The following is a 288,358-nucleotide window of genomic DNA, read 5'->3' as shown; positions in this document are numbered from 1 at the left end:
AGCCCAGTCCGAAGAGGAAAACCCTTGAGAAAAGTTCTCGGCCACCAGCTAAAACCGGTTCTCTTCTCTTCTCAGATGAAATCTTTATATACAAGAGCCTTGTCTATTAATACACAGAAAATGCCCTTGTATTCGAGTCATGTCGATTTCTCTGAGCGATGGAATGGCGAGGAGGAGGAGGGGGGGGGGGGGGGGGGTCTTATTTTACTTCTGTCCGACTTGGCCAGGGCTGGCCCGCTCTCCACCGGCATCACGGTCCCCGACCTCCTCCAGTCTAAAACCTCCCGGGCCCGTTCCGAGGTGGATCCGCACTTCCTGACTGGGAGCTCCGCGACCACCCTCCCCTTCCCCGCGGTAGGCCGGGCGGCCCCGTAACGTAAGGGGGCGCCGCCGAGATCCCGGCCGCTGGTTGGCTCCGGGCCACGCCAGTCACCGGATTGCAACGCTGGCTGGTGTGAGTCAGTGTGTGGTCACTTTATCTCCCCCCCCCTTCCTGTACATGGAGCGTGTCGGTGCAGAATTATTTCTACATGCCTTCCGGGTGGGGTAAAAATGCAACGTTAATTTCCAGTTGCAAAGCTGGCAGTGCATTCACCCAGGGTTTCTGATGTAGAAAGTCAGGCCTGGCCAGTACACTGGTCAGCACTGAACGTCCTGCAGACACTGAGCGACGGGGACTGGAGGGAAGCGGTGGGGGTTGGTTCCCATCTGGCAGAATGCCTTGTCGCCAGGGCTCACAAACAAGCAGCAGGACTTGGCCTGGCTGGCAGTGAGAGATCCTGCACGACCCTCCCCACATTGTCCTCAACATGACTACGGTGGAGTGGAGACCGTCGCCCACCTCTTTGCTGAATGCAAAGGGTGGGGGGGGGGTGGTCCTTGTCACGGTTCTTCCCCAGCGGCAAGCGTGTCAGAGGACTCTCTGATCCACGAGCAGTTCCCGGTGTCGCACTCGGGAGTCCGATATCCAGAAGGGCTGGGAGACCATCGACGTGGCGTAAGACGCACTTTGGTCGGCCCGAAACCCGCTGGTCTTTCGGCACACGGATATGTCGGGGAAGAACCACAGTCTCGACACCTCCCGTTACCGGCACCGAGACTGAGGGGAAGATCGTCAACCAAAAAGGGACGGGGGGGGGGGGGGGAGAAGCGACAAGTTCCCACAGAGGTGGTAACGGGGTATTAAGAGAACAAATGTGACAATGTGCATTGATGAAAATGTAGAGATAACTGGCATTGTACCAAGTCTTTCAACAGTTTTTTTGTAAATACAGTGGAGCCCCGATTTACGGATATAATGCGACGAGCCATTTGGACCCAGGCCTTCGGGCTGCCACCAAGAGCGAGTCCAGATGTTTGGGGCTCTTGGGGAGCTGGGGCTGCCGTGAGCAGCGGGGTCAGTCATTTTACTAAAAATTAATTTGTGTTTTAATTTCAATTTACTGAAACCCCAATTTAGCGCAACCCCGCTTTTCTCGTGATGCAATTTTTTGGACCCCAACTATCGCATTATAACGGGGTTCCACTGTAACTTATTCTGGATAGAGTATATTTTTTGTTTTAAAAAAAATCACTGATCATCTCTGACCGAATCTACTCATGAATCGGAGAATTCATTATCCTGTGGGAAGGTTTCCAGGAATGGGGGCCAAATGCAGGCAACAAGGGCAGATGGGTGAACAGGTCAGTATGAATGAGTTGGGCCGAAGGGCCTGTTTCCATGCGGTAAAACTCTGCGATCTGAAATGTTTCCCTTTCTCAGGACCTACTGAGCTTTTTTTTTTGCCTCGATTTCAGATGTCCAGTTTGAGATGAGCCTGTTTTAAGATTAATTTCATGTGATTTTGAGGAGATTCGGTAGGTCACTGAAGACTCCCAAAAGCCCCTCCAGGTGAACCATGGAGAGCATTCTGGCTGGTTGCATCACTGCCTGGGATGGAGGCGCCATCTCTCAGGACAAGAATAAACTCCAGAGGGGTGTTAACTCAGCCTGTGACATCAAGGGCACCAGACTTCACTCCATCGAGGACATCTACACGAGGCGGGGTCTTAAAGAAGCAGCCTCTACCCTCAAAGACCCCCACCACCCAGGCCATGCCCTCTTCACTCTGCTACCATCAGGGAAAGAGGTACAGGAGCCTAAAGACGAGCACTCAGCGACGCAAAGGACAGCTTCTTCCCCTCCACCATCAGATTCCCGAATGATCAATGAAGCTCTGCCTTATTTCAACTTTTTCTTGCACTATTATTTATTTTATCTGGTGGTCTATAGAAATGTTTGCACTGTGACGCTGCCGCAAAGCAACAAATTTTGTGACACGTTCATGGCAACAAACTCTGATCCAGGCTGACAAGTTCATTAGTGAGGGCATCAAAGGTTACAGGAAGAAGGAAGGAGAATGCAGTTGAGAGAGAAAATAAATCATCTGTGTTCGAATGGTGGAACAGACTCAATGGGCTAAATGGTCTAATTCAGTCCTCCCGAATGCACATCCCTCTGTCCTCGCTGAGGTTGATGGCCTCTTACAAGGGCACAGAGAAATGCTGGAGGAACTCAGCCGGTCTCTCAGCATCCGTAGGAGGGAAAAATCGAGAAACCTGAGCCTTTCCTCAAGGTATAAGCAAAAAGCAGACAGGCGTCTGAATTAAAGACTGGGAGAGAAGGTGGGGTGGGAGAAAGAACGGGGAGGTGAAGGAGTCCAGACCAACAGAAGGTGTTCGCTAAAAGAGGAAAGGTGAGAATTGATTTTGGCTCTGTGGAAGGAGACAGAGGGGAAAGGGGAGAGACAGAACTAGAGGCAAGGAGTTCAGGGAGGGGGAAGAAGATGGGGCGTGGGGGTGAAACCGGAGAAGTCGATGCCAATGCCATCCAGTTGGAGGGTGCCCAGATGGAATGTGGGCCATTGCTCCTCATTAACGGGTGGTCTTAGTCATGAGACCATAGGCAGATAATGTCGGCAAGGGAACACCTACCCTGACAGCATCCTGGCATGAAGGAATAACACACAGGTGGTCAGAGGGCGTAATAACAGCATGACATGTTTACATAGGCAGCTGCCATTATAAATAGGGACTTAGGAGGCCATAAGGGAGTTGTGTGACTTTGATTTGATGAGTTACCTCATCATAACCAATGCATATGTGCTCTCTATCCTTGCTTCCCTGAAGAGTATATTTAGAATCAAGTGTCTATGCATCATTAACATAGAACTGAGGGGACAGCAGATGCTGGAAACTGGTGCAACAAACAATCTGCAGTTGGAAAAGCAAATGCTGTCACAACACCGCAGGTCAAGCAGTGGTTTTCAACCTTTTTCTTTCCACTCGCATCCCACCTTAAGTAATCCCAATGCCAATGGTGCTCTGTAAGGGATTGCTTAAGGTGGGGTGCGAGTGGGAAGGTTGAGAATCACTGCTCCAGACCCAATTGTTAAAGAAATAATTTTGCTTGAGAAAAATGGCCCATTTCCTTTGGAGCTCTGGAACCGTGCATTTTTTGCATTAAAAAAAAATCTTTCTTGACTGGCTGAGTTTCTCCAGCATTGTGTTTTTACTTCTATCGGTGTCTGCAGAAGTTCGTGTTTTACTCCTGATGAAGGGTTTTGGCCTGAAACGTTGACATTTCTTCTTCTCCCACAAATGCTTCTTTTTTTTAATTTAATTTTTTTTAAATGTAGACATGCAGCTTGGTAACAGGCCCTTTCGGCCCACGAGCCGCCAAATTTACACCCAATTGACCTAAACCCTCCCCCTTATGTTTCAGACAGGAGCCCCCGGGGGAAACCCATGCAGGCAAGGAGAGAATGTACAAACTCCTTACAGACAGCAGATCCTTGGAGATGTCAACACCCCAGGAATGTGAAGTTCTTGACCCTCTCCACTGCTGACCCCTCGATGAAGACTGGTTCACGTTCTCCCAACTTCCTCCTGAATCCCACAATCATCTCCTTGGTTTTGCTAACATTGAATGCAAGGTTGCTGTGATGACTCTGATAAGGCTCTTGACAAGGACCCTCATGGCAAGATGATGCAGGAGGTACATAAGCAAAGCAGCCTCTATCCTCAAGGTTTCGCTGTAAGAAGGAAATGGGAACAACAGTACATGCAACTTGGGCATGTACAAAAGTGAATACATTTTGGGAAGAACTAAATCAGATACTAAATTAAATTACATACCAAAAAAAAAACCAGATATTTCTTTTAAGTAACAGAAGTAGAGAATTAGGCCTCAAATTGGATAAAGCGCAAAAAAGATTCATTATGATCGCCTTAGCAGTAGCAAAAAAATGTATAATGTCAACTTGGAAAATGGAAGAGAGCCTGAGAGTACAGCAATGGTACATGGAAATGAATAAATGTATTCCATTGGAAAAAATAGCATATAATTTAAAAAATAAAGTCACATTATTTGAACCAATTTGGGAACCATACATGGAACATAACAGAGAGGGTTTGTCTCAGACTTCCATCCCCGAGAATGAAAATGATAAGACAAAACGACTAGATTCAGGGTGTAATAAATAGATGACGCATTTTTCTTGTTTATTTTCCTTTGTGTTAAGATATTGTTTTATGGTTTTATTATATTGTATATGTTGAATATTGATGGGTTTTGGAGGGGGGTGGGTAGAGGGGAGGAAGGGAAGGAGGAAAAAAAAGGGGAAGATCACTGTGTAAATTTAATGAGATACATTTGTACATATTTTGGTTGATATAGTTCACAGTGTGAAAAATAAAAAATAATTTAAAAAAAAGGGCCCCCACCACCCAGGCCCTCTTCACTCTGCTACCATCGGGAAGGAGGTACAGGACCCTGAAGTCGAGCCCCACCACTTCTTCTCTCTGCTCTCTCCAACCCCTTTCTCTCTCCCCCGCCACCTTAAATCTCAAGGATGGCTTCTTCCCCTCCACCATCAGATTCCTGAATGGGCAACGAACAACAGACACCACCTCACTCTGACCTCTGACTTTTTCTTCCACCATTCATTTTGTAAGGAGGTTTTATATAAATGTTTGCACTGTGACGTAGCCACAAAGCAATGAGTTTTGTGAGGTGTTCATGACAATAAATTGATTTTCTAATTAAAAAAAAAACTTTCTGTGGTCTAGTGTTCTTTAACATCTGACTCTCCCGGCTAGACGCAGACTCGACTCACCCTCCCAACAGAGCTCGCGGCTTCTAATCCTGGCAGCATCCTGGTAAATCCCTTCTGCATTCTTTGCAAAGCCACCACCCCTTTCCAGAAAGGGGAGGGAGGTGCGAAGGGCACTGCATTCGAAGTGCAGCCTGACCAAGTGTTTATTTGGCTCGCACGCAATTTCACCAGGTTCAGGAACAGCTGCTCCCCCTCCACCATCTGACTCCCCAACGACCAACTCAATCGGGGACTCATTTAAGGATGTGTGCTTTCTTCTCTCTGCATGACGGTCACTTTTGTTTTACATTCCTTTATTTGATTACACATGTACATTGAGTCAGGTTTTTTTTGCAATAAGTGGTCATTCTGCCTCGCCCGCAGGATTAAAAAAATTCTCATGTGTGTGCACATAGCCTGATAATAAATCTAAATCTAACCTTGTATCTCTACCTCCTGGATCAGCCTATCATCAGGGACCTTGTCAAATGCCTTACAAGTTCATGCAGTTCCTTCTTGCCCAAAGTGACCAAAATGTCCCCATCCTATCCATATACCGATCCAGTGCAGTTAAACATCTTACTCTGCTAAGAAACCCATTTAAGTCCGGGGCACACTTTCTCCGTCTCGTGCATCTTTTAACATTCCTGTCCCTTTCGAGACCACGCTCTCTCTCTCTCTCTCTCTCCCCGCTCAGAGGTCCTCCAAAAGAATAACATGTCCCAAGGGTACTTCACGAAAGCAGAGGAATGAAATGAGAAGACACAGAATACCTTTGGGACACTCCTCTCTTATTGATGAATGCTTCCCACTAATTTGCTTTTCGGTGTTTGTTCTTTCAGATGTTTGCCTTGCACGCTGAATACTTCTATCTGGGGAGTTGATTGGCTTCGGGAGGGAGCTTTCACATTCCTGCAGCCTCTTGCAATAGGGGACGCTGCAAAAATTCTGAAAGGGCCGGATGTGTCTCCCCCCCCCCACCCCACCAAGTAGGAATGAAGGGGTCTCAGTTCAGCAATAAGGGGAAGCTGTAGACCAGCGGTTCTCAACCTTCCCTCACATCCTACCTTAAGTAATCCCTAGGCCATCGATGATTAGTACGGGATTGCTTAAGGTGGGGTGTGAGTAGGAAGGGAAGGTTGAGAATCACTGCTCCAGACCCAATTGTTTCCGAAATATTTTGGTGGAGAAAAATGGTCATTGGCCCATTTCCTTTGGAGTTCTGAATCTGTGCACATAACGAGTCAATGAGGGATGATTAAAACAATGGTTTTCAAACATTTTCTTTCAATCCCATCTAATCACAGAGCACCGATGGCCTAGGGATTTCTTCAGGTGGAATGTGAGTGGAAAGATCAAGAACCACTACTGTATACGATTCCTTCACTGAGTGTAGTGAACATTTGGGATTCTGGAAGGGTTGTAGAGGTTCAGTCATGGTGTTTATTTAAAACAGAGATGGATATGTTTCTGGGCATTAAGGATATAAGATATAGGAGCAGAGATAGGCTATTAAGCCCATCAAGTTTGCCCGGCAATTTAATCATTTCCCCACTCAGCCACACTGCCTGGTCTCTCCCCATAACCTTTGATGACCCGGCTGATCAAGAGCCTATCAATCTCTGCCTTAAATACACCCAATGACCCAGCTTCCACAACCGCCCATGGCAACAAATTCCACAGATTCACCACCCTCCGGCTGAAGAAATTCCTATGCAAATAGTACAGGGGACAGTAAAGAATGTCACCGAGATGATTGGTCATCTATAATCATTTCTAATAGAGTGGCCACTCCGGAGACCTAGGTCCGATTTTGACCTCAGCATGGAATTTGAATGTTACATTTTTAAAATTTAGAGATAATAGGCCCTTTCGACCCACAAACCCCCAGTTTGTTTACTTTTGAACGGTGGGAAGAAACCAGAACCCCGACGTAGACACGGGGAGAACTGACACACTCCTTACGGACAGCGCAGGATTCGAACCCTGCTCCAGACTGCTAGGCGCCGCAACATCGCTATGGTGACCTCCACACCAACCGTCCCACCCTGAGACTGAGCGTGTTTTCTCCTTGCCGACGTTCATTCACAAGGGCTCCGATAACAGGGATTGGAGCACTGGTCTCGTGAACCAGGGGTCGCGAGTTCGTTCCTCGCTGGGGCCTCATCTCTGCGAGGGGTGCTGGACAAAGTGGCGACTCTCTGTCTTCCTTACGGTGGACAAAGTTAAAGAATTTCATGCATGTTACATTCTAAATGTAGTATTAAGACAACAATGGAACCATTACCCTCTAAAACCATTTGGGGTAATTGGGCAGCTTGGGTTTCAACGGGCAGAATGGTCATCTACAGTGTTGTAAATAAATTAATTACATTTAAGGAATCTCATTCTTGGTGTGAGAGTAAAAGTGCTAGCAAATGAATTGATGGTTTGGATTCAACTGGCTAGCATCGCAGAAGAATCAGAATTTGTCATGAACATGTCACGAAATTCGATCTTTTGCGGCAGCGTTACAGTCCAAATATTTCAAAAATAACCAGAGAAAAATAAGAGTTGTGGTGGAAGCTGTTATTCAGCTAGTGTCTGTGGCCAGTGGGGTTCCGTCAGGATTGGCATCAGGACGCCTGTAGTTTGTGATAAGGCTTAAAACAGAGTCTGTCGACCCTGACTTTGGAAGCTCTTCCAGAAAAACTGGCCTGAAATATTATCTGGGAGCGGAGAAGTGGTCCACAATAGTAGCCAACGTATCAAAAGTCTCGCCCCCCACCACCCCCGGTCAGGAAGTGCCGTGTCAGATTGTGTACCATCAGGTTAAACAGGAGCAGGAGTCGGCCATCTGGCCCATCGAGCCTGGTTCGCCATTCAATGAGGTCACAGCTGATCTGATGAGGGGCTCATCTCCACCCACCTGCCTGCTCCCCAAATCCCTTTATTCCCCCACCTTGTCTGAAATCTATTTACTGAGGTCGCCTCCAAAGCTTCAATGGGCAGTGAATTCGAGAGATTTACCATCCTCTGGGAAAAGCAGTTCCACCTCATCCCTCTCCTAAATCTACTCCCCTGAATCTTGAGGTTATGACCTAGTTCTGGTCTCCCCACCAATGGAAGCAAGTTACCTACCTCTCTTATCTCTGCCTTTCATTCTCCTCATTCTTCTAAACTCCAGCTCCTACGGTCCCAGATGACTCATTTCCTCTTCAAGTGGCCAAACCCTCCCCCCCCCCCCCCCATCCCCGGATTCCCCCAATGTTTTCTTCCCACTGGTATCGGATTCCTGAATGATCCCAGCCACAGGAAGGTTAGGTGGTCTTCTCTCTGCACCATCTGACCTCTCTGCGTGTGCTGAGTTACTTGCCGTGTTCTGGGTGGGATGTCCACCTGGATTGCTCCCAAACAAACTTTATCACGGCCGCTTGGTCGACGCGACAATAAATTTCAAAGAGATTCCAATGGCGAGGACAGGTTAGGAAAGAGAAATAACGGTGAATATTAACGTCATTTAAAAAAAGACATTAAACCAGACTTCATCACTGTGAGCATGGAAGAAGCATGTAAAAATCTTTAATTGTGATTCATTTTTATCTTCCTTCACATTTGAACACGTGTGTGCCTTGACGCACATCAACACCCAGAGGCTGGACAGGGAGTCTGCAGTGTCAGGAATGGCAGCAGGCTGGGACTTTACACGGGCCAGCCCACCGCCCACGCACCCCCCCTCCCCCACTACCTTTACCCAAACAGACATGAAACATACAGCACGGGTAACAGGGCCTTCTGGCCCACAAGCCCATTACTTCCAATTAGCCTACCCCAACCCAGTACGTTTTTGAAGGGTGGAAGGGCAACGAGCACCTGGAGGAAGCTCATGCAGACTCGGGGAAGCGAGTACAAGCTCCTTACAGAGCGTTGGTTTCAAACCCCGGTCTTGGCGGTGTAACAGCAGTGCACTAACCATGCTGCCCACATGGTACTGTCATGGTCAAAGTAGCAAAGTCGAGCTTATGTTGCAGGCCCTTTTTTAAGAGAGATCCTTCACTTATCCTACCTTCGCTTAATGAAGAACATACTGAGACAAGGCCATTCAGACAATGGAATTCTATCCCTGGAAGGGGAGTAGGGGTGGTGGTCACAGATCGGCGGGACAATGGCTGTAACTCGGGACCCAGTTATCTGCAGCGCTCAGGTTACATCCCGAGCAGCTACGCAGAGTTCCATCACTGGTTCAGCTGTCAGACCCAATCCCGCCAGGGGGAACGGGTCCCAGGGACAACCAAGCCACTCTGTTCTCAGCGCATCCCCGTCAAAGTGTGCAGGATTCACACGCGGCGGGCAACTCGCTGCCGCACGTCTTCGGGAGGGGGGAGAGGAGACTGTCAGTTCAGAGAGGAGGTGGGGTGGGGAATGTACCCACAGTCACAGGGTGAACATGCAAACTCCATGCAGGCAGCGTTGAGGGCAAGGAATGGATGAGGACCATCTGGAAAAGGTAGTCACCAAGAGTGTGCAGCTTTGGTCACCTAACTACCGGAAGGATATCAAGAAGATTGAAAGAGGGGAGGTGGGGTGGGGAGGGTATCCACAGAGTCAGGAAAAATGTGCAAACTCCGCTCTGACAGCATTGAGGGCAAGGAATGGATGAGAACCATTTGGAAAAGGCAGCCACCAAGAGTGCTCAGTTTTGGTCACCTAACTACAGGAAGGATATCAAGAAAATTTGTGCAGATGATTTCCAGAACACAAGGAACTGAGTTAAACAGGTTAGGTCTGCATTCCCTGGATCAGGAATGAGGGGAGATTTGATAGAGGTTTACAAAATTAATGAGTATAAATAAATGCAAGCAGGCTTTTTCCACTGAGGTCAGGTGAGACAAGAACTGGAGGACATGGGTTATGGGTGATGTGAGATGTTTGGGGGGGGGAGGGAATATTCAGGGGGGGGGGAGGGGAAGGATACTTCATGCAGAGACCAGTGAGAGGGTGGAATGAGATGACGGGCGAAGTGGTGAATGGACATTTGAATAGATGCATGGGTGGGTGGGGTATGGAGGGATATGGTCTAAGTGCAGGTCAATGGGACGAGACAGAATAGTCTAGTGCGGGCTAGATGGGCTGTTTCGCTGCTGTAGTGTTCTATGGGTGTGGGGGGGTGAGATGTTGTGGGCGAGGACCTCAATCCTATCTTGATTCCTGGCAGGTCAGAGAGCAGAAAGGGCAAGCGGTCCACAGGATTATACAGTTAGCTTCTGGCTCCCCTTCCCCCTGAGGCAAGCTGACCGCACGCCGGGTTCTGGAGCTTCCAGCTCTCCCGCGCCTCTGGCCGATCCCACCGCAGCAGAGAGGCAGTTGCCTGTGACCCAAGGGGGGTGGGGGTAAACTCCGGCTCCTCGCCGGAAAGCCAATTCCGGCAACCCGGATGGAATGGAACAGCTGAGGGGGAAAGTGCAGCCGTTATCTTGACAGTTCAGCATCCAGGATGGGGTGCGGGGACTCTGCCAAATCCAGTCCAGGGTTTGAATACTCCCTTCTCCCTGTTTAGACACACAACACTGTTCCTGCGCCAGCGAGCCAGGTTCAAATCCAGCGTTGTCCGTACGGAGTTCGTACATTCTTCCGGCGTGGGTTTTCCCCAGGTGCTACGGTTTCCTCCCACCCTTCAAAACATACCGGGGGGTTGCAGGTAAAATTGGGCCATTTGGGTGGCACGGGGTCGCGAGCTGAAAGGGCCTGTCACCGTGCTGCTTAAAGAGTGCAGGACGGTTGGTGTAGCAATTAGCGCAACACCGTTACAGCACCAGCGTTCGGAACCAGGGTCCCAATCCCACGCTGTCTGCAAGGACTTTGAGCGTTCTCCCCACCCCCCCCCCCCCCACCCACCGCCCAGTGTCTAGGTTGGTTTTCCCCGGTGGGGGGGGGGGCTCCTGTTTCCTCCCACCCTTCAAAACGTACCGGGCCGTGGGGGGTGTAGGTTAGTTGGTTGTCACTGGGTGGCACAGTTTCGTGGGCCTACCGTGCTGTACTCTAAATTTAAAAATGTAAACAAATTTCTATCTCATAGTAACAGGCCCCTTTCGGCCTATGAGCCCGTGTGCCCAAATTCCCCAATTAACCAACAAATCACGCACGTTTTGGAGGGCCGAAAGAAACTGGAGCCCCCAGAGGAAACTCACGCAGACACAGGGAGAACCGTGGCCCCCAACCTGCTGAAACAAGTGGAACAAAAGTCAGATTAAGAGGGGTAACATCCAATAGCCTGGAATATCGGTCTGTGCGGTTCCACTAGAGGATGCTGGATTGTTGGGAGTTTTACTGCGCCCTCAAGACTGTGCCAGATTCGTGAGTGATCGGATCACTCCGCCTCCCCTCATTCTGGTCGGAATCGGAGGGACGTTTTTACTGATGCACGCTCCCCGTCCCAAACAGGCACTCTACCGATCAAAGGCGATGAATGCAGCTTGTGAGCAGTGTGGGGGGGGGGAATCCATGACCGCTGGAAAGGTAGGGCGTGAGGGGCTGGCCTGTCCTTTTGTGGGGGGGGGGGGAGTTGGGGTGCAAAGGAAGTGAACAGAGCGAGTGGAGAGGGGCTTCCCCTATCCAAACAAAAACCGCAGATGCAGGAAATCTGAAATAAAGTGCGACGTGCTCACCAGGTCAGGCAGCGACAAAGAAGGCAGAAACCAGTGACCTTGAAGGTGAAGGGACTTTCTGTTTCCACAGATGCTGCACAACCTGCTGGCTTCATTGTTTTACTTTCAGTGCAGCTGCCGAGGTGTGTGTGCGCGCGCACGCACTTGCCTGTGTGCACACCTAGATGCACACGAGCAGCCAGAGTGGGAAGGGAAAGGTCAGTTCAGGCTGGGGGCATGATCGGCAGCAAAACCTGCCACAATTTCCACCTCGACAGGGTCACTACAACGGGGCGATCGGGAAGGGCAGGAAGGAGGAGGGTCGAGACAAAGAGCAGAGGGCAATGGGGCTCGGATCCTCAAGACCAAATGGGCAAGGGGGAGGCAGGGAACTTCTCCGATTGCACCCCCCCCCCCCCCGCAGCCAATCGAGAGCCAGACCCGCCTTCCATCAGAATTGAGGTCTCCTGCGCAGCCTCATGATCCGGAGGGAATGAAACTGAAATATTCCAGACTGGAAAACCTGCTTGCTCACTGTGGGCCGTGACTCTGCCACTCCCCTTCCTCCTGCCCTTCCTCGCCTGGGGGAGGAGGAAGGCGAGGGAAGGGGGGGTGGGGAGGGGAGAATCTCCAGAAGTCTTCCCCACTGCACGACGCCCGCTGGCACTCCTCGTACCCGCTCTCACACTACAAAGTCCAGGGCAGCGTGAATTCGGAGGCCGGTAACGGCGTGCAGTGCGTGGCGTCGAAATTCCTCATGTACTTGTGCGCCTGTGAAGGAAGAGAGAAAAAAAGAGATCTCAGCGCCGGAGCCCACACCTTACCCCTCCGTGCCAGATCATTAGAGATGTCCTTCTTCTTCAAACATCATGGCCTTCCTCTCTACTCACATCCTCAGCCTTCACCCGCATCTCCTCCATTTCCCCAACATCTGCCTGGCTCTCGTGTGCAACAAGGACGGGGGGGGGGAGGGAGAGGGGAAGGGGTGGTGTGTCTGTCTGTCTGTGCATCTGTGTGTGTGTATGTGTGCGTCCGTGTCTGTCTGTCTGTGTCCGCATCTATTTGTGTGCGCACGCGCATTTTGCGTGTGTGTCGTGTGTATGTGCATGTAAATGATTCCTGGCCTCACCCTGTGCCCCCTTTACAGCCGCCTTTGCCCCACACCCCACCCCCAGATCACCCCTCCCTGGAATCAGCTCAGGAACCAAGTCACTTGCCAGGAATATCGCCAGCTGCCTCCTTCCTTCTGTAGTCATGTCGTCCCCTGAAGGCGAGAAAGAGATGGTCAAACTGGAGAGTCAACCAGATGGAAGCATGGTCGCTCCACAGGACCGCACACTCCCGGATGGGGCCACAGCCAGGGCAGAATCTGATCAGGACCCAGCGCCCAGGTTGAGATCGACTTCTTCCCAACCCCTCTGAGAGGCGGACACTGCCATACAAGAGGCAGGTGAACTATTGGCAGGGCTTTAACCTCATCAATCACCAGCTCGCGACAAACTCTCTGGTAGTCCATTTCCTGCACTCCCTTTACGCACCAGGCCCCCATTTCCCACACTCTCTTTCATTTTTTTAAAAATGCTCAATAGTTAGTAGGATTACTTAAGGTGGTATAGGAATGGAAAGAAAAAGGTTGGGGCACATTTCCTTTAAACTCTATCTGAGGAACTTAAGGAACTGAGTTACAGGGAAAGGTTAAACTGGTTAGGACTTTATTCCCTGGAGCGTCGAAGAATAAGGGAAGATTTGATGAGGGGTGTAGACGGAATAAATGCATGTAGACTTTTTCCACCAAGGTTAGGTGAGATACAAATCAGAGGACTTGGGTGAAACAGGAAAAGTTTAGAGGCAGCATTAGGGGAACCTCTTCACACAGAGAGTGGTGGGAGTGGGGAACGAGCTGAAGTGGTGAATGCGGGCTCAATTTTCACATTTAAGAAAAATTTGGAGAGATACATGGGTGGGAGGGGTATGGACTGGGTGCAAGTCACTGGAACAAGGCAGAACAATAATTTGGAACTGGGCACTACTCCGCAGGGTCCTACAACCCAGTCCTAATGTCGAAGGCTCCGTACAGGCTTTAAACGGCCTCTTAAAGGACACAACGGTGTTTTTTAAAAAAGAAATGCTGCAACCTCAGGGTCTGTGCTGGGCACTGGCCTCAAGGGTTTGGAGATTCTGGGGCACTAGGAACGGGAAGAACACCCCCCGCCCCCACCCCTGGAGAAGGAGAAGCAGAGAAGACCCTATGGTGATACGGCAGCGGAGCAGCGCAGGCCGCAAGTGACTTGCGATCAGGGGACCCCCACGGGATTCGAGAGGGCGTTGAGGGCAAGTAGGGGTCCCAGGAGGGCCTCAGGAGCTGAAGGAGGTTTGGATGTGGAGTTCGGGTTGACGATGGATCGAACAGAAGTCTGATCAGCGCTGGAGACAAATCCACAGGCACTCAGTGTCTCTGAAGGGACTCTCTTTTCCCAATTGTTAGGGGCGTCCAGCAATACTCATGGTGATCCTTTGCCTTACAATAGGCAAGAGTTGAAGTATATCATGTGTTACATTTTTAATGTATTATTACATGACAATAAAAGGAACCTTGAGCCTTCGATAGGGCCTCAGGGCCCTGCTTCTGTGCTGTGTGAACTCACCGACAGTCCAGGGGAAAACCTCGCCGTGCTCCGATCTGTAGGACTGCAGCACTGAGATGCACCAATCATCGTCAACCTCATACCTGCTGTAGAGAGCAGCTGCCAACACACAGAGACCCAGAGTTAGGCACAACAACCCTGCAAACCACCCCACCCAGCCCTCCTGTCCGTGGCCCGTGAGCTTGACCCAACCCTTGCACACCCCCTCCATCAACCGGGAGCGCTGCAAATTTGACTGCAGCCAGTGGCCCGCCGCGGGCCTCGACCGACATACAGCGCGATCTCGGAGGTCGGTGGGGGCGAGGGATCAACGCAAGGCCACTGGGTAGGCACCACAATGCCCCAACCCCAGGGGCTCATGTATGTTGTCTAGGGCTGTGGGGGAAGGGGGGTGTGTCTCCAAAGTGGTCGATATCAACCCCTGGGGTGGGGGTCAGTGGGACAATCCAAGAGGTCGATAAATGCCAGGGAAGGTTGATAACCGGCGGGAGGGAATGAGGGGAGGGGGGGGAGTCAATTGAACTTTTGTGGTCAAAAGCAGGGGGGTGTCTACAGAAAATGGCGTTCATGCGCGAGAGCAGGCCTTGGTGGCCACCATGTATTTGGCTTCAGCCTCTTAAGTTGAGAGCAAAGGACTGACAGAGCGGAGAAGGAGGTGGCATGTATCCAGCACCGCCACCATCCCCCCGTTCAAGGGCTCCGCCACTCGCCCCCATCCAGTGCCACCACCACCCCCTTCCATTCAGCACCTCCATCCCCCCCAACCAAGTCCAGCGCTGCCACCACCCCAAGGGTTCCATGCCTTGGGAGTCCGTGTGGGATCAAGGATTCCATGAAGGGGTCGATAGTCTAAAAAGTTTGGGGACCCTTGGTGTGGGGGAAACGCCCTGCAGGCTCTTAACAGGGGCATGAAAATCCACCCTGGAGGACCAGGGCATCGAATCCCTGATCCTGGCCCCCCTACTTGTTGGCCCGGAGGGGTCTTCCTTCACCCTTGCTGCCCTCCCCAACTGCACCGCAGAAGCCCCTTTCACCAGCTCTGGGCCCAGACCAGCCAATCAGGGCGGCAAACACCCAGGGGGACCAATCGGAGATGGGGCGCCTTACAATGGGATCATGCTCCTTTACACCTGCGTCTCGGCTCCTCGTGAAGCCCCAACACAGGTAGCATCTCTCCCACAGCAACCTGCTCAGGGACGGGGGGGTGGGGAATGGGGTGGTGAAGTTTCCTCATCCCATTCCCCACCCGGTCATTCAACTGCCAAACTTGTGGACAACAACGGCACTGCTTCTGGTGCAGACCTATGGAGAGCAGGGAGCAGAAACACAGCGCTCCCCTGCAGGGTCCAACCACCCAGACTTTCTGCCGTCAGCTCCAGAAAGGCTTAATGGAGTCAACGGTGGTTTTATCAACTGACAGCAGCCACGAGGGGTTGCAGACTCTGGGGAAGTGGAGGACTGGTCCAGGGCACCAGAAAACAGGGAGACCACCCATCCCCCCTCCCTCCCATTTGAGGAGAAGCAGAAGAGACAACCCACAGGAAGGTGACCACGGCGGCGGGCCAGTGAGGGGCTCTGAGGCCGAAGAACACACGTGGCCGTGGGCTGTTGGAGACTCGAGGCGAGGAACCCACGCAGACTGCTGGACACTGGCTCGAGATTGGCTGAAGGGGTACCAGGTATTGGAACCGGGGTGCGGGCAGGCGTCGCAGGCACCCTGATCAGGACAGAGGTTCGGATCTGGAGCTCGGGCTGTCAGTGGTTTGGACTGGAGTCTGGGTGGCTGCAGGAGCGCTGGAGGCAAATCCACAGAAGGTCAGTGACTGGTTGGGGGGGGGGGGAGAACTCTCTTTTGCTTCTCTTTCTCTGACTGTAAGAGGCACTTCTGGTAATTTCTGCCGATGGCGAATCTGTCTGCCTAATGGCAGACTAAAGGGAATTTTGGGTGATATTGCAATGTTTTTATTACATGACTATATAAAGTACTCTTGAACCTGGTCACCCCAGAACCAGGTGGAAGCTACGTCCCTTCTATCTGAGACTCCCCCCCAACTTCTGAGAGAGAGGGAGGGCATGACCTCCTCTTCAATTTGGGGTTGGGCAGTTACTGTTGGCCAGCGCTGATCCCTGCCCTCTCCCCCCCCCCCCGCCCCTCAAGGGCAGGCGCCAGTGTAAAACCCTGCAAAGTGGCGGGCAATTGGAGCTCCCCTTACTTTCCTGGAGGGCGTTCGACGCGCTCAGCCACTCCCGCACCACTCGAACTCCCTCCTCAGCCATCACTTTGGGATACCTGGCGGTCAAAGAGCAAGACAACAGCTGTGGTCACTGAGGTTCGCCGGTCGAATTCAGGGAGAAGGAGGAGGAGCTTGCTCCCGAGTGAGCCAGGTTCGTCCCGCTTCTGTACCTCCATCTTGTATCAGTCGGGCAACCACTGCCACACATTATCCATCTCTCTTTAACCAACTACTAATTCCCTTAGAGAGCAGCTCAGTGTCGTTTGCCTAGAGTATGGGAATTGAAAACTACAGAGGACATAGGTTTAAAGTGAGGAACCTCAGGGGTAACTTTGGACGTCTTTTTTTCCTTTAACTAGGGTAGTTTGTTCAGGGAGCACAGGAATGGGCGGCGCAGTTAGCACAACACTATTTCTGTGCCAACGACCCGGGTTCGAATCCTGTGCTGTCTGTAAGGAGTTTGTACGTTCTCCCCATGTCTGAGTGCGTCTCCTCCGAGTGCTCCACTTATACCCACCTCTCCAAATTTGTACAGAGGGTGTAGGTCAATTGGGCGGCACGGCCTTGTGGGCCGAAAGGGCCTGTTACTGTGCTGTGTGTCTAAATTTAAAATTTAAATCCCTGCCCCTCTCACCTCGAACCAGTTTACACCCACCCACGGGAATTGTAGGAGAATTGGGGTCTTTGGGCTGCATGGATTTGTGGGCATCTTACCATAATGTATGTCCAAATTTTAAAAAAAATTAAATTAAAATCGCATTCATACAATATTACAGTACTTCAGTTACACACCAGTTCAAATTATAACATGATCAGAATCAGAATTTATTGGCATGAACAAGTCACAAAATTCGTTGTTTTGCGGCAACATCACAGGGAAAACATTTATATAAATCATCATATAAAATAAAGAAAAATAGTGCAAGATAAAGACAAAGTCAGGCACCGTCTATGGTTCATTGTCCATTCAGGAATCTAATGCTGTCCTTCTGCCACTGGGTGCTCGTTTTCAGGCCCCTGTACCTCCTTCCCGATGGTAGCGTTCTGAATAGGGCATGGCCTGGGGGGAGGTGGGGGTCCTTTTTTTTTTAAATTTTTTATTTTTCACACCATAAATCACATTAGCCATGATATACACTTTTTCTTTTTCACACATATACAGTGACTTTTTCTCCCCCCCCCCACTCCCCCCCCTCTCATCCATTTTAGGTATACAATCTAGGTTGCATTAAACCCGTCAGACAATGTTGTCATTCAACAAAATTACACCAGAAATTCTACTGAGTCCATTCTTTTCTTTCCTTCTCCTTCCATCAACTTAGGTAATGTTTGTCCCCGGTAGGTTTTCGCTATTGTATTTAATGTAAGGCTCCCATATTTGTTCGAATATTTCAATATTATTTCTTAAACTATATGTTATTTTTTCTAATGGAATACATTTATTCATTTCTATATACCATTGTTGTATTTTGAAATTATCTTCCAATTTCCAGGTTGACATAATACATTTTTTTGCTATGGCTAGGGCTATCTTAACAAATCTTTTTTGTGCATCCTCCAAATCAATTCCAAATTCTTTGTTTTTTATGTTACTTAGGAGCTGACATTTTATCATAACATATCTCCCTGCTGGATCTATTATTTCCTCTTCTATTTTAAATGGCACATTTTTACTAATTAATATAGCCACTCCTCTTGCTTTTGAATTATACGATGCTGCTGTTACATGTCCTACCCAATCTCTCTTTAATTTCTTGTGCTCCAATTCAGTTAAGTGTGTTTCTTGGATAAATGCTATATCAATTTTTTCCTTTTTCAGTAAATTTAGTAGTTTCTTCCTTTTAATTTGGTTAAATTAATATTTAAAGTCATATAGTTCAGTGTAGCCATTTTATAATTTGTTTATCTTCTCTTTCCGTTTTTCCATCATTACCTTTCCTCCTTTTCCATTTCTGTTTTCTTATTTTAAACTCTTTATAAGACAACATTCCTACAACATCAAACATTTTCCTTATTCTCCTATTTATATCTTCTTTATCCCCAATCTCCCCTTCCCCTCCTGAGTTGTCCTTTATCCCTTGTCGGACAACCACATCTCCCCTCTCCATTTGGGTTTGCGAATTCACTCGCAAGCGTCAAATGATTTTGCAGTGACTGCTATTCCCCCCCACCCAGCCCCCCCCAGAAAAGATTTCGCTTTTCATATGTAACAAAGGTCACTCTTTTAATTCCCTCCTTATTCTCTCTATTCCATTACCTTCCCTTATTAATTCTTGTCTATACTATCTATATTTTCCTCTAAGTACAGATACATTCACGTATGCACATTGTATCTATTCACTCTTATACCTCTTTACCCACATACATATCAATCGTGATCATTTTTACTCTCATTACCCGTCTTCATCCCTCAGTCTATTTTTATAATTGTTCTGCAAATTTTCGTGCTTCTTCTGGATCCGAGAATAGTCTGTTTTGTTGTCCTGGAATAAATATTTTCAATACCGCTGGATGCTTTAATATAAATTTATACCCTTTCTTCCATAAAATCGCCTTTGCTGTATTGAACTCCTTTCTCTTCTTTAGGAGTTCAAAACTTATATCTGGATAAATGAAAATTTTTTGCCCTTTATACTCCAGTGGTTTGTTGCCCTCTCTTACTTTTTCCATTGTCTTCTCCAGTACCTTTTCTCTTGTAGTATATCTTAGGAATTTTACTAAAATAGATCTTGGTTTTTGTTATGGTTGTGGTTTAGAGGCCAATACTCTATGTGCCCTTTCTATTTCCATTTCTTGCTGTAGTTCTGGACATCCTAGGGTCTTAGGGATCCAATCTTTTATAAACTCCCTCATATTCTTGCCTTCTTCATCTTCCTTAAGGCCCACTATCTTTATGTTATTTCTTCTGTTATAATTTTCCAATATATCTATTTTTTGAGCTAACAGTTCTTTTGTCTCTATTGCTTTTTTATTAGATTCCTCCAATTTCTTTTTTAAGTCTTTTACCTCCATTTCTGCTGCTACTGCCCGCTCTTCCATCTTGTCCATTTTCTTTCCCATTTCTGTTAAGGTCATATCTATTTTGTTCATTTTCTCTCCTGTGTTGTTTATTCTTCTTCTTAAATCATTAAATTCCTGTGTCTGCCATTCTTTAAATGACTCCATGTATCCTCTAACAAGAGAAAGTATATCCTTTATCTTGCCTTTCCCTTCTTCTTCTATTTCACTGTACTCTTCCTCCTCTTCTTCCTCTGGGTTGGCCATCTGTTGTTTCTTTGTTGCCCTTTTCTCTTCTTTCTTGTTTCCATTGTCTTCTGTGTTCTCTTCTTGCTGCAGGTGTTTTGCAGCTGTCGTTGCCGGCTGTGGAGATCGACTCCCCAGCTGGTCCCCCCTCCCATCGGTGTGTTTTTTTTCATGCGCGATTGCGCACTTTTACTCGGCTCAGCGAGCCATTTTTGTATTTCTATTTCTACCGACCTGAGGAAGCGGGCTTCTCTCTCCACAGCGGGCCTCTTCGGACAGGTAAGGCCTTTTCCTTCTTCCTCCGTTGTCTTCTCTTCCTCTCTTCTTACCGTTGATTTTAATTTTTCTTTTTTTGTCGCCATCTTCTTTCCACCTTTATATTCACATTTCTCTTATTTCTGTGCCTTTGTGTTTTCCCTTGTTTTTCCCGACTTTTCTGGAGTGGGCTGGAGTTCACCGTCCGGCCACTACTCCATCACGTGACTCCTCCGAGGTGGGGGTCCTTGAGGATAGAGGCTGCTTTCTTAAGATACCGCCTCAAGTAGATGACATCACGGACACCAGACTTCATTCCATCAAGGAAACCCACACAGGCACAGGGAGATCATACAAACTCCTTACAGACAGAACGGGATTCGAACCCAATCCTGATCGCTGGCATTGCACTAACCACTAGGCCAACCTAGTCCAACTGACCTGTACCCAGCCCACAGCCCTCTATACCTCTCCAATCTATTTACCAGTACAAATTCTTCTTAAATGTTAAATTTGAGCCCGCATTCACCACCTCAGCTCATTCCACACTCCCTCCACTTTCTCAGTGAAGAAGTTCCCCAGAAACTTTTCCCCTTTCACTCTGAACCCATGTCCTCTAGTTTGAATCTCACCTACTCAGTGGAAAAAGCCTATCTACATTTACTCTGTCTAATCCCATCATAATTTTAAATACCTTTATCAAACCACCCCCCACCCCTTCATTCTTCGAAACTCCAGGAATAAAGTCCTAACCTGTTTCTAACTGATATCTTTGCCTCCTCTGGACGCTGCGAGACCGGCTGACCAGAACTCTGTCTGGGACCCCAGATCCTCAGCTCAGCAAGACAGTAAGGAAACAGGCTGTTACCTGAACTGGAGGAGCTTCAACAGGAGATCATTTCCTCGGTTGGACGAAATATCTTCTGGGACCCTGTGAGAACAGGAATGGAGAGTTACAGGCACTACCCAAATGCAAGGCAGCTCCCCACCTCCCTCTCCTCCTTTCTGTAATCCTCCACCTCCCCCAGTCCTTGGCCCTCCTTCACTTCTTGGTTGAATGTCCCACTTACTACACACCGGCAGAGCACCGGGTGCTGGAGCTCAAATCCATGTCGTGGTTTACCTCTCACCGGGTTCGGGAAGGTTTCCATCTCAGAGGGTAACAGGCCTTTCCAGCCACTCACCCCGCACGTCTTTGGAATGTGGGAGGAACAACAGGCCGCGAGTCCGCACTGCCCAATTACACCCAATTAACCTACAACCCCTGGTACGTTTTGAACTGTGGGAGGACACGGGAGCCCCCCGGAGAAACCCACGCAGACACGGAGAGAACATACAAACTCCTTACACACAGCGCAAGATTCGAACCCTGGTCCCGACCACTGGGGAGGTAGTGGCGTTGCGATAACCATTGCGCCAACTGTGCCGCCCCTAACATATACTTTATGTAGTCGGTAGGAGAGAGGTAGGGAAGAAACCAAACCTTGACTGTTACACAGGGAAGGGGGCCCGTAAACGTTAAACAGGGTCTTCGGGAATTGGAGCCAAAAACAGGCTGAGAATGGCTGCTGCAGACATTCATGCTTGCTCTGTTGGAGTCTGCCTCAGGAGTGCAGGTAGTCCTCAACTTGCAGTGAGTTATGCCCTGGCACTCCCATCGTAAGTCGAAAAAATCATGTCGCTGGAGGGCAATGGGATCAGTGTGGGGACCGACACGGGGCCGTGGGGAGAGAGTGGGGCAGTGGGATCAGTGTGGGGACCGACACGGGGCTGTGGGAAGAGAGCAGAGAAGAGGGATCAGTGTGGGGCTGTGGGGAGAGAGCAGGGCAGCTGGATTGGTGTGGGGACTGATATAATTCTGTCAGGAAACACTAAAAATTTGAAGTACAGTATGGTAACTTTGAAAAATCGTAAGTCAGACCATCAAGTCAGGGGGCTGTCTGTATTGGCTGATACGATGTTCCCTCAAACCCCCTGGGCGATGAGGTTCCTCCTGGAGAGAGGTAGGGGGAGGGAACAGCCAGTGCAGCTCACACGCAAGGGATCGCAACTGAGGCAGTTTGGAGGGGGTGTGGGTCTTAAAGGGCTCTGCTGTGGGTGGGGTTTCGAGGGGCCAACCCCGAGCCTGCGTTTTACGCACGTGGTGATGATCTCGTCTTTCGTACGTCGGACCAGCAGCAATGGCCCCTGGTACCTGCCAAGGCAAACACAAGAGCACGCGATGAGGCTCAGGGAACCGCAGGAGTCACAATCGCCGACAGTGGCGGAGCGAAAAGGCGTTCCAGCTGCCAAGCCATCTGAGCTCTGCCTGTGGCTCCAAATCCCGGCTGCCTGACACTGTCAATCCCCTCGCCATTCCCACAGAGACGCGCCTCTCCTCCGCCTCATCCATCCCTTTGATGGGGCCAACAGAAGACACATCAGATTTCTCCTGGACGCCCGAAACCTCGCGGCACAAAACTCAATGTTTATCCCCCACCTCTACCTCTTCTTGAGTAAACATGACAGTCTGCAGATACCATGGTTGAAGTAAAAACACAACACTAGAGCAACTCAGCAGGTCAAACAGTGTGTCCTTTCTAGAACAATACATAACCAACGTTTTGGGCTTGCACCCGTCATCAAGGAACATAGAAAAATAGATGCAGGAGGAGGCCATTTGGCCCTTCAAGCTTACACCACCATTCAATATGATCAGGGCTGATCCCCGGTTCCTGCCCTCTCTCTAGACCCCCTTAGCCACAAGGGCCAAATCTAACCTACTCTTAAATATTGACAAGGGCCTCAACGACTTCCTGTGGCAAAAAATTTCACGAATCCACCACCCTCTAGAAGAAATTTTTCCTCATCTCAGTTCCTAAAAAAACTCCCCCCCCCCATCCTTAAACTGTGACTCCTGGTTCTGTTTTTCCCAGCATTGGAAACAAACTTTCTGCGTCTAGTCTGTCTAAACCCTTAAGAATTTTATGTTTCTATAAAATCTCCCCCCCTCAATCTTCTAAATTCCAGAGCCTAGTCTATCCAATCTTTCCTCATATATAAAACCTTGATCATCGTACCTTGATGGAGGCCTCAAGCCTGAAACATTGGTTATAAAGGACACTGTTTGACCTGCTGAGTTTCTCCAGCGTTGTTTTTATCTGTCTCTTCTTCGCCTTCTTACTTTTCTCTCATCTTCCCTCTCCGTGGTCTCTCCCTCCACCTGTCTCCCCACCTTCCTGCCCAACACCATGTCTCCCTCCCCCATCCCCATCTCCTTCCCCGTGCTCCCCCCAACCTTGATATCCCAAATATCACTCCTCTTCCAGCTGTAGACTCGATAGAGGCCCCCCCCCCAACCAGAAATATTGGCTGACCGCCTCTCTCCGCGGATGCTGCCCGAAACTGTCGGATCCCTTTGCTGCTTGCTCGGAGAATCCATTACCCATACATCTGGAACCTCTCGCGGTCAAAGGAGTTGGCGGAATCTGGTTTAGCCACCAGGTTTAGGAGGGAGTTGGACGGGGCCAGGCGTTGGATATGGTTCTCCTCCTGGCCTCTAGGGTGAGTGGAGTGACTAAATAGCATGGGCCAATTTCGATGCTGAACACCTCCAAGACTTTTCAGGTCCTTGTATGTTCAAGATATTGTCACATAATTAAACAGTGTCATATTGCATGAAATTGGCCTTTTGTCTGATGCAAGGTAGACAGATTCACCATTGGCAGAAATTGCCTGAAGCATCTCTTACAGTCAGAGAAAGAAAAGCAAAAGAGTCACTGAGTGTCCGTGGATTCACCTCCAGCGCTCCCGCAGTCACAGAGTCCAGTCCGGCTGGCGGCAACCCAAGCTCCAGAACCGAACCTCCAATACGATTAGGAACCCTTCAACGCTCTCCAGCCAGTCTCGAGCTGGTCCAGCAGTCCGCAGCCAAGTCTGAGTCCGTTGACCACGGTCCCCAGCAGCCCACAGGCTGCTGAGGTCCCTCGCCTCACGTCTCCAACTGCCCGCCACCCGTGTGTTCTTCAGCCGTGGACCCTCCTGGCTGTGGTCCCCGCCCCATGGGTTGTTCTCCTCTGCTTCGTAAACAGGATAGGGGGGTGGGGGTGCGGGTGGGGGGGGTTTGGTGTGGTGCCCTATGCCACTTCACTTCCCCGGGGTCTGCAATTCCTCGTCGCTACTGCCAATCATAGCCATCAACAGGATTTTCATTGTCAGCTCCTTTAACAGGGCATTTAAACCCTGTACGGAGCCGACAGCAGTCGGACGCAGCGGGGGAGTGCTGCGTCTCTGCGGTCCACAACAGCAACATCCCTGCCATTACAACAGCTCCAGTCATGTCCCCTCTTAGTCTGCTGGCAGCAAGCCTTCAGGGGTTTTTGGAGTGTCGAAGGTCAAGTATAGCATGCTTGCCTCAGGGAACTGACTACAAGTCTTGTCGCACCTTGATGAGGCCTCATGCGGAACGCTGGTTGTAATTCTGATCGACCCCCCCTTCCCCCATCCCGGGAAGAATGTGGAGGCTTTGCAAAGGGTAGTGAAGAGGTTTACTAGGAAGCTGAGGGGGCATGAGCCGTGGGGAAGGAGCTAGACTTTCTCTGTGGAGTGTCGGAAGCTAAGGGGGGTCCTGAGGAAAGTTCACAAAAAATATTGACAGGCGTTGACAGGGTGGACTGTCAGAATTTTTCCCAGCATAAACATGTCACAGAATGGAGGACACGTATTTAAGGTGAGAGGGGAAAGGGGAAAGTCTAAAAAAAGATGTGCGGGGCAAGTAGATATTTTTCTCATTCAGAGAGCGGCAGGTGCCTGGAATGGGCCACCAGGGGCATGCTGGAAGCAGATAGAATTGTGGTGTTTCTTTGTGTGTCTATGTGTATACAAACAGAGAGAGAGAGAGAGAGAGAGAGAGAGAATGAGAGTGGGAGAGAAAGAAAGAGGAAAGAGAGTAAGTGGAGAGAGTGGGAAGGAGAGAGAGAGAATGGGGCAGAGAGAAGAGAATGAGAGAAGGGAAAGAGAGAAGAAAGAGTGAGAATGAGAGAGGAAATGAGGGAGTTAGAGAGAGAGTAAAATGAGAGAGGTGAGAAAGAGGAGTGAAGAAAGAGAAAGAAAGTGAAAGAGGGAATGAGGGAGAGAGTTATAAAGAAAGGAGAGAAAGAAAAAGGAGAGAAAAAGAAAGAGGGACAGAGTTAGAAAGAGAGAGAGGGACAGGAAGATATCATGAGCAGAATAGATTGTTTAATTTGGCCATCATGTTCAGCAAAGCTATTGTGGGCCGAAGGGCCTGTTCCCGAATTGCTCTATGTTCAATGCACCATTTGCGGTACTGGTTACCAAACATCATAACATACCATGGACACCGGGTGGCGCAAGTTGCCCAGATTTAAGGCATGAGGGGGAAGGTCCTGTGAGCTCAAGCTGGAGTCTGCAAACCAACCTAAGATTGAGAGGGTGACACATCAACTGCAAAACCCTGGTTCTCCTGGAGAGAGAACCCAGATCTAAGGTGCAGTCTTGAAGTATGCAGCTGCCCTATCACCAACTGTGGCGTTATGTTGGAAATGGGCTTCCACTATGTCGTTTAATTGAATACAGATGCAGCACAGTAACGGGCCCTTCTGGCTCAAGCCATCCAAATACACGTGGCCAATTAACCTGGAGGATGGAAGGAAACCGGAGCATCCAGAGGAAACCCACGCAGACATGGGGAGAGCGAACCTGGGTCGCTGGCACTGTAATAGCGTGGCGCTGACCATTTCTTGTTGAATTACAGGATGCAAATGTTTGCATCCTCTGTCCCAGAAAGAGCATTGGATGCTAGTGACTGAAGAGCAGGGTTTGCCCATGGACACCAGTGGGTCGAGCAGGGATGAGTGGAAGCAGCGAACGCCACTCCTGCTGTTTTCCCTAATCCCTCCGTAGCCCCGACTGATCCATGCTTCCGGCGTCCCTTCACCACGCTGGCCTTTAACCCTGTGGTTCGCTGTCTCTGCTCCCCTGTGAGGGCCCTGCCTTCGGCTGCTCTGGAACTCGCTCAGACAGATCACACAAGGCATTGCCGTTCTCGAGGAGACACACAGGTGAGCAAATGAACTGTAATTTCAGAAAATGTACTTGGGTAGAAAAAAATAAACATGCAAGACTATTTTTTTTAAATGGGGAGAAAATTGAAAATATCCAGATGCAAAGGGACCTGGGAGTCCTCGTGCAGGACAGCCTGAAGGTCAACTTGAAGGTTGAGTCGGTGGTGAATGCAAAGCTGGCGTTCATTTCAATAGAAGAACAAGGAAGTGATTTGAGGCTTGTAAAGGCACTGGGGAGACCTCACGTGACCAGTATTGGGCTTCTCATTTAAGAAAAGATGTGCTGACATTGGAGAGGGTTAAGAGAAGGTTTAAGAGGAGGATTCTGGGAATGAAAGGGTTATCACATGAGGAGCGTTTGACATCTCTTGGCCTGTATTTGTTGGAATTTAGGAGAATGGGGGGGAGGGGGGGCGGGCGGATCTCATTGAAACATTTTAAATGTTGAAAGGCATGAACGGAGTAGTTGTAGAGAGGTTGTTTTCCACGGTGGGAGAGTCCAGGACAAGAGGGCACAACCTCAGGATTGAAGGGCATCCACTTAGAACAGAGACACGGAGGAATTCCTTCAGCCATAGGGCTGTGAATCTGTTGCCACAGGTGGATGAGGAGGCCGGGTCGTTGGGGCAGAGATCAATAGATTATGGGGAGAAGACCAGGGGATGGAGCTGAGTGGGAAAATGGATCAGTTCACGGTTGAATGGTGGGGGCAGATTTGATGGGCTGAATGGCTTATTACTGTGCCTATGTCTTCTGGACGTGGTTCCATCAGATAGGTGAGCAAGGTTTCCATCAGACAGGTGAGGAAGATTTCCATCAGACAGGTGAGCAAGGTTTCCATCATTCAGGTGAGCAAGGTTTCCATCAGACAGGTGAGCAAGATTTCCATCAGACAGGTGAGCAAGGTTTCTGTCAGTCAGGTGAGCAAGGTTTCCATCAGTCAGGTGAGCAAGGTTTCCATCAGACAAGTGAACAAGGTTTCCATCAGTCAGCTGAGCAAGGTTTCCATCAGTCAGGTGAGCAAGGTTTCCATCAGACAGGTGAGCAAGGTTTCCATCAGACAGGTGAGCAAGGTTTCCATCAGACAGGTGAGCAAGGTATCCGTCAGTCAGGTGAGCAAGGTTTCCATCAGACAGGTGAGCAAGGTTTCCATCAGACAGGTGAGCAAAGTTTCCATCAGTCAGGTGAGCAAGATTTCCATCAGACAGGTGCACAAGGGGTCCGTCAGACAGGGTGGCTTTTAATGGGCTCATAAAAGGTGGATAAGAGGTAGAGGGCTTCGTGGACGTAACTCCAGGATTTGAGATCTGGAGGTTCACAAAAGACTTGAAGCAACTGGAGATTCATGAAAGGATTTCCACAATTCAGAATCTGGAGGTTATTGGAGGAATTCCCAGTGTCCAGGACAATTAGATTTAACGGCAAGAATTGCAGGGTGGGGACCCAGGGATAAGGGAATTCCTGAAGTAAGAATGGAGGGGCTGACAGAGACCCTTCCAAGCACACACCAGACCGTTGCCCACTTTCCCTGGGAGCAGAGCGGCCGAAGCAAAGCCTGGGATGAGCCAGGGAAGCACTGGCAAGCGCCCAGGCTCTGGGGAAGCTGGGGCAGGGGCCAACGGGGACCCGTCGCGGGCGGGGACCGGCTCACCTGCACAGCTGCTCCGCGTTGTTGAGGTTCAAGAAATCCCGAACGGTCCGAGTGACGAGACCTCCTGCAACGAGGACAAGAGGTTGGGTCAGAGAAGGCGGTGTGCAGGAACAGGCCCCTTGGCCCATCGCCCCCCCCATCCAGACCCTTTTTGCCCACCTCCACTCATCCCATTTGCCGGAGTTACAGGATCACCGCACAGAACGGGCCCTTCAGCCCATGCTGAACCGGTTCGCATGCTTGGCTTGCCCCATTTGCCTGTGTTTGGTCCATCTCCACTATCAACATCTCAGTTCACATGCCTTTGAATACTGTAAAAACACAATGCTGGAGAAACTAGGCAAGTTAAACGATGTACTTTATATAGCAAAGACAAAGATGTACATGTATTCCCCAACTTACAACCTATGCAACTTACGGCCATCTGTACATAAGACCAAAAAAATTTTAAAATATAAAAAAAATTACACATTTATGGGTGAAAGTCAGGCCTACCTATGGAAAATAACGCCTCTTGCGAGAGGTTGGCAGTGGTGGCCGCCCTGCTGTATTTGACGAACGGTAACACAGATACAGAGCATTTTTGATGTACATCCATTTTGAGATACAACCCGTCAGAACAGGAACACGGACGTAGGTTGAGCAGTAAAACGTGAAAGACTGCAGACACCGGGGTTGAGAAACTCAGCAGGTCAGTATACATTATACAGCAAAGGTAGATGCATAACCCATGTTTCGGGCTTGAGCCCCTCCATCAAGCTACAAGGAAAATGTAGGCAGGCGCCTGAATGTATCTTTATCTTTCTTATATAAAGGACACTGTTTGACCGGCTGAGTTTCTCCAGCGTTGCCTTAAAGTCAATCACGGCATCTGAAGACTTTCGTTTGCCATCCGAGATAAAGGAAAGGGGTGTTTAGAAGAACAATGAGCTGCTCACACTAACTCTCTGAGGCTATTTTAATTCAACAATATTTACTTATTTTTCGTAAAAACAGGTAAAAATAATTGTGGAGTTGAGGGTGATGACAAACGGGCGGGTAAGGGGAGCTGAGTCCATGGCCAGATCGGCTGGGGTGTTACTGAGTGGCAGAGAAGGCCCAACAGGTCCCACATCCTACATTCTGGCAAAAACCTAACCAAGTTGGAACACGGTTCGGTTTCAGTCGGACGCAGGACAGTGATGGTTCGGTTACAGTCGGAGGGATCGGTGATGATTTGGTTACAATCGGAGCAAGGACGGCGATGGTTTGGTTACAGTCATAGGCAGGACGGTGATGGTTTGATTACAGTCAGAGGGAGCCAGGTGATAGAACATAGAATGTTACAGCACATTATAGGCCATTCGGCACACAATGTTCTGCCGACCAACATAAACTTATCCACAAAAAAAACCGAAACCCTCCCTACCTCATAACCCTCTATTTCCTTTTCATCCATGTGCCTAAGTCTCTTAAATGCTCCTATTGTTCCAGCCTCCACCACCACCCCCAGGCAGTGCATTCCAGGCACCCATGACTCTCTGTGTATGTAAAAAAATATATGCTTGATGTCTTCCCTAAATTTTCCTCCCTTCACATTTGTGCGTTGGTTCAAAACGTGCGCGCACACAGCTGAGAGGGAACAACACCTATGGGACTCCAGCTAGTAGGAATTTCGGTGCACCTGTACTTTGTATATGACAATAAACTCATCTCATCTTCTGCTGACTGGATGGGTTAGAGGGAATAATTACCCTCCACGAGTAAAGGAGACTGGAACTATCTGGAAATAAAATGGCGGTGCTGCCCGGATGTGGAATGGTGGAAAATGGGGAGAGGAGCCAACAGTGCTTCTTCGCAGGGTCCCACTGCCCAAGGTGGGGGGGGGGGGGTATTTAAAAATCCCTCGACAGCGGGGTCTGGGCCCAAGGTGGAGGCACCAGTGCTCGGCAGGGGTTGCAAACTCCAGGGAACCGAAGGACTAGTGCAGGGCACCAGAAAACAGGCAGACCGCCCCCCCCCACCCCCGCCCAGTTTGAGGAGAAGCAGAGGAAGATGACCCATGGGATGGTAAACACAACAGCGGAGCATCGAGGAGCTATGCGGCTGAGGAACACAGAGGCAGCAGGCTGATGACTCGAGCAGGTTGCAGGTGACTCCAGTCAAAAGACTCGCACCGGGCAGCTGGAGACTGGCTCGAGACTGGCTGAAGGGGGGACCAGGTGTCGGAACTGGTGCACGCGGAAGTGCTGAAGGCTTTCTGATCGCGTCGGAGGTTTGGATCTGGAGATCAGGTTGCCGATGGTTTGGACGGAAGGCTGTGGGGCTGCAAAGGCTGTGGGGCTGCGGATACTCAGTGACCCTGGGGAGACTCTACATTGCTTTTCTTTCTCTGACTGTAAAAGGCACCCAGGCAATTTCTACTGAGGGCGTATCTGTCTGCCTTATGGCAGACTAAAGCAAATTTCATGTTATATTACACCTGCTTTAATTTTTCTAAAATTTAAACCCATATACAGCATGGTAACAGGCCCTCTTGTCCCACAAGCCTGTCCTACCCAATTACATCCAGTTGACCTGCACCCCCCGGTACATTTCAAAAGGTGGGAGGAAACCGGAGCCCCCAGGGAAAATCCATGAAGAGAACATACAAACTCCTTATAGACAGTGCGGGATTGGAACCCCTGGTCAACTGCTGGCGCTGTAACAGTGTTGCACTAACTGTGATACCAAAGTGCCGTTTAATTACATGACAATAAAGGACCAAGAGTCAATATCTATAATTGGCTGGCATGGCTGTTATTCTGTAATGAAGGGGCCAGGAGAGGGTACTCACTACAGCCCTCTGGCATGACCTTCAGAGCAAGAGGAACAAGGTCGTCAAAGGAAGCATCCAGAATGAGGGCGCTGATCTCCGGGTAGTTCATCGCCGCCCAGGTGGCTGGAAAAGAAAATGTTCAACGTCACAACCAGCTGCGGATTCTGAATACACAACTTTCTTTGATGGCTTCCGATCTTGAATGACGCAGTGAAATTCCAATAATCCGTCACACTGGGGTTTGAATATCACCAGGTTCAGCTTCGTCACCCCCTTTAAACCCACCGGGACCCTGTTCCACACACTAACTCACCAGGACCCTGTTCCACACACTCCCTCTTGAAGCATCGGGCCCCTGTTCTACACACTCCCCCTTAACTGACCTGTTCCACACACTCCCCCTTAAGCCACCTGTTCCACACACTCGCCATTAACCCACAGGACCCTGTTCCACACACTCCCCTTGAACCCACAGGGACCGTTTCATTTCCCTTAACCTCCCTGAACTTAGGTCGCTGTGCTTAGTTTAAACTCACCAGAGCACCATCTCCTTCTCCTGCGCTCCCTTTAAACCATGGGAGCCCCATCTCCCTCACATTCTCCATACTTGGAAGGGGGAGGGAACTCTATTTTTGAAGTTCCCTTTAATCTCAGAAAACCAGGTTCTGACCATCTTTTAATCAGTAGGCTTGATATTTTTAATTTAGACAATACAGCACAGTAACAGCCCCATTCGGTCCACAAACCCGTGCCGCCCAATTACACCCAATTGATGTATAACCCCAGTACGTTTTGCAGAGTGGGAGGAAACCAGAGCACCCACAGGAAACCCATGCAGACCCGGGGAGAATGTACAAACTCCTTACAGACGGCACCAGATTTGAACCCCAGTCGTTGGCGCGGTAACAGCATTGCGCTGACCCGTTTAATGGAAAATTAATTCAGCCACTGTGCAACCCACAGGACAAGAAATAAAATTACGCTAGACCATTATTAGGAGTGATATCTGGAGACAGTGCCAGGCCCGAGGTGCCGGATGGTTGGGAGTTTTATGCATGGTGCTTCGGCCCAACTCGAGTATACTGACCAGATCGACATAAGCTCGTCCCATCCTGAATGTATGCAGCCCATTTCCCCTTGGAACATTTCCAATCCATTTAAATGTGATTTATCGTTACAATTGCAGCCACCTCTGGGAGCCCAATTAATAACTGCGTCTCGAGTCCCTCGCGCCTTAGACCCATGTTCTCTAGTTTTAGCCTCCCCTAAACTAGGCATAGCGGTTAGCGCAACGCTGTTACAGCGCCTGCGATCGGGTCCGGGGTTCAAATCCAGTGCTGTCTGTAAGGAGTTAGTACATTCTCTCCGTGTCTGCGTGGGTTTTCCCCGGGGACTCCGGTTTCCTCCCACCGTTTGAAACATACCAGGGGTGTAGATTAATTGGGTGTAAATTGGATGGCAGAGACTCGTGGGCCGAAATGGCCTGTTATGGTGCTGTGCGTCTAAATTTAAAATTTAAACTTGGGGAAAAGGAGTAACTTTACCCATGCCTCGTTTAGTTTTAAAAACGCCCTTGTCAAAGGATTCCACCCTCCCCCCGCCCCACCCCCAGCTCCTCTGCTCCAAAACGTGGGGAGAAAGTGAGCGGAATTAACGGAGACACGTAAAAATTTGTAAGCACAGCAGGGACGGAATTCCCAGCCTCTCTTTTGTCAGCCCGCCAGCCCCAGTCTCAGGGTGGATCTGCAGAAGCTGAGATTGTGGTAAAAAACACACAGAAATGCTGGAGGAACTCAGCCGGTCTCGAAGCATCCACAGGAGGCAAAGATATCAAATCAACATTTCCAACCTTAGCCCTTGAGTCGTGATTGAAAGAGGGCAGAGATTTACTTGAATGTTGTCGGGACTTGGGAAGCAGGGAAAGGTTACACAGGTTAGGACTTTATTCCCAGAGCATCAGAGAATGATAGCAGTATACAAAATTATGAGGGGTATAGATAGAGTAAACGTAAGCAGGCTTTTTCCACTGAGGCTGGGTGAGACAAGAATTAGAGGACATGGGTTAAAGGTGAAAGGGGAGAAGTTTAGGGGGAACTTGTGTCAAAGGACGCTGCCGCAAAACACAGAATTTTGTGTCTTGTTCATGACAATAAATTCTGATTCTGAAATTCTTCACAAAGAGAGCGGTGGAAGTGGTGGAGACAAGTGTGAGAGGTATTGCATTTTGGAAGAGCAAATCAGGGAAGGACGTACACTGTAAATGGTCGGGCCCTGAGGAGTGCAGAGGAGCAGAGACCTGGGGATACAGGTACAGGTACATTGTTCCCTGAAGGTGGTGTCGCAGGTGGACAGGTTGTAAAGAAAGCTTTTGACATCTTAGCCTTTATAAATCAAAGTATTGGGATGTTATGTTGACGTTACACAAGACATTGGTGAGAGCTCAATTTTAACACTTATGAAGAATTTGGACAGGTGCATGGACAGGAAGGGTACGGAGGGCTATGGGTGCAGGTCATTGGGGCTGAGCAGAATAATAGCTCGTCAGAAACTAGATGGGCTGAATGCCCTTTTTCTGTGCTATCTGGTTCATGGGCTTCAGGGCTGTGGGGAAGCAGACCATGAGACGGTAACTGGATAGGAGTTAAGATCACAGCTGAGGGGAAAGGTTGGAGGCGCAGTTGGAACCTGTAAATCCTCCAATGGACCAGGCATACACGATGATGTCCTCGATCTGGAAGTTCAGGCGATGGATAGCATATTGTATCACCACGTCCATAGCGTTGGCTTCATTCTGAGGGAAAGGCACACCCTAGGGAAGCAAACACCATGTGAGAGTTAATGATAACTGCTCGCGGCATGCACGTGGAGATACCTGCCCCACCCCAGGGACCTTCCAAGAAGGCAGATGAAGGACAGGCTGTAGATGTTGGACTTTAGTGATGCCTTCGACAAGGTCCCAGATGGGAGATTAGTTCAGAAAGTTAAGGCACTTGGTATACATAGGGGAGTTGTAAACTGGATTAGAAATTGGCTGTAGGAGAAAACAGAGTGGTAGTGGATGGCTGCTTCTCAGACTGGAGGCCTGTGACGAGTAGTGTTGCCTCAGGGATCTGTGTTGGAACCACTGTTGTTTGTCGTCTATATCAATGATCTGGAAGAAAATGTGGTGAATTGGATCAGCAAGTTTGTTGATGACACAAAGATAGGAGGCGTTGAGGAAGATTTTCAAAGCTTGCAGAGGGATCTGGACCAACTAGGAGACTAGCCCAGTAAATGGATGATGGAGTTTAATGCAGACAAGTGTGAGAGGTATTGCATTTTGGAAGAGCAAATCAGGGAAGGACGTACACTGTAAATGGTCGAGCCCTGAGGAGTGCAGAGGAGCAGAGACCTGGGGATACAGGTACATTGTTCCCTGAAGGTGGTGTCGCAGGTGGACAGGGTTGTAAAGAAAGCTTTTGGCATCTTAGCCTTTATAAATCAAAGTATTGGGATGTTATGTTGACATTACACAAGACATTGGTGAGGTCAAATTTGGAATATTGTGTGCAGTTCTGGTCACCAAACTACAGAAAGGATATCAGTTAAATCGAAAGAGTGGAGAGAAGATTTACTAGGATGTTGCCGGGTCTTCAGGAGTTGAGTTACCGGGAAAGATTAAACAGGTTAGGACTTTATTCCTTGCAGTGTAGAAGAATGAGGGGAGATTTGATAGAAGTTGACAAAATTATGAGGGGTATAGACATAGTAAATGCAAGTAGGCTCTTTCCACAGATTAGGAGAGATAAATACAAGAGGACATGGTTTTAGGGTGAAAGGGGAAAGGTTTAGAGGAAACCACTCAGGGAATGGTGGGAGTGTGGAACGAGCTGCCATCTGATGTGGTGGATGAGGACTCTATCTTGAGTTTTAAGAATAAATTGGATAGATACATGGATGGGAAAGGTCTGGAGGGTTATGGAATGGGAGCAGGCTACTGGGGCTAGCTGAACAATGGTCAGAACAGACTAGAAGGGGCGAAGGACCTGTTTTCTGTGCTGTAGCATTCTATGTGAACCATCCAAAGGCATAGGGGCAAAGGAAACAGGGGGACATCAGGACAGATGCCCCTGAGGCTGAGGAGTTTGTTGTAGAACGAGGATTAAGGGGTGGCAGGAGGGAGGGGAGATCTTGAGGCAGTGAATGATGAGGGGGGCAGAGAACCAGTCAGTGGTTGGGGGGGGGGGGGGGTGACAAGTGAGAAAGATGGAGTAGTGAGGTAGAGTGGAAATAATTGATGGGCAAAAATATGTGGTTGGAGGAGGCAGACGGGAAAAGGAGGGGGCCGACAGAGAGGGAGGGAGACAGAGATAGGGATGGGGAGACACTAACAGGGGTGAGGACAGACAGGGGCTGTGGACAGATAAGACAGGAAGAGGGGGCGGTCAGAGAAGGGAAAGCGACAGAGAAACGAGGGGCGAAGGACCTGTTTTCTGTGCTGTAGCATTCTATGTGAACCATCCAAAGGCATAGGGGCAAAGGAAACAGGGGGACATCAGGACAGATGCCCCTGAGGCTGAGGAGTTTGTTGTAGAACGAGGATTAAGGGGTGGCAGGAGGGAGGGGAGATCTTGAGGCAGTGAATGATGAGGGGGGCAGAGAACCAGTCAGTGGTTGGGGGGGGGGGGGGGTGACAAGTGAGAAAGATGGAGTAGTGAGGTAGAGTGGAAATAATTGATGGGCAAAAATATGTGGTTGGAGGAGGCAGACGGGAAAAGGAGGGGGCCGACAGAGAGGGAGGGAGACAGAGATAGGGATGGGGAGACACTAACAGGGGTGAGGACAGACAGGGGCTGTGGACAGATAAGACAGGAAGAGGGGGCGGTCAGAGAAGGGAAAGCGACAGAGAAACGAGGGAGAGGTGAAGAGATGGGGAGGGGTGGGGAGTTGGGGACGGGCAAAGTGACAGGGTCATGACAGAGAGACGGGGAGGGGGTGGAGAGTCGGGGAGGGGGCGGAGAGACGGGGAGGGGGTGGAGAGACGGAGGAGGAGGAGGAGGAGAGACGGGGAGGGGACAGAGAAACAGGGAGGGGACCGAGAAACAGGGAGGGGACCGAGAAACAGGGAGGAGACCGAGAAACAGGGAGGAGACCGAGAAACAGGGAGGGGACCGAGAAACAGGGAGGGGACGCGGAGACGGTGTTGGGACAGAGAGATGGGAAAAAGTGGGGTAATTTTCTTTCAGCACAGGTCTGTACCATTCTCCCACTCACCGTGCTGCCTCCGAATCCAGGGTGATTCCACCCGAGGACCGAGTAGCCCGCTGTGAAGAACACCACAAGCGTCAGTGACTCAGATAGGGTAGGAGTCCATCAACGTGGTCACTGCATCAGCTCAATGCTGCAACCCAATTCCTCCCACTCCCCAAATCCCTGCACTAACCCCCCACCCCCATGAAACATCCTTCCTAATTCCATCTGCATCCTCCACTGGAAAGGAACTCCCGGCAGTTGGAGATTCTTACAGCCCCTTTTGGCCTAATATGTCCATGCCATCCGGGCTGGTCCCATTTGCCTGCGTTCAGCTCAGTTCCGGCATGGCTGGTGAAGAGGTTTGCGCAACACTAATGCAGCACCAATGATCAAGAAAAGATGTCAAAATCCGTACTGCCTATAAGGAGTTTGTACGTTCTCCCCAAGTCTGCATGGGTTTCCTCTGTAGGGGTCCGGTTTCCTCCCACAGTACCGGGGGGGCGTTGTAGGTCAATTGGGTGTAATTGGGTGGTACGGGCTCGTGAGCCAAAATTCTCTGTTAATCTGCTATATTTCTAAAAATTAAAAAATTATTGGCGATTTTGAATTTAAAATTGGAACCTAGCCCTTTAATTGCATTTTTTGGGAACATTCCGAGAAGATGATGTGTTAATAACTTCCGTTCAATGCATTTTATCTTTCACTTCACTGATGGCCAGACATGCAATTTTGATTAAATGGAAAGATACTACTCCACCGACACATACACAACAGTTAAATGATACCCCACCAGAAGGCGTACACATCTACAGGTGGACCGTAGAAAGCATTCTAGCTGTTCGCATCACTGCCTGGTAGGGGGGCGACAACTCTCAAGAGAATAAACTCCAGAAGGTTGTTAATTTGGCCTGCGACATCACAGACACCAGACTTCATGCCATCAAGGAAATCTAGATGAGGCGGTATCTTAAAAAACCAGCCTCTATCCTCAAAGACCCCACCACCCATGCCTTCTTCACTCTGCTACCATCGCAGAAAAGGTACAGGAGCCTAAAGACGAGCATTCATCGGTACAAGGACAGCTTCTTCCTCGCTGCCATCAGATTCCTGAATAATCAATAAAACGTAGACACTGCCTTACTTTTTGTGCACTACTATTTTTAATTTTTTTTATAACGTTGTACGATGGTTATAATATGAATGTTTGCACTGTGATACTGTCGCAAAACGCTGAATTTCGTGACTTGTTCGTGACAATAAATTCTGATTCTGAATTGTTACTGAAATATTTTGCTTGAGAAAAATTGTCATTGCCCCATTTCCTTTGGAGTTCTAAAACCGTGCCCATAATGAGTTGATTAGGTATGATTAAAACAATGGTTTTCAAACTTTCTTTCCACTCACAGACCACCTTAAGTAATCCCTATGTCAATGGTGCTCTGTGATTAGTAAGGGATGTGAGTGGAAAGAAAAAGTTTGAAAACTACTGTTGTAGGAGAATGATAATGATCTATTTTTACTCCGGTTTTGTGGGCAAGGTGACCTGGTGTTGCCTGAGGGAAGGTCACCTCCTCCCCGTTGCCAGGGAACTCTCCCCATTTGCGCATGTGCACAGTGGTGCCTCTCAGCACCAAGAGACTGTCTTCCACCGCAGCCCATGTGGAGTTTGCACATTCTCGTGACCTTGCGGGTTTCTCCGCCTTGTGCTCTCCAGCTGGCCCCCCTCCCCCCCAAAAAGGCTCATGGTTGGCCTACCTTCCAATGGAGTGCTGACACACCCGACCTCGTAGAACCCAGCATTCCCCTCGCAGCAGATCACCTGTTGTTGGGAAGGAGCACAGCCGTTACTATGGGACAGCCTTGCAGACTAATGCAATCTGCTCATAAAGTCCCCTCCGCTCTATCTGAATTACAGATCAGCACCAAATCCTGGCCTGATTTCACGCTCCCCCCCCCAACCCCCCCACCAAAGCTCCAGGATATTTCAAATATTTGCACAATTCCCTTTCACTTCTGCCACATTTTTATTCCAATTGCAACAAGAACAATGACCCAGGCTCATTCATTTAAGCTGCTCTCTCCAAAGGAATGGAGTGGACCGGGGGTAAGCAGGGAGCGGGGACTCAGCGCTCCCCACGAGATCCTACTGCCCAGTCTTACTGCTGATGGCTCCATACGGGCTTTAAACCGCCTTCTAAAGGAGCCCACCATATTTTATTTACAATCCTATGACTGTGGTGCCTGGGACCAAGACAGCAGTGGCCATAAGAGGTTGCACCCTTTGAGGGCACCAGAAACGGGGAGAGCACCCCTCCCACTGAGAAGAAGAAACAGAGGAGGCCGATGCACACACAGGCTGCTGGCGACTTGAGGTCAAGGGATTCACGCCAGCCTGCGGGCTGCTGGAGACTGGCTCATGGGGAACAGGTATCAGGACCGGGATTCGCTGAGGGCAAGGAGGGCTCCGGGCGCTGAAGGGTTCCTCATCGGGTTGGAGGCTTGGATGTGGACTCTGGCACAGCTGCAGAAGCACTGGATGCAAATCCATGGACACTCAACGGCACTGAGGGGACTCTCTTTCGCTTCCCTTTCTCAAACCGTACGGGACACCGGGCAATGCTAATGGCGAATCTTTGTTCGCCTTATGGCAGACGAATGACAATTTTGTGTAATACAGGTGGAGCACCTTCTATCCGAAAAGCTCCAAAATCCAAAACGTTCTGAGCGCTGAAATGACGCCACAGGTGGAAAATTCCACACCTGACCTCACTTGCTCGCGTGGGGGTCTGTTGGCGCCAGTTTGTTACCAACCATCGTCTCCGCCAGACGTTACTCACTCTTGTTTTTTTGCCATCCAGCAGAATTTGGTGCTACATTTATCTCCTTTCGTAAACAGAGATCGAGTTTTTTATTGGTTAAGTACAAAATACTATTTTCATGTGAAATCTGAAATTCATTGCCACCTAAAATGCCATGTTGGAGCGTAACATGACCAGCCACATTATCAAGTTGCCAAAAAAATTAAATACTGCAACCTTTTGTTCGAGACACAGCATCGTACGTGGAGACTGAAACCCTGCTGTTGTTCGCTGTTTCACAGCTGATACAGGAATTCTGCTGATTTACTGTGCTGCTTAGTGTTACCATAATTCCAAAATCCAAAAAAATCTGAAACCATTCTGGCCCCATGCATTTCGGACAAAGGGGTGTTTGGCCTGTATTACACTTCTGCTTCATTACATGACAATAAATAGGATCTGATCTGATCTGGCAATGGCCCAGGCTGCTCCCTCCAGTTCCCGACCCTCCTGCTTGTGCAATGTCCTCTTAACATTCACCAGCTCCTTCTGGTAGATGACGGTTGGGAGGGATGTTTGGTTTTCATCGGGAACTGCAAGAGTGGTACTTGGAACGAGAAGAGGAGGGCTTAAAAAGCACTGGGAAAGGTCGTTATAAAGGTACATAACTGACGTTTCGGGCTTGAGCCCTTCATCAAGGTATGATACAGAACATTGGTTCTGTATCTTTATCTTTGCGACATAAAGGACACTGTTTGACCTGCTGAGTTCCTCCAGCTTTGTGTTTTTATTTCAACCACAGTGTCTGCAGACTGGTGTTTTACTTTAGAATCATTGTGAGCAAGTTAAGGAATGGCAAGAGTTAAAGGTCACTTCTAGCAGTCACGTACAGACCTCCAAACAGTAGGCCGAGATGCAAAGGTAAAAGTTCCATTATTGTCATGTAATACCACATTTAGAATGGAACATACATGAAATTCTTTAACTTTGTCTACTGTAAGGAAGACAGAGAGTCGCCACTTTGTCCGGCGTGCCCCCTCACAGAAATGAGGACAACGAACAACACCAGTGCTCTAACCGCTGAGATAGACAACAAATTACAACAGCAAATAGAAAAGGCGTGTCAGAAGGGCAATGTTATGGGGGATTTTAACTTACCAGTAGATTGGGAAAAGCAGGTTGGGACTGGATCTCGAATTTGTCACATGCCTACAAGATGACTTTTTAGAGCAGCTTGTTGATGTGGCCCCTAGGCCAGGGAGTGGCTGTGTTGGATCGGTTGTTGTGTAATGCACCCGATGTGATAGAGAGGTTAGAGTGAAGTAAAAATTAGGAGGCAGTGATCACAATATGACCGAGGCCTAGCAAGGAGAAACTAAAGTCAGATGTGTCGATATTTCAGTGAAGTAATTAGTGGCATGATAGAGGAAGGGGGCACTGGCAGGGAAGAGGGCTGGGCAGCAATGAATGAAGTTTCTGTGAGAAATGAGGAAGGCACAAATAACAAAGGAGGAAATATTCAAATGGAAATTTGGCACAACTGTGGCTGGCACAAGGGAAGTCAAAGCCAACGTAAGATCAAAAGTGAAGGCACACAAAGAAGCAAAAATTAGTGGGAAGACCGAGGATTGGGAAGTTTTGCAAAACCTGCAGAAGGCAATTTTTAAAAAAAACTCATGACAGAAAATAAGTTTACAAGTAGGCTAGCAAATAATGTCAAAGGGGATTCAAAAAGCTTCCTCGAGTTTATAAGTAAAAGAAAGGTGAGTGTAGATATAGGACCATTAGAAAATAATGATGGAGGAATAATAATGGGAGACAAGGAGATGGCAGAGGAGCTGAACGAGTATTTTGCATCACTGTGGAAGACATGAGCAGTGTGCCAAATGTCAAAGGGTATGGGGGTGGGGAAGGGAAGTGAGGGCAGTTACTATTTCAAGGGAGAAGGTGCTCAGAAAGCTGAATGGGAGATTAAGTCCCTTGGACCAGATGGTCTGCACCCTTGGGTTCTGAAAGGGGTAGCGGTAAGAGGTTGCGGAGGCCTTGGTAACGATCTTTCAGGAATGAAGAGATTCTGGCATGGTCCTAGAGGGCTGGAAAACACAAATGTCACCCCACCATAAAAGAAGGGAGGGAGGCGGCACAAAGGAAATTATGGACTGCTTGGCCTGACGTCAGTGGTGGGGAAAAAGTTGGGGGCTACTGTCAAGGATGAGGTAACGGAGCATTTGGAAGCACATGGCAAGATGGGCCAAAGCCAGCGTGGTTTCCCGAAGGGAAAATCTTGCTTGAACAATGCACTGGAATTTTGTGAAGAAACGACAAGCAGGTTGGATAAGGGAGATGAAGTGGATGTTGTTTATTTGGATTCAGAAGTCTTTGACACGGTGCTGTGCATGAGGCTATTTAACAAGAGCCCACGGGGTAACAGGAGACATACTAGTGTGTGCAGAGCATTGGCTGATCAGCAGGAAGTAGAGAGTCAGAATACAACGATCATATTTTGGATGGCTGCCAGTTGCTAGTGGGTCAGTGTTGGGGCCGCTTCTTTCGATGCTGTATATAAATTATTTAGATTATGGATTAAATGGCTTTGTGGCCAAGTTTACAGGTAATATGAATGTAGGTGAAAGTGTTGAGGCTGCAGAGGGCCTCGACAGATCAGGAGAACGGGCAGAGCGGTGGCAAATGAAATTCAACGTTGGAAAGTGGTATGCTCGTGCCCACTGGTAGAAGAAATAAACGGGCAGCCTTATTTTCTCAATGGGAAGAAAGTTGAAAATTCCCCGATGCAGAGGGACATGGGAGTCCTTGTGCAGGATACCCTGAAGGTCAACTTGCAGGTTGATTCGGTGGGGAAAGAGGCAAATGTGACGCTGGCGTTCATTTCAGGAGGAGTAGAAGATCAGGGGTGTGACGTTGAGGCTTTATAAGGCACTGGTGAGACCTCACTTGGATTATTGGGAGCAGTTTTGGGCTCCTCATTTAAGAACGGATAGGAAGGGTACAGAGGGCTCTGGATTGGGCGCAGGTCATTGGGACTAGGCAGAATAATAGTTTTGCACAAACTAGATGGGCTGAAGTGCCTGTCTCTGTATTGTACTGTTCTGTGGTTCTCCGTCACAGAAATCCATGATTGTAAGTATGTCGCCTGGAGAGTGGCTACATCACCAAGGACTACACAGTGTGCATCAGCCACAGCAACCTGGGTTCGATCCTGATCTCAGTACTGTTTGTGTGGAGTCTGAAGGCTCTCCTTGTGACAGAATGGATTTATTTCCCCCCCACCTTCCTAAGTGCTCCAGTTTCCTCCCCCATCCAAAAGACTTGATGGTTGGTTTGGTGGTCCCTTAGGGTGTGGGCGGGGGAGGGGGGTAGGATCTGCCTCACCAGCCTCTTCCCGTTCTCCGTCCCCGCCGTCCTCCGCTCCACGACCACCGTGTCGATCTGGTTCCCGTCGCAGGCGATCAGCTTGGCTCGCCTCCCGTCGTACTGTGAAGGCAAATGAGAGAGGAGATGGCTCACCTGCAGATGCAGGAACCAAAACTCTGTGGGGAGGACACTGGAGCCCTTGTGGAAGGTGAGAGGGGATAGCCTTGCAAAGGGTCGTGAAGGGGCGGCCTCCATACAGAGCGCAGTGGATAGGTAGAGGAAGCTGCCAGAGGAAGTGGTAGAGGCGGGGACAATTACATTTAGACAGGGTCATAGATAGGAAAGGGTAGCGGGGTGGCCAAACTATAGCCCACAGACCATTGCCCATTTTTAGGTGGCATGGGGTAAATTTTAAAAGTAAAATGGCGCATTAGAACATAGTCACTAACAATAAATTGCTCTTGGTGTTTATGGCACTTCTTATTTTCAACACTAGATGTCGCTGCCATTTTGAACAACTACTAGACCAACCGGTTTCGCTGTTCCTCATCGATGAAAATGCTTACCTCAGTTGAAAAAAAAACTTTTACCTCAGTGGATTAAACATGGCAGAACCAAAAGGATGGAAAATAGTAAGGGAGTGCCGAAAATTTCAGACACGGTAGGAGCATGAATACCTTTTTTTTCCACAGGAGTCACAAGGAATCTGTTAACTCTAATAGACTATCTGCAGATTTACACATTGCATCATATTTGTTAAGTTGGACCCTTGGGCCATGGACTGGATTTGCTGAGGGTTGTGGAGGAATGTTAGAGACCACCTTCCCCCCTTTCTTGATCTTTTCTCCTGTTCTTGTTTTTGCAGCCAGATTTTAATTTTGCACTGCTTTTTGAATGAGAGTTTTACAGAATGCTGTTGTATTCATTTAAAGAGCAGCAGATACAGAAATGTCCACTGTAATTAATATGTGATCAATAAACTACTGTAATGTCAACAGTTAAACTGTTCAGTAGCGTCGTAAAGATATTTTGATAGAAATGTATTTTCGATGGTACAGGGATTTTCTGGTCAAAAACACTGGTTTTCTTGCGGTGTAACTGGTTGAAAACCTCCGGGCTTAATATTGCGTGGCTTGTGACTCTTTCAATTTGTATGCATGTGGCCCACAACAAAAAAAAAGTTTGGCCACCCCTGGGGTTGATAGATAGGGGCCAGCTTAGATGAGCACCTTGGTCAGATGGGCTGAAGGGCCTGTTTTCACGCTGCAGAGACTTCCCCCGAGGACACAGATGGCTTAAAAAAATAAGGACAGCTTTGTCACATCCCTGCTTTATGGACAACACTCTCTGTGTGGCCTCTCAGAGATCTGCCTCCTACACTCCCATAAAAACACACGAAAATGCTGGAGGAACCTAAAGCTGGTAGAGCTCCCGGCCTCGGAATTTTGCCACCTTCTGGGATAAGCACCGAATTTTTCCAACCTCCGGTTAAAATTTCCCAATGTCCCATCTGCGTCCTCGATGTGCCTCGATGCTAACCTGACTTGCCCAATCCAAACTCTATATCGTCTGTGGTCTATCTCCCCAGCCCCCTTCCAGCTCAGCTTTGGTGACTGTAATTCACTTCTCTCCCATTTCTTCTCCTCCCTCCGAAAGTTCTCCTCCCTTGAAAGTTTGGTTTGTGTGCCTCTCTCTGCGAAATCTATCTGAGGGATACTCCCCTGAAGAAGTTTGAACAAGTTCTGTGTGAGTCTCTCTCTGCTCCCCTCACATTATACTCTGCTCTGGGGAAAGGGTCACTGGCCGGCTTCTCTCTCCACAGCTGCCGCTTGACTAGCTGAGTTTTCCCGGCATTTAGGCTTTGATTTCGGAGCCCAGCGAGCTGCAGTTTGGCTTGATGTTCACTACGTTTCCTGGGGCTCATTCACGGGCCACTCCCCCCACGGTGTCTTGGGACATCCCAGATCTTTGTCTTTATTCCTAACTAGGATGTGACTAGAATCCGTTACCCCTGCCTAATTGCTCCAAGAACTAAGCAAGGGGTTGTGTGATCTAAACCAGCCATTCAACGCCTTCTTTCACCTGCCCCCCCACCCACCCCCCACCTAAAAGTCGACAAAGTTTATGGGCCCCCTTCCCTGTGAAGCAGTCGTTTTCCTTTCTCTGAATTTCTCTCATACCGTCGACATGGTAGTATGCGAGATGAAAAGGAATCAAGGCTTTTTCTTAAACGATCTACAGGCCTCTGTTAAGAATGGCTGATCTGAAGGGCATTGGTCTTGGCTTTCCACATTGAGAAACAGCAGCAGATTTCCATCCCCTAACAACATCAGTGAATCAGAGGAATTTCATGGCCGTCATTACTGAGCTCGATATTTTGGTGCACAGAACAGCACAGACCCTTTGGTCCACGATGTTGTGGTGGCCTTTGTAAACCTATTTCACACCAATCTACACCTTCCCTCCTTCACTGCCTCTATTTACTTAAAATCTATTTTCCAGTCTAAGAGTCTTTTAAAAGTCCCTTATTGTACCAACCCTCACTACCGCTCCTGGCAATGCATCCCAAGCACCCACTACTGTCTCTGTGGGGGAAAAACACCTACCTCTGATGTCTCCCCGAACCTTTCTCCACTCATCTTAAACCAATGTCCTCTGTTATTTAGCCATTACCGCCCTATTTAGAACTTCTCCCCCACCACCCCCCCACCGCTGCCCCAACCAAGCCAAATGTTCTTTGGATGCTAATCTTCAGCAGGTGAAGTCTGGGTAGGTCACATACGGAGTCAATTTAATCCATCGCTAACACTCTCCCGAAGGGCCACACAGCTGATAGGGAGCTTGACAAACGCACGGTGCGTGGCAAGGTCCCACTGACAGTGGCGAAATAATAGCAGAATCACAGAAATGCTGGATGAACTTAGCAGGTCTCGCAGTGTCCATGGGAGGTAAAAATTACACTGGACAACGAAGATTTCGCTTCCTGGACATCTTTGGGTGTATTTTATGGATTTTGGGCTGCTGATCTCGAAAGTCACCTTAAAATTATCACAAACCGCTTTTTAGACATAATATAACCAATTTTTGTGATTTCCTGTCATATTTTAAGGCTACTTGTATATTGCCCACAAAACAAGCTGTCTTGGTCAGTCTAAGTGTGCCTGGGAGTGTACTCAGTGCAGATACTATGCAAATGTTGTCGGAGGCCCAGCATGCTTACTCAGGATAGAGGCAGACAGGCTATAAGAGCAGCTCACATACAGTGTACAAATGATGTACATTCAATCTACTGAACAGTACAGCACAGAAACAGGCCTTTGGGCCCTTCTATTGATATAAATCAGTGGTTTTCTATCTTTTTCTTTCCACTCACATCCCACTTTAAGTAATCCCTCTACCATAGGTGCTCGTGATTAGTAAGGAATTGCTTAAGGTGGTATGTGGGTGGAAGGAAAGAGTTTGAAAACCACTGTTTCAATCGTACTGAATTGACTTGTGTGCCACAGTTTCAGAACTCCAAAGGAAATGGGCCAATGACAAAATATTTCAGTAACAATTGGGTCTAGAGCGGTGATTCTCAACATTCCCTTCCCACTCACATCCCACCTTAAGCAGTCCCTTACTAATCACAGAGCACCGATGGCATTGAGATTAATTAAAGTGGGATGTGAGTGGGAAGAAAAAGGTTGAGAACCACTGATATGGATCGAACGCATGTTGATGCACATGTTCTTCGTGAATAGCACAGTGAGTGCACTTAACAATTCCATTTTACCTCTTCAGGAAGATTCAGTGCAGCAGAAATGTCTCGCCAATGTCGGAACAGCTGCAGTCCATTCTGTTACATTTGTGGCCAAGTATTTGCTTAAGGCTCAAAGATGCAGCATGACTGCACTTATTCAAAAAGCCTATGAGCTCTACTTCGGTTGTAAAATTGGTGACCAAGACAAACCCTGGGCTCCTCACATTTGTTGTGCAACATGTGCAGTCAAATTCCCATGGAGAAAATAACATAATTTAAGAAATAAGTACAATATTTTGGCCAAAATATGGCAACCTTATCTGGAGCATTTTGGTGCACAGCTGTAACAGCAACCCACCATTCCAAAAAGCTAACAGAATACATAAAGACAACACCAGTGGAAGCCGATGAGAAAAGACTGGCTGAATTTTTTTCTTTTTCATCGTTTTTCTGTTTGTCACTTTAATTGCTTTAATTATTGTTTAATTTTCCAAAGTTTTTTGGGGGGAGGAAGTTGTAAGTAGGCTGGCATCGTGTTTGCATCTGAGGTGAAGTATTCTAAAAGGAAGTGTAAATATGTAAAAAAGAATTCTTTTTTTTCCCCCCAGATATGATTCTACATCTTTGGAAAAATGTAAAAATAAAATATGTGCAGTCAACCTGAGAGCTTGGCCCAGCATCATTATGCAATTAAACATGCTCCATTCAATGTTTCTCCAACTTCCTACATGATACAGCAATTCTGAAATTATCTTTGTGTTCAGCTTGAAGTTGTCTATCATAATCCCCTATTATTTTCAAGAAGCAAACCTTATGAAAATAAATTGTTGTCCAGCGTAATATAACTGACATTTCAGACCTGAGCACTTCCTCAAGGTTTGGCTTTCTATCTTTACCTCCTTTGGACGCTGTGAGACCAGCTGAATTCTTCCAGCATTTCAGTGTGGTTTTTACTACAATCACAGACTTTCATGTTTCACTGAGTTAAAAGCAATATCACCAGGTGTTGGTTCAGGAGTAGCTATTAGTCTTGTGATTCAAACCAAGTTAGTGGGATCTTTCAACAATGGGTTGCAACAATACAGTCAGTTCCATCAGCTGTGAAGCACTTTGGGTGGGGGAAGGGATGATGACGAACAAATTGGCTCTTCTCTCCTTGTTAACTGGCCAAGTTCACCTGAGACGCAAAGCCTCGTTCTAAACTTGCTCCGTGCTGCCTTTCTCCAGGCCCCTCCCTGCACTACTGTGTGTGCGCACGTGGGCAGCCATCCCATTCATGAACTCGGCGGTTGGGGGGGAAGGGAGGGTGGCGTCGTACCTCCTCCATCAGCCGTGCCTGGCCCTGCAGTAACATGGGCATGATGGCTTTCTGCAACAGAGACACCGAGCCGGGGTAGAGCATTCGTCGGCCGAACGAGCTGGCGATTAAGTAGCTGCAAAACAAATGGGAGCTGGGTGAAGCCACTCCGGCTGACCAAAACGTTAGGGAGGGCTGGTCAGGCAGCGTCTGCGGAGGGAGGGATGGACTTTTATGGTTCAGACTGCAGGCCAAGGTCCACTCTGCTGCTCTCTCCGCAGACAACGCTTGACCTGCTCAGCACACCGGTCATTTCCATTTTTAAGTCAGATGTCTAGCATCTGGGCAGGCTGAGCTGGTGGGTGCTCCATTTCAGCTCGGGTTTACCACCACACATACCAAGGTAGAGTTTGTTTTGTGAGCAATCCGCTAGCCCACCCATACATAGTACAGCAGTTATTAACACAGAACAGAGCCCAGAGTTACAGGTTTAGTTTCTATTTAACCAATTTGAGCAAGGGGAATAAAGGACATTTAGCGACTCTTTCTCCTATCGTTGGGGGTGCCAGACACTGCACATGGTGATTCTTTGTTTGCCTTATGGCAGACATAATTTAAAGTATTCAAAGCACAGAAATGCTGGTTTCGCAGCGATAAATTACCAACATTTCAGGTGCAAGTGAAAATAGGAAAGCATCTGAATTAAAGGTTCACACACACATAGAGCCGAGGGAAAGGCAACAGGGGAAAGGGGGGTTGGTGTGTGGGGTTAATGGAAACCAAAGAAGTCACTGTGAATCTCATCCATTTGAAGGGTGCCCAGACGGAAGATGAGGTACTGTTCCTCCATTGTGCGGGTGGTCTCAGTCTGGCAGAGCATGAGATCATGGACAGACATGTCAGCATGGGAATGGGGCGGGGAATTGAAAAGGGTGGCCACTGGGTGATCCATGCTATTGCGGCAGACACAGCTGAAGTTAAAGTCTATCATGTATGTAACATTTTTTAATGTAGAATTATATGACAAAAATAGAAACTTGAACTTTGAAAGGAGGCTTGTGCACAAGCACACAGACACGCAAACGCACGTGCACATGGACACACACACAGTACATCACTCCAAGTTAGGATAAGCAATAGAGGAATCAAAGAGGTGCTATTGGGTTAAGTAAAAACACACAATACTAGGGTATACAGGGCACAATGTTCTACCTTCAAACGGATGGGGTCCGCACTGGTGACACCATCAGAAAGGGTGGACACCAAACTAACTGTCTATTTTTGTCCAGTGATTCAGCAGAAATTTTTTTTTTACATTAAAAATATCCCTGTAGTGAGTTCTAACAACAAAAATATTTTTGACAGCCCAGCTGACACGTATCAATAGACCTACAAGGCTAAAACTCTATGATCATTTGCTTTTTGAACCTACTAAGGCGCTCCAGTCAGTCGTTGTTATTGCCCGATGACGACACTTCGAATCACGTGGTTTCATCTGCACCAGCAAGCGCTGTTGTTTTTGTTGCTGCTGGTGTTTTTATAGTCACTGCTTTTGTCAAATATTTTGGTGCTTTAACTACAATATTGTGGCCATTAGAACTGAAATCAATAACTGTTTTGAGAATGAAGTATTACAATATTGTAATTTAAAGGTGTAATTTTAATTTTGCTTGTTGTTTATCTTAGTGCTATGGCCACAACATTCAGAGATATACAGAAATTACGATTTACAAGGAACGTTAGTACAGAAAACATTCCTAAGGATTTGGAATGGTTCGGTATGGTCTATGGAGGGGGAGGGAGGGTGGCACCATGAGTTACTGTACCGGGTGATGCCACTGAACAGAGGTGCAGTGAAACGCAGATGCTTGGTGACAGACGCTTTGTTGTGGCTGGCGGCAGAGAGAGTGGCTCCCACTGCCCGACGACTAACTCACCTGACAACCCGGCAAGGGTATCTCAGGAGGTTGGTGAAGAAGCCGTCTGCCGAGCCCCTGTGCTTGTGCTCCGGCCTCAGGAGAGGAACGTCGCCCTTCACCACGCTGCCGCCCTTCCTGCGTTGTGGAGAGACAGTCATTCGGTGGCAACCCACAACCCGAAGGGCCGCCATGAGCAATTGAGGGGGGGGGGGGCGATTGGGCCCCTGCCAGCCTGCTAATGGCAGTGGGTCGGATGGCACAGTAATGAGCAGGTGCGGCGTAGGGAGCGGGACCTCAGGCACATGGTGAACAGGATACCAAACGAATCTAAATATCTAAATCTCTGCTGCCTGCACATTATCCATACCCCTCCACTCCCCACGAGTCTATTCAGATGCCATTTTATTAACAACGTGATAAAAGCCGATTCCAGCCATGTAAACCTGTGCTGCCCAATTACACCCAATTAACCTGCAACCCCTGTATGTTTTTTTGGAGGCTGGGATGAAACCAGAGGATCCAGGGAATTTCCTTACTGCATAACCCTCCATTCTTCTCAGTTGCATGTCTCTTAAAAGATCCAATTGTACCTGCCTCCACCACCATTCCTGGCAGCACCTTCCACGTACCAACAGCTCTTTAGGACAATCATGCCTCCTGTACTTATTCCCAAGCACCTTAAAACTGTGCCCCCTTGTGTTAGCCAGTTCAGGCCGGAGGGGGGGGGGAAATGCCTCTGGCTATTCACATGATCAATGCCTCTCATCATCTTGTACACCACTATCAGGTCATCCCTCATCCTCCAAGGAAGAAAGACCAAGTTCACGACCCAACCTCATGAGACAGGCTCTCCAATCCAGGCAGCATCCCTGTAAATCTCCTCTGAACCCTCTCTACAGCCCCCCACCAGAGCTGAACGTCATATTCCAAGTGGAGTCCAACTGAGGTCTTATTTGGTTGGAACATTTCTCATGGTGATGATCTGAACTTGGCCCCTTGCCTGGTTCTCACAATGCAGCCTTCCAAAATATCCCCTTCCCTCACCTCCTTCAGCGACTCAGCTCCTCATCCCCTGTGTAGCCAGCACACAGCACCCTCTTCTGCCATGGTGGTCAAACCAGGGCTCTGCCATCCCTCGCCCCCCTCAACCCAGTGGATCAGTGAGGGGTTCAGCGGTTGAAGGACCCACACTGGTTACTGGCGCATGGGTGGGAAAATGTGGAGCTGCCGCTGGTGGGGTCCCGGGAGAACGGAGACACAGCACTGCTCTGAAGGATTCAACCACCAGGTTCTTGCGTCATTTAACAGGCGTTATTCGGCCTGTTAAAGGAGATGACCGCGTTGGTGAGTAAAGCCGTGCAACCGCAGGGTCTATGCCCAACTTGGTGGCGCCTGTGCTTGGCTGCAGACTCTGGGGGAGCAGTGGACCGGTGCAGGTCATCCATAACTGAAAGACCACCCACTGTTGAAAAGGAGAAGTGGAACCAGATATCAGGACCGGGAATTGAGAGTGCTGAGGGGAGGAAGGGCTCCCGAAGGGGCTCGGACGCTGAAGGCTTCCTGATCATGTTGGAGTTCAGGTGGCCGATAGTTCAAACAGGGGTCCGTGCAGCTGCAGAGGTTGCGGGAGCGCTTAAGGTGAATCCACGGACCCTCAGTCTCTCTCTCTCTCTCTCGCTCGCTCGCTCGCTCATAATGTTCGGGGCGCTGGGCGATGCTCACGGCAGCTCTTCGTCTGCCTCCCGGCAGATAAAAGTTGACGTATTATCAGGTAACAGAGCCCATAAAATAAGAAAAGGGCCTCCTCCCAGTATCCTCGAGGGACAACCCGGCCCACCCTCCAACGACTTGAAGTGCCGTGCCATCACCACAGTCGGGCACTCAGAGAGCACCCGGAGGAAGCTCGCTCCTGCACTCACCGGCCTATAACTTCACTCCAGGTGAAATCCGCCGGCCAATGATCAAAGTCAAAGCTGTAGGCTGCCAACTTCCTCTGCAAGACACAAAGAGCGCAGAGAGGTAGTTAAAGCAGATCACCGCCTGTTTATTTTTTTAAATTTAATTTAGAGATGGAGCGTGGTAACACAACACAACATGGATGCAGCACCCAGACCTTCCGGCCCACAAGCCCAACCTACCGACCCCGTATGCTTTTGAAAGATGGGAGGAAACCGGAGCGCCCGGAAGATATCTACGCAGACACGGGGAGAGCGTACAAACTCCTTCCAGACAGCGCTGGATTGGAACCTGGGTCAGGAGAGCTGCTAACTTTGCTGCCTTAAATTTAAAACATGTTGAACGTTGGCATCGTTGCTCAAGGAACCTAAATAACCTGCTGCTGCCCCTTTAGGGAAATGGAACAGGACCAGGTTGGGAAGGGACTTGCATGCAAGGCCATTCACCATGATGATGGTTAGAGTCTGCTATCAAGTACAATGTGAAGATGAAATGACGTTCAGTCAAGCCCGATGCAAATGAGGAGTTTATTGTCATACCCCAGAGTACAGTGTACGGATGCACTGAAATTCCTACTTGCTGCAGCCACCCACGTACTTTTGTAAATCAAAAGTGACTCCAATGGTTTGCATTCAATTAACCCAGCATGGAAAGAGATAGTAAAAAGTTGATAATGAATCTTTACCCCAGTTTGCAAAGATAATAAACAGCAGCGCCATGAGCACGACACCATTAAAGCGCCAGGTACCCGAGTTCAAATCCAGCACTGTCTGTGAGGAGTTTTTACGATCTCCCCGCGACCTCCATGAGTTTTCCCACCCTCCAAAATGCACGGAGTTGATGGTTAATTTAGGTGTAACTGGGCAGGGCAGGCTTAAATGGCCGGAATTGGCTTTGGTCACGATGCAAATAAAATTTAAAAAAAAATAAAAGATAATAAATATTTATCTCAGTATGGGAAGAGAAGATAAAATATAGATAATCGATACTCACATTTACAGTTAGAACAAGAGAGAAAAAAATTGGCCTTTCACGTTCAAATTTATTGTCATCTGACTGTATGTGCACAACCAGACGTAACAAAGTTTCTCCAGACCATGGAACACATGTTTCTCACACAGCCCATAATAATCGGGAACACACATGAGAATATATGAGTAAGTATTCTGGAATCATTTTCTCAATTTCATTGACCCAAGGTTCAAAAGTGCAGACAGGTCCTATTGTGGAGCTGATTCAGGTCATGAAGGGAGCAGTTGAAAAATAAAAATGACATGGCAACCATTTGACAGCACAGTGCCAAAATAAAAGAGGCCAGTTTGTGACACAAAGTAAAATCCAATTAAGAGTGAGGGGATTAAAGTTAAGAGGAACTTGATGCACGGAACTTTGGCTGCATAGGTTCAGAATTGGCTTGCCTGTCAAAAGCAGAGTAGTGGTGGATGGAATGTACTCTTCCTGGAGGTCGGTTATTGGTGGAGTTCCACAGGGATCTGTTCCGAGACCCCTGCTCTTTGTGATTTTTATAAATGACGAGATGAAGAAGCAGAAGGAAGAGTCAGTAAGTTTACAGAAAACACGAAAGTTGGGGGAGTTGTGGATAATGTTGAGGGCTGTCGTATAGGCAGAATGCAGTTGGGAGGAGAAGTGGCAGATGGAGTTCAATCCAGATAAGTGTGAGGTGATGAATTTTGAAAGGTCAAACCTGAAGATACTTATAAGATACTTAACAGAGGGACCTTGGGTTCCAAACCATGTAATAAAACGGAAAATGTAATATTACACAAAATTTCCTTTAGGTCAACCTTTAGGTTGATAGGATAGTTAAAAGGCTCAGATATATGGCTTCATAAATCTGGTTCAGGAGTCAAGAGGTGATGTTGCAACTCCACAAACCTCGGGTGAGGCCACACTTGGAATATTCTGTCCCGTTCCTCGTTTCAGGAAGGATGCGAAAGCTATTTACCAGGATGTGGCCTGGATTGGAAAATAAGAAGCAAAGGTTTCTCTCTGGAGTGAAGAAGGGTGAGAGGTGACTTAACAAGATTCTGAGAGACAGAGATGAGGTGGACGGCCAGCACCGCCTTCTTTAGGGCAGGAAAAGCAAACACCAGAGGACACGTGTACGAAGCAAAGGGGGGAAAGTTTAGGGAAGACATCAGGGTTAGGTACACAGAGAATTGTGAGTGCTTGCCAGGGGGGGTGGTGGGGGTAGGAACAATAAGGGGAATTTAAGACAGGCACATGGATGATAGAGAATTTAGTTACAAGGTAGGAAAGGTTTAGTTTTTCCTTTGGCAGGTCGGCATAACATCAAGGACCTAAGGGCCTGTACTGTGCTGTAGTGTTCTACATTCAGGAGTGGCCTGCAGTTTTGAAACTTTTAGTGCAGACCTACCTTATTCTCCTCCGTGTTATTTTTCTTGGCCTCAGCCAGAATCGTGATGAACTGCACGTACTCCGGATTGGTCCATCGTCCCACACCTAGCAAGCAGCAACAGCATAAAGACTTGCACCGCACAGCCTCTTTGACAGAGTGAAGCATCCTGCAGAGCACCCTCCCGTTCAGTGAAGATGATACCTAGCACTGTTCAGCTGCACATTTCCTCTGCAACACTGTACCCTGCAACTTTGTCTTGTAATAGCACTCAAAAGTCCGATAAATGTTGGTTGAAGATTTTAAAAATTGTCAGCCCTGCTGCCGGTGTGGACCCAGGGAAAGCAAGGAGCGAAGACACAGCACTCTCCCACAGGGTCCAACCGCCCAGTCCCACTGCTATTGGTTCCGCCTACGTTCGACAGTGGCTACAAGGGGTTTCAGACTCCGAGGAAGCAGAAGACCAACAGAAGGCACCAGAAAACAGGGAGTCCACCCCCCCCCCCCCCCCCAATTTTGAGAAGGAGAGGTGACCACGGTGGCAGACCAGTGAGGAGCCTCTGAGGCTGAAACACACACAGGCAGCGGGGCTACTGGGTGACTCGAGGCGAGGAACCCATGCAGGCTGCAGATAACTACGGTCAAAGGACTCACTCCAGGAAGACTGGCCGAAGGGGTACCAGGTACCGTGTCTGTGATTTGAGAGGATGCCAAGGGTGCTGATGGCTTCCTGATCACGTCAGAGGTTTGGATCTGGAGCTCGGGTTGCCGATAGCCTGAGACTGAGCTCTGTGCGGCTGCGAAGACTGCAGGAGCGCTGGTGGCAAATCCACAGACCCTCGGTGACTCTCTGGAAACTCTTTTTTGCTTCTTCTTCTCTGACTGTAAGGAGCAGTGGACAATTTCTGCTGATGGTGAATCTTAGTCTGCCTTATGGTCGACTAAAGGAAATTTTGTTTACTATTACATTTTCTGTTTTATTACATGGCAATAAAAGAATCTTAAAAGATTTCCACTCACCACCTTCAGGAGGTGAGTGAGCAAACTCCAAACTCTCATTGCACGGAGTTGAATATCCTTCAGACCTGATTAATCGAATAAATGAATGATATGTTGTCACGTGTACCGAGATACAGTGAAAAGCTTTCTTTTGCATGCTATCCAGGCCAAGAGAGCCCACACTTGTGTATATGTCATGCAATTTTAAACCAATAGTGCAGGGCGCAGTGTTACAGGAAGTCATGGAGTGCAGGGGATAGTGTTGCAAAGAACAACTACAGGGGTTACAGATAACTACAGTTAAAACAGTGCAGTGATATTATCTTTTACCAATAAAAGGTCCATTTAAAAAATCTGATAACCGCAGGAAAGCAACTCCCCCCGAGCCTGGAGGGTCATGCTTTCAAACGTGTGTTCTTTCTTGCTGATGGACGATGGAACAGAGTAAAGAGCATGGGATGGATCCTTGAATATGTTGGCAGCTTCCCAGAGACAGTGGGAAGTGCCGAATCGACCTGCACAGGAATATCACACTCAAGATTCTCTATAACATTTTCATATTATAAGAATTTTTTAAATACGATTTCACACCCTCGAGTTTATGCTTGAGGTTCTTCTATGACTCATTGTGTACAAACCATTGCGCTGTAAAAATCATTTTTTACATTCTTTGTAATGTGTATGTTCATGTTGTCTTTTTTCCTACATGCTCCAATAAGAATGATTTCCTATTGTTCAGGAGTCACTAGCCACAGTGATCAAGCTCAGAGCAAAAGCCTTGATCACCAGACATGGGATCAGACATGCACCAATTGGCCCATCGAGCAGCTCCACCATTTTATCACGCACTGATCCATCCTCCCACTCCCTGGCCTTCTCCCCTTGAGGCCCTGACTAATCAAATACCTGTCAATCTCTGCCTTAAATACACCCAACAAGTCCGCTTCCACAGCCGCCTGAGTTCTGCAGGCTCATGATCCTCTGGTTGAAGAAATTTCTCCGTGTCTCCGTTTTAAATTGACGCACTTTTATCCAGAAGTTGTGCCCTCTTGTCCTAGTCTCCCCTACCATGGGAAACAACTTTGCCACGTCTACTCTCTCCAGGCCTTTCAGAAGTCCAAATGTCTCTAAGAGGTTGCCCTTCATCCTTCTGCACTGCAATGAGTCCAGTCCAAGAGCCAACAATCATTCCTCATATACTAACCCTTTCATTCCCATTATCATTCAAGCAAATCTTCTCCAAACCCTCTTCAATGACAGCACATCCTTTCTCAAATAAGGTGCCAAAAACAGTACACAGTACTCCAAGTGAAGTCTCACCAGTGTGCTATAGAGTCTCAACATTACATCCCTGCTGTAATATGCAATTCCTCTAGAAATGAATGCCAACCTTTAGGGTATCCTGCACGAGGACTCCAAAGTCCCTTTGCACCTCAGAATATTAAATTTGCTCCCCATCTAAATATCAGTCAGCCCATCCATTTCTTCTACCGAAGTGTATGGCCATACACTTTCCAACAGTGTAGTTCATCTGCCACCTCATCTATCCAAGTCTCTCTGCAGCCTTTCGGTATCCTCAACACCACCTCCCCTATCACCTATTTTGGTATCATCTGCATATTTAAGCATTCTATTCCAAATCATTTATATACAACATAAAAAGAAGGGGCCCCAACACTGACCCCTGCAGAATACCACTGGTAACCAACCGGTAGCTGACCAGAATAAAATCTCTTTAATGCTTCCTGCCAACCAGCTAACGCTGGTCATATCCTTCCTGTAATTACATGGGCTCTCATCATGTCCAGCAGCCTCATGTGTGGCACCTTCCCAAAAGGCCTTTTGAAAGTCCAAGTACACAACATTAAACTGCATTTCCCCTGACTCTCCTACTAAAAAAAAGTATGGAAAAAAGCAACTAAACTTGACTGCTTTGCAGGGAAAGGGGGCCCATAAACTTTGAGCAGTCCTAAAGGGGCCAGAATTAGGTTGAGAATGGCTGATGTAGATGGTGGCGGGGAGGTTGCGTGGTGCACCTGAGTGGCATTCAAAACCACCCATCCCCAAGCTGCGATGCATCTGGAGAGGATACTTTCTGCGGTGCATCGGAGATCTCGGGAATATGCCAAAATGTCCTGGGTTGTGATTTTAAATAAGAGATGGAGAGGGTTAAAGAGCGACTGTGGACTCTGCAGCGGAAGACGCAGCCATCAGGACTGGAATGATTAAAATTCTGGATGCACAAGATATCTTATCGCCTTTTTCAAAATATCTTTTGCAAGATTTTACCTTTAATGACTGGCATAGATTGCGTATTAAATGTTTTAAAGACCTTTTTATTCAAAACAATTTTGCTTCCTTTGAACAATTGGTGGTAAAATTACCAAACACTTTTTTTAAAGATATTTACGTTAGACATTTTGTTCAGTCTCAAATCCACGATTTTCCACGAGGCAAACATTCTTGATACATAACTTTCCCATAAAAGTTTAATATCCATTATTTATAATAATTTGCTCGATCTAAGGATTTAGTTCAAATTAAGAATGATTGGGAACAGGATGTGAGCCTTTCGTTCTCAGATGAGATGTGGGACTCCATATGCAATCTGATTAATACAACCTCCTTTTGAGCGCGACACTGTTTTTTGCAATTTAAAGTGATTCGTAGAGCACACGTGTCGAAAGTTTTCATTCAGATATAAATCCTCCATGTGGCAAATGTAAATTTAGGTGAAGCTTCTTTGGTTCACATGTCCTGGACTTGCCTTCATTTAGAAACATCTTGGAAAGATATCTTTCAAACATTATCGGGGATTCTCAACTTTAAATTAGAACCCTGCTCTATTTGGATCATTTCAAGATGATGATGTTTTCCTGATGCCAACTCAAAACTGAATTTTATCTTTTAGTGCATTGATAGCCAAACATACAATTCTGATCAAATGTTAAGGCAATACTCCACCTACTCGTACACAATGATTAAATGATATTATGTGTTGTTTAAGTTTAGAAAAAAATTAGATAAGCCATTAAAGAGTCAAATATTAGCTTTCAAAAGATGTGGGGCCCATTTATTGTCTATTAACTTATCCTAAAGAATTAAGGTTGTTCTGAAGCATTGGTGGTATGCTGTCCATCTCCAGGTTGTTGTCTCCGGACTCCTACGCGTCAGCTTTTAACCTTGCTTAATGGTGGGGGTTCTGGATTATAAGGGATTTTTTCTCATCTTTTTAATTTTACATTACAATATACAACTGTTCTGTTCAATTTTGCAATATGTAAACCAAAAATATTTTAAAAGGAAAAGAAGTGGAGGAGGTTCATATATTGGTGGGGGGGGGTCAGGTCAGGCTGGAGAAATTTTAAAACGTGAAGGAGAATTTGTCTCATCAGACCAAAATAAAATGAGTGCTGCTGCTGCTGTGGACCTGCAGAGACCAGGGAGCGGAGACACAGATCTCCCCAGCGGGATCCACCTGCCCAGTCCCACTGCTGTTGGCTCCACTCAGGCTTTAAACAGCCTGTAAAGGAACCAGCGGCAGTTTATTTTAAAACCCTGATCGGGTCTGAGCCCAAGGTGGCGCCACGAGGGGTTACAGGCTCCGGGGAAGCAGAGGACTGGCACAGGGCACCAGAAACTTGGGGGGGGGGGGAGGTGGAGGAAACTCCCCAGGTGAGGAGAAGCAGAGGAAGAGGACCCGCAGGACCGTGACCACAGTGCCAGACCAGTGAGGAGCTCTGAGGACGAAGAACACACGGGCTCGAGACTAGTTGAAGGGGTATCGGGTATCGGAACCGTGATGCAAGAGGGTGCCGAGGGCCTTCCAGATCACGTTGGAAGGTCGGATCTGGAGCTCGGGTCGCCAACGGTTTGGACTGGACTCTGTGCGGCTGCAGAAGCGCTGGAGGCAGATCTACGGTGTAACAGAATATTTGGAGATGTTTTTGGGAGATAAATTGGGAAAAGTAGGGTAGGTGACATACATGCACACACTATAAAGCAGATCTTATTTGAAATATTGGAGATTTCATGTCTACAGTACTTTGCAGAAACTGTGCAGAATGCCTATGGATTTCACAAGGGGGTGTTCATTGAGTTGTCATGAAGGAATGAACTATTGTCTTTGAAGCCACAGAAAGCAGACAGGCTGTCTACTGATACCTTTTTGCAAGCCTTTTGACAAGATTGCTCAGAGGTCATTGAGGGGTTTTTGTTTACCTAAAAATAACAGATTAACCAGAAAACTAACTTCTGTTGTTTGCTGGAGAAGGTCAGGTGTTTTTGCAAAAGAGAGAGAGAGTCACATGGGCTTACTGGGAATTGGAGTCTCAGAGAGAGAGAGAGAGAGAGAGAGAGAGAGAGAGACAGAAAGGAGTCTCTGACTGTGTGTGACACAGACAGCTGTAACAAGCCAGGAGAAGCCTAATGGAACTGAAACAGAAGCACCAGAGCGGCGGATGGCTGGAAGTGCTATCTGTCTGATGTTTCTCTTGGAATAAGGGAAACAGAAAGGAACTCTGTGATAGCCTAGAAGAAAGAGGTTACCATCTGGAGAACCCTGATGGGGCAAGTTTCATCAGCAAGACATTGAGGTGACCAATGGTGGTACCTCAGTTGAAGAAATCTTGGAACCACCAAATCTCTCTCTGCAAACCTACAAAGAACCTTCCTGAGCAGTTTACCTTTCGAGCACCAAAGCCTGGTGAACTTTATACATGTTAAATTCTGTGCACAGTATAAGAATTGCCTGCAAACAGAATTTGGAAGAAGTGAGATTGAACTGTGAACCAAAGAACTTTCTTAAATTTACACACACATTACGTACACGTGCACTTAGAATTAAAAGGGGGGGTTAAGTCGGGTTAGTTAAGTTAATAGTGATAAGTTTATGTTTGATTCTGTTTTCACGTTTAAAGAAAATTAAAAACAACCTTGTTTTAGTAACCATTTGTCGTGGTGAATATCTATTGCTGCTGGGTTTTGGGATCCTTTGGGCTCGTAACAATGGACAGTCGACAACTCTGGGGGGATCTCTCTCTTTTGCTTCTCTTTCTCTGACTGTAAGAGGTACTGGATAATTTCTACTGATGGCAAATATCTGTCTGCCTTATAAAAAGCAAAAGGGAATTTCGTATAATAACACATTTTCTGTTTTATTACATGGCAATAAAAGAAACTTGAATATTGTGGCATTTTTACCCCATTTAATTTCCAACTTTCATACTCAAGGAGTATGAGGAAAAAGTTCAAGGTCACATTATGAGGTAGTGAGAAAGTTTGTTTTGTGAGCAATCAACTAGTCAACTCGTACATAGTACAGTAGTTAACAACACAGCAGAGAGTTAGAGATCAGTTAGAACCAAGCAAAAGGCAACAATGTAAAACAATGAAGGTTGAAAAGAACTGTGTTCGTTTAATTAATCATGTTTGAATGCTGGTCAGGAGAATAGAGGCATTGTAGAGTGAAGAAAAGCCCTGCTGGGAGCCGCTCCTAAAATGTCTCCAGTGCCATCTTGAAAGGAGGGGGTAAAATGGTGCTGAGGCTCAGTCTGGATTGGCCCTGGTCCCAATGAACGTCAGAGAAGACTCAAGGCGCCCACTGCTTCTGTTCCCTGGGTCCTTATGACCACCCCTTCTCACTCCCCGTTCCTCCTCAACTGAGCAACCCAGGAGAAAGGGCTGGCACAAATCAATGGACTGAACAGCCTCCTCCAGCATGCAGCCATTGCCAAACGCCAGTCAGGTGGCTCAGCGGGTGTAAGCGCAGGGTGTGGCAAAGGGCAGGAAGGACTCCAGGGTGCCGAGGTACGACGAGCAAATAACGGGAGAGAACGGGAAATTGATCTGATGTTTCCTACCTCGGAGACAGGCCATGCCGGTGAGAAGCAGCAGGAACACACTTGCATACAGAGTGGCTGGGATGATCTTGGACATGACAATGTAACCTGCAACAAAGTGAAAAACAGATTGGAGCAGTTCTGGTAATCACAGCACACTGCACTGGATAATGTAGCATGGTCGTTAAGGGACTGGACGAGCACCGAGAGGCGTCCACAAAAGATCCAAAGTGAGTTCAAATTTCACCACAGGAGCTGTAGCCGTTAGGAAAGAGGTGTCGGAGCCACAGGACTTGCACCACCAGGTTCAGGAACAGCTGCGATCTGTCTGTATGTGCGCGTCTGCACGTTTCGCACTGAGGATCAATGAACGCTGTTTTGTCGATTTGTACTTGTGCAATCAGATGACAATGAACTTGACTTTCTTGAGGACAGGGTTTTTTTTCCCCACGACCAATAACTGGTAATTCTGCCTCGCCCGCAGGGAAAAGAATATCATAAAGAATTAAAAATGAAATTTTTGGAAGACACAGGGCCTGTTCGTGCAGTATTTACCATGATTTAATGAATGCTCCCGAACAGCGTGGTCTGGCTTCCGAACGTTACCTTCCATTTCCGAAGTATTTTAGATATACAATTGTTTAGAGGGAGGGGAGGGGATCTTTTCTGTTTTCCCCTTTTCTTTTGAGTTATTTTCATATGTTTTATTTGAGTATTATTGGAGAAATAGTTTGTCTTTTTTTTTAAAAAACTTTCAATCTGTTTTGGATCAATACATGTGTAAACAATAAAGATATTGTAAAAAGTAAGAATCTCATGTGATGACACATAATTCTGAAATTTGGCAGGGGTGGAACAGCCTCAATGGGCCGAATGGCCTGCCTGCTCCTTGATCTTGAGAACATGATTTTGAACAATAAAAATAAGATGGGAGGGGCTCTAGGGGGCCACTCTGTTGTCCCTTCAGTTCACTGTGCTGTATAGGTGATTTCCGTGGAATATGGTAATTAAAAGGAGAATCATTGTGCGTGGGGCTCTGTGTAATTTTGCACAGCATCAGTCAGCCGCCAGGAATGCTGAGTATGTCATCCTAAGAAAGGCCAAATCCTGATCAACCAGTTAGGAAGGACCAATTAATTTGTTTTCAGTGCCTTAAACAGTCATCTGTTAACTCTGCTTTGCAGGGGACGGAATAAACCCTGGGCGTTGAGAACAATACGTTAGTTGAAGTTCTGCCCACTATTTTAAAGCAAAGCACGCACACAGAAGCCACACGGATACATAGAACGTGCACACAGATACACACAAGGCACTTCCAGGTGGTCAAAATCCCCCGATGTAAAGCCGCATATTATGCCCACGTGCGGCTGTCGGGAGGCCACTTGAAAGCGCAGGTGTTGCACGCGAGGCAAACTTCGTAACCCTCCTCCAGGAGGAATAATCGCCGGAGCACTGAGGTTCCCCCCCCACACCTCGGCACCTGAATGCAGCTGCCTGAAAGCGGCTGCTAAGGGGATGACAATCAGCTGGCGAGGGCCTGACAACCCCCCTCCCAGCTGCTCCTGTCCCCATACTGATCCCACTTCCCCATTCTCTTCTCCGCACAGCCCTGTATCAGTCCCCACACTGTGGGGCTGCCGGCACAGGTTGTCAGTGCAGGGATGTCGCGAATGGGGCGTCCCCATACTGATCCCACTGCCGACCGCCCTACAGTGTGGGGACTGATATAGGGCTGTGGGGAGAGAGCGGGGGCAGCGGGATCAGTGTGGGGACGTCCCCGCGCTGACAGCCCGCGCTGGCTGTCCCAGCTCTGATGGCCAGCCATCCCAATGCTGACAGCCCAAAGGGACAGGAGCCGGAGTGCTCTCTGAGGCACCTCCCGTGCAGCTGTCCCTTTCAGAAGGCCAGCACTGCGCTTTCAGCGCCGCCACCTGAACGACCATTCCACAGGTCAGAATCCGCTTCTTCAGGTGCATTCTTGGCGGAGAACGCACCTGAAGAAGCCTACAGAGACAAACACAGTCAAGTTATTATCATCTGATTGCACAATAACCCAACAAAACACCATTCTCCGGTCCTTGCTGCAAAACACGCAGTAATTCAGCACATACAGACAGACAAGAATTTATATAGATAAATATTATTTTCTGAATATGATGGTTCGTGTGAGCAGTTCCTCTGGTCAATCAACATTCTCACTGCCCAAGAAAAGAAGCTGTTCCTCAGCCTGGTGGTGTTGGCTCAGATACTTTCCTGACGGGGACAGCTGGAAAATGCTGCCTGTGCCTGCGACGTGTCCTCTCTGGACAACGATTCGGGTAGATCACGTCATGTGGGGGGGGGGGGGGAGGGAAACTCCAGTGATTCTCTCTGCCGCTCTGATAGCCCTGTGGATTGACAGGGATCTGATAGCCCTGTGGATTCTCCGGTCCATTTTTGTCTGCAGCAATCATACCCACACTATGATGCAGCCGGCCAGGATACTCTGGATAAGAGGTCTTGTCGAAAGACGCACACCCAAAACATGCACAAAATACAAGGCGGAGTGGGGCGAAAGAAAAGTCGAGAGCTGGCTGCCGAAAAATAGTGCACGTGTGCAAAGATGGCGGGCACCAGATTTAATTGGTTTTAGCTGCTAAAATAATGAACCAACAGCTACCAAGGCTCAGGCCTGAAATATGGGTTACATACCTTTGCCTTCAAACCGGTAAGTTAATCAGGCCGTGGCAAAATCGAAGGTGTGGTGACAGGCACAAGGGTCCAGGCTGTGGTGTTACAGGGAAGAAAAGAAAGGTGACCGCTCGATTGGGGCTCGAGACAACTGATGTTAAGCTTTGCTGTGTTGTCCAGGAATCCAGGACGCCTTTACTAAAACAGGGGCAAGTGTCATCCATCCGGCCTGTCGAGCCTCTGCCATGATACTTGATCTGGCCCAGGACTCGGCTCCACTTACTCGTTCATTCCCCATAACCCTTAATAGCCTCCATTATTCAAAAATCTATTGTCATCCTAAAGGCAACCTGACAGTTTTCCTGGGCAGAGAATTCCTTTTTTCTCCCCCAAAAACTAGACTTTATTCACAATAAATTATTTACAAAAAAATAAAACCATTCAAAGTCTTTTAACACCCATAGTGTCAATCATACTGATACATTCCCATCAACGTACAATTATATTTGTTCTCTCCATACTCTGTTCCTAACACTGTGGCACCTTGTCATTTCTCCCCACTCTGTTGTTTGAGGGATTTCCCACCCCCCCCCAGTAATGGGAGGACTCTAGATTGTGGTCCTTCCCCACAGCACCCTCACGTTGGCTGCCCCAAGCCTCAGTGCGTCCCTCAGCACGAACTCCTGCAGCCCAGTCGGCAGCATTCACCTCACCGACATCTCCGTGGGCTGAAATTCCACTGATTTATTCCTCTCTTGGGGAAGTAGTTCCTCCACAGCTCTGCGTTAAATCTACTCCCCCACAACGCTATTACAGCGCCCGCAACCTGGGTTTGTACATTCTCCCCATGTCTGCATATGTTTATCTCCGAAGACTTTGGTTTCCTCCCACCCTTCAAAAATGTACTAGGGTGTGGGGTTGAAATTGGGCTTGTAGGGCCGAATTGGCCTGTTACATTGCCTGTCTAAAAAAAATGCCAAGGTTTCCAATGTCATACCCAATCTCTCCAAACCCCCGAGGAAGTAGAGGTGCTTTCATTCTTTCTTCACGGCTCCGAGACCATGACCCCCACCCCCCCATGATTTTAAATTTGCTCACCCTCTGCAATCCCCTGATGCCCCCTGGATCTGGCACCTCTGGGGTTCCCCTCCTTGGATTTGGTGACACCGAGTGGGAGGTTGCCGTCCATACACCACTCACCCAAGCTATAGGCTGACTCATCACCCCGTCATCCCCAAAGCCAGCAGAACCTTTCTCAAATCAGGAGAACAGAACTGCGTGCAGTACTCCAGCTGTGGCCTCACCATTGACCTGTACAGTTACAGCTTGTCTTTTTATGTACCACGAAGATGTTGTTTTCCCAAAGGTCCTCTGGGACATCACCCTGATCTGGAAAACATCACCACTGTCAAACACACACCTCGTAGTCACAGCACTTACCTTTTCTGTAGAAGTAGAGGAGTAATAATGGGGATGTGTAGTAGGAGACAGACCAGAGGACATACGCCTAGCAGAAGGGAAACAGAACAGAGAGCTGAGAAGGGTGAATTATGCCAGTGGGTACAGTAGTGCATGGTTAACACGTTATCATGGAAGCTGCTTGTGCAAAATTACACTGGATTTCTTCAGCCTTCAAAACACAGCACAGTGGGGACATCCCAAGGGGAATGGACTCTGCAGAATAAAGAGGAGAATAGCTCAGCCACAGTGAAAGAGGTGCACAGATCACTCTCCAGGCAGGCCTGAGAAGCCCATCCGTACAAAGGCAGTGACGGCATGCATCTTTCCGTGAGTTCGGGAGCCTGCCCACATTTTGCTTGGACCTTGGTGAAGGGCTCAGGCTTGAAACTTTGGCGATGTACCTTTATCTTTACGAAGTACAGCAGAAATCCAAAAATCCGGACGTCAGAAATCCAGGCCACCCAAGAATCCGGACTGTTCGAAAACTCTCAAACTTTTTAAATTTAGCGGGCTTTTGCGTGCGTGGGTAAGCGCCATAGACGCAGAGCGGCAACAAGCAACCACGTTTAATACCATGGTAATCTTATCACAGAGAAATTAATTTGTATACTGTATTTTTCTTTTACAATGTTCATTTTAAACATAAATTCAAGCATTTTTTGTAATAATTTAATATTTACATTTTTGTCAACTGATGACTTTATTTTTCTTTAAAACTGCTCATTTTATAAATGAAGCGCGCTGTATTTGCTAAAAAATAAACTATCAAAATTTACCTGTTAATCTCTCTTTATTTCTCCTTAAATTGGAATTTTAAAAGTACTGCCCAAGAATCCAGAACATCCGGACCAACTCAATCCCCGAGCAGTCCAGGTTTTGGGACTTCTACTGTACACAGCTTGACCCGCTGCGTTTCTACATCAGAGGGGGAGTGAGGCCAGTGTGTGACCCACCAGGGACCAGGGGGAGGGAGAATTCAGTAAATGACACCCCACCAGAGGGGGGGAGTGGAAGAGGTCAGTGTGTATGACCCACCAGAGGGGGAAGAAGTCAGTGTATTACACCCCACTGAGGGGGGGGGGGGGGGAGAGGGAGGAGAGAAAGAGTTCAGTCTTACCCACTGGTGGGGGAAAGAGGACAGTATGTGACCCACCAGAGAGGGGAAGGGTGGGAGAGGTCAGTGTGTTACCCATCGGGGTGGGGAGGGGTCAGTATGAGACCCACCACAGGGAGGAGAGGACCCCACTGCCCCATGCCCCACCCAGTCTCAGAGAGGAGGGTCCACAATGGGGATGAGGGATAGTAAAGAACATTTCACTCCTCAATCAAACTTCATTGTGATTAATTTCAAGCTTCTAATAGACAAGGAGAAAATGTAACTGGAAAGTTATTAATTTCAGGGCCTCTCTGCTGGGTAACTCAATAATAAAAATAAATCAGTGGATTTTTTGGAATGGTTATTTTCATGGGATGCTCTCTGTGAATTACCCTTCCAACCAGCCTGAGAGCCCCGCTGAGAGATGTTGGGTTTTGCTGCCTTCTTGCTCATAATGAACTCTGCTGCAGAGCAAGGATTGAAGCCTGGGATATTCCCCAATTCTGACCTGATGCGTCACCCTCTGAGGAGCGCACAATTTATTATGGGGGACATGCAGGGGTCATAATTCAAGATTATTTTCTTTTGTGTAATATGACATCACAATAAAAAAAAGAATCTTTAAACAGCAGAGCTTCGCAAACTTGCTTAAACTTATGTTTGACAGCGAATCAGTTAGCATAGTGATTCCCAATGTAGGCACTGCCTTGTCCTCCCCCTCCCATGTGGGCGGTGGGGGAAAAGGGGGCATTCCAAGACTCAAGTTTTGTTATTATTCAGTTTGCTGCAAAGGTTAATTAAGAAGCCAGTGCAGTAATTTCCTGGCCAGACTCTGGGTAACTGTAGTGAGCAAAATAAATGGTGACCAGACGTTCTCACAAGAGTTGGTCTTGGTGGCCACCATGTTGTACTATCCCCTGCTCATTGCCGCCACTGCCATCACCCCCACCCAAGCTCAGCGCCACCACTAACCCCCTCTCTCTACTCAACCCAGCCACTATCCCCCCCGTGCCACCACTGCCCCACCCTCCCCACTCACCACCGCCACTGCCCTCCCACCCCGCTTAGCAACACCACTAACCCCCCCATCCCATTCAGCGATGCCACTAACCCACGCCCCACCCCACTCAGTGCCCCCACTAACCCACTGCCACTAACCCCGCCACCAGCACCATTGAACCGGGGGTGTGGAGCTCGGAATGTGGCCTGAAAGCCAAGGGAGCGGCAGCCCGAAAATGTTTGGGAACCACTGGATTTGCGCAATGCTGTTACAGCACCATAGATCGGGACCAGGATTCCAATCCTGTGCTGTCTGTAAGGAGTTTGTACGTTATCCCTGTGACTGCATGGGTTTCAGCCGGGGGCTCCGGTTTCCTCCCACTGTTCGAAAAGTACGTAGGATAATTGGGTGTAATTGGAGACACGGGCTCGTGGGCTGAAAGGGCTTGTTAGTGTGCTGTATGTCTAAATTTTTAAAAATTTTAATGACATAAAAAATGTTTTTACTTTGACATGTACATTTTGTTATGAAAATTTTATATAAATATTAAGAAATACATGTACGTAATAATATTTATTCATGTTTGGCGTTTTAAAACAGCTCATTTGTATTAGTTTAAATCATCGAAAAGTGCACATACCATATATAAACGTGTAATAGTCGAATTTTGTGGACTAACTTTTAGGGGGTTGACTATTACACATGTATTTCTTTTGACTGCGGTAATTACCTACGTAGTTCGGGGGCGTCAGTAGCTCAAATAGGTGGGCAGCCAGCCCCGAGGCAAGAGCCTGAGGTATCAGGAGGTCTGGTGGGCGAGCAGCCGAGGTCGAGGTATGAAGGTCGAGATGAGAGTCCATAATGAGGGTGTCAGGAGCTCCAGTGGGCCGAGGCAAGAGTCTGCGGTCAGGGCATCGGGAGCCTCGGAGGTTGGGCGGCAGGGGCCTGGGCAAGAGACGGCAGTCAGGGGCAGGGGCTAAAAATTAAGTGGGGTGAGGGGAGTTGATAATTTACACGTTGACCTTTATATGCGTACATACCAAATATTTTCAATTCCAAGCCACACCCACTAAAGCTACCATTGTGAGCACCAGCTCGCACTATTCCTGGCTCAGTCACCATATATCCGGGAGCCGTACATTAAATGTCAAAGAGCCGCATGTGCCTTGTCACCCCTGACCTAGAAAATCCCACCCCATCAGCAGAGAAATTTAAATGAAATAAAATCAAAAAGTTGCAGAAATTTGGAACTGAACACTGGGAATTTAAGCCTCGTAATTAAATAATTGTGGATGTTACCAGTGGGATGAAGAGATTCAAAGCTTGCTTGAAGAAATAGAATTCTCCCAGCAACTCCAGGGAATTTCGGGGCCGATGATCCCTGAAGGTGAAGGGGGCGCTTGGGACGATACCGAAAACCATGAGGTTACACGTTGGGAGCGTGCGGGCGGCCTGCGTGAGCGGCGGAAGATGCAACCATCCCAACAGCCATCTCCCGCCCCATTTGTAAAGGAGCCTGCGGCTCCCGCCTTGGCCTCAGCAGCCGCCTCGGAACCCGGGGCTTAGGAGGGCGCACAGACCAGACCAACTGCCTGAGATCCAAGTAAATTTGTAGCATGAACCAAAAAATAGGGAAAATTGGTGGGCCTGGAATATCCCTGCATTGCAGGGCAGCCTGGGGACTTATAAACATGTTGAAACTTCAAGGGGCTTTCAAGGTTTGTTCAAATTCACGTCAAGGCAAGGTTTCCAGGCTCAGAGCCAAATTACAACTTCCCAGTAGGGATAAAATTTAGGCAGAAGACTGCGCTTACCCATCCCAGGATGCTGTCAGAATGCTTCTCCAGAACCGTTGGCTGATAGTAGAATCTCTGTGAATAAAAAATAAAATCAGATTCAAACCGCAATCAGCTGCCTCACTGGAAGGCCGACAAGCCCAATCTCAGCCCCTTTCCCATTACAACTGGGAGACCGGATGAGGCAATGGAACTACGTCCGACCCCCTGCCTCTGGGACCGAGGAGCATCAGATGCTCACACTGGTAATTTTATTTCTTCAAGACTGACACCATAAGTCGGTGAAAGATAGTTTGTGCTGCAGCTGTGACATGGTCACTAACATAGTTGGCAAACAGCCCAATTTAATACAGCATTGGTTCAGTGTAGCCAAAGATTCCATGATGTAATCCTATTTTTCTGTAACAGCTTGTTTGTCTCTTTATATAAGTATGCGTACTTTTAGAAGCAGATTTGAGAGATGGTGAGCAGTGGAAACTGCTGCCTACACTCCGTGGTGTATCATGTGAAATAAAGTCTGTGAAACGATGCTCGAGGTGTCCAATCAGTTAATTTCGTTCAGTACCATGTTTCAATCAGCTGGTCTGCTCGCCGAATGAACTCTCACTGCCAACACGTGACAATAAATATATTGCTGCTTTATGAGAGAATGTAAATACCTTAACATATCCTGAGGCCCTACACTGCTCTTATCGGGCCAACCATCAAGATTCAATTTATTATCGTGTAAAGAAAATAGCATCCTATCACACGAAATTGCCTTTTCCTTGCCGTAAGGCAGATAGATTTGCCATTGGCAAAAGGTGCCTGAAGCGCCTCTTACAGTCAGAGGAAGAAGCGAAAGAGAGTTCCCTCAGAGTCACCGAGGGTCCAAGGATTTGCCTCCAGCGATCTCTCAGCCACAGAGAGTCCAGACCAAACCATCAGCAGCCGGAGCTCCGACGATCAGGAAGCCTTCAGCCGCCTCGGCACCCTCTCGCATCCCAGTTCCGGTACCTGGTTCCCCTTCGGCCCGTCTCCAACATTCCGCAGCCGTGTGAATCCCTCGACCACAGCTGCCAGCAGCCTGCAAGGGTTCCTCGCCTCGAGTCACCAACAGCCCACCACCTGAGTGTTCTTCAGCCACAGAGCTGTGGTCCACGTGCCGCGGTCACCGTCCCATGGGTCGGCTCTTCTCCTTCTCAATTGGGGGGGGGGGGGGGGTCCTACTCATTTTCCCTGCACCAGTTCTGTTTCCCTGAAGTCTGTAGCTCCTCGTCCCGCCACCATCTTGGGCGCAGGCCCCTTGGTTGCAGTTTTTTTTAAATAAAAGCACCGACCGCTCCATTAACAGGCCATTTAAAGCCTGCACGAAGCCAATAGCAGTTGGACTTGGCGGTTAAACCCTGCGGGAGCACCGCGACTCCGCTCCCAACTCTCTGCGGGTCTGCACCGGAGGCAGCGCCACCATTTTCCATTCTTTCGCCTGTGTGGTAGAATATTTGGAAATGTATTTGGGAGATAAATTGGTAAAATTAGAGTAAGTTACATACATATATACACACACATTTTAAAACAGATCTTATTTGAAATACTGAAGAATTCATATTCAGTGACTTTACAGAAATTATGAAGAATGCTATGCACATTTCACAAATAGGTGCTAATTAAAATGATGTCATGAAATGAATGGACTGGAGACTGCCTGTTGAAAGCTCTTTGCAAGGGTTTTGTCAGAGTACACAAAAAGGTCTCTCCTGGGTTCTTGTTTACCTAAAAACAACAGATGGAAGCAGAAGACTGACTCTTATTGTTTCCTGGAGAAGGAGGGAGTTTTTGCAAGTATGAGAGAGAAAAGGACATGTGGCTAGCAGTTAAAATCTCAGATGGAGACTGAACAATCAGAGCTGAAACCAGCAGGAGAAGCTGTTTGAAACTGAAACAGAAAACTCCAGAGTGACGGATGGCTGGAAATGCGATCTGTCTGATGTTTTTCTTGGAATAAGGGAAACAGAAAGGAACTCTGTGATAGCCTGGAAGAAAGAGGTTACCATCTGAAGAACCCTGATGGGGCGAGTTACATCAGCAAGACACTGAGGTGACTAATGGTGGCATCTCAGTTGTGGAAATCCTGGAACAACCAAATCTCTCTCCGCAAACCTCCGAAGAACCTTCCTGAGCGGTAAACATTTACCTTTCAAGCACCAAAGCCTGGTGAACTTTATACATGTTAAATTCTGTCCACAGTATAAGAACCAGTGAACTTGGAAGAATGAGAAGTGAGATTGAACTGTGAACCAAAGAACTTTTCTTAAATTCACACACACATTACATGCACGTGTGGTTAGAATTACAAGTGGGTTAAGTTGGGTTAATAGAGATAGGTTAAAGTTTGATTCTGTTTTCATGTTTAAAGATCTTTAAAAACAACTTTTGTTTAAATAACTATTTGTCTTGGTGAATGTCTATTGCTGCTGGGTTTATGGGTCCTTGGTAGTAAATCTCCCGTTACGAATCCATAGATTCAGAAATAGAGACCACCTCCCTTACTACTTGCACCCTCCGACTGTGTTCTAATTACTTTATCAAGTTTTCGCCAGGCCTGATCTGACCTGAACCCAAATACTTGTAGCCCTGTTCAAACTGGACCAGAACTCAACATGCCTGGTCAGGTCTCGATAGGCTTGGGTCAACCATCTGACAAGACAGCAGGTTGAACAAGAAACGTTCAGCAGAGGGCTAATAAATCATAGTTTGTTCATCTAATAACCTTACAAAGGTCTACAACATCATTTTGGGGGGTGGGGGGGCATGGGTAATGTGAGTCAATCACAGTCTTTTTCCCAGGGTAAAGTGCTTGAGGTGAGAGTTGAAAGATTCAAAACCAGAGGTCCAGAGAGTGATGGGCATGAGAGGCCGTGAAGGAGGCGGTAGCAAGTTTAACTTTTAAAAGATATTTAGATAAATACAGAGAGTGGAAAGGTTTAGAGAGGTGTGGATTTTCTTACAGCCCCTTCGAGCCTGTGCTGAAATATTATTCTGCCTAGTCCTACTGACCTGCCCCCAGACCATATGCCGCCAAACCCTTCCCATCCAGGCAACTATCCAAATATTTCTTGATTGTCCAAATCAAGCCATTCCACACTCCCAACACTCTCATTTCCCTTGAAACTTTTCCCCTTTCACCCTTAACCCATGTCCTGTTTTTTTTTTAAATCTCACCTACCCTCAGTGGGAAAAGCCTGCTGGTTTTGACTCTTGGATATGGTATTGAGGTGGACAGAGAATTGGTTAACAGATAGGAAGCAAAGAGTAGGAATAAACAGGTACTTTTCGGAACGGCAGTCAGTTACTAGTGGGGTACCACAAGGCTCAGTGCTCGAACCCCAGTTATTTACGACATATATTAATTATTTAGATGAGGAAATAGAAAACAGCATGTCCAAGTTTGCAGACGACACGAAGCTGGGTGGGATTGTAAGCTGTGTAGAGGCTGTTAAGAGTGTGCAGGGTGACATGGACAGGTTTGGTGAGTGGGCAAATGCATGGTAGATGCAATATAATGTGGATAAGTGTGTGGTTATCCACTTTGGAGGAAAGAATGGGAGGGCTGAGTACTATCTTAATGGTATCCAATTAGGAAAAGGGGAGATGCAAAGAGACCTCAGTGTTGCTGTGCATCAGTCATTAAAAGTGGGCAGGCAGGTGCAGCAAGCAGTAAAAAAGGTGAATGGTATGTTGGCGTTCATATCAAGAGGATTTGAGTACAGGAGCAGAGAGGTATTGATGCAGTTGTATAGGGCCTTGGAGAGACCTCACCTGGAGTATTGTGTTCAGTTTTGGTCTCCTTATCTGAGGATGGACATCATTGCCATGGAGAGAGTGCAGAAAAGGTTGACCAGATTGATACCAGGGATGGCGGGACTTACATATGAAGAAAGGCTAGAACGACTGGGCTTGTACTCGCTGGAGTTTAGACGATTAAGAGGAGATTTAATAGAAACGTTCAAAATTCTTAAGGGATTTGACAGGCTAGATGCAAGAAGATTGTTCCCAATGTTGAGCAAATCTAGAACCAGGGGTCACAGTTTAAGGATAAAGGGGAAGTCCTTTAGGACTGAGATGAGGAAGAATTTTTTCACTCAGAGGGTGGTGAATTTATGGAATTCTCTGCCACAGGAAGTGATTGAGGCCGGTTCCATAGCTATATTTAAGAGAGAGTTAGATTTAGTACTTGTGACTAGGGGGATTAGGGGGTATGGAGAGAGAGCTGGAACAGGGTACTGAGTGGATGATCAGCCATGATCAAAATGAATGGCGGTATAGGCTTGAAGGGCTAAATGGCCTACTCCTACACCTATTTTCTATGTTTCTATCTATACCCATCCAAATTTAGTACACCTCGATCAAATCTCCCCTCATTCTTCTCCACTCCAGGGAATAATGTCTAAACCTGTTTAATCTTTCCCTGTGATTCAGTTCTTCAAGTCCTGGCACAATCTTTGTAAATCTCCTCTGCATTCTCGTCACCTAACTGATATCCTTACTGCAGTTAGGTGAGGAAAGTGGGTGGCACGGTAAACGTAGTGGTTAGCGCCAAGCTATTGCAGAGATAGCAACCCAGGTTCGAATCCAGTGCCGTCTGTAAGGAGTTCTCCCGGGATCTGTGTGGGGTTCCTCCAGATGCTCCAGTTTCTTCCCACCCTTCGAAACGTACCGGGGTCGTAGGTTAATTGGGACCTTTGGGCGGCATGAGCTTGTTGGTCGGAAGGGCCTGCTGCCATGCTGTAGGTCTGAATTTATTTTTAAAATTAAATTTAGCTTTACAAGTCTTAATTTCACCATAACATCCCAACTCCTAGACTCAATGCTTTGAAATGTGAAGGTCCGTGTGCCAGAAGCTCTCTTTATGATCTTACCAAGTGTCACGCCACTTCCAGGGAATTATGTATCTGTATTTCCCAGGTCCCTCTGTTCCTCCGCCCTCTTCACAGAATGCCCTATTATCGTGCTGTGACTCGAAGCACCCGGAGAGGTTCCTGTACTTCAGCTGCCGTGTCAACTCCTGATCAAACGATACAAATCCGGATGCCAAGAATCCGGGCTTCTCAAAAGCTCTCAAATGTCTGAAGTTTAGCGGGCTTTTGTGCATGTGCGTGCACGCATAAGCGCCACAGATTCACGGTGGCGCAAGCGACCACGCTTGTTGCCTTCATTTTTTTCTTTAAAACTGCTCGCTTTGATAAATGAAGCGTGCTGCATTTGCTACGGGAATCATCAAAATTTACCTATTCATCTCTTCTTTTTATTCCTCACTAAATATTAAATTTAAAAGGTACTGCCCGAGAATCCTTTTTTCCTGGATTCCTGAAGAATAGGTGTGGCGGGGAGGAGTCACGTGATGGAGTAGTGGCCGGACGGTGAACTCCAGCCCTCTCCAGAAAAGTCGGGAAAAACAAAAGAAAACACAAAGGCACAGAAATAAAAGTTACAGAAAAGTGAGTATAAAGGTGGAAAGAAGATGGCGACAAAAAAAGAAAAATCGAAAGCAACGGTAAGAAGAGAGGAAGAGAAGACAAAGGAGGAAAAAGGTGAAGGCCTTACCTGTCCGAAGAGGCCCGCTGCGGAGAGAGAAACCCGCTCCCTCAGGTCGGTAAATAATGGACTACAAAAATGGCTCGCAGAGCCGAGTAAAAGTGCGCAACCGCGCATGCGCGATACTTCGCGCATGCGCGATGCGAATGAAGAAAAACACACCGACGGGAGGGGGGACCAGCTGGGGAGTCGATCTCCAGAGCCGGCAACGACAGCTGCAGAACACCTGCAGCAAGAAGAGACCACAGAAGACAATAGAAACAAGAAAGAAGAGGAGGAAAGGGCACCAAAGAAACAACAGATGGTCAACCCAGAGGAAGAAGAAGAGGAAGAGGAAGAGTACAGTGAAATAGAAGAAGAAAAGAAAGGCAAGGTAAAGAATATACTTGCTCTTATTAAAGGATACATGGAGTCATTTAAAGAATGGCAAACACAGGAATTTAAGGATTTAAGAAAAAGAATAAACAACACAGAAGAGAAAATAAATAAAATGGAGATGACCTTAACAGAAATGGGAAAGAAAATGGACAAGATGGAAGAGCGGGCAGTAGCAGCAGAAATGGAGGTAGAAGACTTAAAAAAGAAATTGGAGAAATCTAATAAAAAAACTAAAGAGACACAAGAACTACTAGCTCAAAAAATAGATACAATGGAAAACCATAACAGAAGAAATAACATAAAGATAGTGGGCCTTAAGGAAGATGAAGAAGGCAAGAATATGAGGGAGTTTATAAAAGAGTGGATCCCTAAGACCCTAGGATGTCCAGAACTACAGCAAGAAATGGAAATAGAAAGGGCACATAGAGTATTGGTCTCTAAACCACAACCACAACAAAAACCAAGATCTATTGTAGTAAAATTCCTAAGATATACTACAAGAGAAAAGGTACTGGAGAAGACAATGGAAAAAGTAAGAGAGGGCAACAAACCACTGGAGTATAAAGGGCAAAAAATCTTCATTTATCCAGATATAAGTTTTGAACTCCTAAAGAAGAGAAAAGAGTTCAATACAGCAAAGGCGATTTTATGGAAGAAAGGGTATAAATTTATACTAAAGCATCCAGCGGTATTGAAAATATTTATTCCAGGACAACAAAACAGACTATTCTCGGATCCAGAAGAAGCACGAAAATTTGCAGAACAATTACAAAAATAGACTGAGGGAGGAAGACGGGTAATGAGAGTTAAAATGATCACGATTGATATGTATGTATGTGGGTAAAGACAAAAATAGACTGAGGGATGAAGACGGGTAATGAGAGTAAAAATGATCACGATTGATATGTATGCGGGTAAAGAGGTATAAGAGTGAATAGAGACAATGAGCATACATGAATGTATCTGTACTTAGAGGAAAATATAGATAGTATAGACAAGAATTAATAAGGGAAGGTAATGGAATAGAGAGAATAAGGAGGGAATTAAAAGAATGACCTTTGTGACATATGAAAAGTGAAATCTTTTCTGGGGGAGGTGGGGAGGAGGGAAATAGCGGTCACTGCAAAATCAGTTGACGCTTGCGAGTGGATTCGCAAATCCAAATGGAGAGGGGAGATGTGGTTGTCCGACATGGGATAAAGGACAACTCAGGAGGTGAAGGGGAGATTGGGGATAAATAAGATAGAAATAGGAGAATAAGGAAAATGTTGGATGTTGTAGGAATGTTGTCTTATAAAGAGTTGAAAATAAGAAAACAGAAATGGAAAAGGAGGAAAGGTAATGATGGAAAAACGGAAAGAGAAGATAAACAAAATATAAAAGGGCTACGCTGAACTATATGTCTTTAAATATTAATGGAATGCATAACCAAATGAAAAGGAAGAAACTACTAAATTTAAATGAATAAATGTATTCCATTAGAAAAAATAACATATAGGTTAAAAAATAATATTGAAATATTCGAACAAGTATAGGAGCCTTACATTAAATACAATAGCGAAAACCTACCGGGGACAAACATTACCTAAGTTGATGGAAGGAGAAGGAAAGAAAAGAATGGACTCAGTAGAATTTCTGGTGTAATTTTGTTGAATGACAACATTGTCTGGCTGGCTTAATGCAACCTACATTGTATACCTAAAATGGATGAGAGGGGGGGGTGGGGGGGTGGTTTGGGAGGAAAGGGGGGGGGGAGAGAAAAAGTCACTGTATATGTGTGAAAAAGAAATAGTGTATATCATGGCTAATGTGATTTATGGTGTGAAAAATAAAAAATTTAAAAAAAAAGAATAGGTGTGGCACGGTTGACATAGTAGTTAGCGCAACGTTGTTGCAGCACCAACAAATGGGACCATGGTTCGAATCCCACGCTGTCCGTAAGGAGTTTGTTCGTTCTCCTGTGTCTGCGTGGGTTTTCTCCGTGAGCTCTGGTTTCCTCCCACTCTTCAAAACGTACTGTGGGTAGCAAGCTAATTGGGTGTAATTGGGCGTCACGGACTCGAGGGGTAAAAGAGCCCTTTTTTTAATTTAAATTGATCCTCCATGTTGTGCCAACCCATATATTCCTTTAAAAAAATACTAAATCCTCCCTCTTGTAACCCTCTATTTTCCATCCATGTGCCTGCCTCTCTTAAATGTCCCTAATGTTTCAACCTCCACCACCATCCCTGGCAAGACAGTCCAGGCACCCACAACTCTTGTGTTTAAAAAAGATTTACCCCTGACGTCTCCCCTAACCTTCCCTCCCTTCACTTTGTACATATGTACATATGTCCTCTGATGTTTGCTATTCACACCCTGAGGAACTCAGCCGGTCTTTCAGCATCCATAAAAGACAAAGATACATTGCAGACGCTGTGATTGTAAGGCTGGAGGAAGGCTGGAGGAACTCAGCCGGTCTTCCAGCGTCCATAAAAGACAAAGATACATTGCAGACGCTGTGATTGTAAGGCTGGAGGAAGGCTGGAGGAACTCAGCCGGTCTTCCAGCGTCCATAAAAGACAAAGATACATTGCAGACGCTGTGATTGTAAGGCTGGAGGAAGGCTGGAGGAACTCAGCCGGTCTTTCAGCGTCCATAAAAGACAAAGATACATTGCAGACGCTGTGATTGTAAGGCTGGAGGAAGGCTGGAGGAACTCAGCCGGTCTTTCAGCGTCCATAAAAGACAAAGATACATTGCAGACGCTGTGATTGTAAGGCTGGAGGAAGGCTGGAGGAACTCAGCCGGTCTTTCAGCGTCCATAAAAGACAAAGATACATTGCAGACGTTTCGGCCCTGAGGAATAAGCAGAATGTCAGAAACTGGAAATCTCAGAACGTCTCAGAATTCAGACAGTGCCGGCTGGGGAAGGAATTCAGACCAACAAAAGGTGTTAACTGGGGAGAGGTGAGGATTTATCATGTCTGTGCAAAAGGAGAGAGGGAAGAGAAAGATTGGAAGGCGATTAGGGTTTTTTTTTTAAATGGCCAGAAAAGTCGATAATAATGTCATCCGGTTGGTGGGTGCCCAGTCAGAAGACGAAGTGTTCCTCTAATTTGCGGGTGGTCTCAGTCTGGCAGTGCATGAGACCATGGACAGACGTGTCAGCAAAAGAATGGGATGGGGAACTAAAATGGGCAGCCACCGGGAGATCCACGCTATTGCGGCGGACAGAGCCGATGTGCTCAACAAAGCCATCTCCCAGTCTGCGCCCAGTCTCTCCGACGTAAAGGAAACCACAACAGGAGCACCGGATGCAGTAGGCGATCCCCTGCGAGTCACAAGTGCTTTACTTCAAAGAACAGCTTGTTTGGTGGCGAGGGAGGAGGTGTGGGTACAAGGGGAGTATCGCCTGTGGTCGCAGGAGGAGGTACGGAGGGGACAATTGGTGCGAAGGGAGGAGTGGGGGGGGGAGCAGTCATTGTGGCAGGCAGAGAGGGGAATTTGTGTCTATGGTGGGATCATGTAGTGAATGGCGGAGGAGGATGTGTTGGATGCGAAGGCTGGTGGTGGAGTCAGTTCTCATCAATTTGAGGGCTGAGGCAACCGGCTTCCGAGAACTCTCAGGGAGGGAAATACACCGCCAATTCCCATCCAAATCATCAGATCCCACTGAGATGTCGTCTGCGTATTGAGTCACTGCCGTGTCCCGACTTCTGCATCAGCTGTTGCGACACAGGGTTCACTCTGAATGCAAGGCCAGAGGTTAGGAGCTGGTGTTATTTTCACAATATCACTTAGTCATTACAGCTGTCATCGCACAGTACAAAGCACAGCAAGTCAGAATCCTTGATCTCTTCAAGTTCAAGTTTATTATCTCCTGTCAATATACAATCAGGCTAAACAGCATTTTACCAGATCTCTGTGCACACATGTATAACCTAGTTAAAATAAATAGTAATATTTTGGGATGATTTCACAGCCTGCAGGAAGAAGCTATTTCCCAGCCTAGCAATCCCGCTTTTGATGCTGCTGTGCCTCCGTCATGATGGTAGTGGGTCAAAGATATTGTGTGTGGATGGAAAGGGTCTTCTATAATCCTTTGATTTCCCCCCACCCCCCCACCTTAGTTAAGGTAAGATCCCACTGATTGCCGTCAAGGAGGCCCTAGTGCTCTTCTGGCCGTTTTTATTGACTTCTGCAGCTACCGTCCCACGCAGTGATGCAGCCAGATGGGACACTCTCAATTGTGCCCCTGTAAAATGTTGTCAGGATGGGGGGGGCCGGTAGCCTTGCCCTCCTCAGCCTCCTGAGAAAGTGCTGCACCTTCCTGACTAATGAAGATGTGTTGTGGGCCCAGGATGGGTGGTTCTTTGTATGAACACCAAGGTACTTTGTACTCTCCACGACGGAACCATTGACAGAGCATGGTCGACCTTCATCCTCCTAAGGTCCACAATCATCTCCTTTATTCTCTCCATGTTGGGACTCGGGTTGTTATTCTTGCACCATTTTACGAGCCACCCAACCTCCTTCGTGCAATCTGACTCATCATTGCTGGGCATGAGGACAAGTACTGTTGTATCATCTGCCAACTCGATGATCCTGTCTGAACTGAATCCAGCAACACAGGCGCAAGTCAGCAGCGTGAACAGTTATGGGCTGAGCACACAGCACTGATGTGCGGCAGTGCTAGGACTTAAGATTTTGCGGACAACCTGAACTGACTGTGGTCTTTTCTGTCAAGAAGTCTCAGAGCTGGTTTTAAACTTTGCCCAGGGATGGTTCCTGACCAAAGAAGGTTTGCACCTGTTTCCACTCCGCACAAGAATTTTTCAGTTGCTCCCATCGGGAAAGAGAAGAGCCAGCACCACCAGGCTGAGGAATAGCTTCTTCCCACAGGCAGTGAGAATACTGAACGACCAAAGGAACTGCTCACAATAACCCTCCAAGACTCTCCTAGTCATGAAAATATTTATTTATTCATTTATTTCTGTATAGATGAATACTTGTCCTGCATATGTATTGTGTGTGTTATGTCTGGCTATGTGTCTGCATGTTTTGCACGGAGGACCAGAGAGCGCTGTTTCATCAGATTGTACTTGTGCAATCAGATGACAATGAACTTGACTTGACTCAAAGGGACATTTTGCCATTGCAGGCACAGACATTGAGAAAAAAATACTGTATCTGAGGGCAGACAGAATAACAGAGATGGAAAATATACAAAATTATAAGAGTAAATGCAAGTTGGCTTTTTTTCCACCGAGGTTAGGTGAGATACAAACCAGAGGATATAAGTGAAGGGTGAAAGGGGAAAGCTTTGAGGGAACATGAGGAGGAGCTTCACACAGAGAGTCGTGGGAGTATAGAATGAGCTACCAGCTGAAACGGTGAGTGTGGGCTAACAATTTTATCATTGAATGGGATGTTGTCCAAGTGCAGCAGGTCAGTGGGACTAACCAGAATAATAATGCAGCACAGTCTAAAAGGGCCGAAGGGCCTGTTTCTGTGCTGTAACGTTCTATGCTCTACGTGGAAATTCTGGAGGACGACACCAGTGTGTCCACCACGTCTGCAACCAGTTCCACCTCCCACACCTTTATATTTAGGCGTCTACCTGTTTTTCCATATTCCCGTCAACAGGCTCAGGCCAGAAGCTACTTCCTCTGTATGCTGCGTGATCTGCTGAGTTCTCCAAAGCCTTTGTCTCTTCCAACCAAAACCCAAGCATGTAAAGCACACAGTCCTGGGGATTTACCACCTTTACATCCGTAAAGTTTCTCAACAGAAATGTTATTTTACAAGTGCAAATTTCTTTGAGTCGCGCATTCACAACACCAGATGTCTCAGTCTATTCTATTACCTGAGTGTCTTGATAGGGTGACACAGCGTCACAGCCAATAGTGCCAGTTGTGCCAGGTTCACAGCCAGTAGTGCCAGCTTCACAGCCAGTAGTGCCAGGTTCACAGCCAGTAGTGCCAGGTTCAATCCTGACATCTGATGCTGTGTCAACATGGGGTTTACACCTTCTCCCTGTGAGGGTTTCCCCTGGGTGCCACGGTTTCCTCCCACATCCCCAAAATATGCAGGTTTGTAAGATCAATGACATCCATTGAACTCTAGAGCACAGAAACAGGCCCTTGTAATCGGTGTCGAACTATTATTCTGGCCAGTCCCACTGACCTGCACCTGGACCATATCCACTCCATACCCCTCCCATCCATGTACTTGTCCAATTTATTCATAAAGGTCAAAATTGAGCTTGCGTTCACCAATTCAGCTGGCAGCTCGTTCCACATTTGTGCATGAAGTTCCTCCAATGTTCCCTTTATACTTTTGCCCTCTCCTCCAGGTGTGAATTGGATAAGATTAGAGGATAGGTGAAAATTGATTTTCACTCTGTGAAAGGAGAGGGAGGGAAAAGGGAAAAGAGAAGAGGAGGCAAAACAAGAGGGAAGAAGAAGGAGGGATGATCTTAATGGAAAACAGAGAAGTCGATGTTAATGGCATCCGATTGGAGGCGGAAGATGAGGTGTTGTTCCTCCAATTTGCAGCGGGTCTCAGTCTGGCAGTGCACGAGGCCATGGACAGACATGTCAGCAAGGGAAGTCTTACCCTGTAACAGTTCTCATGTCCACTGTAAAATGTTCCCCGTTAAATGGTATTGCCTGGGGAGTTGATGAGAGGAGAATAACAATGGGATAAATGTCAAATTAGGTGCAACTGGATAGTTGATGGTTTGCACGAACTCATTGGAATGAAGGGCCTGTTTCTGCGCTCTATCTTTTTTTTCTGTACTTCCACAAAGACAGACACAAAATATTTGCTTAATTTCTCTGCCATTTCCTTATGTTTTTATGTCTCAATCTGTAAATAAACCACTTTAAAAATTCCAACATCTGTAAAGCATGATATTCCTTTCATAAATACACACCGACTCTGTCCAAATCTCTTACCAGTTTCCAAAGTGTTTGTATCTGTAATCCAAGGGCATGGGTTTCGGGAGAGGATCAAAGAGATTCGGTGAAGTCCAAGGGAAGAATGTTTTCTTTCACCTCGAGTGTGGGCTGCATTGCCTGGGGTGAGTGGGTGATACTTCAACAAGAAGTCGCGACTGGAAAACGGAATCTGTGTACTTGGGGATTTGAAGCTCACTGTTTAGATAGGTACGTGGAGGGCTATGGACTGGGTCCAGGTCAGTAGGGCTAGGCAGAAAAATAGTTTGGCACAGACTAGAAGGGCCGATGGTTCTACAAACCTTCGGTCCCTTAAGCAAGAAATTCTACAGATGTTGGGGTCTCGTAGCGGTGTCTTAAAAAAGAAGCCTCTATCCTAAAGGACCCCCACCACCCAGACCAGGCCCTCTTCTCTCTGCTACCATCAGGCTGGAGTTATAGGAGCCTGAAGACGAACGCCCAGCAGTTCAAGGACACTTCTTCCCCTCCGCCATCAGATTTCTGAATGGACCATGAACCACAGACACTGCCTCACTTTCCCCTATTTTCTTGCACTATTTATTCACTTTTGAATTGTAATTTACTGCACAACAACGAATCTCAGGACATGTTCACGACAATAAATTCGGAGAAGTGCAGTGCCCTAATGTGCTAGAAGCACAGGTCACGCAGCATCCACAGGAAGCCAAGAGTAACCAGCGGTTCCCTCCCTGCGGGCATCAAGCCACTGGTATTTAATTTCGACGTACCGCATGGTAACAGGCTCATGTGCCTGTGCCGCCCAAAAACACCAAATAACCTACTAACCATGTTTTTGGAGGCTGGGAGAAAAACTGAAGGACCTGGAGGTAGCCCATGCAAACACAGAGGGAATGTACAAACTCCTTATAGACATTGCCAGATCCTGACCCAGGTGGCTACCACTGTAATATTGTGAAGCAGTAGCCCCTTTTAAACTGCACCACCTGGGTAGTCCTCCTGGAGCCCAGGTGCAATTACTGGGGCAAAGGTGCTGGAAATCGCAGGGAGATCCACCCATTAAATTGCCAACCCAGCAATTTAATTGCCCGGCCCCCCCACCGAGACGACACGCCACACACTGTCCAGTGACACACCGGAATAAGCGGGTCGGCCATTTTTCCTTTTCAAATCGACCATGGACAAAGCCTAGCTAAGTTTAACTGGGTTCCCTGACCACCTCTGAGGGAGGACAGAGACCCGGTTGGACCCTTTCAAACTGCCATGTAAATGGAGCACTAACCAGGCAAATTACCTGGTTAACCCCATTTTACAATGTACAGGTACACAATCCTTTATCCAGACATCTAGAATCCGGAAAGCTCCAAAAACCTGCATTTTTTTCCTGGTGCTGATAGACCGGAGGGAGAGAGAGAGAGATGGCAGCGTGACTCAGGTGGGCGGGGGGGAGAGACGACAGCACGACTCGGGTGGGTGGGGGAGGAGAGGTGGCAGCACAACTCGGGCGGGCAATGGGGAGAGAGACGCTAGCGCGAATGGAAGGGGGTGGGGTGGATAGAGCAACACAATTTGGGTGGGTTTTAATCTGGGGCAGCTGGCTTTTGTTCTAAAATCCGGAAAAATCCGAAATTCGGAACACACTGCCCCCCAAGGGTTCCGGATAAAGGATTGTGTACCTGTAGTTTGAAAGTGCCTATTGCTGGCTTATCTTGGGCTTTTTACATGAATGGACAAGCTTTTGGAATCTAATTTTACCTTTATTATTAGTCTACTCTTGTTCTACTTTCTCTTTCATTTACACTGATTCAGTTCTCCTTTGGTGAATTTTGTAATTTCCCTGATCAGCAGATCATTTGACCCAGTGACATACATCCTTTTTCCATTGATCTAAAAGTATCTAACCACAGTTGCCCCACTCTTTCTCCTTTTTTTTGCCTCAGGGGTTATTCATTATTAGCAACATAATGCATCTCAAAAACTTCACCTTTTCATAGTTTACTGGAATAGCCTTGAATGTAGTTTCCCCAGTCTACAATGCGGTCATCAACCCCTGTGAATTCGAAGCCTGAACTCCCAGAAGCCAAGCATTTAAATTCCACTCACCATTCCCATACAAACACGCCGTTCCTTGGCCTTAAACATTGATTTGTGGGGGGGGAAAACGGGGAAAAAGCCAAACATTAATTTGTGAAACAACATCACCATGGGATCCTTGACTTCCTTATCGGGAGACAACAGTCAATATGAATCGGAAACAACTTCTCCTCCTCACTGACGATCAACGCAGGCGCACCTCAAGGGATGCGGGCTTAGCCCACTGCTCTCCTCGCTCTGCTCCTTTGGCTGTGTGGCCAGGCGCAATTCAAATGTCATCCATAAATTTGCCAATGACACCACGATTGTCGGCAGAATCACAGACGGCAGCGAGGAACTGTACAGGAAGGAGATAGATCAGCCTGTTGAGTGGTTGCCACAGCCTTGTTTTCAACGTTAGCGAAACCAAGGAGCTCATTGTGGACTTCCAGGAGGAAGTTGGGAGAACATGAGCCAGTCCTCGTCGAGGGCATAGGATAAAGAACTTCAAATTCATGGGTGTCAACATCTCTGAAGATCCATCCTGGGGCCTCCATGTGGATGCAATCGCAAAGAGGGTCGCCAGTCGCTGTACTACGTGAGGAGTTTGAGGAGATTTGGTATGCCACTAAAAGACTTGCAAACGGCAGAATAGTTGTCATAGCAGTTAGCGCAACGCCATTACAGAGCTAGCACTATGGACCGGGGTTCGAATCCCGTGCTGACTGTTAGGAGTTTATACGTTCTCCCTGTGTCTGCGTGGATTTCCTCCAGGGGGCTCCGGTTTTCTCCCACCATTCGAAACGTACTGAGGGTTGTAGGTTAATTGGGTGTCACTGGGCAGCACGGGCTTGCAGGTCTAAATAAAAAAGATTACTTTAGGTGCATTCTGGCTGGTTGCATACGGAGGTGGCAATCCAGAGGACAGGAAGAGACTCCAGAGAGTTGTGAACTCAGGCAGTGCCATCACAGGCATCAGTCTCCAGTCCATCAAAAAGATCTCCAAGAAAGCAGCCTCTATCCACAAGGAATCTCACCACCCAAGGACTCTTCACTCTGCTCACATCAGGAAGGAGGTGCGGGAGGGTGAAGACGAGCATTCAGCGGCACAAGGACAGCTTCTTCCCCTCCGCCGTTAGATTTCTGAACGGACAATGAACCAGACACTGCCGGACTTTCTCTTCTTTTAGCACTAATTTATTTTTAAATGAAATTTAATCACGATTTGTGCACTGTAATGCAACTGCATTTTGGGATACGTTCATCACGATAAATTCTGATTCTTATATTAATACTGTGTATACCTTCTTGAAAAGTGAATCTGCTCTTAACACAGTTTGTCTTCTCGCATATGCAGACCTGACCTGCTGAGCTTTTCCCTGAATATTGTTTTCATTTCAGATTTCCAGCACCCTGCAGGTTTTTTTTTGAATTTTAATTGATGAGGTTTGGAGAATGAGTGGTTAATTTTAAAAAAATAGTTTGGAATATCCACCAGTCCAGCACCAGAGTCCTGAGTGTGCCAGATTATCGGTGGCTTCTTGTATTCAGATTTGAGGCCCTGATTTCACACCAAATTATTTAGAGAAGAATAGCCAACCTTCATTCATTCTACAGAAGGATTCGGGTGGGAACGGGACTAGAATTGGGAATAATTTTCGAGCCAGGTGGATTTGGTCATCAGTACAAGGTGATCTCAGTTCTGCTGTACGTGGCCCAACCCCTGCACCTCCACCCTGGCAGTTACCAGAGCAGTATTCCGGTTCACCTGGAGATCCAAGATGGAAAGGGTCCAAGATGTCGCTAATGTGCAAGTCACCAGGCAACATGGGCAAGGGCGTACCCAACGTGGTTCTCATTATGATGACCACCTTTGTGTGTGGCTGCATCAACAAGACCACCAAGTGCCACTGGGTACTGAGGATTTACCTGTCCCAGGTGTTGCGAAGGATAGGCCTGGCCCCGTTGCTTCACAACGTCCCAGTTAGCTGGATTTTGCCACATCACCTATCCTTTGTGGAAAGGTTTTTCAAGACCAACACCTTTGACCATGAGGCCATCAGGCAGTGGTCAGCATGGAACATCTTTTGAACACAGATGGAGACGGTGGGATTGTTCCTGGAGCCAACTGGCAGAATGCCTCCAGGCCAGTGCTCATGGACAAGCACCAGAACTTGGCCTGGCTGGCAGTGAGAGGAGCCCTCCTGGTCAGATCCTTCCTGTACAACCGGAACATCACCCCCAATGCACCTTGTCCCCCAAACAGTAGCCCACCTTTTTGCTGAATGCAGATTCACAAAGAATGAGTGTAGAAAAATGCAAGGGTTCATCCCCAGTGGCAGTGTGACAGAGAGCTCTCTGATCTACGTACGGGCTGTTCTCAGGGACGCACACAGAGTCAGCTATCAAGAACTGCTAGAAGACCTTCAACCCAGTAGGCTCTTTCAAAATGCTGTGTAAAATGGGGTTAACCTGGCAATTTGCCTGGTTAGTGCCCTAGTTACGCGGCAGTTAGAAAGGGTCTGACCCAGTCAACCCCGTCGGAATCCAACCAGGTGCCTGACCTACCTCAGAGGTAGTCAGGGAACCCAGTTAAACGTACATAGGGCGTGTCCACAGGCAACTTGAAAACAACAAAGTGGCTGACCCACTTATTCCAGTGATGTCATGCATGACCGGGCAGCCGGCATCTGAACATCCAGCGGTACTTCCGATGAGTACGTGACGCGTCATCGCGTGGGCAGGATCCCCCTTAAATCGCCGGGTTGGCGATTTAATGGGCAGATTCTTCCTCTGCAATTTAAAAGGTCTTTCCAGCACCTTTGCCCCAGTAATCGGAAGGCTACCCAGGTGTTGCAGCTTAAAAGAGGCTGGTGAAAGATGTCCCCTGGTCTGCCCGGAACCCGTTGGACTTTCAGCACACGGAGATATCGGTGAGGTGAACGCTGCTGAATGGCACATTCCATGCTGCTGAGGCTTGGTGCAGCCAACGCAAGGCTGCTGTGGGGAAGGACCACAATCTAGAGTCCTCCCATTACCAGGCACTGAGGGACTGAGACCAAGGGGAACGACAGAGGAGGAAGAAGCAAACAGAAACGAACGTAACGATGTACAGTGATGGAAATAGATGGATATGAAACTAAGAATAGGAAGAGACTTTGAATGGCTTTCCCTTTGTAAATAATTCATTGTAAATAAAGTCTCAAAACATTTGAGCCAGACATTTGAGGGATCCTGTCCACGTACGATTTTTCACATTAAGAATTGTGAAAAAAATCGGAAACTCCCCACCCAAAATATGTCGAAATGGGTTGGGGGGGAGGTGAAAAAAAAAGCAAAATTCAAAAGACTTCTGTTAAGCAAGGGAAAGAGAGTGGCAGAAAGGCAGGTGAACTGTGACAACATGCAAGTCACCTCGATCTGAGTGGCAGGACAGCCAACCTCGAGCGCGTTCCACGTCCCTATATGGCGGTGGCCGGGTGGGGGTCTCCTGCCCCACAACTCCGGGGATCCCGGTTCCATCCTGACCCCGGGTACAACATTTGCCCTGTGAGAGTATGGGTTTTCCCCACGAACTCTGGTTTCCCCTCCCTTCTCAAAGGCAAGTGGGTGGGTTAATCAGTCGTATCGTAAATTAGCCCCGGTGAAGGTTAAAGGAAGGTTGGTGGGCATGAGTGAGAGAGAACAAGTTTCAGGACTGCAGAGAAATATGAGAGGGAGTGAGTCAATTCCACTGAAAACCAGCAATTGTCCTTCAAATGGTATAAGACATGCAAATTACTTCAGAGACAAACTCAACCCAGTAAAATATGGTCTTCTTAAGATAAAGCATGAAAACAGGCCATTCAGCTCAACTCATGCAAGCCCGTTTAATATGGTATCTGAGCAGAGCTGTTTGCCCACGCTTGGCACACATCCCTTTAACCCCTTCCTGCCAGAGCAGCTGTAACGGCAGTAATGCCACTGGGGTGGTCCCAGGGAGAGCAGGGAGTGGAGACAAAGCTCCGCTCCACAGGATCCGACTGCCCTCTTGAAGAATCCGCCTGTATTTTATTTGAAATCCTGAGACCGCAGGGTCTAGGCCCAAGACCCATGCCGGGCTGCAGACCCCAGGGGGGAGCAGCAGACCAACACAGGGCACCAGAAACAGGGAGAACACACCCCCTATTGAGAAGGAGAAGCAGAGATGACCCCAAGGATGACAACTATGGTGGCGGACCAACAAGGGGCTCTGCTGCTGAAGGACACACACAGGCTATTGGCAACTTGCGGGCGAGGGACCCACACAGGCCCGCGATCTGCTGGTGACTTTGAGGTCAAAGGACTCACAACAGGCTGCTGGAGACCAGGTTATCAGAGCCAGGATTTGTGGGGGGGCTGAGGGCAAGAAGGGCTCCCAAAGGGCCCTGAAGGCTTCCTCATCATGTCAGATTTGGACCAGGAGCTGGGTTGCTGATGGCTTGAATCCACTGGACTAATTTACTGCATCCGGTGCTCCCTATGTGGCCTTCTCTACATTGGAGATTCCAGTCACAGATCGGCAGATCACTTCACTGTTCCCTCCGCCGCAACAAAGGCCTCCCAGTTCTGAGTCACAATCCAATGCCTGTCCATGGCCTTATGTACTGTCCTACCCTGACCACCCGTAGATTGGAGGAACAACACCTGATTTTCGACCTGCCAGCTTGCATTAATGTCGACTTCTTTGTTTTCTGCTTGCCTTTTCGTTCCCCTCTCTTTTCAGTTTTTCCAGTTCTCCCCTCCCTTCCCCCTCCACCCTCCCAGCCATCCCTCCTCCCCCTGATCGCTGCTGTCCCCTCCCTCCCTTCTCCACCCATCATCTCCTGCCTTTGTCACCCTCCCTCTTCCCCCCATCCTTTTTCTCGATGCCCGGTGACATTTTTTCATACCTTGATGAAGGGCTCAAGCCCGAAATGTCGGTGATGTATTTTTTACCTTTGCTACTAAGGACACTGCTAGAGCTGAGTGTTTTTGTCTTTTTAACTTCAACCACGGTGTCTACAGATTTTTATGATTAACTTCTGAAGTAGAGTTTTGAGGCTGCGGGAACGCTGGAGGCGAATCCATAGACACTCAGTGTCTGAAGCAACTCTTTTTTATTGTCTCTCTTTCTTCCGGGCAGTACTGAACCTTTGTCTGTCTTATGACAGGCCAAGGGCACTTTCGTGTCTGATCTGATCCATGTACTTGCCCAAATATCTTTTAAATGTCATAATCCTACTCACCTCCACCATTTCTTCTCACAACTCATTGCATATTCCCAGCACCTTTTGGAAAAACCCGCCCCTCAGGTCCCCTTTAAATCTCTCCCTTTCTCATCTTCAACAGTGCCCTTGAGTTTTAGACTCACCGACCCTGAGAAAAAAAGATTGCAGCCATTACCTTATCGGTGCTCCTTATAATTTTAATAAACCTCTGGCACTTCACGATAAAAAGTCCTAACTCAATCAACCCCCTCTTGTATTCATCCTCAGCTTGACTATCACCTGAATGCTCAGATACATCCGGGTGGAACAGCATTTCTCCAAACCATAGTGCACACAAACATTAAGGGCACTCACCACCACTATCAGGAACACCCAACAGTAGAAAAACAGCTTTTAAAAACATTTTTAATGTCGACATATGGCCCGGTAACAGGCCCTTTTCGCCCACGAGTCCGTGCCACCCAATCACACCTCATTAACCTACAACCCCCGGTAGGTTTTGAAGGGTGGGAGGAAACCAGAGCCCCGGGGAAAACCTACGCAGACACGGGGAGAGCATGCAAACTCCTTACAGACTGCGCCAGATTAGAACCCCCTCCCCCCGCCACCTGCGGTCCCAATCGCCTGGCGCTGTTACAGCGTTGTGCTAACCGTTCTTCCCCTCCAGATTTCTGAAGAGACAATGAACCTATGGACATTTCCTCACTTCCTTCTCTTTTTTGCACGACTTTTTATTTTAATTGTGCGTACAGAATTATAATTTTGCACTTTTTTCTGTGCAATATTGCTGCCGTGAAACACAAATTACATTACAACAAACCGGATTCTGATTCTAACAGAATACATTTCTCACCTATTCAGCTACAGGTGCTCATTGACTTACGAAGGGTTTACCTTCCAGAAAACCTATCGCAAGTCGAAAAAAAATCATAAATCAGAAAAGAATACCGCACCTACCGTTTTTTAATAATTACATTTTGAATGCCTTTATTCCACACTGACAGAACCATCAACGTACACAGCTGAAAGCACACTGGGCATAAAGTATGTTCAAAGCGTTGAACTAAAATTAATCGCTGGATGGTAGATAGACATGTGGGTTGTTTACAGCGCACTCGCTACAGAAACTGCGAGCGTGGTTGAGTCAGCACCGCGAGAGAATATGCTGTATGATACTCTCACACGTGATGCTGCGTCGCCCAGCATCGCGAGAGGGTAGTGTACCGCATATCGCAAGTGTGGGAACAGATCAGAATTCGAAACTGAAAGCACGGATTTGAACCATCGTAATAAGTCAGACCATCGTAAATAGGGGAGCACCTGTACGTGCATAGAAATACTGGGATGAGGAATGGGATATGACTCTTGACTTAACAACACCTCATTTTATGCACGACGTTGGCTATTGCAATTCAAAGTGGCATATAGAATACACTGGCCTAAGGTGAAATTATCCTGTTTTTATTCAGACATCGATCAAATATAAAATTCATGAGGCATCACTGGTTCATATGTTTTGGGGACGATTTTTTTTCAGATGGTTTCAAGATAGACCCTTGTCCCTGTATTGCTCGGTTTGGCTATTCTCAATTGGAAAAGATTTCCTTGAACCAAACTCAGAGAAGAGTTGTAGTCTTTAATTAAATGGAAGGGCAGTCTACCACCGGCACACGTGCGTTGGATACGAGTTATTGTGACTTGCTTGAACTTGGAGAAAATCAAATATATGATTAAAGAAACTATGATCAACCTTGACAATTTATGGGGCCCATTCAATGATCAGCATCACCATTCGGTTACCCAAGCTTGAGTGCTTTGGATGTTGTCTGCTCAACGTGCTGAGGTTGAAACTCAATCCCTGGCTTATTTCCCCCTATTTTTTAATTTGCTGTTGATCGAGTTGGGATGGATGGGATTAGTGGAGGGCGGGGTGGGTGGGTCTTTTTCTTAATACATGGATCATTTTATATCTTATCAGAATCATTTTCTAATAATAGAACACGAACTGAAGCTCCTCTAATTAATAATGATTAATGTATCTATTACACTGTATCCTTAGCTCACGATTCATATTCTGTATGTTAATGCATGAAGACTGATGATTATTCACCCAGTTCAGTTTGTGAAGGTCGCCTTGTCAGTAGCCAGGAAGGGAATAGTGGTGACGTTGGACGCTAAATGTCACACGATGGAATACGGAAATTCAGGGTTGCCTTCCCCTGGAGAAAATCACCGACAGTTTACGGAAGGGAGATGGCGCGTTCGTCGAAGGGTGGCAACCGTGTCTGAAGCACACAGGGGCACGATTCATCACGTCCTCCCCCCCACCGAATAAGAGAAAAACAAACAAATCCGACCGTCCCAGCAAGGTAAAGGTTTAAGAGTATGAAATGGGGAATGCGGTGCAGACGACACCAACTTATCTTCATTTCATATCCGAGGTCCTCTAGCCTCGAGGAGGATCGTCGTCTTTGTCGGTATTTAGGTGGTATTTGTATTTTTATATTTTGGTATTTGAATAATTTAAGGGATAGGGAGGGGAGGGGGAAATCATATACATGGAAAGAGAATGTAATATTTTGTTTAATGGCTTTGGAAAATCAAATATTAAATATTCAAAAAAAGATTGATGATTATTCTCTGTTCTATATATGGCATGTAATATTACTCTCAAGTTAATAAAAATATATTAAAAAAAGAAATATAATCTCAGATAAATATATTTTTACTCAGTTGAATTTATAAGAGATCCAGGGTTACAAGACATTGTTCATCAATCTCCCAGCTTGCGGGAAGAAGCTGTTTCCCAGCCTGGCCGTCCTGATTTTGAGGCTCCTGTACCTCCTTCCTGACGGTAGCGGGTCAAAGGTAGTGTGTGGTGGAGGACAGGGGGTCATTAATAATTCTATGAGGCCTACTTCCGCAACGTTTCCGTCGTCAATTGAAGGAAGGGAGACCCCAGTGTTCTTCTCGGCCATCTTGATGATCCTCTGCATCGACTTCCAGTCCAATGCAGCCTGACAGGACAATCTCAAACTGTGCTCCCGTAAAATATGACTCAGGGCCTCCAGTCCAGAGGACATTCTCATGAATCTTTTGACAGCCTTTCTAGTAGAGTGACATTCTTCCCACGGCAAGCCAGCCAGAATTGTGCACAGTAGTTCAAATGTAGCTTCACCAATGTATTTTCAACAATAACATTCCAACCCCTGTTTTCAATGCCCTGAATATGAAGTGTGCCAAACACCTTCCTCACCACCCGTGTCACCAGTCTCAGGGAACTAAATTTCAGATTTATTGTCAGAGTACGTACACAACATTACATACAACCCTGAGATTCTTTTTCCTGTTGAACAGGCAGAATTACCACTTATGGGTAGTGCAAAAAACAATACACGTGTAAACTAATAAAGAACGGTAAACAAACCGACTGTGCAATACGGGGGGGGATATCAATAAATTGCAGAAGTAAGAGTCCTTAAATGAGTCTCTGAGTTTGTTGTTGAGGGGTCCGATGGTGGAGGGGCAGCAGCTGTTCCTGAACCTGGTGGTGCGAGCCTTGTGGCATCGATACCTCTTTCCTGATGGCAGCAGCGAGAACAGTGATAATTGCTGCTGCTCTCCGACAGCTTTGTTCCCCATAGATGTTTTGCCCGTGATCTCCTGGGCTATGTCCACTACCATTTGCAGGGCTTATTTGGTGTTCCCCCATACCAGACCCCGATGCCACCAGTCAGCACTCTTTCCATCACACCTCTATAAAAATCTGCCAGGGTTTCTGGTGTTGCACAAAACCTCCACAAACTCCTGAAGTAGAGGTGCTGACGTGCTTTCTTCAAGATGCGATTAGTGTGCTGGGTCCAGGAAAGATTCTCTGATAGTGACTCCCAAGAATTTATTCACCCTCTCCACCTCTGTTCCCCTAATGATCACTGGATCGCACACCTCTGGTTTTTCTTTCCTGATGTCAACAATCAGCTCCTTGGTTTTGGTGACAATGAGTGCGAGGTTGTTGTTGGTCCACCATTCAGCCAAGCTGTTTCCTGTATTCTGTCTCATCCCCCCCTTTTTTTTATACAACTCTACCGTGATATGTCAGTGAATTTGTAGATGGAGATATTGTCGTACCAAGCCACACAGTCATTGGTGTGAAGTGAGTAGCACAGGGGCAAAAGAACGCAAAGAACTGAGGCAAGGGAGTCAAGAACTACACACCTGTAGCACTGTGACTTGGTGCTAAACTACATCACAGAGGAGTGACAAAGGGCATCATCCTGTATCTGAGGGCAACGCATTGGCAGAGCTGGTGTAACTGCCGTCTCGCCCCGCTGATATGGTCTGGTATGGGGGGAAACCAATATCTCTGAGCATAAAGCCCTCCAAAAGGTAGTGAAGGCAGCCCAGGACATCACAGGCAAATACTATTGAGTACATCTATAGGGAACACTGCCATCGGAGAGCAGCAGCAATCATCAAGGATCCCCACCACCCAGCATTCGCTCTGTTCTCGCTTCTGCCATCAGGAAAGAGGTATCGGTGCCCCAAGACTCGTACCCACCAGGTTCAGGAACAGCAGCTCCCCCTCCACCATCAGACTACTCCACAACAAACTCAATCAGGGATTCATTTAAATCCTCTGACTTGTGCACTTTATTGGTTTTCTTTGTTCTCTCTGTATTGCAAAGTCAGTTTGTTTACATTAATTATCTGTTTATTTGTTTATATGTTTACACTGTGTACAGTTTCTTTTGCACTGCCAATTGGTGGTAATTCTGCCACGCCCGCAGGATAAAGAATCTCAGGGTTGCATGTGATGTCATGTACGTACTCTTGACAATAAATCTAAAATCTGATGACCCAAGCTCGACCCTGACCTCCGGCGCTATCCACATGGAGTTTGCACGTTCTCCATGTGGGTTTCCTCTGGGTGCTCTAGTTTCCTCCCCCTTCCACAAAGACATGATGGGTGGGAGCTTGAGACAACCTTCCTTCGGAAGCGCCCTCCACGATCATACCTGGTGGATAAATTGTCCCCACTGACATGCAGCAACCCAGCTCTGCTACTGGATTCTGGGTTTCTTGACAGAAGGACCAGTCTGTCCAGGTGGACAGGTGAGCATTGGCGCCCCTCAGGGCTGGGCACTCCACCCATGACTGTTCATGCTGCTGACTCACGACTGCACCACCTGGTTCAGTTCAAATAGGATCGTCAAATTTGTGGATAATGCAACAGCCAACTCTCAGGACAAGAACAAACTCCAGAGGGTGGTTAACTCGACCTGCGACATTACAAGCACCAGACTTCACTCCACCAAGGACATCGACATGAGGCGGCATATTTAAAAAAACAGCCTCCATCCTCAAACCCCCCCACCACCCAGGCCATGCCCTCTTCACTCTGCTACCATCAGGGAAAAGGTCAGGAAGCCTAAAGACGACCACTCAGCGGCACAAGGACAGCTAGCTTCTTCCCCTCCGCCATCAGATTCCTGAATAATCAATGAACCAAAGACACTGCCTTACTTTTTCTACAGAGGATGAGAAGGGCAAAGCTACTGGCCCCCCTATCCTGACAACATTTTACAGGAGCACCATTGAGAGTGACCCATCTGGCTGCATCACTGTATGGGACAGTATATGCAAATCATCAGACCAGATCATCAAAACAGCCGAGAAGATCACTGGGGACTCCCTATTCTCTATGGATGACGTTTATAGAACATAAAGGAACATGGAACATTATGGCACAATGCAGGCCCTTGTGCTGGCCTATGCAATCCTCTACAAAATACATGGGGTGTTGCTTAAAAGGGACTCAAAGAATAATGGAGAACCCTTTACATTCAACACACAGTATCTTTGACCCACTACCATCAGGAAGGAGCATCAAAACTAGGATGGCCAGGCTGGGAAATAGCTTCTTCCCGCAGGCTGTGAGATTGATGAACCGAGTAAATCGTCCCAAGATATTTGTGCTTAATTTAAATTATAGAACATATAGGTGTTTCTTCGAGCCAAGAACCAGGAGAGACTTAAAAAGTAAGGGTTCGCCCATTTAAAATTCTCTCCTTCTCGCGTCTTTAGAATTCTCTTCCTCAAAGGGAGGCGCAACGTTATTACAGTGCCATCGACCCTGGTTTGAATCCAGCCGCTGTATGTGAGGAGATTGCACGTTCGCCTCATGTCTGCGTGGGTTTCCTCCAGATTCCTGCCACAGTTCAAAATGTACCAGTATTGGGGCATTTGGGCAGTCCAGACTTGTGTGCCGGAAGGGCCTGTTACCGTGCTGTACATCCAAATTAAAAACTTAAAGGGTGGAGGAGCAAAAACTGAATATTTTTAAGACTGAAGTGGACAGGTTCTTGATAAACAAGGGTGTGGAAGATTAGATGGGAACATGGAGCTGATAATACAAGCAAACAACCATGATCACATCAAATAGTAGAGCAAGCTAAGTGGATATGGGCCTTCTCTTCATCTTGTCTCAGTCCTCATCAAGGGCTCAGTAGTGGAGAGGGTCAACCACTTCAAATTCCTGGGTATCAACATCTCTGAGGATCTGTCCCGGAGCCTCCACATGGATGCCGTGACCCAACACGCACCAGGCTCCACTCCATCAAGGACGCCTACCTGTGGCAGTGTCTTTAAAAAAAAGCAGCCTCTATCCTCAAAGGACTCCCACCACCACCCAGGCCAATCACTCTGTTACCAATGGAGAAAAGGTCCAGCAGCCTGAAGACGAGGGTCGAGGACAGCTCCGCCACCAAATTCCTGAATGATCAATGAACACTGCCTTACCTTGCGTGCAGTTATCTTAATTTTTTATAGTAATGTCGTAAGATGGTGAGAACAGAAACGTTTGCACTGTGATGCTGCCACAAACCCCGAATTTCATGATCTTCATAAAATCATTCCCCTTGCCCCCTTTCATTTCAGTTTCTCTCTGTAACATTCACAGTGCAAATCCCTCACCTTTCCCCCTTCCACTGCAAACTCCCTCTGCAACATCCCTATTTTACCTCCCTTTCCATTGCAAATTTCTCGCTGAATCCCATTGCAAATGCTAACATCCCTGTTGCAAACTGCACCCTCCCACCGTATTTGCTTCCACCGAAGACATTCCCTGCAAATTTCTCTCTTGCCCTCCCTTTGAACTCAACTGCATTCATTTTACCACTCCAGCCTCTTCGCAGTCACCTGAGGCGGGAGGTGGAGGCACCTTCCTTGATTGACGGACACCGCAGCCAATCCGCAGACAGAACACCTCGTCAATCATCGTGTCTGGCCAATAGTGAAGCACGGTAGGATACCAGGGGTGGGAGCTCGGCGCCCAGCCCGGATAGACAGCGGCCTCGGATCGATTTGAACCTTCTATTACCTCCACACCCCCCCCCCACCCCCCATAAAATAAACCTTCCACATCTTAAATCTATGAATGAGCCGGACCCCACTCACCGAACCGTCGGCGCCGCGATGAACCCGCCGCAACTTCGGTCCGACGATGCAGCGAAGCAGCCCTACCGCCATCGCTGCCATTCCTGCCGACCACTCGACTACGGAATCCCCGAGGCCGCCGCTCTCTCTCCCCCCCCCCCCCCCCCGCCGAGAAAACGCGACCGCACTCAGTTCGATACGAAGCATCGGCGCGCACGATTCAATTCCTCTCTCCGCGGTGGCTGCTCGATCTCCTGGGCAGCCCAGCAGTTTCCAAGGACTTTTTTTTAATCAAACGGTTTGCTTCCTGAAAAATAAATTAGGGGTGATAATAGTGAACACAAAGTGAACACAAAGATAATTTCAGAATTAGAATTTATCCCACGTTTTGCTGCAGCATCTCAGTGCAAACATTTATAAAAACCACCTTCCAACAATATATAAAAATAGTGCACGAAAAGTCAAAGTAGGGCCGTGAATTTGGTCCATCGGGAATCTGATGGCAGAGGGGAAGAAGCCATTCTTGTATCACTGGGTGCTAGTCTTTAGGTTCCTGGACCTCCTCCCTGATGGTAGCAGAGCAAAGAGGGCCTGGCCTGGGGGATGCAGGGGTCTTTGAGGATAGAGGCTGCTTTTTTGAGCCACCACCTCGTGTCAATGTCCTCGATGGAGTGAAGACTGGTGCCCGTGATGTTGATTATTCACCAGACAAAAACACAGTCCCATTCTTTTATGTAAGATAAAGACCAGAAAACATAGCTGAGAACATGGATTTTTTTTAAAGATAAAATGATGTAATGCAAAGGTGGGGAGGGGTCACTTCTACCCCTTACCCATTTGAAATTGTATTAACATAGAATGAAATTTCTGTATCTTTGGAGTAAGAGCGAAAGGTTTCAGACGGGTGTCAGAAAATGACCTCTCCTCAATAGCCTTACTCAATTCTAGCCTATTACTGAAATGATGATCTATAGGCTTTAAAGGGATACTTTTTGCTGTGTTCTATCCTGCTGTCACATTTCATTTTAGCCCGGGCTGACTTCCACGCATGCCAGCAATTTGCACTGAGTGCATGCCCAGGCGCGTGTGGGCTGCCCAATACAAGAAGGCTTAAAATACCACCAGAAATCACCAAACAGGTTATATCTGTTAAAAAACTGTACGTGATAGGAAAATTTTAAGGTGAGTTTTGTGATCAGCAGGCCATAAAATACACTCAGAAGTGTTCAGGCAGTGTTTTCAGGGGTATTCTAGGAAGAAGTTGGTTGAACACCTTTTATGTTGCATAGAACATTACAGCACGGAACAGTCCCTTTTGTCTCCATGATGACCTATATATTCTACAAAAAAAAACCCAAATTGTTCTTATCTCGTAACCCTCTATTTTTCTTTCATCCGTGTGCCTGTCCAAGAGTCTCTTACGTGCCCCCTATTGTTCCAGCCTCCACCACCACACTTCAGGGCCGTAGCCAGGTTCCCTTGTTAGGGGGAGCGGGCACTCTAAAAGTCGCCGCCACACATATCAGATGGCGAGCCGAGCAGTGGGTCACACTGACCTTTTGGTGGTGTTGGACCGGGGGTGGGGGGGGTGTGTGTGACAGTGACGTCGGACCGGGGAATGGCGGTGGGGTCAGACTGGAAGGGGTGGTGGTGGGAGGCAGATCAGGGGGTCAGCACCGTCAGACTGAGGAGGGAGGGGTGGGGGGAAAAGGAGCTCCCTTTTGAAAAATGTGCTCAGGGAGAGCGGTCGCTCCTCTCACATCCCCTTGAGCTACTCCACTCACCCCCCCCCCACCCCAGCAAGGTATTAGAGACACCCGACGACACTGTGGGTTAAAAAAAAACTTACCCCTGATGTCTCCCCTAAATTTTTCTCCCTTAACTTTGTACAGATGTCGTCTGGGGTTTGCTGCTCCCACCCTGGGGAAAAAGATGCTGGCTGTCTCCCATGTCTATGCCTTTTATAATATATTAATAGACCTCCATTAAGTCACCTCTCATTTCAAGAGATAAACCCCAGCTCTGCTAACTTTGCCCCATCAGACACATTCTCCAATCCAGGCGACATCCTGGTAAATCTCCTCCGCGGCTTCCCCAGCCTTCCTGTAATGTGGTGACCAGAACTGAACTAGGCGTGGTCTCTCTACAGTTCTATGCTTTGAAACCTGGGAGCAAGGGTAGAGATGCTGATGTGCTTTCGTCACGTGTCAGGTCCGGGATATAGTGACTCCCAAGACCTGAGATTTGCTTACCCTCTTACCCCTCTGATCGCTGGTTTTCCCTTCCTGAAGTCACCAATCAGCTCCTTGATTGTGGTGACATTGAGAGCGAGGTGGTTGCTGGTCACCATTCGGCCAAGTTTTCAATCTCCCTCCCATTGCCCCCTTTTTGTACAACCGCCCGCCATCCTCCGCTGTAACAAAAGTCTGGATTGCTCACAAAACCAACTTTCTCATTTCCGTTCAGTGCAGGTGACAATAAACTTGAACTTGAGTGGACTTGTTCCTGATCAAGAGGAGGCCACAGATAGTGGTGTGACTGGGATGCTGAGCGATGAAATAATGTTAACATGTGTGTTATTCACTTATGGAATGCAGTGATGCTGCGAACGCCTATCTTTATTGGCTATTCCTAATTGTTATTGCGAGGAAAACAAATTTCAACAAAGGGTTAAAGTTCTCGGCTGGCAATAGTCATGAGTTTCTGCTCTCTGCAGCCACACCCAGAGCAATCAGAATTAGAAGTTATTGTTGTGAAAATGTCACGCAGTTTGTTGTTTTCAGGCAGCCTCACAGGAGGGGAAAAAATCGCTATGAATTACACTTCAAAAATAAATAAAAGGGCAGTATCCAGCCGGAAACCCGATGGCAGAGGGGAAGAAGCTGTCCTGGTGCCGCTGGGTGTTCACCCTCAGTCTCCTGCACCTCATTCCCGACCGTAGCAATGTGGTGATTGGGGGGTAGGGGGTGATTGGGGGTAGGGGGTGATTGGGGGGTAGGGGGGTGATTTGGGGGGTAGGGGGGTGATCTGGGGGGTGATTGGGGTAGGGGGGTGATTAGGGGGTGATTGAGGGGGAGGGGGTGATGGGGGGTCCTTGAGGATGGTGATTGAGGGGGGAGGGGGTGATTGAGGGGGTTCCTTGAGGATAGAGGCCTCTTGTAGATGTCCTCCATGGAGTGGCGCCCATGATGGCGCTGGCCATATTAGCAACCCTCTGGAATCTATTCCTGTCCTGGACCTTGGCATTTCCAGACCAGACGGGTGTTGCAACCAGACAGAATGCTCTCCACAGTGCACCTGCAGCAGTTTTCCAGACATACCAAATCTCCTCAAACACCTTTCACAGGGCTTTCCACTCCGTATGTGTTGGTACCCCCGTGCCAGGCCTCTTGGGGCCGATGGTGAAACCTTGTCTGCAGGTCCTCGGTGACTCAGATTGCTGTGTGTCACAGGGAGCCTTTGGGAGCAACGCCCACCTTTCTGAATGAGGTGACAGCTGAGAACTTAGCGAGGCGCACGCCGGACCGGGAACTCTCTCAGAGAGAACTTGGCAGAAAGAACATTACGGTTTTGCTCCTCAAATGTGCGTTTATTTTTAGTTGCGCCAAAGCAAACCAGAATGAGATCATGGTGGTCTGCCTGCTGGTTTCCTTTTGCTGCTCATTGCACAGGGGAAATAAAGACGGGGATTTTTTTTGTTGTTCTTCTTCCGGGATTTCCAACTGGGGATTTCCACATCGCAGGGCGACCAGAGAAAATATTGGGCTCGTCACCCTGACGTCCTTCCCCATCAGGAGTGGGGAATGGATACAGCTACCCTTCTGGTTCAAGGGCCGGGAACTTGAATAGACACTTCTGAGTTCCTGCAGCATTTTGGTGGGTTTTTTCAGTCCCATCTTACTATGTTCTGACAGGATGGCCATTGTTCAGGGCTTCTCCCTCTCTCTCTCTTCTCTCTGACACACACACTCTCTGACACACACACTCTCTCTCTCTCTCCCACACACACACACACACACACACACACACACACTCTCTCTCTCTCTCTCTCCCACACACACACACACACACACACACTCTCTCTCTCTCTCTCTCTCCCACACTCTCTCTCCCTCACTCTCTCCCACTCTTTCTCCGAAACTCTCTCTCCCACAAACTCTCTCCCACAAACTCTCTCCCACACACACTCTGTCCCACACACACTCTCTCCCACACACACTCTCTCCCACACACTCTCTCTCCCACACACTCTCTCTCCCACACACTCTCTCTCCCACACACTCTCTCTCCTACACGCTCTCTCTCCCACATGCTCCCTCTCCCACACACTCTCTCCCACACACTCTCTCTCCTACACGCTCTCTCTCCCACATGCTCCCTCTCCCACACACTCTCTTCCCCACTCTAACTCTCCAAAACACTCTCTCTCTCCCCCACACTCTCTCTCTCCCACACTCTCTCTCCCACATTCACTCTTGCTGGCACTCTCTCACACAGACACACGGTCTCTCTCGCACAGACATACACTCTCTCTCACACAGACACACGCTCTCTCACACAGACACCCTCTCTCTCACACAGACATGCTCTCCCTCACACAGACACATGCTCTCTCTCACACAGACACACGCTCTCTCTCACACAGACACACGCTCACTCTCACACAGACACACGCCCTCTCTCACACAGACACACGCCCTCTCTCACACAGACACACGCCCTCTCTCACACAGACACACGCTGACTCTCACACAGACACACGCTGACTCTCACACAGACACACACTCTCTCACACAGACACACGCTCTCTCTCACACAGACACACACTCTCACACAGACACACACTCTCACACAGACACACACTCTCACACAGACACACAAACTCTCACACAGACACACAATCTCTCACAGAGACACTCTCTCACACAGACACGCAATCTCTCACAGACACGCAATCTCTCACACAGACACGCAATCTCTCACACAGACACGCGCTCTCTCACACAGACATGCGCTCTCTCACACAGACACACGCTCTCTCACAGACACATGCTCTCTCTCTCACAGACACATGCTCTCTCTCACACAGACACACGCTCTCTCACACAGACACAGTCTCACACAGACACACGATCTCTCACACTCTCACACAGACACACGTTCTCTCACACAGACACACGCTCTCTCACACATACGCTCTCTCACACAGACAGACACGTGCTCTCTCACAGACATACGCTCTCTCACAGACACACACCCTCTCTCACACAGACACTCTCTTTTTCACACAGACTCTCACACAGACACACACGCTCTCACACAGACACACAAACTCTCACACAGACACACAATCTCTCACACAGACACTCTCTCACACAGACACGCAATCTCTCACAGACACGCAATCTCTCACACAGACACGCAATCTCTCACACAGACACGCAATCTCTCACACAGACACGCGCTCTCTCACACAGATATGCGCTCTCTCACACAGACACACGCTCTCTCACAGACACATGCTCTCTCTCTCACAGACACATGCTCTCTCTCACACAGACACACGCTCTCTCACACAGACACAGTCTCACACAGACACACGATCTCTCACACTCTCACACAGACACACGTTCTCTCACACAGACACACGCTCTCTCACACATTCGCTCTCTCACACAGACAGACACGTGCTCTCTCTCACAGACATACGCTCTCTCACACAGACATACGCTCTCTCACAGACACACACCCTCTCTCACACAGACACACACCCTCTCTCACACAGACACTCTCTTTTTCACACAGACTCTCACACAGACACACACACTCTCTCACACAGACACACGCTCACTCTCACACAGACACACACTCTCTCACACAGGCACACGCTCTCTCTCACATAGACACTCTCTGCCTCACACAGACACGCGCTCTCTCACACAGACACACGCTCTCTCACACAGACATACACTCTCTCACACAGACACTCTCTTTCACAGACACGCGCTCTCTCGCACAGACGCGCTCTCTCGCACAGACACGCTCTCTCGCACAGACACGCTCTCTCGCACAGACACGCTCTCTCGCACAGACACGCTCTCTCGCACAGACACGCTCTCTCGCACACAGATACCCTCTCTCTCACACAGACTCTCACACAGACACACACGCTCTCTCACACAGACACACGCTCTCTCACAGACACATGCTCTCTCTCTCACAGACACATGCTCTCTCTCAGACACACGCTCTCTCACACAGACACAGTCTCACACAGACACACGATCTCTCACACTCTCACACAGACACACGTTCTCTCACACAGACACACGCTCTCTCACACAGACACACGCTCTCTCTCACATAGACACACTTTCTCACACAGTCACATTCTCACACAGACACGCTCTCTCACACACACGCTCTCTCACACAGACAGACACGTGCTCTCCCACACAGACATACGCTCTCTCACACAGACATACGCTCTCTCAGACACACACCCTCTCTCACACAGACACTCTGTTTCACACAGACTCTCACACAGACACACACGCTCTCTCACACAGACACACACTCACTCTCACACAGACACACACTCTCTCACACAGACACATGCTCTCTCACACAGACACACGCTCACTCTCACATAGACACTCTCTGCCTCACACAGACACGTGCTCTCTCACACAGACACACATTCTCTCACACAGACACACGTTCTCTCACACACAGACACATGTTCTCTTTCACACAGACACACGCTCTCTCACACAGACATACACTCTCTCACACAGACACTCTCTCTCGCACAGACACGCTCTCTCACACAGACACGCTCTCTCGCACACAGACACCCTCTCTCTCACACAGACTCTCACACAGGCACACACGCTCTCTCACAGACACACGCTCTCTCACAGTCACACGTTCTCTCACACAGACACATGTTGTCTTTCACACAGACACACGCTCTATCACACAGACATACACTCTCACACACGCTCTCTCACTCTCACACAGACACACGCTCTCTCTCACACAGACACACGCTCTCTCACACAGACACACACTCTCACACAGACACACGTTCTCTCTCACACAGACACACGCTCTCTCTCACCCAGACACTCTCTCACACAGTCACTCTGTCTCACACAGACACACGCTCTCTCTCACACAGACACGCTCTCTCACACAGACAGACACATGCTCTCTCATACAAACATACGCTCTCTCTCACAGACAAACACCTTCTCTCACACAGACACATGTTCTCTTTCACACAGACACACACTCTCTCACACAGGCACACGTTCTCTCTCACACAGACACTCTCTTTCACACAGAAAGGCGCTCTCTCACACAACCACATGCGCTCTCTCACACAGACACATGTTCTCTCACACAGACACACGTTTTCTCTCACACACACGTTTTCTCTCACACAGACACACGTTCTCTTTCACAGACACATGCTCTCTCACACAGACACACGCTCTCTCTCTCACAGACATGCTCTCTCTCACACAGACACACGCTCTCTCACAGACACACACTCTCACACAGACACACGATCTCTCACACAGACACACATTCTCTCTCACACAGACACACATTCTCTCTCACACAGACACACGCTCTCTCTCACCCAGACACACTCTCTCACACAGTCACACAGTCTCACACAGACACACGCTCTCTCTCACACAGACACGCTCTCTCACACAAACATACGCTCTCTCTCACAGACACACACCTTCTCTCACACAGACACACGTTCTCTCTCATACAGACACTCTCTTTCACACAGAAAGGCGCTCTCTCACACAGACACACGCTCTCTTGCACAAACACACTTTCTCTCTCGCACTGACACGCTCTCTCACAGACACACACTCTCACACAGACACACGATCTCTCACACAGACACACATTCTCTCTCACACAGACACACGCTCTCTCTCACCCAGACACACTCTCTCACACAGTCACACAGTCTCACACAGACACACGCTCTCTCTCACACAGACACGCTCTCTCACACAAACATACGCTCTCTCTCACAGACACACACCTTCTCTCACACAGACACACGTTCTCTCTCATACAGACACTCTCTTTCACACAGAAAGGCGCTCACTCACACAGACACACGCTCTCTTGCACAAACACACTTTCTCTCTCGCACTGACACGCTCTCTCACACAGACGCTCTCTCTCACACAGAAACATGCTCTCTCTCTCACACAGACACACTCTCTCTCACACAGACACACGCTCTCTCTCACACAGACATACGCTCTCTCTCACACAGACACACGCTCTCTCTCACACAGACACACACTCTCTCTTTCTGTCTGAAGTAAGAAAGGAAAGTCTGCCGACACTGCTGTTGAAGTAAAAACGTGAAGCTGGAGAAACTCAACTCATCAAACAGTGTCCTTTATAGATCAAAGATAAAGATACAGAACCACCATTTCCAGCTTGAGCCCTTCATCCAGATACCTCGATAAAGGGCTCAAACCTTAAACATTTGCAGTATATCTTTCTCTTTCTCTCCCTCTCTTTCTCTCTCTCTCTCATATACTCACTCTCCCCCTCTTCTCTTTCCTCCTCTCACTGTCTCACACTCTCACACTCACATGCTGCACACAAGACACACCTACAGACACACTCACTCTGTTGGAGTGTTCCCGGATATGATACTGAATCCTCTGCAGATCAATCCCCACTCCCTCAGTCCTCCCCTGCAACCATCTCACCCCTCACTTCCATCATTCACCCTTCGCTGGCTTTCACTCCCTTGTTCTTTTCTTTTTTCCCTTTCTACCCTTTTGTTGTTCGCTCTCCTTACTCCCTTCATTCTTCCCCCTTCTCTCCTCCCTCTATTTTGCTTTGAAGGTTCTCTCTCCCTTGGTGCCTCCATTCTCCCGTTTCTCTGCCTCGGGGACCCCCCTCTTTCTTCCAGTCTCTCCCCCCCCCCCACTTTTGTGGCTCTCTCTTGGTGTCCCCTTCTCTTCTCTACCCTGCTCTCACCTTCTCCACCCTGCCTCACCCTCTCGTCCACCTCTCTGCCGATGCATCACCCACCTCATGTCTCTCCCTCTCTACAGCCACCCCCACCCACCCAGCATATGAATGTGTGTGACAGTGTGTGTGACTGTGTGTGCCTGTTTGTGTCTGTGTGCAGCGTGTGTGCATGCCTGTATTTGTGTGTGTGCCTGTATGTGTGTCTGTGTGCAGTGTGTTTGTGTGCAGTGTGTGTGCCAGTATGCGTGCGCCTGTATGTGTGCGCGTGAGCACGCCTGTATGTGTATGTCTCTGTCTGTGTGTGTGCTTGTATGTGTGTGTGTGTGCCTGTATGTGTGTCTGTGTGCGGTGTGTGCCAGTATGTGTGTCTGTGCGTAGTGTGTGTCTGTGTGCAGTGTCTGTGTGCAGTATGTGCGCGTGCGCCTGTATGTGTGTCTGTGTGCAGTATGTGTGTGTGTGTGTTCCTGTTTGTGTGTGTGTGTGTGCCTGTGTGTTCCTGTTTGTGTGTGTGTGTGTGTGCAGTATGTGCGCTTGCGCCTGTATGTGTGTCTGTGTGCAGTATGTGTGTGTGTGTGCACCTGTGTGTGTTCCTGTTTGTGTGTGTGTGTGCCTGTGTGTTCCTGTTTGTGTGTGTGTGTGTGTGCGCCTGTGTGTTCCTGTTTGTGTGTGTGTGTGTGTGTGCGTTCCTGTTTGTGTGTGTGTGTGTGTGTGTGTGTGTGTGTGTGTGTGTGTGTGTGAGAGAGAGAGAGAGAGAGAGAGAGAGAGAGAGAGAAAGAAGACAGGAAAAATCGAAAGAGGGGAGAAGTGGGGGTGAGAAAGAGACAGAAAGGCTGACACCTCCCTTCCTCCTCCGCCCCCCATCTGACAAAGAGCGGCCGTCAGACCTCAAGGTTGCTGCACGTAAAAGTCCCGGAGGAAATTTTGCCCGAAGCACGAGTGGAATTTCCTACGCGGCGCTACATATTGCAACACTGTCGCCGCCCAGTTCTCACTGCAGTATCGGGCGGGGCTCCCTCCGCGCACTTCGCCGACCAGCGCTCGCTGTGCACAGAAGCTACCGGCAGAATTACGCCGATTAAAGGGGCTCCCCCTTTCACCACTGAGCTCCCTTCCAAGCACTGAGCTAAAGGATTATTTGGCGGTGAGTTACCCTTCGCTTTCTTGGCTTCGGTCTCCTAGTGCATCCCACTCCTTCACTGGGACCCCCACTCCTTCACTGGGACCCCCACTCCTTCACTGGGACCCCCACTCCTTCACTGGGACCCCCACTCCTTCACTGGGACCCCCACTCCTTCACTGGGACCCCCCTCCCCCCCCTTTCACTCCAATGCTCCTGGGATGTCAAATCCAGCGACCCTGGTGGCAAGATGAGGAGGGGGGCGGGTGGTGAGAAGGGATAATCCTCCTGGACCCATTGCTTAGTTGGGGACGTGTCCTACGAGCCAAGAGACATAAAACTCAGTGTAATATTGACCTGTCCATGATCCCTGAGATGAAAGGATCCAATTGACAAGGTCCTTGAGTCTTAAAGGCTACTGGATAAGTCATTGAATAAACCAGAAGCCAACCATATCTGGGTGCTGGGTCAATAACTCATGGAGCAGAGATGTCGACAAATTTCTTCAGTCAGAGGGAATCTGTGGAATGGAGGCTGGGTCATTGGGGGTATTTAAGACACAGATTGATAGGCTCTTGAATAGCCAGGGCATCAAAGGAGATGGGGAGACGGCCGGGCCGTGGGGCTGAGTGCCGAAATGGATCGGATCATGATTAAATAGGCTGGCCTATTTCTGCTCCTATGTCTTATGGCCAGGATCTACAGAGATCCACTGGCCCGATCTGATCCATTAGGATTCATGGGTGAATGATCCACAGTTCTAATGAACTAGTGACCAAATGGACAATTGATCAAGAGCAGCCATTCTCAATGGGTGCCATACGCCCTCCCCCTGGTGTGGTTCCCACAGAGGGCCTACCACGGACCTCCACTCCCTAAAATGATAGAATAAGAAGACAAAATGAACTGACCCAATGTGTAAAAGTAGCTGACACAATTTTCTTGTTTATTTTCATTGTGTGAGGACATTGTTTAATGGGTTTATTGTATTGTATATGTTGAACGTTTAGTGGGTAGGGAGGGGGGTGGGAAGGAGGGAGGGGGAAAATGACACTGTGTATATTCAAGAGGGAAATGTTTGTGTGTATTTTGGTTCATAGTGTGAAAAATAAAAAAATTCAAAAAAAAAAGAGAATGGCTGATCCCGGGGGCAAATGATCCCTTGGGAAGTTCTCCAGGACAAGTGCTCCAATGGAGGAATGATCGGGCCTTCCTTGTTTCTTGCCTGGATCATTCTTTTTGGTCCCCTTGCTTATTAAGGACAGAGTAGCACTGGAGGAGGTCTGTTGGAGGTTCGCCAGGCTTATTCCTGGGATGAAAGGGGTGTCTCATCAAAGGAGGCTCGACAGGGTGGATGTGGAGAAGCTTTACTGAGTGGGAGAGTATTGAGCTTGTGTTTCCAAAATGATCTTTTCTCAGGGTGGGGTGAATTGATGGAATTTTCTCCCGCTCGGATTTGTGGAGGCTCGTCAACAGGGGGTGATTAAGGCAGCGATAGGTGCGTATTTGAAAGGATGAGGAAGTGAGATTTCTGGAGGACTGCTGTGGAAATGGAAGCTTGAGTCCCAGTGAAGTCAGCCAGGTCTGAGGGCTTCCATCTGCCCCAAGTCCACCGTGCCATCTTGGTTTGTTCAGGTGTCATTGGAAAGCCTAGGATTTCTTATTCTTAGTAGAACCCCCCCCACAATGCTGGAGGGACTCAGCAGGTGAAGTACTTTCTAGATAAAGATACAGAACCGACGTTTCGGGCTTGTGTCGAACATCAAGGCATAAGCAAAAAGCAGGCGGGTGCCAAAGTGAAGGGGCACTTTGGGCTCCTACTTTGACGAAGGGCTCAAGCCCGAAACGTCAGTTCTGTATCTTTATCTTTGCTATATAAAGTCCACCAGTCGAGCTTCTCCAGCGTCGTGTTTAAACCTTAACCATGGTCTCTGCAGATTTTTGTATTTGACTTCTTTATTCCTAGCTTGATCTCGATCCAACATGTTCCTGTCAATGATGCTTACCCTGAAGCAAGGTTTCAACCCAAAATAACTACCCTCCTAGATGTTCGGTTGAGTTCCAGCAGTTTGTATTTTGCTCCGTGGTCTCTCTCTCTCTCTCTCTCTCTCTCTCTCTCTCTCTCTCTCTCTGTTCATGGACCCCTCTGGTTTACATGGCCTCTTCCTGCCAGCTGTTTTGCAGCACTGCATTTTGCCTGCTTGCCTGCCGGGCGCTTTTAACTGACAAAAAGTAAGGCAGCAACACCCCAATGGGCCGCAGATGCGGTGATTGATCCTCCCAAAATATTCCGTAAGGAAATTAAACTGGAGGTGGGGGAGGGCGTGCTTTTTTTGGAAGAAGAGCTGTCTTAACTGGGTCTGGTTGTGTGGGTCTTTAATTGTGCGGGGGGTGGGGGAGAATGAATTGCTGTACACATGTCTTGGAAGATGGCACTACAAATTGGGTTGCGTGCCCTCGTCTGGCCCCGAGCAGGCTTGGGTTTGGTGTAGGAGGGAGCTGGCAATGGGTCAGGTGCTGAACTTCACATCGGTCTTGGAGAGACCGCCGCTGTAATGAATCCAAGAGCTTTGTAAATGCTGGCTTCTCTTGCATATGTAGTGTGACTGCAGTGAAATAAAACTCACCGAAAGGCTGGAGAAACTCAGCTGGTCTTTTCAGCGTCCATAGGAGACAAAGATGCATCGCCGACGTTTCGGGCCTGAGCCCTTCCTCAAGGAATAAAATGGCTTTCCTTGAGGAAGGGCTCAGGCCCGAAACGTCGGCAATGTATCTTTGTCTCCTATGGACACTGAAAAGACCAGCTGAGTCCCTCCAGCATTTCGGCGTGTTTTTAACACACCAAAGGACCCATCGCACCCTGGGTCTCGCTCTCTTCACCCTCCTCCCACCATTGGGGGTGTGAGGTCAAGGGTGTGAAATTGCACCAGGCGGTTTCTTTCTTGAGCGAGCATGAGGAACTCCGATGGCATGAGTGGGAGAAAAAGAACATTTTTTTCCACCAACCCCCCCCCCCGCCCTGTTCATAGGTGCCTTCATACTAGGCTGTGTTGCAACCAGCCAGAATGCTCCGCTTGGAACATCTGCAGATTCCAGCCTCTGCGGACCCCCGTGTCTGTCCGAGAACCTGAGTGATTCCCGCCACAGGGCTCTCGTGCTGCCCTTGCTTGTACGAGCCGATACTTTTTCCCATTGCAACCCTTTACTCTGCAATTATACCCACTTTTCATGACTGCCTGAAGACACACACTCCCCTCCGCTATCAGATTTCTCAACGGGCAATGAATCCACAAACACTACCTAGCCTTTCCTCTTTTTTTTGCACTCTTTTTTTTTAAAAAAAACACAATGTAATTTATAGTCATTTTGCACCGTGTTCCACACGATACTGCTGCCGCAAAACAGCAAAGTTCATGACTCCTGAATAACCCTGGTTCCTGATTTCGATCCCTGATCCCTGATTCCGATCCCTGATTCCGATCCCTGATTCCGATCCCTGATTCCGATCCCTGATTCCGATCCCTGATTCCGATCCCTGATTCCGATCCCTGATTCCGATCCCTGATTCTAATGTCCTGCTCTTGATTCCTGATTCTGTTTCTGCATGAATCTGTCAGAGTTAATCTGTCAGACTGCCCGTGGAAGGACACTTCTCACGGAGCTGGGTGTAACATGAAAAATCAACTTCAAAACTTTCAAGTGAAGGGAACAAAAGAGAGGACAGCTTGTACTCCGATGCAAATACCAAGTGAGATCTAATTAAATGTATGGGGGTAAAAAAAATCAGACTTTTGTTCCTCTCCACACGAGAGGGAAACTTTAAAGAAATGGAAGTCGGCACAACACCCTGTGCTGTCGTGTTCGATGCTCTCTAAAATCAGAATCAAAAAAACTGAAATTTAAAACAAAAATTATGTGAATAGTTATTTCCTGTGAGCTTTCTGTATGGATGTTAGATGTGAAAAGATGTGTGGGACTTTTTTTCTTTCATTGGGCTGGGCTCAACATTCCACTGGAATGTACAGTGACATGTCAATGTGTTTCACTTTGATAAAACGAGAAACTTTTATGAACATGCCCCTGTTGACTGGAAGGATTAAGCATGGTCGGAACTGTTGGTGACTGAATCAAATTTTTCTGGGTTTGAGTCTTCATTCTAGAGATTCGAGGAAAACAAAACTCAAGGTTGACGGGGTCTTTGGGGGGAGGGAGGGGGAACACCTGGCGCTTCTCTGAAAGGGGAAGAGGCTTGTTCTCTCGCCGTTGTCCGGGTCAGTATTTCTCAGCGGAGGTAACCTGAACTCCGCCACACTGCTGCTTGTGCTGTAGAAGGGCTGTCCAAGGGAACTTGCAAGTGAGGCTGCAAAGCATTCAGGGTTGTTCGGGAAAGGAATGGGAAGGGTGCCACGCAAGTGCAAAGGCCTGGACGTGGGACAGTCGAAGTCCTAAAATCCAGACTGCTCGGGACAGTCTGGATTTTCCAGATTCTCAGGCAATTACATTTAAAGTTCAACTTTAAGGAGGAATAAAGAAGAGGCGAACAGGTACATGTCAGTTCATTCACTTGGAAACACAGCAAGCTTCATTTATCAAAAATAAAGCACTGAGCAAAAATAAAGCACTGGGCAAAAATATCAACATGAAATGTTTTCACTGCATGAAAGTGAGCAAGTAATGCTTTGAATGATATTTAAAATGAACATTGTGAAAGAAAAATTCAGCTTATAAATGAATTTCTTTGGGATAAGATTAATCCATATTAAGTGTGATTGCTTACGCATGCTAATTTTTGAGAGCTTTTGTTTAAAAACAGACCGCATGGTAACAGGCCATTTCAGCCTATCCAATTTACTCCCAATTAACCTAGAACGGTGCGAGGAAACTGGAGGAAAACCCATGCCGACATGGGCAGAATGTACAAACTCCTCCCAGACAGCGCGGGGTTTCAAACCCCGGCCGGGCCGGATTTTTGCACTTCTTCTCCAGACATGGGAAAGGTGCTTCCTGCGGTAGGGGAGTCTCAGACAAGAGGGGACAGGATGGAAAGGGCGGCCATTTGAAACAGAGACATGGAGGAATTTCTTTCACCCGGGAGCAGCGAACCTCTGGAATCTTGCTACCGTGGGCAGCTGGGGAGGCCAGGTCGTTGGGTGTGTTTATGGCAGAGGTCGATGGTCAGGGTATGGGGAGAAGGCAAGGGAGTGGGGCTGAGTGGGAGAATGGACCAACTCATGCTGGAATGGCAGAGCGGACTCAATGGGCTGAGTCGCCTTGTGTCTGCTTCTATGTCCGACGGTCTAATGTTTATCTACTCGATTTTAAGGTTCAGCAAGAGAAGGATTCGGACATGAGTTTGGACTTGATTCCTCTGAAGCAGAGCAATGCCCCTCACCTCCACAACAGGGTGTGTGTGGAGGTGATGAACTCGTTCCCAAGTACAACCGACGAGGAGAGGGACGGAGGCTACTTCACGCACGCTGACCGGAACTACAATCACAAGTATTACTGCGGCGCCTGTGGACAACTGATGAGGGACCCAGTTCAGACGGAATGCGGGCACAGGTTCTGCAAGGCATGCCACAAGACAGCACTGTACGTGGTCGTAGCACCCCGAATGATTACAGATTTGCCAGTGGGATAGAGCTGGGCCATTGAAATGATTTAAGGCATAGAACAGTGCAGCAGAGGTCCTTCAGCCCGCCATGTTGACTCGACCCATATAAAACTACCCTTTCCCTCCCTCACAGCCCATAACCCTCCATTTTCCTTACATCTATGTGTGTGGACAACACTTTCCTTATTCTAATATATCTTAATTTCAAAGTATCATCTTCCAAAGCATGAGTTGTGATATCCCAAATTTTGATCTCTTTAATCCAACAGATCAAACTCAGTGGCTGTTTCTTTATGTAGTTTTAATTCATTGATAGAACAGATAAACATTTTGTTTAGCTTCGCCACAAGACTTTCCTAACGGTGGATAACAAAGCATTTACTGTATAAAGAGAGATCTTTAGACTCTAATTACTTAAAAGTTGTCATAACAAAAGCAATATCTAAAGATCGCTATAAAACAAAGATATATAGAGAGACAAAAGGTACAAAATTTAAAAGAGATATAAAGCTTAAGAGATGCATGTGATAGTACAGATCTATCACCAATGTATATAGTGTATATAGTTACAGTATCTAGACTGTACTTACAGCGATTGGCTGAGAGCTTAGCCACGCCTACTATCTGGGCCTTAAAGGGTTGTGTCCCTAGCCAGGTCGGATCATTCCGAACTGGTCGGCCACCTGTGAAGAGCTCCTGTCTTTTGCTAATAAAAGCCTTGGTTTGGATCAACAAGTCTTTGATTCTTTCGACGAGCTCTACAATACAAAAATTCAAAGAAAAATTTCTCATGCTCATGCTTCCTTCACATCTTGTAGAATGAGAGAAAACCGTTAGCCTGGGCGGATATTTTGACATATTACATCATAGTCACTATGATAGCACCATAAACAATTGTTCTCTTAAAGAGACAGACACAAAATTAACCAAGAAGCAAAAACCTTTACTATGTGCCTGTCCAAGAGACCTTTAAATGTCTCCATTGTACCAGCCTCCACCGGCAATGCATTCCAGGCACCCATCACTCCGTGAACCTCCGAAGTTTCCCCAAATCTCTCATCTTAAAGAGATGGTACTGGCCATTGCCACCCTGGGAAAAGGGTGCTCGGTGGCCACCTACCAACACCTCTCTTCTTTCCTTTTCAATCTTTTTATTATATTGTAGGTAAACAATACATGAGGAGAACATCATCAAAATGGGGAAAAATTAATGAATATGTTCTTACCTCCTCAAACTAAAATCTTACAAAAAAAAAAGAAAAATTTTCATTATATAAAACCCTACCTAATCTAAAAATGCTGGGTAGCCTATCCTGAGAATTTATTCATAAAAATTAATCGGTCTGGTCTTTACCCACAAAGAGAAAATAAATTAAATATAGTCCGTTATGAAGAAGAATTCTACTAAGTCATGGAAATAGTTTAGGTCGCCAAGTCCCTTGAAAAATTTAACAGAAGTCTCAAATGAACGACCGCTAACTTTCTCTAACCCAGTGGTTCTCAACATTTTTCTTCCCACTCACACACCACTTTAAGTAATCCCTAGGCCATCGGTGCTCCGTGATCATTAAGGGACTGCTTAAGGTGGGATGTGAGTGGGAAGAGAAGGTTGGGAATCGCTGCCCTAGACCCAATTGTTACTGAAATAGTTTGCTTGAGAAAAATTGTCCTTGGCCCAATTCCTTTGGAATTCTGAAACTGTGGTACGATTAAAACAGTGGTTTTCAAACTTTTTCTTTCCACCCACGTACCACCTTAAGCAATCCCTCACTAATCACAGAGCACTGATGGCATAAGGATTACTTAAAGTGGGATGTGAGTGGAAAGTAAAAGGTTGAGAACCACTGCTCTAAACTTAAACATGACATAATTTGAAAGAGCCCCCGAGTCAAAGTAGGTGGATTAGAATCTTTCCATTTAAACAAGATCGCTCTTCTAGCCCACAACGGAGAAAAGGCTTCAACCCAATGTGTGGAAGGGGGAAACTTGTCTCCACCTCTGGAAGTATAATTCCAAAATGGTTTAGGTTGCAAACTGATATCCAGTATAGCTGGCAACATCTTAAAAATACTTTACCCAATACGTCTCCAAATCGAACAAGTTAAGAGAACCACTTCTGATTTACATCTATTATAAATGGGGCTAAAGTTAGAAAGAAATTCAGGCCAATTTGTCTTTCAACATATGATCCCGATGTAAATGCCTCTCATAAATGCTTTTTTGTAAAAAAAAATGTAGACGTATATCACAGTAACAGGCATTTCTACCAACGAACCCGATCAACCCCCCACTCCCACCACACATTTAGAAGGTTGGGAGGAAACTGGAGCGGACGGAGGAAATCCACGCACACACGGGGAGGATGACCAAACCCCTTACAGACAGCGCCGGGTTCGAACAGGCTCACTGACGCTGGGTTAACATTGCGTTAACTGCTCCTCTGTAATCTTTGGAATTTGCACATCTTCCCGCTTGATTTCCCCCCCCAACCCCCACCACCAGTTCCCTGGTTTCCTCCCATATCCAGAGATGTGCAACTAGGTTGGAAAATTGGCTGCTTGTAAAGGTCCGACGGGAAGCTGATGGGATTGTGTGTGAGAAAAGTGGTTGCTGGGATAAAATTCCTGCATTGTCATGTAATGAAACAGGTGTAATATTACACAAAGTAAAACACAAAAGCCTACAGACACCGTGATTGAAGTAAAAACAATGCTGGAGAAACTCAGTAGGTCAAACAACGTCATTTATATAGCAAAACTAAAGATACAGAACCAATGATTTGGCTTGTATTTGCATGCAATCTAATCTTCCTTGTTTCTCATCTGCCAACAGGAAAGAATTGAAGATGTGTCCCTCTTGCTTGAGGGAGAAAGACATATTGGAGAACGTTTCCATCGTGATGTTTGAAAAGGTAAGCAAAGGTGCTCCATTTAGCTTGAATGCCCACGAGTCGAATAGAGTGATTGTCCAGTGATCAACAGATCACATTGGAAATGCTCAGCAGGTCAGGCGGGGTGTGGGAATAGGAGGTGCCGGGGAAGGGGGGTTGGTGGAGGCAAACTCAGTAGCAGCATTGAAGATGCTTCTATGAAGAGCCGCACAATTAAGATACCTATCAGATTTTTATCAAACAAGGGAAAAGCCAGATTGGACTAGATTAGAATTAGATAAAATAGGGGAAAAGATACCTGAACACATATTATATAAATGGGATGAAAAATTGGTACAACATGGAAGTTCTCCAGTATTACATCATCTACTCAATATTTGGAAGAAGATTCATGTAGAAAGAAATAAAACAAATTATCAATTACCAAAACTAATATTGACGCAAAACAAGTTACTCCCTTTTACAATAGATAACCTTTCCTTTAGAGAATGGGAGAAAAAAGGGATCAAAAGAATAGAAAATTGTTTTTCAGGAAATAGATTATTATCCTTTGAACAAATGAAAGATAAATACAATATAACTCAAGATACAGTGCTGGCATATTACCAATTGAGATCCTACTTGAAGGACAAATTGGGAAGCAGTCTGAGGTTACCAGAGGGAAGTAACTTTGAATATGTGATTACAGATACAATGATAATCAAAAGATTTATAACAAATATGTATATTAAACTGCAAGAAAAGGAGAATGAGGAAACAAATGGTAAAACTAAACAAAAATGGGAACAAGATTTAAATATAAAGATAAAAAAGGAAACATGGGAGAAGTTATGTTCTGGAACGATGAGAAATACAATAAATACGAGGTTACGTATGATACAATATAACTGGATACACAGGCTATACATTACACCTCAAAAGTTAAATAAATGGGACCCAACAGTATCTGATAGATGTTTTCGATGTAAAAAAGAAATGGGAACAACAACTCATGCAATCTGGACATGTGAGAAAGTAGAAAAATTTTGGGAAGATCTAAACCAAATATTAAATAAAATTACAGAAAACAATATACCGAAGAATCCAGAGATCTTCCTCCTAAGTAACATAAAAAACAAAGAATTTGGAATTGATTTGGAGGATGCACAAAAAAGATTTGTTAAGATAGCTCTAGCCGTAGCAAAAAAATGTATTATGTCAACCTGGAAATCGGAAGATAATTTGAAAATACAACAATGGTATATAGAAATGAATAAATGTATTCCATTAGAAAAAAATAACATAGAGTTTAAGAAATAATATTGAAATATTTGAACAAATATGGGAGCCTTACATGAAACACAATAGCGAAAACCTACCAGGGACATTCACTACCTAAATTAATGAAAGGAGAAGGAAATGAAAAGAATTGACTCAGTGGAATTTCTTGTTTATTTTTATTGAATGACAACATTGTTTGACTGGTTTAATGTATCCTAGATTTTGTACTTTAAATGGACGGGAGGGGGGAGGTAGGGAGGGTGGGATGGGAGGAGGGAGGGGTGGGGGGAGAAAATGGCACTGTATATATTTGAAAAGGAAAAAGTGTGTATCATGGTTAATGTGGTTTATGGTGTGAAAAATTTAAAAAAAAAGATGCTTCTATGAAGAGAAACGAGAATGCAAGGAACAGAGGGACATGGAACAGAGGAGATAGTTAAATTTGGCATCTTCAGGGCAGATATTGCAGGTGGAAGGGCCTGCTCTGTGCTGTTCTGTAAAAACACACCGCTGGAGAAACTCTTTATATAGCAAAGATACAGAACCAACCTTTCAGGAGAGATCCTCTGAGAACTTAAATATGCCCCCCTCTCCACCTCTGATTCCCCCCCCCCCCCCTCAGTGATCATCGGATCTGGTTTTCCTTTTCTGAAGTCAACCATCAGCTCTTTGGTTTCGGTGACATTGGGTGCGAGGTGGTTGTTGGTGCCCCATTCGGCCAGGTTTTCAATCACCATCCTGTTTGCTGACTCATCGCCCCCCCCTCCCCCTTTTAATACAATCCTCTACTGTGTTATCGTCAGTGAATTTGCAGATGTGTCTTTCATCATTGCTCTTGAATTTGCATGGTTACCCCAATTTACAGCTGCTGGTTGGGGACTGGAACAATGTCTTTCTTTCCCTGGAAATGAACGTGGTTTGTAACTTGTGATGAATGACATCACCGTTGTTGACTCATTGTCACTGTCAATGCATTTCAGTGTTTTAAGGACCGGGCAATTGAAAAAGAGATCCTCAACCTGGAAGTTGCCTGTCCAAACCAGGGCTGCACGTGGACTGGTCCATTGAGGGAATTCGAGGTAAATCCTTTGCCTTTGTTTTACTGACACGATGCACCCTGGGGGCAAATTCCGTACATACACGTGCAAAAGTCGACACACCCTATCTTTTGGTCCAAAGTTCTGGTATTTTCCATTTCTCGCTTGTAAAAGTCGAACTCGTCTCTCGCCTTGGCCCCCGGGCTGCCTGCAGGCCAGAGCTCCCGACGCCTCGACTGCGGACTTTCCGCCCGTTCCCGGCTGCCCCGCCCGTCGGGGCTCCTGACGCGCCGACAGGGGCCTCCACAACTGCCCATGGCAACAGATCCCACACATTTACCACCCTCTGGCTAAGGAAATTCCTCTGTATCTCTGTCTGAAAGCGGACACCCTTCAATAGTCACCCTTGTGGCCGACTGTCCCATCTCCGTCAACTCTGTCATCGCCTTCCAACATTCAAAATGTTTCAATGAGATTCCCCCCACCCCACCCCCATTCTTCTAAACTCCAATGAGTACAGGCCAAGAGCCGTCAAACAGGCCTCATTTCATTTCCGGAATCAGCCTTGTGAATCCTCTCCAACATGAGCACATGTTGTTTTTAAACGAGGAGCCCAAAACTGCTCACAAAATGCTCCAAGTGAGGACTCACCAATGCCTCGTAAAGCCTCAATGAGCCATCTGCTTTGACGCAGTGGAGTCACGAGGGTTGGTGTCACCCAGAGCGGTAACCCATGGTGTCACCCCACCCCCCCCACCAAAATTGGGCCTTCTCCCATATCAGACCATACAGAATCCTTAGTAATGTTTTTTGTACAAATGTTACTCGTAATTCGTGAAGATCACTGAATGTATCGGTGACAGTAGTGAGGTAAACAACCAGCGCAATTAAAATAACACCTTTAAATTACAATATCACACTACTTCATTCTCAAAACGGTTATTGATGTCGGCCCACAAATACTAATGACCACAATTGTAGCTAAAACACCAGAAAATCTGACAAAAGCAGCGATTATAAAACACCAGCAGCAACAAAAACAACAGCGTTTGCTTGTGGAGACGAAACCATGGGACTCGAAGCGTCGTTGTCATTGGGTCATAACAGCTCTGACCGGAGGTTCAAAAAGTAAATGAGCATCGAGTTTTAGCCTCATGCGTCTATTGATAGATGTCAGCTGGGCTGACGAAAAATGTTTTTGTTGTTAGAACTAACTACGGGGATATTTTTATGAAAAAATAATACATTTCTGCTGAAAGACTGCTAAAAATTTTGTAGACAGTCATTTTGGTGACACCCCTTCTGATGGTGGTCCGCACCCCTCCCACGGTGACCCCAGTGCTTTGACAAACCATTACTGGTTCCTATTTATCACCGTGTTTGTCCTTGATGTTTCAGGAGAAGCACAAGATGAACTGTGAACAAAATCTCCAGAGGTGTCCCTTCAGTGTTGCTGGCTGTAAAGAAATGGTGAGTGTCCGATCATTTGTGCTGTTGAACAAAACCGTATTCTAGCCCAGGACAGTAAGCAGGGCTACCTGTTTATTCATGACTTTGGGACATCCCTATCTGCTGTAAAATAATCAAAGTTCTCCTTCGAAGCCGGACGGTCACGAGTTGCAAAACACAAATGGGCTGGGGAGAAACTCAGCAGGTCGTGTAGCGTCCATAGGAAGTCGAGGGTAGCCAGCATTTCAGGCCTGGGCCCTTCATCAGGCGTAAAAGAAGAAACCAGTCAGATGCCTGAATAAACAGATGGGGAGAGCAGGGAGGCAGATGGGAGGGTGGCTGAGAAGTGATGGAGGGGAGAGGGCTGAAGGTAGCTCTCTGATAGAAGGGAAGGGGTTGGGAGGGAGCTGGAGTGAAGGTGACAAAGGGAAATGGTGTCCAATTTGTACACGACAAGCTTTCCCATATCTCTGACTGCTCGGGGACAAAACATTGGCTTGCCACTTTTTAAAAGATTCGCCGGCCTAGTTAGTGTCGCAGTTACAGCACCAGCAATTGGGACCGGATTTCGAATCCCACACTGTCGGTAAGGAGTTAGTACATTCTCCCTGTGCCTGCGTGGGTTTTCCCCGCGGGCTCTGGTTTTCCCCCTTGAAACGTGCCAGGGGTGTAATTGGGCAGCATGGAAGAGCCCGTCACCGTGCTGTGTATCTAAAACCTAAAAAAGAAATTCTGGATAAATTAAATTTAGACATTACGCACGGTATCAGGCCCTTCCACCCACGAGCCCGTGCCGCCCAATTACACTCAAATGACCTACAACTCCCAGTACGTTTTGAACGTTGGGAGGAAACCCCTGCAGACACGGGGTTACTTTTGCACTTTATTGAATTTTTCTCTCTGCCTTTCAAAGTCAGTTTGTTTACTTTTCTTTATTTGTTTCCCTGTGTACCTTGAGTACAGATTTTTTTTTTGCACTACCAATTAGTGGTAATTCTGCCGCGCCCGCAGGAAAAAGAATCTCAGGGATGTTACATGATGTCATGTATCAAGAAATCTGAAGAGCCTTTCTAAACTGCAACATTTACTGAGCTGCCCCCAACTTTGTCTCTGCAGATTTCCAGTCACCAGATGGATGAACACATTCAGGCCTCTGTCCAACACCACCTCAACTGCATTCTCCGGTGCCTCCAGGAAATCAAGAAGGTGCCCAGCGAAAGTCTCACCCCCAAGGGAACAATTGAAGATTTGAAGATTGAGGAGACAAAGCCCCCTGAGTGGCGAAAGGAGCTGTCACAGGGAGAGACGGCCCAGGAAGAACTGAAAGTGAAGCTACAGACCTTCGAGAACATTGTCACCGTGTTAAATCGGGAAGTGGGACACACGCTGAATACCGTGTCGGAGCGGGAGAAGTGGATCAAGGAGCAAGACAGTGAGATTGCACAGCTGAAACGCAAGGTAAGCATTCAGAGGGGTGTTACTGTCCACAATGAAATCGGGCAATGAACAGAGGGCATGCGAGTCAGAATCGGAATTTATTGTCATGAACGTGCCACAAAATTTGTTGTTTTGCGGTAGCGTCTCGGGGCAAACATGTCATTTCAAAAATAAATAAATTGTGCAAGAAAATAGGAGAAAGCGAGGTGGCATCTGGTGTTCATTCGGGAATCTGATGGCAGAGGGGAAGAAGCCGTCCTTGTGCCGCTGGGTGCTCGTCTTTGGGCTCCTGCCTCAAGCCAACGTCCTCGATGGAGTGGAAACTGGTGCCCATGATGCTGCAGGCCGAGTTAACCACCCTCTGGAGGTTTTTTCCCCTGTCCTGTGCATTGGTGCCTCACCTCAATCAGAGATGCAGACAGTTGTCCTCTATTGTATACCTTCAGGAATCTTTGAGAGTCTTTGGTGACGGACCAAATCTCCTCAAAATCCTCACAAAGATTGCATCAACATGGAGGCCCCAAGACTGATCCTCAGGGATTTGAAGTGCTTGACCCTCTCCACCACTGTCCCCTCGATGAGGACTGGGTCGCGCTCCCCTGACTCCCTCCTGAAGTCCACAATCATCTCCTTAGTTTTTCCAACGCTGAGCTCAAGGTCGCAGTTGTGACACCCACTCAACCGGCTGATCCATCTCCACGATGAAAGGCCGATTTCATGAGGGATCAGTTCAGATTGACACATCAACCAATCCCCATATTAAAAAAAAATAGAAAAGCACTGGAGAAACTCTGGGCATTTTGCAACCACCGGTAGATAAAACTGTCCAATTCTAATACATCAGAGAAAAATAAAACAAATGAGCTGAAATTAGCACAATTAATGGAGTGAAAATCCGTCTGCATATTGTAGTGAAAACAGACAGTAAATGCTGGGAGAACTCGGCTGTCTCGCAGCACCCATAGGAGGTAAAGGCCTGAGCCCTTCTTCAAGGTAGAAGCAAAGAACAGCCTGAATAAAGAGTGGAGAGAGAAAGGGGGAGGAAGAGTCCAGACCAAAAGCTAAAAGGTCGCATTCCCTTGCTGACATGACTGTCCATGGACTAGTGCACGGCTGGGCTGTGGCCACCACAAATTAGAGGAACAATACCTCATCTTCTGTCTTGGCGCCCTCCAACCTGATAGCATTAACAGCGGATTCCCCGGTTTCAATTAAACCTCTCACCCCCACCCCATCTTCTTCCCCTTGTCGCCTTGCCCACAGCTGTGCCTCTCCCTTCTTCCCCTTTCCCAGAACCAAAACCAACTCTCACCTTTCCTCATATCCTATCCAATTAACACCTATTGGCTGTCGGTCTGGACCCCTCCCCCCCCCCCCCCGCTTGTGGTGCCTGTATTTATGTTTGGGTGTGTTAGGGCACACCCTTTGCTGATTGTGCCTGAGGCTCCTCTCGCGGACCCCTGAATAAAGGCGACAGCCCCCACCTCAGTCCAGGACAGTTGACCGGCATGGACGGACGTCCACTCTGCTGTGAATAAAAGGCTATCAGTTTCTCTACAGCTTCTAGTCCTTGAAGTTATTAATGGTGCATCAATGCCTTCTTGTTTTTTGCCTACATCTTGAAGAAGGACTCAGGCCCGATATATCGGTTATGTATCTTTACCTCCTATGGATTCTGGAAGACCACCGGACTTCATTCAACATTTCTATGTGTTTTTAGTACATTTAATCTTGAATCCCACGGGTCAAAATGGGAACTAGAGGGCTCAATGTGACTTTAAAACACTAGAATAGTAGAGTATGTATCAAGACAAGCCAGCAAGGATCTTTGCCGTGCTCAGTAGTGACCTTTCTGAAATCTCCTTATCAGGTTCGACAGAACGAGAAGTCCATTTACCTCAAGGATGTGGTGATCGCGGAACTGCAGTTACACCTTGAAGTCTTGGAGAACACATCACATGATGGGAGTTTTACCTGGCGGATCTCTGATGTCTCGAGGAAGATGAAGGATGCTAGAGATGGAAGGACTACCTCAGTTCTTTCCCCACGTAAGGTTTCTTGACAGTTCTGCAAGCGGAATTTTAAGATGTTTAGAATTAGTATCATACATGGCCTTACACCCTCCATATCACCCCTTTCCCCGCATACCCTCCATATCACCCCTTCCCCGCACACCCTCCATATCACCCCTTCCCCGCACACCCTCCATATCACCCCTTCCCCGCACACCCTCCATAACACCCCTTCCCCGCACACCCTCCATATCACCCCTACCCCGCACACCCTCCATATCACCCCTACCCCGCACACCCTCCATATCACCCCTTCCCCGCACACCCTCCATATCACCCCTTCCCCGCACACCCTCCATATCACCCCTTCCCCGCACACCCTCCATATCACCCCTTCCCCGCACACCCTCCATATCACCCCTTCCCCGCACACCCTCCAAATCACCCCTCCCCGAACACCCTCCATATCACACATGCTTGCAGGAATAAAGCACAACAAAAATGCTAAGTGTTTATGTCCAGACCTTTTGACTTGCACGGTCAAACTGCTATCACATCAGGTTCATTCTCATATAGTGAGAAGGGTTCGTTTTGTGAGCAGTCAAGCAAGGGCAGCACGGTCAGCGTGACCCTATTACAGAAACATCGAATCCAGCACTGTCTGTAAGGAGTTTCTATGTCTTCCCTCTGAAGGCATGTTTCCTCTGGATGCTCTGGTTTCCTCCCAGCTTCCGGAGCATACTGGGGTTGTGGGTTAATTTGGGGGATTTGGGCGGCACAGGCTCATGGGCCGGAAGGTCCTGTTACTGTGCTGTACGTCTAAATTAAATGAAAAATTAAAGTCAACTCTAATGTGCACAAAGTGAAAGATCGAGAGCACATTACGGTGTGCGGTGTTCGCAGTGAAAAAAGATTATTCAGTGCAGGGTAAGGGCTGCATGGGAACACGAGGTTCATTCAGGAGCCCAATGGCTGCAGGGAAGAAATTGTCTTTGAACCTTTGGTTTAAATTTAGACATAAAACACAGTAACAGGCCCTTTTGGCCCACTAGCCCGCACTGCTCAATTGTACCCAACTAACCTTCAACACCCCCTGGTACCTTTTAGAGGGTGGGAGGAAACCGGAGCCCCCAGGGAAAGCCCGTGCAGACGCAGGAGAACCTTACGGACAGTGCAGGATTCGAACCCTGGTCCAAATCGCTGGCGCTGTAACAGTGCTGTTTTCACCGCTACAGTAGCCTGATTGATTAGTTAAGAATAGATGGAGGGCTCAGTTGTGGCTGGTGGGTGGTGTTCATGAGCGGAGTTCCGGGCTGCCAACTTATCGATGGTCTTTCTCTCCACCTCCTCCCACATCCCCCCCACTTTCCAGCGTTTTACACGTCTCGCTGTGGCTACAAGCTGTGCCTGAGGATGTACTTGAATGGTGATGGGCTCGGGGCCAACACTCACCTCTCTCTTTTCCTGGTGATAATGAAGGGCAAATATGATCTCATCTTGGAGTGGCCTTTTAGCAAAAAGGTAAACGAGCTTTGGAAACAAAGTGGGAGATCACTTCAAGAGGATGCCAGACTTTCCTTTGGGTTGTGTCTGGGGGAGTGGAAAAATTGATTGTCATAAAAGAGGTACACTGGCACCACCAGGTTCAGTAACAGCTGCTACCACACCACCCACAGACTCCTCAACAACAAACTCAATCAGGGACTCATTTAAGGACTCGTTTTTGCACTTTACTGATTTTTTTTCCCCCTTCTCTATATCGCACATTAAGTTTGTTGACATGTTGAGTATTTTTTTAAAAAAATGACCAATAAGTGGTCATCCTGCCTGGCCCACAGGGAAAAGAATCTCAGTGTTGTACTTGAAGTCACGTATATACTCTAACAATAAATTTAATCTTTGAAGAGAGTGACTTAACCCTTTGCACTCGAACCATTTTTAACCTTTCATAATATACACTTCGGACTGGGTCCACAGGTAAACTATGGTACGAACCAGCTGGTGGGTAGGTATAAAACCCGTCCCGGAAAACAGGGACGTGGAGTATGTGGGCCTGTTGGTAGTCCTTGAAAACTGGGACACGGAGCATATGAAAACAGGGATATGGAGTCCAAAGGGATTCTCAATGGGGGCTACAGCACATTAAAGTGGGGTGAGCATGGACTGAAATCTTAACTTTTTTTAACATAGATTAGTATTTGAGGAACCAACTCAACTCGACCAATTCACAGCGACTCTTGAGCAGAGTCTGAAGGGGACCATAGCCAAAAGTAAAAGGTTGCGAATAGCTGGCTTAAACACTACAAAGCATCATCTTATATTAGCGTGAGGTCCATACAAGAGCCTGATCAGAGCAGAAACTGTCCTTAAATCTCGAGGCACATTTTCAGACTCATGCACCTCCTGCCCAATGGTAGGGAAAGGGTGTGGGACTGGGGTGGGAATGGGACCTGCTTGCCCGAGGCAGTGGGAGGTGAAGATGGAGTCGAAGGAGGGTGGGGAGAATTTATTTTTAAAGGAAATTAATGCTGGAAGATGGTCAGCATGGCTTTGGTGGGGTGAAGGGTCTATGTGTGCACTGTGTGGTTCCTTGCTGAATGGTTTTCCTCTTTCCTTTCCTCCAGGTGACCTTCAAGCTGCTGGATCAGTGCAACAGGGACCACCACGTCATCTCGGCCTTCAAGCCAGACATCAACTCTGCCTCCTTCCTCAGACCCACACGGTCCATGAACGTTGCCAGTGGCTGCCCACAGTTCCTGACTCTCGCCCACCTCCGCTCCAACTGGCACCACTACGTGGCGGAGGACACCATGTTCATACAGGCTATCGTGGAGGGTTAGAAGCCTCGTACGCCATGCTGACCTTAGCCAGAAGAGACCTGGGATGAGGGAGAGGGAGGGTGGAGGCACCTTACTCTGCCTGAGGTGGACAATAGATGACACAAGAGACTCAAGTGCCCCAACAATGAGAGCTGGCACCATTTTCACTCCCTCTTTGAAATCTTGGAACTCTGAACTGCACTTTCATCACACTTACCGTGGAATAGTCGACCCTCCACCTTCTTTTCATCCAAAAATCAGATGCTTTTGTATGATCATTGTAAAAGTAGAATTCCCTCCCCCTAATTTTGGCCCCAACCACCCTGCTCATTCGAGCCCCCGACGCCCTGGCCACCCTTCCCATTTGAGCTCCCGACCACGATCCTCGCCCCAGCTGCCCATCCATCCCGAGTTCCCTGCACCCCGGCTGCCCACCCATCCAATCTCCCGACCGCGGATCCTTGACCCGGTCGCCCACGCATCCAAACTCCCGATGCCCCAACCATGGACTTTCCACCCAGTCCCAGACATCCGAGCTCCCGACGCCTTCAACGTTGCAGGTACTTACCGAGAAAGTGGACCAAAAAATGCAACTATTACAGAAGTATATATAGTATTTTTATTGCTGTGATCTCAGATGTCTATTTTTTTAAGTAAATAATATTAAATTGTTTAATCACTGATGCTGAGATAAGGAAGACGATGCGTGGAGCATCAATGCTTGATGGGCTGAATGGCTTCATGAGGTGTTGTACTTTCCAATTGACATAATAGAAGCAGTGGGTTCAATGTGAATACGATTGTGACCAATCTTCCCCAGGATTCTTGTCCTCCTCTCTATTCCCCATGGCACCCAACTGGCCCATCAGATAGGCATTGATCTACCTCTTCTGGAAGTGGTCCTCGGTTGGTTCAGGCTACAGAGATCTGCATGCTTACCAAAGTTTGCAATGGGCACTACTTTCAGCTCACTTGCAATCGGGGGGCTTGGGCAAATGATTTTTAAATTAAAAAGAAATTTAGACATTTACCACAGCAATAGGCTCTTCTGGCCCACGAGCCTGTGCCACCCAATTCCACCCAATTGACCTTCAGCCGCTGGTCAATTTTGAAGGGTAAGGCGAAACGGGAGCACCTGGAGGAAACCTGCACAGACACAGGGAGACCATACAAGCTGCTTGCAGAGAGCACCCGGTCGTGGGCTCTGAAACAGCGTAGAGCTAACAGGAAGCAAGGAAATAGATTGCTGGGGCACTGGCAATGAACTGGGTGGAATTTCCATGCTGGAGTCTGATCAGGAGATTTTCTTTCAAAGTTCTCTCCCACGATCCAAAAACATGCAAGCAGCTGTAAATTGTCCCTGGTGAGTGGTAGAAACTTGAAGGTTTGGGGGGGGGTGTGGTTTGAAGGGAGAGCAGAGAAATTGGAATGAGTTGGGGTGGAATTGGCATTAAGGGATTGCTTTTTTCGATCAGTGCAATCTCCAAGGGCCAAAGGGTCCCTTTGACTCAATCTTCCTCCATCCAACAAATGAAAGGGCATCGTCGTGACAAGGGAGACTGCAGTTGCAGGTATCTTGAGGAAGAGAAAAGCAAGAGGCTGGAGGAACTCAACGGACCAGGCAGCATCTGTGGAGGGAATTTTGGGAAGCCTGGCGGCTGAGAAAGAAGAGGAAGTCGGGGAGTGTTAAATAGTGGGGGAGAGTCAGTAGGTGATAGATGGAGCTAGGAGGGGTCAAGGATGATGGACAGGCAAGCGCAGGGTGAAGGGTGATGGACTGATGGAGCCTAGTGGGGGAGGGATGGATGATGGACATGTGGAGCCCAGTGGGGGAGGGGTGAAGGATGATGGACAGTAGGAGTGCAGAGGGGGAGGAGTAAAGGATGATAAACAGATGAAGCCCGGTGGGGGAGGAGTAAAGGATGATGGACAGTAGGAGTGCAGAGGGGGAGGAGTAAAGGACGATAAACAGATGAAGCCCAGTGGGGGAGGAGTAAAGGATGATGGACAGGTGAAGCCCAGTGGGGGAGGAGTAAAGGATGAGGAGTGCAGAGGTGGAGGAGTGAAGGATGATGGACAGGTGGAGCCCGGTGGGGTGACGGATGAAGGAGCCCAGTGGGGGAGGAGTGAAGGATGATGGACAGCTGGAGCACAGTTGGAGGGGCATATTAGTGATAGGTGAAAGAAATAAAGCAAAAGACCAAAAGACAGATGGAGCCAGAAAAAGGGAGGGAGCATAGGGGGAGCGGGAAACAAAGGTGGAGGTAATTAACAGAACCAATTACATAGGGAAGAGCGATCGAGAGGTTACGTCAGGATGAATAAAAGTTTGGGGGAAGGTGGTCAATTTCAGGTTAAGAACAGCATTACAATCTTGCCCAGCGCATTGCAAAGTGACAGAGCGACTTATCAGTTTTTATCCGGGAAGCAGCTAAAGGGTGGCTCATCCACTGGAACACAGAGGGCACGAAATAACGTCACAATACACCCAAGTTGCAGTCACTTACTGCCTTGTTAGCTCCTGGCCTGACTGATGGGGGAATTGCCTGGGGTCACTTTATCCAGATTTTGCCTTTCTAATTTATGAGATTACAATGTTGGTTTGATGTTGGATTTTAATATTTAAACCATTCAATATTTACACAATTAAAACACTATGCTTTTTTAAATCTGTGAAGTGTGAATTGTTTTAAATTTTAAAGTCGTACAGCATGGTAATAGGCCCTTTCGGCTCACGAGCTCATGCTGCCCAATTAAGGTGCAACCCCCAGTACGTTTTGAAGGGTGGGAGGAAACCGGAAGAGGCGGTGCTTTAAGAAAGCAGCCTCTATCAACCTTTTTCTTTCCACTCACATACCACTTTAAGTATTCCCTATGCCATAAGTGCTCTGTGAGTGGGAAGGGAAGGTTGAGAATCATGGCTCTATCCTCAAGGACCCCCACCCCCCAAGCCATTCCCTCTTCACTCTGCTGCCTTCGGGAAGGAGGTACAGGAGCCTAAAGATGAGCACCCAATGGGTCAAAATCAGTTTCTTCCACGCCAGCAGATATCTGGACAATTCATTGTCAATTGGACAATTGACACCTTCATACCAGACAGGGAAGAAACCAGTCAGAATGAAGAGCGCATGGCCTGGGTGGTGGGGGTCTTTGAGGATAGGCTTCCCTTTTAAAACACTGCCTCGTGTAGATGTCCTTTATGGAGTGAAGTCTGATGCCTGTGATGTCACAGGCCAAGTTAACAACCCTCTGGAGTTTATTCTTGTCCTGAGAGTCGGCACCTCCGTACCAGGCAGTGATGCAATCAGCCAGAAGGCTCTCCACGGTCCACGTGTCGAAGTTTACTCGAGTCTTCGGAGACAGACCGAATCGCCTCAGACACCTCACAAAGTATAGCCGCTGGCGAGCCTTCTTTGTGATTGCATCAATGTGGAGGCTCCAGGACAGATCCTCGGGGATGTTGACACCTAGGAATTTGAAGTTCTTGACCCTCTCCACTACTGAGCCCTCGATAAGGACTGGGCTGTGTTCCCCTGACAAGCTCAGGTTGCCGATGAATCAAACAGGTGTCTGTGCGGCTGCAGAAGTACTGGAGGCGAATCCATGGACACGATGTCTCTGAGGGGACTCTCTTTCCCTTACTGTTTGGGGTGCCAGGGCAACCCTAACCGCGACTCTTACTTTGCCTTACGGCAGGCAAAAGCTTTACAGATCTTGTGTGTATAACATTCTTGTGTTATTGCACAACAAAAGGAATGTTGATCTTTAAAAAGTATGGAGGAATTTGGGGAAAGCACCTAGATCTGCAGTCCCAAGCTCAGGTTTAAAGGGTAGAAGGGAAGCTGGAAAACAACCAGCTGGATCGATAAGAAGGTTTAATTTCAAGGAGCAGTGCATACGTTGACATCCACCCCGCCCAGTGAATCAGTGTGCAGGCAGCTGATAACTTTGGTCCGCACAATGAATCTCCATCTGTTGTTGATTTCTCGGAGGGTTTAGGGCCCCTACTTTTCAATTTCATAGAACAGCTGGTTCAGGAACTCTGCACATTATTTATGACTGAATATTTACAGTGCCATCTGTAATGTTTGGGACAAAGACACTTTTATTTCCCTTTATTTAACCCTGTAATCCTCAATTGGTAATCAAACAATTTAGATGTAATTAAAGTGCACGTTAAAATTAGATTCAAGGTAATTTGCATTACAAAAAGAATAAGATACCAAAAGATCCAGAAATCTTTCTGTCAAACAATATAAAAGACAAAGAATTTGGCTTAAAATTAGACAGAGCTCCCAAAAAAGATTTATGACAATTGCATTTGCAACAGCAAAAAAAGTGCATAAAAATAACGTTGAAAACAGAGGCAATCTGAAAAATGCAACAATGGCACATAGAAATGAACAAGTGTATTCCATTTGAAAAAATTACCTACAATCTAAAGACAGAATTATTTGAACAAATTTGGGAACCATACATGGAATATATTAGAACCCGCTGATTTCAGAGCTCCATCTCTTAAATTGATAAGATACAAGCACGACAATACTTAAATATGGAATTTTGGACGACATGATTTATTTTCTTTTGTGCTCTTTTTAATTTTTTTTTGTTTTTTTTCTTTTTTTTACTTTACATTATGGGGGTAGGGAGGAAAAAATGAAAATGTCACTGTATATTTTAATGATGTATATTTGATTATATTGTTATTGATGTTTATGGTGAAGTAATAAATAAAAAAAATTTAAAAAGGTTATTTGCAAACATTTTGATTTGACCATGTAGAAATTACAGCAATTTTTATACATAGTCCCCTCATTTCAGGGCACCCTAATGTTTGGAATATTTGGTTTCACAGGTGTTTGTGAGTACTCAAGTTTGTTTAATCGCTTCATTGGGTGCAGGTATAAGGGAGTTAGACTTGTTTCAAAGCTTTTGATCACCTTTGGTCTGTAGTTGCCATTTTTCAACACGAGGTCCAGAGTTGTGCCAATCAAAACTATTATGAGGCTGAAAAACAGGAATAAGACAGTGAGAGACGTCCCCTTTGCGATTACTGAGCTCACCAGTGCAGTCTTTCTTATTATTGATGTTCCAGATAATTGATTTTAATAATCCTAAGGTTTGGGCAATGTCTCAGAGTTTTATTCTTGTTTTTCAGCCTCATAACGGTTTCTTTGATGTTCACTGGCAAAACCCTGGTCCTCATGTTGAAAAATGACAGACACCAAAGGTGATCAAAAGCTGAGAAGCAAGACTAGATCTCTTACACCTTCACCAAAGAAGCGATTAAACATAACTGAGTACTCACAAGCACCTGTGAAGCCAAATGTCCCAAACACTAGAGTGCCCTGAAATGAGGGGACTATATATAAAAAGTGCTGTAATTTCTACATGGTCAAACCAAAAGGTACACACATAACCTTAAATAAATTCTGGAATGAGCACTTCAATTACATGCGAATTGTTTGATTATAAATTGAAAACTGAGGATCACAGGGGCAAATAAAGGAAATAATATCCCAAACATTACTGTATTTCTTTGCTGTACTGCAGCTCGAAACATACTGTGGGGGGGGGGGGGGGGTGTAGATTAATTGGGTGTAAATTGGTCTTGCAGGCTCTTGAGCCGAAATGCCCTGTTACGGGACTATAGGTCTACATTTAAAATTTAAATTTGTTTCTATTTCTCTCTTTTGTGCACACCTCTTTTTCCTGAGTACAGCTTACGGTTACCAATAGTAGAAATTCTGGGTGCACCCTGATGAGCTCTTAATGGAATAGACACAATTTTCTGAAATGCTGTGGACTTTATTTATAAAATATAATTCCAGGGCACTTTTGTTAACATTCTATTCATTTAGCGGATGATTGGCGACACATCGTAATTACACATTTTACATTAACAAGTTGAGAACCCCAGCAAGTTGGCAAAAGGTCGAGACACCACGCAGCTGCTCCATAGATGGAAGCCTCAATCTCAACTTATCCTGCCTCACAGGGGAGTTCATGGTCCAAGCAGGAAGAGGCTGTAATCTTACACCGAGGCGATAAAGCTACAAGAGTCAGCTTCACTTCACGAAGACATTCCAGAGATCTTTAAAACAAGAGTTACTGGCATGCCTTGGAGGGGATTAATCTGCCACCAAGTTGGAGCTACAGGCCGTAAAAACGCAACACGCAAACGATCAACCAATCATTGATAATGGATTGAGAGAAATTAATGGTACTGTAGGAAAGATAGAGTGCTCGCTGACTGTGTGTTCCGAAGATATCATTTAAATGCTGAAGTCATGAATGTGATGGGAGGTGAGGATCTGGATGTAATAGTTATCAGTAAAGTACTCAGAATATCAGGGTAATCAAAGTAGGACATACACATTAAAGAGTACAGTAGAAGAGAGGCATCTCGGATAATGGTACATAGTTCTCTGCAGGTGAAGTCACATGTGGATAGGACGGTGAAGAAAGCTTATGGTATGTTGGCCTTTATCAATCAGAGCATTGAGTATAGGAGCTGGCATGTTGTGTTAGAATTGGACAAGGTACTGATGAGGCCAAATTTGGAGATTTGTGTACAGTTATGGTCATCAAAGTATAGAAAAGTTATCAACGAATTGGAGAGAGAGCAGAGAAGATTTACTAGAATGTTTCAGGGGTTGCAGGGAAAGGTTAAATAAGTTGATATTAACATTTCAGAAGTCGGATGTGTACATGGATGGGAAAAGAATGGAAGGTTATGGTAGCTCAGTGGGGGAAGGTGGGAGAAAGTGTTAGGCATGGACTAAAGGGCCAAGATGGCCTGTTTCTATGCTGTAATTGTTATGCAGCTCTATAGTTATATAAAACCTGAAAGTATAAAGATAGATGGAGAGGAGTCATGTGATGGAGTTATGGCCGGTCGGGAAAACCAGCCCTCTCCAGGAAAATAGGAAAAAAAGTTAGGAAAAAGCAAAGCATGACAAAAATAGAGTACAAGAAATAGAAGATAAAGATACAGAGAAGAGAAAGAAGATGGCTTCCAAGAAGGAGAAAGTAAGAACAACTGGAAAAAAAGAAGTCGCTGGAGAAGAAAGAAGAAGGCCTTACCTGCAGGAAGGAACAGGATGCTGTGGTGACGAGGAGCACCCAATCCTCGAGGTCAGTAACTGCCCTACAGAGTTATGACCCACCAGCCAGTGCACTACAAAAATGGCTCTTGGAGCCAAACAAAAGTGCGCAATCAAAGGAGAAAGAGAACATCGGCAGGAGGGGGGCTCAGCAGAGGAGTGGGCTGTCACAGACCGAGCATCTGAGAGACACCTGACACCAGGGCTCTCAGCTAGAGGATAAAGAAGACAGCAGAAGAAGGAGGGATGAAACTGACATGGGAGTAGTCGGAGGGATGACCGACAAGAAGACCAACGTCAAGAAGCACAACAGACGAGCTGCCCAGGAGAGGAGGACCAGCAACAAGAGGCCCAGAAAGAAGAGGCCCGACAAAGAGATACAAGCAGCTCATCAGGAAAAACAGAAGAGACAGACACAAAGAAGTGAAGAAGAAGATACAAACACAGATACAGACACAGAAGAAGAGGAAGAAGAAGACCAAGATCTTCACAGAGAAATAGAAGGTAAAACTGATGGACAAAGAGAAAAAAAAGGTAAAACTGATGAACAGAATATAGATAAAGTCTTCTTTGAAGAACAAATGAGATCATTAAAAGAATGGTTGTCATTAGAGTTTAATGCAATTAAAAGGAAAATGAAAAGAGCAGAAGATAAAATGCAAAGGTTAGAACTGGTAATGACAGAAATAGGGAAGAGTAGAGAATGTGAAAGAGCAGGAAACGGCTGTAGAAATGGAAGCAAATGACTTAAGAGAAAAATTGGAAGAAAGTGACAAAAAAATTAAAGAGACACAAGAGTTTTTATCTCAGAAAATTGTTATGTTGGAAAATTATAGTAGGTAAAGCAACATAAAAATAGTGGGCCTGAAAGAGAATGAAGAAGGCACAGACATGAAGGAATTTATAAAAGGATGGATCCCGAAGGTCCTGGGAATGACAGAAATGTAAGAAGAAATGGAAATAGAAACAATAGTAGTCTCTTCCCTTTAATTTGGTTATGTATTCCATTAATGATTATAGTCATATAATTCAACATATACCTTGCATACATCTCTTTTCCACCTCTTTGCCACCTCCATCCCCCTTTTCCCCATTTTCTCTCTCTCTTCCCCCCCTTACTCCCTTCCTTCCCTTCTCTTTTCCCTTCTTTAGTTCTTTACAGACACATTGTTTTTACATCTTTATAGATACTTTATCGCTGTTCTTCATTCTTGTTACATCTCTTCATCTCTTCTCCTGTCCTGCAAATGTTCTGCAAATTCTTGCGTTCTCTCTGGATCCGAGAACAGTCTGGTTTGCTCTCCGGGTATAAATATTTTAAGCACGACTGGATGTCTTAATATGAATTTGTAACCTTTTTTCCATAAAGTTGATTTCGCTGTATTAAATTCCTTCCTCCTCTTTAAGAGTTCAAAACTTATGTCTGGGTAAAAAAATATTTTTTTTTCATTAGAAAGCAGATAATAAGTTATGTAACTAAGATGAAAAAGGATTACAATCGGGAAAGAGAGCAGTTGGAAAGGGAGATAGTAAGTACAGAAAAGGAATTAGTAAAAAGGGTTGATATAACGAAAAGGAGAGAATTTTATAAAACATTTAAAGAGTTATTAATTCCTCCTCTCCTGGAAGTAATGAACCAGGTAGAAAAAACACAAAACTTGCCAGACTCATGTAAGACAGCAATAATTACAGGAATACCAAAGACGGGGTAGGATCCATTAACACCAGCATCATATAGACCAAAATCTCTACTTAATTCAGACTATAAGATAATAGTGAAATTATTAGGAAACAGATTGGCCAATTGTGTACCTATAATAGTAAAACAAGATCAAACTGGATTTATTAAGAAAAGACGAACAGCTGACAATGTCTGCAAACTTATTCATTTAATCCATGCAGTTCAAGGAAATACGAAATCAACAGTGGCTGTTGGTTTAGATGCAGAAAAGCCTTTGACAGAGTAGAGTGGAATTACTTATTTAAAGTATTACATAAGTTCAATCTACCAGAAATATATATAAATTGGATTAAAGCATTGTATAATGGACCATTGGCGAAGGTAACAGTAAATGGATATGTATCAATTCACTTTAAATTAAGTAGGTCAACTAGAGAGGGATGTCCACTATCCCCCTCATTGTTCGCCTTAGCAATAGAACCTTTGGCAGAACTGATAAGAATAGAAAATAAAATAAAAGGGATAAAAATAAAGGAGGAGGAGTATAAAATCAGCTTATTTACAAATGACATTATAGTATACCTAACAGAACCAGAGGTATCAGTAAAAGAATTACATAAGAAATTGAAGGAATATGGAGAAATATCAGGGTACAAGATCAATGCAAATAAAAGTGAAGTGATGCCAATGAGTAATGCAGACTATACAGAATTTAAAAAAGAGTCACCATTTAAATGGCAAGCACAAGCAATCCGATACCGAGGGATCAGGTTAGATAATAACTTAAGCCACTGGTACTAAATTATCAGCCACTAATAAAGAAATTGCAGGAAGACTTAGAACATTGGAAAGAATTACTGCTAACGTTGATAGGGAGGGTAAACTGCATTAAAATGAACGTGTTCCCAGGGATACAATACTTATTTCAAACATTACCAATACCTTAACAGAAAAATTCTTTAAGCAACTAAAGAGAATAATAAGGAAATTCTTGTGGAAAGGGAGGAATCCAAGGGTAGCGTTAGATAAATTAGCAGAGAGGTATAATCAAGGTGGTTTCCAGTTACCAAATTTTAAAAATTATTATAGAGCCGCACAATTGAGGTATTTATCAGATTTTTACCAGATAAGGGAAAAACCAGACTAGACTAAGATAGAACTAGATAAAATAGGGGAAAAGGTACCAGAATATATACTTTATAAGTGGGATGAAAAGCTGGTGCGATATAAAAACTCACCAGTACTGCACATGGAAGAAGATCCACTTAGAAAGAAAAAAAAAACGAATGATCAAATACCAAAATTACTATTGACACAAAATCTGCTAATCCCTTTTACAATAGACAACCTTTCCTTCAGAGAATGGGAGAGAAAAGGAATTAAAAGAATAGAAAACTGTTTTTTGGGAAATAATTTATTAACATTTGAACAGATGAAGTTCAAATATAGAATAACTCATGGTACAAAGTTTGCATATCATCAACTGAAAGCTTATTTAAAGGATAAATTGGGAAACAGCTTGAGATTACCTGAAGGAAGCAGCTTTGAATACGTGATTACAGACACAATGATAATTAAAAGATTTATAACCAACATGTACATTAAGCTGCAAGATAAGGAAAATGAAATAAACTATAAACCTAAGCAGAAGTGGAAAAAGGATTTAAACATAAAGATAAAAAATGAAGTATGGGAAAAGTTATGTTCTGGAACTATGAAGAATATAATAAACACAAGGTTACGCATGATACAGTATAATTGGTTACACAGGGTATATAATACTCCTCAAAAATTAAATAAATGGGATTCAACATTATCGGATAGATGTTTTCGCTGTAAGAAGGAAATGGGAACAACATTACATACAACTTGGGCATGGACAAAAGTAAATACATTTTGGGAAGAATTAAATCAGATACTAAATAAAATTACAAAAAATAAGGTACCAAAAAAACCAGAGATACTTCTTTTAAGTAACATAAGAAGTAGAGAATTAGGCCTCAAATTGGTTAAAGTGCAAAAAAAATTCATTATGATTGCCTTAGCTGTAGCAAAAAAATGTATAATGTCAACTTGGAAAATGGAAGAGAGCATGAATACACAGCAATGATACATGGAAATGAATAAATGTATTCCAATGGAAAAAAATAGCATATAATTTAAAAAATAAAGTCACAATGTTTGAACAAACTTGGGAACCATACATGGAACATAACAGAGAGGGCTTGCCTACGACCTCCATCCCCTAGAATGAGAATGAAAATGATGAGAAGAAAAACGACTAGATTTAGTATGTAATAAATAGATGACACATTTTTCTTGTTTATTTTCCTTTGTGTGAAAATACTGTTTTATGGTTTTATTGTACTGTATATGTTGAATATTTATGGGTTTTGGAAAGGGGAGGGAGGGAAAGGGGGGGGGCGGGGGAAAGGGGAGAAAAGACCACTGTGTAAATTTAATGAGATACGTTTGTACATATTTTGGTTGATATGGTTTACAGTGTGAAAAATAAAAAAATATTTAAAAAAAGGAATAAAGATAGATAAATCCCTTGGTCCTGATGGAATGAATCCCGGGGCACTGAAAAAAAGTAGCAGAAGTTTTTGTCGAGGCTTTGGTGAGAATTTAACAAAATTCTCTGGACTCTGGGCAGGCCCCGGTGGATTGGAAGACAGTGAAAGTCACATCATCATTCGAAAAAGGATGCAGGCAAAATACAGGGAAACTATAGGCTAGTTAGTTTCATTAAAGAAGAAATAGCAAGGCATCTTGAGCAAAATGGATCCATCAGGCAGACGCAGCTGTGGATTCAGCAAAGGTAGGACTTGTTTGACAAATTTATTGGAGTTCTTGGAGAATATAACGAGCACGTTAGACCAGGTGGGCATAGTTTACCTGGATTTCCAGGTATTTGATAAGATGTCTTGTACAGAAGATAAGGAGTTGGGGATGATGCATTAGCATGGATAGAAAGCAAAGAAAGCAAAGAGTTCGGAGACAGGGGTGTTTTATGGTTTGGCAATCAGTGGCGAGCAGCGTGCCACAGGGATCGGTGCTGAGCCCGCAACTGTTCACAATGGATACACTAATGATCTGGAAGAGGGGATAGAGTGTAGTGTATTGAATTTGCTGATGACACCAGATCAAGTGGAAAAGCAAATTGTGCAGAGGATACGGAGAGTCTGAGCGGAGATATAGATAGGTTAAGTGAGTGGGCAAGTGTCTGGCCGATGGACTACAATGTTGGTAAATGTGAGGTTATCCACTTTGGAAGGAAAAAAATAGATCAGAATGTTATTTAGATGGAAAGCGATTGCAGCCCGCTGCTGCGCAGGACTTGGGAGTTCTTGTAAAAGAATCACAAAAGGTGGGTTTGCAGTGCAGCGGGCTATCAAGAAGGCTAATGGAACGTTGGCTCTTGTTGCCGGAGGGATGGAATTTAGGAGCAAAGAAGTTCTGCTGCATCTGTACAAATTAATAGTTCTAGTCTCCATACATGAAGAATGATGTATGGGCTTTGGAAATGGTGCAGAAGTGGTTCACCAGGTTGATTCCAGGGATGAAGGGGTTAAACTATAATGAAAGATTGAGTCGTCTAGGACTGTACTCACTGGAATTACGAATGAGAGAGGATTTTATAGAAACATAAAATTATGAAAGGCATAGATAAGAGTAGGGGTCTCCAAGGAGGTCAATATCAACACCCAGGGGTTGATAAATGCCAAGGGGTCGAAAGGTGGTTGATAACACCGGGAGTCGATTTAAAATTACACCTCCACACCACCCCCCACCCAGCCGGATAATTCCGCCATGCCCGCAGGAAAAAGAATCCAAAGGTTGTATGTGATGTCATGTATGTACTCTGACAATATCTGAACTTCCCCTGGGGGAAGGTATTAGAGTGGATTAACAAAAACATGAAGGGTTCATGCTTACATATCATTGCGACATAAAGAACGCTGTAGGACCTGCTGAGGTTCTCCAGCACTTTTGTGGGTTTAACTAGGAAGGATGCTGTGTTTGCTGGATGGCCCATTACAAACCACCCACACTATGAAGATGCAGACCTGGGGGAAAGAACAGAATGGGTAACCGTGATGTATAGTCAGAAGTCAGCAGAGGAAGTGAAGCGTTGGCTCCTCGGACTGGGAGCAGAGCATTTTATTTCTGAAGACTCCTGGCGCTTGAGATTTTTTTTTTTAAACGAGACAGGGCCGCAGCGCATCAGAAATTTGGGATTGTGGAGGATGTGGAAAAATGCAGAGGGCTCGCGTGTGCCCAGTGGTTTCTGGGAATCGCAGGCCCCACGCTACAGAATGATATTAACAAGAGTCTCAGCTAGATGCAAAGACGGACTGATGTGTTTGAACATTTCCGCTGTCATATAAATTTCTTCTGCATGGTTTCATGTTTTGTCCCCACATTTCCGAATGATGTTAACAAAGTCTTGAAGACGAAGTAAAAACACAAAATGCTGGAGAAGCTCTCAGCAGGTCAAATAGGGTCCTTTACGTAGCAAAGGCAAAGAGACATCACTGAGGTTTCAGGCTCGAGCCCTTCATCAAGGTGTGATTCTCTCAAATCCTTCCCAAAGGTCCCATCTCCATCTTATTTATCAACCACCCACACTTAATTCAATTGATAATCCCTTGGAGACAAGAACTAGAGGACAGGGGTCAAGGGTGAAAGGTGAGATGTTTCAGAGGAACATCAGGGGAACTTCTTTAATGCAGAGTGGGTGAGGCCATTGGACAAGCTAAATTCAGGCTCATTTTGATATTTTAAGATGGAAGGGGTATGCAAGATTTGAGATTTCTTTATTGTCATGTAATTATTTTTAAAACCAAAAATATACTTTATTCACAATAAATTACTTACAAAAATGAAAATATTTCAAAGTCTTTTTACATCCATAATATTAATCTCTACATTCTCATCAATGTACATTATTACATTTGCTCTCTCAATGCCCCGTAACCACCCTTGTGGCATCTTGTCGTTTCTGTTGTTTGAGGGACCCCCTCAGTCTCAGCCCCTCAGGGCCCAACAATGGGAGGACTCTAGACCGTGGTCCTTCCCCACAGCACCCGTGTATTGGCTGCGCCAAGCCCCAGTGTGTCTCTCAGCACATACTCCTGAGGCCTGGAATGTGCCAATTGGTATTGTCATGTAATTGCACCAAACATTACACAAAATTGGCTTCTGCAAGAGTCAAAGAGTCACAATTAGTGTTGCCCAGACCCCCTCACAGTAATAGAGGGCTGTGGTTGAAAGTACAGTTCAATGGTACTAGGCAGAACAATCATAACTGGATGGGCCTGTTTCTCTGCTGTGACATTCCCTGGTTCTTGTCTGCCATACAATTGCAAGGTTGTAGTTGGACCATGGAGACATTACCTGATGAGTAATGATAGTGAAGGAAGCTTGTGCTCACCATGGAGGTAGGGGACACTAGCGGACACCTTCTGACAGCTTGTTCAAAGCCTGAGAGAGGGCAATGACGGTGTTGAGGATCCTCTGGCGCTCTGCCTCCAGCAGCCGCTCGCCACAGCGCTGCGCAAAGCGGTCGGGGTGCCACATGGCCTGCTGCTGTCTTAGGTAGCGTCGGTAGGTCTGCCGCTGGCTCCTGTCCACCCCATGGAGGATCACTGCCACCATGTCATCCACTGTGCCCCGGGGGTCTGGCCAGGGGATGTCGCCATAGGCCAGGCGGCCCTCGGCCCGGCCCGCCGCCTCCTGCCTGAAAACCTCGGCACAGCCCTGCTCGTAGCGCCGCTTGCGGCTGCCCGCCAGCTCCTCTGCTTTCCGCCCAGCGCTCTCCAGGTAGCGTCGGTGCTCTGCCTCCAGACGCTGCAGGATCTCTCGCTGCTCCTCTGCCTCCCTCTCCCGGTGTGGTGGCAGCCTCCGCCGATGGCTGCCCCCTGCCTGGGCCCGCTTCGCCGCGTACTCCTTTGCCACCCGATCAGCCCAGTCATCGTATGTTTGCGGCTCAGGCTCGGGCAGCAGGAAGTCCTCTTCGGGGACATGAGAGAGACAGTGAGGATGGGGAATCCCAAGTGTTGGAAGATCTCCACCAACCCCACCGTGAATATCCATCTACCTTTTCAGTTAGCGCAACACTACTGCAGTGACTGCCGTTTGATTTCGGCCCTGTCTGTGAGGAGTTTGAACCTTCTCTCCATGACCTATGTGGGTTTCCACCGGGCACTCTGGTTCACTAAAAACACACCAAAATGGTGGAGGAATTCCATCTTTTCAGTGCCCATCGGAGACAAAGATAGATTGCCGACTTTTTGGGCCTGAGCTGTTTTTTAAGGAATAAGTAGAAATCTAATTTCCTCCCACCCTTCAAAATGTATGGGGGCTGCAGGTTAATTGGGGTATTTAGGTAGCATAGGCTTGTGGGCCAGAAGGGCCTGTTACCATGCTGTATGACTAAATTTAATATGTAAAAATCTGGACAAAATCAAGAAAGGAATACATTGGGTGAATGCGGAGCGTCTTTTGCCCACACTAGGGGAAATAGGTAACCAGTGATTTAAGATTGGGCGGGGGGGGGAAGGCTTGGTCTGAGCTGTATTCACTACTCTACATGAGGAAGGAGGGAAGGCCTTGGTAACAGGGTGGGAGGAGGTGGGTATGGGGGAAAAGATTGCACAGGCCCAAGGATTCTGTTCTATAAGTTCCATGCATTTGGAGGGCAGTGATACATCATTATCCATGGCTTACTCCGACATGCTCCATCCTCTCCCTACCTGCTCCTAGAACCTATTTGTCCTTCTCACCTTCATACCGGCCGCACGATTGGTAGAATTCATCCTCGCATTCGCCAAACAGCTTGGAGTACCACTCTCTCTCAGCACGATCCTCTCCTGCGGTACCCTCCTCCTCGGCCTCTGTCCCTTGGTCCTGCTGACAGGTTGGAAAGAAGACTACATACTGGAACTGTGCAGTGTGGGGAAGAGGAACAGTTTCTCCTTGGCAAGACTCTTAATCTGAACATTATTTATTACTGAATATTTTTTTCTGTATTGCATTGTTTAATTTTTAAATTTAGACATTCAGGCCATTTCGGCCCACGAGTCTGTGCCGCCCAATATATACCCCATTAACCTACTCCCCTAGTATGTTTTGAACTGTGAATAGAAACCGGAACCCCCGGGGAAAACCCATGCAGACACGGGGAGAACGCACAGATTCCTTACAGACCGCAGGATTTGAACCCCGATCACTGGCGCTGTAAAGGCGATATGCTCACTGTTATACCAACCATGCTGACCTTTTACATTTCCTTCTTCACATTTCTCTCTTTTATATATCCATCTATTATTATTTTTGTACCGTTTTGTAGCACTACCAAAAAGAATCTCAAAACACAAGAAATAGGAGCAGGTGGAGGCCATCTAGCTAATTGCACCTGCTCCACCATTCAATCTCCACCTGCCTTTTTCCCATATCCCTTAATTCCCCCACTATGTAAAAATCTATCCAACCTTGTCTTAAATATATTCACTGAGGTCGTCTCCACTGCTTCAATGGGCAGAAAATACCCCACCTTCTGGGAAAAGCAGTTCCTCCTCATCTTCTTCCTAAATCTACTACCCTGAATCTTGAGGCGATGTCCCCTAGTTCTGGTCTCCCCCCTACCAATGAGAACAATCAATACTTCAATGAAGGGCTCAAGCCAGAAACATTGGTTATGTATCTTTATCTTTGCTAAATAGATACTTAAAATGAAACACTGACTGACCTGCTGAGTTTCTCCAGCATTGAGTTTGAAGGGTTGTTTGTGATTTCATGTATGTACTCTAGACAAAATATCTGAACTCTTAACACTCTGCAAAACTTGGGCAGTCGCACCTCCCACGTTACACTGCAATTTTCCACAATGAACACCCACTAACGATGAGATAGTCTAATTGTACTGGACACTAGGGAAGGAGTGAATTACTTCAATGCAGTTCTCCTGATTTCACCATTTTCAGCTTCATTAAACAGTAAAATTCAAGTAACCAGGGAAAAAAAACCCCAGAAAATAAATAAAATACAGAAGTTTAAAATTGGTTCTTCGCTGTTCGTTCTCCACACACAACACAATCTCAAGCAAACAAAAAAAACATGCTTGAATGCCATACCCGTAGGTGCTGAATACCAGATGTTTTACTGTATTTTGTCTGCATTTCACTTATTTAATAAATAGTAAATGAACTGATGGCTTTTCACTTTCAACCACCACAAAAGTGGTATCTTTACTCCATCTACCTTAATAAAGGGCTCAGGCCCAAAATGTTGGTGATGCATCATTACCTTTGCAATATGGAGTACACTCTTTGATCTGCTTTGTGTTTTTACTTCAACCATGGTGTCTACAGACTTCCATGTTTTACATCTGTACTCCAATAAACGTTATCCTCTTGTGAAAGTCCATAGGGTCACAGAGCATGGAAACAGGCTCTTCAGTCTAACTTGTCCATGATGACCAAAGTGCCCCACCCACACTAAATATCGTTGCTCATTACAAGGGGAATATGAATGCAGCATTTTGGTTATACAAGGCATTGGTGAAATTGGATCTGGAGTTAATGCATACAGTTTGGGTCTCCTTAGAGCCAGGTTTTTAATGAACGTGGATATGGAGGAAACTGAGGGATGATAGATTCAGGTGCAATGGACATGACATTGGTAGAACTGCAGCCTCACAGTGTTTCAGTCCTGACCTCTGGTTGCTAAAAGTGTGGAGCCCGAACATTCTCCCAGCGACCATGCCACTGCTCTGCTTCCTTCCACATTGCAAAAATGTGCAGTTGTAGGCTGAGGGGCAGGAGATAGTTTATGGGAATTAATGTAAGAACGGTGGGCTCGGACTGTATCGGAGAATTCCCACGTCCCAAACTTCCAAAATTCAGTTCTCCAAGATAGAAGGTTAACAAAGCCCCCAGAAACAGTGGTTACCTGATACGCTGTCAGTGACCTGAGTATTTCTCTCGGAGTGACCCCATCCTCATTCAACACATCCATGGCAGCAGGGCAATACTTGCTCAGAGGCACCACCAGATCTTCATAGGCTGAGAAAGAGCAATCAGACACGAAAGTTGATTGTCACTCACTGTATCCCACCACGAAGAAGCAAGATCCGTATACCAAGGACTTGAACACAGAATCAGTATTCCACCAGCACAGAGTAAAACGTGTATAATGTGGCTAACCCATTTTATGGAAGAGTTTTTGCTCTGTATCCCACTCATGCTGTTCTTGCCTAGGAGTGTGTGAAGAGCAAGCTTCATTTTGGAGTACACGTACATAATCCTTTAACCAGAACCCTTGGGGACAGTGTGTTTCAGTGCACAAGGTGCTGGAGGAAGAGGCTGCGCCTGGAGCACTGGATGCAGTAAATGACCCCTAAGGATTCACAGGTGGGGCGTTGCTTCACTCGGAGGTGCTGTTTGGGCCCCTAGATGGTGGTGAGGGAGTATGACCTCGTACTGCACCAGATGCCCAGCAGGCCCCCAAACAGTCCTTCCAAGTGAATCTTGTGAATCTGAAGGGTCATCTACTGCATCCAGTGCTCCTGTTGTGGTCTCCTCTAGATGAGAGAGACTGGGAGATCACTTCATTGAGCACCGCGGCTCTGTCTGCCGCAATTGCAATGATCTCCCATGTGGCCACCCATTTCAATTTCTCATCCCATTCCTTTTTGACATGTCTGTCCATGGTCTCATGGATGGTTGGACTGAGACCACCTGCAAATTGGAGGAACCACACCTCATCTTCCGTCTGGGCACCCTCCAACTGGAGGGCATTAACACAGACTTCTCCTGCTTCCGTTAAACCCTGCCAACACCCCCTTCATCTTCCCCTTCCCTTTTCCCTCATCTCCTTTCACAGTGCCAAAAACCAATTCTCATCCTTCCTCTTATTATATCCAATGAACACCTTTTGTCTGTTGGCCTGTACTTCTTCCCCCACCCCTCCCATTTTTCCCCCTCCCTCTCCCGTCTTTAAAGCAGATGCCTTCCTGTTTTTAGCTCATACCTGTACTTTGAAGAAGGGCTCAGACCTGAAATATTGGTAAAATATCTTTACCTTCTATAGGCACTGAGAGACCAGGTGAGTTCGTCCAGCATCTCTATGTGTTTTTAACCACAATCACAGCATCTGCAGATGTTCATGATTCACCCCAGCAAATGCAAACTTCTTTACTTTCATAGAACATCTTCCCTTTGTTTTTAATTTGTACTGTCTTTGAGCTGGGAATATTTTACATTTTAAATTAAGACAAACGGCACGGTAAAGGCCATTTCGAGCCCCTGCCACTCAATTAACCTACAACTCCCTGTATGTTTTGAATGGTGGAAGGAAACCTGAGCCCCTGGGAGACAGAGCGAGAACGTACCAACCTCCTACAGACAGCGAAGGATTCGAAACCCCGTCCCAATCGCTGCCGCTGTAACGATGTCACCCTAATGTGTGACAGGATACCATTGAGGGGGCTTCACTTGATCTCTAACTCCTGATGACTGCAGTTAAAAAGGGAAGCGACCCATAAAGTAACTCAACCATTGCCACCGAGAAAACATCCAAGGAAAGCTGCCCCTCCACGACTAACTCCCACCCTTTAAGTCCATCTTACCTTGCTCTCCCTTCCTCGCTGCCACCCTAGCTGCCAGGTGGAGTGGAGTATTTCCTCCCTGGTCTTGGATCATTGGGTCGGCTCCGTGCCTCAGCAGCAGGCGGGCGGCTGCGCCCTCCCTCCGCGCACAGGCCACATGCAATGGGGTGCGGCCCTTCCGCCCAGTGAAGGTCACCGCCAACTGCCGGTGCTTGTGGAGGTAGGACTTCAGCTTCGGGACACTGCCGTCCTCCACGTAACGCAGCAACTTCCTCTGCTTCCTGGAAAGCATGGCAACAGCCCAACCCCCAGCCTGGTATAAAACACAAGGTTCACTCATGAATAGTGTCCATACAGAAGTGAGAAACCCACGTTTGATATCCAGACAACACTTTTCGTCTGTTAGCCTGTATTTCTCCCCCTCCCATTCGCCCCCTTTTCTCTCCCCAGTCTTTAATGCAGATACCATAGTGAAGCCGTAACTCAAAAATGGAACCATGTACCCCAAATGGTGTGGATTAGCAAGTATTCATGGAACCTACTTCTGTGCAATACAGGAACAGACCTTTCAGCCCACAACAAACAAAATAGCAAATTAAACTGCATCTTTTGCCTGCACATGATCATATCCCCCGCCCCCCCCCCCCCACCCAATCCCTGCATATTCATGCATTTATACAGGAAGGCTCTTAAATGCTACTATTGTATCTGCTTCCACCACTAACCCGAGCAGCCCATTCCAGGCACCTACTACTTTGTGTATTTAAAAAAATGTCCCCTGCATCTCCTTCTCTTCTCCATCCCTCTGTCTTTCTTCCTCCAGCTCTCCACCCCCTTCCCTTTCCTTTCATGGAGCTATCCCCATTTGCTGGCGTGCCCTCCCTTATCCACTGATTACCTCCTGCCTGTGCTCTCCCCCCTAGCCCTCCACCCTACCATTTTGTTTCGGTGCCCCCTGACATTTCACTCATACCTGATGAAACATTGGTTATGTACCTTTACTATATAAAGTCACTGTTTGACCTGCTGAATTTCCTCAACCGTGTTTTTACTTTATCTCCTTCAAACTTTCTCCCTCTCATCTTCAATGAACGTCATCTAGTATTTTTATGCTGGGAAAAAGATTACAACTGTGAGAAACAGAAGTACCTTCACAGATTTCGCTCGAGACAAAAATTGAGAACAAAGAACATTTATTGTACAACAGTGCAAAGTTGGGTGCTTCCCCTTATCCTGGGAATACACACACATACTGGGGCTCACCCAACTTTTATACAGTTCATCTCAGTCTAGAGGTACCCTCCCCCCCCCTAACATTCTTCTGCCTCCTGGATTGGTTTGGCATTTGGTAATTCTGTCTGCCTATGCAGTTTCTGTAAACTGAAAGACCATGGGGTCCCATCATGCTATTATACTTGCGTAACCCTTCCTCACACTCTTATCGGAATTCATCCCTACTCAGCACTTACTTAACTTCCTCTAATCTAGTCTAGTATTCCTTATTTCATTCATACTAGCTTTACTTCCTATATTCTATTATCTTTCATACAACTGTCTGAAATTCAACTGATAAAAACATTTTGACCCAACTCATCCTGGTATTTATCGTCAGCACGTGTTTTTTTTTTGCATTTATTATCCTTTTTAATATTATTTTAGTTGTTACAAAGGACCTGTTCAGCTTCAACAAATGAAAATTTTGGTACACATTGTACCACGGAAATGACAATAAACTCATTATCATACACATCTTCCCCTAAACCAATGTACCCCGTCATGTCCAGTCAGCTGGATCTCAATTTCTCTCAACAGCATACCATCTTCAGTAAAGGAAGTTTCATCCAGGTTTCCTTTTGGAACCTTGCACTTATTACATATCGGTGTGCCTTTAAGTAACACCGCATCTCTCCTCACCTGCCACATCTCTGCGCCTGCCCCAAGGACAAGGAGGTTCAGCTTGGTATATCCAAACTGATTTCCATTTCCGACCATTTAAAGCGATGCTGCCTAATTATACTCAAATTAAACTACAACCACCCCCACTCCCGTACGTCTTGGAAGGTGGGAGGAAACACATGCAGACATGGGGAGAACGCATAAACTTCTCACACTCTTTGTACTTTGAACAACAATTTTGCCATGGATTAAGACTTATTTATTTCCCACGTTCTCCTTATGCCCCAGAAATGTTCAGAGTACCCCAGACATGGTCAAATAAGGTCCTCTTCAGAAACACAGTTGGGTCATGAACAATGTGGGGTATTTAGTATTCGAAAGGCTGGAAACCTAAATAAAACTAGAGGCTCATCGCTTACTTAACAAACAAATGCAACCATTAAAGTGACCAGAAATTAATAAGGAAGGAAAATACGAAAACGCCAACTCATAAATGACTAAGATATACCTGTTGCCCCCGGGGGGAACCAGGTCCGCCAGGGAACGGTGCTGCTCCGAGTAAGGTCCGTGAGAAACAAGGCTCTGGACTATTGTTCCGGCCTCGACGAGAATGTAGAAAGAAGGAAGAGTCAATTAGTCTGCCAGAAGAGACAAATTTCCCCTATCCCAGAATCGAATTACTGACTGTACATTTCTATTGAAATTAAGCATATATATAAAATCAAACTGTAAACTGCCTGGAAATGCTAGTCCACCCTAGTCATCCACTCCTCTACCATTCTGTTGGGCAGAAGTCGAAGTTCAGAGTCCATACATTCTTTTTTCTGCTGGGCGAGAAAGAATGACCACTTATTGGTAATGCAAAAAAAAACCTGTACTCAAGAAGACAAGTAAACAAAGAGAAATGTAAACAAACTGCGCAATACAGAGAGAGAGAGAGAGAGAGAGAGAGAGAAATCAATAAAGTGCAAAAGTAAGTGTCCTGGCTGAGACTTCATGCTGTTCCTGAACCTGGTGGCGTGGGTCTCGTGGCCACCTCTACCTCTTTCCTGATGGCCGCAGCGAGAACACAAGGCGTGGGCCGGGGGCTGTTTTGAAAGGGCAGGTGGAAGGGGGAGCACCCAGAGGAAATCTACGCAGTCACGAGAAGAACGTACAAAACTCCTTACGGACAGTGGCAGATTTTAACCTGGGTCGCTGGCTCTGTAAGAGTGTTGCGCAAGGTGCTTCGCTAACCATGTCACCCATGAAAGGGGAAAGGAGGATCCTTCAAGAGCATTGATGTACAGAGCAATCTTACGGTGTAGGTTCATTGGGTCTATGGCACCTCCTCATTAGTCAGGAAGGGGCAGCAGTGCCAACAAATTCCTAATGCAGTTAAGGACTTCCTTAGTCCTCAACTTAAAGGATTCTTACTGTGAGAAGCAGAGGTGCCTTCACAGACTTCACTCGAGACAAAAATTGAGAACAAAGAAAATTTATTATAATTTTACAACAATGCAAAGTTGGGTGCTTCCCCTTACCCTGGCTATACACACAAATACTGGGGCTTACCCAACTTTTTATACATTCTATTTCAGTACAGAGGTACATTCCCCCTTAACATTCTTCTGCCTCCTGGATTGGTTTAGCATTAGGTAATTCTGCCTACGTGTATTCTAACTTCTTATCAGTTTATGTGCCTTTCTGCAAATTTGTTTATCAGGAAGTGTCATGTCTTTGTTCTTACTCATTAATCAACCCCCAGGACTTGCTAAATCTATTTTCTTACTATCCTGTTTTTGAAGACCCCTATTTTATTATACTTGCTTAACCCTTGTTTAACCCATCATAGTTCATTCTTACTTAGCCCTTGTTTGACTCCTCACAATCCATTCTTATTTCATCCTTGTTTAACCCATCATAATTCATTCTTACTTAGCCCTTGTTTGACTCCTCACAATCCATTCTTACTTACCTCTTGTTTGATCCCTTACATTACTTTTGCACATTAATGATTTGTTTTTTCTCTCCGTATTACAGGTTTAGATTTCTTTATTTGTTTCCATGTTTACATTGTGTACAGTTCTTTTTGCACCATCAGTGAGTGGCCTGGCCTGTGGGAAAAAGAATCTCAGGTTTGTATGTGATGTCTGACAATAAATCTGAAATCTAAATCTAAGGAGGGCAAGGCTATCAGCCCCCATCTTAAAGGTACACAATCATTGAAAAATGAGTGCCCGGGGCTGTTTTGCGAGAAGAGCAGGAGACACCTCAAACATAAGAAATAGGAGCAGGAGTCGGCCCTTTGGCGCCCTGAACTTGATCTACAATTCAGTGAGATTGTGGCTCCACTTATCCACCTTTTCCCCATAACGCTTAATTCCCCTGCGTGTAAGGCTGGCACAGTTAGTGTAGCTGTTACAACGCCAGGTCCGGGGTTCGAAATTTGCACTGTCTGTAAGGAGTTTGCATGTTCTCCCTGTGCTTGCATAGGTTTCCTCCAGGTCACTGGTTTCTTCCCACCTTTCAAAATGTGCCGGGGTTGTAGGTCAATTGGGTGTAATTGGACAGCATTTGTTTATGGGCTGAAAGGACCTGTTACCATGCCATGTGTCTAAATTTAAAAAAGATCGCACAAAAGTGCAAGATCAGTTGGTACAAGACAAAGGCGATATAATTTTATGAGTGTGAGGTTAATTTAGGAGTCTGATTACAGAAGGCAAGACTCTGTCCTAGAATCCTGTGGCGCATGATCTCACACGTGAATCTTCTTCCCAATGGGAGGGGGTGAAGAGAGTGTGGCCGGGGTGGGATGTCTTTTAATTTGTTGGCTGCTTCTCCAAAATAGCGGGAGTAGTAGGTGGAGCCGATAGAGGGTTGGTGGTTTATGTGGTGGCCTGAGCCACGTTCGCAATCTTTTGCAGTTTTGTGTAGCCTGGGACAGTGCAGTTGCTATCCCATGCATTGTTGCACCCTGACAGGATGCTTTCTAAGTTTTTGCGGGATTCAAGTGACATGCAAAATTTGCATCCTTGAGCTTCCTGGGCATCGCATTAAGCTAGGTGGTCCATGACAGATCAGGGCGCCGTGTTTAGTGTAGCGGTGGGTGCCATGCTATTACAGCTCCAGCAACCAGGGTGTGAATCCTGCGCCGTCTGTAAGCAGTTTGTAGGTTCTCCCCGTATCTGCGTGGGTTTTCCCCGGGGGCTCCGGTTTCCTCCCACAGTTTGAAATGTACCAGGGGTTGTAGGTCAATTGGATGTAATTGGGCACACGGGCTCATGGACCTAAATGGCTTGTTACCATGCCGTATGGCTAACTTTAAAATTTTTATTTAAATTTAAACATTTAAATTTCAATCAGAACCAGGTTTATTATCATGAACAAGCGTCACAAATATTGTTGTTTTGTGGTAGAGGTATTATGCATTAAAAATGCAAATTACATTTCTATAAATACAACATGTAAAAATAAATAAAGTGGAGATGAAGAGCATAAAGGTGAGGTCGTGTCTGTGGTTCATTGTTCAGAAATCTGATGGCAGAGGGGAAGAAGCTGTTTTTGTAGCATAGATCTTTGATCAGGCTCCTGTACGTCTTTCCTGATGGTAGCAGTGTGAAGAGGGCATGGCCTGGGTGGTGAGGGATTTTTGTTGCTTTGCTCAGACCCTGCCTCTTGTAGATGTCCTTGACGGAGTGAAGACTGGTGCCCGTGATATCGCAGGCCGAGTTCTCAACCCTCTGGAGTCTGTTCCTGTAGAATGCTTTCCAAGGTACAGCTTCTTCCTGTCTGCCATCAGGTTTCTGAATGGACAGTGAACCACAAACACTACTTCACTTTCTCCTATTTTCTTCCACTATTTATTTATTTTTGTAATAAATGCTGCTGAAAAATAATGAATTTCGTGACAATAAATTCTGATTCTGTAAAAATTTGCAAGAATCTTTGGTGACATAGAAAGGCAGACAGTCTGGTTGCATTACTGTCTGGTACGGAGGTGCCAATGCTCAGGACAGGGAGAAACTCCAGAGGGTTATTAATTGATGAGAGACATCAAGGGCACCAGTCTTCGTTCCATCAAGGACATCTAACACGAGGTGATATCTGGAGAAAGCAGCCTTTATCTTCAAGGACCCCCACCACCCAGGCCACGCCATCTTCACACTGCAACCGTCGGGAGGGTGGTACAGGACCCTGAAGATTAGCACGCAGCAGCACAAGGACAGCATCTCTCTCTCTGCTATCAGATTTGTGAATAGACAATGAGCGGCAGACCTGAGCTTACTTTCTCCTATTTTCTTGAACTATTTATTTATCTTTTTTTAAATAATTTTTTATTTTTCACACTGTGAACCATATCAACCAAAATATATACAAATGTTTCTCATTAAATATACACAGTGGCATTTTCTCCATTTTTTTCCCCTTCCCACCTCCCCTTCCAAAACCAATAAATAGTCAACATATACAATACAATAAAACCATTAAACAATGTCATCACACAATGAAAAATAAACAAAAAAACCGTGTCATCTACTTTTACACACTGGATCAAGTCGTTTTGTCTTCTTATCATTTTAGGGTATGGAGGTCCGAGGCAAGCCCTCTCTGTTATGTTCCATGTATGGTTCCCAAATTTGTTCAAATAATGTGACTATTTTTTAAATTATATGTTATTTTTTCCACTGGAATACATTTATTCATTTCCATGTACCATTGGTGTACTCTCAGGCTCTCTTCCATTTTCCAAGTTGACATTATACATTTTTTTGCTACTGCTAAGGCTATCATAATAAATCTTTTTTTGTGCTCCATCCAAATCGAGTCCAAGTTCTTTACTTCTTATATTTCTTAGAAGAAAGATCTCTGGATTTTTTGGTATGTTGCTTTTTGTGATTTTATTTAATACCTGATTTAGATCTTCCCAAAACTTTTTCACTTTCTCACATGCCCAAATTGCATGTACTGTTGTTCCCATTTCCTTCTTACAGTGAAAACATCTGATAATGTTAGATCCCATTTATTTAACTTTTGGGGTGTTTTATATAGCCTGTGTAACCAATTATATTGCATCATGCGTAACCTCATATTTATTATATTTCTCATAGTTTCAGAGCATAACTTTTCCCATATTTCATTTTTTATCTTTATGTTTAAATCTTCTTCCCATTTTTGTTTGGTTTATAGAAAAAGATGAAATAAGCTTTCTCTTGCAGCTTGATGTACATGTTTGTTATAAATCTTTTTATTATTGTTGTTTCTGTAATCACATATTCAAAGCTGCTTCCTTCTGATAATCTCAGTCTGCTTCCCAATTTGTCCTTTAAGTAGGTTTTCAGTTGGTGGTATGCAAACATTGTACTATGAGTTATTCCATATTTGTACTTCATTTGTTCAAATGATAATAAATTATTTCACAAAAAACAATTTTCTAATCTTTAAATTCCTTTTCTCTCCCATTCTCTAAAGGAAAGGTTATCTATTGTGAAAGGGATTAGTTGATTTTGCATCAATAATAATTTTGGTAGTTGGTAATTTTTTTTTTACCTTGCTACATGAATCTTCTTCCATATGTTGAGTAAATGGTGCAGGACTGGTGAACTTCTATATTGCACCAGTTTTTCATCCCACTTAAAAAGTATATGTTCTGGTACCTTCTCCCCTATTTTATCTCGCTCTATCTTGGTCCAATCTGGTTTTTCCCCTTGTTTGATAAAAATCTGATAGATACCTTAATTGTGCTGCTCTATAATAATTTTTAAAGTTTGGTAGCTGCAAACCACGTTGTTTGTACCATTCTGTTAATTTATCTAGTGCTTTCCTCAGTTTTCCCCCCTTTCCATAAGAATTTCCTTATTATTCTCTTTAGTTCATTGAAGAATTTCTCTGTTAAGGGAATTGGTAATGATTGAAATAGGTATTGTATCCTTGGGAAGATATTCATTTTAATGCAATTTACCCTCCCTATCAGTGTTAGTAATTCTTTCCAATGTTCTAAGTCATCCTGTAATTTCTTCATTAATGGCTGATAATTTAATTTGTATAGGTGGCCTAAATTATTATCTAATCTAATACCTAGGTATTGGTTTGCTTGTGTTTGCCATTTAAATGGTGATTCTTTTTTAAACTCTGTGTAATCCGCATTATTCATTGGCATTGCTTCACTTTTATTTGCGTTGATCTTGTATCCCGATATTTCTCCATATTCCTTCAATTTCTTATGTGGTTCCTTTATTGATATTTCTGGTTCTGTTAAGTATACAATGATGTCATCTGCAAATAAACTGATTTTATATTCCTTCTCCTTTATTTTTATCCCTTTTATTTTATTTTCTGTTCTTATCAGTTCTGCCAATGGTTTTATTGCTAAAGCAAACAGTGAGGGAGATAGTGGACATCCCTGTCTATTGACCTACTTAATTTAAATTGGTTTGATACATATCCATTTACTGTCACCTTCGCCAATGGTCCCTTATATTATGCTTTAATCCAATTAATATATTTTTTCTGGTAGGTTGAACCTCTGTAATACTTTGAATAAATAATTCCATTCTACCCTGTCAAAGGCTTTCTTTCTCTGCATCTAAAGCAACAGCCACTGTTGGTATCTTATTTCCTTTTACTGCATGGATTAAGTTAATGAACTTACAGACATTGTCCGTTGTTCGTCTTTTCTTAATAAATCCAGTTTGTTCTTGTTTTACTATTTTTGGTACTCAGTCGGTCAATCTGTTTGCTAATAGTTTTGCTATAATCTTACAATCTGAATTAAGTAGAGATATTGGTCTATATGATGCTGGTGTTAGTGGATCCTTCCCCATCTTTGCTATTACTGTAATTATTGCTGTTTTACATGAATCTGGCAAGCTTTGTGTTTCTTCTATCTGGTTCATTACTTCCAGGAGAGGAGGAATTAATAACTCTTTAAATGTTTTATAGAATTCTATTGGGAGTCCATCCTCTCCAGGCATTTTATTGTTCGGTAGCTTTTTTAATATATCCTGTATTTCCTCTACTTCAAATGGTTTTATCAATTTGTTTTGCTCCTCTTTTGCAATTTCGGTGGTTCAATTTTGACAAAAAACATCTATTTTGTCTTCTTTCCCTTCGTTCTCAGTTCAGTATAATTGTTCATGGAATTCCTTAAAGTTTTCATTGATCTCTGTTGGGTTATATGTAATTTCTTTGTCCTGTTCCCTTGATGCCAATACAGTTCTTTTAGCTTGTTCTGTTTTAAGTTGCCAGGCTAGTATTTTGTGCGTTTTTTTCTCCTAGCTTGTAATACTTCTGCTTCATTTTCATTATGTTCTTCTCCACCTTATACGTTTGTAATGTTTTGTATTTTATTTTTTTGTCCGCCAATTCTCTCCTTTTCGTTATATCATTCCATTTTACTAGTTCCTTTTCTGTACTTACTATCTCCCTTTCCAACTGCTCTATTTCCCGATTGTAGTCCTTTTTCATCTTAGTTACATAACTTATTATCTGCCCTCTAATGAAGGCTTTCATTGTGTCCCATAATATAAATTTGTCTTTCACTGATTCCGTATTTATTTCAAAGTACATTTTAATTTGGCATTCAATAAATTATCTAAATTCCTGTCTTTTAAGTAGCATGGAGTTTAATCTCCATCCATATGTTCTTGGTGGGATATCCTCCAGTTCTATTGCTAATAACAAGGATGAATGATCAGATAAGAATCTAGCTTTATATTCTGTTTTCCTAACTCTCCCTTGAATATGGGCTGACAACAGGAACAGGTCAATCCTAGAGTATGTTTTATGTCTACTCAAATAATATGAGTATTCCTTCCCCTTTGGGTGTTGCCTCCTCCATATATGCAAAAGTTTCATTTCTTGCATTGATTTAACCATAAATTTGGCTACTTTGTTCTTTTTGCTTGTCTTTTGACCAGTTTTATCCACCTTTTGATCCAAATTAAGGTTAGAATTCCCTCCTATCAATATATTCCCATGCATATCTACAATCTTCAAAAAAATATCTTGCATAAACTTTTGAGCCTCTTCATTAGGTGCATGTAAATTGACCAAATTCCAGAATTCTGATTATATCCAACAGTTCATCATTACATACCTCCCTGCTGGATCTATTATTTCCTCCTCTATTTTGATTGGTACATTTTTATTAATTAATATAGCTACACCTCTGGCATTTGAATTATCTGATGCTGCCATTACGTGCCCTTAATTTGTTATGTTCCGCTTCAGTTAGATGTGTTTCCTGCACAAATGCTATATCTATTTTTTCATTTTTCAGTAAATTTAATAGCCTATTCCTTTTGATTTGGTTATGTATTCCATTAATATTTATAGTCATATAGTTCAACATGGCCATCTCATACTCTGTTTACACTTCATTTCTGCTTCCTCACCACCACCTTTCCCCTTTTCCCCATTTTCATCTCTCAGTTTTCCTTTTTTGAACTCAATGTATGACAACACATTTAAAACATAAAATACTTCAACCACTCCTACATCTAAAATTCCTTTAACCCCAAGTGCCCTCCCTCTCTGAGTCACCCCTTGTCCCTTGCCAGACCACCACAACTCCCCTCTCCATTCGGATTGTGAACCCTTTCTCAAGTGTCAACTGATTTTGCAGTGACTGTTATTCTCTCCCATCCAACCCCATCCAGAAAAGACTTTTATCTTTACATTTAAACAAAGCTTACCCTCTTTTCTTCTTTTTTACATCCCCTTCCTTTTATCCCCCTCTTCCTTACTTCCCTTTTCTTTCCCTTCTTTAGTTCTTGCTTATACATTATTTTGACATCTTTATATGTAGTTTGTCATTAGGCCTTCTCCTCTCTCTTCCAGCATCTTTCCTTCTTTTTTTCCCCCATTTTGGTTTTTCCTTCTTAGGTGCAATTTTCTTTCTTTTCTCCACACCGTTATCTTTTATTTGTTGTGTTTTGTTTTTCTTGAGCTTTGCATTTATTTCACTTTATTTCTTCTTTTCTGGAGAGGGCTGGTATTCTCCCACCGGTCACTACTCCATCACATGACTCCTCCCCCCTTCATTTTTTATCTTTATGTTTAAATCCTTTTCCCACTTTTGTTTAGGTTTATAGCTTATTTCATCATTTTCCTTATCTTGTATCTTAATGTACATGTTAGTTATAAATCTTTTAATGATCATTGTGTTTGTAATCAATCACATATTCCAAGCTGCTTCTTCTGGTAATCTCAGTCTGTTTCTCAATTTATCCTTTAAATAAGCTTTCAGTTGATGATATGCAAACATTGTTCCATGAGTTATTCCATATTTGTACTTCAACTGTTTAAATGTTAATAAATTATTTCCCAAAAAAAAAATTTTCTATTCTTTTGATTCCTTTTCTCTCCCATTCTCTATCAACGTTAGCGGTAATTCTTTCCAATGTTCTAAGTCTTCCTGAAATTTCTTTATTAGTGGCTTATAATTTAGTTTGTACAGGTGGCTTAAGTTATTATCTAATCTGATACCTAGGTATCGGATTGCTTGTGTTTGCCATTTAAATGGTGATTATTTTTTAAATTCTGTATAATCCACATTACTCATTGGCATCACTTCACTTTTATTTGCGTTGATCTTGTACCCCGATATTTCTCCGTACTCCTTCAATTTCTTATGTAATTCTTTTATTGATATTTCTGGTTCTGTTAAGTATACAATGATGTCATCTGCAAATAAACTGATTTTATACTCCTCCTTTATTTTTATCCTTTTTATTTTATTTTTTGTTCTTATCAGTTATGCCAATGTTTCTATTGCTAAGGTGAACAATGAGGGGGATAATGGACATCCATGTCTCGTTGACCTACTTAATTTAAATTGGTTCGATACATATCTATTTACTGTTACCTTCGCCAATGGTCCATTATATAATGCTTTAATCCAATTAATATATTTTTCTGGTAGACTGGAATTATTTATTTAAAGTATTATAGATGTTCATTCTACTCTGTCAAAGGCTTTTTCTGCATCTAAAGCAATAGCCACTGTTGGCTTTTTATATCCTTGAACTGCATTAATTAGATTAATAAATTTACAGACATTATTCGCTGTTTGTCTTTTCTTAATAAATACAGTTTGATCTTGTTTTACTATTTTTGGTACACAATCGGCCAATCTGTATGCTAATAAATTCGTTATTATCTTATATTATGAGATAAGTAGAGATATTGGTCTGTATGATGTTGGTGTTAATAGATCCTTCCCCGACTTTGGTATTACTGTAATTATTGCTGTCTTACATGAATCTGGAAAGTTTTGGGTTTCTTCTCTCTGGTGCATTACTTCCAGGAGAGGAGGTATTAATAACTCTTTAAATGTTTTATAGAATTCTATTGGAAATCCATCCTCTCCTGGCGTTTTATTGTTTGGCAGCTTTTTTAATATATCCTGTACTTCCTCTATTTTAAATGGTTTCAATACATTGTTTTGTTCCTCTTCTTGTAATTTCGGCAGTTCAATTTTAGCTAAAAACTCTTCTACTTTATCATCTTTCCCCTCGTTCTCAGTTTGGTATAATTGTTCATAAAATTCCTTAAAGGTCTCATTAATCTCTATTGGGTTATATGTAATTTGTTTGTCCTTTTTCCTTGATGCCAATACAGATCCTTTAGCTTGTTCTGTTTTAAGTTGCCAGGCTAATATCTTATGTGTTTTTTCTCCTAGTTCGTAATAGTTTTGCTTTATTTTCATTATATTCTTCTCCACCTTATACGTTTGTAATGTTTCGTATTTTATTTTTTTGTCTGCCAATTCTCTCCTTTTTGTTATATCATTCCATTTTACTAGTTCCTTTTCTGTACTTACTATCTCCCTTTCCAACTGCTCTATTTCCCGACTGTAGTCCTTTTTCATCTTAGTTACGTAACTTATTATCTGCCCTCTAACGAAGGCTTTCATTGCGCCCCATAATATAAATTTGTCTTTCACTGATTCAGTGTTTATTTCAAAATATGTTTAAATTTGGCATTGAATAAACTCTCTAAATTCCTGCCTTTTAAGTAGCATGGAGTTTAACCTCCATCTATATGTTCTTGGTGAGATGTCCTCCAATTCTATTGCTAATAACAGGGGTTAATGATCAGATAGTAATCTAGCTTCATATTCAGTTTTCCTAACTCTCCCTTGAATATGGGCCGACAACAAAAACATATCAATCCTTGAGTATGTTTTATGCCTAGATGAATAATATGAGTATTCCTTCTCTCTTGGGTGCTGCCTCCTCCATATATCCAAAAGTTTTATTTCCTGCATTGATTTAACCATAAATTTGGCCTTTTTGCTTGCCTTTTGTCCAGTTATATCCAACATTGGATCCAAATTAAGGTTAAAATCTCCTCCTATCAATATATTTTCTTGTGTATCTACCATCTCAAAAAATTTTTCCTTAATAAACTTTTGATCCTCCTCATTAGGTGCACATATATTGAGCAAATTCCAAAATTCTGAATATATCAGACACTTTATCATTACATACCTCCCTGCTGGATCTATTATTTCCTCCTCTATTTTGATTGGTACATTTTTATTAATTAATATAGCTACACCTCTGGCATTTGAATTATATGATGCCGCCATTACGTGCCCTTAATTTGTTATGTTCCACTTCAGTTAGATGCGTTTCCTGCACAAATGCTATATCTATTTTTTCTTTTTTCAGTAAATTTTATAGCCTCTTCCTTTTAATTTGGTTATGTATTCCATTAATATTTATAGTCATATAATTCAGCGTGGCCATTTCATATCCTGTTTACACCTCTTTTTCGCTTCCTCACCATCACCATCCCCCTTTTCCACATTTTTACCTCTCACTTTTCACTTTTTAAACTCAATGTACGACAGCACATTTAAAACATAAAATACTTCAACAACTCCCACATCCAATATTCCCTTAACCCCAAATATCCACCCCCTCTCTGAGTTGCCCCTTATCTCTTCCTGGGCAACCACAACTCCCCTTTCCATTTGGATTGCGATCCTGTTTGCAAACGTCAACTGATTTTGCAGTGACGCATATTCTCTCCCGCCCAACCCCCCCCGAGAAAAGACTTTTTAAAAAAATACACATATAACAAAGTTCTACATTTTTTCCTTCCCTTCTCTTTTCCTTCTTTAGTTCTTTACACATACATTGTTTATACATCTTTATATATACTTTATCGCCATTCTTCATTCTTATTACATCTCTTCATCTCTCCTTCTGTTCTGCAAACATTCTGCAAATTCTTGTGCTTCCTCCGGATCTGAGAACAGTCTATTTTGCTCCTTGGGGATAAATATTTTAAGCACAGCTGGATGTCTTAACATGAATTTATAACCTTTTTTGCATCGGATCGATTTTGCAGTATTAAACTCCTTCCTCTTTTTTAAGAGTTCAAAACTTATTTCTGGATAAAAAAATATTTTTTGACCCTTGTATTCCAATGGTTTATTATCTTCTTTAATTTTATTCCTTGCCCGTTCCAGTATATTTTCTCTTGTCGTATATATCAAAAATTTTACTAAGATAGATCTTGGTTTTTGATGTATCTGTGGTTTCGAAGCTAGTGTTCTGTGTGCCCTTTCTACTTCCTTTTCTTCCTGCATTTCTGTCATTCGCAGGACCTTCGGGATCCATTCTTTTATAAATTCCTTCATATCTGTGCCTTCTTCATCTTCCTTCAGGCCCACTATTTTTATGTTGTTTTGCCTACTATAATTTTCCAACATAACCGTGTCCGGACCCTCAAAATCTTCTGGTAGACCAACAATTTGAACATTATTCCTTCGTCGTTGATTCTCCAACTCATCACTTTTCTTCATTAAATCATTTCTCTGAATTTCCCATCCAGTGAATGAATCCTCCATCTGACCCATCTTCTCTTTACATTAACCATATAACTAACCATATTGTTCCACATCATCTTTACAATCATGAAAATCTTCCTCAATTTATCTTGTACCTTGAACTAACAATTTCTGAGAATTAACTTCATTAAGATTTTCCACTTTACAGGAAGAAGTGAATCTGTTGCATTGTTCAAGTGAACCGGCATGGACTTGAAGGGCCGACATGGCCTATTTCCACGCTGTAAACAATCATATGGTTATATCAATTTTCTGAGCTAACAACTCGTGTCTCTATAATTTTGTCACTTTTTTCCCGATTTTCCTCTTAAGTTGTTTACTTCCATTTCTACGGCCATTTCTCGTTCTTCCAAATTTTCTACTCTTTTCCATATTTCTGTCATGACTATTTGTAATCTTTGCATTTTATCTTCTGTTCTTTTCATTTTTCGTTTAATTCCACTAAATTCTAATGACAACCATTCTTTCAATGCTCTCATTTGGTCTTCAAAAAAAAAAACTTTATCTATGTTCTGTGCATTTGTTTTACCTTCTATCTCTCTGTGAAGATCTTGGTCCTTTTCTTGTGTCTGTACCTATGTTTGTGTCTTCTTCTCTTCTTTGTATCTGTGTCTCTTCTGATTTTCCTGATGAGTTGCTTGTCTCACTTTGTAGGGCCTCTTCTTGCTTGGCCTCTTGCTGTTGGTCCTCTCCTTCTGAGCTGCTCATCTGTTGAGCCTCCTGCTGCTGCTCCTCTTGCCATTCACCCCGTCGACTTTCTTTCTCACCTGGTACTTCACTCTCTCTCCTGCCGCTTTCCTCATCTTCCAGCTGGTGTCGGGCGTCCCTCAGCTGGTCACGCCGTGGTGGCCCGCTCCTCAGCTGAGTCCCCCTCCCATCGGTATTTTCCTTCTCCTTAGATTGCGCACTTTTTTTTGGCTCAGAAAGCCATCTTTGCAGTCCACCGGTCAGGGGGGGGTCGCAACTCCGCAGGGCCGACACCAACCTCGGAAATTAGACGCTCTTCTCCACCACGGCTCCCTGATCTTTCGTGCAGGTAAGGCCTTCTTTCCTTTCCGGTGTCTTTTCTTCTTTTTTTCCCGTTGTTTTTACTTTTTCATTCTTAGGTGCCATTTTCTTTCTCTTCTATGAAACTTTATCTTTTATATTTTATATTTGTTGAACTTGGTCTTTTCTTGACTTTTTTTCTTCTTTTCTGGAGAGGGCTGGTTTTACCTGTCAAGGCACTACTCCATCACATGACTCCTCAACTATTTATTTATCTTTGAAGAGGGAAAATCTTGTGATACAGTGTGGTAGCAACCTGAGTCTCAATGTGAACAAGATAAAGGAGATGATCATGGACTTCAGGAGGACCAGGAACAACCACCCTCCGCTTCACATCAACAACTCTGTTGTAAAGAGTGGAGAGCATCAAGTTCCTTTGAGTGTCCCTTCCCCTTCCCCCCCCCAATTGACATAATCTACCGGGATCAATGTCTTAAGAGAGAGTGCAAAATCATTGAAGACCCCTTCACTCTGCACACAGCATCTTTCAGCTGCTCCCATCAGGGAAGAGATACAGGAGTATCAGAGCCAGCACCACCAGGCTGAGGAACAGCTTCTTCTGTTATGAGCCAGGAGGACCCCAAAACCCAGCAGCAATAGATATTCACTAAGACAAATGGTTACTTAAACAAAAGTTGCTTTTAATTATCTTTAAACGTGAAAACAGAATCACACTTTAACTTAACTAACCTAACTTAACCTCCTTCTAATTCTAAGCTCACATGTGAGTAATGTGTAAGTTCAGAAAAGTTCTTTGGTTCACAGTCTAATCTCACTTCTCATTCTTCCAAGTTCACTGGCTGCAGGCAATTTTTATATTGTGCGCAGAATTTAACATTTATTAAGTTCACCAGGCTTTGGTGCTTGAAAGATAAATGGTTACCGCTTAGGAAGGTTCTTGTCCGTTTTCAGAGAGAGATTTGTTGTTCCAGGACATCCACAACTGACGTACTTCCATCAGCCACTTCAGTGTCTTGCTGATGAAACTTGCCCCTTCAGGGTCCTCCAGATGATAACCTCTTTCTTTCAGGTACCACAGAGTTTGTTTTTGTTTCTCTTATTCCAAGTGTAACATTATACAGCCAGTTCTCTCTTCTTGCAAGAACAACAAAGGCTTTGACCAGGCCATCATCCAAAATGGGGCTTTCCACAAGCTTGTCCTGTTTCAGTCCCAGCTGCTTCTGCTGGCTGTAACACTGTACAAGTGATCTCTGTGTGTCTCCCTCTGAGAGAAAATCTGTTTGACTCTCTCTGCTTGCAAACCACATGATCCTCTGAGAACAGCTCCAGACAATCTGCAGCTCCATCAAGCTCTTTCATCTGTTGCCTTTTTGTAAACAACAATCCATTAGTGAAGTCTCTTTGGCACTGTTCAAAGATCTTGTAAAAGCTCAAAGGCCCCGATATGTCTAGCACTGAGCAGAGCTCCAGTAATTCAAATAAGATCTGTGTTTTTTTAAAAAAATTTTTATTTTTCACACTATAAACCACATTGATCAAGATACATACATTTTTCTTTTCAAATATGTACAGTGTCGTTTTCTTCCCCCCCTCCCCCTTCCCATCCCACCCTCCCTACCTCCCCTCCCATTCATTTAAAGTTCAGAATCTAAGATACATTAAACCCGTCAAACAATATTGTCACTCAATAAAAATAAACAATAAGTTCCACTGAGTCAATTCTTTTCATTTCCTTCTCCTTCTGTCATTTTAGGTGGTCGATGTCCCTGGTAGGTTTTCTCTATTGTGTTTCATGTATGGCTCCCATATTTGTTCAAATATTGTAATATTATTTCTTAAATTATATGTTATTTTTTCTAGTGGAATACATTTATTCATTTCTATATACCATTGTTGTATTCTCAAGTTATCTTCTAATTTCCAGGCTGACATAATACATTTTTTTGCTACAGCTAGGGCTATCCTAACAAATCTTTTTTGTGCACCATCCAAATCAAGTCCAAATTCTTTGTTTTTTATGTTATTTAGGAGGAAGATCTCTGGGTTTTTTGGTATATTGCTTTTTGTGATTTTATTTAAAGTCTGGTTTAGATCTTCCCAAAATTTTTTCACTTTCTCACATATCCAAATCGCACGAATTGTTGTTCCCATTTCCTTTTCACAGCGAAAACATCTGTCAGATACTGTTGGGTCCCATTTATTTAACTTTTGAGGTGTAATGTATAGCCTGTGTATCCAGTTATATTGTATCATACGTAACCTCGTATTTATTGTATTTCTCATCGTTCCAGAACATAACTTCTCCCATGTTTCCTTTTTTATCTTTATATTTAAATCTTGTTCCCATTTTTGTTTAGTTTTACCATTTGTTTCCTCATTCTCCTTTTCTTGCAGTTTAATATACATATTTGTTATAAATCTTTTGATTATCATTGTATCTGTAATCACATATTCAAAATTACTTCCCTCTGGTAACCTCAGACTGCTTCCCAATTTGTCCGTCAAGTAGGATTTCAGTTGGTAGTATGCCAACACTGTATCTTGAGTTATATTATATTTATCCTTCATTTGTTCAAAGGATAGTAATTTATTTCCTGAAAAGCAATTTTCTATTCTTTTGATTCCTTTTTTCTCCCATTCTCTAAAGGAAAGGTTATCTATTGTAAAAGGGTTTAGCTGATTTTGCGTCAGTATTAGTTTTGGTAATTGGTAGTTTGTTTTATTCCTTTCTACATGAATCTTCTTCCAATTATTGAGCAGATGATGTAATACTGGAGAATTCCTACGTTGTACCAATTTTTCATCCCATTTATATAATATATGTTCAGGTATCTTCTCCCCTATTTTATCTAGTTCTAATCTAGTCCAATCTGGCTTTTCCCTTGTTTGATAAAAATCTGATAGGTATCTTAATTGTGCGGCTCTATAATAATTTTTAAAGTTTGGCAGTTGTAAGCCTCCTTGTTTATACCACTCTGTTAATTTATCTAGTGCTATCCTCGGCTTCTCCCCTTTCCATAAAATTTTCCTTATTATTTTCTTTAACTCCTTGAAGAATTTCTCCGTTAAGTGTATTGGCAATGCCTGAAATAGGTATTGTATCCTTGGGAAAATGTTCATTTTAATACAGTTTATCCTTCCTATTAGTGTTAGTGGTAAGTCTTTCCAATGCTCTAAGTCGACCTGTAATATTTTCATTAGTGGATAATAATTGAGTTTATATAGATGGCCGAGGTTTTTATTTATTTGTATACCTAGGTATCGTATTGCTTGCATTTGCCATCTGAATGGTGATTCTTTCTTAAATTTTGAAAAATCCGCATTATTCATTGACATTGCTTCACTTTTATTTGCGTTAATCTTGTAACCCGACACTTCTCCATATTCCTTCAATTTCTTATGTAATTCTTTTATTGATATTTCTGGTTCTGTTAAGTATACTATAACGTCATCTGCAAATAAACTGATTTTATATTCCTTGTCTTTTATTTTTATCCCTTTTATTTTATTTTCTGTTCTTATCAATTCTGCTAGTGGTTCTATAGCTAACACGAACAATAAGGGTGATAGTGGGCATCCCTGCCTTGTTGATCTGCTTAAGTTAAATTGCTTTGATATATATCCGTTTACTGTCACTTTCGCCAATGGTCCCTTAAAAAATGCTTTAATCCAATTAATATACTTCTCTGGTAAACTGAATTTTTGTAATACTTTGAATAAATAATTCCATTCTACTCTGTCAAAGGCCTTCTCTGCGTCTAAAGCAACTGCTACTGTTGGAGCTTTATTCCCTTCTACTGCATGAATTAAGTTAATAAATTTACAAATATTGTCTGTTGTTCGTCTTTTTTTAATAAATCCAGTTTGGTCTAGATTTACTATTTTTGGTACATAGTCGGCTAATCTGTTTGCTAATAGTTTAGCTATTATCTTATAATCTGTGTTAAGTAAAGATATTGGTCTATATGACGCTGGTGCGAGTGGATCTTTCCCTGTCTTTGGTATTACTGTAATTATTGCTGTTTTGCATGAATCTGGTAAGCTTGTATTTCTACTATTTCAAATGGTTCTGTTAATTTATTTTGTTCCTCTATTTGTAATTTTGGTAGTTCAATTTCTTTCCCTTCGTTTTCAGTTTGGTATAATTGTTCGTAGAATTCTCTGAAGCTTTCATTAATCTCCGTTGGATTATATGTGATTTGTTTGTCTTTTTTCCTTGATGCCAATACCATTCTCTTAGTTTGTTCTGTCTTAAGCTGCCATGCTAGAATTTTGTGCGTTTTTTCTCCTAGTTCATAATATTTCTGTTTTGTCTTCATTATGTACTTCTCCACCTTATATGTTTGTAGTTTTTCATATTTTATATTTTTATCTGCCAATTCTCTTCTTTTAGTTGTGTCTTCCTTCATTGTTAATTCTTTTTCTATATTTACTATTTCCCTTTCCAACTGCTCTGTTTCCTGATTGTAGTCCTTCTTCATCTTGGTTACATAACTTATTATTTGCCCTCTGATGAACGCTTTCATTGCGTCCCATAGTATAAACTTATTTTTCACTGATTCCGTATTTATTTCAAAGTACATTTTAATTTGTCTTTCAATGAATTCTCTAAAATCCTGCCTTTTAAGTAGCATGGAGTTTAATCTCCATCTCTACATTCTTGGAGGGATGTCCTCTAACTCTATTGCCAATATCTGGGGTGAGTGGTCCGATAATATTCTAGCTTTATATTCTGTTTTTCTTACGCTGTCTTGCATACGAGCTGATAACAGGAATAGGTCTATTCTTGAGTATGTTTTATGTCTACCCGAATAATATGAATATTCCTTTTCCTTTGGGTGTTGTTTCCTCCATATATCCAAAAGTTGCATTTCTTGCATCGATTTAATTATAAATTTGGTTACTTTGTTCTTTCTGTTAATTTTATTCCCAGTTTTATCCATTTTTGAATCCAAATTAAGGTTGAAATCCCCTCCTATTAGTATGTTCCCTTGCGTGTCTGCTATCTTCAAAAAAATAACTTGCATAAATTTTTGATCTTCTTCATTAGGTGAATATACATTGAGTAAATTCCAAAACTCCGAATATATCTGACATTTTATCATTACATATCTCCCTGCTGGATCTATTATTTCCTCTTCTATTTTGATTGGTACATTTTAACTGATTAATATAGCTATTCCTCTAGCTTTTGAATTACATGACGCTGCTGTTACATGTCCTACCCAATCTCTGTTTAATTTCTTGTGCTCCATTTCAGTTAAATGTGTTTCTTGCACGAATGCTATATCAATTTTTTCTTTTTTCAGTAAATTTAGCAGTTTCTTCCTTTTGATTTGGTTATGTATTCCGTTAATATTTAAAGTCATATAGTTCAACGTAGCCATTTCATACTTTGTTTATCTTTCCTTTCCGTTTCCTCATCATCACCTTTCCTTCTTATCCATTTCTGCTTTCTTGTTTTGAACACTTTATAAGACAACATTTCTAAAACATCAAACATTTCCCTTATTCTCCTATCTAAAATTTCTTTAACCCCACAATCCCCTCCCCTTCCTGACTTGCCCTTTATCCCTTGTCGGGCAACCACATCTTCCCTCTCCATTTGGATTTGCGAATTCACTCGCAAGCGTCAACTGATTTCGCAGTGACCGTAACTCCTCCCCACCCAGCCCCCCCCAGAAAAGATTTCAATTTTCATATATAACAAAGGTCACTCTCTTAATTCCCTCCTTACTTCCTCTCTTCCCTTTCTTTCCCTTATTAATTCTTATCTATACTCTATATATTTTCCTTTAAATATGGAAACACTCATGTACACACATATATATACACACACACACACATATATATATATATATATATATACCCAAATACACACATACATATAGTTCGTGGTCATTTTTACTCTCGTTACATGTCTTCATCTCTCTGCCTGTTTTGTAGTTGTTCTGCAAATTTTCGTGCTTCCTCTGGATCCGAGAATAGTCTGTTTTGCTGCCCTGGAATAACTATTTCAAGTACCGCTAGGTACTTTAGCATAAATTTATATCCTTTTTTCCATAGGATAGCTTTTGCTGTATTAAATTCCTTTCTCTTCTTCAGGAGTTCAAAACTTATGTCTGGATAGAAAAATTTTTTTGACCTTTGTATTCCAGTGGCTTTTTGTCTTCTCTTAATTTCTTCATTGCTTTCTCCAATATATTTACTCTTGTTGTATATCTTAAGAATTTTACTAAAATGGATCTTGGTTTTTGTTGTGGCTGTGGTTTAGGGGCTAATGTTCTATGTGCCCTTTCTATTTCCATTTCTTCCTGTAATTCTGGTCTTCCTAGGATCCTGGGGATCCAATCTTTTATAAATTCTCTCATATTCTTGCCTTCTTCCTTCAGGCCCACTATCTTTATATTATTTCTTGTATTATAATTTTCCATTATATCTATCTTCTGAGCTAACAGCTCTTGTGTCTCTTTAACTTTTTTATTAGATTCTTCTAATTTCTTTTTTAAGTCCTCTACTTCCATTTCTACGGCTGTTTCTCGTTCTTCCACCTTGTCCACTCTTTTTCCTATATCTGACATGACCATCTCTAATCTATTCATTTTTTCTTCTGCACTTTTAATTCTTTTTATTTCACTAAATTCTTGTGATTGCCATTCTTTTACTGATTCCATACATTCTTTAAAAAAATATATCCATTGTCTTGCCTTTCCCTTCTTCTTTAATTTCTCTATGTTCTTCTTCTTCTTCTTCCTCTGGTTTGGTCATCTGTTGTTTCCTTGTTTTCTTTTTACTCTCTTCTTTCTTGTTCTCGTTGTTTTCTATGTTCTCTTCCTGTTGTTGTGTTGCAGCTGTCATTCTCAGCTGTGGAGATCGACTCCTCAGCTGGTCCCCCCTCCCGTCAGTGTTTTTTTTTTCATGCACATCGCGAATGCGCGAGGAGTAGCACATGCGCGGTTGTGCACTTTTACTTGGCTCCACGAGCCATTTTTGTAGTCCCGAACTCGGGACTTCAACTGACCTTAGGGAGCGGGCTTCTCTCTCCGCGGTAGGCCTCCTCGGACAGGTAAGCCCTTCACCTTCTTCTTCCGACGTTCTTTCTTCTTCTCTTCTTCCCGTTGCTTTCGACTTTTCTTTCTTTGCTGCCATTTTCTTCCCACCTTTACTTTCACTTTATTTTAATTTTATGTTTGTGCCTTTGTGTTTTGTGTGTTTTTTTAAAACTTTTCTGGAGAGGGCTGGAGTTCCCTCACCGGTCACTACTCCATCACGTGACTCCTTCAAATAAGATCTGTATTAAAGTGTGTGTATATCACAAATCTTTCCCAATTTATCTCCAAAAAACATACCTATATACTCTTGTCACAAGAGAATTTAATAAAAGTGTTTTCTTCACTATGCCACTGGTGTTATTGGGTCCAGGAGAGATCCTCTGAAAATAATGATGCCCAAGAACCATATTTGATCGCCCTCTCCACCTCTGATCCCTGAATTGTATGTTGATGATACAAGAAATGCAGTCCGCTGATTAAATAATTCCACGCAGAGTCAATAGGTGAAGGAATACGACCTTTTCAATTCAATGTTCTTGCAAGGCACAGGTGTCCTTGAGAAACACACTGACACTCAACAACTTTTTTTTTTCAACATCTCTTTGCGTTAATAACCACTCCTCTGTTAATATAACTGGGTAGTTAACCGAGTATGTTAATCTAACCTATCGAAAGCTGTCCCTCTCCTCATCTTAAAGCCCGCCCTTATTTACTTCTCCCATTCCCCTGATTTTTGCAACCCTCCCCAACTCTTATTTGGTATGATACTTTGTCTCATTTTTTTAATATATCAAGTTGGCCTTACCTGCAAACCTCTTGCAGAAACTCTCCTTTCTTTGTGTTCTAGCAGACACCCCCCCCCCCACCCACCCACCCACCTACCTCTTTTCCTTCTCTCACGTCTCATCTCTGCTTTCTCTGGATATTCATTGTTAAAACAGCTTATTACATTTTGCTGAAACAGGACTTTTGGATCATTTTCACAATGACACCACCCAGTCTCCTCACCAAGTGCATCTTCCAGCGGGCCCTCTTCACTGGAACTGCTCAGGAGCTTCAAGCTGGAAGTTCCACCTCACCACTCACACTGATCTGCTCCTGGCTGATCCCCTTGTTGAAGGGCTGAGGCAAGCCTCTCCTGGTTGCCAAGGACGACGTCACTTCCTACCGAGGGGGGCGGGCGGAAGTTGCACCCGGCGGGCGAGCTCGCGCGGACCGAGGACGATCCGGGGCAACCGCGGACCCTCTCGTCGGATTTCGTGCACAAAATATTTTCTCCTTTACGTTTTACTTTTCGCTCCAAGAAAAAAAAGCTTCGACTAGGCACTGGTAAATCTTTTATTTTCCGATTTAAAAAGAAATCTTAATGCTTTTCACTCACTCTCTGTCGGTCGGATGGCAAATCCATCGGAGAGCCAGAGTCGCTAGAGGGTTTATTTTCCGCCCACTCTGATGGAACGGGTGAGAAGGCAATAATTTGAAATGCGATAATTAATCCGAACTAGGCCCCGGCGACCGCCGAGGATGAAGGAGGCCGTCGTTTCTGCTCTCGACCAATCACAGAGCGCGAGGGACGAGCGGCTCGGGCGTTGATTGGTCGGCCGTCCTGTCAATCTGGGCGCGATTACTGTCGCTCTGATTGGTAGAGTCCTGAGGAGACGGAATATGTGTGTGTGTGTGTGTGTGTGTGTGGGTGTGGGGGGGGGAGGGGGTGGGGTTTATCCCCCTTGTTACCAACAACTATGCGTTCTAGCGCCGTGGATTGCCGTTAAGGCGTGATGTCGGGAGGAGAGGCTTCTTAATCGCTGTCTCGTGCCGGTGCGGGGAGTGTGCATTCTGGCCTTTCGCTAGGCATTCTGGGCGCTGTAGTTTGGGTATGGAGCCATAGGAAAGGGTGGAGCGAGTGACGTCAAGCGCGGACTGCAAATCCCAGCGGGCCGCGCGGTCCACCGAGGGCAGGCGCAGCACTCTGCCTCCTCCCCCCCCCCCACCCCAGCCATTCTGTGGACAGCAAGTCCGTCCACCTTTGAAGGTGTTTCCCCACTGATTAAACCGCCTCTTGCGTGCCAACCCCCCAGCCACCCATCCATCTCTTCACGTATTAGAGAATACTTGGTATTTTGCCCATGGCCATCTTCTCGACAGGTTGATAAGATTTCCTGCTCTGGTTTCTTCACCCAAGATATCCTGATTTTGCTTGCTGAACACTTAGATTTTGGGCTGCTGATCACGAAAATCACCTTAAAATTTTCCTATCGTCTACTTTTTTTGATATAATCTATTTTTGCGATTTCCTGCCATGTCAAGTTTATTGTCATCTGATTGTACAAGTGCAGCCCAACGAAGCAGTGTACTTCGGTCCTCAGTGCAAAGCCTGCCAACACACAACCAGACATGACAAACAGTACATATGCAAGGCTCGTATTTCAACTATACACATAAATAAATATTGTGCTGTGAATGTGAGAATCTCAAATAGTTAGCGTGAGCAGTTCCTTTGGTCATTCAGCATTCTCACTGCCCGTGGGCGCTGACTCTGATCCTCCAGTATCTCTTCCCTGACAGGAACAGCTGAAATATGCTGTGTGCAGGGTCGTCCTCAGTGATTTTATGCACCCTCTGTAGACAATGATCCTGGTAGATCACATTGATGGGGTGGGGGGTGGGGGGGAGACTTCAGTGATCCTCTGCCACTCTTGTGGATTGACTTCTTATTCATTTTTTAAGTCTACTACTATATTGTCCACAAAGCAAACTATTTTGGTCAGTCCAAGCATTCCTGGGCCTGCACTCAGTGCAGATGCTATGTGACAAATTATGTTATATTTTATGTATAGATATGTTTTTGGAAGATAGATTCTAGGGTCTTAGGTCACAAACAGATACAAACAGTTCAAAACAGATCTTTTGAAATGCAAGAGTTTATGCATAAGGTGGTGCCTACAAGTCTGGGATAAACTCGTGCTGGAGATTTTCACAAGGAAGTGCAAATGGAAGACCCCATCTCAGGAAACTGATAAGCTCTCTCATGAGTTGAATTTTGGAGTCAGCTGTTTTAGGAAGGTCATGTAGTTTTGCAAGCAGGGAGAGTAAAACTGTTTTTTCTCTAAGTGGGAAAGAGATATATATATGTATGTATACATAAATATACACACACACACAGGGGGGGACTGCTGGTTTTCTGCAGTGGCTTTTGGAAGCTGGTTTGAAACCCCATTTTGAATGCTGGTTACAAGTTCTGAGTTAAGCTTGTTCAAAGCTCTTGTGGTCCATACAAGAGGAGATGGCTGGCTGTATAATGTTTTGCCTGAGATAAGGGGAAACAGAAAAGGAACTCTGGCGACCTGAAAGAAAACCCTGATGGGCAAGTTTCTTCGGCAAGACACTGAAGTGGCTGATTAGAAGGAATCCGTTTGTGTGTGTCCAACGAGCAACAAATTTCTGAAAACTGACAAGAACCTTCTTGAGTGGTAACCATTTTACCTTTCAACCACCAAAGCCTGGTGAAGATTCATAAATGTTAAATTCTGTGCACAGTGTAAGAATTGCCTGACAACTTGGAGTGAGAATTGAGATTGGACTGTGAATCAAAGAACTTTTCTAAACATATACACATATGTGCTTAGAATTAGAAGGGAGTTGTTATGTTAATAATGATAAGTTAAAGTTTGATCCTGTTTTCATTTTTAAAGAAAATTAAAAGTAACTTTTGTTTAAGTAACCACTTGTCTTGGTGAATATCTATTGCTGCTGATTTTTGGGGTCCTCTGGGTCCATAACACTATGCAAACGTTTTAGGTCTGGGCAGGCTTAGGCTAGATGCCGACAGGCTGTAAAAGCAGCTCCCGTATACAGATGATTCACATGTTCTTCAGGCAATGGTGTAGTGAGTGTACTTAATAGCATTTCTCGTCTTCAACAAGATTCAATGCTGCAGAAATATCTCCTCCATGTTGCAACGGCTGCGATACATTCTGTAACATTTTTGGCGAGTATACAAGTACTCCCTGACTTGCGACCTATGCAGTTTGTGTCCATCCGCACATATGACCAAATTTTTCAAAAACATATAAGAAAAAATATAAAATTTACACTGTTTATGTTGTATTTGACAAACTATAACAGGGATGCATGGGATGTAAGAGCCAAACTATGCATCCTTTGTTAGTTGGTGTCCAGGGGTGCTTAGGCTGGGCACGGCCATCTTGATTTCTGTGCACATGTCGGAGTCTTCTGTTGGTGCATGTGCGGTGCATTTGCATATTGGAGTTCAGTTGGCGCATATGTGAGAGTTAAGGGCACAAATTCAATATTTTCCTCCCTATTTTTTCAATGTCTTTTTGAACCTTTTAAGGCAAAGCATTCCAGGTTAGGATAACTTCCTATATGGGATGTCTTTCCTCTTTTCTCCTCAAATTCTTTCAATGAATGAAGCAAAATATTTTTTATGGTTTCTACCTTTGGCTTGTGGAAATTGGACTCTTTATTTTCTGTCTTGAATTATTAGTCATCTCCATCAGGTCTGTACCTGCAAGTTGTTTCCCTGGGGCCCATGAAGTCCCTCCTCCCTGGAATTACTGCAATAAATTGTCTGCAGCCCACACTTAGGCCTTTGTTTCCTTCCTGAAGTGCAGGAAGTTAACATATGCTCTAGTTATTTTTGAGTCAATGTTTTGTAAAGATTCAACACAACTCCAGTGGATTTTACATTCCTATTTAAAATAGCAGAATTTAACTTGAAGAGTAGGGGAAGCAATTCATTTACATAATAAATCTGAATTTTCAGACTAGTAATTAGTAAGTTGCCACATACAAGGGGGTGATTATGGAGAATAAACTTTTAGAGGGATGACATTTGAAATGGATGGATTCAAAGGAGAATAAAAAAGTAGGTGAAATTACAAGTCATAATTGGGGTCTTGAATTCCCCATACTAGTGGTGGAAGTAATCAGGACGTTCAAAAGGTAGTTGAATATGCTCGTGAAAGATAATTTGGAGGAACTATGGAGAAGGAGCAGGAAAATGGACTGACTTGATTGTTTAACAACGAGCTGACTCAACTCTGAATGTGCTCTGCCATAACAATCTTGTGATTTTACACGCAGCACTGATTAGTGGGGCAAAGTCATTCTTGATATTCTGAATGGTGGAACAGGCTCATAGTTGTTCCTCCCTCTGTTTCTATTTCTTCTTGTACTCTTACAGTGCCTTCTCAACCTGTCCCCTCACCTTCAATGATCTGTCGATAAATCCCCTCAGATTCTTCTGCCTTGCATTTTCTTTAAATTATATTTCCTGTCATGGTTCTTCCTGTGGATCAAACAAGGCTTTGATTACATTCACCTGCCACCAGATTTGTGTGTTGCTTTTCAGACATTATTACCTTCACTGGTGTATCTATACAGTAAAAATCCCCATTATATGGCACCTACGGGGATTGCAATGTCAGATATGCAAATTTTCCAGTTGACTGAGGTTTGCTCTTCCAATGCCTAATTAAGACACCTGCATTAACAATACACTATTTAAAAGACAGAAGACCATGCAAAATGGAAAATAATTTGAAAAAATAACTATTGTAGTCTTTAATTATGTAAAGTTTGCTTTAATCGACTAATTCCCATAACTTTTAAAATTTAAATTGGAACTTCAGTTGCTGGTTCTGTAACAGTGTTGCACTATTCACTGATCGTGCTGCCATCATAATTAAGTCCCTGCTTCGTTCTGACAACCTGACTTACCTCCATGTCAGTGTCCTGGTCAGTCCCTTGGTGCAAACCGAACCCACCTCCACACAAGGGTCCCCATCAGCCCATCGGCGTACCTTCTTTTAAATTTGAACACTGGCGCTGTATTCTACGCTAACTGTGCCCTTGTCATAATTAACTCCCCTTTCCCCAAGTTTAGAGATAAAACCTTACTCATATACTTAATACTAATAAAGATTAAAACTCTTAATTGGCAGGGATAGAGAGACACTTTGGGAGAGTTGCCCCAGTGGCAAGTGGCTCTTCATCCTGGGCACTGCCCTTTTATTCAAACACAACTTTAGTGACATTTTATTCAAACAGCTGCTAGGGTTGGGACATGACTGGGGCACTGCACTGGCTGAATGTTTGGTTCCAAGGGGTTGTGTGTTGCTTCAGAGAAGTTTTACAATTTTAAACTTTTAGTTAAAACTTTATTGAGTAGTCTATTTATTTATCTATCAATCTCTTGATTTATTTATTTTGCCACTTGTTGAGTTTCTGGTTGATTGAATGCTAGATCATGGAGTCTTTTACTGTACTCTGAAGTTCTGCATCACGTTTTCAATTGTCCTTGGCAAAGGAGTATGCTGAAGGAGATTCTTTTTTTTAATCAATGGTCCAGAACAATAATTTTCAATCTTTTTCTTTCCACTCACATCCCACTTTAAGTAATCCCTATGCTATCGGTGCTCTCTGATTAGTAAGGGATTGCTTTAGGTGGGATGTATGTTGAAAGGAAAAGTTTGAAAACCACTGGTCCAGAACATAAATGAATAATTAAAGGCCTTTCACCTTTGGTGATGCCAAATTACAGGCATTAACTCAGGAGCAGAATAAAGCTTCCATTGGAAAGGTATGGGATTAGTCGATCATTTTTTTTAATACAGTAAAATGAAATAAAACATGAAAGTCTGCAGACACCGTGGTTGAGGTAATGACACAATGCTGGAGAAACTCAGCCCATCAAACAGGGTCCTGTGTCCTGTATATATAGTTACAGTACATAACCAACGTTTTAGGCTTTTAAATTTAAAAAAAATTTTTCACACTATGAACCACACCGACCAAAACACACACAAACACCTCCCCCCTGAACACACACAGTGTCACTCCCCCCCACTCTCCCCCAACCACCCCACCTACCCAACGCTCAACATACACGACACTCCAAACCCATCAAACAATGTCATCACACAATGAAAACAAACAAGAAACCTGCGTCATCCACTTTCACACACCGGGTCAGCCCACTTCGTCCTCCTCTCCCTCCGCCACCCTCGGCGGTGGAGGTCCGCGGCAGGACCCCTCCGCCGCGTTCCATGCACGGCCCCCAAATCCACCCGAACACTGCGATGTTATTTCTCAAATTATATGCTACCCTTTCCAATGGAACACATCCACCCATCTCCACGCACCACCGCCGCACCCCCAGGCCACCCCCCAACCTCCAGGCTGACACAACACCCCCTTGCTACAGCTAAAGCTATCACAATAAATCTTTTCTGCGCTCCATCCAAATTGAGTCCAAGTTATTTACTTCTTATATTACTTAGAAGAAAGATCTCTGGATTTTTTTGGTATGTTGCTTTTTTGTGATTTTATTTAATAGCTGATTTAGATCTTCCCAAAATTTTTCCACTTTCTCACATGCCCAAATTGCATGTATTGTTGTTCCCGTTTCCTTCTTACAGCAAAAACATCTGTCTGATACTGTTGGGTCCCATTTATTTAACTTTTGGGGCGTGGTGTATAGACTGTGTAACCAATTATATTGTATCATGCGTAACCTCGTGTTTATTGTATTTCTCATAGTTCCGGAGCATAGCTTTTCCCATGTTTCATTCTTTATCTTTATGCTTAGATCTTGTTCCCATTTTTGTTTGGGTTTACAGCTTGTTTCCTCGTTCTCTTTCTCTTGTAGTTTGATGTACATGTTTGTTATAAATCTTTTAATTATCATTATGTCTGTAATCACATATTCAAAGCTTCTTCCTTCTGGTAACCTCAGCCTGTTTCCCAATTTGTCCTTCAAGTAGGTTTTCAGTTTATGATATGCAAACATTGTATCGTGAGTTATATCATATTTGCACTTCATTTGTTCAAAAGATAATAATTTATTTCCTGAAAAACAATTTTCTATTCTTTTGATCCCTTTTCTCTAACATTCTCTAAAGGAAAGGTTATCTATTGTGAAAGGGATTAGTTGATTTTGCGTCAATATTAATTTTGCTAGTTGATAATTTTTTTTTCCTTTCTACGTGAATCTTGAGTAGATGGTGCAGTACTGGTGAATTCCCATGTTGCACCAGCTTTTCATCCCACTTATATAGTATATGTTCAGGTACCTTCTCCCCTATTTCATCTAGCTCTAATCTGGTCCAATCTGGTTTTTCTCTTGTTTGATAAAAATCTGATAGGTATACCAATGTTTTGGACTTGAGTTGGCTTGAGCCCTTCATCAAGGAGCCTGAATAAAATGGTGGTGGAAGAGGGGCAAGGGGTAATGGATAGATAAGGGAGGGAGGGCACACCACCAAACAGGTGGTGGGGGGGATGGCTCTGAATAGAAAGGAAAGGGGTGGAGAGCTAAGGAAAAGAAGACAAAGGGGAAGAGGAGGCGAGGGAGAATGAAGAGTAGGTTAGCAGAAATCAGAGAAGTTGATGTTAATGCCATACATTTGGAGAGTACCCAGACGTCAAATCAAGTGTTGTCCTCGAATTTACGTATGGTCTTGGTGCTATAGTATATATGGGAGTGAGATGCAGAATTGAAATGGTTGGGCACTGAGAAATCCCTGTCCTGATGCAGACAGAGCGAAGGTGCTCAGTGATATGATCTCCCAGTCTCTTCTGGTATCTGGCACTTACAGGGGATAGGTAGATGCCGGATAAGCGGGTTTTCTAGTTGCTTTAGACTGTGTGTTGCGTGAATGGAGAGCCAACTGCGAAGCACACCAATTTTAAATTTCTGTATTTTTTACCCATTTATTTTATTGTTTTTACCAGTTGTTTGAGATCGCCAGTTGCTTGAATTCCAGTTAACAGGGATTTTACTGGATCTGTGAGTAATTGAGGTTTTCTGAGGAGGTCATAATTGTAGCCAACACGTGCAGGCACTGTGACATCTGTTGGCTGGTGACGTCACTCAGCTGCAACAACTGTGACTTCACAATCCTCGGCTGGTGACATCATTGCATTTCATTGCAGTTTGTAACTATGTGAAGGAGTTGCTTTCTTTGCAGTTTCAGCATTCTGACTTGTAATGCCCAGACATCGAAGTATGGATCCCTCTTCATTTCTACAAGATGGTCATTTGAAGCTACCTACTGAAAACCGTAGTATGTAGTTCAGAGTGGAACTTGCACGGATTTTAGATTTGAATATTGTGGAATTAAAAATAAGGTAGAATGGTTTGAGCTTTTCCTTGATCTTCGTGAATCAGGGTGATGCTGTGTAAAAAGCTGATCAAGGCTTCTCTTATCGCGCTTCCCACAGCTACAGCCTGTGGCTATAAATTTGCAGCAAACACACAGGAATAGTTGAGATAAATGGCACCTGGCCTGGTTACATTGCCTATTCCTGTGTTAGCAAGCACAGGTGTTGCAGTGGGAGTATCCTCACAAAGATTGCCCACTGCATTTTGAAAGGAAGCTTATGATGGGGAATAAATGATGTCCTTGCAAGCAACACCCATTTCCTGATGTTGAATGTGCCAGATCAAATTCAATTTGTCAGGTACTCCTTCACCCAAAGAGAATCACACTTGCCTTTACAATTGGATAATCTATGTACACTACTATATTAAAATCCAGACTGCTCGGGGATGGGGTCGGACCCGATTTTTGGGATTCTCGCTTGCCACACAAATACAAATTCCGGGTGGGTCATAGACCCCTACAGAACCCTGGAAAAAAACAGCCAGGGTGGCTAAATAAAAAGTCACTTTCTTGTTCACTTTCGTTTCCTTGCAAGGATAGATTTCTATTGTACCCTTGATTTGAGGTGGGGGTGGGGGGGGGAACTAATCAATCTGTGTCTCATATATTTCAAGTAAAGTTGCTACACTCTAACGAATATGTCGTGTTTCTTCCTTGGATTATATGTATAGTCCACCATGGTCATGCTGAGCCTTATGTGACCATTACACTAAACCTATTTACCAATTTCCCATTATCTTGAAAATTCAACTGCTTGTCATGACTCTTAAATGTGAGTGAACCTGCTTTTAAGAAAAGTTCCCTATCTATGCCCCTCATTTTGTATTAATAATTTTCTTCCTTCTCTTCCCCCCTAGCCCCTACTTACCTCCTACCTCCCTTAGTCTCCTCCACTCCATGGAAAATAAACCCAACCTATTCAGTCTTTTGGAACCGAAAAACTGCCATTCCAAACATCATTTTGGTGAACCTCCTCTGCACCCTGTTCAGGAAGTCACGTTCGTTTTCCTTGATGCAGCCAGAGCTGCACACTGTTCACAAGCAGTGGCCTAACCAATGCTTTGTAAAGATGTACCAGTAAACCAAAGACTCGAAAACTTCTACAGGTGTCCCATGGACAGTATTCTGTCTGGTTGTGTCTACTGTCTGGTACGCCAACACTCAGGACTGGGAAAAAAAAACTCCAGAGGGTTGTTCACTCGGCCTGTGACATCTCAGGCACTCGTCATCAAGGACATACATCTATCTACAAGAGGTTGTGTCTTAAGAAAGCAACCTCTATCCTCAAGGACCCCCACCACCCAGGGCATGCCCTCTTCACTCTACTACCATTGGGGGAGGGGGGGGGGGGAGAAGAAAGGTACAGGAACCTGAAGACAAGCACTGAGCACCACAAGGACAGTTTTTCCCCGCTCTGCTATCAGATTTCTGAATCAATAATGAACTACAGATGCTGCGTCACTGACTTTTTCTTGCACTTTTTAAATTTTATTTTTCATTGTGGCTTTTATATGTGTGCGTACTGGACAGTGATCCCACTGGACAACGAATTTCGTGGCATGCTCATGACAAATGCTGATTCTGCTCTTGTTCTGTTTTCTCTTTGGCTTGGCTTCGCGGACGAAGATTTATGGAGGGGTAATGTCTACGTCAGCTGCAGGCTCGTTGGTGGCTGACAAGTCCGATGCGGGACAGGCAGACACGGTTGCAGCGGTTGCAAGGGAAAATTGGTGGGTTGGGGTTGGGTGTTGGGTTTTTCCTCCTTTGTCTGTCTGTATTGTATGGTCTGGCTAAAGAAGGCAATTATCTATTGTGAGTGTCACAAGATGTGAAATGTTAAGAGCTGTGTGTACACTATTTGCTGTTGTCTTTGCAATTAATGTTCCAGTTTAGTACAGCAATGACATTTTAACTGGATTGAAATACCAGAAGTGAGGTAAAGCTGTAAAAAGATAGTTTATAGTGGCATGGGACTCCTTGTAGCTTCTGCATGCAAATGGATTATGCAGTGATTCGAGTTTACTCGCAATGCCTGTTCTGAGAGTTGTCACTGTACCTGGAGGGTGAGATTCCACAATGCAAAGCTGCTCTTATATTGTTTGGTAATTTATTTTAGCTTTTAAGTTCCCTGCTTCATTAACCTTGTTTATAAGAAAGGTTGGAGTTATTTGCAGCGGCCTGTGGTTAATCTTCAGGTGGACGAGAGACTGCAGATGTTGAAAAGGAATGGTTGACATTTTGTTGTTGGGTCCCTTCATCAAGATTGAAAGTGCAGAGGAGATAGTCAGTAAAAGATAGTAAAGACACGAAAGTCTGCAGGCGCCATGGTTGAAGTAAAAACACAATGCTAGAGAAACTCAGCAGATCAGACACTACTTTATATAGCAAAAATAAAGATACATAACCAACATTTCAGACTTGAGTCTTTCATCAAGGTATAAAGTGGTCAAGGTGGGAGGGGTTTGACGAGGGCCAGTGAACCGAGGAGAGGTGAAGATGGGGGAAAGAGGCAGTTGACTGGCCAGTGTTTGACAAGAGGGGAAGATGGGGGGGGGGGTGGGGAATGGGGTCAAGGGAAGTTAAGCCATACAGGATGGAGTAAGGTGATACGTGGTGACAAATGCAACCAATGTTGAAATATGACTAGAATAGAAAAATACAAGGTAATTGACGTTTTTTCTCCAAAGTTGCCATTGCCCAAAATCCCAATGGAATGATTTAGTTAGTTTTCTCTTCCCTCTAGTCTGCGTGAACAGATCTTAGAATCTCTGATTTTCAGATATGGAATCAAAGAATAAAGATCTGTGCTGAAAACTGTCACTGGGGTAAAAAGATCAGCTGTGATTTTGAGTGAACTGGAGGACTTGGGCCAGGCAGCATCCAGGTCAGTCAACATTTTGAGCCAGGACCCTTCATCAAGACCCCTCAAGAGTGCTTGGTCTGCTGAATCCCTCCAGCTTCCCTTGGTTCATTGAACATTCCTGCAATTCCAGTTCTTGTGTTTCTCTGCTGTGGTCTTGTTGAGTGGCAGACCTGATGCCAGGGTCCAAATTATGATCTCCTTCTCATCATCCTCAATCTTGGCTTCAAACAATGGAAATGAGAAGTTACTGCTTGTCAGCTTAGTAGTTCAGTGTTGGTCATTGCATGCAAAATCCCCTTCTTTTGACCCAATCGTTATGAAGGACAAGTAGAGAACCCTTCACTGTCGAGATTGTGCAGTAACTTTCTTGTGGGGGGAGAACTTGTTACCAGAAGTCACTGAGCTTTCTCCTGAATGGTGAGTGTATTGTCACTGCCGACTGAACTGGACGGACACTTGTCTTAACCCGAGTATCTGGCTCACCATTGATTGGCTGAGCCTGCAGGTGGGGCCTGGAGAGGGGAAGATGAGTTGTGGGAGTATAATTTAAAGAGATCGTGGTTTTTAGGACCTCTGGCCATAATCAAGAAACTTTGGGCAGTTTGAATACCTTATATGTTAGTGTATAAGATGACCCCAGAATTTCCACTTAAAATGTAGGTTTTGAGCTGCACTCGCTGTATAAGACTATCCAAGGTCTGGCTCCGCCGAGCGCTTACTGCCCTAATAGTCTTGGTAATTTTTTTGCTATTTTAGTTTTCTGCCTGAGTACTAGATCATTTCTTTTTTTTAATAATTTTTTATTTTTCACACTGAACCATATCAACCAAAATATATACATACGTTTCTTATTAGATATGCACAGTGACATTTTCTCCCTTTTTTTCCCCTCTATCCTCCCTCCCCCCTCCAAAACCAATAAATATTCAACATATACAATACAATAAAACCATTTAACAATGTCTTCACACAATGAAAAATAAACAAGAAAATTGTGTCATCTACTTTTACATACTGGGTCAGTTCATTTAGTCTTCTCATTCTGTCATTTTAGGGGGTGGAGGTCCGTGGTAGGCCCTCTCTGATATGTTCCACGTATGGTTCCCAAATTTGTTCAAATAATGTGACTTTATTTTTTAAATTATATGTCATTTTTTCCAATAGAATACATTTATTCATTTCCATGTGCCATTGCTGTACTCTCAGGCTCTCTTCCATTTTCCAAGTTGACATTATACATTTTTTTGCTACTGCTAAGGCTATCATAATAAATCTTTTTTGCGCTTTATCCAATTTGAGGCCTAATTCCTTATTTCTTCTATTACTTAGAAGAAAGATCTCTGGATATTTTGGTATGTTATTTTTTGTGATTTTATTTAATATCTGATTTAGATCTTCCCAAAACATTTCCACTTTCTCATATGTCCAAATTGCATGTACTGTTGTTCCCGTTTCCTTCTTACAGCGAAAACATCTATCTGATAATGTTGGATCCCATTTTTTAAAAACTTTTGGGACGTGATATATAACCGTGTAACCAATTATACTGTATCATGCGTAACCTCGTGTTTATTATATTTCTCATAGTTCCAGAACATAACTTCCCATGTTTCATTTTTTATCTTTATGTTTAAATCCTTTTCCCACTTTTGTTTGGGTTTATACCTTATTTCATCATTTTCCTTCTCTTTCAGCTTAATGTACATGTTGGTTAGAAATCTTTTAATTATCATTGTGTCTGTAATCACATTTTTAAAAAAAAATTTTTAATTTTTCACACTATGAACCATATTGACCAAAATACACATAAACATTTCCCTCTTGAATATACACAGCGTCATTTTCTCCCCTTTCCCCCCCCTTCCGTCCCTCTTTCCCACCCCCTCCTCACCCACTCAACGTTCAACATATACAATACAATAAACCCATAAAACAACGTCCTCACACAATGAAAATAATCAAGAAAATTGTGTCATCTACTTTTACATACTGGGTCAGTTCATTTCGTCTTCTCATTCTATCATTTTAGGGGGTGGAGGTCCGCGGTAGGACTTCTCTGTTGTGTTCCAAGTACGGTTCCCAAATTTGTTTGAATACTGTGATGATATTTCTTAAATTATATGTTATTTTTTCCAATGGAATACATTTATTCATTTCTATGTACCATTGCTGTATTCTCAGGCTATCTTCTGATTTCCAGGTTAACATAATACATTTTTTTGCTACAGCTAAGGCTATCATAATAAATCTTTTTTGTGCTTCATCCAGATTGAGGCCTAATTCCTTACTTCTTCTATTACTTAGAAGAAAGATCTCTGGATAGTTTGGTATGTTATTTTTTATGATTTTATTTAATATCTGATTTAGATCTTCCCAAAACATTTCCACTTTCTCACATGCCCAAATCGCATGTACTGTTGTTCCCGTTTCCTTCTTACAGTGAAAACATCTATCTGATACTGTTGGATCCCATTTATTTAACTTTTGGGGCGTGATGTATAGACTGTGTAACCAATTATATTGTATCATGCGTAACCTCGTGTTTATTGTATTTCTCATAGTTCCGGAGCATAGCTTTTCCCATGTTTCATTCTTTATCTTTATGTTTAGATCTTGTTCCCACTTTTGTTTGGGTTTACAGCTATTTCATCGTTCTCTTTCTCTTGTAGTTTGATGTACATGTTTGTTATAAATCTTTTAATTATCATTGTGTCTGTAATCACATGTTCAAAACTGCTTCCTTCTGGTAACCTCAGCCTGCTTCCCAATTTGTCCTTCAAGTAGGTTTTCAGTTGATGGTATGCAAACATTGTACCGTGAGTTATATCATATTTGCACTTCATTTGTTCAAAAGATAATAGTTTATTTCCTGAAAAACAATTTTCTATTCTTTTGATCCCTTTTCTCTCCCATTCTCTAAAGGAAAGGATATCTATTGTGAAGGGGATTAGTTGATTTTGCGTCAATATTAATTTTGGTAGTTGATAATTTGTTTTTTTCCTTTCTACGTGAATCTTCTTCCATATCAGATGGTCCAGTACTGGTGAATTCCCCTGTTGCACCAGCTTTTCATCCTACTTATATAGTATATGTTCAGGTACCTTCTCCCCTATTTTATCTAGCTCTAATCTGGTCCAATCTGGTTTTTCCCTTGTTTGATAAAAATCTGTTAGGTATCTTAAATGTGCTGCTCGATAATAATTCTTAAAGTTTGGTAGCTGTAAGCCCCCTTGTTTGTACCATTCTGTTAATTTATCTCGCTCTATCCTCGGTTTCCCCCCTTTCCATATGTAATCACATATTCAAAGCCTCTTCCTTCTGGTAATCTCTATCTGTTTCCCAATTTATCCTTTAAATAAGATTTCAATTGATGATATGCAAACATTGTAACATGAGTTATTACATATTTCTACTTCATTTGTTCAAATATTAATAAATTATTTCCCAAAAAACAATTCTATTCTTTTGATTCCTTTTCTCTCCCATTCTCTAAAGGAAAGGTTATCTATTGTAAAAGGGATTAGCGGATTTTACGTCAATAGTAATTTTGGTTTTTGGTAATTCGTTTTTTTCCTTTCTAAGTGGTTTTTCTTCCATGTATTAAGTAAATGATGCAGTACTGGTGAGGTTTTATATTGTACCAGCTTTTCATCCCATTTATAAAGTATATGTTCCGGTAATTTCTCCCCTATTTTATCGAGTTCTATCTTAGTCTAGTCTGGTTTTTTCCCTTGTCTGGTAAAAATCTGATAAATACCTTAATTGTGCTGCTCCATAATAATTTTTAAAGTTGGGTAACTGCTACCCACCTTGGTTGTACCTCTCTGTTAATTTATCTAACGCTATCCTCGGTTTCCCCCCTTTCCACAAGAATTTCCTTATTATTCTCTTTAGTTCATTAAAGAATTTCTCTGTTAAGGAAATTGGTAATGATTGAAATAAGTATTGTATTCTTGGGAAGTCATTCATTTTAATGCAATTTACCCTCCCTATCAACATTAGCGGTAATTCTTTCCAATGTTCTAAATCTTCCTGCAATTTCTTTATTAATGGCTGATAATTTAATTTATACAGGTGCCTTTAAGTTATTATCTAACCTAATACCTAGGTATTGGATTGCTTGTGTTTGCCATTTAAATGGTGATTCTTTTTTAAATTCTGTATAATCCGCATTACTCATTGGCATCACTTCACTTTTATTTGTGTTGATCTTGTACCCCGATATCTCTCCATACTCCTTCAATTTCTTATGTAATTCTTTTATTGATATTTCTGGTTCTGTTAAGTATACAATGATGTCATCTGCAAATAAACTGATTTTATATTCCGTCTCCTTTATTTTTATCCCTTTTATTTTACTTTCAGTTCTTATGAGTTCTGCCAATGGTTCTATTGCTAAAGCAAACAGTAAGGGAGATAATGGACATCCCTGTCTGTTGACCTACTTAATTTAAATTGGTTCGATACATATCCATTTACTGTTACCTTCACCAATGTCCATTACATAATGCTGTAATCCAATTAATATATTTTTCTGGTAGATTGAACTTATGTAATACTTTGAATAAATAATTCCATTCTACTCTGTCAAAGGCTTTTTCTGTGTCAAAAGCAACAGCCACTGTTGGCTTCTTATTTCCTTGAACTGCATGAATTAGATTAATAATTTTACAGAGATTATCCGCTATTTTTGGTACACAATCAATCGGCCAATCTGAATTCTAATAATTTTGCTATGATCTTATAATCTGAATTAAGTAGAGATATTGGTCTATATGATGCTGGTGTTAGTGGATCCTTCCCTTCTTTGGTATTACTGTAATTATTGGCGTCTTACATGAATCTGGCAAGTTTTGGGTTTCTTCTATCTGGTTCATTACTTCCAGGAGAGGAGGAATTAATAACTCTTTAAATGTTTTATAGAATTCTATTGGAAATTCATACTCTCCAGGTGTTTTATTGTTCAGCAGCTTTTTTAATATATCCTGTACTTTCTCTATTTCAAATGGTTTTATCAGTTTGTTTTTTGCTGCTTGCAATTTTGGCAGTTCAATTTTAGCTAAAAACTATTCTACTTTATCATCTTTCCTCTCGTTCTCAGTTCGGTATAATTGTTCATAAAATTCCTTAAAGCTCATTAATCTCTATTGGGTTATATGTAATTTGTTTGTCCTTTTTCCTTGATGCCAATACAATTCTTTTAGCTTGTTCTGTTTTAAGTTGCCAGGCTAATATTTTATGTGGTTTTTCTCCTAGTTCGTAATAGTTTTGCTTTATTTTCATTATATTCTTCTCCACCTTATACGTTTGTAATGTTTCGTATTTTATTTTTTGTCCGCCAATTCTCTCTTTTTCGTTATATCATCCCTTTTTACTAGTTCCTTTTCTGTACTTACTATCTCCCTTTCCAACTGCTCCATTTCCCGAATGTAGTCCTTTTTCATCTTAGTTACATAACTTATCATCTGCCCTCTCATGAAGGCTTTCATTGCATCCCATAATATAAATTTGTCTTTCACTGATTCCGTATTTATTTCAAAATATGTTTTAATTTGGCGTTCAATAAACTCTCTAAATTCCTGCCTTTTAAGTAGCATGGAGTTTGACCTCTATCTATATGTTATTGGTAGGATGTCCTCCACTTCTATTGCTAATAACAGGGGTGAGTGATCAGATAGTAATCTAGCTTTATACTCAGTTTTCCTAACTCTCCCTTGAATATGGGCTGACAACAAAAACATATCAATCCTTGAGTATGTTTTATGCCCTCTTGAATAATATGAGTATTCCTTCTCTCTTGGGTGCTGCCTCCTCCATATATCCGTAGGTTTCATTTCCTGCATTGATTTAACCATAAATTTGTCCACTTTATTCTTTTTGCAAGTCTTTTGTCCAGTTTTGTCCAACATTGGATCCAAATTAAGGTTAAAATCCCCTCCTAGCAATATATTTTCTTGTGTATCAACAATCTTCAAAAAATATCTTGCATAAACTTTTGATCCTCCTCATTAGGTGCATATATATTGAGCAAATTCCAAAATTATGAATATATCTGACACCTTATCATTACATATCTCCCTGCTGGATCTATTATTTCCTCCTCTATTTTGATTGGAACATTTTTATTAATTAATATAGCTACACCTCTAGCTTTTGAATTATAGGATGCTGCTGCTATGTGTCCTACCCAGTCTCTCTAATTTGTTATGTTCCACTTCAGTTAGATACATTTCCTGCACAAATACTATATCTGTTTTTTTCTTTTTTCAGTAAATTTAATATCCTCTTCCTTTTAATTTGGTTATGTATTCCATTAATGTTTATAGTCATATAGTTGAACGTGGCAATCTCATATCCTGTTTACTCCTCATTTCCGCTTCCTCGCCACCACCATCTCCCTTTTCCCCATTTTCATCTCTCAGTTTTCCCTTTTTAAACTCAATGTATGACAACACATTTCTAACATAAAATACTCCAACGACTCCCACATCCAATATTCCCTCAACCCCAAATATCCCCCTCCTCTCTGAATTGCCCCTTATCCCTTGCCGGGCAATCACAACTCACCTTTCCATTTGGATGGCGAATCTGCTCGCAAGCGTCAACTGATTTCGCAGTGACGGTTATTCTCTCCCAACCCCCCCCCCCCAGAAAACACTGTTTTTGCACACATATAATAAAGTTCCCCCTTTTTTCCCCCTTACTTCCTTTCTTCCCTTCTCTTCTCTTTCCCTTCTTTAGTTCTTTACATATACATTGATTTACATCTTTATATATACTTTATCGCCGTTCTTCATTCTTGTTACATCTCTTCATCTCTCCTTCTGTCCTGCAAGCATTCTGCAAATTCTTGTGCTTCCTCCGGATCTGAGAACAGTCTGTTTTGCTCCCCGGGGATAAATATTTTAAGCACAGCTGGATGTCTTAACATGAATTTATAACCTTTTTTCCATAGGATCGATTTTGCTGTATTAAACTCCTTCCTCTTCTTTAAGAGTTCAAAACTTATGTCTGGGTAAAAGAAAATTTTTTGTCCCTTGTATTCCAATGGTTTATTATCTTCTCTAATTTTATTCCTTGCCCGCTCCAGTATATTTTCTCTTGTCGTATATCTCAAAAATTTTGATAAATTGGATCTTGGTTTTTGATGTGTCTGTGGTTTCGGAGCTAGTGTTCCGTGTGCTCTTTCTATTTCCATTCCTTCCTGCATTTCTGTCGTTCCCAGGACCTTCGAGATCCATTCTTTTATAAATTCCTTCATATCTGTGCCTTCATCTTCCTTCAGGCCCACTATTTTTATGTTGTTTCACCTACTATAATTTTCCAACATATCAATTTTCTGAGATAAAAACTCTTGTGTCTCTAATTTTTTTGTCACTCTTCCAATTTTCCTCTTAAGTCATTTACTTACATTTCTACAGCCATTTCTCATTCTTCCAAATTTTCTACTCTTTTTCCTATTTCTGTCATGACCCGTTCTAAACTTTGCATTTTATCTTCTGTTCTTTTCATTTTTCTTTTAATTGCACTAAATTCTAATGGCAACCATTCTTTTAATGCTCTCATTTGTTCTTCAAAAAAAGCTTTATCTATATTCTGTCCAACTTTTTTTTACCTTCTATCTCTCTGTGAAGATCTTGGTCCTCTTCTTCCTCCTCTTCTATGTCTGTACCTGTGTTTGTGTCTTCTCTTCTTTGTATCTGTGTCTCTTCAGATTTTCCTGATGAGTTGCTTGTCTCACTTTGTCGGGCCTCTTCTTGCTTGGCCTCTTGCTGTTGGTTTTCACCTTCTGAGCTGCTCATCTGTTAAGCCCCCTGGTGATGCTCTTTTTTCCTTCCACCCCGTCGACTTGCTTTCTCACCTGGTACTTCACTCCCTCTCCTGCCGCTTTTCTCTTCCTCCAGCTGAGCCGTGGTGTCGGGCATCCCTCAGCTGGTCGCGCCGTGGTTGTCCGCTCCTCAGCTTAGCCCCCTCCCGTCGGTGTTTTCATTCTCCTTAGATTGCGCAGTTGCACACTTTTGTTTGGCTCAGAGAACCATTTTTGCAGTCCAGCGGTCGGGGAGTTGCGACTCCGCGGGGCCGTCACCAGCCTCTGAGATCAGGCGTTCTTCTCCACCACGGCTCCCTGTTCCTTCGTGCAGATGAGGCCTTCTCCTTTCTTTTTTGGCGTCTTTTCTTTTTTCCCGTTGTTTTTACTTTTTCCTTCTTGGGTGCCATTTCCTTCTCTTCAACATTATCTTTTATTTCTTATATTTTGTATTTATTGAACTTTGTCTTTTCTTGACTTTTTTTCTTCTTTTCTGGAGAGGGCTGGTTTTACCCGACCGGCCACTACTCAGTCACGTGACTTGTACTAGATCATTTCTTAATACAACATATCTATTGCGACTCTGCTCACTGTGAACACTCTGGAACTCGAGCTGATTGTTTACTGTTCATCAAGTGTTGCAAATGGCGACTGGAGTATGCTGTTCGTTTCATTTGCTGTGCTTTTATTTTAAGGTATGTTGGACGCGTTTATAATACATTTTTATTGTTTTAATATAATATGGCGTATAAGACGACCCCTGTTTTTGTGTTGACATTTGTAAGATTCAAGTACTGTCTTAGACGCCGACGTGTATGATATTTTGAAGGTAGAAATAGGTCCCCGTGTGTTTTGAGTTTCAGGTGTCAATTTTCACTGAACAAAAGACATGAAGGCTGGACTTGATCCTTTCCCTGCCCCTTAGCCTCCCTCCCCACAGATAACTCCTTGTAAGATCCTGTTTCTTTTTCCTTATAATAAACCTACCACCTCTTAGCAACTCTGAATTTACTTAAAATAAAAGATTCCTTGTGTCCTTCCTGGGTGTTAAATTCGAAGCTTCTGCTTGCTGATGGTTGAAGAGATTTCTGACCAGTTTTCCCAATGATTTTTTCATGTTAAGACTGAAGGGGTGGTGCAGGGTAGAGGGATAGGCATGTGCTTTTCTTTGGGATGAATGTGACTGGGGAAAACTGACTTTTCTATCTTCCACCCCACACCAGACATGGTTCCTGTCAACTACTCAAAGCAATATTGATGACAACAGTGGGGCAGTAAGTTTGGGAGCAATTCCCCCGTTGCTTATCTTCCCAACTAAAAGAGGATGTGTTGTGGTGAGTTCAGTTCCTGTGCAAGGGTAAAGGGATCAATGCGGGTGGGAACAAATCAGGGTCTCCTATCACATCCCTTACTGTTAATCAAATCAAAATTGGCAAGTTTCCATGCATTTTCTGCACCCCATGCCTATTGTATTTGCTTTTTTTTCCCCTGTGAAAATCAATCTATGACCATAAAATTTGAAATAAAAAATTAAAGCATTAAAATTGAGCTTAGGCAGCAGTTATGTTTCTATTCCTTGCATTTTCTGATGCTCTCAGTGATACTATGCTTTTTGCTTCTTCTTGGCATTATCCGATCAGCAATGAGCCCATCCTGGTCACACTTAACCTTCCTTATGCAATTTGAATTTTCCCTTTGCTCTGTAAATCTGCTGAGAGTTTTTTGGACTTGTGAGAAGATTTGGGGGGTTTGGTCCTGTTTCTTTGGTGGGTCCTAGCTGAGATGACCAGTTGCTGGAAATTCACCAGCCTTTAATTTCCTGTTTTTAGTTTACTTGCCTTCAACAGAGGCACCACATTGTCTGTTCTCCGATGAAACTTGGTATGTGGCCAGAGAGGATTAAAAAAAAATCCCTGTCAAAGCCCCAGGAATTTTGTCTCTTAATGGATGTGGCCTGTAAACTTTGAGCAGCCCTAAAGGGGCCATGACCCCAAAAAAAGGTGAACATGGAGTTATCAGAATGTTCTCCCTGGTAAATATTAATCTAATGCACCCATTTACTAACTTGCCGAGTTCCTCCGCCTCCAGGTGTAACTTTCTTCTTTCTCCTTGAGAGTGATCGCACAATCTACCTATGTGCCATCTTGTTTTTTTTTTAACCATATGTTCTCTTTAATCCTAGTCAGTTATATTTTGGGCTTATTTTAACCCTTCTGATTTCTTGTTGAACTTCGCTTCTGCTTCCTAGATATTCCCAAAGGTGCTGTCCAATTTTTAGCCTCCTAAATCTTGTACAAGCTTCCTTTTCCTTTTGACTAAATTTGCAACATGTCTTGTCATCCAAAATTTGCTATCCTTGGGTTTTCTGATAGGTGGTAAAATAAGGCAGATTTCTTTTTAGGTTGATTGCAGAGTGTTTAGATCCTGAAGACATTTTTTTTGTCCAGCACACAAAGTTTGTGAGCTTTGGAAATTATGAAATGGTGACAACTTAAAAATGTAGTCTCCATGGGCGTCCGTGGAAGTTAAAACTGTTGTGAACATAGAGACAATGTAGAATCCTCTCTTAAGCATTAACTTCCAATTTGGTGTTCAGGGTAATCATGAAATGGAGTTTAGTTGAAACCTCTAACGTCGCCTGTGGCTAATTTGAGGGTTGAATGTGTGGTGGTTTTCCAGCAGGGTAAATGCCATGGCAAAAAAAGGGTTAACTTGTGAGGACAGTATGTGTACGCACAGGTGTGGAAGAGAAGGTAGCATTGGATAGCAAAGGAGTTGGGTGGGCAAGTTGAAACCATTTTGCCTGCTGGGGACCTTTTGGAACCAAACTAGGGAAATTCATATTCGAGTTGGGGCATTTTAAGAATAATGGCATAAAGTTTTTTTTTTGCAGAAAGTTTAATTGAAATTTGAAACTCCTTTGATGGGTGTGATGGACCAGTTGCAGTAAATTCCAAGTGTTTGATGAATTATCTTTTGGTTGGGTGTGGGATGCATGTTTTGTGGAAGCAAAGCCAGTCAGTGAAGTCCATGTACAGAGCAGGGCTCTGATTTGATAGATGGAGTTGGGCCGAATGGCATCTGGCCACACATTGCTGGCAAGTGAAATTAAATGTACTTGCTGTTGACAGCAGTATAGATTGTGGTAGAAGGCAGATCAATAGTCATGGACGTTATTTATTTGAAGATGTCATAAACTGCCTTCTTGCCTGCACCAACTGATTCTTTAAACTTGAGAAAGAAGAGTGAAATTGGTCTAATAACTTAAACACTGAAATCATAGAAGTTTCTTTTAAATGAAAGATGAATAACAACAAATGGAAATGTGGTGTGAAAGCTCTTTAGCTATGTTCCAGGTTAATTTAGGCAAATTTTAATTGCCAAGGTGCCTTGGCCAGTAACAGTAGGCAGCATTTCTGTCATGTCTACAAATTGCCTGTGTTCTATTAGACCCAGAAGGAAAGTTTTATTCACTTTGAAATACAATTAAAGCCATTGGTATTTGACACCTATGAGGATTGGTAGATGCCAGAGAAGTGAATTTTCTGGTTGCTTGAGATTGTGCGTTGTGTGATTGACGAACCATTGGTGTGCCAGTTTTAAACCTGTACTCCTGACTGATTTTCCATGATTTTTTTTGCTGGTTGCTTGAATTCTGGATAATGTTTTACTGTATATTGAAGGACCGTACTCTTTGGCTTGGCTTCGCGGACGAAGATTTATGGAGGGGTATGTCCACATCTGCTGCAGGCTCGTTGGTGACTGACAAGTCCGATGCGGGGACAGGCAGGCACGGTTGCAAGGGAAAATTGGTTGGTTGGGGTTGGGTGTTGGGTTTTTCCTCCTTTGTCTTTTGTCAGTGAGGTGGGCTCTGCGGTCTTCTTCAAAGGAGGTTGCTGCCCGCCGAACTGTGAGGCGCCAAGATGCACGGTTGGAAGCGATATCAGCCCACTGGCGGTGGTTGATGTGGCAGGCACCAAGAGATTTCTTTAAGCAGTCCTTGTACCTCTTCTTTGGTGCACCTCTGTCTTGGTGGCCAGTGGAGAGCTCACCATATAACACAATCTTGGGAAGGCGATGGTCCTCCATTCTGGAGACGTGACCCACCCAGCGCAGTTGGGTCTTCAGCAGCGTTGGTTTGATGCTTGCGGACTCTGCCAGCTCAAGTACTTCGATGTTGGTGATGAAGTCACTCCAATGAATGTTGAGGATGGAGCGGAGACAGCGTTGATGGAAGCATTCTAGGGACTGTAGGTGATGCTGGTAGAGGACCCATGATTCGGAGCCGAACAGGAGCGTGGGTATGACAACGGCTCTGTACACGCTAATCTTTGTGTGTTTCTTTAGGTGATTGTTTTTCCAGACTTGTGTAGTCTTCCAAAGGCGCTATTTGCCTTGGAGAGTCTGTTGTCTATCTCGTTGTCGATCCTTGCATCAGATGAAATGGTGCAGCCGAGATAGGTAAACTGGTTGACCGTTTTGAGTTCTGTGTGCTCGATGGAGATGTGGGAGGGGCTGGTAGTCATGGTGGGGAGCTGGCTGATGGAGGACCTCAGTTTTCTTCAGGCTGACTTCCAGGGCAAACATTTTGGCAGTTTCCGCAAAACAGGATGTCATGTGCTGGAGAGCTGGCTTTGAATGGGCAACTAAAGTGGCATCGTCTGCAAAGAAGGACTGTACTACAGAGATATGAATAACAAAAAGTGACATGAGGCAGGTTATTCTGCAGACCACAGAAGCAAAGTGAATAAAAGGGGTGGCCCAGTCGTTTCTGTGTCTTCTTCACAGCTCCAGTCTCCTGGGTATTGATTCAGTGTGGAATTTGCACATTCTTCTGACCACAAGTAGGAGTCAAGTTCCTCCCAAGTCCCAAAATAACATTGGCTACTGGAAATCACCCCTGATGTGGGTGTGGACCTGAAAAATTGGGGGAAGTTGATAAGCAAGCATGAGAAAAGATTACAGGGAAATAAAGTGTGACTGGTGGAAATGCTCTGAGAACTGTGCAATTGGCTGCCTCCTTTATTGTGAGAAAATAATCCGAGAAGTGGCTGTTTTCTCCACTGGAAATACCTGATTCGGATTTTGCGCTTTAGTCCTGCTCCCCACCAGCATCTTTCTCCAACCACACTACCCTGTCATTGCTGCAACTTTGGCATCCGGTCTTTTGCTCCAGCTGCCACCCCTCTGTAAAGCATTTCTTCTGTTGTCTCTCCTAATTTTCAGTGATCAACCTGGCATCCACTGCTGTTAGCAAGTCCGAAAATGTCATCTCAGGGTTGTTGCACCAGTACCAACTGACCTTCCAGACTGTTCCTTCTACATTGTCTGTTTTGAGTTTGAGGGACAGTCAGGCAATGCATTGCCCTGGCCAGCATTGCTTATTGGTATTTTGCCATGCATGTTAAAGAGTTCTCAAATGGTAAACCAGATACTGAAAGCTGCCAAAACTCTGTCAGCCTTTTGTATTTTTGTGCAATTGGTCCCAAGGGGTGCTTTCCTCTTATTGCTTTCTGATAAATCATGAACTGATCAAAAAAATGGAAGTACAGTTGACCTTGGTGAGGTCGCAGCTGCCTTCTGCAGAAACTCCATTGACCTGAGAAGCGGAACTTCCTCAAAATTGACTGGCAGAAACCACACTACATGAGTGTTCTCCAGTCTGACTTGAGCCAGCAAAAATGTGTCCACTGAGCTTCAGTTCGGGTAAGTTCGGGCAGTTCATGCTCTTGACACAGCAGTGACCCGACAAGGGCAGAATTAATCTCTGGTGTGATGGGGCACTTGGAATATTGTACACAATTTTGCTCAGAGTCCTACATAAGATGGAAAGGAAGCAGAAAAGGCCACGCAGAATGTTGTTGGGATCAGTAGCTTGCATTAGAAAGATAGGCAGGACTTTTCTTCCTGGAGCGTGGGAAGCTGAGGAGGGCACTTGTGGTCATTTATAAAATTAAGGGAGATAGATAAGGCCAATTGTTGATGTCCTATTTCCTCAGAGTATGAGAGGGGAACGATTTAAAAGACACCTACTTCATATTAAGAGGGTGGTGGGGATATGGAACAAGCTGCCAGAGGAAGTTGGTATAATTGGCCTGCTTAAAAGACATTTTGACAGGAATATGGACAGGCTTGGAAAGCACATGGATAGGGGCATATGGGCTGATTGTAGGCAAATGGGACTAGCTTGGATGGCATGAATCAGTTGGAACATAGGGCCCTTTCCCATGCAATGGAAAATTGGTGCCATTGGTGGTTTCAGCAAATGAGTCATGGAGGTGGGGTGCAGATGAGACCAAGCGGACTTTCAGATACTCGTACTGAGGAGCAAGTGGTTGAGTTTGCTGGAATGTGTACCCACCTCCCTAGAGCTCACTCCTGCCTGTCCCTGCTTTCAGAGGATACGAAGATGAGCAGCTCGGAGGAAGTGTCATGGATTTCGTGGTTCTGTGGGCTACGTGGCAACGAGTTCTTCTGCGAGGTAAGCTTGTTGATGAATGCTGGCTTTGTAGTGCTGGGGATTTACTCCCCTAAGTGAGCATGGGTTGAAAGCAGAAGGACTTGACCACATCCCAGCCTTCTGGGTATTGATCATCATTGGAAGAGCAATGGGAATTTGTAAATGTCTGAATGCAAATCAGAACTGATGTTCTGTGGAAATCTGCCAAGGAAGTAGTAGAGGCTGCCTCATTAAATGTTCAAGTTACAGTGAGAACGGCAGAGTTGGATCTGTGGCCAGATTAGTTGTGATCTCATTGAAAGTGGGAAGCAGGCTCGATGTGCCGGATGGATGACTCCTGCTCTGGACGTGTTCTCTTTGGGAACGCTGCTGCCCACTGGTCTCTGCAGATAACGTGCACCATTGCAATGTCCACAGCCAAGCTCACAATGTGGGAAGCAACCCAACGCAAAGCTGCCACCTCTAGCAGGGCAGGGCCAGGGGGCCCAAAGCTCTGCTCCTCTCCATCCCACCCTCTGCTCCCCTCTTTCCAGTTGCTGGTGGTCTGACCTCTGCCCTGCCTGGTGCTGATCTCCATCTGGTGGAGCCAGGTTTGCCCATGACCACTGTCAGGACCTTTGCTGCTGTCATCTCCAGCTTTGTCCTGGCGGCACCTGGATGAGGTCCTCGTTGGGGACCCACTCCAGCCTCTCTTCCCCATCTCCCATCATCTTGCTTCACCCCTTGCCAGAGTGCCATAGTTGCTCTGTGATGAGTAAAGGATGACTTAAGGTGATATGTGAGTGGGAAGGGAAGGTTTGTTACTGAAATATTTTGCTTAAGAAAATTTGTCATCGGTCCATTTCCTTTGGAGTCATGAAACCATACACATGACGAGTCAATGAGGGACTATTCAAACAGTGGTTTTCAAACTTTTTCTTTCCACTCTCATCCCACCTTAAGTCATCCCTTACTAATCACAGAGCACCTATGACATCGGGATTTCTTAAGGTGGTGTACGAGTGGAAAGAAAAAGTTTGAAAACCACTGATTTAGGAGATGCGAGCTATGGTTTACCCTCTCCTCCTCTGGTATCCAGGTTGATGAAGATTACATTCAGGACAAGTTCAATCTGACTGGACTGAATGAGCAGGTGCCTCATTATCGTCAGGCATTGGACATGATTCTTGACCTGGAGCCAGGTATGTTGCAGAGACTTTGTTTGATACAATGACATTGGAATTTGGAACAGTCTGTGCCATTAGCCAGGCTTGCTCCTATTCTCTGACTGCAGGCAAGCAAGTCTACCTGCTTCCCCAGCTGTGGTTGAACATGAATTTGGAAGAGCCTGTCTCTGAGATCACAAAGGGGCAGTGAGGGAATAATGAGTGTATTGTGGAAGGCAAACCTGTGACCTCACTGGTGAATATAGACTATACAGTAAAATCCTGCTGGATATGCAAATTTTCCATTTGTCTGAGACTCTTGCAATGCCTGACTAATACATTTGCATTAAGAATAAACAGTTTAAAAGACAAAAGACAGTGCAAAATGTTAAGTAATTTGAAAAAAATAGTAATGTAGCCTTTAATTGTGTAAAGCTAACTTACAAAATTTAAATTTGAACCCTGGTCATTGGTGCTGTAACAGTGTTGCACTAACTGCTATGCTAACCCATCTCCGAGTTTACAGTTAAAGCCTTACTAATATACTAATATAAAGATAGACTCTAATAAGGCAGGGATAGGGAGACCCTTTGGGAGAGTCACATCAGCTGGCTCTTCATCTTGGCCACTGCCATTTTAATCAAACGCAACTTTATTCAAAGAGCTGCTGTGGGCAGGGCACGACCGTGGTGCTCCGCTGGCTGAATGTTTGCTCCCATCTTCTCCAACGGATTGTGTTTTGCTTCGGAGAGCATTTACTTTTACAATTTTAAACATATTTAAATTTCTAGTTATTGTTATTCATTCATATTATTTAGTTATTTCCTCGTCCTTTTGCCGGTTGCCTGGGGATGGCAGTTACCTTAATTCCAGATACTGGGGATTTTACTGTATTCTTCTAATACAGAGGCATGCATCCCCTCCCTCCATCACTTCCTTGTCTCCTATGTCTTCCTCTAGCTATGTCTCTCTCTCTCTCTCTCTTTTCCCTGTCTCCTTTCACAGAGCCAAAAATTACCCCCCCCCCCAACTCCCTCTATAAATTCTCACCTTTCCTCTCTTGTCCTCTTATATCCAATTAACTCCTTTTGTCTGTTGGTCTATACCAATGGTTCTCAACCTTTTTTTTTCCACTTACATTCCACTTTCCATCAGTGCTCTGTGATTAGTAAGGGATTGCTTAAGGTAGGATGTGATTGGAAAGGGAAGGTTGAGAATCACTGCTCTAGACTCGATGGTTACTGAAATATTTTAGTTGAGAAAAATTGTCATTGGCCCTTTTCCTTTGGAGCTCTGAAACCATGCACATAACGAGTCAATTAGGTACAATTAAAACAGGGGTTTTCAAACTTTTTCTCTCCACCCATATCCCACTTTAAAGCAATTCCTTACTAATCATAGAGCACCCATGGCATAGGGATTACATAAAGTGGGATGTGAGTGGAAAGAAAAAGGTGGAGAACCACTGGTCTATATTCCTCCCCTTCCCATTCTTCCCTATTCACCAGCTTTTTAATATAGACTCCTTACCTGCTTTTAGCTCACGTGAAGAAGGGCTCAGGCCCAAAATGTGAGTAATATAATCTTTACCTCCTATGGAGGCGGAAAGATCTGCTGTATTCTTCCAGCATCTGTTTTCACTGCCATCACAGCATCTGCAGACTTTCACGTTTCACTCAATTTCCCGCTTCCCTCATTGCCTGAGATCACCAGCTGTGAACAGAACTTGGATCTTGGGGCTGAGTACTTGGGACACCCTCGGCAAATCTCCTCAGCCACCAACTCAACACACAGAAGGAATACGTTTGGATTTGAGCTGGTGTTCCAAAGGTGAAAAGTTGATATGCTTCTCAGTCATTTAATTGTAGTTGTACCACATGGAAATAGATCCTTTGTCCCAACTCAGTGCCAATCTAGCATTCTACCTGAGGTGGTTCCATTTCCCTGTATTAGGGCCAAATTGTTCTTTTTTTAAAAAAAGTCCTATCCATGTACTTGTCCAAATGTCTTTTGTCCCCACCTCCTCTGACAGATTGTTCTGTGCACCAATCACCCTTTCTGTCGGGGGCGGGGGGGGTGGGTAGACTTGCCTTTCTGGTCCCTTTTCCATCTTTCCCCATTTCAAGATCAAGATTCCTTTATTGTCGTGTAATGGTAAAGAAAATGTAATATTGCACGCAGTTGCCTTCTGCCTGCCGTAAGGCAGACCAAGAGCTGCAATTAGTGTTGCCTGGCACCCCTTACAGTACAAGAGAAATAGAAGCAAAATATTCCCTTCAGTTTGGATTCCCTTCAGTGTGCCAGCCACACAGGATCCATAAGAAACCAGAGCTCCAGGTCCAAACCTCTGACAAGATTGGGAAGCCTCCAGCGCCCGAGGCCCCTCAGGAACCCTCGCTAATTCTGATTTCTTAAACCTATGCCCTCTAATCAGACTTCTTTGCACTGTCGATTCTGGAACTGGTTGAGGTTCTGTCTTCTTCAAGTCCCTGGAATAGAACTTGATCCACCCAAATTCTGTCCCCAGGTGAGATCACCTTGATTACTCTGTGCACGTGTAGCGATCCTCCAGCAACCCGCCCAGTGCTCTGCATTTAGATTTGTGTGCGGCACAAGTTTTGACTCACAAGGGGGAAAGTGCTTTGCTAGGTCTGGTTGGTTGTCATATTAAAGATCACTACTAGATCTTTGTCTGATAACACCCGATGAGGCCATTCGGTGAATGGAATCATTACGGCTCCAGGAGCAATCCCATTCCTCATTTGCTTCCATTTTACCTATTCTCTGCCTCCTCCCCCGTTAGTCACCCCTTCCTCCCAATACCCCTCAAATACACTCGGGGCATGTGGCAGCTGCCAATTAAGCGACAAACTCGCTTGTCTTTGGAACAGACAAACTGGAGCACCTGTGGAATCCCTGGGTTGGTAAAGATAACATGCAAGCTACCCATTGGCCAGGATCAACTAACTGTGTCCTCCCTCAACCTTCAGAGGAGCTCTCGTCTCTTCTCTTTTTTAATGGGTTTCTTTATTCCTAATCAATTGGTTTATGTTAACCCCAATGTTGATTTTGTAAGAATGGTTCATACAGTCAACTACTAGAGCTGTCTGCTGCAGATGGCCAGTGCAAAGTGTCTGACGTTTGTGTGTTTTCATGGCCAGATGAGGAGCTGGAAGATAATCCAAACCAGAGTGACCTGATAGAGCAAGCTGCTGAGATGCTGTACGGACTCATTCATGCCCGCTACATTCTCACCAACCGAGGGATTGCGCAAATGGTAGGTTTGGCTTGGGAGATCGTATGCGGTTTGACTGGACGAGGGGAGTAATGTGAAGAGGCGTATATATAAATTCAAATATTGACCTTGCAATTTTCACAAAGCATCCATCCTCCTTTCTGACTGCCAACTCTTACCTACTGATGTTTCAGAATTAGAATTTATGGTCATGAACATGTCACAAAATTCATTGTTTTGCGGCCTCATCACAGGGCAAATATTGCTATAAATTACATCACAAAGATATACAGCCCACCTCACTGACAAAAGGCAAAGGAGGAAAAACCCAACACTCAACCCCAACCAACCAATTTTCCCCTGCAACCGCTGCAACCGTGTCTGCCTGTCCCGCATCGGACTTGTCAGCCACAAACGAGCCTGCAGCTGACGTGGACTTTTTACCCCCTCCATAAATCTTCGTCCGCGAAGCCAAGCCAAAGAATAACATCACAAAATAAATAGGGCAAAAAAAGAGGAGAAATCTGACGGCAGAGGGGAAGTAGCTGTCCTGGAGCTGCTGGGTGCTCATTTTCAGGCTCCTGTACTTCCTGATAGTAGCAGTGAAAAGAGGGCATGGCCTGGATAATGAGGGTCCTTAGGATAAAGGCTGCTTTCTTAAGACACTGCCTCTTGTAAATGTCCTCGATGGAGTGAAGACTGATGGATGTCCGTGATGTCATTGGCTGAGTTAACAACTCTCTGGAGTTCTGTCCTGTCCTGTCCTGTGCACGGGTGCCTCCATACCAGACAACGATGCAACCAGTCAGAATGCTCTTCACGATACACTTGTAGAAATTTTCGGGAGTCTTTGGTGACATACCAAATCTCTTCAATATCCTCGCCAAATACAGCCACTGGTGAGTCTTCTGTGTGATTGCATCAACATGAAGGCCCTTGGACAAATCCTCAGAGATGTTGGCACCCAGAAATGTGAAGTTCTTGACCCTCTCCACTGCTGACCCCTTGCTGAGGACTGGTTTGTTTTCTCCTGATTTCGCCCAGCCCTTGTTTATTACAGGCCAGTATTCAGTACAGGACCTCATTTTCATTCATGTTGGCATCAAGGTCTTCTCAAATATTGGAGACTCATTGTTCCAGCTCATTAGTATCCTTGCCCATCTACTCTGGTATAGCTCTGAACATTTTATGAATATATCCAATTCTATTGAGACTTCAGTGCTTCTGAAAGTGTTTGCTTCGTCCTTTCCAACAATGCATTCCGAGCCACACCAACAGTGTAACGTGTTTATATATTAAACTTTTTCTCTCCCTTCCACACCCAAGGTTTCTATTCTCCCAATTTCCCAGTGTTTGTTCTCATGTCCCATTTTCTCTACCTCTTTTAAGGACCGATTTAAAATTTAGAAGATTGTGTCATTTCCCACTCTGCCTTGAAGGAAGCCAAAATCCCTTGTGCTCGTTTCCACTCTTTACAGTACCCTAGTGATGCCTTGTAGCACCCTTGAAATATATGTGGACCCCTGTGCAGCTATCACTCAGTCTTTGTTGGAGAACCAAGAACTTTTGGTTGTTGACCAAACAAATAATAGAAATCTTAAAGTTAGTTCGTGTTGAGAGGAGTCCCACTTTTCCAAAGGCTTCGACGATTTTGAGAGAGTGGTGAAGTTTAACGTATCAAACAAGTTTGATTGCAGTACTTCTTGGCCAAATGAATCATTTTCCTTGATTCTATTACTCACAGTGTTGCTTGCTGCTTGGTCTTGCACAGGCTTTATTTCCCTTCAGTCACGATCCACCCAACTTGAATTTGAAAAGCAGGGTATTTTTTTAAAATTGTACTCAGCTGGTCTTGTAGCATCGCTGGGAGGTAAAAATATGCAGTATTACTTTTTGTAGCGTCCCTGGCAGGGAAAGATATACAGTATTACTTCTAGTAGCGACCCTGGGTAGTAAGGATATAGAGTATTACTTCTTGTAGTTTCCCTAGGAGGTAGATATACAGTATTACTTCTTGTAGCATCGCTGGGAGGGAAAGATTATTACTTCTTGTAACGTCCCTAGGAGGTAAAAATATACAGTATTACTTGTTGGACCCTAGGAGGAAAAGATATGCAGTATTACTTTTTGTAGCATCCCAAGGAGGTAAAAATATACAGTACTACTTTGTGTAGCGTCCCTGGAAGGTAAAGATATACAGTATTACTTCGTGGAGGGTCCCTGGGAGGTAAAGATATACAGTATTACTTCTAGTAGCGTCTCTGGGAGGTAAGGATATGCAGTATTACTTCTTGTAGTGTCCCTAGGAGGTAGATATACAGTATTACTTCTTGTAGCATCCCTAGGAGGTAAAAAAATACAGTATTACTTCTTGTAGCGTCCTTAGGAGGGAATGATATACAGTATTACTTCTTGTAGTGTCCCCAGGAGGTAAAGATATTCAGTATTACTTTTTGTAGCGTCCCTAGGAGGTAAAGATATATAGTATTACTTTTTATAGCGTCCCTGGGAGGTAAAGATATACAGTATTACTTCTTGTAGCATCCCTGGGAGGTAAAGATATATAGTATTACTTGGTGTAGCGTCACTGGGAGGTAAAGATATACAGTATTACTTCGTGAAGCGTCCCTGGGAGGTAAAGATATACTGTATTGATTCGTGTAGCGTCCCTGGGAGGTAAAGATATACAGTATTACTTCGTGTAGTGTCCCTAGAAGGGAAAGATATACAGTATTACTTCTTGTAGCGTCCCGAGGAGGAAAAGATATACAGTACTACTTGTTGGTCCCTGGGAGGTAAAGATATACTGTAATACTTGTTCGTCCCTGTTAGGTAAAGATATACAGTATTACTTGTTGGTCCCTAGGAGGCAAAGATATACAGTATTACTTCTTGTAGTTTCCCTAGGAGGGAAAGATATACCGTAATACTTGTTGGTCCCTAGGATGTAAAGATGTACAATACTACTTCTTGTAGCATCCCGAGGAGGAAAAGATATACAGTGGTACTTGTTGGTCCCTGGGAGGTAAAGATACACAGTATGACTTGTTGGTCCCTAGGAAGGAAAGATGTACAGTACTACTTCTTGTAGCATCCCTAAGAGGAAATGATATACAGTACTATTTGTTCGTCCCTGGGTGGTAAAGATATACAGTACTACTTTGTGTTGCGTCCCTGGGAGTTAGAGATATACAGCATTACTTGTTGAAGCGTCCCTGGGATGGAAAGATATAAAGTATTAGTTTGTATAGAGTCCCTGGAAGGTAAAGATATACAGTATTACTTCGTGTAACGTCCCTGGTTGGTAAAGATATACAGTATTACTTCATGTAGCGTCCCTGGGAGGTAGAGATATACAGTATTACTTCTTGAAGCGTCCCTGGGAGGGAAAGATATATAGTATTACTTGTTGTTCCCTGGAATGTAAAGATATACAGTATTACTTTGTGTATCGTCCCTGGAAGGTAATAATGTATGGTATTACTTCGTGTAGCATCCCTGGGAGGTAAAAATATACAGTTTTACTTCGTGTAGCGTCTCTGGTAGGTAAAGATATTTTGTATTACTTTGTGTAGCGTCCCTGGTAGGTAAAGATATACAGTATTATTTCTTGTAGCGTCCCTAGGAGGGAAAGATATACAGTATTCGTTCTTGTAGTGTTCATAGGAGGGAAAGATATACAATATTACTTGTTGGACCCTAGGAGGGAAGGACATACAGTATTACTTCTTGTAGTGTCCCTAGGAGGAAAAGATATACCGTACTACTTCTTGGTCCCTGCTAGGTAAAGATATACAGTATTACTTGTTGGTCCCTAGGAGGGAAAGATGTACATTACTACTTCTTGTAGCGTCCCTTGGAGGAAAAGATATACAGTAGTACTTGTTGGTCCCTGGGAGGTAAAGATATACAGTATTACTAGTTGGTCCTTAGGAGGAAAAGATATACAGTATTACTTGTTGGTCCCTGGGTGGAAAAGATATACAGTATTACTTCGTGTAGCGTCCCTGGGAGGTAGTGATATACAGTATTACTTCTTGAAGCGTCCCTGGGAGGGAAAGATATACATTATTAATTGTTGGTCCTTGGGAGGTAAAGATATACAGTATTACTTTGTGTAGCGTACCTGGAAGGTGAAGATCTACAGTATTACGTCGTGTAGCGTTCCTGGGAGGTAAAGATATACAGTATTACTTCGTATAGCGTCCCTGGGAAGTATAGATATACAGTATTACTTCGTGTAGCGTCGTTGTGAGGTAGAGATATACAGTATTACTTCTTGAAGCGTCCCTGGGAGAGAAAGATATAGAGTATTACTTGTTGGTCCCTTTAAGGTAATAATATACAGTTTTACTTTGTGTAGCATCCCTGCAAGGTTAAGATCTACAGTATTACTTTGTGTAGCGTCCCTGGGAAGTATAGATACACAGTATTACTTTGTGTAGCGTCCCTGGGAGGTAGAGATATACAGTATTACTTTGTGTTGCGTCCTTGGGAGGTAGAGATATACAGTATTACTTCTTGAAGCGTCCCAGGGAGGGAAAGATATAAAGTATTACTTGTTGTTCCCTGGAAGGTAAAAATATACGGTATTACTTTGTGTAGCGTCCCTGGAAGGTAAAGATATACCTTATTACTTCTTCAAGTGTCCCTGGGAGGAATAGATATACATTACTACTTGTTGGTCCCTGGGAGGTAAAGATGTACAGTATGACTTGTTGGTCCCTAGGAGGGAACGATGTACAGTACTTCTTCTTGTAGCATCCCAAAGAGGAAAAGATATACAGTACTACTTTTTGGTCCCTGGGTTGTAAAGATATACAGTATTACTTTGTGTTGCGTCCCGGGGAGGTAGAGATATACAGTATTACTTCTTGAAGCGTCCCTGGGAGGGAAAGATATACAGTATTACTTCATGTAATGTCCCTAGTTGGTAAGGATATACAGTATTACTTCGTGTAGCGTCCCTGGGAGTTAAAGATATACAGCATTACTTCCTGTAGCGTCCCTGGGAGGTAGAGATATACAGTATTACTTCTTGAAGCGTCCCTGGGAGAGAAAGATATACGGTATTACTTTGTGTAGCGTCCCTGGGAAGTATAGATATACAGTATTACTTCGTGTAGCGTCCTTGGGAGGTAGAGATATACAGTATTACTTCTTGAAGCGTCCCTGGGAGGGAAAGATATAGAGTATTACTTGTTGGTCCCTTTAAGGTAATAATATACAGTTTTAATTTGTGTAGCATCCCTGGAAGATAAAGGTATACATTATTACTTCATGTAGCGTCCCTGGGAGGCAAAGATATACAGTATTACTTCTTGTAGCATCCCTGGGAGGTAAAAATATACAGTATTACTTCCTGTATCGTCCTTAGGAGGGAATGATATACAGTATTACTTCTTGTAGCGTCCCCAGGAGGTAACGATATGCAGTATTACTTCTTGTAGCATCCGTAGGAGGTTCAGATATGCAGTATTACTTCTTGTAGCGTCCCTGGGAGGGAAGGATGTCTAGTATTATTTCTTGTCGCGTCGCAGGGATGTAAAGATATACAGTACTACTTCTTGTAGCATCCCTGGGAGGTAAAGATATATAGTATTACTTCCTGTAGCGTCCCTGGGAGGTAAAGATATACAGTATTACTTCTTGTAGCGTCCCTGGGAGGGAAAGATATACAGTATTACTTCTTGTAGCGTCCTTAGGAGGGAATGATATACAGTATTACTTCTTGTAGCGTCCCCAGGAGGTAACGATATGCAGTATTACTTCTTGTAGCATCCGTAGGAGGTACAGATATGCAGTATTACTTCTTGTAGCGTCCCTGGGAGGAAAGGATGTCTAGTATTACTTCTTGTCGCGTCGCAGGGACGTAGAGATATACAGTACTACTTCTTGTAGCGTCCCTGGGAGGGAAAGATATCCAGTATTATTTCATGTCGCGTCCCTGGGAGGTAGAAATATACAGTATTACTTCTTGAAGTGTCCGTGGGAGGGAAAGATATGCAGTATTACTTGTTGGTCCCTTTAAGGTAATGATATACAGTATTACTTTGTGTAGCATCCCTGGAAGGTAAAGATATACCTTATTACTTCGTGTAGCATCCCTGGGAGGGAAAGATATACAGTATTATTTGTTGGTCCCTGGAATGTAAAGATATACAGTATTATTTCGAGTAGCGTCCCTGGGAGGTGAAGATATACAGTATTACTTCATGTAGCGTCCCTGGGACGTAAAGATATAGAGTATTACTTCTAGTAGCGTCCCTGGGAGGTAAGGATATGCAGTATTACCTCTTGTAGTGTCCCTCAGAGGTAGATATCCAGTATTACTTCTTGTAGCATCCCGAGGAGGTAAAAATATACAGTATTACTTCTTGTAGCGTCCCCAGGAGGTAAAGATATACAGTATTACTTCTTATAGCATCCCTGGGAGGTATAGATATATAGTATTGCTTCGTGTAGCGTTCCTGGGAGGTAAAGATATACAGTATTACTACTTGTAGCGTCCCTGGGAGGGAAAGATGTACAGTAGTACTTGTTGGTCCCTGGGAGGTCAAGATATACAGTATTACTTGTTGGTCCCTAGGAGTGAAAGATGTACAGTATTACTTGTTATTCCCTGGGATGTAAAGATATACAGTATTACTACGTGTAGCATCCCTGGGAGGTAGAGATATTCAGTATTACATCTTGAAGCGTCCCCGGGAGGGAAAGATATACAGTATTACTTCTTGTAGCGTCCCCGGGAGGTAAATATATACAGTATTACTTAATGTAGCGTCACCGGGAGGTAAATATATACAGTATTACTTCTAGTAGCATCCCTAGGAGGTAAGGATATGCAGTATTACTTCTTGTTGTGTCCCGAGGAGGTAGATATACAGTATAACTTCTTGTAGCATCCCTAGGAGGTAAAAACATACAGTATTACTTCTTGTCGCGTCCTGAGGAGGGAATGATATACAGTATTACTTCTTGTAGCGTACCCAGGAGTAACGATATTCAGTATTACTTTTTGTAGCGTCCCTAGGAGGTAAAGATATATAGCATTACTTTTTGAAGCATCCCTGGGAGGGAAAGATATACGGTATTATTTCTTGTAGAGTCCCTGGGAGGTAAAGATATACAGTATTACTTCTTGTAGCGTCCCTGGCAGGGAAAGATATACAGTATTACTTCTTGTAGCGTCCTTAGGAGGGAATGATATACAGTATTACTTCTTGTAGCGTCCCCAGGAGGTAACGATATGCAGTATTACTTCTTGTAGCATCCGTAGGAGGTACAGATATGCAGTATTACTTCTTGTAGCGTCGCTGGGAGGGAAGGATGTCTAGTATTACTTCTTGTCGCGTCGCAGGGATGTAAAGATATACAGTACTACTTCTTGTAGCGTCCCTGGGAGGGAAAGAAATCCAGTATTACTTCTTGTAACGTCCCTGGGAGGGAAAGATGTACAGTATTATTTCATGTCGCGTCCCTGGGAGGTAGAAATATACAGTGTTACTTCTTGAAGTGTCTGTGGGAGGGAAAGATATGCAGTATTACTTGTTGGTCCCTTTAAGGTAATGATATACAGTATTACTTTGTGTAGCATCCCTGGAAGGTAAAGACATACATTATTACTTCGTGTAGCATCCCTGGGAGGTAGAGATATTCAGTATTACATCTTGAAGCGTCCCCGGGAGGGAAAGATATACAGTATTACTTCTTGTAGCGTCCCCGGGAGGTAAATATATACAGTATTACTTAATGTAGCGTCACCGGGAGGTAAATATATACAGTATTACTTCTAGTAGCATCCCTGGGAGGTAAAGATATACAGTATTATTTCGTGTAGCGTTACTGCGAGGTAGAGATATACAGTATTACTTCTTGAAGCGTCCCTGGATGGTAAAGATATACAGTATTATTTTGTGTAACGTCCCTGGGAGGTAAAGATATACAGTTTTACTTCGTGTAGTGTCCCTGGGAGGTAAAGATATGCAGTATTACTTCGTCTAGCGTCCATGGGTGGGAAAGATGTACAGTATTACTTCTTGTAGCGTCCCTGGGAGGTAAAGATGTACAGTATTGTAATGTCCCTGGGAGATAAAGATGTACAGTATTACTTGTTGGTTCCTAGGAGGCAAAGATGTACAGTTCTACTTCTTGTAGCGTCCCTAGGATGAAAAGATATACAGTACTACATGTTGGTCCCTGGGAGATAAATATATACAGTATTACTTCTTGTAGCGTCCTTAGGAGGGAATGATATACAGTATTACTTCTTGTAGCGTCCCCAGGAGGTATCGATATGCAGTATTACTTTTTGTAGCGTCCCTAGGAGGTAAAGATATACAGTATTACTTCGTTTAGCGTCCCTGGGAGGTAAAGATATACAGTATTACTTCTTGTTGCTTCCCTCGGATGTAAAGATATACAGTATTACTTCTTGTAGCGTCCCTGGGAGGGAAAGATATACATTATTACTTCTTGTAGCTTCCCTAGGAGAGAGATATGTACAGTATTACTTCTTGTAGCATCCGTAGGAGGTACAGATATGCAGTATTACTTCTTGTAGCGTCCCTGGGAGGGAAGGATTCCTAGTATTATTTCTTGTCGCGTCCCAGGGATGTAAAGATATACAGTACTACTTCTTGTAGCGTCCCTGGGAGGGAAAGATATCCAGTATTACTTCTTGTAACGTCCCTGGGAGGGAAAGATGTACAGTATTTTGTCATGTCGTGTCCCTGGGAGGTAGAGATATACAGTATTACTTCTTGAAGTGTCCGTGGGAGGGAAAGATATGCAGTATTACTTGTTGGTCCCTTTAAGGTAATGATATACAGTATTACTTTGTGTAGCATCCCTGGAAGGTAAAGATATACAGTATTACTTCATGTAGCGTCCCTGGGAGGTGAAGATATACAGTATTACTTCATGTAGCATCCCTGGGACGTAAAGATATACAGTATTACTTCTAGTAGCGTCCCTGGGAGGTAAGGATATGCAGTATTACTTCTTGTAGTGTCCCTCAGAGGTAGATATCCAGTATTACTTCTTGTAGCATCACGAGGAGGTAAAAATATACAGTATTACTTCTTGTAGCGTCCTTAGGAGGGAATAATATACAGTATTACTTCTTGTAGCGTCCCCAGGAGGTAACGATATTCAATATTACTTTTTGTAGCGTCCCTAGGAGTTAAAGATATACAGTATTACTTCTTATAGCATCCCTGGGAGGTATAGATATATAGTATTACTTCGTGTAGCGTCCCTGTGAGGTAAAGATATACAGTATTACTTCTTGTAGCGTCCCTGGGAGGGAAATATATACAGTAGTACTTGTTGGTCCCTGGGAGGTAAAGATAAACAGTATTACTTGTTGGTCCCTAGGAGGGAAAGATATACAGTATTACTTGTTATTCCCTGGGATGTAAAGATATACAGTATTACTACGTGTAGCATCGCTGGGAGGTAGAGATATACAGTATTACTTCTTGAAGCGTCCCCGGGAGGGAAAGATATAAAGTATTACTTCTTGTAACGTCCCTGGGAGGGAAAGATGTACAGTATTTTGTCATGTCGCGTCCCTGGGAGGTAGAGATATACAGTATTACTTCTTGAAGTGTCCGTGGGAGGGAAAGATATGCAGTATTACTTGTTGGTCCCTTTAAGGTAATGATATACAGTATTACTTTGTGTAGCATCCCTGGAAGGTAAAGATATACAGTATTACTTCTTGTAGCGTCCCTGGGAGGTAAATATATACAGTATTACTTAATGTAGCGTCACCGGTAGGTAAAGATATACAGTATTACTTCTAGTAGCATCCCTGGGAGGTAAGGATATGCAGTATTACTTCTTGTTGTGTCCCGAGGAGGTAGATATACAGTATAACTTCTTGTAGCATCCCTAGGAGGTAAAAACATACAGTATTACTTCTTGTAGCGTCCTTAGGAGGGAATGATATACAGTATTACTTCTTGTAGCGTCCCCAGGAGGTAACGATATGCAGTATTACTTTTTGTAGCATCCCTAGGAGGTAAAATACATAGTATTACTTTTTGTAGCTTCCCTGGGAGGTAAAGATATACAGTATTACTTCTTGTAGCATCCCTGGGAGGTAAAGATATATAGTATTACTTCGTGTAGCGTCCCTGAGAGGGAAAGATATGCAGTATTACTTTTTGTAGCTTCCCTAGGAGTGAAAAATGTACAGTATTACTACTTGTAGCATCTGTAGGAGGTAAAGATATGCAGTAGTACTTCTTGTAGCATCCATGGGAGGGAAAGATATACAGTATTACTTCTTGTAGCGTCCCTGGGAGGGAAAGATGTCCAGTACTACTTCTTGTAGCATCCCTTGGAGGAAATGATGTACAGTATTACTTGTTGGTCCCTGGGAGGGAAAGATATACAATATTACTTGTTGTTCCCTGGGAAGGAAAGATGTACCGTAGTACTTCTTGTAGCGTCCCTTGGAGGAAAAGATATACAGTACTACTTGTTGGTCCCTGGGACGTAAAGATAAACAGTATTACATCGTGTAGCGTTACTGCGAGGTAAAGATATACAGTATTACTTCGTGTAGTGTCCCTGGGAGGTAAAGATATGCAGTATTACTTCGTCTAGCGTCCATGGGAGGGAAAGATGTACAGTATTACTTGTTGGTCCCTGGAAGCTAAAGATATACAGTATTACTTCGTGTAGCCTCCCTGGGAGGTAAAGATATACAGTATTACTTCTAGTAGCGTCCCTGGGAGGTAAGGATATACAGTATTACTTCTTGTAGCATCCCTGGGAGGTAAAGATATATAGTATTACTTCCTGTAGCGTCCCTGGAAGGTAAAGATATACAGTATTACTTCTTGTAGCGTCCTTAGGAGGGAATGATATACAGTATTACTTCTTGTAGCGTCCTTAGGAGGGAATGATATTCAGTATTACTTCTTGTAGCGTCCCCAGGAGGTAACGATATGCAGTATTACTTTTTGTAGCGTCCCTAGGAGGTAAAGATATACAGTATTACTTCGTTTAGCGTCCCTGGGAGGTAAAGATATGCAGTATTACTTCTTGTTGCTTCCCTCGGATGTAAAGATATACAGTATTACTTCTTGTTGCGTCCCTGGGAGGGAAAGATATACATTATTACTTCTTGTAGCTTCCCTAGGAGAGAGATATGTACAGTATTACTTCTTGTAGCATCCGTAGGAGGTACAGATATGCAGTATTACTTCTTGTAGCGTCCCTGGGAGGGAAGGATGTCTAGTATTACTTCTTGTCGCGTCCCAGGGATGTAAAGATATACAGTACTACTTCTTGTAGTGTCCCTGGGAGGGAAAGATATACAGTATTACTTGTTGGTCCCTGGAAGGTAAAGATATACAGTATTACTTCGTGTAGCGTCCGTGGGAGGTGAAGATATACAGTATTACTTCATGTAGCATCCCTGGGACGTAAAGATATACAGTATTACTTCTAGTAGCGTCCTTGGGAGGTAAGGATATGCAGTATTACTTCTTGTAGTGTCCCTCAGAGGTAGATATACAGTATTACTTCTTGTAGCATCCCGAGGAGGTAAAAATATACAGTATTACTTCTTGTAGCGTCCTTAGGAGGGAATGATATACAGTATTACTTCTTGTAGCGTCCCCAGGAGGTAATGATATTCAATATTACTTTTTGTAGCGTCCCCAGGAGGTAAAGATAACAGTATTATTTCTTATAGCATCCCTGGGAGGTATAGATATATAGTATTACTTCGTGTAGCGTCCCTGGGAGGTAAAGATATACAGTTGTACTTGTTGGTCCCTGGGAGGTAAAGATATACAGTATTACTTGTTGGTCCCTAGGAGGGAAAGATATATAGTATTACTTGTTATTCCCTGGGATGTAAAGATATGCAGTATTACTTCGTCTAGCGTCCCTGGGAGGTAAAGATGTACAGTATTGTAATGTCCCTGGGAGATAAAGATGTACAGTACTACTTCTTGTAGCGTCCCTAGGATGAAAAGATATACAGTACTACATGTTGGTCCCTGGGAGGTAAATATATACAGTATTACTTCTTGTAGCGTCCTTAGGAGGGAATGATATACAGTATTACTTCTTGTAGCGTCCCCAGGAGGTAACGATATGCAGTATTACTTTTTGTAGCGTCCCTGGGAGGTAAATATATACAGTATTACTTCTTGTAGCGTTCCTTGATGGGAAAGATATACAGTATTACTTCATGTAGCATTCCTGGGAGGTAGAGATATACAGTATTACTTCTTGAAGTGTCCCTGGGAGGGAAAGATATACAGTATTACTTGCTGTTCCCTGGAATGTAACTATATACAGTATTACTTTGTGTATCGTCTCTGGAAGGTAAAGATGTACGGTATTACTTCGTGTAGCGTCCCTGGGAGGTAAAAATATACAGTTTTACTTCGTGTAGCGTCTCTGGGAGGTAAAGATATTTTGTATTACTTCGTGTAGTGTCCCTGGGAGGTAAAGATATACAGTATTATTTCTTGTAGCGTCCTTAGGAGGTAAAGATATACAGTATTCGTTCTTGTATTGTTTTTAGGAGGGAAAGATATACAGTATTACTTGTTGGTCCCTAGGAGGTAAAGATGTACAGTACTACTTCTTGTAGCGTCCCTTAGCGGAAGAGATAGACAGTACTACTTGTTGGTCCCTGCTAGGTAAAGATATACAGTATTACTTGTTGGTCCCTAGGAGGGAAAGACATACAGTATTACTTCTTGTAGTGTCCCCAGGAGGAAAAGATATACCGTACTACTTCTTGGTCCCTAGGAGGGAAAGATGTACATTACTACTTCTTGTAGCGTCCCTTGGAGGAAAAGATATACAGTAGTACTTGTTGGTCCCTGGGAGGTAAAGATATACAGTATTACTTGTTGGTCGCTAGGTGGAAAAGATATACAGTATTACTTCGTGTAGCGTCCCTGGGAGGTAGTGATATACAGTATTACTTCTTGAAGCGTCCCTGGGAGGGAAAGATATACAGTATTACTTGTTGGTCCCTGGGAGGTAAAGATATACATTATTAATTGTTGGTCCTTGGGAGGTAAAGATATACAGTATTACTTGTTGGTCCCTGGGTGGAAAAGATATACAGTATTACTTCGTGTAGCGTCCCTGGGAGGTAGTGATATACAGTATTACTTCTTGAAGCGTCCCTGGGAGGGAAAGATATACAGTATTACTTGTTGGTCCCTGGGAGGTAAAGATATACATTATTAATTGTTGGTCCTTGGGAGGTAAAGATATACAGTATTACTTGTTGGTCCCTAGGAGGGAAAGATGTACAGTACTACTTCTTGTAGCGTCCCTTAGCGGATGAGATAGACAGTACTACTTGTTGGTCCCTGGGAGGGAAAGATATACAGTATTACTTGTTGGTCCATGGAAGTTAAAAATATACGGTATTACTTTGTGTAGCATCCCTGGAAGGTAAAGATATACGGTATTACTTCTTGAAGCGTCCCTGGGAGGAAAAGATATACAGTACTACTTGTTGGTCCCTGGGAGGTAAAGATATACAGTATTACTTGTTGGTCCCAAGGAGGGAAAGATGTACAGTACTACTTCTTGTAGCATCCCTAAGAGGAAAAGATACACAGCACTACTTGTTGGTCCCTGGGTTGTAAAGATATACTGTATTACTTTGTGTTGCGACCCGGGGAGGTAGAGATATACAGTATTACTTCTTGAAGCGTCCCTGGGAGAGAAAGATATAGAGTATTACTTGTTGGTCCCTTTAAGGTAATAACATACAGTTGTACTTTGTGTAGCATCCCTGGAAGGTGAAGATTTACAGTATTACTTTGTGTGGCGTCCCTGGGAAGTATAGATATACAGTATTACTTTGTGTAGCGTCCCTGGGAGGTAGAGATATACAGTATTACTTTGTGTTGCGTCCTTGGGAGGTAGAGATATACAGTATTACTTCTTGAAGCGTCCCTGGGAGGGAAAGATATACAGAATTACTTGTTGGTCCCTGGAAGGTAAAAATATACGGTATTACTTTGTGTAGCGTCCCTGGAAGGTAAAGATATACGGTATTACTTCTTGAAGTGTCCCTGGGAGGAAAAGATATACATTACTACTTGTTGGTCCCTGGGAGGTAAAGATGTACAGTATGACTTGTTGGTCCCTAGGTGGGAACGATGTACAGTACTACTTCTTGTAGCATCCCAAAGACGAAAAGATATACAGTACTACTTTTTGGTCCCTGGGTTGTAAAGATGTACAGTATTACTTTGTGTTGCGTCCCGGGGAGGTAGAGATATACAGTATTAATTCTTGAAGTGTCCCTAGGAGAGAAAGATATACAATATTACTTGTTGGTCCCTGGAAGGTAAAGATATACAGTATTACTTTGTGTAGCGTCCCTGGAAGGTAAAGATATACAGTATTACTTCGAGAAGGGTCCCTGGGAGGTAAAGATATACAGTAATACTTCTAGTAGCGTCTCTGGGAGGTAAGGATATGCAGTATTACTTCTTGTAGTGTCCCTAGGAGGTAGATATACAGTATTACTCCTTGTAGCATCCCTAGGAGGTAAAAAAAATACAGTTTTACTTCTTGTAGCGTCCTTAGGAGGGAATGATATACAGTATTACTTCTTGTAGTGTCCCCAGGAGGTAAAGATATTCAGTATTACTTCTTGTAGCATCCCTGGGATGTAAAGATATATAGTATTACTTGGTGTAGCGTCACTGGGAGGTAAAGATATACAGTATTACTTTGTGAAGCGTCCCTGGGAGGTAAAGATATACTGTATTGATTCGTGTAGCGTCCCTGGGAGGTAAAGATATACAGTATTACTTCGTGTAGTGTCCCGAGGAGGAAAAGATATACAGTACTACTTGTTGGTCACTGGGAGGTAAAGATATACTGTACTACTTGTTGTTCCCTGCTAGGTAAAGATATACAGTATTACTTGTTGGTACCTAGGAGGCAAAGTTATACAGTATTACTTCTTGTAGTCTCCCTAGGAGGGAAAGATATACCGTAATACTTGTTGGTCCCTAGGAGGTAAAGATGTACAATACTACTTCTTGTAGCATCCCGAGGAGGTAAAGATATACAGTAGTACTTGTTGGTCCCTGGGAGGTAAAGATACACAGTATGACTTGTTGGTCCCTAGGAAGGAAAGATGTACAGTACTACTCCTTGTAGCATCCCTAAGAGGAAATGATATACAGTACTATTTGTTCGTCCCTGGGTGGTAAAGATATACAGTATTACTTAATGTAGCGTCACCGGTAGGTAAAGATATACAGTATTACTTCTAGTAGCATCCCTGGGAGGTAAGGATATGCAGTATTACTTCTTGTTGTGTCCCGAGGAGGTAGATATACAGTATAACTTCTTGTAGCATCCCTAGGAGGTAAAAACATACAGTATTACTTCTTGTAGCGTCCTTAGGAGGGAATGATATACAGTATTACTTCTTGTAGCGTCCCCAGGAGGTAACGATATGCAGTATTACTTTTTGTAGCATCCCTAGGAGGTAAAATACATAGTATTACTTTTTGTAGCTTCCCTGGGAGGTAAAGATATACAGTATTACTTCTTGTAGCATCCCTGGGAGGTAAAGATATATAGTATTACTTCGTGTAGCGTCCCTGAGAGGGAAAGATATGCAGTATTACTTTTTGTAGCTTCCCTAGGAGTGAAAAATGTACAGTATTACTACTTGTAGCATCTGTAGGAGGTAAAGATATGCAGTAGTACTTCTTGTAGCATCCATGGGAGGGAAAGATATACAGTATTACTTCTTGTAGCGTCCCTGGGAGGGAAAGATGTCCAGTACTACTTCTTGTAGCATCCCTTGGAGGAAATGATGTACAGTATTACTTGTTGGTCCCTGGGAGGGAAAGATATACAATATTACTTGTTGTTCCCTGGGAGGGAAAGATGTACCGTAGTACTTCTTGTAGCGTCCCTTGGAGGAAAAGATATACAGTACTACTTGTTGGTCCCTGGGACGTAAAGATAAACAGTATTACATCGTGTAGCGTTACTGCGAGGTAAAGATATACAGTATTACTTCGTGTAGTGTCCCTGGGAGGTAAAGATATGCAGTATTACTTCGTCTAGCGTCCATGGGAGGGAAAGATGTACAGTATTACTTGTTGGTCCCTGGAAGCTAAAGATATACAGTATTACTTCGTGTAGCCTCCCTGGGAGGTAAAGATATACAGTATTACTTCTAGTAGCGTCCCTGGGAGGTAAGGATATACAGTATTACTTCTTGTAGCATCCCTGGGAGGTAAAGATATATAGTATTACTTCCTGTAGCGTCCCTGGAAGGTAAAGATATACAGTATTACTTCTTGTAGCGTCCTTAGGAGGGAATGATATACAGTATTACTTCTTGTAGCGTCCTTAGGAGGGAATGATATTCAGTATTACTTCTTGTAGCGTCCCCAGGAGGTAACGATATGCAGTATTACTTTTTGTAGCGTCCCTAGGAGGTAAAGATATACAGTATTACTTCGTTTAGCGTCCCTGGGAGGTAAAGATATGCAGTATTACTTCTTGTTGCTTCCCTCGGATGTAAAGATATACAGTATTACTTCTTGTTGCGTCCCTGGGAGGGAAAGATATACATTATTACTTCTTGTAGCTTCCCTAGGAGAGAGATATGTACAGTATTACTTCTTGTAGCATCCGTAGGAGGTACAGATATGCAGTATTACTTCTTGTAGCGTCCCTGGGAGGGAAGGATGTCTAGTATTACTTCTTGTCGCGTCCCAGGGATGTAAAGATATACAGTACTACTTCTTGTAGTGTCCCTGGGAGGGAAAGATATACAGTATTACTTGTTGGTCCCTGGAAGGTAAAGATATACAGTATTACTTCGTGTAGCGTCCGTGGGAGGTGAAGATATACAGTATTACTTCATGTAGCATCCCTGGGACGTAAAGATATACAGTATTACTTCTAGTAGCGTCCTTGGGAGGTAAGGATATGCAGTATTACTTCTTGTAGTGTCCCTCAGAGGTAGATATACAGTATTACTTCTTGTAGCATCCCGAGGAGGTAAAAATATACAGTATTACTTCTTGTAGCGTCCTTAGGAGGGAATGATATACAGTATTACTTCTTGTAGCGTCCCCAGGAGGTAACGATATTCAATATTACTTTTTGTAGCGTCCCCAGGAGGTAAAGATAACAGTATTATTTCTTATAGCATCCCTGGGAGGTATAGATATATAGTATTACTTCGTGTAGCGTCCCTGGGAGGTAAAGATATACAGTTGTACTTGTTGGTCCCTGGGAGGTAAAGATATACAGTATTACTTGTTGGTCCCTAGGAGGGAAAGATATATAGTATTACTTGTTATTCCCTGGGATGTAAAGATATGCAGTATTACTTCGTCTAGCGTCCCTGGGAGGTAAAGATGTACAGTATTGTAATGTCCCTGGGAGATAAAGATGTACAGTACTACTTCTTGTAGCGTCCCTAGGATGAAAAGATATACAGTACTACATGTTGGTCCCTGGGAGGTAAATATATACAGTATTACTTCTTGTAGCGTCCTTAGGAGGGAATGATATACAGTATTACTTCTTGTAGCGTCCCCAGGAGGTAACGATATGCAGTATTACTTTTTGTAGCGTCCCTGGGAGGTAAATATATACAGTATTACTTCTTGTAGCGTTCCTTGATGGGAAAGATATACAGTATTACTTCATGTAGCATTCCTGGGAGGTAGAGATATACAGTATTACTTCTTGAAGTGTCCCTGGGAGGGAAAGATATACAGTATTACTTGCTGTTCCCTGGAATGTAACTATATACAGTATTACTTTGTGTATCGTCTCTGGAAGGTAAAGATGTACGGTATTACTTCGTGTAGCGTCCCTGGGAGGTAAAAATATACAGTTTTACTTCGTGTAGCGTCTCTGGGAGGTAAAGATATTTTGTATTACTTCGTGTAGTGTCCCTGGGAGGTAAAGATATACAGTATTATTTCTTGTAGCGTCCTTAGGAGGTAAAGATATACAGTATTCGTTCTTGTATTGTTTTTAGGAGGGAAAGATATACAGTATTACTTGTTGGTCCCTAGGAGGTAAAGATGTACAGTACTACTTCTTGTAGCGTCCCTTAGCGGAAGAGATAGACAGTACTACTTGTTGGTCCCTGCTAGGTAAAGATATACAGTATTACTTGTTGGTCCCTAGGAGGGAAAGACATACAGTATTACTTCTTGTAGTGTCCCCAGGAGGAAAAGATATACCGTACTACTTCTTGGTCCCTAGGAGGGAAAGATGTACATTACTACTTCTTGTAGCGTCCCTTGGAGGAAAAGATATACAGTAGTACTTGTTGGTCCCTGGGAGGTAAAGATATACAGTATTACTTGTTGGTCGCTAGGTGGAAAAGATATACAGTATTACTTCGTGTAGCGTCCCTGGGAGGTAGTGATATACAGTATTACTTCTTGAAGCGTCCCTGGGAGGGAAAGATATACAGTATTACTTGTTGGTCCCTGGGAGGTAAAGATATACATTATTAATTGTTGGTCCTTGGGAGGTAAAGATATACAGTATTACTTGTTGGTCCCTGGGTGGAAAAGATATACAGTATTACTTCGTGTAGCGTCCCTGGGAGGTAGTGATATACAGTATTACTTCTTGAAGCGTCCCTGGGAGGGAAAGATATACAGTATTACTTGTTGGTCCCTGGGAGGTAAAGATATACATTATTAATTGTTGGTCCTTGGGAGGTAAAGATATACAGTATTACTTGTTGGTCCCTAGGAGGGAAAGATGTACAGTACTACTTCTTGTAGCGTCCCTTAGCGGATGAGATAGACAGTACTACTTGTTGGTCCCTGGGAGGGAAAGATATACAGTATTACTTGTTGGTCCATGGAAGTTAAAAATATACGGTATTACTTTGTGTAGCATCCCTGGAAGGTAAAGATATACGGTATTACTTCTTGAAGCGTCCCTGGGAGGAAAAGATATACAGTACTACTTGTTGGTCCCTGGGAGGTAAAGATATACAGTATTACTTGTTGGTCCCAAGGAGGGAAAGATGTACAGTACTACTTCTTGTAGCATCCCTAAGAGGAAAAGATACACAGCACTACTTGTTGGTCCCTGGGTTGTAAAGATATACTGTATTACTTTGTGTTGCGACCCGGGGAGGTAGAGATATACAGTATTACTTCTTGAAGCGTCCCTGGGAGAGAAAGATATAGAGTATTACTTGTTGGTCCCTTTAAGGTAATAACATACAGTTGTACTTTGTGTAGCATCCCTGGAAGGTGAAGATTTACAGTATTACTTTGTGTGGCGTCCCTGGGAAGTATAGATATACAGTATTACTTTGTGTAGCGTCCCTGGGAGGTAGAGATATACAGTATTACTTTGTGTTGCGTCCTTGGGAGGTAGAGATATACAGTATTACTTCTTGAAGCGTCCCTGGGAGGGAAAGATATACAGAATTACTTGTTGGTCCCTGGAAGGTAAAAATATACGGTATTACTTTGTGTAGCGTCCCTGGAAGGTAAAGATATACGGTATTACTTCTTGAAGTGTCCCTGGGAGGAAAAGATATACATTACTACTTGTTGGTCCCTGGGAGGTAAAGATGTACAGTATGACTTGTTGGTCCCTAGGTGGGAACGATGTACAGTACTACTTCTTGTAGCATCCCAAAGACGAAAAGATATACAGTACTACTTTTTGGTCCCTGGGTTGTAAAGATGTACAGTATTACTTTGTGTTGCGTCCCGGGGAGGTAGAGATATACAGTATTAATTCTTGAAGTGTCCCTAGGAGAGAAAGATATACAATATTACTTGTTGGTCCCTGGAAGGTAAAGATATACAGTATTACTTTGTGTAGCGTCCCTGGAAGGTAAAGATATACAGTATTACTTCGAGAAGGGTCCCTGGGAGGTAAAGATATACAGTAATACTTCTAGTAGCGTCTCTGGGAGGTAAGGATATGCAGTATTACTTCTTGTAGTGTCCCTAGGAGGTAGATATACAGTATTACTCCTTGTAGCATCCCTAGGAGGTAAAAAAAATACAGTTTTACTTCTTGTAGCGTCCTTAGGAGGGAATGATATACAGTATTACTTCTTGTAGTGTCCCCAGGAGGTAAAGATATTCAGTATTACTTCTTGTAGCATCCCTGGGATGTAAAGATATATAGTATTACTTGGTGTAGCGTCACTGGGAGGTAAAGATATACAGTATTACTTTGTGAAGCGTCCCTGGGAGGTAAAGATATACTGTATTGATTCGTGTAGCGTCCCTGGGAGGTAAAGATATACAGTATTACTTCGTGTAGTGTCCCGAGGAGGAAAAGATATACAGTACTACTTGTTGGTCACTGGGAGGTAAAGATATACTGTACTACTTGTTGTTCCCTGCTAGGTAAAGATATACAGTATTACTTGTTGGTACCTAGGAGGCAAAGTTATACAGTATTACTTCTTGTAGTCTCCCTAGGAGGGAAAGATATACCGTAATACTTGTTGGTCCCTAGGAGGTAAAGATGTACAATACTACTTCTTGTAGCATCCCGAGGAGGTAAAGATATACAGTAGTACTTGTTGGTCCCTGGGAGGTAAAGATACACAGTATGACTTGTTGGTCCCTAGGAAGGAAAGATGTACAGTACTACTCCTTGTAGCATCCCTAAGAGGAAATGATATACAGTACTATTTGTTCGTCCCTGGGTGGTAAAGATATACAGTACTACTTTGTGTTGCGTCCCTGGGAGTTAGAGATATACAGTATTACTTGTTGAAGCGTCCCTGGGAGAGAAAGAAATAGAGTATTACTTGTTGGTCCTTTGGAGGTAAAGAGAAACAGTATTACTTTGTGTAGCGTCCCTGGAAGGTAAAGATATACAGTATTACTTTGTGTAGCGTCCCTGGGAGGTAAAGATATACAGTATTACTTCGTGAAGCATCCCTGGGAGGTAAAGATATACTGTATTGATTCGTGTAGCGTCCCTGGAAGGTAAAGATATACAGTATTACTTTGTGTAGCGTCCCTGGAAGGTAAAGATATACGGTATTACTTCTTGAAGTGTCCCTGGGAGGAAAAGATATACATTACTACTTGTTGGTCCCTGTGAGGTAAAGATGTACAGTATGACTTGTTGGTCCCTAGGAGGGAACGATGTACAGTACTACTTCTTGTAGCATCCCAAAGAGGAAAAGATGTACAGTACTACTTTTTGGTCCCTGGGTTGTAAAGATATACAGTATTACTTTGTGTTGCGTCCCGGGGAGGTAGAGATATACAGTATTACTTCTTGAAGTGTCCCTAGGAGAAAAAGATATACAATATTACTTGTTGGTCCCTGGGAGGTAAAGATATACAGTATTACTTTGTGTAGCGTCCCTGGAAGGTAAAGATATACAGTATTACTTCGAGAAGGGTCCCTGGGAGGTAAAGATATACAGTATTACTTCTAGTAGCGTCTCTGGGAGGTAAGGATATGCAGTATTACTTCTTGTAGTGTCCCTAGGAGATAGATATACAGTATTACTCCTTGTAGCATCCCTAGGAGGTAAAAAAATACAGTATTACTTCTTGTAGCGTCCTTAGGAGGGAATGATATACAGTATCACTTCTTCTAGTGTCCCCAGGAGGTAATGATATTCAGTATTACTTCTTGTAGCATCCCTGGGATGTAAAGATATATAGTATTACTTGGTGTAGCGTCACTGGGAGGTAAAGATATACAGTATTACTTCGTGAAGCGTCCCTGGGAGGTAAAGATATACTGTATTGATTCGTGTAGCGTCCCTGGGAGGTAAAGATATACAGTATTACTTCGTGTAGTGTCCCGAGGAGGAAAAGATGTACAGTACTACTTGTTGGTCACTGGGAGGTAAAGATATACTGTACTACTTGTTGTTCCCTGCTAGGTAAAGATATACAGTATTACTTGTTGGTACCTAGGAGGCAAAGATATACAGTATTACTTCTTGTAGTCTCCCTAGGACGGAAAGATATACCGTAATACTTGTTGGTCCCTAGGAGGTAAAGATGTACAATACTACTTCTTGTAGCATCCCGAGGAGGTAAAGATATACAGTAGTACTTGTTGGTCCCTGGGAGGTAAAGATACACAGTATGACTTGTTGGTCCCTAGGAAGGAAAGATGTACAGTACTACTCCTTGTAGCATCCCTAAGAGGAAATGATATACAGTACTATTTGTTCGTCCCTGGGTGGTAAAGATATTCAGTACTACTTTGTGTTGCGTCCCTGGGAGTTAGAGATATACAGTATTACTTGTTGAAGCGTCCCTGGGAGAGAAAGATATAGAGTATTACTTGTTGGTCCTTTGGAGGTAAAGAGAAGCAGTATTACTTTGTGTAGCGTCCCTGGAAGGTAAAGATATACAGTATTACTTTGTGTAGCGTCCCTGGGAGGTAAAGATATACAGTATTACTTCATGTAGCATCCCTGGGAGGTAAAGATATACAGTATTACTTTGTGTAGTGTGCCTGGGAGGTACAGATATACAGTATTACTTCTTGAAGCGTCCCTGGGAGGGAAAGATATACAGTATTAGTTTGTGTAGAGTCCCTGGAAGGTAAAGATATACAGTATTACTTTGTGTAACGTCCCTGGTTGGTAAAGATATACAGTATTACTTCATGTAGCGTCCCTGGGAGGTAGATATATACAGTATTACTTCTTGAAGCGTCCCTGGGAGGGAAAGATATACAGTATGACTTGTTGTTTCCTTGGAGGGAACGATGTACAGTACTACTTCTTGTAGCATCCCAAAGGGGAAAAGATATACAGTACTTTTTGGTCCCTGGGTTGTAAAGATATACAGTATTACTATGTGTTGCGTCCCGGGGAGGTAGAGATATACAGTATTACTTCTTGAAGTGTCCCTAGGAGAGAAAGATATACAGTATTACTTGTTGGTCCCTGGAAGGTAAAAATATACGGTATTACTTTGTGTAGCGTCCCTGGAAGGTAAAGATATACTGTATTACTTCTTGAAGTGTCCCTGAGAGGAAAAGATATACAGGACTACTTGTTGGTCCCTGGGAGGTAAAGATATACAATATGACTTGTTGGTCCCTAGGAGGGAAAGATGTACAGTACTACATCTTGTAGCATCCCTAAGAGGAAAAGATATACAGTACTACTTGTTGGTCCCTGGGTTGTAAAGATATACAGTATTACTTTGTGTTGCGTCCCGGGGAGGTAGAGAAATACAGTATTACTTCTTGAAGCGTCCCTGGGAGGGAAAGATATACAGTATTACTTCATGTAACGTCCCTAGTTGGTAAGGATATACAGCATTACTTCATGTAGCGTCCCTGGGAGGTAGAGATATACAGTATTACTTCTTGAAGCGTCCCTGGGAGGGAAAGATATACAGTATTACTTTGTGTTGCGTCCCTGGGAGGTAGAGATATACAGTATTACTTCTTGAAGCGTCCCTGGGAGGTAAAGATATACAGTATTACTTGTTGGTCCTTGGGAGGTAAAGATATACAGTATTACTTTGTGTTGCGTCCCTGGAAGGTGAAGATCTACAGTATTATGTCGTGTAGCGTCCCTGGGAGGTAAAGATATACAGTATTACTTCGTGTAGCGTCCCTGGGAGGTAAAGATATACGGTATTACTTTTTGAAGCGTCCCTGGGAGTAAAAGATATACAGCACTACTTGTTGGTCCCTGGGTTGTAAAGATATACAGTATTACTTTGTGTTGCGACCCGGGGAGGTAGAGATATACAGTATTACTTCTTGAAGCGTCCCTGGGAGAGAAAGATATAGAATATTACTTGTTAGTCCATTTAAGGTAATGATATACAGTTTTACTTTGTGGAGCATCCCTGGAAGGTAAAGATATACATTATTACTTCGTGTAGTGTCCCTGGGAGGGAAAGATATACTATTACTTGTTGGTCCCTGTAAGGTAAAGATATACAGTATTACTTAATGTAGCGTCCCTGTGAGGTAAAGATATACAGTATTACTTCTAGTAGCGTCCCTGGGAGGTAAGGATATGCAGTATTACTTCTTGTAGTGTCCCTCAGAGGTAGAATCCAGTATTACTTCTTGTAACATCTCTAGGAGGTATAAATATACAGTATTACTTCTTGTAGCGTCCTTACGAGGGAATGATATACAGTATTACTTCTTGTAGCGTCCCCTGGAGGTAACGATATTCAGTATTACTTTTTGTTACATCCCTGTGAGGTAAAGACATGCAGTATTACTTTTTGTACCGTCCCTGGGTGGGAAAGATGTCTAGTATTACTTCTTGTCGCGTCCCAGGGATGTAAAGATATACAGTACTACTTCTTCTAGCGTCCCTGGGAGGGAAAGATATCCAGTATTACTTCTTGTAATGTCCCTGGGAGGGAAAGATGTACAGTATTACTCGTGTAGCGTCCCTGGGAGGTAAAGATACACAGTATTACTTCTTGTAGCGTCCCTGGGATGTTACAGTATGCAGTATTACTTTTTGTAGCGACCCTGGGAGCGAAAGATATACAGTATTACCTCTAGTAGCATCCCTGGGAGGTAAGGATATGCAGTATTACTTCTTGTGGCGTCCCCAGGAGGTAACGATATGCAGTATTACTTTTTGTAGCGTCCCTGGGAGGTAAAGATAAACAGTATTACTTCGTGTCGCGTCCCTGGTATGTAATGATATACAGTATTACTTCTTGTAGCTTCCCTCGGAGGTAAAGATATACAGTATTACTTCTTGTAGCGTCCCTGGGAGGGAAACATATACAGTATTACTTCTTGTAGCGTCCGTAGGAGGTACAGATATGCAGTATTACTTCTTGTAGCGTCCCTGGGAGGGAAGGATGTCTTGTATTACTTCTTGTCGCGTCCCAGGGATGTAAAGATATACAGTACTACTTCTTGTAGCGTCCCTGGGAGGGAAAGATATCCAGTATTACTTCTTGTAACGTCCCTGGGAGGGAAAGATGTACAGTATTATTTCGTGTTGCGTGCCTGAGAGGTAGAGATATACAGTACTACTTCTTGAAGCGTCCGTGGGAGGGAAAGATATGCAGCATTACTTGTTGGTCCCTTTAAGGTAATGATATACAGTTTTACTTTGTGTAGCATCCCTGGAAGGTAAAGATATACATTATTACTTCGTGTAGCGTCCCTGGGAGGTAGAGATATACAGTATTACTTCTTGAAGCGTCACTGGGAGGTAAAGAAATACAGTATTACTTCATGTAGCGTCCCTGGGAGGTAAAGATATACTGTATTACTTCGTGTAGCATCCCTGGGAGGTAAAGATATATAGTATTACTTGTTTGTCCCTGGGTGGGAAAGATATGCAGTTTTCCTTGTTGGTCCCTGGAAGGTAATGATATACAGTATTACTTGTTGGTCCCTAGGAGGGAAAGATATACAGTATTACTTGTTATTCCCTGGGATGTAAAGATATACAGTATTACTACGTGTAGCATCCCTGGGAGGTAGAGATATACAGTATTACTTGTTGGTCCCTGGAAGGTAAAGATATACAGTATTACTTCTTGTAGCGTCCATGGGAGGTAAATATATACAGTATTACTTAATGTAGCGTCACCGGGAGGTAAAGATATACAAGTAATACTGGGAGGTAAGGATATGCAGTATTACTTCTTGTTGTCTCCCGAGGAGGTAGAAATACAGTATAACTTCTTGTAGCATCCCTAGGAGGTAAAAACATACAGTATTACTTCTTGTAGCGTCCTTAGGAGGGAATGATATACAGTATTACTTCTTCTAGCGTCCCCAGGAGGTAACGATATGCAGTATTACTTTTTGTAGCATCCCTAGGAGGTAAAGGTACATAGTATTACTTTTTGTAGCTTCCCTGGGAGGTAAAGATATACAGTATTACTTCTTGTAGCATCCCTGGGAGGTAAAGATATATAGTATTACTTCGTGTAGCGTCCCTGAGAGGGAAAGATATGCAGTATTACTTCTTGTAGCTTCCCTAGGAGTGAAAAATGTACAGTATTACTACTTGTAGCGTCTGTAGGAGGTAAAGATATGCAGTAGTACTTCTTGTAGCGTCCCTGGGAGGGAAAGATATGCAGTATTACTTCTTGTAACGTCCCTGGGAGGGAAAGATGTACAGTATTGTAGTGTCCCAGGGAAGTAAAGATATACAGCATAGTAGCTTCCTGGGAGGTAAAGATGTATAGTATTACTTCTTGTAGCGTCCCTGGGATATAAAGATGTACAGTATTGTAGCATCCCTGGGAGGTAAAGATGTACAGTATTACTTCTTGTAGCATCCCAGGGAAGTAAAGGTATACAGTATTACTTCTTGTTGCATCCCTGGGAGAGAAAGATGTCCAGTACTACTTCTTGTAGCGTCCCTGGGAGGGAAAGATATTCAGTATTACCTCTTGTAGCATCCCTGGTAGGGATAGATGTCCTGTACTACTTCTTGTAACATCCCTGTGAGGTAAAGATATACAGTATTACTTCTTGTAACGTCCCTTGGAGGGAAAGATGTCCAGTACTACTTCTTGTAGCGTACCTGGGAGATAAGGATATACAGTATTACTTGTTGGTCCCTGGGAGGGAAAGATATACAATATTACTTGTTGTTCCCTGGGAGGGAAAGATGTACCGTACTACTTCTTGTAGCGTCCCTTGGAGGAAAAGATATACAGTACTACTTGTTGGTCCCTGGGAGGTAAAGATATACAGTATTACTTTGTGTAGCGTTACTGCGAGGTAAAGATATACAGTATTACTTCGTGTAGTGTCCCTGGGAGGTAAAGATATGCAGTATTACTTCGTCTAGCGTCCATGGGAGGGAAAGATGTACAGTATTACTTCTTGTAGCATCCCTGGGAGGTAAAGATGTACAGTATTGTAATGTCCCTGGGAGATAAAGATGTACAGTATTATTTGTTGGTCCCTAGGAGGCAAAGATGTACAGTACTACTTCTTGTAGCGTCCCTAGGATGAAAAGATATACAGTACTACATGTTGGTCCCTGGGAGGTAAATTTATACAGTATTACTTCTTGTAGCGTCCTTAGGAGGGAATGATATACAGTATTACTTCTTGTAGCATCCCCAGGAGGTAACGATATGCAGTATTACTTCTTGTAGCGTCCTTATGAGGGAATGATATACAGTATTATTTCGTGTCGCGTCCCTGAGAGGTAGAGATATACAGTATTACTTCTTGAAGCGTCCGTGGGAGGGAAAGATATTCAGTATTACTTGTTGGTCTCTTTAAGGTAATGATATACAGTATTACTTTGTGTAGAATCCATGGAAGGTAAAGATATACATTATTACTTCGTGTAGCGTTACTGCGAGGTAGAGATATACAGTATTACTTCTTGAAGCGTCCCTGGCAGGGAAAGATATACAGTATTCCTTGTTGGTCCCTGGAAGGTTAAGATATACAGTATTACTTTGTGTAACGTCCCTGGGAGGTAAAGATGTACAGTATTACTTCGTGTAGTGTCCCTGGGAGGTAAAGATATACAGTATTAATTCGTGTAGCGTCCCTGGGAGGGAAAGATGTACAGTATTACTTCTTGTAGCGTCCCTGGGAGGTAAAGATGTACAGTATTTTAGTGTCCCTGGGAGGTAAAGATGTAAAGTATTACTTCTTGGTTGCTAGGAGGCAAAGATGTACAGTACTACTTCTTGTAGCATCCCTAGGATGAAATGATATACAGTACTACATGTTGGTCCCTGGGAGGTAAAGATATACAGTATTACTTCGTGTTGCGTCCCTGGGAGGTAGAGATATACAGTATTACTTCTTGAAGCGTCTCTGGGAGGTAAAGAAATACAGTATTACTTCATGTAGCGTCCCTGGGTGTTAATGATATACTGTATTACTTCGTGTAGCATCCCTGGGAGGTAAAGATATATAGTATTACTTGTTTGTCCCTGGGTGGGAAAGATATGCAGTATTCCTTGTTGGTCCCTGGAAGGTAAAGATATACAGTATTACTTTGTGTAGCGTCCCTGGGAAGGAAAGATATACAGTATTACTTCGTGTGCCGTCCCTAGGAGGTAAAGATATACAGTATTACTTTTTGTAGCGTCCCTGTGAGGTAAAGATATACAGTATTACTTCTTGTATCATCCCTGGGAGGTAAAGATTTACAGTATTACTTCTTGTAGCATCCCTGGGAGGTAAAGATATACAGTATTACTTCGTGTAGCGTCACTAGGAGGAAAAGATATACAGTAATACTTCTTGTTGCGTTTCTGGGATGAAAAGGTATACTGTATTACTTCTTGTAGCGTCCCTGGGAGGGAAAGATATACAGTATTACTTCTTGTAACGTCCCTGGGAGGGAAAGATGTGCAGTATTACTTCTTGTAGTGTCTCTCGGAGATAGATATACAGTATTACTTCTTGTAGCATCCCTAGGAGGTAAAAATATACAGTATTACTTCTTGTAGCGTCCTTAGGATGGAATGATATACAGTATTATTTCGTGTCGCGTCCCTGGGAGGTAGAGATATACAGTATTACTTCTTGAAGCGTCCGTGGGAGGGAAAGATATACACTATTACTTCTTGTAGTAATTCTTGTAGATATTGGTCTCTTTAAGGTAATGATATACAGTATTCCTTTGTGTAGAATCCATGGATGGTAAAGATATACATTATTACTTCGTGTAGCGTTACTGCGAGGTAGAGATATACAGTATTACTTCTTGAAGCGTCCCTGGCAGGGAAAGATATACAGTATTCCTTGTTGGTCCCTGGAAGGTTAAGATATACAGTATTACTTTGTGTAACGTCCCTGGGAGGTAAAGATGTACAGTATTACTTCGTGTAGTGTCCCTGGGAGGTAAAGATATACAGTATTAATTCGTGTAGCATCCCTGGGAGGGAAAGATGTACAGTATTACTTCTTGTAGCGTCCCTGGGAGGTAAAGATGTACAGTATTGTAGTGTCCCTGGAAGGTAAAGATATACAGTATTACTTTGTGTAGCGTCCCTGGGAGGGAAAGATATACAGTATTACTTCGTGTGCCGTCCCTAGGAGGTAAAGATATACAGTATTACTTTTTGTAGCGTCCCTGTGAGGTAAAGATATACAGTATTACTTCTTGTAGTATCCCTGGGAGGTAAAGATATACAGTATTACATCGTGTAGCGTCACTAGGAGGAAAAGATATACAGTATTACATCTTGTTGCGTCCCTGGGATGAAAAGGTATACTATATTACTTCTTGTAGCGTCCCTGGGAGGGAAAGATATACAGTATTACTTCTTGTAGCTTCCTTAGGAGTGAAAAATATACAGTATTACTTTTTGTCGCATCCGTAGGAGGTAAAGATATGCAGTATTACTTCTTGTTGCGTCCCTGGGAGAGAAAGTTGTCCAGTACTACTTCTTGTAGCGTCCCTTGGAGGGAAAGATATTCAGTATTATTTCTTATAGCGTCCCTGGGAGGGAAAGATGTCCAGTACTACTTCTTGTAACATCCCTGTGAGGTAAGGATATACAGTATTACTTCTTGTAGCGTCCCTAGGAGGTAAAGATATACAGTATTACTTTTTGTAGCGTCTCTGTGAGGTAAAGATATACAGTATTACTTCTTGTAGCATCCCTGGGAGGTAAAGACATACAGTATTACTTCGTGTAGCGTCCCTGGGAGGTAAACATATACAGTATTACTTCTTTTAGCTTCCCTAGGTGGGAAAGATATACAGTAATACTTCTTGTAGCGTCCCTCGGAGGTAAAGATATATAGTATTACTTCTTGTAGCGTCCCTGGGAGAGAAATATGTCCAGTACTACTTCTTGTAGCGTCCCTTGGAGGGAAAGATATGTAGTATTACTTCTTGTAGCGTCCCTCGGAGGGAAAGATGTCCAGTATTACTTCTTGTAACGTCCCTGGGAGGGAAAGATGTGCAGTATTACTTCTTGTAGTGTCCCTTGGAGATTGATATACAGTATTACTTCTTGTAGCATCCCTAAGAGGTAAAAATATACAGTATTACTTCTTGTAGCGTCCTTAGGAGGGAATGATATACAGTATTACTTCTTGTAGCGTCCCCAGGTGGTGACGATATTCAGTATTACTTTTTGTAGCGTCCCTAGGAGGTAAAGATATATAGTATTACTTCGTGTAGCGTCCCTGAGGGTAAAGATATACAGTATTACTTTTTGTAGCGTCCCTGGGAGGGAAAGATGTCCAGTACTACTTCTTGTAACGTCCTTGTGAGGTAAAGATATACAGTATTACTTCTTGTAGCATCCCTGGGAGGTAAACATATACAGTATTACTTCTTTTAGCTTCCCTAGGTGGGAAAGATATACAGTAATACTTCTTGTAGCGTCCCTCGGAGGTAAAGATATATAGTATTACTTCTTGTAGCGTCCCTGGGAGAGAAAGATGTCCAGTACTACTTCTTGTAGCGTCCCTTGGAGGGAAAGATATGTAGTATTGTAGCGTCCCTCGGAGGGAAAGATGTCCAGTACTACTTCTTGTAACGTCCCTGTGAGGTAAAGATATACAGTATTACTTCTTGTAGCGTCCCTGGGAGGTATAGATATACAGTATTACTTCTTGTAGCGTCTCTGGGAGGTAAAGATACACAGTACTACTTCTTGTAGCGTCCGTGGGAGTGAAAAATATACAGTATTACTTCTTCTAGCGTCCCTTGGAGGGAAATATGTCCAGTACTACTACTTGTAATGTCCCTGTGAGCTAAAGATATACAGTATTACTTTGTGTAGCGTCCCTGATTCTTTGAGTAATGACTCTGGACCAAAATGTCAGTATCATTTTCTTTACCTCCTGGGTTGCTGCAAGACCGGTTGAGTTTCTCCTGCATTTCAGTGTTTTAATTACAATCATAAGTGTGTGCAGGGCTTGTTTCACTCCTGATAATGAGTGGAACTGAATCCATGGCCAGATCACCCACGATCACATTGAATGATGGGCATGCTCTGCGGGTCGGACGACTGACTCCTGCTGTTGTTCTCCATGCCCAGTCACCTCTCTGCGGCTGAGCTTCGCATCATCTGGACCAAATGATCACTTCACTTGCAGTCCGCGGGGTAAGAGTTACAGTGTACCCACCCTCACCTCAATCCAGATATCTGGGCTTGATATCTCCCCTGCCCCACCTTCCTAAATTAGAAAAATGTAATGAATAGAAACACCGAGGATTCACCTGCAAGGCATTTGAATTTCCACCCTGAACTTCCTGCAACTATTTTCCATTAGCATCCTGTTACACAATTAGAATGAACCGGCAGGTGTTTCACAAGAATGCAAATTGAGCATTAATGGACGTACACTGTCAGGCCGAGTCAAGACGTTATGTTTATAAAATGAGGGAAGCTATTCCACCTCATTCTGAGTCAATCAAACGTCAGTCTTCGAGCCAAGTGTCAGGTTTTCGACTCACCTCCTTGGGTAGATTTAATTGAGAAAAACAACCATGCTCTTTTGAGCCATCAGGTATCATTTTCCATCAGTCCAAGGTGAAGGGGTAACGAATGAAATTCCAGAGGAACCGGTGCCTTCATCTGAAATGTCTGCCTTCTTCCACAAACCCGGCTTCCCCTCCACCATCATCCCGCATCTCTTCCGTTTCCTGCTCATCTGCCGTGCCCCCAGATGTAACATAGGATTACCTACCTCCACACTAGCCTCCGCATCCAACACATTACCCTCCGTATTGTCTGCCACCTATAACAGGATCCCACCCCAAGACACATCATCTCTCCGCCTTCTGTTGGGGCCACTCCCTCGTCCACTCATCCCTTGTATATCCGCGGCAGTGATCTACTGCATCCGGTGCTCCTTTTGTTGCCTTCTGAGACATCGGGCGCAGACTGGAAGATCGCTTCGCTGAGCACCTTTGCTCTGTTGCATCAGTGACAGGGATCTCCCAGAGGCCAACCACTTCAATTCTGCACCCCATGGCCTGTTCACATGTCTGTCCATGGCCTCATGTACTGTCCCACCCAGACCATTCGTAAATTGCAGTAACAACATTTTACTGTCTGGGCCCTCTCCAACTGGATGATGATATCGACTTCTCCAGTTTCTGTTAACTGTTCTCCCTCCCTTCTCTTTCCCTTAGCTCTCCACCCCTTTACCTCTCCATTCACAGAGCCCTCCTGCTTGTTGGTGTGCCCTCCCTCCAACAGTAATACTATTCCCTCCTGCCTGTGGGAGCGTTCTTCTTTCCTTCTTCACCTCCGCACCCACCATTTTATTTGGTGCTGGTTTTGTTCATACCTTGATGAAGGGCTGAAACCCCAAACGTTGGTTCTTTATCCTTGCTCTATAAAGTGCACTGTTTGACCTGCTGAGTTTCTCTAACTTTGAGTTTTCACTTCAACCACAATGTCTGCAGGGTTTTGTGTTTACTGCCATCATAGATGGCATGTTCATGGCCAATGGCGAGCTTAGTATTTTTACAAATCTTCCTCAAGGAAACGGCATCACTATGCTGAACCACTCTTTGGCTTCCAAGTCACCTGTGATGAAGCTAATCGCATTGCAATGTTTGGCAATGTTTTTGGCAGCTTGCATGCAGAAGCCAAGCATATCAGCAGAATTTTCTCTCATGGAGATGGTTGGCTGTGGTTTATGAAGCAGAAGTTCCAGGCTACCTCGTCTGGTGTTGGTATATTACAGAGTTCCCAGTTCCAATACAAAGCAAATCCTAGGCAGATGGAACTTAACCCTGACTCGTGTGAGGGGATACATTTTGGGAACTCATAAGATCGTGTAATTTGAGCAGGAGTCAGCCATCTGGCTCGACAAACCTGCTCCTCCATTCATCAAGATCACGACTAACCCTAACCCAACCAGTACAATAGAGCTCATTCTAAAGGGATGGAAAACCAAACTCCCAAATAACTAGAACAAATCAACGGAACAGGCAAAGGGACCATCCAACACTACCATATTCACCACCATCCCCAGTCACGAGGTACCTCACCCTGAACTTTCACACTATGGGACAACATCCAACACGAGGGTACAGTCTACAGAGCAATCACCAGAAGAGGGAACTCCCACAGACTCACAGGAGACACCCAACATAAGCCAGCCTAATGTCCAGTACCCACTCCAAATACAAATCACTCCATCCCTGACCCTACCCACCCCACACCCCCATCCCAACCAATACCCAACCCAGTCGAACAGGTCCACACCCAAATACTAACTCACCAAATGGCATGATGACGAAACAAAGTCCATTCTGGGGCGAGAGGCAATTGAACAGCCTTATGTTTTATGAGGACCGATGAAGGCTGAGAACCGCCTACAAAGAGACATCTCTATCTAATCCAACCCCAATCTGAATCCCCCAACTAAGCCTAAATTCGACACCCAAACCCTACTACGACCCCTAATCCTAACTAACCCAAATCACACCCACCACTAACCCCAACCTTGCCTCAAACCCCTACCCCAAAGCTAACCTCAACATTACCCTAACCCCCCCCCCCAACTAGTCCAAACCTGAACTCCACAACTAACCAGAACCCTATCGCCAACCGGAACCCCACCCATCTGTTTCCCATAACCCTAATTTCCCCCCTATGGAAAAAATGCTGTGTCTTAACTGTATTCTTTGTTGGGCAGCGAAATTCACAGATTCATGACTGGGAGAAGCAGTTCTTTCACATTCCTCCCCAATGAGGCAACAGTGGAAACAACTTTCCTGCTTCTACCATATTGATTCCTTTCATAATTTTGTATGTTTCTATAAGGTAGCAATGAGGAAGTGTATCGGAGGAAGGTAGATCAGCTAGTTGAGTGGTGTCACAATAACAACTGGCCTTCTCAAATTGCGGCACCCTTGCTCACAAGTCGCTGATAGCTCATCCCGCCTGTGTGTGTGTCTTTCAGCCGCAGAGTCCCTCACTGATCATCCACCTCAGTCACGAGATAAAGGAGCAGAAGTGGGCCAATTTTCCCATCAAATCTGCTCCGCCATTCTGTCACGAGCTGATCCATCCTTCCCCTCAGCCCAATTCCCTGACCTTCTCCCTGTAACCCATGATGCCCTGACTAATCAAATATCTGTCTTTGAGGTCATTTCCTCTGCTTCTCCTCAATGGGGTGGAAGGGGGTGTTTTCCCCGTTAGTGGTGCCATCTGCTGATCCCCGGATTCGGCAACCCTTACCTAATAAAATACAGTGTGTTGAAAATGCTGCATTCTTAATAAAACTGGAACTCCTCTTATCATGAATAAGTGGACTGATTTCTTCTTTTTCAGTTGGAGAAATACCAGCAGGGAGATTTTGGCTACTGCCCTCGAGTCTACTGTGAGAACCAGCCAATGCTTCCCATCGGTAAGTGCAGAAAAAGCTTTCTCTTATCAACTAAAATTGCAGAAATGCCGGAGGAACTCAGCTGGTCTCGCAGCACCCTAGGAGGTCAAGATATGTTACCAACATTTCTAGCTTGATTCTTCAAGGTACAAGCAAAAAACAGCAGGTGTTTGAATAAAAACTGGAAGAGAAAGGGGAGTGAGAGGAGTCCAGACCAACAGACAAAAGGTGTTAATCGGATGTGATGAGGAAAGATGAGAATTGGTTTTTGCTCTGTGATGGGAGACAAAGGGAAAAGGAAAGACCGAAAGAGAGAACCAGAGAAGATAGATAGGGTGACGAAAATGGGTCTTTCTGCGAAAGCCAGAGAAGCTAATGTTAATGCCATCCGGTTGGAGGGTTCCCAAACAAGATCTCAAATTGTACTGGCTGCGAGACCGGCTGAGTTCCTCCAGCATTTCTGTATGCTTTTACTACAAACACTTCTGTAGACTGCCTTGCTGTTCACGTACATGTCATGATAATGAATATGTATGAGATGTACCGGAAGTCACGTGGGATGAGAGAGAGATAAGAGCACAAGCAGGAGAAGAAAGGAAACTGGAAAATAAAGACTCGGAGAAGTTTACCTGATAAAACTTGTGTTTGATGTTTTATTAACTTCACATTTCGGGCCACAAATGTGACATTGGCGATGAGGATGGAAGAAGCTTGAAGAAAATTAAAAACTAAAGAAGATTACAGAGGATTACAGAGAACTTCAAGGTGATAAGAATTTTCTCTTTGACTCAGTACTTTTGGGGCTGGAATATTTCCTCATGGCTGGGGCAGACGGTGACTTTCTAACACATAGTGGAATTGCTCACTTTGACCCGACTGGTGATGCAAGCACTGTAAGTGTGAAGTGGAAGGCATGGCTGGAAGAATTTGAATCCTACGCCGACAGTCATGACCTATTTCTAGATACCGGTACAGTTGAACAAAAAGCGCAGAAAAGGGTGTTACTTCTTTTCACTGCGGGACCCGCAGTTCGGGAAACATTTAAGACACTTTTGAATACTGGAAGAAAGGATGAATACCGGAAAGCGGTAGATGCATTAAATGCACACTATGTAGTGACACCGAATGCTACATTTCAACGCCATTTGTTTCGGAGAACGAGACAAGAAGATGGCCAGACAATTGCTCAGTACGTGACGAGACTACGTCAGCTAGCTGTTGGATGCAATTACATGCCAGCTGATTTGGACAACCAATTACTGGATCAAGTTGTACAGCACTGCAGATCAGATGAACTCAGAAGACGTCTACTGGAAAGAGGGAGTGAGTTGGAACTCACCGATGCTTTAGCCATTGTTGCTGCATTAGAGGCTGTTGAAGGGCAGTTTCATACCATGTCCCTGAAAGACAACTCAAGCCAGCAAATTAAGAGGCTCTCACATCGCCATAACCGGCCAAGATATACGTCGACACAGGACGTGGAGTGTTATCGATGTGGAAACCGAGGTCACTTTGGAAAAGACCCATATTGCCCGGCCAAAGGCAAAGTTTGCAGAAAGTGTGGAGGTAAGGACCACTTTGCAAAGAAGTGCAAAAGCAAGTCCAATGCAGACCAGAAGAGGAAGAGTACAACTTCCAAAGGCAAAGCCTGGGGGAAAGGAAAGTATCCTGGAAAGAAAGATACCATTCGCCAGATAGACGGTGACGATGATGATACCCAGGAGGAACAGAGTTGTTACCAATTTACGTTGAATGAGATACATCATGAGAAGGTCCCAGTGATCATTGGTGGAGTGACAGTGCAGGTCATTGTAGACTCAGGCAGTGACAGTAATGTGATTGATCGACATTTATGGGAGAAGTTGAAAAGGAAAAAGATCATCTGTACCTCAAAGAAGTGTTCCAAGAAACTGTATCCATACACAGCAACCAAGCCATTGCAGATCATTGGATGTTTTACTGCAACTGTTGAAGCTGGAGATAAGTACGCCGAAGCAGAGTTTATGGTCATAGAAGAGAGGGGAAAACCATTGCTGAGTAGAAGCACAGCGCAATACTTCATATTGGAGCTTGTGTCAATTCAATTCAGTCATACGAGGATATGAAGCAAGAATTCCCCGCAGTCTTCCAAGGAGTAGGAAAGCTGAAAGGTCGACAGTTGAAGCTAGCGGTAGATGAAACGGTCAAACCCAAGGCACAACCAATGCGCCGAACTCCGTTTGGACTTCATGGGAAAGTCGAAGCCAAAATTAAAGAATTGATCGAACAAGACATTATTGAACCTGTGGAACATTCGACACAATGGGTCAGTCCCATAGTGATTGTGCCCAAACCAAAGGGTGACATAAGACTATGTGTTGACATGAGAATGGCCAATGAAGCTATAATTAGAGAACGACACCCTATACCAACAGTGGAGGAAATACTTCAAGAACTAACTACCAGCAAGGTATTCTCAAAAATTGATCTGAAATGGGGCTATCATCAATTAGAGCTGGATCCAGGTTCCCGAGATGTAACAACATTTGTGACTCACTGTGGATTGTATCGTTACAAGAGACTATCATTTGGAATTAATGCAGCTTCGGAGATCTACCAGTATGAAATCCATCGAGTGATTCAAGGCATTCCTGGAGTTGCTAACATTTCTGACGACATCATAGTCCATGCACCAATGAAGGAAGAGCATGACAAAAGTAGGAGTAATCCGCCAGAACCTATCCGGAGTACGCAAATCCCGACAGGACCATGGATCGACGTAGCTGTTGATTTTCTTGGACCTTTACCGACGGGTGAATCAATTATGGTAGTGATAGATTACTACAGCAGATACTATGAGTACGTGGTGTTGAAGTCCACAACCACTGAAAAAACAATACAAGCATTAGCAGAGATATTTGCAAGATATGGATTACCTGTTACATTATACTCTGACAATGGTTCTCAATTCATTTCAGAGACATTTGCGGAATACATGAGGACCACAGGTATCCACCATCATAAAGTAACTCCGAAATGGCCGCAAGCCAATGGAGAAGTAGAGAGACAAAATCAGTCCATTGAAAAACGATTGAGGATTGCACACGCAGAAGGACAAAATTGGCGAGAAGCATTGCTATCTTATGTGGCTGTCTATCGAGCAACGCCTCATGCAACCACTGGAAAAAGTCCTGCAGAAGCATTTTTTGGGAGAAAAATCCGTACAAAAATGCCAGAAATAAAGGAAATCCGAGACGACCAGGAGATGAGGGACCACGATGCTGAAAAGAAAGGTGCAGCAAAGCTGTACACAGATTCGAAACGTGGAGCCAAGTACTCAGTCATCATGCCAGGAGATAATGTTCTAGTGAGGCATGAAACTGGTGGAAAGCTAGACACACCTTATTACCATCAACCCTATACTGTCGTATCCAGAAGTGGCAGTATGGTGACAGTCAAGTCTCCGACTGGAGTCCTTTATAAGAGAAATGTATCAGGTGTAAAAAGGTACCAGTCCAGAGATACATCGAGCGAAGAGGTTGAAAGGCCAATATGAGATGCTGAAACTGAGAGACCTGATGATGTTCCAGAGGCAGTTACCAGCACTCCTGATGAAGTGACTAGAGCGCCAGAAACACCCGAAGCCGTGGCGAGCAGTATTTCCGACGCTGAGAGTGAACAACCGAGAAGCGACGACAATATCGCAGGCAGGCCGAAATGAAACCGGAAAGTGCCCAAACGATACGAAGACTTTGTGCCATAGTTTTAATAAGAACTTTGAGACAGTATTTCAATCTTGTATCATAAAGTGCATGTATGAGTGCTGTAGGAAGTAAACTTTATGTAGTTGAGTTATAGTATTACCATTAGTTACGATGTTTGTAGGTTTCCGAGGGATATTGGTAAGTGAAGGTAAAGTTTATTTCTGATTAAAGGAGGGATGTCATGATAATGAATATGTATGAGATGTACCGGAAGTCACGTGGGATGAGAGAAAGATAAGAGCACAAGCAGGAGAAGAAAGGAAACTGGAAAATAAAGACTCGGAGAAGTTTACCTGATAAAACTTGTGTTTGATGTTTTATTAACTTCACATTTCGGGCCACAAATGTGACAGTACACACAGCATTGGGAGCTGGCTATGGAAATGAAGGGAAGTGATGATCGCTCATCCAAGTTCTTCATCATCTGACTGTACATCTACAACCAGATGAAACCAGGTTTCCCCGACCACAGTGCACATACATACAGTGCATAATAATCACAAAAGATGTAATTTAAAATGAATTTGGAATGGTTTTCAGGATACTGTTCATTAATCTCACAGCCTGCAGGAAGAAGTGATTTCCAAGCCTGGCAGTCCTGATTTTGATGCTCCTGTGCCTCTTTCTTGATGGTGATGGATCAAAGAAAGGGGTCTGAATAATTCTTTGTGCCCTATTTAAGCAACGCTTAAAGGAAAGAGAGACCCTCTTTCCTCTCGGCTGTTTGGTTGCTCCTCTGTATTGACTCCTAGCCCAATGCTTTGCAGCTACCGTCCACAAAATGATACAGTCAGATCTGATGCCAGCCAGATTGCGGAATGTTGTCAGGATGAGGGCCGGTTGCCTTGGCCTTCTCAACCTCCTGAGGAAGTACAGACACTGCTGCTCATTCCTGAGTGTGCTGCAGGCTGGGGGGGGCTCGTGATCTGAAAGGCCAGATGTTGTCGGCAATTGACTGTTTCTTCAATGCATCCTTCAGCACAGAAATGATAGCTAATTGTGGCCTGGACGGCTGTTTGGGTGGTGGGAGAGGGTGAGACTGAACTTGGCATTGCTGCCATGAGCCCTTCGCAGAGTGGCTTGGTGAGATAAGGAAGGGGTCAGAGGCCTGGGCAAGACTCCAATGAGATGAATAAAATCCTCTTGCCCTGTCAAAACTATGCCAGACTTTATCTTTGCTACCTAAAGAATGCTCCGTGACTTCTGAGTTTCTCTGGTAATGATGCTAATAATTGGGCAAGATTACAACACGAGGACTGAGATGGAAATTACAGATGGACAGCAAGTTGGGAGCTGGAATGCATTCTCTGAAACCAGTGGCATCTGTCCAATAATAACTCATAGGGAGAGTTGGAGGCATCCGCCGTCGCCGATCCCCAACACCTCCCCACCGCTCTCGCTGGTCCCCGACACCTCCCCACCGTCGTCGCTGGTCCCCGACACCTCCCCACCACCTTCGCTGGTCCCCGACACCTCCCCACCGCCGCCGCTGGTCCCCGACACCTCCCCACCGCCGTCGCCGGTCCCTGCCACTTCCCCAACACTGTCATCGGTCCCCGACACCTCCCCACCGCTGCTGGTCCCGATTGTGGTCCCCGCTCCTGCCTGGGAGCTGCTCTCCTTGGTGACGCCGAGACAAAGAATTCTTCCGACTCCTTATGGTTGGGAAAAAGTAAACCAAGTACAGCGGAGGGTAAAGGAGAAATGGAAAGAGGAGTTACCTGAAACGAGGATGATCGGCATTCATGCCCTTTGGTTTAAGCGTTAACCCTTGCACCTAATTTCTCCCCATGCGCTGCCCGACCCTGCTGACTTCCTCCAGTCACTCACTGATGGCTTGAGATTCCAGCTTGCTTCTCTGAGCCGACATCCAGCGTCTGTCTTCCCGGCTGGTTCTGAGCTCTTTTGTGACCAAACTGTTGCCAACAGAGCGCCAGAGCCCCACATGGGCAGGTCAGGTAGTAAATCTTTTCAACTTGTGACGTGTCGGCGCTAAAAAAAAGTTATGTTTTTGGATCTTTTCGGTATTCAGAACTTCAGATACTGGGTACAGGGAGAAGGATTCTTCTGCGATCAGTTTTAACTGGTTGTATGAAGAAGGAAAATAAGAGCCCAATTACAAGATTCCTTTATTGTCACGTAATAGTACATAATATGTAATATTACACAAAATTGCCTTCTGTCTGCTGTAAGGCAGACAGTGGCCAATTACAGTAGGAGAGAGAGAGTCCCTTCAGATACCATGGATTTTCCTCCACTGGTCCTGTGGCCTTTGCGGCTGCACTGACTCTTGTTCAGTTCATCAGCAATCAGAGCTCCAGATCGAAACGATGGTTGCTCTTGCCCTCAGTGCCTCTCAAATCCTGGCTCCGATTCCTGGTTCTCATGAGCCGGTCTTCAGAAGCCCGCAGGCTGTGGGAGTTCTATGACTGCAAGTTGCTCACAGCCTCAGCTGCCGAACCCCCTCGCTAGTTCACTGCCATGGTCACCTAGTACAGTCACTGTGGTCACTGCGTTGAGTCATCGCCTCTGCTTCTCAACGGGGTGGGGGGGGGGTTGTTCTTCCCATTACTGGTGCCCTGCACCAGTCCGCAACCCGAGCTCCAGATCCGAACCTCTGATAAAATCAGGAAGCTTCCAGCATCCATGGCCCCTCTTGTCCTCAGCAGCCTCTCTGACACCTGGTTCGCCGGTAGCCTGCGTGTGTCTTTTAACCATGAGTAGGCTGCAGCCCAGAGCCAGGCTGGGTCCTCCATCGCTGAGCCCCTCACTGGTCAGTGGTTGTGGTCGCCGTCCTGTGGGGTCGATGAACAGAACTCCTAACGTGGGTGCCCGTGATGTCGAGGTTTTCCAGAGTTAAGACAGGAGTCAGGAAGATCAATGATTTTTGGGCATTTTACCTGCTTGACTCTCAGTCGTGCTCTATGGTTTCTAATTCTCTCCCCTCCCACTAGGTTTGTCCGACATCCCCGGCGAGGCCATGGTGAAGCTGTACTGCCCCAAGTGCATGGACGTGTACACGCCAAAGTCCTCGCGACACCACCACACGGATGGAGCGTACTTCGGCACTGGCTTCCCCCACATGCTTTTCATGGTGCACCCAGAGTACAGACCCAAGCGGCCAGCTAACCAGTTTGTCCCAAGGTAAGGCTGGGTGCCTCCTGCTCAGATAGTAGGCAAGCACACAAACTGCAGACGTGAGTGAGCACAGAGAGAAGGTGGAGGGTCTCAGCGGGTCAGGCAGAGGGAATGTATTAGCTTCCCCTGGGTTGCAACTATGGTGGGAAGGAGAGTTAGTAGATATATATGCTGTTGTATTGGTCGGCCTAGGAATTTCCACCTTAACTGTTGGTTGTTGGTTTTGAGTGATATCTTTATATAAGATAAACACCCCCACCAAAAAAAATCTGGCACTTACCGTTGACCAGTGGATGCTGATAAAAGCAAATCACAATTATTTTAATAACAAATTACCATTTGCAGGTTTCAATTTTATTTAGATATTTTAAGATAAACCAGTCGGCTCCTGTAACAGACTGTTTAAAGCCTGTACAAAGCCAACTGCTGTTGGACAGGACAGATATACCCTACGGAAGATAACAGGGCATGCGCAAGATTGCGGGAGTCGGCAGGAAAATAGCGGTGGTGTAGACACTTCGCCGTCAAGGTTCAGATTTTAGACCTGGTGTATAAGACAACCCGATTTTAAGGTGAAATTATTAAGTTTCGGGGATCGTCCTACACGACAGCACATACAGTATATAGATAAAGGGAGTGAGGGACTGGGATGGGGACCAACAGGTAATGAGAGTTAAAGGGAGCTCACTGAAGACTTGGGAGCAACGAGGTCAGCCAGGGAAGTGTTTCCATCTGACCATAAAACATATAGCACTGAAAAGGCCCTTTGGCCTGTCGAGTCACTGGTGAACTATTATTTTGCCTAGTCTCACTGACCTGCACCCAGTCGATATTCCTCCACACCCCTCCCATCCATGTACATGTCCATATTTTTCTTGTGTGAAAATAGACCCCGCATTCACCACTTCAGCTCATTCTACACTCCCAACACTGTGTGAAGGTCCCCCTAAGCTCTTCCCCTTTCACCCTTAACCCATGTCCTCTGGTTTGTATCTCACCTACCCTCTGTGGAAAACAGCTGACTTGCATTTACTCTGTCTATACCTTTCATAATTTTAAATACCTCTATCAAATCTCCCTTTTGACACTCCAGGGAATAAAGTCATAGCCTGTTTAACCTTTCCCTGTAACTTAGTTCCTGAAGTCTGGGTAACATCCTTGTAAATATCTGCACTCTTTCAATCTTAATTGATATCTTTCCTGTCGTTAGTTGATGAAATCTGCACACAATACTTCAGATTTGGCCTCACCAATGTCTTGTACAACTTTGCCATAACATCTCAACTCCTGGACTCAATACTCTTATCAAATATCTCTGTATTCTCTGCCTCCAGGGAATAAAGTCCTAAACTGTTGAGCCTTTCCCTGTAACTCAGTTCTGACAGGTCATGTATTTGTGTTAAGAAAAGGTCTAACCCTGATTGGTTGGTAAAACAACTGCTCCAATCTTTAGGTGAGTATGGCTTGTCACTGTTTACATGCTTAATCAGGCAGTGTCTCAGGACTTCCTAGCATAGTCTCGACTGCAGTCCTCCACAGGGTCACGATATTCCCTGGGAGACCTGCACTACTGCCCACTGCACCTGCTTCAGGTTGGGGCTGGTGCATGGAAGTCAGTAAAAGGAATCAGCTATATTCGCAAGTGTGGGTTGGCGTTAATTCCTTTTATTTATTTCACTTAATATAAATGCATTAGGTTTAGGTGTTTGATGACAGCACAGAGACAGACTCTTCGGCTCAACAGGCCTGTCCGAACTATTGCAGTTGCCTGTGTTTGACCTATGTTCCTATGACCTTTATTCACGAATCTGTCCACATCTTAAATGTTATAATTGAAGCAATCTCTATTTCTCTGGTGGGTCATTCCGTATCCCACTGTGGAAAAACTCTCTTTTCCTCGCCGCCCCCTCCCTCTTTCCACAGTCATGGGTGTAGATCGAGTAGAGCAGAGGGCTAAACAAGCATTCTTGAGGTGCATCTGTGCTGATCGACAGGAGTAGACATTGTTTCCAATTCGTACTGACTGCGGTCTTCCGGTGTGGAAGTTAAGGAACATTCCACAATCCTCTCCATGAAAAGTCTGCTGTCCTGCCATGACAGCAACTCCTCCCTGCCAATGTTGTTGGATTCCAATCCACACTGGTAGGCTGAAAGCATCCTCTCTCTTTCTCTTCCCCCAAACCATTGCATATGAAATGAGTTTGACACATTTCAATCCAGCGAGCACTGGTCTGGAGCAGGGACCAAGGGGACAGTCCCCTACTCTCCTAAAGGTTAGTTGGAGGTAGATTCACGATACAGCCACAAACCCAGTGCCCATGGGCAATGCTGGCCCATTGTGTGTGTGGCAGAACAGGAAGACGTTCTCTTCCCCAGTCCTGACCCATTGCTTTGAATAAGATGGTCACCATATCCTTCCCTTGCTGAATGACTCATGACCATTCTGGTTTATCTTCACTGAACCTTCTTGTAGCCAGGGTCATCCTCTAGGTGTGCAATGCACTGAACAGTGTTCAAGATGGAGATGTGATGTCCTGTATACTCTGACAATCTGAAATCTGCTGCCAACACCTACCAGTTGACATTTCACCAGCCGAGACTTTTACCTGTAATTAAAATACAAGATAAATGGATGAGGTTTCACAGGATCAAGTGGAGAAAATGTGACATGAATATAATTGAAACAAAAGGTGCTGGCTGAGACAAGCATTTAGTAATGAATCACACATCTCATGAGCAAGGGAATTCTGATTAAACATTGTAAAACATTTTGAGACACCGGCTGAAAATTTATGTCTGATTCTGGGTGGAATCTTTTGAGCCTGGGAAGTTTATTATGGCAATGGGAGTGAGTGGAGGAGAGGGATGTCGAGGAGGAGGGAGGTTATGTGAGCTACTTTTAAAGCCTGTCTGCATCAATCCTGAGTAAGGACGCCCAGGTCTGACACAGCATTTGCTTAGCACTTGCACTGAGTGCATGCCCAGACACTTAGGGTTTGACAAAACTGCTCGTTTTGTGGGCAGTGTACTAGTAAAATAGGACAGGTAATCACAAAAATATGTTGTATCTTTAAAAAAAGTACGATAGGAGCTCTTTAAGGTGATTTTTGTGATTTAGCAACCCAAAATCCATAAAATGCACCAAATGTGTTCACAAAACACAATCTTCATTATCCAGTGTAATCAAGAAGGCAAATGAGACGTGACTTATTGCTGGAGAGATTGAATTTAAGAGCAGCAAGTTTCTGCTGCAACTGTACAGTATATTAGAAGCTTATCCCAACCTTGTCACACATTCTCCTCTCCCCTTCCGTCAAGCAGAAGGTTGAAAAATCAAACCTCAAGATTCAATGGTATTTTCTTTCCTGCTGTTATTAGTCTCAAAAATTGACCTCTCATTTGTGTGTGGGGGGGGGGCGGGGGCGGGGGGAGGTGGAAAATGAATGTCTTTCCACTGTTTTAACATGAGACTACACCAGGAATTCTAGTGTCCTTGCTTGAGAACTGGTTTGGGAAGTGGTGCAGAGCAGGTTGATTCCAGAAGTGAGGGGTTTAATTTATGAAGAAAGATTGAGTGATCTCTTTAATTGGGGGGGATTAAGAGCAGAAACGTATGAAAATTATGACAGGAACAGATAAGATAGAAGCAGGGAGATTGTTTTTTTTACTGGCTCACTTGTCAGATCTCAGAGACACAGCCTCAAGATTTGGGGGACTAGATTTAAGATAGCGATAAGGAGGAACTGCTTCTCCCAGAGAGTGGTGAATCTGGAATTCTCTGCCTAAGGAAGCAGTCGAACATATTTATACACAGATTTTTAAAGAATGGTGGGGGTGGAGGGGGGGTGAATTAAGAGCAATGGAGAACAGATGGCAAGTGGAGCTGAGTCCATGACTAGATCAGCCATTATCTTATTGAATGACAGAGCTGGCTCAGCGGTCCAGATGGCTAACTCCTGCTCCTATTTCTTATGTTCGTGTTCTATCGTATAGCAGCTAAAGGAAGGATAGAAGCAGATTGGAAAATAGCTTTTGCACATGCAGAGACTATTTTCTGGCCTGTGGGAGAGAAGGTTGAGTCACTTGTCCAAGGTATCAGTTTCTTCATGCATCCTCCTGTTCCCTGCCATCCAAACCTCAAAGTTCAGATTTATTGTCCAAGTACATTTATGGACTGGAGAACACTGCTTTGTCAGGTTGTACTTGTCCAATTAGATGACAATCGACTTAACATCACATGTATTGTATAAAAGATTCTTTTTCCTGCAGGCCAGACAGAATTTTGTTTTTAAAAAAAAAATCTGTACACAAACAAAATGTAAACAAGAAGGAAGTCCAAAAAATGTATTCCATTAGAAAAAATAACATATAGGTTAAGAAATAATATTGAAATATTCGAACAAGTATGGGAGCCTTACATTAAATAAAATAGCGAAAACCTACCGGGGACAAACATTACCTAAGTTGATTGAAGGAGAAGGAAAGAAAAGAATGGACTCAGTAGAATTTCTGGTGTATTTTTGTTGAATGACAACATTGTCTGACTGGCTTAATGCAACCTAGATTGTATACCTAAAATGGATGAGAGGGGGGGGTGGGGGGGTGGTTTGGGAGGAGCAAGGGGGGGGGGAGAAAAAGTCACTGTATATGTGTGAAAAAGAAATAGTGTATATCATGGCTAATGTGATTTATGGTGTGAAAAATAAAAAAAATTAAAAAAAAAAGAAGGAAGTCCAAACAAAATGTGCAATACAGAAAATATTCAAAAATAATTTGGAAAGTAAGTGTCATTAAATGACTCCCTGATTGAGTTTGTTATTGAGGAGTCTGATGGTGGAGGGGGAGCAGCTGTTCCTGAACTTGGTGATGCAAGGTGTGGCACCGATACCTCTTTCCTGATGGTAGCAGCGGGAACAGAGCGTGGGCTGGGTGGTGTGGATCCTTGCTGATCACTGCTGCTCTCCAATGGCAGTGTTCCCCGTAGATGTTCTCGATGGTGGGGAGGGTTTTGCCTGTGATGTCCTGGGCTGTGTCCAGGGCTTTCTGCTCTGCCAAAAGAAATCCTCCAACCTTCTGCTCCTAACTCTCCCTCCTCTTCTTCCCCCCCTCCCCCCACCAGGCTTTATGGCTTTAAGATCCACCCCATGGCCTACCAACTGCAGCTTCAAGCCGCGAGCAACTTCAAGAGCCCCGTCAAGACGATCCGCTAGAGAGGGCGACTCCTCCGCACGTCCACATTTGAAACCGCGTGCAGCAGACAAAAGATTTGCTGCAAGGCTGCAGACGGTGTTCACTTTAACAAAAGAAACTATTTTCCCCATCTCCCCACGGCCCCCTCTAAAACCACCGTATTCTGTTGACCGGGTTTCCATTTGCGTGCCCGTCTCCCACTTGCAGTCATGAACTGAAGTTGGTGCCAATGGATTTCTTTCAGTGGAAAAAAAATACTTAAAATGTCTCATCACAAAATTTGTGTGTGTGTGTGTGTGTGTGTTAGAGAGAGTGGGGGTGGGGGGGGGGGACGGGGGATGGACCGGAGTGATTTCTTCTCAGTTCAACCCCATGCATCCATCAAGCCTCCAGTCAGTTGTAGGCTGTTTAGAGTGACTTTCCAAGCTGGTGTTTCAATTTCCCACAGCAGTGTTTGTCACCAGGATGTCACAAGAGTTGGGGGACTCATTTGGGCCCCTGGAGCCTGTATCTGGAGGGGCTAGGTTTTCTCCTTCCTGTGTGTAATGTTTGTGGTTGCAGTCTTGGTATGGAGATTAAAATGAGAAGTGAAGAACCTCTCGTCCCAGCGTGAACATCGTTTCACAATGTATCACTGAACTACCATTATATTTTCTTACAACCGATCAGTACTGCAGCCCGAGTGACAAAGCAGTCCCAGGGAATGGTGCTGGGAGTTTGAAGGTCATTAACGATTTGAGACTAACTGACTGCAGCGTCACTGTCCTCATTTCTTCTCTTCTCACCCCCACCCCTCTCTGTACGATCCATCAAACTGTGCACGTGTGCCCGGTAACTCAATTTGAAGGGAAGCTAACTATAGCATCCAATCGAGAATCGTGTACCATTACCCAGGCATTGAATGAGTGACTCATTTTATCGATCGTCATTGTCTGCAGTGAAGACCCTTTGGGTTCCTCTTCCCCTCCTGTTTTCTCCCCACCCCCATTAACTCCAGGTAAGTTAAGGTCATTCACTGTATTGTATGTATTGTATAAAAGATGTTGACTTGGTAAAAGCTGCCTGTGTATTTTTTTTTAAAGAACATGTTTAATCGGTTTAGGGATTGTTACTGATGTTTATTGCTGAATAAATGCAGACCTGATTGAAGTGACAACGGATTTCAGATTGTCAGTTCTTTTCAGAAAAGTGTGTTCCAAATTGAATACTAGTGCCCTGTTGAAAGTTGCCTAGTGTTTCTCAGGACCCAGATTTGTTTCCTCAGTTCAGATTTTGGAACAATGGAAGAGGATAGTGTTAACCTGCAGGTGCTAGGGTCAAGTGCAGTACACAAACATACTGGAGAAACTCAGCAGATCATGCAAATCCACAGGAAAGAAAAGGTAACCAACATTTGGGCCTGGCCACTTCTAATCAGACACCTACTTGTTTTGGCTTGTACTTGACAAAGAGCCCAGGCCTGAAACTTCCTATGGACGCTCCATAACCTCTTGAGTTTCCCCAACACCTTTGTGTATTGGTGGAAGAAGATAAACTGGGGATGTATGTAAGGCTGTTAGAAGACCTCAAATTATGGTGGGAGTTTTCTTATTCCCTGGAGCCAGTTTCCCTTGGCAAGGCCAGTGTTGGGTGCCCACTTGGATTTGCAATAAAGTGGCCATTTCAGGGAATAGGAAGGTGGGGTTTATTTGTCTCATAACCTTGTCTAGTGAGATGAGCAGACTAACAGGTTAATTCTAACATTCATTCTGACATGTACAGCAAATAAAAACATAGTGTAGCAGAGAATTAAAAGATCACTTGGTATTAAGCAAAGGCATGCTAGCACTGTTGTGGGGCCCATTCAGGAGCCTGACTGCTGCAGGGACAGAACTTCTTCACTCTTGAGCCTTCTCCATTGGAAGGAGGATGGGTCCTTTATTGTATTGGTCACCAGTGTGACATAGAAGGGAGGGAAATTTGCTTAATTTTTAACCCATCACCTGCAGCTTTTTTTTGTAATATTTTATTTATCATTTCAATATATTGTTACAGGTATATTATATATAAATATGTCTTTAAAAGAGATTGTGGGGGGGTGGTGTGTTGGTCACTTCACAAACAGATAATTTAGACTTCACATCTCATTTAAAATGCAGGAGGTTTGCTGAAAGTGAGATGCAGGCACCAGGGGCTTTGCAAAAGACAATGGAACTGTTTTGGAGGGAATTTCAAAAAGTAGGTGAAAATAAACAGTCCAGGCTCAAAGTGCTGATAAAGATCTTTCAAGGATTGGGTTAGCCCTGCAAGAGGTTTTGGTTTGTACAAGCAGAGAGAGAGAGAGGAAAGAAAAAAAATGATTTATCTTAGAGAGATGGAACTGGGTTCTGCAGTGGTTTTTGGAGACTGCAACATGGCAGTTGACAGGCTTGTTAAAACCCTTGTAGTCCTTACAAGAGGAAATGGCTAGCTAAAATGTTTCTCCTGAAATAAGGGAAACGAGGAATTCTGGTGACCTGGGAGAGGTTATCATTTGGAAAACACATGATGGTGCAAGTTTCTTCGGCAAGACATTGAAGTGGCTGATCGGACGGAATCAGTTTGTGTGTGTCCATTGAGCAACTAATCTCTGAAACCAACAAGAACCTTCCTGAGAGGTAACCATTTACCTGCAAGCACCAGAACCGGGTGAAAATTCATAACTGTTAAATTCTGTGCACAGTATAAGAATTGCCTGATACCGGTGAACATGGAGAAGTGAGATTAGATTGTAAAGCAAAGAATTTTCCTCAACATATACACATTAGGAGGAGTCACGTGATGGAGTAGTGGCCGGACGGTGAACTCCAGCCCTCTCCAGAAAAGTCGGGAAAAACAAAGGAAAACACAAAGGCACAGAAATAAAAGTTACAGAAAAGTGAGTATAAAGGTGGAAAGAAGATGGCGACAAAAAAAGAAAAATCGAAAGCAACGGTAAGAAGAGAGGAAGAGAAGACAAAGGAGGAAAAAGGTGAAGGCCTTACCTGTCCGAAGAGGCCCGCTGCGGAGAGAGAAACCCGCTCCCTCAGGTCGGTAAATAATGGACGACAAAAATGGCTCACAGAGCCGAGTAAAAGTGCGCAACCGCGCATGCGTGATACTTCGCGCATGCGCGATGCGAATGAAAAAAAACACACCGACGGGAGGGGGGACCAGCTGGGGAGTCGATCTCTACAGCCGGCAAAGACAGCTGCAGAACACCTGCAGTAAGAAGAGACCACAGAAGACAATAGAAACAAGAAAGAAGAGGAGGAAAGGGCAACAAAGAAACAACAGATGGCCAACCCAGAGGAAGAAGAGGAAGAGAAAGAGTACAGTGAAATAGAAGAAGAAAAGAAAGGCAAGGTAAAGGATATACTTGCTCTTATTAAAGGATACATGGAGTCATTTAAAGAATGGCAAACACAGGAATTTAAGGATTTAAGAAAAAGAATAAACAACACAGAAGAGAAAATAAATAAAATGGAGATGACCTTAACAGAAATGGGAAAGAAAATGGACAAGATGGAAGAGCGGGCAGTAGCAGCAGAAATGGAGGTAGAAGACTTAAAAAAGAAATTGGAGAAATCTAATAAAAAAACTAAAGAGACACAAGAACTACTAGCTCAAAAAATAGATACAATGGAAAACCATAACAGAAGAAATAACATAAAGATAGTGGGCCTTAAGGAAGATGAAGAAGGCAAGAATATGAGGGAGTTTATAAAAGAGTGGATCCCTAAGACTCTAGGATGTCCAGAACTACAGCATGAAATGGAAATAGAAAGGGCACATAGAGTATTGGCCTCTAAACCACAACCACAACAAAAACCAAGATCTATTGTAGTAAAATTCCTAAGATATACTACAAGAGAAAAGGTACTGGAGAAGACAATGGAAAAAGTAAGAGAGGGCAACAAACCACTGGAGTATAAAGGGCAAAAAATCTTCATTTATCCAGATATAAGTTTTGAACTCCTAAAGAAGAGAAAAGAGTTCAATACAGCAAAGGCGATTTTATGGAAGAAAGGGTATAAATTTATACTAAAGCATCCAGCGGTATTGAAAATATTTATTCCAGGACAACAAAACAGACTATTCTCGGATCCAGAAGAAGCACGAAAATTTGCAGAACAATTACAAAAATAGACTGAGGGAGGAAGACGGGTAATGAGAGTTAAAATGATCACGATTGATATGTATGTGGGTAAAGACAAAAATAGACTGAGGGATGAAGACGGGTAATGAGAGTAAAAATGATCACGATTGATATGTATGCGGGTAAAGAGGTATAAGAGTGAATAGAGACAATGAGCATACATGAATGTATCTGTACTTAGAGGAAAATATAGATAGTATAGACAAGAATTAATAAGGGAAGGTAATGGAATAGAGAGAATAAGGAGGGAATTAAAAGAGTGACCTTTGTGACATATGAAAAGTGAAATCTTTTCTGGGGGAGGCGGGGTGGGGGGAAATTGCGGTCACTGCATAATCAGTTGACGCTTGCGAGTGGATTCGCAAATCCAAATGGAGAGGGGAGATGTGGTTGTCCGACAAGGGATAAAGGACAACTCAGGAGGTGAAGGGGAGATTGGGGATAAATAAGATAGAAATAGGAGAATAAGGAAAATGTTAGATGTTGTAGGAATGTTGTCTTATAAAGAGTTGAAAATAAGAAAACAGAAATGGAAAAGGAGGAAAGGTAATGATGGAAAAACGGAAAGAGAAGATAAACAAAATATAAAAGGGCTACGCTGAACTATATGTCTTTAAATATTAATGGAATACATAACCAAATTAAAAGGAAGAAACTACCAAATTTAAATGAATAAATGTATTCCATTAGAAAAAAATAACATATTGGTTAAGAAATAATATTGAAATATTCGAACAAGTATAGGAGCCTTACATTAAATACAATAGCGAAAACCTACCGGGGACAAACATTACCTAAGTTGATGGAAGGAGAAGGAAAGAAAAGAATGGACTTAGTAGAATTTCTGGTGTAATTTTGTTCAATGACAACATTGTCTGACTGGCTTAATGCAACCTAGATTGTATACCTAAAATGGATGAGGGGGGGGGGTGGGGGGGGAGAAAAAGTCACTGTATATGTGTGAAAAAGAAATAGTGTATATCATGGCTAATGTGATTTATGGTGTGAAAAATAAAAAAATTTAAAAAAAAAATTTCAGCACAGAAACAAACTAAACATAATTTATCTGATATTTTTCTCATCTTTCTTATTTCTTGAATAAAAGATTGAATAATCTTTACATTTGGAAAAAAAAAAGATAGTGGGCCTTAAGGAAGATGAAGAAGGCAAGAATATGAGGGAGTTTATAAAAGAGTGGATCCCTAAGACCCTAGGATGTCCAGAACTACAGCAAGAAATGGAAATAGAAAGGGCACATAGAGTATTGGCCTCTAAACCACAACCACAACAAAAACCAAGATCTATTGTAGTAAAATTCTTAAGATATACTACAAGAGAAAAGGTACTGGAGAAGACAATGGAAAAAGTAAGAGAGGGCAACAAACCACTGGAGTATAAAGGGCAAAAAATCTTCATTTATCCAGATATAAGTTTTGAACTCCTAAAGAAGAGAAAAGAGTTCAATACAGCAAAGGCGATTTTATGGAAGAAAGGGTATAAATTTATACTAAAGCATCCAGCGGTATTGAAAATATTTATTCCAGGACAACAAAACAGACTATTCTCGGATCCAGAAGAAGCACGAAAATTTGCAGAACAATTACAAAAATAGACTGAGGGAGGAAGACGGGTAATGAGAGTTAAAATGATCACGATTGATATGTATGTGGGTAAAGACAAAAATAGACTGAGGGATGAAGACGGGTAATGAGAGTAAAAATGATCACAATTGATATGTATGCGGGTAAAGAGGTATAAGAGTGAATAGAGACAATGAGCATACATGAATGTATCTGTACTTAGAGGAAAATATAGATAGTATAGACAAGAATTAATAAGGGAAGGTAATGGAATAGAGAGAATAAGGAGGGAATTAAAAGAGTGACCTTTGTGACATATGAAAAGTGAAATCTTTTCTGGGGGAGGCGGGGTGGGGGGAAATAGCGGTCACTGCATAATCAGTTGACGCTTGCGAGTGGATTCGCAAATCCAAATGGAGAGGGGAGATGTGGTTGTCCGACAAGGGATAAAGGACAACTCAGGAGGTGAAGGGGAGATTGGGGATAAATAAGATAGAAATAGGAGAATAAGGAAAATGTTGGATGTTGTAGGAATGTTGTCTTATAAAGAGTTGAAAATAAGAAAACAGAAATGGAAAAGGAGGAAAGGTAATGATGGAAAAACGGAAAGAGAAGATAAACAAAATATAAAAGGGCTACGCTGAACTATATGTCTTTAAATATTAATGGAATACATAACCAAATTAAAAAGAAGAAACTACTAAATTTAAATGAATAAATGTATTCCATTAGAAAAAATAACATATAGGTTAAGAAATAATATTGAAATATTCGAACAAGTATAGGAGCCTTACATTAAATACAATAGCGAAAACCTACCGGGGACAAACATTACCTAAGTTGATGGAAGGAGAAGGAAAGAAAAGAATGGACTCAGTAGAATTTCTGGTGTAATTTTGTTGAATGACAACATTGTCTGACTGGCTTAATGCAACCTAGATTGTATACCTAAAATGGATGAGAGGAGGGGGTGGGGGGGTGGTTTGGGAGGAAAGGGGGGGGGGAGAAAAAGTCACTGTATATGTGTGAAAAAGAAATAGTGTATATCATGGCTAATGTGATTTATGGTGTGAAAAATAAAACATTTAAAAAAAAACAAAAAAAAAACATATACACATTACATGCACGTGCACTTAGAAGTAGAAGGGTGTTGATAATACTAATAAGTTAAAGTTTGATCCTGTTTTTATGTTTAAAGAAAATTAAAATAAACTTTTGTTTAAGCAATCACTTGTCTTGGTGAATTTTTGTTGCTGCTGGGTTTTGGGGTCCTCTGGACTACTTACAAAATTTAACAATCATATCAAATGTAAAACACCAAGAAAACCTCTCTATATGTCCTATTGAACAGAAAGAATGAAGAAAAAGAAATTGTTCCTTTGTCTGTGCATACAATAAAACATAGAGACACAATAATCCCACAATGTTAAAATCTTTACAGAGGTCTGCTGGCTAGCCAGTTGCGATCGTAACCCTATATTGGTGCTAGTGAGATACCTATATGCTCTAAATAAGGCTGCCAGATTGTTAGGAAGGTGTTAGATCCCTTCCTGAGATTGTGACCTTTTCAAATGGGATGCAACTATTCTCTCTGAAGAGCACCTATCCATGAGTAGATGGGAGTCAGAGTTCCATGTTACCGCTATGCATTTCCTGGCATTTATGTGAATTTGAGTGTTAGTGATCTACCAACCGTGGTAAAATTCACCAGAAGACAAGGTTTGGGTCGACTGGGAAAGTGACTCCCGTGATCTTAGGGGATCACAGAGGTCATACCAGAAGGGCCTCACCTTCATGCAAAGCCAGGTAGAATGTAAAAAGAAACCCACCTCTACATCACATCTAAAAGACATCTCTGATAATTCAGGTTTATGTTGGTATGATTTCTGTGGGCTGAGGTATAGCTGATGGAGAAAATTATTATGGTCCAACCTATACCTGGCATTGATAGTAGCCATCAAACGTCCCTGACGTAGATCTGACCAGTTATTTGTCAATTGTTGTGTCCAAGTCTAACTCCAATCTCACCCTAGTCTTGTGCAAAACTGGGTCGGGCTATCACTCATCAATTAAAAAGTACATTCTAGAAATAAACGTATACATTTCGTGGAGTGCACCTGCCGATTCTTGAGCAGAGCAGCTCCCGTACCACACTCTTATGCTGTTGATGGTGCCCCTGTCCAAGTTGTTGAGGGATGAGGGGGACATGCCAAACTTCCTTAGTCCTCCAAGAAAACAGAGATTGCTGTGTCAACATACTGGGCAAGGTCAGGTCCTTGGAGATACTTCTCCCCAAGAGCCTCAAGCTTCTTTCCACTTCAGTGCTGTTGATATGGACAGAAGGATGGTCTCTTTCCCCCACCCCCTCTTGAAGACAGTGATTGAAAGTGCGAGAAACCAATTTGTTGGGAGGGAGGATTGCAGAGGTGAGTTGAAATGACGAGGAAACAGGTTATTCAGGTTGTTTCAACACTCAGTTACAGAAAGGAAACAAAACACAGGCACACAAAGTTCAGGGGCTGGAATGATGAACAATGACTCACTGAGGCTTATTGTTCGAACTCAGCAATGACTAGAAATCTGACTCAATAGAATGATGAAAGTATGTTGTTCAGGCAATTGATTAGATCAGAATCACGCACAGGGAAGAGAATTGGTCAGATGTGTTCCCCTCAGGATTGTTACTGAGGCTGAACAAGATTTTAATGCCCTATGTTTCCTTCATCTGCCTTCATCACCTTGTCAGCTCGAAAAAGGCTAGAAAATGTGTTGTTATAAAATGTTTACTAATGCTCTTCAAACATAACATGATAGGTGCCTCTACTGTTCCCTCTGGCAGCCTATCCCGCCATCCTCTGTGTTGTGGTGGGGGAAAGTATCCCTCTGGTCCGTTTTAAATCTTTCCTCTTCTTGCCCTAAACCTCTGCCCTCTAGTTTCTGATTCTGCTACTCTGAGGGAAAAGATGGTGACCATTCACCTTATCTCTGCCCCTTAAAAATTTTATAAGCCCCTCATCCACTGACAGTACAGGGAGAAAACTCACAGAATCAGAATTTATTGGCATGAGCGTGTGTCACAAAATTTGTTGTCCGGCAGCATTACAAGTGTAAAATTGCTATAAATTACATTTTTTAAAATAAATAAATTGGTGTGGGGTAAAAGAGGTGGTTCATTGTCCATTCAGAAATCTGAGTGGAGGGAAGAAGCTTTTTTTGTGTGTAATGTTGGCTCCTGTCGCTTCCAGTAGCAGTAAGAAGAGTGCTTGAGTATAGAGGCTGCTTTCTCGAGACACCACCTCTTGAGATGTCCTTAATAGAGTGAAGTCCGAGGAGTCGCGTGATGGAGTAGTGGCCGGTCGGGTAAAACCAGCCCTCTCCAGAAAAGAAGAAAAAAAGTTAAGAAAAGACAAAGTTCAATAAATACAAAACAAAAGAAATAAAAGATAAAGTTGCAGAGAAGAGAAAGAAAATGGCACCTAAGAAGAAAAAGTAAAAACAACGGGGGAAAAAAAGAAAACATGCTGGAAAAGAAAGGAGAAGTCCTTTCCTGCACGAAGGAACGGAGGCGTGGTGGAGAAGAGCGCCCGATCTCCGAGGTTGATGACGGCCCCGCGGAGTCGCGACCCCCCCCCCTCCCCAACCGCTGGACTGCAAAAATGGCTCTGAGCCAAGCAAAAGTGCGCAATCTAAGGAGAAGGAAAATACCGACAGGAGGGGGGCTCAGCCGAGAAGTGGGCAATCACGGCATGACCAGCTGAGGGATACCCAACACCAGGGCTCTCAGCTGGAGAAGGAGAAAAGCGGCAGGACAGGGAGTGAAGTACCAGGTGAGAAAGAAAGTCGCGGGGTGAAAGGAAAAAAAGAGCAGCAGCAGGAGGCTCAACTCATGAGCAGCTCAGAAGGAGAGGACCAACAGCAAGAGGCCCAGCAAGAAGAGGCCCGACAAAGTGAGAAAAGCAACTCATCAGGAAAATCAGAAGAGACACAGATACAAGGAAGAGAAGAAGATACAAACATAGGTACAGACACAGAAGAAGAGGACCAAGATCTTCACAGAGAGAAGGTAAAACAGTTGGACAGAATATAGACAAAGCTTTTTTTCAAGACCAAATGAGAGCATTAAAAGAATAGTTGTCATTAGAATTTAGTGCAATTAAAAGAAAAATGAAAAGAACTGAAGATAAAATGCAAAGATTAGAGCAGGTCATGACAGAAATAGGGAAAAGAGTAGAAAATGTGGAAGAATGAGAAACGGCTGTAGAAATGGAAGTGAACGACTTAAGAGGAAAATTGGAAGAATGATAAAAAATTAAAGAGAAACAAGAGTTGTTAGCTCAGAAAATTGATATGTTGGAAAATTATTGTAGGTGAAACAACATAAAAATAGTGGGCATGAAGGAAGATGAAGAAGGCACAGATATGAAGGAATTTATAAAAGAATGGATCCCGAAGGTCCTGGGAACGACAGAAATGCAGGAAGGAATGGAAATAGAAAGGGCACACGGAACACTAGCTCCGAAACTACAGTCACAACAAAAACCAAGATCCATTTTAGTAAAATTTTTGAGCTATACGACAAGAGAAAGTATACTGGAGTGGGCAAGAAATAAAATTAGAGAAGATAATAAACCATTGGAATACAAGGGACAAAAAATATTCTTTTACCCAGACATAAGTTTTGAACTTTTAAAGAAGAGGAAGGTGTTCACTACAGCAAAATCGATCCTATGGAAAAAAGTTTATAAATTCATGTTAAGACATCCAGCTGCGCTTAAAATATTTATCCCCGGGGAGCAAAACAGACTGTTCTCAGATCCGGAGGAAACACAAGAATTTGCAGAACGCTTGTAGACCAGAAGGAGAGATGAAGAGATGTAACAAGAATGAAGAATGGCGATAAAATATATATAAAGGTGTAAAAACAATGAATATGTAAAGAACTAAAGAAGGGAAAGAGAAGGGAAGGAAGGAAGTAAGGGGAAAAAAGGGATAACTGTTATGTGTAAAAAAAAAAGTGTATTTTTGGGGGGAGAGAAGAACCGTCACTGAGAAATCAGTTGACGTGAGCAGGTTTGCAATCCAAATGGAAAGGGGAGTTGTGGTTGCCCGGCAAGGGATAAGGGGTGGATATTTGGGGTTAAGGGAATATTGGATGTGGGACTTGTTGGAGTATTTTATGTTTAAATGTGTTGTCATACATTGAGTTTAAAAAGGGGAAACAGATGAAAAGGGGGATGGTGGTGGTGAAGAAGCGGAAATGAGGTGTAAACAGGATATGAGATGGCTACGTTGAACTATATGACTATAAACATTAATGGAATACATAACCAAATTAAAAGGAAGAGGCTACTACATTTACTGAAAAAAGAAAAAATAGATATAGCATTTGTGCAGGAAATGCATCTAACTGAAGTGGAACATAACAAATTAAAGAGAGTCTGGGTAGGGCACGTAGCGGCAGCATCATATAATTCAAAAGCTAGAGGTGTAGCTATATTAATTAATAAAAATGTCTGATCAAAATAGAGGAAGAAATAATAGATCCAGCAGGGAGGTATGTAATGATAAAGTGTCAGTAGATATATTCAGAATTTTGGAATTTGCTCAATGTATATGCACCTAATGAGGAGGATCAAAAGTTTACGCAAGATTTTTTTTGAAGATTGTAAGATACGCAGGGGAATATATTGAAAAGAGGGGATTTTAACCTTAATTTGGATCCATTGTTGGATAAAACTGGACAAAAGACTAGTAAAAAGAATAAAGTGGCTAAATTTATGGTTAAATCAATGCAGGAAATGAAACTTATGGATATATGGAGGAGGCAGCACCCAAGAGAGAAGGAATATTCATATTATTCGAGTAGGCATAATACATTCTCAAGGATTAATATGTTTTGTTGTTGGCCCATATTCAAGGGAGAGTTAGGAAAACTGAATATAAAGCTAGATTACTATCTGATCATTCACCCCTGTTATTAGCAATAGAACTGGAGGACATCCCACCAAGAACGTATAGATGGAGGTTAAACTTCATGCTACTTAAAAGACAGGAATTTAGAGAATTTATTGAATGCCAAATTAAAATGTACTTTGAAATAAATTCGGAATCAGTGAGTCAAATTTATATTATGGGACGCAATGAAAGCCTTCATTAGAGGGCAGATAATAAGTTATATAACTAAGATGAAAAAAGACTACAATCAGGAAATAGAGCAGTTGGAAAGGGAGATAGTAAGTACAGAAAAGGAACTAGTAAAAAGGGATGATATAATGAAAAGGAGAGAATTGGCGGACAAAAAATAAAATATGAAACATTACAAACGTATAAGGTGGAGAAGAACATAATGAAAATAAAGCAAAAGTATTACGAACTAGGAGAAAAAACACAAAATATTAGCTTGGCAACTTAAAACAGAACAAGCTAAAGAATCTATTGGCATCAAGGAAAAAGGACAAACAAATTACATATAACCCATAGAGATTAACAAGAACTTTAAGGAATTTTATGAACAATTATACCAAACTGAGAACGAGGGGAACGATGATAAAATAGAGGAATTTTTAGCTAAAATTGAACTGCCGAAATTCCAAGAAGAGGAACAAAACAAACTGATAAAACCATTTGAAATAGAGGAAGTACAGGATATATTAAAAAAGCTACCAAACAATAAAACGCCAGGAGAGGATGCATTCCCAATAGAATTCTATAAAACATTTAGAGTTATTAATTCCTCCTCTCCTGGAAGTAATGAACCAGATAGAAGAAACACAAAATTTGCCAGATTCATGTAAGATGGCAATAATTACAATCATACCAAAGACGGGAAAGGATCCACTAACACCAGCATCATATAGACCAATATCTGTACTTAATTCAGATTATCAGATAATAGCGAAATTATTAGCAAACAGATTGGCCGATTGTGTACCAAAAGTAGTAAAACAAGATCAAACTGGATTTATTAAGAAAAGACGAACAGCGCATAATGTCTGTAAACTTATTAATCAAATTCATGCAGTTCAAGGCCATAAGAAGCCAACAGTGGCAGTTGCTTTAGATGCAGAAAAAGCCTTTGACAGAGTAGAATGGAATTATTTATTCAAAGTATTACAGAGGTTCAATCTACCAGAAAAATATATTAATTGGATTAAAGCATTATATAATGGACATTGGCGAAGATAACAGTAAATGGATATGTATCGAACCAATTTAAATTAAGTAGGTCAACTAAACAGGGATGTCCATTATCCCCCTCACTGTTTGCTTTAGAAATAGAACCATTGGCAGAACTCATAAGAACAGAAAATAAAATAAAAGGAATAAAAATAAAGGAGAAGGAATATAAAATCAGTTTATTTGCAGATGACATCAGTATACTTAACAGAACCAGAAATATCAATAAAAGAATTACATAAGATATTGAAGGAGTACGAAGAAATATCGGGGTACAAGATCAACGCAAATAAAAGTGAAGTGATGCAATGAATAATCCGAATTATACAGAATTTAAAAAAAGAATCACCATTTAAATGGCAAATACAAGCAATCCGATACCTAGGTATTAGGTTAGGTAATAACTTAAAGGCACCTGTATAAATTAAATTATCTGCCACTAATAAAGAAATTGCAGGAAGACTTAGAACATTGGAAAGAATTACCGCTAACGTTGATAGGGAGGGTAAATTACATTAAAATGAATGTTTTCCCAAGAATACAATACTTATTTCAATTGTTAACAATTTCCTTAACAGAGAAATTCTTTATGGTGCACAAAAAAGATTTGTCATGATAGCCCTCGCTATAGCAAAAAAATGTATTATGTCAGCCTGGAAATTAGAAGATAACTTGAGAATATAACAATGGTATATAGAAATGAATAAATGTATTCCATTAGAAAAAATAATGTATAATTTAAGAAATAATATTACAATATTTGAACAAATATGGGAGCCATACATGAAACAAAATAGAGAAAACCTACCGGGGACATCTACCACCTAAAATGACAGAAGGAGAAGAGAATGAAAAGAACTGACTCAGTGGAATTTCTTGTTTATTTTTATTGAGTGACAACATTGTTTGACAGGTTTAATGTATCTTAGATTCTGAACTTTAAATGAATGGGAGGGGAGGTAGGGAGGGTGGGATGGGAAGAGGGAGGGGGGAGAAAACAACACTGTATATATTTGAAAAGGAAAATGTATGTATCTTGATCAATGTGGTTTATAGTGTGAAAAATAAAAAAAATTTAAAAAAACAGAGAAATTCTTTAATGAACTAAAGAGAATAATAAGGAAATTCTTGTGGAAAGGGGGGAAACCAAGGATAGTGTTAGATAAACTAACAGAGATGTACACCTAGGTGGTTTACAGTTACCAAACTTTAAAAATTATTATAGAGCCGCACAATTAAGGTATTTATCAGATTTTTACCAGAAAAGGGGAAAACCAGACTGGACTAAGATAGAACTTGATAAAATAGGGGAGAAGGTACCAGAATATATACTTTATAAGTGGGATGAAAAGCTGGTGCAATATAAAAAGCTCATCAGTATTGCATCATTTACTCAATATATGGAAGAAGATCCACTTAGAAAGGAAAAAAAAACAAATTACCAAATACCAAAATTACTATTGACACAAAATCAGCTAATCCCTTTTTCAATAGATAACCTTTCCTTTAGAGAATGAGAGAGAAAAGGAATCAAAAGAATAGAAAATTGTTAGTTGGGAAATAATTTATTAACATTTGAACAGTTGAAGTACAAATATGGAATAACTCCTGGTACAATATTTGCACATCATCAACTGAAAGCTTATTTAAAGGATAAATTGGGAAACAGACTGAGGTTACCAGAAGGAAGCAGCTTTGAATATGTAATTACAGAAACAATGATAATTAAAAGATTTATAACCAACATGTACATTAAGCTGCAAGAGAAGAAAAATGAAGAAATAAGTTATAAACCCAAACAAAAGTGGGAAAAGGATTTAAATATAAAGATATAAAATGAAGCATGGGAAAAATTATGCTCTGGAACTATGAAGAATATAATAAACACAAGGTTATGCACAATACAGTATAATTGGTTATATATCATGCCCCAAAAGTTAAAAGAATGGGATCCAACATTATCAGATAGATGTTTTCGCTGCAAGAAGGAAACAGGAACAACAGTATTTTGGGCATGTGAGAAAGTGAAAAAGTTTTGGGAAGATCTAAATCAGATATTAAATAAAATCACAAAAAAAATAACACCAAAAAATCCAGAGATCTTTCTTCTAAGTAATATAAGAAGTAAGGAATTAGGCCTCAAATTGGATAAAGCGCAAAAAAGATTTATTATGATCGCCTTAGCAGTAGCAAAAAAATGTATAATGTCAACTTGGAAAATGGAAGAGAGCCTGAGAATACAGCAATGGTACATGGAAATGAATAAATGTATTCCAGTGGAAAAAATAACATGCAATTTAAAAAATAAATCACATTATTTGAACAAATTTGGGAACCGTACATGGAACATAACAGAGAGGGCTTGCCTCGGACCTCCACCCCCTAAAATGATAAGAAGACAAAATGACGATCCAGTGTGTAGAAGTAGATGACACATTTTTCTTGTTTATTTTTCATTGTGTGATGACATTGTTTAATGGTTTTATTGTATTGTATATGTTGAATATTTATTGGTTTTGGAGGGGGAGGGAGGGTAGAGGGGAAAAAAAGGGAGAAAATGCCACTGTGTATATTTAGTGAGAAACGTTTGAGTATATTTTGGTTGAAATGGTTCATAGTATGAAAAATAATTTAAAAAATAGAGTGAAGTCTGATGCCCATGGACGAGTTCCTGGCCATTGGCACCTCCATACCAGATAGTGATGGAACCAGTCACAATGCTCTCCACGGTACACCTGGTGACATACCAAAACTCCTCATGTAATATTGCCAGTGGCAAGCCTTCTTCATTACATTGACATGCAGACCACAGGATAGATCTTCAGAGATGTTAACACAACCTTTCCAGTCCCTCCTTGTAACTCAAGTCTGCCAATCCTGGTGAAATGTGTGGTTCTTTTCCGCACCCTTTCCAGTTTAATGTTAATTTGTCATGTCAAGAGTCGAAAATATGCCATTTGCAACGTGGAGAAACCCTTCAAACCATCTGCAACTTCCCCCAGTACCACAGGTAAGAAACTCATTTAATTAAACCAAAATGTGGACTTGAACTGCTTTTTCTCCATAATGGTGGCCATGAAACCGCTGGATTATCAGAGAATGGCTGTCTCCTGATCTGGAATCGTGGGCAACTCCAAATCGACGGCAACGCAGTGGGGATTTTGTTAGTGCTGAGAATATGTTGACTGCAGCAAATAAACACTTGCTTTTTAATTTCCTTTTAAATTAGACCTACAGCACCAGATTTGGGCATTGAAATAACTGCCACGCTAACCTTGCTGCTGTAATATAATTCACTTACTTTAAAGCCAAACGTGGCTGTATATTCTCCATCCCTCTGCTCTTGAACTGGTGAGCTTGTTGGACCATTTGGACATGATGATGGATTTGGGGCTCTGGAATCAGACATCATCATCAATGAGATGGCTCCATATGCTAGACTTGCACTCACACCTCCTCCCCACATTTCAGTGCTCCAATCCAGTCCTAAGAGAAGCCACAATTTTGAATCCACAGGGGTCATCTACTGCATCTGGTGTTCTCATTGTGGCCTCTATATCAGAGAGAATGGATGCAGATTACAAGATCGTTTTATTGAGCTCCTTCGCTCTGCCCACAATAATTTTTTTATTTAGACATACAGCACGGTAATTGATTAATCCGCCCCAAGTCAAAGCCGCCCAATTTACACCGCATTAACCTACAGCCCTGGTACGTTTTGAACAGAGGGAAGAAACTGGAGCTGCCAGAGAAAACCCACTCAGACACGGGGAGAATGTACAAAATCCTTAAGATAGCACGGGATTTGAACCCTGGTCAGGTCCTGATTAATGCTAACTGTGCTCCCTTGTCAGGAACCTCCCAGAGACCAACCATTTTAATTGCACAGATGAAACACAAAAGTCTGCAGACGCTGTGATTTATACAGAAATGCTGGGGAAATTCAGCAGGTCTCACAGCATCCATAGGAGGTGTATAACCCACATTTTGGGGCCTGAGCCCTTCATCAAGGTATGAGTAAAATGCAGGCAGGCTGGGGAGGGAAGAATGGACTGGGGGAAGAGCACAAAAGGGTTTGGAGGTGCACTACAACTTGAAAACCACCCCATCTTGACTGGCCTGCTGAGTTCAACATTTTTGTGTTTTTACCAGGGTAGTGGTGAGGCCTCACAATGAGGAAGGATAGATTGGCTTTGGAGACAGGCAGAGGAGTTTCCCCAAGTGCATTTCAGAGATGATGGGGTGAGCCTAAGAGGAGAGATTTTGACTGGGACTCGGTGGTATTTAGAAGGGGAGGGTATCATGGAAACATCAAATTATGAAAGAAATAGGCATGGTCGAAGCAAGGAGGTTGTTTGCTCTGGCAGGTGAAACAAGTACTCGGAAACATAACCTCGAGGTGAGGAGGAATTACTCTTCCCAGAGACTAGTAAATCTGCAATGTTCTGCTGAAGGAAATGGTGGAGGCAGCCTCACCAAATATTTTTCAAAGGTTTCTTATGGTCACGCAATAAGACATTAAAAATGTAACATACATGACAAACATTAAACTTTATCGACACTCTGACTAAAATTTTTCCACAATCTGTTTTAAATTGACGCTGGACAAAGAGTTGGCATTAGCACTGTCCGATGCCCCAATCAGGAGAACGAAGCAAAAGTGTCTTCAGAGACACTAAATGTTTGTGGATTCATCTCCAGTGCTGCAGAGACACACGATGAAACCATCGGCAATCCAAGTTCCTGATCCAATCCTCTGATGCGATCAGGAAGCCCCCGTCTCCATCAGCCCGCAGTCTGAGCTGCCAGCAGCTGGAGACTGTGCAGGGCTTTGAGCTGCCAAGCCCCTTACTGGTCTGCAGCTGTGCTCACCTTCCTGTCCTATCCTTTCCCTCTGCTTCTCCATCTCAACCAGTGATGTTCTCGTTGTCTCTGGTGCTGCTCTCCCCCCCACCCCCCCATCCCAGAGTCTGCAACCCCTTATGCTATGCTGTCCGGCACAGGCAGAGAACCTGTGGTGGCAGAATTTTAAAAATAACACTTTGTCAGCTCCTCTTAATAGGCCAAGTAAAGGTTGCACAGAGCTAGTGGTATAGATTGAGCACATGGATCCCGAGGAGCAGAGCTGTGTCTCTGCTCCCTGCTCTTCTGGGTCCACACTGGCAGCAGGCCTCTACTACAGCAACTCCAGCAGAGTAGCCATTTTTTTAAAGACACAAATAGTTATTTTTAACAAGTAGGGGAGTTAGGGTAATGGGGAGCAGGTGGGTAAGTGGAGCTGAGCCCTCCGCAGGATCAGCTGTGATCTCAGGATGAAGGCCTCGTTGGGTATGACCTTGCACCCACTGACTGGTGACTGTTCAGACCCATCTTGGATCCCCATAAGAACTGGAAAACTGCTCTGGTGACTGCCAGGGCAGAGATGTGGGGGACGGGCCATACCTCTGCCTCATTCAGCAGTACGGAGAGCACCTTGCACCTGATGACCGGGTTCTTCCCCGTTTTTGAGTGGCATTGCCGCATCCACAGACCCAATTTCTGGTGAACCTTTGCAAACCACCAATTCTTGTTGAACGCCTAAGCCCCTCCACATCTTCAGGTAGTCAGATCTGACTGTGAAGGGGATGGTGAACCGGTCAAACCAGTTACCTGGAATGTGACAGAGTAAAATTTAATTTTCAAAAAAGAGATCACAAGGTATGGGAGCAGAAGTAGGCCTATCAGCTCATCTAGTCTGCCCTGCCATTCTAATCCACTCAGCCCCACTGTCCTACCTTCTCCCTGTAACATTTGATGCCCTGTCTAATCAAATACCTGTCAATCTGTCTTATATACACCACCCATAGGCGGCTGTGGAAACAAGTTCCACAAACTGACGAAAGAACATTTTTCACACCTCTGTTTTAAATTAACACCCTTTTTACCTAGAAGTTGTGCCCACTTGTCTGAAGCAACCATATTATGGGAAATAACCTTGCCATATCTACTCTATCCAGATCTTTCAGCATTCAAAATATCTTATTCTTCTGTACGCCAACAAATGTTCCTGATGTGCTAAGCCTTTTATTCATGGTATCATCTAGTAAATCTTCTCTGGACCCTCTCCAATGCCAGCACGTCTTTTCTCAAATAAGGCACCCAAAACTGTACACAGTACTCCAAGTGAGGTCTCACCAGGGTAGATAGAGTCTCAACGTTACATCCCTGCTATTCCTCCAGAAATAAACTTTATTCACAATAAATTATTTTTGAAAGGAGCCCCATTCCGAGTCTTTTCAGCCCTTTAGTGCCAGATCTCTACAGTTCCATCAATTTGCATTGCTACATTTGTTCTCCATTTAAAATTGTAAATTTAGACATACAGCATGGCCACAGTTCCTTCCAGCCCACGAGATTGTGCCGCCCAAATACACCAATTAACTGACAAAGCCCCAAAGGTTTTTGAAGGGTGGGAAAAAACCGGAGCACATGGAGGAAACCCACGCAGGCACAGGTAAAATGTACAAACTCCTTACAGTTCTGATCTTATTGAATGACGGACAGGATGGCCAGATGGCTGACACCTGTTCCTACTGCTTGTATGCTAAACCATTGGATCTCAACCTTTTTCTTTCCACTCCCATACCACTACCCAAGACCCAATTGTTACTGAAATATTTTGCTGGAGAAAAATTGTCATTGGCCCATTTCCTTTGGAGTTCTGAAACCGTGCACATAACCAGTCAATGAGGGATGATTAAAACAGTGGTTTTTAAACTTTCTTTCCACTCACATCCCACCTTAAGCAATCCCTTACTCATCACAGAACACTTAAGGCTTAAGGAATACCTAAGGTGGGATGTGAGTGGAAAGAAAGTTAAAAACCACTGTTTTAATCATCCAATATTTCCAAGTGATTTTGCACAGAGATGGATGAAAAAGAAACCAACAGAACCACCCCAACAGTTTACAAGGAGATGACAGCTCAGAGTGAAGGGCCAAGGGGAGTATGTTTATGGGGGTGGTGGAACTGTACATAAATTAATTCTTTGACTCCACCTTGCACCCTTATACTTCTGCTCCACTCGAGCATTTGTCAGAAGTGATTGAAGTTTTCAGTACGATCTGCCATTCTCCAACCCTGGTGGACAATGCAAACCGTGAGGTACCTCCTGCTTCTTGGATGCAGTCTCATTTTCTGTGTGTCTCAGGGTAAGAAAGTCATTTTTAAACATCTCTCTCAAGCATTATCTTCAATGTGATATATTTGATTCCGATAAGAGTTGCAGAATATTGAACGGTACCACACAGGAACTGGCCCTTGGGCCATTATGCCCTCTGTCCTCTCCCCCTGTCACTTCTCAGCTTTTCCTCTACCCTCTCACTCGTATCCACCTCTTACCTGTTACTGTACATTGTAGCATTAACTAATGTGCCCCCACCCAGGGTAACTCTGTTATTTGAGATGGTTTTGTCAGTAGTCTCAGCCCCTCAAATGTCCTGTAGTGGAAGGACTCTATCATCTGGACTGTGGTCCTTCCTCTATCGACATTTTGCATTGGATGCACCGAGCCTCACATTTATGCCTCAGCACGTAATCCTGGAGCCTACATTGTGCTAGTCCCGGCATGTCGGTGTGCTGAAAGACCAACAAGTTTTTGGAAGATAACAGGATGACTTTCCAGGTTGTCATATAAAAGTACAGAACATGTAATATTACTCACAACTGCCTTCTGCCAACTGGAAACACTGTATTCAGTATAACTAATGTCAGTGAATTGACTTGAAGCTCAGGCATATTCAAATCTCTGCTCGGGCACTATCCCATGAACTTGGTCACACACCGATACTTAGAATTGTGCAAGACAGTCTGGCCCTTCAGCGTATTGAGTCTGCGTCAACTGTTTCATTTCCTCTGCTTCCCCAACAACTGCAGTCCAAGAGCATTCATATAGTAACCCTTTCATTCCTGTTATCATTCTAGTAAATCTTCCCTGAAGGGGACAGAGGGAAAGAGAGATAGAGCAAGAGGAAAAGAGAAATGAGGATAGGGTAAGGGGAGAGATGGGGTGTGTGGCTAATGGAAATGGGATAAGTCGATGTTAGTGCTCGGACAGAATTATAATTTACAATTATAGAGGTAATGTTAATCAGTGTTCATGGGGGGTTCGAGCTCAGGAAGGGCCTGTTGCTGTGCTATATGTCAAGATTCAAGATTTAATTTATTGTTGCAGTAAAAACAGTGTAATATTACACAAACTTGTTTTTTTCTACTGTAAGACAGAGATTCAGAATCGACAGAAATTGCCTGAAGTGCCTCTTACAGTCAAAGAAAGAGAAGCAAAAGAGGGTCCCTCCCAGAGACACCAAATATCCGTGGATTCACCTCTCGTGCTACCGCAGCCTCTGCAGCCACAGAGTCCAGTCCGAAACATCGGCAACCCTAGCTCCGATTGGAACCTCCGCTATGATTAGGAACCCTTCAGCATCCTAGTTTCAATATCAGGAACCTGCTCAGTCAGTTTTGAGTCAGTCTCCAGCAGTCTAAAATCTGGTGCAAGTCCCTTTGCAGTTTCTAGCAGCCCACAGTCCCACCTCGAATTACCAGCAGCCCGCCCGCCGCCTGTGTGGTTCCTTCAGCTACAGAACCCCTCACTGGTCCGCTGCCGTGGTCACCGTTTCAGGGGTCGTCTCCTTTGCTTCTCCCTCCTCATTTTCTGGTGCCCTGCAATAGTTCTCCGCTTCCCCGGAGAATGTAACTCCTCGTGGCCGCTGCCAATCATGGGCGCTGCAATCTCGGATGCACACCCGTGGTCGTGGAATATTAAATAAATCTACCATCGGCTGCTTTAACGGGCCATTAAAAGCCTGTGCGGAGTTGACGGCAGTTGGAATGGGCGGGTGGAACCCCACAGGAGCGCTGTGTCTCTGCACTCCGTGGATCTGCCGCCATTTTTTTTCCATCACACAAGTGAAATAATGTTGACCTTCTCTCACTTTCACTCAACTCTGCTCTGTGTTTTATTCTGCTGTAGGCTTACAGGATGGCAATGCAATCCCCCTTCACTGCACTTGAAGGGTTGGGGAATGGTATGAAAGACCGTTGGTCACAGTATAATTAAACAGTGGAACAAGCTTGCTCACTGATGCCTCCTGACCTGTTGAAACCCCAACCCTCACCTCGTCCCAGCTTCTCATTGTTTGTTCAGGGTTCCAGCATCAGCAGGCTTCTGTGTTTCCCCAATTATTTATGCTGCTTTATTAAGAAGAAGAAAGAATGTTAAGAGATTTAAAAGGGTGTGGGTGAGGTTGAGACTAGTGAAAGGCTGGAGGGAGAGAAGGAGGGGGGGGGGGGGAGTCCTGAGATTGGCTAAAAGGATAGAGGGGGAGAATCATAGGAAAGAATGTCTATGAAGTGGGGGAGGAGGGGAAGCAGAGGTGGCAAGGAGGGGAGGTTGGGAGGTAAAGTGAGAGGGAAAAGAGGGAGGAGGATGGGGTAAGAGGGGGTGGGAGGGTTTACAGAAGTTAAAATCAATGGTCATGTCATCAGATTGGAGGCTACCCAGGCGGAACACTCCTCCAACCTGATTGTGGCCTCACCTTGACAGAAGAGGAGGTCACAGGTGGACATATCAGACTGGAACTGGGACGTACATATTGGTGGTGTCCAGGTGATCCAGGGCTGAGATTAGATCCAGTGATATTGCATCTGCTGTGGGACGATTGTGGCGACAGGCAAATTGCGAGTCTAGGTGTTTGCTTAGGTGAGAGTTAATTCTGCCCATGATCAATCTCTCAAAGTATTTAATTACAGTAGATGCCAATGCTACTGGGTGATAGTCATTGAGGCAGCTCACCCTGGTCTTCTTGGGCTCCGGGATGATTGATGATACCCTCTTGAAGCAAGTGATGTTCTTTTTCAAAACCAAAGCAATTGCAAGCATTTCTCACTCAACCTGATCTCCCACCTTCTCTCAATGTCCAGGTGACTGTTTGCGATGTTTCTCCTGCACTGTATCAATGTTAAAATGTATCAGTAACAATGTGAACTGCACTGAACCTAGCCAGTTGTGTTTCCTTCAAGTTGCAAATGCAGGTAAGGACTAATATGAGTTACACAGCCAAGTCTAACTTCCGGTCTGCCATCGCCAACAACCCCTCCTCCACCTCGGTCTACCACTGCCGAAAAATCTGTACGGCCCACCATTCAACCACTGACTCACCATCAGGCCCAAGTATGGTAAATGATTTGAGCCTCAGTCTGTCATCATGACCAAAAAGGTAAGTGCCTGAATAAAAGGTTGGATGAGTGGAGGAGAGAGGAAGGGACAGGGGGAGGTGTGTGGACTAACAGGTAGATTGTCGTAGGTGGATATAGATGAGAGGGTAGAAGATTTTTTTAAAAAGCTGAGTTGATTGGGATGGGGTAGCTCTTTGAATTGAGATGGAAGGGGAGTGGGGTGTGGGACGAAAGGAGACAGAAGGATAGGGAAAGAGAGAGAGAGATTCAGTGGTAAGTTGAACTGTGAGGGTGAAGGGTGCCCAGATGGAATACAAGAATCACACATAGTGTGACAAACCTTCTCTCGCAATAATCAGTCTAGTGAATCTTTGCTTCACTCATTCTGAGGTTAGCACATCCTTTCTCAGCCCAAGAAATCAAAATGTACACAATACTCCAGATATGGTTTCATCAAGGCCTTCTTGGTGATTTTCTTGGTGGCTTGGACTGCACACTAAACACGTGGTAACAGATACAAGGATTGGGGCAGTAATTATGTACAGTAATGGAATGCTATGACAGCGCTAGCGACCCAGGTTCAAATCTGTCACTCTCTGTCAGGAGTTTGAACGTTCTCCGTGAACCTAGAGGGTTTTCCCCCACATTCCAAAGATGTACAAGATAATAGGGTAATTGGAATAACGATTGTATTTGATCAGTTTGGGAGCATGGGCCTGTTACTCATGAATTTATCAGCCCCTATAAGGTACCCACAGCCTCCTACCCTCAAGGGAGAAATGTCCCAGTCTATTCAGCTTCTCATTACAGTTCGACCTGTCCAGACCTGTCAACATTCCCATGAATCTTTTCTGCACTCTTTCCAGCTTAATGATAACGTTCCTATAGCTGGGTGACCAAAACTGCTAAGAGGTTCCAAGTGCAATATGCAAAAGTGCTGGAGAATCTCAGCAGGTCATCCAATGTTTATAGGAAGCAAAGATAGGCTTGAGCCCTTGATCAAGGTAGGAGCAAAAAGCAGACAGGCACCTGAATAAAAATGTTGGGGGAGAGGAAATGAAACAGGGGTGGGGGATAGGGAAAGAGAGACAGGAGAGGTGTCTAATGGGAACTGGCCAAGTTGATTAGCAGAAGAGATGGCGTTAATATTGATTTTCTGCTTTCTTCCCTGTTAGCCTCTGCTCCTCCACCTGCCTCTTCCACTCTCCTCTCGTTTCCCCTTCTCCCACCTTTTTATTTAGGTGTCTGCCTGCCTTTTGCTCATATCTTGACTGAGAGGTTATTTGAAGGTAGAGAAGCCCATTACTGAATCAATGCACATTCCCTGCACAACACTGTGGTCTTCTATGGATTCTGTCTGACCTGTTGAGCTCCTCTAATGTTTTGTGGGTTGCTCTAGTTTTCCAGAATCTGCTAGTTACCGAAAGGCCAGACCTGATTCGTTGGCTCAATATCTTTACCTCCTATGGGCTCCTCAAGCCCTGCTGACTTCCTCTAACATAAAAGAAGCTGATTGGGCAATCGAGGTCAGGTTACCCAAGCATCACTATAAAAGTGAGGGACTGTGCAGGCAAATGGTTATTGAGGGAGTGATCTGAGACAGACAAGTAGGAGTTGAGGTGGTGGTGCAGGAGTTGAAGTAAGTACAATCTGCCCTATTTGAGGAACGAAAAGGATACAGCAGATAAGGGCAGGTTTATATTTATCTCAAATATCTTTTTCTTCGGTATGTTGTTTTTTGTGATTTTATTTAATACCTGATTTAAATCTTCCCAAAACTTTTCCACTTTCTCACATGCCCAAATTGCATGTACTGTTGTTCCCATTTCCTTCTTACAGCGAAAACATGTATCTGATACTGTTGGATCCCATTTATTTAACTTTTGGGACGTGATATATAGCCTGTGTAACCAATTATATTGTCTTGAGCGTAACTTCGTGTTTATTATATTTCTTATAGTTCCGGAGCATAGCTTTCCCATTTTTCATTTTTTATCTTTATGTTTAGATAAAAAATCTAGAGATCTTTCTTCTAAGTAATATAAGAAGTAAAGAACTAGGCCTCAAACTGGATGAAGCACAAAAAATATTTATTATGATAGCCTTAGCTGTAGCAAAAAAATGTATTATGCCAACCTGGAAATCAGAAGAGAGCCTGAGAGTACAGCAATGGTACATGGAAATGAATAAATGTATTCCATTGGAAAAAATAACATATAATTTAAAAAATAAAGTCACATTATTTGAACAAATTTGGGAACCGCACATGGAACACAACAGAGGGCCTACCGCGGAACTCCACCCCCTGAAATGACAGAATGAAAAGAAGACAAAATGAACTGACCCAGTGTATAAAAGTAGATGACACAATTTTCTTCTTTATTTTCAATGTGTGAGGACATTGTTTAATGGGTTTATTGTATTGTATATGTTGAATGTTTAGTGGGTGGGGAGGGGGGGGTGGGAAGGAGGGAGGAAAGGGAGGGGGGAGAAAGGGGAGAAAATGACACTGTGTATATTCAAGAGGGAAATGTTTCTGTGTATTTTGGTTGATATGGTTCATAGTGTGAAAAATTTAAAAAATTTAAAAAAATCTTTTTCTTCTAGTCATAGATAGTGGGAATGGAAGCCAGGGCAGGGCAATACTCCTCTTGCAGAATGTAGTCAGGGAAGCCAGCAGTATCCCTGGTGACTGTAGCTGGGTGACAGTCAGGAGATGGAAAGGGAACTGGCAAGCAGTGCAGAGCACCTCTGTGGCTGTTCCTCTCAATAACAATTTACACCAGAACTGGAAGGGAACTAACATCCAGTTTGCTAGCACTGCTCCAGGGGATTTAAAAGATTTGCAGGGGTGGGTGGGGGGGGGGGGGGGAAGGGGGAATGGGAAGCAGACAGAGGGCCAGAGTAGATAGGGGAGTGGAGGAGGGAAAAGATTATGTGAAAATTGCAGGTTTCGTCAGAAGCTAAAGGGGTTGTACATGGTGGAAATGTTCTCAGGTTCATCTATTTCAAAGCAAGATGTATTGTGGGAGAGGCAGACGAGCTTAGAGAGTGGATTAACATGTGGAATTATGACATTTGTGGCTATTAGTGAAACTTGGTTGCAGGAGAGGCCGGATCGCCAGCTCATTGTTCTGGGCTTCCGTTGTTTCAGATGCAATAGAGAGGAGGGGATGAAAGGGGGAGGAGTGGCATTGCTCGTCAAGGAAAATATCACAGCTGTGCTCAGGTAGGACAGACCAGACGGCTCATCTACTGAGACTATATGGGTGGAGCTGAGGAATGGGAAAGGTATGACCACATTCATAGGGTTGTATTATAGATGGCCCAATAATCAACGAGAATTGGAGGAGAATTTCTGTACATAGATAGCAGACAGCTGCAGGAAACACAAGGTTGTAATAGTAGGAGATTTTAACTTTCCATATATTGATTGGGACTCCCATACCACAAAAGGGCTGAATAGCTTGGGAGTTTGTCAAGCGTGTCCAGGAAAGTTTTTTAAATAAATATATAGAGGTAACAACTAGACAGAATGTGATACTCCTATTAGGGAACGAGATAGAACATGTGACAGAAGTATGTGTGGGGAAACATTTAGGGTTCAGTGATAATAATGCTATTAGTTTCAAGTTAGTTAGAAAGAAGGATAGGTCTGGACCTCGATTTGTGGTTCGCAATTGGAGAAAGGCCAATTTTGAGGAAATAAGAAAGGATCTAGAATCTGTGGATTGGGATCAGTTGCTTTCTGGCAAGAGTGTGCGAGGTAAGTGGAGGACCTTCAAAGTTGAACTTTTGAGAGTGCAGAGTTTGTACGTTCCTGTCAATATTAAAGGCAAAGCTAACAGGAATGGGGAATCTTGGTTTTTGAGGAACAATGGGGATCTGGTTCAAAGAAAAAAGGAGGTATACAGCAGGTATAGGCCACATGGGGCAAATGAGATACTTGAGGAGTATCACAAATCCAAGAAAAAATTTGTGAAAGAAATCAGGAAGGCCAAAAGAAAATACGAGGTTGCTTTGGCAGACAATATGAAGGAAAATCCTAAGGGTTTTAACAGGTATATTAAAAGCAAATGGATAGTAAAGGGCAAAATTGGTCCCTTTGAAGATCAATGTGGTCATTTATGTATGGAGCCGAAAGAGATGGAGGAGATCTTAAATGGATTTTCTACATCAGGAAACTGGCACAGAGTCAAGGGAAATGAGGAAAACAAGCAGTTGTCATGAACGATACTGGTTAAAGAGGAGGAGGTGCTTGCTGCCTTCAGGCAAATAAAGGTGAATAAATCCCCAGGGCCTAACAAGATATTCCCACAGGCCTTGAGGGAGGTTAGTGTTGAAATTGCAGGGGCCCTGGCAGAAATATTTGAAATATCCTTAGCCATAGGTCTGATGCCAGATGATTGGAGGGCTGCTCAGTTGTTCCGTTGTTTAAAAATGGCTCCAAGAGTAACCCTGGAAATTATAAGCCGGTGAGCCTGGCATCAGTAGTAGGTGTTTAAAGAGATTGGATAGACAAGTATTTGGATAGCCAAGGGATGATTAGGGATAATCAACATGGCTATGTACATGGTAACTCATGTTTAACCAATGTGATAGTGTTTTTTGAGCAGGTTCCCAGGAGAGTTGATGAAGGAAAGATTGTGACTGTTGTCAATATGGACATTAGTAGGCCTTTAACAAGGTCCCAGATGGGAAGTTAGTCAGAAAGGTTCACATGCTTGGTTTTCTTGGTGAGGTGGTAAACTGGAGTCGACATTGGCTATATGGGGAAAGCCAGAGAATGATGGTGGATGATTACTTCTCAGACTGGAGGCCTGTGACTAGTGATGTGCCTCAGGGATTGGTGCTGGGAACATGATCTGGTTGATAACATCATGAATTGGATCAGCAAGTTTGCAGATGACACAAAGATTGGAGGTGTTGTGGACAGCAAGGAAGGTTTTCAAAGCTTGAAGAAAGATCTAGATCAAGTGGAAAAATAGCTGAACAATGGCAGAATCGATGTAGACAAGTGTGAGGTGTTGCATTTTGGAAGAACATATGCGGTAAATAGTAGGGCACCGAGTAGTGTGGTAAAACAGTGGGATCTGGGAAAACAGATACATAGTTCCCTGAAAGTGGCTTAAAAGATAGATAAAATTGTAAAGAGAGCTTTTGGCTATTGGCCTTCATAAATCAAAGTACTGAGTATAGGAGTTGGGATGTTATGGTAAAGTTGTACAAGACATTGCTGAGGCCAGATTTGGAGTAATGTGTGCAGTTTGGTTACCTAACTACAGGAAAGATATCAATAAGATTGAAAGAGTGCAGAGAATATTTCCTAGGATGTTGCACGGACTTCGAGAACAGAGTTACAGGGAAAGGGTAAGCAGATTTATTCCCTGGAGTGCAGAAGAATGAAGGAGATTTGACAAAGGTATTTAAAATTATGAGAGATGTAGACAGAATAAATTTAGGTCGGCTTTAGGTAGGTGGGATACAAACCAGAGGATATGGGTTAAGAAAGAAAGGGGAAAAGTTTAGGGAGTACATCTTCACAAAGAGGGTGATGGGCATGTGGAAAGACCTACCAGATGAAGTGATGAATACAGGCTCAATTTTAACATTTAAGATGAATTTGGATAGGTACATGGATGGAGGTCTATGATCCGAGTGTGTGTCAGTGGCACTAGGCAAAAAATAGATAAGCACAGACCAGAAGGGCCAAAAGTCCTATTTCTGTGCTTCAATGTTTTATGGCTCCAGCATCTGCAGTCTTTTTTATACACATCAGTCTGTAACTTTTTGAATAAATTGATTTGAGTTGCAGAAGTGTTCTTGGAGGGAGATGGTGTTGCAGCAACTAACACGGTAATGATTTAACTGTGTATTCTTTTTTTTACAGGTAACATCAAAGTTTATAATGCTGGGTGCTCTTCACTTAATCAGTGTAACATAAACTTCAAACAAAATGTTTTAGGACAAGTAGTCTCATTCAAGACTAGCTGCTGTGACACTGACCTCTGTAATGGAAGTGATCATATCAAGTCACCTCTTCTGTTGTGCCTCCTGTTGGTCTCCCTCTGGTCTGCACAATTTCTCTGAGGTGGATGCTGCACACAAAGAATGTGTAAATCTCTGGGATATTTGTAAATGGGGATCAGGGAGAGTGAGTCAACGCTTTGATTTGCCAAAGACAAGCAATGTAGTCTAATGCACTGTAAAATCTTATAAACGAAGATATAAGTAACTCTGAGATTAATTCATTTACAGTGGACAGTCGTAAAAGATACACAATTCTGCAATCTATTTGCTATTTTTAATGATTAATTCAACTATATTTTATATACTGTATCATAATATATTAACAACTTTAGAACATGCAATGAGGACCATGCAGCTGAGAGGGGATATAATTTAGATTGTATTACTAGCAACTTTCACCATTCGCACGAGCCCTTGACTGGCAGAAGGGTGTAGTGAACAAAATGGAGGATCTATGATGAGACAAACTGACCCATTGCACGAGGACTGAGGGGGTGTTATTTCGAAGGCCTAAATGAAGGCACAATCAAAAGGACAAGATGATGTGCAACTGACAAAAGTGTAAACAACAACAGAACTCTCTCTCGCTCTCCAGAATCCAAGGAGCAGCAGTTTGGAAGCAACATTGCTGTTTCTTTCTGGAAGGCTGTGAACAGCCAAACCAAAAGAAAGGGTGTTGTTCTGTGACTTATGCAGGAGGCCACACTCAAGGGTTTTATAATGAAAGTGTTGAACGCAATTGGAGAACTGCCTGGAGCAAAAAGCAAATTGCCGGGGACTTCAACAGATCTGGTAGCATCTCTGGAGGCACTGGGATGGATGGTGAATATTCAGGGTTGACACTGCATTAAAGTTTAGAAGTGTGTTTTTTGTTCCAGATTCCAACATCTGCAGTCTCTTGTGTTTCCAACTGAACCACCTGTTTTGGTTTTACAAGGGCAATAGTTGAGGCTTCCTCATTAAATATATATAGATGAAGAGAGTCAGATTTTTGTGAAGAAGTGGAGATTAAAGGTTATGGGGAATAAGGGGTCAGTGGAGCTGAGTCCAGCCATGTCCTTGTTGAGTGGTAGAACAGGCTTGAGACAGGATAAGGCCTACTCCTGTATCTATTTCTCATGTTCTTGCGTCATGCCAATGGTTACGGGGTTATTTCAATCACATAAATGAGAGCTGGTAGCATTCAATCTCTGCGTCATAATAAACTACTAATGTGCCAAAAATATAACATTTCCTCCCTCTCTTCAAAGCTCTATTTTTTATCTCATTGCTGTTCTGATTTTGTGCTGTTATCAGCAATGATGGTACCCAACATGGTTCTGCCTCTGGCATCCCCACCCCTTCAACTTGGACCTCGCGTCCTCTTGACCCCCTTTATTTACACTTTCCTCTGTCTGCCAGTCCACTGCCTCAGTCTCCCAACTCCATTTCATCACCCACCCCATCTACCGTCATCCTAAACCCTTCCGAATATATTCCAAGAGCCCACAATCATTCCTCATATTACAAACCCCTTCATTCCTGGTCTCATTCGAGGAATTCTTCTCTGCCCCCTCCCCAACGCAACCACGTCTTTTCTCAAATACGGCATCCAAGTCAGGTCTTACCCGTGCTTTATAGAATATCAACATTACACCCCTGCTCATGTATCCTCTCTCCTGAAATGAACGCCAACATGGCATTCACCTCCTTCAGCACTGACTCAATTTCGAGGCCACCCTTTAGGGTGTCCTGCATCAGGACACCCAACTCTCTCTGCACCTCGCACATAATAGTCTGCCCATCTATTTCTTCTGCCAAAGTGCATGACTGCACACTTTACAACCGTCTATGTCATCTCCCACCTCTTTGCCCATTCTCCTAATCGAACCAAGACTCTCTGCAGCCTTTTGGTATCAGCAGCAAAACCTCCCCTGTCACCTATTTTGGGAACATCAGCAAATTTAGAAACAAAGCCATTTACTCCATAATCCAAATAATTTATATAGCACATAAAAGAAGAGGCCCAATACCAACCACTGCGGAGCACCACTGGTAATCTCCCCTATGAATTCTACTTGTGATCGCTTCAAAACATTGCAATAGATTTGGCAGGCGTGATTTCCCTTGAAGGAAACCATGCTGACCTTTCATGCATCTCCACGTATTCCATAGTCTCATCCTTGACCATCGACTCCAACAGCTTCCCAACCACTAAAGCCAGCTTAATAGGTCTCCAGTTTCCTTTCTGCTGCCTTGCTCGCTTCTTAAACATAAGAGTGGCATTTCCGATCCTCCAGTCCACTAGAACCATTGATTCCTGGAAGATTATTACCATCTTATCAACTATTAGATCACTTAGCTTCTCAAGTACCTTCTCTCTCGTGATCTTGACCACACTGACTTCTTGTCCTCGAGGGCCATCCAGGAATCTGATGGCAGAGGGTAGAAGCTGTCCTTGTGCTGCTGGGTGCTCATCCTCGGGCTCCTGTACCTCCTTCCTGATGGCAGCAGTGTGAAGAGGGCTTGGCCTGGGTGTGAGGATCCTATTTGATTGAGGCGACTTTCTTGAGATGCTGCCTTTTGCAGCTGTCCTTAATGCAATGAAGAGTAATGCCCACAATGGTGCGGGCTGAGTTCACAACTCTGTACCCTTTTCCTGTCCTGTTCACTAGAACCTACAGTAAATAACAGACAGTGACACGGCCAGTCAGGATGCTCTCCATGGTACACCTGTAAAAATTTGGATAGATTTTCAGAGATGTTAACACAGCCTTTCCAGTCCCTCCTTATTACACAAGACTGCCATTTGAACTGCTTTATCTCAATAAGAGTGGCCATGATACTGTTGGATTATCAGGGCCGAATCTGTCGCATACATTCACATCCTCTAAGAATGGCCGTCTCCTCAACTGGAATTGTGATCTTGCGAAGGCACAGAAGAGGGGCAGCACGGTTGACATAGTGGTTAGTGCAATGCCTTTATAATGCCACCAATCTGGACCGGATGAGTTCTAATCACACACTGTCTGTAAGGAGTTTATATGTTCTTCCTGTATCTGCATGGGTTTTCTCCAGGGCTTCCGGTTTCCTTCCACCATTCAAAAACAGCGGTGGTGTAATTTCATTGGGGGTAAAATGGGCGCCAGACTCATGGGACGAAATCACCTGTTACAACGCTTTATGTCTAAATTTAAAAAGGGCAAGCAACTGCTCCTCACAGAGGGTAGTGAATCTGAAATTCTCTGCTGAATGAAGCAGTGGCGACAGCTTTCAAAGTTTCGAAGATTTCTTTTAATGTCACATAATAATACATTAACAATGCAACATACAGGATAAACTTCAAATCTTATTTGCTGTAAGGCAGACGAAGAGTCGCCCTGATTATTGCCAAACAATAGGAAAAAGAGAAGCAAAAAAGTGAACCTTCAGTGACACGGTGTCCGTCGATTCAGCTCCAGCGCTCCTGCTTCCTCTGCAGCTGCAGAGACTCAAGTTGAAACCATCGACAACCAAAGCTCCAGATCCAATCCATCGATACGATCACGAAGCCAGTCTCTATCAGCCGCAGTCTGTGAGAGTTCTTCAGCTACAAGTTGCCAACAGCCCAGAGACTGTGCCGGTCCTTCAGCCACTGAGCCCCTCACTCGTCTGCAGGCGTGGTCACCGTCCTGTCATGTCCTCGCTCTTTGCTTCTCCATCAAAACTGGTGGTTATCTCATTATTTCTGGTGCCGTGCACCAGTCCCCAATATACCCAGAGTCTGCAGCCCCTTGGGCTACGCAGACCAGCACAGGCATCTTAGGCAGAGATCCTGTGGTTGCAAACATTAACACCATCAGCTCCTCAAATAGACCATTTAAAATCCTGCACAGAGTTGATCATACAATGACTGGGCAGAGGAGCCCTGTGGAGCAGAGCTGTGTCTCTGCTCCCCGCTCTTCCAGATCCAGCGTCTCCGATATTTTTTTAAAATACACAAATAGTTTCATTTTAAAAGTAGGTGAGTTAGTATAATGGGGAGTGGGTGAGTAGGTGTTGCTGAACCCTCCGCAGGATCAGCTGTGATCTCAGGATGAGGGCCTCTTTGGGTATGACCTTGCCCCCACAGTCTAGCGACTTGTACAAGTTGACCCTTCAGACCCTTTCCATCTTGGATGTCCATATGAACTGGAAAACTACTCTGGTGAATGCCAGGGCAGAGGTGTGGGGGATGGGCCATACCTCTGCCTTTCAGCAGTAAGGAGAGCACCTAAATTTACAATTTAAATGGAGAACAAATGTAGCAATGCAAAGTGATGGAAATGTAGAGATCTGGCACTAAGGTGGGGGGGGGGGGGCATTGCTCATGAAGGAAAATATCACAACTGAGGAGTCACGTGATGGAGTAGTGGCCGGTCGGGGAACTCTATCCCTCTCCAGAAAAGTAAAAAAAAGATAGAGAAAAAGCAAAGGCACAAACATAAAAACCAAAACAAAGTGAAAGTAAAAGTGTGGAGAAAATGGCAGCGAAGAAAAAAAAGCCAAAAACAACGGGAAGAAAAGAAGAAGGAAAGACGTCTGAAGAAGAAGGTGAAGGCCTTACCTATAGGAGGAGGCCCGCCGTGGAGAGAGAAGCCCGCTCCCTGAGGTCAGTTGAAACCCTGAACTTGGGACTACAAAAATGGCTCACGGAGCCAAACAAAAGTGTGCAACCATGCATGCGCGACTCCTCGCGCATGCGCGATGCGCAAGACAAAAATAACACTGACGGGAGGGGGGACCAGCTGAGGAGTCGATCTCCACAGCTGAAATTGACAACTACAACACAGCAGCAAGAGGAAAACACAGAAAATAACGAGAACAAGAAAGAAGAGAGTAAAAAGAAATCAAAGAAACAACAGAAGACCAACCCAGAGGAAGAAGACAAGCATCAAGACACTTCTAATAAAAATAAGAAGACCAAAAATACCCAACAAAATAAAACAAACAACCCAACAAGAAAACCAGAAGAGACAGAGGTAAAGGACACAGATCCTGGAGTGGACTCAGAAGAAGAGGGGGAAGAACACAGAGAAATGGAAGATGAAGGGAAGGACAAGTACATGGATATATTTTTTAAAAGAATATATGGAAACAGTAAAAGAATGGCAGTCACAAGAATTCAGTGAAATAAAAAGAAGAATAAAAAGTACAGAAGAAAAAGTGAATAGATAAGAGATGATCATGTCAGATATAGGAAAAAGAGTGGACTAGGTGGAAGAACGAGAAACAGCCATAGAAATGGAAGTAGATGACTTAAAAAAGAAATTAGAAGAATCTGATAAAAAAGTTAAAGAGACACAAGAGCTTTTAGCTCAGAAGATAGATATAATGGAAAATTATAATAGAAGAAACAATATAAAGATAGTGGGCCTTAAGGAAGATAAAGAAGGCAAGAATATGAGAGAATTTATAAAAGAATGGATCCCCAGGGTCCTAGGAAGTCCAGAATTACAGGAAGAAATGGAAATAGAAAGTGCACACAGAACATTAGCCCCTAAACCACAACCACAACAAAAACCAAGATCCATTCTAGTAACATTCCTAAGATATACAACAAGAGAAAATATATTGGAGAAAGCAATGAAGAAAATCAGAGAAGACAAAAAACTACTGGAATACAAAGGTCAAAAATTTTTTTTCTATCCAGATATAAATTTGAACTCCTGAAGAAGAGGAAGGAGTTTAATGCAGTAAAAATGATCCTATAGAAAAAAGGTTATAAATTTATGTTAAAGTACCCAGCGGTATTTAAAATAGTTATTCCAGGGCAGCAAAACAGACTATTCTCGGATCCGGAGGAAGTACGAAAATTTGCAGAACAACTACAAAACAGACAGAGAGATGAAGACATGTAACAAGAACAAAAATGACCACAAACTATATGTATGTGTGTCTTCTTTCTTTGGCTTGGCTTCGCGGACGAAGATTTATGGAGGGGGTAAAAAGTCCACGTCAGCTGCAGGCTCGTTTGTGGCTGACAAGTCCGATGCGGGACAGGCAGACACGATTGCAGCGGTTGCAAGGGAAAATTGGTTGGTTGGGGTTGGGTGTTGGGTTTTTCCTCCTTTGCCTTTTGTCAGTGAGGTGGGCTCTGCGGTCTTCTTCAAAGGAGGTTGCTGTCCGCCAAACTGTGAGGCGCCAAGATGCACGGTTTGAGGCGTTATCAGCCCACTGGCGGTGGTCAATGTGGCAGGCACCAAGAGATTTCTTTAGGCAGTCCTTGTACCTTTTCTTTGGTGCACCTCTGTCATGGTGGCCAGTGGAGAGCTCGCCATATAATACGATCTTGGGAAGGCGATGGTCCTCCATTCTGGAGACGTGACCCATCCAGCGCAGCTGGATCTTCAGCAGCGTGGACTCGATGCTGTCGACCTCTGCCATCTCGAGTACTTCGACGTTAGGGGTGTAAGCGCTCCAATGGATGTTGAGGATGGAGCGGAGACAACGCTGGTGGAAGCGTTCTAGGAGCCGTAGGTGGTGCCGGTAGAGGACCCATGATTCGGAGCCGAACAGGAGTGTGGGTATGACAACGGCTCTGTATACGCTTATCTTTGTGAGGTTTTTCAGTTGGTTGTTTTTCCAGACTCTTTTGTGTAGTCTTCCAAAGGCGCTATTTGCCTTGGCGAGTCTGTTGTCTATCTCATTGTCGATCCTTGCATCTGATGAAATGGTGCAGCCGAGATAGGTGAACTGGTTGACCGTTTTGAGTTTTGTGTGCCCGATGGAGATGTGGGGGGGCTGGTAGTCATGGTGGGGAGCTGGCTGATGGAGGACCTCAGTTTTCTTCAGGCTGACTTCCAGGCCAAACATTTTGGCAGTTTCCGCAAAGCAGGACGTCAGGCGCTGAAGAGCTGGCTCTGAATGGGCAACTAAAGCGGCATCATCTGCAAAGAGTAGTTCACGGACAAGTTTCTCTTGTGACTGCTCAAACTACAGGGGAATCACGTTGCTCTCCATTGCAGGCAAAATATTCGCTAGGATTCTACTAAATAGAATAATACCTAGTGTCGCCGAGAATATTCTCCCAGAATCACAGTGCGGCTTTCGCGCAAACAGAGGAACCACTGACATGGTCTTTGCCCTCAGACAGCTCCAAGAAAAGTGCAGAGAACAAAACAAAGGACTCTACATCACCTTTGTTGACCTCACCAAAGCCTTCGACACCGTGAGCAGGAAAGGGCTTTGGCAAATACTAGAGCGCATCGGATGTCCCCCAAAGTTCCTCAACATGATTATCCAACTGCACGAAAACCAACAAGGTCGGGTCAGATACAGCAATGAGTTCTCTGAACCCTTCTCCATTAACAATGGCGTGAAGCAAGGCTGTGTTCTGGCACCAACCCTCTTTTCAATCTTCTTCAGCATGATGCTGAACCAAGCCATGAAAGACCCCAACAATGAAGACGCTGTTTACATCCGGTACCGCACGGATGGCAGTCTCTTCAATCTGAGGCGCCTGCAAGCTCACACCAAGACACAAGAGTATGTGTGTATGTATATATAAAAAAATAGAGTATAGGTAAGAACTAAGAAGGGAAAGAAAGGGAAGAAAGGAAGTAAGGAGGGAATTAAGAGAGTGACCTTTGTTATATATGAAGATTAAAATCTTTTCTGGGGGGGGCTGCGTGGGGAAGAATTACGGTCACTGCGAAATCAGTTGACGCTTGCGATTGAATTCGTAAATCCAAATGGAGAGGGGAGATGTGGTTGCCCGACAAGGGACAAAGGGCAACTCAGGAAGGGGAGGGGCTAGTGGGGTTAAAGGAATTTTAGATAGGAGAATAATGGAAATATTTTATGTTTTAGAAATGTTGTCTTATAATGTGTTCAAAAAAGAAAGCAGAAATGGATAAGAAGAAAAGGTGATGATGAGGAAACGGAAAGGAAAGATAAACAAAGTATGAAATGGCTTTGTTGAACTATATGACTTTAAATATTAATGGAATACATAACCAAATCAAAAGGAAGAAACTGTCAAATTTACTGAAAAAAGAAAAAAAATTGATATAGCATTCGTACAAGAAACACACTTAACTGAAGTGGAACACAAGAAATTACAGAGAGATTGGATAGGACATGTAACAGCAGCATCATATAATTCAAAAGCTGGAGGAGTAGCTATATTAATCAGTAAAAATGTACCAATCAAAATAGAAGAGGAAATAATAGATCCAGCAGGGAGATATGTAATGATAAAATGTCAGATATATTCAGAGTTTTGGAATTTACTCAATGTATATTCACCTAATGAGGAAGGTCAAAAATTTATGCAAGATATCTTTTTGGAGGGGATTTTAACCTTAATTTGGATTCAAACATGGATAAAACTGGGAAAAAAATTAACAGAAAGAACAAAGTAACCAAATTTATAATTAAATCAATGCAAGAAATGCAACTTGTGGATATATGGAGGAAACAACACCCAAACGAAAAGGAATATTCATATTATTCGGGCAGACATAAAACATACTCAAGAATAGACCTATTCCTGTTATCAGTTCACATGCAAGGGAGAGTTAGGAAAACGGAATATAAAGCTAGGCTATTATCGGACCACTCACTCATGTTATTGACAATAGAGCTAGAGGACATCCCACCAAGAATGTATAGATGGAGATTAAACTCCATGCTACTTAAAAGGCAGGATTTTAGAGAATTAATTGAACGACAAATTAAAATGTACTTTGAAATAAATACGGAATCAGTGAAAGATAAGTTTATACTATGGGACGCAATGAAAGCGTTCATCAGAGGGCAAATAATAAGTTATGTAACTAAGATGAAGAAGGACTACAATCAGGAAACAGAACAGTTGGAAAGGGAAATAGCAAATATAGGAAAAGAATTAGTAATAAAGGAAGATACAACTAAAAGAAGAGAATTGGCAGATAAAAAAATAAAATATGAAACACTACAAACATATAAGGTGGAGAAGAACATAATGAAGACAAAACAGAAATATTATCAACTAGGAGAAAAAAATGCACAAAATTCGAGCCAACCCGGACTTACAGTAAACTCTTACTGTTTTTTGCTGACCAGCCAATGCTCTACCCATGCTCGTATCCTTCCTGTAATTCCATGGGCTCTCATCATGTGGTACCTTGTTAAAGGCCTTTTGAAAGTCTAAGTACACAACATCCACTGCATCTCCCCTATGTATTCTACTTATAATCACTTCAAAAAATTGCAATAGATTTGGCAGGTGTGATTTTCCTTGAAGGAAACCATGCTGACCTTTCATGCATCTCCACGTATTCCATAGTCTCATTCTTGACAATCGACTCCAACAGCTTCCCAACCACTAAAGCCAGCTTAATAGGTCTCCAATTTCCTTTCTGCTGCCTTCCTCGCTTCTTTAATATCCGATTGACATTCCCGATCCTGCAGTGACTCAAGTTGAAACCATCGACAACACAAGCTCCAGATCCGAGAGACTGTGCAGGTCCTTCTGCCGCTGAGCCCCTCACTCGTCTGCAGGCGTGGCCACCGTCCTGTCATGTTCTCGCTCTACGCTTCTCCTTCAAAACTGGCGGTTATCTCATTATTTCTGGTGCCCTGCACCAGTCCCCAATCTACTCAGAGTCTGCAACCCCTTGCCCTACGCACACCAGCACAGGCATCTTGGGCAGAGATCCTGTGGTTGCAAAAATTAACACCATCACCTCCTTTAATAGACCATTTAAAATCCTGCACAGACTTGTTCATTTAATGACTGGGCAGAGGAGCCCTGTGGAGCAGAGCTGTGTCTCTGCTCCCCGCTCTTCCGGATCCAGCGTCTCCGATATTTTTTTAAAATACACAAATAATTTCATTTTAACAAGTAGGGGAGTTAGGGTAATGGGGAGCGGGTGAGTAAGTGGAGCTGAGCCCTCCACAGGATCAGCTGTGATCTCAGGATGAGGGCCTCTTTGGGTATGACCTTGCCCCCACAGTCTAGCGACTTGAACAAGGTGACCATTTAGACCCTTTTCAACTTGGATCTGCATATGAACTGGAAAACTACTCTGGTGACTGCCAGGGCAGAGGTGTGGGGGATGGGCCATACTTCTGCCTCATTCAGCAGTACAGAGAGCCTGATGACCAGGTTCTTCCACATTCCTGAGGGGGATTGCCACGTCCACAGACCAATTTCTGGTGGACCTTTGCAAACCACACCGACCAATTCTTGTTCAACGCCTAAGCCCCTCCACACCAGATCCCCCAGCATCTTCAGGTAGTCAGATCTGACTTTGAACCGGTCAGACCAGTTACCTGGAATGTGACAGAGTGGAATTTATTTTTCTAAAAATATATCACAAGATACTGGAACAAATGTAGGCCTATCAGCTCATCTAGTCTGCCCCACCATCCTAATCATGAGTTGATCTATCTTCTCCTCATCACCCTTGATGCCCTGTCAAATGAAATGCCTAAAATTTGTCTAAATGCACCCAACACCCTCATGCCCACAGCTGGCTGTGGCAACAAGTTCCATAGACCCGCGATCCTCTGACACAGGATTTTTTTTTTCATCTGTTTTAAATTGACACCTTTTTGCCTTGAAGTTGTGCCCTCTTGACTGAAACTCCTCTACTGTGGTAAACAACCTTGCTATATCTACTCCATCCAGCATTCGAAATATCACTATGGGTTCCCCTCTCATCAGTCTGTACTCCAATGAGTACAGTTGAAGATCAGGCAAATGTTCTTAATATGCTAACCCTTTTATTAATGGTATCATCTAGTAAATCTTCTCAGGACCCTCTCCAATGCCAGCACGTCTTTTCTCAAATAAGCCACCCAAAACTGTACACAGTACTCCAAGTGAGGTCTCACCAGGGTATATAGTCTCAACGTTACATCCCTGCTATTCCTCCAGAAATAAACTTTATTCACAATAAATTATTGATGAAAGGAGCCCCATTCCAAGTCTTTTAAGCCCCTTAGTGCCAGATCACTACAGTTCCATCACTTTGCATTGTTACATTTGTTCTCCATTTAAATTGTAAATTTAGATGTACAGCACGGCCACAGGTCCTTCCAGCCCACGAGATTGTGCCGCCCAAATACACCAATTAACTGACAAAGCCCCAAAGGTTTTGAAGAGTGGGAAGAAACCTGAGCACATGGAGGAACCCACGCAGGCATGGGTAGAATGTAATTTTAAAAAATTTAGATATACAACCCATGAGTCTGTGCTGCCCAGTATAAACCCCATTAACCTTCACCCCAGGTATTATTGAACAGTGGGAGGAAACTGGAGCAAACTCACAAAGACACAGGGAGAACGTACAGATTCCTTACAGACAGTGTTGTCATCTTATTGAATGATGAACGGCCAGGCTTGGATGGCCTGACGGCCGACTCTTGCTCCTATTGTTTGTGTTCTACAACAGTGATTTTCAAACTTTTTCTTCCCACTCACATCCCACCTTAACCCATCCCTTACTAATTACAGAGCACCTCAGGCATAGGGAATACTGAAGGTGGGATGTGAGTGGAAAGAAAGAGTTTGAAAACCACTGTTCCACAAGATGCCACATTATTTGGTGGTGGAATATTTCCAAGCGATTTTGCCCATAGATGGATGAAAAAGAAACCAACAGAACAATCCCAACAGTTTACAAGGTGATGACAGCTCAGAGTGAAGGGCCAAGGGGAGTATGTTTATGGGGGTGGTGGAACTGTACATAAATTAATTCTTTGACTCCACCTTGCACCCTTATACTTCTGCTCCACTCGAGCATTTGTCAGAAGTGATTGAAGTTTTCAGTACGATCTGCCGTTCTCCAACCCTGGTGGACATTGCAAACCGTGAGGTACATCCTGCTTCTTGGATGTAGTCTCATTTTCTGTGTGTCTCAGGGTAAGAAAGTCATTTTTAAACATCTCTCTCAAGCATTATCTTCAATGTGATATTTTTGATTCCGATAAGAGTTGCAGAATATTGAACGGTACCACACAGGAACTGGCCCTTGGGCCATTATTCCCTCTGTTCTCTCCCCTGTCACTTCTCAGCTTCTCCTCTACCCTCTCACTTGTATCCACCTCTTACCTGTTACTGTACATTGTAGCATTAATTAATGTGCCCCCACCCAGGGTAATTCTGTTATTTGAGATGGTTTTGTCAGTAGTCTCAGCCGCTCATTGTCCTGTAGCGGAAGGACTCTATTATTTATACTGTGGTCCTTCCTCATCGATATTTTGCATTAGATGCACAGAGCCTCACATTTGTGCCTCAGCACGTAATCCTGGAACCTACATTGTGCTAGCCCGGGATGTCAGTGTGCTGAAAGACCAACAAGTTTCGGGAAGATAACGTGGTCTTTCCAGGTTGTCATATAAAAGTACAGAACATGTAATATTACTCACAAATGCCTTCTGCCTGCCGTAAGCCATACAAAGAGTCTCCAATAGTGTTGCCTGGCATCCCTCACATTATGAGAGAAGCAAAGAGTCCCAACAGACACGTATCCATGGATTCGCACACAGCACTCCCACAGCCTGTACAGCCACAAAGACTCCTGTTTAATCCATTGGAAACCTGAATTGTAGATCTAAACGTCCATAATGATCAGGAAGCCTTCAGAGCCGGAGGTTCTTCGGGAACCCTCCTTGCCCTAGTACTCTCTCGATCCCAGCTCCGATACCTAGTTCCCATTATCCAGTCTCTAGTAGCCCACAGTCATTGCAGGTCCCCTGACCGCAAGCTACCCGTAGCCTGTGTGGTTCCCTCAGCTGCTGATTTCACAGGTCCACTACCCTGTTTACCGCCCTGTCGGGTCAAGCTCTCTGTTTGTCGTTCTCAACAGGTGTGTGTTTGGGGGAGGGGTGCCTTTTCTCCCCATTTTTGGTGCCCCGTGCCGGTCCACCGCTCCCCTGGAGTCTGCCATCCCTCAAGGCCGCTGCCAAGCACAGGCATCGCCCTCTTGGGCCCAGACCCTGCAGTACCAGGATTTAAAATCAAACACTGTTGGCTCCTTTAACAGGCTGTTGAAAGCCTGTACAAAGCTGCAGATATTAGGACCAAGTAGTGAACTCAATCATATTGTAATCACTGCCTCCTTAGAGATCGTTTACCTTGGCTGATCCCATGGTGGGCTCATCAACAAGCTGCTCCAAAAAGCCCGTAGACATTCTACAAATTCTCTCTCCTGAGATCCCAAACCAACCTGACTTTACCAATCTACTTCCATGTTAAAATCCTGCATGATTATGGTAATGCTGTACTTTTTTAAAATAATTTTTTATTTTTCACACTATAAACCACATTGATCAAGATACATACATTTTTATTTTCAAATGTATACAGTGTCGTTTTCTCCCCCCTCCCTCTTCCCATCCCACCCACCCTACCTCCCCTCCCATTCATTTAAAGTTCAGAATCTAAGATACATTAAACCCGTCAAACAATGTTGTCACTCAATAAAAATAAACAAGAAATTCCACTGAGTCAATTCTTTTCATTTCCTTCTCCTTCTGTCATTTTAGGTGGTAGATGTCCCCGGTAGGTTTTCTCTATTGTGTTTCATGTATGGCTCCCATATTTGTTCAAATATTGTAATATTATTTCTTAAATTATATGTTATTTTTTCTAATGGAATACATTTATTCATTTCTATATACCATTGTTGTATTCTCAAGTTATCTTCTAATTTCCAGGCTGACATAATACATTTTTTTGCTACAGCTAGGGCTATCCTAACAAATCTTTTTTGTGTACCATCCAAATCAAGTCCAAATTCTTTGTTTTTTATGTTACTTAGGAGAAAGATCTCTGGGTTTTTTGGTATATTGCTTTTTGTGATTTTATTTAATGTCTGGTTTAGATCTTCCCAAAATTTTTTCACTTTCTCACATGTCCAGATTGCATGAATTGTTGTTCCCATTTCCTTTTTACAGCGAAAACATCTGTCAGATACTGTTGGGTCCCATTTATTTAACTTTTGAGGTGTAATATATAGCCTGTGTATCCAGTTATATTGTATCATACGTAACCTCGTGTTTATTGTATTTTTCATAGTTCCAGAGCATAGCTTCTCCCATGTTTCCTTCTTTATCTTTATGTTTAAATCTTGTTCCCATTTTTGTTTAGTTTTACCATTTGTTTCCTCATTCTCCTTTTCTTGCAGTTTAATATACATATTTGTTATAAATTTTTTGATTATCATTGTGTCTGTAATCACATATTCAAAATTACTTCCCTCTGGTAACCTCAGACTGCTTCCCAATTTATCCTTCAAGTAGGATTTCAGTTGGTAGTATGCCAACACTTTATCATGAGTTATATTATGTTTATCCTTCATTTGTTCAAAGGATAATAATTTATTTCCTGAAAAGCAATTTTCTATTCTTTTGATCCCTTTTTTCTCCCATTCTCTAAAGGAATGATTATCTATTGTAAAAGGGATTAGCTGATTTTATGTCAGTATTAGTTTTGGTCATTGGTAATTTGTTTTATTCCATTCTACATGAATCTTCTTCCAAATATTGAGCAGATGATGTAATACTGGAGAATTCCTACGTTGTACCAATTTTTCATCCAATTTATATATGTTCAGATATCTTCTCCCCTATTTTATCTAGTTCTAATCTAGTCCAATCTGGCTTTTCCCTTGTTTGATAAAAATCTGATAGGTATCTTAATTGTGCAGCTCTATAATAATTTTTAAAGTTTGGCAGTTGTAAGCCTCCTTGTTTATACCATTCTGTTAATTTATCTAGTGCTATCCTCGGTTTCCCCCCTTTAAAAATTTCCTTATTATTTTCTTTAACTCCTTGAAGAATTTCTCCGTCAAGTGTATTGGCAATGCCTGAAATAGGTATTGTATCCATGGGAAAATGTTCATTTTAATACAGTTTATCCTTCCTATTAGTGTTAGTGGTAAGTCCTTCCAATGCTCTAAGTCATCCTGTAATTTTTTCATTAGTGGATAATAATTGAGTTTATATAGATGGCCGAGGTTTTTATTTATTTGTATACCTAGGTATCGTATTGCTTGTGTTTGCCATCTGAATGGTGATTCTTTCTTAAATTTTGAGAAATCCGCATTATTCATTGGCATTGCTTCACTTTTATTTGCGTTAATCTTGTATCCCGACACTTCTCCATATTCCTTCAATTTCTTATGTAATTCTTTTATTGATATTTCTGGTTCTGTTAAGTATACTATAACGTCATCTGCAAATAAACTGATTTTATATTCCTTGTCTTTTATTTTTATCCCTTTTATTTTATTTTCTGTTCTTATCAATTCTGCTAGTGGTTCTATAGCTAACGTGAACAATAAGGGCGATAGTGGACATCCCTGCCTTGTTGATCTGCTTAAGTTAAATTGCTTTGATATATATCCATTTACTGTCACTTTCGCCAATGGCCCCTAATATAATGCTTTAATCCAATTAATATATTTCTCTGGTAAACTGAATTTTTGTAGAACTTTGAATAAATAATTCCATTCTACTTTGTCAAAGGCCTT

The 288,358-nt window shown here is 44.0% G+C and overlaps 4 protein-coding genes and 3 long non-coding RNA genes across 21 annotated transcripts; 3 read left to right on the top strand and 4 right to left on the bottom strand.

Annotated features, from left to right (window-relative positions):
• Nucleotides 1-8,662: 8,662 nt before the first annotated feature.
• On the bottom strand, nucleotides 8,663-95,920 carry abhd16a (abhydrolase domain containing 16A, phospholipase). 5 transcript variants are annotated; one of them, XM_069919494.1, is made up of 20 exons: nucleotides 95,829-95,920; nucleotides 68,219-68,275; nucleotides 64,288-64,354; nucleotides 60,199-60,285; nucleotides 53,360-53,445; nucleotides 50,925-50,998; nucleotides 49,024-49,140; nucleotides 47,108-47,222; nucleotides 42,066-42,167; nucleotides 37,633-37,696; nucleotides 35,899-35,948; nucleotides 33,331-33,454; nucleotides 30,664-30,768; nucleotides 27,849-27,912; nucleotides 22,276-22,329; nucleotides 21,004-21,066; nucleotides 16,617-16,693; nucleotides 14,404-14,502; nucleotides 12,976-13,022; nucleotides 8,663-12,529 (listed from the first exon to the last, which is right to left on the bottom strand). In XM_069919494.1, exons 1-20 carry the CDS (start codon nucleotides 95,907-95,909, stop codon nucleotides 12,446-12,448), a joined length of 1,617 nt encoding a protein of 538 aa, XP_069775595.1. In that variant the 5' UTR covers nucleotides 95,910-95,920; the 3' UTR covers nucleotides 8,663-12,445. The 5 variants fall into 5 exon arrangements, with proteins under 5 accessions (XP_069775595.1, XP_069775596.1, XP_069775599.1 ...); XM_069919495.1 differs by lacking the exons at nucleotides 64,288-64,354; nucleotides 68,219-68,275; nucleotides 95,829-95,920 and adding an exon at nucleotides 62,869-62,942; XM_069919498.1 differs by lacking the exons at nucleotides 50,925-50,998; nucleotides 64,288-64,354; nucleotides 68,219-68,275; nucleotides 95,829-95,920 and adding an exon at nucleotides 62,869-62,942.
• A 9,888-nt stretch (nucleotides 95,921-105,808) lies between these two features.
• Nucleotides 105,809-127,144, top strand: LOC138754734 (TNF receptor-associated factor 2-like). The gene is made up of 9 exons (XM_069919493.1): nucleotides 105,809-105,981; nucleotides 111,281-111,549; nucleotides 114,404-114,482; nucleotides 116,702-116,800; nucleotides 118,157-118,228; nucleotides 119,324-119,665; nucleotides 121,515-121,692; nucleotides 123,029-123,177; nucleotides 124,281-127,144. The coding sequence occupies exons 2-9, from the start codon at nucleotides 111,305-111,307 to the stop codon at nucleotides 124,494-124,496; spliced, it is 1,380 nt and encodes a 459-aa protein (XP_069775594.1). The 5' UTR covers nucleotides 105,809-105,981; nucleotides 111,281-111,304; the 3' UTR covers nucleotides 124,497-127,144.
• Nucleotides 127,145-135,418: 8,274 nt separating this feature from the next.
• nfkbil1 (nuclear factor of kappa light polypeptide gene enhancer in B-cells inhibitor-like 1) lies at nucleotides 135,419-167,834 on the bottom strand. Of its 6 annotated transcripts, none has more exons than XM_069919483.1 (7): nucleotides 167,686-167,834; nucleotides 147,731-147,869; nucleotides 146,282-146,373; nucleotides 143,899-144,190; nucleotides 142,221-142,333; nucleotides 140,054-140,180; nucleotides 135,419-139,282 (listed from the first exon to the last, which is right to left on the bottom strand). In XM_069919483.1, the coding sequence occupies exons 2-7, from the start codon at nucleotides 147,762-147,764 to the stop codon at nucleotides 138,720-138,722; spliced, it is 1,221 nt and encodes a 406-aa protein (XP_069775584.1). In that variant the 5' UTR covers nucleotides 147,765-147,869; nucleotides 167,686-167,834; the 3' UTR covers nucleotides 135,419-138,719. The 6 variants fall into 6 exon arrangements, with proteins under 6 accessions (XP_069775584.1, XP_069775586.1, XP_069775587.1 ...); XM_069919485.1 differs by lacking the exon at nucleotides 147,731-147,869 and adding an exon at nucleotides 144,874-144,989 and having other exon boundaries at nucleotides 167,686-167,833; XM_069919486.1 differs by lacking the exons at nucleotides 147,731-147,869; nucleotides 167,686-167,834 and adding exons at nucleotides 144,874-144,989; nucleotides 146,550-146,935.
• Nucleotides 167,835-167,863: 29 nt separating this feature from the next.
• csnk2b (casein kinase 2, beta polypeptide) lies at nucleotides 167,864-244,889 on the top strand. 5 transcript variants are annotated; one of them, XM_069919488.1, is made up of 8 exons: nucleotides 175,617-175,766; nucleotides 187,759-187,869; nucleotides 192,934-193,016; nucleotides 194,074-194,176; nucleotides 197,302-197,417; nucleotides 231,608-231,683; nucleotides 238,360-238,549; nucleotides 243,663-244,889. In XM_069919488.1, the coding sequence occupies exons 2-8, from the start codon at nucleotides 187,860-187,862 to the stop codon at nucleotides 243,751-243,753; spliced, it is 669 nt and encodes a 222-aa protein (XP_069775589.1). In that variant the 5' UTR covers nucleotides 175,617-175,766; nucleotides 187,759-187,859; the 3' UTR covers nucleotides 243,754-244,889. The 5 variants fall into 5 exon arrangements, with proteins under 5 accessions (XP_069775593.1, XP_069775589.1, XP_069775592.1 ...); XM_069919492.1 differs by lacking the exons at nucleotides 175,617-175,766; nucleotides 187,759-187,869 and adding an exon at nucleotides 167,864-168,006; XM_069919487.1 differs by lacking the exon at nucleotides 187,759-187,869 and having other exon boundaries at nucleotides 175,618-175,766.
• On the bottom strand, nucleotides 168,716-176,123 carry LOC138754732 (uncharacterized). Its single transcript, XR_011351906.1, has 3 exons — nucleotides 175,432-176,123; nucleotides 171,908-171,988; nucleotides 168,716-169,051 (listed from the first exon to the last, which is right to left on the bottom strand). It is a non-coding gene; the product is annotated as an uncharacterized lncRNA (long non-coding RNA).
• On the bottom strand, nucleotides 240,200-264,494 carry LOC138754733 (uncharacterized). The gene is made up of 3 exons (XR_011351907.1): nucleotides 264,349-264,494; nucleotides 259,947-260,040; nucleotides 240,200-241,149 (listed from the first exon to the last, which is right to left on the bottom strand). It is a non-coding gene; the product is annotated as an uncharacterized lncRNA (long non-coding RNA).
• LOC138754731 (uncharacterized) lies at nucleotides 263,710-274,076 on the top strand. Of its 2 annotated transcripts, XR_011351904.1 has the most exons (3): nucleotides 263,710-263,836; nucleotides 266,709-266,905; nucleotides 272,755-274,076. It is a non-coding gene; the product is annotated as an uncharacterized lncRNA (long non-coding RNA). The 2 variants fall into 2 exon arrangements; XR_011351905.1 differs by lacking the exon at nucleotides 266,709-266,905.
• Nucleotides 274,077-288,358: the final 14,282 nt, after the last annotated feature.

The sequence above is a fragment of the Narcine bancroftii genome, chromosome 2, assembly GCF_036971445.1.
Source record: "Narcine bancroftii isolate sNarBan1 chromosome 2, sNarBan1.hap1, whole genome shotgun sequence".
Taxonomy (NCBI): Eukaryota; Metazoa; Chordata; class Chondrichthyes; order Torpediniformes; family Narcinidae; genus Narcine; species Narcine bancroftii.
The sequence above is the reverse complement of the archived record's forward strand: the minus strand, read 5'-3'. Positions and strand labels throughout refer to the sequence as shown.

What these genes read in the sequence shown, in the direction of transcription:
- abhd16a (XM_069919494.1), bottom strand. Translation starts at nt 95,909, where the DNA reads ATGGCAGCGATGGCGGTAGGGCTGCTTCGCTGCATCGTCGGACCGAAG. An exon ending in TACCCTTGCCGGGTTGTCAG is followed by an intron (nt 47,223 to 49,023) that starts GTGAGTTAGTCG and finishes TTTGTTTTGCAG; the next exon opens with CTACTTAATCGCCAGCTCGT. An exon ending in CTGGATTCGGAGGCAGCACG is followed by an intron (nt 33,455 to 35,898) that starts GTGAGTGGGAGA and finishes TTGCTTCCCTAG; the next exon opens with GGTGTGCCTTTCCCTCAGAA.
- nfkbil1 (XM_069919481.1), bottom strand. Translation starts at nt 147,021, where the DNA reads ATGGGTGACATGGTTAGCGAAGCACCTTGCGCAACACTCTTACAGAGC. An exon ending in GTTCCCCCCGGGGGCAACAG is followed by an intron (nt 144,191 to 146,281) that starts GTATATCTTAGT and finishes GTTTTATACCAG; the next exon opens with GCTGGGGGTTGGGCTGTTGC. An exon ending in ATCGTGCGGCCGGTATGAAG is followed by an intron (nt 139,283 to 140,053) that starts GTGAGAAGGACA and finishes ATGTCCCCGAAG; the next exon opens with AGGACTTCCTGCTGCCCGAG.
- csnk2b (XM_069919487.1), top strand. Translation starts at nt 175,691, where the DNA reads ATGCCCAGACATCGAAGTATGGATCCCTCTTCATTTCTACAAGATGGT. An exon ending in GCAACGAGTTCTTCTGCGAG is followed by an intron (nt 193,017 to 194,073) that starts GTAAGCTTGTTG and finishes TCTGGTATCCAG; the next exon opens with GTTGATGAAGATTACATTCA. An exon ending in CCAGCCAATGCTTCCCATCG is followed by an intron (nt 231,684 to 238,359) that starts GTAAGTGCAGAA and finishes CCCTCCCACTAG; the next exon opens with GTTTGTCCGACATCCCCGGC.
- LOC138754734 (XM_069919493.1), top strand. Translation starts at nt 111,305, where the DNA reads ATGAGTTTGGACTTGATTCCTCTGAAGCAGAGCAATGCCCCTCACCTC. An exon ending in GCATGCCACAAGACAGCACT is followed by an intron (nt 111,550 to 114,403) that starts GTACGTGGTCGT and finishes ATCTGCCAACAG; the next exon opens with GAAAGAATTGAAGATGTGTC. An exon ending in AGTGGCCTTTTAGCAAAAAG is followed by an intron (nt 123,178 to 124,280) that starts GTAAACGAGCTT and finishes CCTTTCCTCCAG; the next exon opens with GTGACCTTCAAGCTGCTGGA.